Source organism: Ranitomeya variabilis, chromosome 1 (assembly GCF_051348905.1).
Source record: "Ranitomeya variabilis isolate aRanVar5 chromosome 1, aRanVar5.hap1, whole genome shotgun sequence".
NCBI lineage: Eukaryota > Metazoa > Chordata > Amphibia > Anura > Dendrobatidae > Ranitomeya > Ranitomeya variabilis.
In genome coordinates this window covers 486783545-487071902 of record NC_135232.1, presented here as the reverse complement: position 1 = coordinate 487071902, position 288358 = coordinate 486783545, and the positions used below count along the sequence as shown (strand labels likewise).

At 47.4% G+C, this 288358-nt stretch overlaps 1 protein-coding gene and 2 long non-coding RNA genes across 3 annotated transcripts; 1 reads left to right on the top strand and 2 right to left on the bottom strand.

The window, feature by feature from the left end:
• Positions 1-175550: 175550 nt before the first annotated feature.
• TRIM14 (tripartite motif containing 14) lies at positions 175551-274695 on the bottom strand. The gene is made up of 6 exons (XM_077251746.1): positions 273879-274695; positions 237220-237315; positions 219812-220045; positions 215014-215176; positions 189116-189208; positions 175551-178324 (listed from the first exon to the last, which is right to left on the bottom strand). Exons 1-6 carry the CDS (start codon positions 274485-274487, stop codon positions 177789-177791), a joined length of 1731 nt encoding a protein of 576 aa, XP_077107861.1. The 5' UTR covers positions 274488-274695; the 3' UTR covers positions 175551-177788.
• On the bottom strand, positions 264561-266218 carry LOC143765274 (uncharacterized). The gene is made up of 3 exons (XR_013213356.1): positions 266161-266218; positions 265475-265779; positions 264561-264644 (listed from the first exon to the last, which is right to left on the bottom strand). It is a non-coding gene; the product is annotated as an uncharacterized LOC143765274 (long non-coding RNA).
• LOC143765270 (uncharacterized) lies at positions 268154-269811 on the top strand. The gene is made up of 3 exons (XR_013213354.1): positions 268154-268211; positions 268593-268897; positions 269728-269811. It is a non-coding gene; the product is annotated as an uncharacterized LOC143765270 (long non-coding RNA).
• Positions 274696-288358: the final 13663 nt, after the last annotated feature.

Genomic DNA, 288358 nt, shown 5'->3' with positions numbered 1-288358 from the left:
CCTAATGCTTAACCCAGTAGATATGTGTGGAGGTGCTAGCCTCCAGAGTGTGTTAAGGCTCCAGGTCTGAGCCTGATGGAATGGACACTTGTTTTTTTCTTTGCCTGAGCTAAAGGCTATTTGTTTTCTGTTTATGCTAACTGGTTTATGGAGCAATAAACCTTTGAACTTTTGTTGGAACCTGCCTCCTAAGTGTCAGCCGTCGCACCTGAGTGAGTGAAACCCCCACAATTGGTGGTAGACGTGCGGGCAGCGTTCCCAGCGGAGACGTAAGTCTATTATTGAATTTCCTGGGTCAAGTCTGTTGTAAGCCAGCAAGCATTGCTGGGTAAAATGGAGGACCTGCTGAAACACTTGGTCCAGTTGCAATCACAGCAGGAGCAACGGCAGCAAGAGACCAACAGGCTGTTGATGCAGCAGATGCAACAGAACCAGCAGGAGCAACGGCAGCAGATGCAGCTTCTGGCAACCGCCATCCAGGGCAAGACGAGTGCCCCAACCCCAGGTTTGGCTGTTGACACCCACGTCCGGAAGACGGTAAGACGCGCATTGCAAAAAATGACTCCCGGGGATGATGTTGAGGCCTTCCTGACGGTGTTTGAGAGGGTCGCTGAGAGAGAAAAACTTCCGCCAGAGCAGTTGGCAGAGGTATTGGCGCCTTACCTGACGGGGGAACCGCAGAAGGCGTACTATGCTTTGACCTTGCAGGATGCCAAGGAGTATCACAAATTGAAAGCCGAGGTTCTCGCACGTTTGGGGGTGACACTGACTGTTAGGGCACAGCGAGTTCACTCCTGGGCTTATCACCGGGACAAACCATCTCGCTCCCAAATGTTTGACCTGTTGCACCTGGTCCAGAAATGGCTGCAACCAGAGTCCTCTACGCCTGCACAGATGGTAGAACGGGTGATGATGGATCGTTTTGTGCATTCCCTCCCGAGGTCCATACAGACTTGGGTTGCCCAGGGTGATCCCCAAAATGCCGACGAACTGATCGGACTGGTCGAGAGATACCAAGGGTTGGAAGGCTCCTTTGGCAGGCAGCCCATGCCGTACTGGGGGGTCCCAGAAAGGTGCTGAGTACCAAAAAGGGGTCACAAAGGGCAGGGGAGGTGGTGCCCAAGGTCCCTACGGGTGATATTATTTGCTGGAGGTGCCACGGGCCAGGACATATAGCTGCCCGTTGTTCCCAGACCACTGAGCAGATGGACTGCAGCATGGGACGCCGTAGTTCATACTATGCATATCCAGCCTGCAGTGTAAACTCTCCGCCCAACGAGGGGCCTCAAGCGTGTTCTGTAAAGGTGAACGGTCGAGCAGTAACGGCGCTGTTAGACTCGGGGAGCTTAGTGACCCTGGTGACGGCCACGTTCCCTCTCCACCTGCTCCCGGGAAAGAAGATCGGCGTGCGGTGCATACATGGTGATGCCAAGGACTACCGTATGGCCAGGGTGGATATTGAAACGGCGTGTGGCACTGAGTCCCATGAAGTTGGCGTCATTCGGGACTTGTTGCACCCTATAATTATTGGTCGGGATTTCTGTTTGGTTTGGGATTTGTGGGGTAAGGGTTCTGAGGTCGCTAGCAAGAGTAGGGAACCAATGAACCCTAAAAAGGTATCGCCACACCCAGAGACAGACAGGTTTCCTTTTTGTGTCCTGGTTGGGGATGAGGAGGAAGTGTCCCCTGCATCTGACATTCTGGACTTAGAGGTAACCGGTGAAAATTTTGGGACTGCCCAACATAGGGACCCAACTCTGAGGGAAGCCTTTAATAATGTCACAGTTATTAATGGGGTTGCACAGGAGCCGGGGGCAGACACAAGATTTCCGCATTTCCTGATGAATGGGGAGTTGTTGTACCGAGTCACGAAAATGAGGGAGGAGTTGATAGAGCAGTTGGTAGTGCCGGGTCCATATAGACGGAAGGTATTGGATATGGCCCATTCACACATCTTGGGTTGACACCTAGGGGTGGAAAAAACGCAGGAACGGGTTGTGCAGAGGTTCTATTAGCCTGGGTGTCACCGGGAAATAGTGAACTATTGCAGGTCTTGCCCTACATGTCAGTTAACTGCCCCCAGTCCTCATTTCCGGAGCCCTCTTGTGCCATTGCCCATTATTGAGGTAACATTCGAGAGAATTGCCATGGACTTGGTCGGTCCCTTAGTTAAATCAGCCCGGGGCCATCAGTATATGTTAGTCATCCTGGACTATGCCACACGCTATCCTGAGGCAATTCCTCTGAGAAATTCTTCCTCGAAGAGTATAGCCCGCGAGTTGGTCCATGTGTTTTCCCGGACAGGTCTGCCGAAGGAGATTCTGACTGACCAGGGGACACCTTTCATGAGCAAGGTGATGAGGGAGTTATGCAAAGTCCTGAAAATCTCCCAGTTGAGGACCTCAGTGTACCATCCCCAGTCAGATGGTCTTGTTGAGAGATTTAACAAAACACTGAAGAGCATGCTGAGAAAAGCTCTAGAGAAAGATGGTAGAGACTGGGACTGTCTCTTACCATATCTGATGTTTTCCATTTGTGAAGTTCCACAGGCCTCCACAGGGTTCTCACCGTTTGAGCTTCTATATGGCCGACATCCGAGAGGACTCCTGGATATAGCCAAGGATACTTGGGAAGCCGAAGTTACGCCCCACAGAAGCGTCATCGAGCATGTGGCCCTGATGCAGCAAAGGATTGCAAAGGTGATGCCTATCGTGAAAGAACACCTCCTCCAGGCACAAGAAGCTCAGGCCAGGGTCTACAACCGGTCTGCAAGAGTTAGGCAGTTCAAACCGGGAGACCGAGTTCTTGTGTTGGTTCCGACGGTGGAGAGCAAGTTCTTGGCCAAATGGCAAGGGCCATATGAGGTCGTAGAGAAGGTTGGTGAGGTAAACTATAAAATTCAGCAACCAGGTAGACGGAAACCAATCCAAGTCTACCATGTCAACCTCATCAAGCCATGGCAAGATAGAGAGCCGGCAGTAACTCCATCTTTGCTAAGCAACCCAGAAGGTGAGGTTGGAGGTGTTACTATAGCGGAGACGCTATCGAAGGCCCAGAAACAGCAGTGCCGGGAGTTACTCCAGAAGAACAGGGACCTGTTTTCTGAGTTGCCAGGGTACACCAAGGTCATAGAGCACGAGGTCCTGACAGAGCCACATGTGCGGGTGAATATGAAGCCCTATCGAATTCCTGAGGCCCGTCGAGAAGTAATCTCCAAGGAAGTGGAGCGCATGTTGAAGCTTGGAGTTATTGAGGAATCCAAGAGCGGTTGGTCGAGCCCAATTGTCCTGGTCCCAAAACCTGATGGGGAGTGGAGATTTTGCAACGACTATAGGAAGTTGAATGAGGTCTCCAAGTTCGACGCATATCCCATGCCCTGCGTTGATGAGCTCATCGAAAGGCTTGGACCCGCCAGGTACATAACCACCTTGGATTTGACGAAGGGGTATTGGCAGATCCCCATGGCACAGGAAGCCAAGGAGAAGACGGCGTTTTCTACACCAGATGGATGTTTCCAGTATGTCCGGATGCCGTTTGGCCTACAGGGAGCTCCGGCGACCTTCCAGAGGGCTATGGATAGAATCCTTGCACCCCATAAGGCATACGCTGCTGCGTACCTGGATGATATCGTCATCTTTAGCCCGGACTGGGAGAGTCATCTGGAAAAGGTCCAAGCGGTGATTGATGCTATAACAGAGGCCGGGTTTACAATAAACCCGAAGAAGTGTGCCTTGGGTAAAGAAGAAGCTAAGTACCTTGGATATATAGTGGGTCATGGAGAAATAAAACCCCAAATCAGTAAAGTGGAGGCAATTCAAACATGGCCAAAACCAGTTTCCAAAAAGCAAGTTAAAGCCTTCCTGGGAATCGTGGGATATTACAGGAGGTTCATCCCAAACTTCGTCACGATGGCTGCGCCTCTGACTGACCTGCTAAAAGGGACAAAATTAGTAATGGTTAAGTGGTCCGAAGAAACAGAGTCAGCCTTCCAAGAAATGAAAGAGGCTTTGTGTAAGCAACCCTTTCTGATGGCCCCAAACTTCAAGAAAGAGTTTATTCTTCAGACAGATGCCTCAGATGTTGGGGTAGGAGCAGTCCTTTCCCAAGAACTATATGGGGAGGAGCATCCTGTTCTCTATCTGAGTAGGAAGCTGTCCTCGTCTGAAAAGAACTACTCAGTCGTTGAGAAGGAGTGCTTGGTCATAAAATGGGCGGTGGACACATTACGGTACTATCTGCTGGGACGTAAATTTACACTCATATCCGACCATGCCCCACTTAGGTGGATGAGGGAAACGAAGGGTAGAAATGCTAGGGTCACCCGTTGGTTCTTAGCCCTGCAGGACTTCTGTTTCCATGTGGAACATAGGCCCGGAAAGCTGCATGGTAATGCTGATGCCCTGTCAAGAATCCCTTGTCTAGTGAGGGAAAGTGCCAAGCCCCACGGCTTTAGGCAGAAGGGGGAGGTATGTAGCGTGGCTAAAGGGTGTCTAGTCGACGGGAGATATGTGTCACATAGATGGCTTGCCGCTGTGATGTAACCATAGCTACCTATATGTGTGTCAGGACCTGTGGTGATGTCACAACCACATGTCTAATCATGTGATGGGTTCTGGGTGTGGTTAGACCTATAAAAGAAAGCCTAATGCTTAACCCAGTAGATATGTGTGGAGGTGCTAGCCTCCAGAGTGTGTTAAGGCTCCAGGTCTGAGCCTGATGGAATGGACACTTGTTTTTTTCTTTGCCTGAGCTAAAGGCTATTTGTTTTCTGTTTATGCTAACTGGTTTATGGAACAATAAACCTTTGAACTTTTGTTGGAACCTGCCTCCTAAGTGTCAGCCGTCGCACCTGAGTGAGTGAAACCCCCACAACTGTTTGATTGGCAGAAAGAGGCTGGCAGATATGGCACTAACAGGAGTGACGCAGATAAAAACACTGGCAATAGAAACGTCCCTCTTTATGTGTGGGAGAATGCAGTGAAAAATGAGGCCCACTGTATTACACTACACTGTTTGATTGGTAGAAAGAGGCTGGCAGATATGGCACTAACAGGAGTGATGCAGATAAAAACACTGGCAATAGAAATGTCCCTCTTTATGTGTGGGAGAATGCAGGGAAAAATCAGGCCCACTATATTACACAACACAGTTTGATTAGCAGAAAGAGGCTGGCAGATATGGCACTAGCCGGACTGACGCAGATGCACACACTGGCAATAGAAATGTCCCTCTTTTTTTATATGGGAGACAAGGGATTGAATCAGGCCCACTATATCACGGTATAGTTCCTGTGGCACAAAATGACTGACAGATACCACAGACAGCACTCGCACAGATGCACAGGTTTGGCAAGATTATTCTCCCTTTATTTTAATTTTTTGGGGGGATATGTGAGACAAGTGATTTAATCTGGCCCACTGTTATACAGTAGGTTTTCTGTGGCTGAAAAACAAAGACAGATGCCACACACAGGACTGGCACTAATGCAGATTTGCCAATCTTAATCTCCCACTTTTATTTTTTTTTCTGGGAGAATTGTGAAGAAATCAGGCCCACTGTTAGACAGTAGGTTTTCTGTGGCAGAAAAACAAAGACAGATGCCACACACAGGACTGGCACTAATGCAGATTTGCCAATCTTAATCTCCCACTTTTATTTTTTTTTCTGGGAGAATTGTGAAGAAATCAGGCCCACTGTTATACAGTAGGTTTTCTGTGGCAGAAAAAAAAAATGCCACACACAGGACTGGCACTAATGCAGATTTGCCAATCTTAATCTCCCACTTTTATTTTTTTTTCTGGGAGAATTGTGAAGAAATCAGGCCCACTGTTATACAGTAGGTTTTCCCTGGCAGAAAAACAAAGACAGATGCCACACACAGGACTGGCACTGATGCAGATTTGACAATCTTAATCTCCCACCTTTATTTTTTTTTCTGGGAGAATTGTGAATAAATCTGGGCCACTGCATTAGAGTATATTTTCTGTGGCAAAAAGTGGCTTGAAGAGATATACGGTAACAAAAAAAAAAAGGGACTGTACTACAATTACTATCTCCCTACAGTTATCTCAGAAAAGTATGTCAGGCAGCAATAAAAAGGACTGCTGCACACAAAAGTCAAAAGTGTGGACAAACAAACAAGATAGCTGTGCAGAAAGGAAGGAGCATCAGGATTTGTGCTTTGAAAAAAGCAGTTGGTTTGCACAGCGGCGTACACACAGCAACGCAGCTATCAGGGAGCGTTATAAGCTACAGAGCTGTTGCACAGAAATCAAGCCTCCACTGTCCCAAAAAGAAAAGGTGGTGTTGGACAGTGGAAATCGCTACAGCACAAGCGGTTTGGGGGTTAATTTACCCTGCCTAACGCTATCCCTGCTTCTGACGAAGCGGCAGCAACCTCTCCCTATGCTCAGATCAGCAGCAGTAACATGGCGGTCGGCGGGAACGCCCCTTTATAGCCCCTGTGACGCCGCAGAAAGCAAGCCAATCACTGCCATGCCCTTCTCTAAGATGGTGGGGACCAGGACCTATGTCATCACGCTGCCCACACTCTGCGTGCACCTTCATTGGCTGAGAAATGGCGCTTTAAGCGTCATAGGAAACGCGACTTTGGCGCGAAGATCGTGTACCGCATGGCCGATCCCACGCTGGGATCGGGTCGGGTTTCATGAAACCCGACTTTGCCAAAAGTCGGCTATTTATGAAAATGACCGATCCATTTCGCTCAACCCTAGTGATTAGGTCTTCAGAGTCTCAGTTTAGGGTGCATTGTGTCTGCATCTAAAGTGGAGGTTCTGGCATCTGTAAAGAATTTGAATACAAATAGTTGAAGAAAGGTTAAAGCATCAAGGGTTATTCACTTTCATCTATATTTTTTGTTAAGATAGTGACAGACTGGTTTGAAGCGCCACCCATTTTTTAGTGCAGAATTCCTCACAGACTACACAGATTTAGTGTTCTTAAAATAGCAATTGATAAACAGGTCTGGTCACATGTTCTTCGATCTGCACCACCAGGTGAAAAACACTGCTGTTGTTCAATTGGAAGATAAAGTGAACAACCCCGTTCATATGATTCTCCTGCCACCAACACCCCCACCCCACTCTGCCTAAGGGTAGCATAAAATAGCTATGGAGGTGTACCCCTAACTGTCAAACGAATGCAAAAAAATATCATTTGGCTACGAAAATGTTAGAGAGGGGCAGGGGTACAAATTTATGGGTCCAATTCATTGTTTTGTTTTTTTTGTGTTTTTATAAAGTCGTCATTTTGCGAGACACGTAGCGTCTCAATTTTTTGTGATAAGGGGCAGGATGAGGACTTATTTTAGTTGCATGCCGAGCTGACCTTTTTATTGGTACCATTTTGGTGTAGATACAATCATTTGATCGCTCATTATGTAATGCAGTGTTGCAGCAACCAAAAAAAACCCATAATTCTGGCGTTTTGATTTTTTTTTTTATGCCCTTTACCGATCGGAATAATTCTTTTTATATATTGATGGAGCGGACAATTCTAAATGCAGTGATACCAAATATTTTTATTTTCAGTATTGGGGCATGATTTAAACTTTTATTTAAAACTTTTAAAAAACTTTTTTAGTTTTCAATACTCTCCATGGGAGTCTAGAAGCTGCCATCCGCCCCGCTCTGTGTAGCAGAAATGCTCACTTGCTATGAGTGCCGACCGCTGAGTGGCACTCATAGCAATCCGGCATTGACAACCCAGGAAACCTGCGATGATAGGCCCTGACCAGATGATCGGCATTTACAGCTCGAGCAGGGACCAAGGTTCTTGCTTCTGGTCCGTAACCTGTCCAATGAAAAAGCTCCAGGAGGGTATTACGGAAGTTCCGGGTGAATCAATTCACCGAAAGAACTTCTGTACTTAAAAAATTCTCAAAATAATATCTGTATTAATTTATCAAAAGGTGACAAAAACCACAAACAAAAGAAAGGACATACTATTATAGACATTTTGCCAACTGCAAAGTGAAGGGTGTTATCTATTTGTTTAAATGTTCATGTCCCTTTAACTATATTGGTAAAAGTAAAAGATTTGAGAAGACGAATAAGGGAACATATAGGGGACATTAAAGGGACTCCGTCACCTGAATTTGGAGGGAACAATCTTTAGCCATAGGGGCGGGGTTTTCGGGTGTTTGATTCACCCTTTCCTTACCCGCTGGCTGCAGTATTGGATTGAAGTTCATTCTCTGTCCTCCATAGTACACGCCTGCGTAAGGCAATCTTGCCTTGTGCAGGCATGTACTACGGAGGACAGAGAATGAACTTCAATCCAATATTGCAGCCAGCATGCAGCCAGTGGGTAAGGAAAGGGTGAATCAAACACCCGAAAACCCCGCCCCTATGGCTAAAGATTGTTCCCTCCAAATTCAGGTGACAGTGTCCCTTTAAGCATGCAAGAGACACACTGAACTCCACACATATCAGAGACATTAGAGTGATCTTGATTCATTTTCTTTTTGTGTAATTGAAGTGGTTCCCCCTCCATTAGAGGAAGAAACTGGGACCGTAACATCCTCCAGAAAGAATTGAGATGGATTCATAGATTTGACTCGGTACTAGTGTTGAGCATTCCGATACCGCAAGTATCGGGTATCGGCCGATACTTGCGGTATCGGAATTCCGATACCGGGATTCCGATACTTGCCGCGTATCGGATACCGGAATCGGAAGTTCCAAGATTCAAAATGCAGAAATTCAGCCAATGAGAATGATTCCAAGTGTGGGCACATCCTGTTTAGCATGGAGGGCATGAAACTACTGGCAAGGCTGTGATTGGCTGCTGAAATGATGTCATGATGCAGTTTAAAAGTCGCTGGCTCCATTTTGCGATCACTCTGCTGTGAATTCAGTTAGTGACAGGACGCTGTTTGCTGACTGAGGGACAGTTTAGAGATAGCGATTTGCTTCTTTGTGCTTTCCAAAGGCTAATTTAGCAACCGCTGTGTTCACCTACTATTCACCTTGCTTTTGCCTTGTAGCGCTGTTTTCACAGCGATCTGCAAGGTCTGTGTGTGTGTGTGTGTGTGTGTGTGAGTGCAGCCCACTCTCTAGTCTGAGTGCAGCCACATAGGCCATCCATAGCTGGTTGTATTCAGTTCAGGGAGGGTGGTTCATTGCCTCATACTGTTCTTTTTTTTTTTTTTTTTCCAAGTAGTGTAGTCTGCTGCTAATTTATTCAAAAAAATCCTATTAGTGTCTTTCCACCCGTCTCCAGCTAATTTGTGGAAAAACACTACATAGGATAACGTAGAGGAGGGTTTTTGGGCCTTGCAGCGCCGTTTACGGCTGTCTGCACGGTCTCCGTGTGATTGCAGCTCGCCCTGTAGTCTGTGAGCAGCCATAGCCTGGTTGTCTCCAGCTCAGGGTTGTTCACTGCGTCATACCGCCAAATCAATTTTAATTTTGTTTTAAGTAGTGCAGGCTGCTGCACATTTTTTCAAAAAATTCCTATTAATGTCTTTCCACCCGTCTCCAGCTAATTTGTGGAAAAACACTACATAGGATAACGTAGAGGAGGGTTTTTGGGCCTTGCAGCGCCGTTTACGTCTGTCTGCACAGTCTCCGTGTGACTGCAGCTCTATCCGTTGTCAGTTCAGCCCAAAAAAAATAAATAAATAATAAAGTTCACCAAACACACCAGTTACACCACTTTACATTTGTGTAGGCCACATTAGCTCATATTAAAGTCTAGTCCACACTTTAGAAAATTAGTGTTTCTTAGTTCATACTATGCATATCCAGCCTGCAGTGTAAACTCTCCGCCCAACGAGGGGCCTCAAGCGTGTTCTGTAAAGGTGAACGGTCGAGCAGTAACGGCGCTGTTAGACTCGGGGAGCTTAGTGACCCTGGTGACGGCCACGTTCCCTCTCCACCTGCTCCCGGGAAAGAAGATCGGCGTGCGGTGCATACATGGTGATGCCAAGGACTACCGTATGGCCAGGGTGGATATTGAAACGGCGTGTGGCACTGAGTCCCATGAAGTTGGCGTCATTCGGGACTTGTTGCACCCTATAATTATTGGTCGGGATTTCTGTTTGGTTTGGGATTTGTGGGGTAAGGGTTCTGAGGTCGCTAGCAAGAGTAGGGAACCAATGAACCCTAAAAAGGTATCGCCACACCCAGAGACAGACAGGTTTCCTTTTTGTGTCCTGGTTGGGGATGAGGAGGAAGTGTCCCCTGCATCTGACATTCTGGACTTAGAGGTAACCGGTGAAAATTTTGGGACTGCCCAACATAGGGACCCAACTCTGAGGGAAGCCTTTAATAATGTCACAGTTATTAATGGGGTTGCACAGGAGCCGGGGGCAGACACAAGATTTCCGCATTTCCTGATGAATGGGGAGTTGTTGTACCGAGTCACGAAAATGAGGGAGGAGTTGATAGAGCAGTTGGTAGTGCCGGGTCCATATAGACGGAAGGTATTGGATATGGCCCATTCACACATCTTGGGTTGACACCTAGGGGTGGAAAAAACGCAGGAACGGGTTGTGCAGAGGTTCTATTAGCCTGGGTGTCACCGGGAAATAGTGAACTATTGCAGGTCTTGCCCTACATGTCAGTTAACTGCCCCCAGTCCTCATTTCCGGAGCCCTCTTGTGCCATTGCCCATTATTGAGGTAACATTCGAGAGAATTGCCATGGACTTGGTCGGTCCCTTAGTTAAATCAGCCCGGGGCCATCAGTATATGTTAGTCATCCTGGACTATGCCACACGCTATCCTGAGGCAATTCCTCTGAGAAATTCTTCCTCGAAGAGTATAGCCCGCGAGTTGGTCCATGTGTTTTCCCGGACAGGTCTGCCGAAGGAGATTCTGACTGACCAGGGGACACCTTTCATGAGCAAGGTGATGAGGGAGTTATGCAAAGTCCTGAAAATCTCCCAGTTGAGGACCTCAGTGTACCATCCCCAGTCAGATGGTCTTGTTGAGAGATTTAACAAAACACTGAAGAGCATGCTGAGAAAAGCTCTAGAGAAAGATGGTAGAGACTGGGACTGTCTCTTACCATATCTGATGTTTTCCATTTGTGAAGTTCCACAGGCCTCCACAGGGTTCTCACCGTTTGAGCTTCTATATGGCCGACATCCGAGAGGACTCCTGGATATAGCCAAGGATACTTGGGAAGCCGAAGTTACGCCCCACAGAAGCGTCATCGAGCATGTGGCCCTGATGCAGCAAAGGATTGCAAAGGTGATGCCTATCGTGAAAGAACACCTCCTCCAGGCACAAGAAGCTCAGGCCAGGGTCTACAACCGGTCTGCAAGAGTTAGGCAGTTCAAACCGGGAGACCGAGTTCTTGTGTTGGTTCCGACGGTGGAGAGCAAGTTCTTGGCCAAATGGCAAGGGCCATATGAGGTCGTAGAGAAGGTTGGTGAGGTAAACTATAAAATTCAGCAACCAGGTAGACGGAAACCAATCCAAGTCTACCATGTCAACCTCATCAAGCCATGGCAAGATAGAGAGCCGGCAGTAACTCCATCTTTGCTAAGCAACCCAGAAGGTGAGGTTGGAGGTGTTACTATAGCGGAGACGCTATCGAAGGCCCAGAAACAGCAGTGCCGGGAGTTACTCCAGAAGAACAGGGACCTGTTTTCTGAGTTGCCAGGGTACACCAAGGTCATAGAGCACGAGGTCCTGACAGAGCCACATGTGCGGGTGAATATGAAGCCCTATCGAATTCCTGAGGCCCGTCGAGAAGTAATCTCCAAGGAAGTGGAGCGCATGTTGAAGCTTGGAGTTATTGAGGAATCCAAGAGCGGTTGGTCGAGCCCAATTGTCCTGGTCCCAAAACCTGATGGGGAGTGGAGATTTTGCAACGACTATAGGAAGTTGAATGAGGTCTCCAAGTTCGACGCATATCCCATGCCCTGCGTTGATGAGCTCATCGAAAGGCTTGGACCCGCCAGGTACATAACCACCTTGGATTTGACGAAGGGGTATTGGCAGATCCCCATGGCACAGGAAGCCAAGGAGAAGACGGCGTTTTCTACACCAGATGGATGTTTCCAGTATGTCCGGATGCCGTTTGGCCTACAGGGAGCTCCGGCGACCTTCCAGAGGGCTATGGATAGAATCCTTGCACCCCATAAGGCATACGCTGCTGCGTACCTGGATGATATCGTCATCTTTAGCCCGGACTGGGAGAGTCATCTGGAAAAGGTCCAAGCGGTGATTGATGCTATAACAGAGGCCGGGTTTACAATAAACCCGAAGAAGTGTGCCTTGGGTAAAGAAGAAGCTAAGTACCTTGGATATATAGTGGGTCATGGAGAAATAAAACCCCAAATCAGTAAAGTGGAGGCAATTCAAACATGGCCAAAACCAGTTTCCAAAAAGCAAGTTAAAGCCTTCCTGGGAATCGTGGGATATTACAGGAGGTTCATCCCAAACTTCGTCACGATGGCTGCGCCTCTGACTGACCTGCTAAAAGGGACAAAATTAGTAATGGTTAAGTGGTCCGAAGAAACAGAGTCAGCCTTCCAAGAAATGAAAGAGGCTTTGTGTAAGCAACCCTTTCTGATGGCCCCAAACTTCAAGAAAGAGTTTATTCTTCAGACAGATGCCTCAGATGTTGGGGTAGGAGCAGTCCTTTCCCAAGAACTATATGGGGAGGAGCATCCTGTTCTCTATCTGAGTAGGAAGCTGTCCTCGTCTGAAAAGAACTACTCAGTCGTTGAGAAGGAGTGCTTGGTCATAAAATGGGCGGTGGACACATTACGGTACTATCTGCTGGGACGTAAATTTACACTCATATCCGACCATGCCCCACTTAGGTGGATGAGGGAAACGAAGGGTAGAAATGCTAGGGTCACCCGTTGGTTCTTAGCCCTGCAGGACTTCTGTTTCCATGTGGAACATAGGCCCGGAAAGCTGCATGGTAATGCTGATGCCCTGTCAAGAATCCCTTGTCTAGTGAGGGAAAGTGCCAAGCCCCACGGCTTTAGGCAGAAGGGGGAGGTATGTAGCGTGGCTAAAGGGTGTCTAGTCGACGGGAGATATGTGTCACATAGATGGCTTGCCGCTGTGATGTAACCATAGCTACCTATATGTGTGTCAGGACCTGTGGTGATGTCACAACCACATGTCTAATCATGTGATGGGTTCTGGGTGTGGTTAGACCTATAAAAGAAAGCCTAATGCTTAACCCAGTAGATATGTGTGGAGGTGCTAGCCTCCAGAGTGTGTTAAGGCTCCAGGTCTGAGCCTGATGGAATGGACACTTGTTTTTTTCTTTGCCTGAGCTAAAGGCTATTTGTTTTCTGTTTATGCTAACTGGTTTATGGAACAATAAACCTTTGAACTTTTGTTGGAACCTGCCTCCTAAGTGTCAGCCGTCGCACCTGAGTGAGTGAAACCCCCACAACTGTTTGATTGGCAGAAAGAGGCTGGCAGATATGGCACTAACAGGAGTGACGCAGATAAAAACACTGGCAATAGAAACGTCCCTCTTTATGTGTGGGAGAATGCAGTGAAAAATGAGGCCCACTGTATTACACTACACTGTTTGATTGGTAGAAAGAGGCTGGCAGATATGGCACTAACAGGAGTGATGCAGATAAAAACACTGGCAATAGAAATGTCCCTCTTTATGTGTGGGAGAATGCAGGGAAAAATCAGGCCCACTATATTACACAACACAGTTTGATTAGCAGAAAGAGGCTGGCAGATATGGCACTAGCCGGACTGACGCAGATGCACACACTGGCAATAGAAATGTCCCTCTTTTTTTATATGGGAGACAAGGGATTGAATCAGGCCCACTATATCACGGTATAGTTCCTGTGGCACAAAATGACTGACAGATACCACAGACAGCACTCGCACAGATGCACAGGTTTGGCAAGATTATTCTCCCTTTATTTTAATTTTTTGGGGGGATATGTGAGACAAGTGATTTAATCTGGCCCACTGTTATACAGTAGGTTTTCTGTGGCTGAAAAACAAAGACAGATGCCACACACAGGACTGGCACTAATGCAGATTTGCCAATCTTAATCTCCCACTTTTATTTTTTTTTCTGGGAGAATTGTGAAGAAATCAGGCCCACTGTTAGACAGTAGGTTTTCTGTGGCAGAAAAACAAAGACAGATGCCACACACAGGACTGGCACTAATGCAGATTTGCCAATCTTAATCTCCCACTTTTATTTTTTTTTCTGGGAGAATTGTGAAGAAATCAGGCCCACTGTTATACAGTAGGTTTTCTGTGGCAGAAAAAAAAAATGCCACACACAGGACTGGCACTAATGCAGATTTGCCAATCTTAATCTCCCACTTTTATTTTTTTTTCTGGGAGAATTGTGAAGAAATCAGGCCCACTGTTATACAGTAGGTTTTCCCTGGCAGAAAAACAAAGACAGATGCCACACACAGGACTGGCACTGATGCAGATTTGACAATCTTAATCTCCCACCTTTATTTTTTTTTCTGGGAGAATTGTGAATAAATCTGGGCCACTGCATTAGAGTATATTTTCTGTGGCAAAAAGTGGCTTGAAGAGATATAACAAAAAAAAAAAGGGACTGTACTACAATTACTATCTCCCTACAGTTATCTCAGAAAAGTATGTCAGGCAGCAATAAAAAGGACTGCTGCACACAAAAGTCAAAAGTGTGGACAAACAAACAAGATAGCTGTGCAGAAAGGAAGGAGCATCAGGATTTGTGCTTTGAAAAAAGCAGTTGGTTTGCACAGCGGCGTACACACAGCAACGCAGCTATCAGGGAGCGTTATAAGCTACAGAGCTGTTGCACAGAAATCAAGCCTCCACTGTCCCAAAAAGAAAAGGTGGTGTTGGACAGTGGAAATCGCTACAGCACAAGCGGTTTGGGGGTTAATTTACCCTGCCTAACGCTATCCCTGCTTCTGACGAAGCGGCAGCAACCTCTCCCTATGCTCAGATCAGCAGCAGTAACATGGCGGTCGGCGGGAACGCCCCTTTATAGCCCCTGTGACGCCGCAGAAAGCAAGCCAATCACTGCCATGCCCTTCTCTAAGATGGTGGGGACCAGGACCTATGTCATCACGCTGCCCACACTCTGCGTGCACCTTCATTGGCTGAGAAATGGCGCTTTAAGCGTCATAGGAAACGCGACTTTGGCGCGAAGATCGTGTACCGCATGGCCGATCCCACGCTGGGATCGGGTCGGGTTTCATGAAACCCGACTTTGCCAAAAGTCGGCTATTTATGAAAATGACCGATCCATTTCGCTCAACCCTAGTGATTAGGTCTTCAGAGTCTCAGTTTAGGGTGCATTGTGTCTGCATCTAAAGTGGAGGTTCTGGCATCTGTAAAGAATTTGAATACAAATAGTTGAAGAAAGGTTAAAGCATCAAGGGTTATTCACTTTCATCTATATTTTTTGTTAAGATAGTGACAGACTGGTTTGAAGCGCCACCCATTTTTTAGTGCAGAATTCCTCACAGACTACACAGATTTAGTGTTCTTAAAATAGCAATTGATAAACAGGTCTGGTCACATGTTCTTCGATCTGCACCACCAGGTGAAAAACACTGCTGTTGTTCAATTGGAAGATAAAGTGAACAACCCCGTTCATATGATTCTCCTGCCACCAACACCCCCACCCCACTCTGCCTAAGGGTAGCATAAAATAGCTATGGAGGTGTACCCCTAACTGTCAAACGAATGCAAAAAAATATCATTTGGCTACGAAAATGTTAGAGAGGGGCAGGGGTACAAATTTATGGGTCCAATTCATTGTTTTGTTTTTTTTGTGTTTTTATAAAGTCGTCATTTTGCGAGACACGTAGCGTCTCAATTTTTTGTGATAAGGGGCAGGATGAGGACTTATTTTAGTTGCATGCCGAGCTGACCTTTTTATTGGTACCATTTTGGTGTAGATACAATCATTTGATCGCTCATTATGTAATGCAGTGTTGCAGCAACCAAAAAAAACCCATAATTCTGGCGTTTTGATTTTTTTTTTTATGCCCTTTACCGATCGGAATAATTCTTTTTATATATTGATGGAGCGGACAATTCTAAATGCAGTGATACCAAATATTTTTATTTTCAGTATTGGGGCATGATTTAAACTTTTATTTAAAACTTTTAAAAAACTTTTTTAGTTTTCAATACTCTCCATGGGAGTCTAGAAGCTGCCATCCGCCCCGCTCTGTGTAGCAGAAATGCTCACTTGCTATGAGTGCCGACCGCTGAGTGGCACTCATAGCAATCCGGCATTGACAACCCAGGAAACCTGCGATGATAGGCCCTGACCAGATGATCGGCATTTACAGCTCGAGCAGGGACCAAGGTTCTTGCTTCTGGTCCGTAACCTGTCCAATGAAAAAGCTCCAGGAGGGTATTACGGAAGTTCCGGGTGAATCAATTCACCGAAAGAACTTCTGTACTTAAAAAATTCTCAAAATAATATCTGTATTAATTTATCAAAAGGTGACAAAAACCACAAACAAAAGAAAGGACATACTATTATAGACATTTTGCCAACTGCAAAGTGAAGGGTGTTATCTATTTGTTTAAATGTTCATGTCCCTTTAACTATATTGGTAAAAGTAAAAGATTTGAGAAGACGAATAAGGGAACATATAGGGGACATTAAAGGGACTCCGTCACCTGAATTTGGAGGGAACAATCTTTAGCCATAGGGGCGGGGTTTTCGGGTGTTTGATTCACCCTTTCCTTACCCGCTGGCTGCAGTATTGGATTGAAGTTCATTCTCTGTCCTCCATAGTACACGCCTGCGTAAGGCAATCTTGCCTTGTGCAGGCATGTACTACGGAGGACAGAGAATGAACTTCAATCCAATATTGCAGCCAGCATGCAGCCAGTGGGTAAGGAAAGGGTGAATCAAACACCCGAAAACCCCGCCCCTATGGCTAAAGATTGTTCCCTCCAAATTCAGGTGACAGTGTCCCTTTAAGCATGCAAGAGACACACTGAACTCCACACATATCAGAGACATTAGAGTGATCTTGATTCATTTTCTTTTTGTGTAATTGAAGTGGTTCCCCCTCCATTAGAGGAAGAAACTGGGACCGTAACATCCTCCAGAAAGAATTGAGATGGATTCATAGATTTGACTCGGTACTAGTGTTGAGCATTCCGATACCGCAAGTATCGGGTATCGGCCGATACTTGCGGTATCGGAATTCCGATACCGGGATTCCGATACTTGCCGCGTATCGGATACCGGAATCGGAAGTTCCAAGATTCAAAATGCAGAAATTCAGCCAATGAGAATGATTCCAAGTGTGGGCACATCCTGTTTAGCATGGAGGGCATGAAACTACTGGCAAGGCTGTGATTGGCTGCTGAAATGATGTCATGATGCAGTTTAAAAGTCGCTGGCTCCATTTTGCGATCACTCTGCTGTGAATTCAGTTAGTGACAGGACGCTGTTTGCTGACTGAGGGACAGTTTAGAGATAGCGATTTGCTTCTTTGTGCTTTCCAAAGGCTAATTTAGCAACCGCTGTGTTCACCTACTATTCACCTTGCTTTTGCCTTGTAGCGCTGTTTTCACAGCGATCTGCAAGGTCTGTGTGTGTGTGTGTGTGTGTGTGTGTGTGTGAGTGCAGCCCACTCTCTAGTCTGAGTGCAGCCACATAGGCCATCCATAGCTGGTTGTATTCAGTTCAGGGAGGGTGGTTCATTGCCTCATACTGTTCTTTTTTTTTTTTTTTTTCCAAGTAGTGTAGTCTGCTGCTAATTTATTCAAAAAAATCCTATTAGTGTCTTTCCACCCGTCTCCAGCTAATTTGTGGAAAAACACTACATAGGATAACGTAGAGGAGGGTTTTTGGGCCTTGCAGCGCCGTTTACGGCTGTCTGCACGGTCTCCGTGTGATTGCAGCTCGCCCTGTAGTCTGTGAGCAGCCATAGCCTGGTTGTCTCCAGCTCAGGGTTGTTCACTGCGTCATACCGCCAAATCAATTTTAATTTTGTTTTAAGTAGTGCAGGCTGCTGCACATTTTTTCAAAAAATTCCTATTAATGTCTTTCCACCCGTCTCCAGCTAATTTGTGGAAAAACACTACATAGGATAACGTAGAGGAGGGTTTTTGGGCCTTGCAGCGCCGTTTACGTCTGTCTGCACAGTCTCCGTGTGACTGCAGCTCTATCCGTTGTCAGTTCAGCCCAAAAAAAATAAATAAATAATAAAGTTCACCAAACACACCAGTTACACCACTTTACATTTGTGTAGGCCACATTAGCTCATATTAAAGTCTAGTCCACACTTTAGAAAATTAGTGTTTCTTAGTTCATACTATGCATATCCAGCCTGCAGTGTAAACTCTCCGCCCAACGAGGGGCCTCAAGCGTGTTCTGTAAAGGTGAACGGTCGAGCAGTAACGGCGCTGTTAGACTCGGGGAGCTTAGTGACCCTGGTGACGGCCACGTTCCCTCTCCACCTGCTCCCGGGAAAGAAGATCGGCGTGCGGTGCATACATGGTGATGCCAAGGACTACCGTATGGCCAGGGTGGATATTGAAACGGCGTGTGGCACTGAGTCCCATGAAGTTGGCGTCATTCGGGACTTGTTGCACCCTATAATTATTGGTCGGGATTTCTGTTTGGTTTGGGATTTGTGGGGTAAGGGTTCTGAGGTCGCTAGCAAGAGTAGGGAACCAATGAACCCTAAAAAGGTATCGCCACACCCAGAGACAGACAGGTTTCCTTTTTGTGTCCTGGTTGGGGATGAGGAGGAAGTGTCCCCTGCATCTGACATTCTGGACTTAGAGGTAACCGGTGAAAATTTTGGGACTGCCCAACATAGGGACCCAACTCTGAGGGAAGCCTTTAATAATGTCACAGTTATTAATGGGGTTGCACAGGAGCCGGGGGCAGACACAAGATTTCCGCATTTCCTGATGAATGGGGAGTTGTTGTACCGAGTCACGAAAATGAGGGAGGAGTTGATAGAGCAGTTGGTAGTGCCGGGTCCATATAGACGGAAGGTATTGGATATGGCCCATTCACACATCTTGGGTTGACACCTAGGGGTGGAAAAAACGCAGGAACGGGTTGTGCAGAGGTTCTATTAGCCTGGGTGTCACCGGGAAATAGTGAACTATTGCAGGTCTTGCCCTACATGTCAGTTAACTGCCCCCAGTCCTCATTTCCGGAGCCCTCTTGTGCCATTGCCCATTATTGAGGTAACATTCGAGAGAATTGCCATGGACTTGGTCGGTCCCTTAGTTAAATCAGCCCGGGGCCATCAGTATATGTTAGTCATCCTGGACTATGCCACACGCTATCCTGAGGCAATTCCTCTGAGAAATTCTTCCTCGAAGAGTATAGCCCGCGAGTTGGTCCATGTGTTTTCCCGGACAGGTCTGCCGAAGGAGATTCTGACTGACCAGGGGACACCTTTCATGAGCAAGGTGATGAGGGAGTTATGCAAAGTCCTGAAAATCTCCCAGTTGAGGACCTCAGTGTACCATCCCCAGTCAGATGGTCTTGTTGAGAGATTTAACAAAACACTGAAGAGCATGCTGAGAAAAGCTCTAGAGAAAGATGGTAGAGACTGGGACTGTCTCTTACCATATCTGATGTTTTCCATTTGTGAAGTTCCACAGGCCTCCACAGGGTTCTCACCGTTTGAGCTTCTATATGGCCGACATCCGAGAGGACTCCTGGATATAGCCAAGGATACTTGGGAAGCCGAAGTTACGCCCCACAGAAGCGTCATCGAGCATGTGGCCCTGATGCAGCAAAGGATTGCAAAGGTGATGCCTATCGTGAAAGAACACCTCCTCCAGGCACAAGAAGCTCAGGCCAGGGTCTACAACCGGTCTGCAAGAGTTAGGCAGTTCAAACCGGGAGACCGAGTTCTTGTGTTGGTTCCGACGGTGGAGAGCAAGTTCTTGGCCAAATGGCAAGGGCCATATGAGGTCGTAGAGAAGGTTGGTGAGGTAAACTATAAAATTCAGCAACCAGGTAGACGGAAACCAATCCAAGTCTACCATGTCAACCTCATCAAGCCATGGCAAGATAGAGAGCCGGCAGTAACTCCATCTTTGCTAAGCAACCCAGAAGGTGAGGTTGGAGGTGTTACTATAGCGGAGACGCTATCGAAGGCCCAGAAACAGCAGTGCCGGGAGTTACTCCAGAAGAACAGGGACCTGTTTTCTGAGTTGCCAGGGTACACCAAGGTCATAGAGCACGAGGTCCTGACAGAGCCACATGTGCGGGTGAATATGAAGCCCTATCGAATTCCTGAGGCCCGTCGAGAAGTAATCTCCAAGGAAGTGGAGCGCATGTTGAAGCTTGGAGTTATTGAGGAATCCAAGAGCGGTTGGTCGAGCCCAATTGTCCTGGTCCCAAAACCTGATGGGGAGTGGAGATTTTGCAACGACTATAGGAAGTTGAATGAGGTCTCCAAGTTCGACGCATATCCCATGCCCTGCGTTGATGAGCTCATCGAAAGGCTTGGACCCGCCAGGTACATAACCACCTTGGATTTGACGAAGGGGTATTGGCAGATCCCCATGGCACAGGAAGCCAAGGAGAAGACGGCGTTTTCTACACCAGATGGATGTTTCCAGTATGTCCGGATGCCGTTTGGCCTACAGGGAGCTCCGGCGACCTTCCAGAGGGCTATGGATAGAATCCTTGCACCCCATAAGGCATACGCTGCTGCGTACCTGGATGATATCGTCATCTTTAGCCCGGACTGGGAGAGTCATCTGGAAAAGGTCCAAGCGGTGATTGATGCTATAACAGAGGCCGGGTTTACAATAAACCCGAAGAAGTGTGCCTTGGGTAAAGAAGAAGCTAAGTACCTTGGATATATAGTGGGTCATGGAGAAATAAAACCCCAAATCAGTAAAGTGGAGGCAATTCAAACATGGCCAAAACCAGTTTCCAAAAAGCAAGTTAAAGCCTTCCTGGGAATCGTGGGATATTACAGGAGGTTCATCCCAAACTTCGTCACGATGGCTGCGCCTCTGACTGACCTGCTAAAAGGGACAAAATTAGTAATGGTTAAGTGGTCCGAAGAAACAGAGTCAGCCTTCCAAGAAATGAAAGAGGCTTTGTGTAAGCAACCCTTTCTGATGGCCCCAAACTTCAAGAAAGAGTTTATTCTTCAGACAGATGCCTCAGATGTTGGGGTAGGAGCAGTCCTTTCCCAAGAACTATATGGGGAGGAGCATCCTGTTCTCTATCTGAGTAGGAAGCTGTCCTCGTCTGAAAAGAACTACTCAGTCGTTGAGAAGGAGTGCTTGGTCATAAAATGGGCGGTGGACACATTACGGTACTATCTGCTGGGACGTAAATTTACACTCATATCCGACCATGCCCCACTTAGGTGGATGAGGGAAACGAAGGGTAGAAATGCTAGGGTCACCCGTTGGTTCTTAGCCCTGCAGGACTTCTGTTTCCATGTGGAACATAGGCCCGGAAAGCTGCATGGTAATGCTGATGCCCTGTCAAGAATCCCTTGTCTAGTGAGGGAAAGTGCCAAGCCCCACGGCTTTAGGCAGAAGGGGGAGGTATGTAGCGTGGCTAAAGGGTGTCTAGTCGACGGGAGATATGTGTCACATAGATGGCTTGCCGCTGTGATGTAACCATAGCTACCTATATGTGTGTCAGGACCTGTGGTGATGTCACAACCACATGTCTAATCATGTGATGGGTTCTGGGTGTGGTTAGACCTATAAAAGAAAGCCTAATGCTTAACCCAGTAGATATGTGTGGAGGTGCTAGCCTCCAGAGTGTGTTAAGGCTCCAGGTCTGAGCCTGATGGAATGGACACTTGTTTTTTTCTTTGCCTGAGCTAAAGGCTATTTGTTTTCTGTTTATGCTAACTGGTTTATGGAACAATAAACCTTTGAACTTTTGTTGGAACCTGCCTCCTAAGTGTCAGCCGTCGCACCTGAGTGAGTGAAACCCCCACAACTGTTTGATTGGCAGAAAGAGGCTGGCAGATATGGCACTAACAGGAGTGACGCAGATAAAAACACTGGCAATAGAAACGTCCCTCTTTATGTGTGGGAGAATGCAGTGAAAAATGAGGCCCACTGTATTACACTACACTGTTTGATTGGTAGAAAGAGGCTGGCAGATATGGCACTAACAGGAGTGATGCAGATAAAAACACTGGCAATAGAAATGTCCCTCTTTATGTGTGGGAGAATGCAGGGAAAAATCAGGCCCACTATATTACACAACACAGTTTGATTAGCAGAAAGAGGCTGGCAGATATGGCACTAGCCGGACTGACGCAGATGCACACACTGGCAATAGAAATGTCCCTCTTTTTTTATATGGGAGACAAGGGATTGAATCAGGCCCACTATATCACGGTATAGTTCCTGTGGCACAAAATGACTGACAGATACCACAGACAGCACTCGCACAGATGCACAGGTTTGGCAAGATTATTCTCCCTTTATTTTAATTTTTTGGGGGGATATGTGAGACAAGTGATTTAATCTGGCCCACTGTTATACAGTAGGTTTTCTGTGGCTGAAAAACAAAGACAGATGCCACACACAGGACTGGCACTAATGCAGATTTGCCAATCTTAATCTCCCACTTTTATTTTTTTTTCTGGGAGAATTGTGAAGAAATCAGGCCCACTGTTAGACAGTAGGTTTTCTGTGGCAGAAAAACAAAGACAGATGCCACACACAGGACTGGCACTAATGCAGATTTGCCAATCTTAATCTCCCACTTTTATTTTTTTTTCTGGGAGAATTGTGAAGAAATCAGGCCCACTGTTATACAGTAGGTTTTCTGTGGCAGAAAAAAAAAATGCCACACACAGGACTGGCACTAATGCAGATTTGCCAATCTTAATCTCCCACTTTTATTTTTTTTTCTGGGAGAATTGTGAAGAAATCAGGCCCACTGTTATACAGTAGGTTTTCCCTGGCAGAAAAACAAAGACAGATGCCACACACAGGACTGGCACTGATGCAGATTTGACAATCTTAATCTCCCACCTTTATTTTTTTTTCTGGGAGAATTGTGAATAAATCTGGGCCACTGCATTAGAGTATATTTTCTGTGGCAAAAAGTGGCTTGAAGAGATATAACAAAAAAAAAAAGGGACTGTACTACAATTACTATCTCCCTACAGTTATCTCAGAAAAGTATGTCAGGCAGCAATAAAAAGGACTGCTGCACACAAAAGTCAAAAGTGTGGACAAACAAACAAGATAGCTGTGCAGAAAGGAAGGAGCATCAGGATTTGTGCTTTGAAAAAAGCAGTTGGTTTGCACAGCGGCGTACACACAGCAACACAGCTATCAGGGAGCGTTATAAGCTACAGAGCTGTTGCACAGAAATCAAGCCTCCACTGTCCCAAAAAGAAAAGGTGGTGTTGGACAGTGGAAATCGCTACAGCACAAGCGGTTTGGGGGTTAATTTACCCTGCCTAACGCTATCCCTGCTTCTGACGAAGCGGCAGCAACCTCTCCCTATGCTCAGATCAGCAGCAGTAACATGGCGGTCGGCGGGAACGCCCCTTTATAGCCCCTGTGACGCCGCAGAAAGCAAGCCAATCACTGCCATGCCCTTCTCTAAGATGGTGGGGACCAGGACCTATGTCATCACGCTGCCCACACTCTGCGTGCACCTTCATTGGCTGAGAAATGGCGCTTTAAGCGTCATAGGAAACGCGACTTTGGCGCGAAGATCGTGTACCGCATGGCCGATCCCACGCTGGGATCGGGTCGGGTTTCATGAAACCCGACTTTGCCAAAAGTCGGCTATTTATGAAAATGACCGATCCATTTCGCTCAACCCTAGTGATTAGGTCTTCAGAGTCTCAGTTTAGGGTGCATTGTGTCTGCATCTAAAGTGGAGGTTCTGGCATCTGTAAAGAATTTGAATACAAATAGTTGAAGAAAGGTTAAAGCATCAAGGGTTATTCACTTTCATCTATATTTTTTGTTAAGATAGTGACAGACTGGTTTGAAGCGCCACCCATTTTTTAGTGCAGAATTCCTCACAGACTACACAGATTTAGTGTTCTTAAAATAGCAATTGATAAACAGGTCTGGTCACATGTTCTTCGATCTGCACCACCAGGTGAAAAACACTGCTGTTGTTCAATTGGAAGATAAAGTGAACAACCCCGTTCATATGATTCTCCTGCCACCAACACCCCCACCCCACTCTGCCTAAGGGTAGCATAAAATAGCTATGGAGGTGTACCCCTAACTGTCAAACGAATGCAAAAAAATATCATTTGGCTACGAAAATGTTAGAGAGGGGCAGGGGTACAAATTTATGGGTCCAATTCATTGTTTTGTTTTTTTTGTGTTTTTATAAAGTCGTCATTTTGCGAGACACGTAGCGTCTCAATTTTTTGTGATAAGGGGCAGGATGAGGACTTATTTTAGTTGCATGCCGAGCTGACCTTTTTATTGGTACCATTTTGGTGTAGATACAATCATTTGATCGCTCATTATGTAATGCAGTGTTGCAGCAACCAAAAAAAACCCATAATTCTGGCGTTTTGATTTTTTTTTTTATGCCCTTTACCGATCGGAATAATTCTTTTTATATATTGATGGAGCGGACAATTCTAAATGCAGTGATACCAAATATTTTTATTTTCAGTATTGGGGCATGATTTAAACTTTTATTTAAAACTTTTAAAAAACTTTTTTAGTTTTCAATACTCTCCATGGGAGTCTAGAAGCTGCCATCCGCCCCGCTCTGTGTAGCAGAAATGCTCACTTGCTATGAGTGCCGACCGCTGAGTGGCACTCATAGCAATCCGGCATTGACAACCCAGGAAACCTGCGATGATAGGCCCTGACCAGATGATCGGCATTTACAGCTCGAGCAGGGACCAAGGTTCTTGCTTCTGGTCCGTAACCTGTCCAATGAAAAAGCTCCAGGAGGGTATTACGGAAGTTCCGGGTGAATCAATTCACCGAAAGAACTTCTGTACTTAAAAAATTCTCAAAATAATATCTGTATTAATTTATCAAAAGGTGACAAAAACCACAAACAAAAGAAAGGACATACTATTATAGACATTTTGCCAACTGCAAAGTGAAGGGTGTTATCTATTTGTTTAAATGTTCATGTCCCTTTAACTATATTGGTAAAAGTAAAAGATTTGAGAAGACGAATAAGGGAACATATAGGGGACATTAAAGGGACTCCGTCACCTGAATTTGGAGGGAACAATCTTTAGCCATAGGGGCGGGGTTTTCGGGTGTTTGATTCACCCTTTCCTTACCCGCTGGCTGCAGTATTGGATTGAAGTTCATTCTCTGTCCTCCATAGTACACGCCTGCGTAAGGCAATCTTGCCTTGTGCAGGCATGTACTACGGAGGACAGAGAATGAACTTCAATCCAATATTGCAGCCAGCATGCAGCCAGTGGGTAAGGAAAGGGTGAATCAAACACGCGAAAACCCCGCCCCTATGGCTAAAGATTGTTCCCTCCAAATTCAGGTGACAGTGTCCCTTTAAGCATGCAAGAGACACACTGAACTCCACACATATCAGAGACATTAGAGTGATCTTGATTCATTTTCTTTTTGTGTAATTGAAGTGGTTCCCCCTCCATTAGAGGAAGAAACTGGGACCGTAACATCCTCCAGAAAGAATTGAGATGGATTCATAGATTTGACTCGGTACTAGTGTTGAGCATTCCGATACCGCAAGTATCGGGTATCGGCCGATACTTGCGGTATCGGAATTCCGATACCGGGATTCCGATACTTGCCGCGTATCGGATACCGGAATCGGAAGTTCCAAGATTCAAAATGCAGAAATTCAGCCAATGAGAATGATTCCAAGTGTGGGCACATCCTGTTTAGCATGGAGGGCATGAAACTACTGGCAAGGCTGTGATTGGCTGCTGAAATGATGTCATGATGCAGTTTAAAAGTCGCTGGCTCCATTTTGCGATCACTCTGCTGTGAATTCAGTTAGTGACAGGACGCTGTTTGCTGACTGAGGGACAGTTTAGAGATAGCGATTTGCTTCTTTGTGCTTTCCAAAGGCTAATTTAGCAACCGCTGTGTTCACCTACTATTCACCTTGCTTTTGCCTTGTAGCGCTGTTTTCACAGCGATCTGCAAGGTCTGTGTGTGTGTGTGTGTGTGTGTGTGAGTGCAGCCCACTCTCTAGTCTGAGTGCAGCCACATAGGCCATCCATAGCTGGTTGTATTCAGTTCAGGGAGGGTGGTTCATTGCCTCATACTGTTCTTTTTTTTTTTTTTTTTCCAAGTAGTGTAGTCTGCTGCTAATTTATTCAAAAAAATCCTATTAGTGTCTTTCCACCCGTCTCCAGCTAATTTGTGGAAAAACACTACATAGGATAACGTAGAGGAGGGTTTTTGGGCCTTGCAGCGCCGTTTACGGCTGTCTGCACGGTCTCCGTGTGATTGCAGCTCGCCCTGTAGTCTGTGAGCAGCCATAGCCTGGTTGTCTCCAGCTCAGGGTTGTTCACTGCGTCATACCGCCAAATCAATTTTAATTTTGTTTTAAGTAGTGCAGGCTGCTGCACATTTTTTCAAAAAATTCCTATTAATGTCTTTCCACCCGTCTCCAGCTAATTTGTGGAATTTGTGGAAAAACACTACATAGGATAACGTAGAGGAGGGTTTTTGGGCCTTGCAGCGCCGTTTACGGCTGTCTGCACGGTCTCCGTGTGATTGCAGCTCGCCCTGTAGTCTGTGAGCAGCCATAGCCTGGTTGTCTCCAGCTCAGGGTTGTTCACTGCGTCATACCGCCAAATCAATTTTAATTTTGTTTTAAGTAGTGCAGGCTGCTGCACATTTTTTCAAAAAATTCCTATTAATGTCTTTCCACCCGTCTCCAGCTAATTTGTGGAAAAACACTACATAGGATAACGTAGAGGAGGGTTTTTGGGCCTTGCAGCGCCGTTTACGTCTGTCTGCACAGTCTCCGTGTGACTGCAGCTCTATCCGTTGTCAGTTCAGCCCAAAAAAAATAAATAAATAATAAAGTTCACCAAACACACCAGTTACACCACTTTACATTTGTGTAGGCCACATTAGCTCATATTAAAGTCTAGTCCACACTTTAGAAAATTAGTGTTTCTTAGTTCATACTATGCATATCCAGCCTGCAGTGTAAACTCTCCGCCCAACGAGGGGCCTCAAGCGTGTTCTGTAAAGGTGAACGGTCGAGCAGTAACGGCGCTGTTAGACTCGGGGAGCTTAGTGACCCTGGTGACGGCCACGTTCCCTCTCCACCTGCTCCCGGGAAAGAAGATCGGCGTGCGGTGCATACATGGTGATGCCAAGGACTACCGTATGGCCAGGGTGGATATTGAAACGGCGTGTGGCACTGAGTCCCATGAAGTTGGCGTCATTCGGGACTTGTTGCACCCTATAATTATTGGTCGGGATTTCTGTTTGGTTTGGGATTTGTGGGGTAAGGGTTCTGAGGTCGCTAGCAAGAGTAGGGAACCAATGAACCCTAAAAAGGTATCGCCACACCCAGAGACAGACAGGTTTCCTTTTTGTGTCCTGGTTGGGGATGAGGAGGAAGTGTCCCCTGCATCTGACATTCTGGACTTAGAGGTAACCGGTGAAAATTTTGGGACTGCCCAACATAGGGACCCAACTCTGAGGGAAGCCTTTAATAATGTCACAGTTATTAATGGGGTTGCACAGGAGCCGGGGGCAGACACAAGATTTCCGCATTTCCTGATGAATGGGGAGTTGTTGTACCGAGTCACGAAAATGAGGGAGGAGTTGATAGAGCAGTTGGTAGTGCCGGGTCCATATAGACGGAAGGTATTGGATATGGCCCATTCACACATCTTGGGTTGACACCTAGGGGTGGAAAAAACGCAGGAACGGGTTGTGCAGAGGTTCTATTAGCCTGGGTGTCACCGGGAAATAGTGAACTATTGCAGGTCTTGCCCTACATGTCAGTTAACTGCCCCCAGTCCTCATTTCCGGAGCCCTCTTGTGCCATTGCCCATTATTGAGGTAACATTCGAGAGAATTGCCATGGACTTGGTCGGTCCCTTAGTTAAATCAGCCCGGGGCCATCAGTATATGTTAGTCATCCTGGACTATGCCACACGCTATCCTGAGGCAATTCCTCTGAGAAATTCTTCCTCGAAGAGTATAGCCCGCGAGTTGGTCCATGTGTTTTCCCGGACAGGTCTGCCGAAGGAGATTCTGACTGACCAGGGGACACCTTTCATGAGCAAGGTGATGAGGGAGTTATGCAAAGTCCTGAAAATCTCCCAGTTGAGGACCTCAGTGTACCATCCCCAGTCAGATGGTCTTGTTGAGAGATTTAACAAAACACTGAAGAGCATGCTGAGAAAAGCTCTAGAGAAAGATGGTAGAGACTGGGACTGTCTCTTACCATATCTGATGTTTTCCATTTGTGAAGTTCCACAGGCCTCCACAGGGTTCTCACCGTTTGAGCTTCTATATGGCCGACATCCGAGAGGACTCCTGGATATAGCCAAGGATACTTGGGAAGCCGAAGTTACGCCCCACAGAAGCGTCATCGAGCATGTGGCCCTGATGCAGCAAAGGATTGCAAAGGTGATGCCTATCGTGAAAGAACACCTCCTCCAGGCACAAGAAGCTCAGGCCAGGGTCTACAACCGGTCTGCAAGAGTTAGGCAGTTCAAACCGGGAGACCGAGTTCTTGTGTTGGTTCCGACGGTGGAGAGCAAGTTCTTGGCCAAATGGCAAGGGCCATATGAGGTCGTAGAGAAGGTTGGTGAGGTAAACTATAAAATTCAGCAACCAGGTAGACGGAAACCAATCCAAGTCTACCATGTCAACCTCATCAAGCCATGGCAAGATAGAGAGCCGGCAGTAACTCCATCTTTGCTAAGCAACCCAGAAGGTGAGGTTGGAGGTGTTACTATAGCGGAGACGCTATCGAAGGCCCAGAAACAGCAGTGCCGGGAGTTACTCCAGAAGAACAGGGACCTGTTTTCTGAGTTGCCAGGGTACACCAAGGTCATAGAGCACGAGGTCCTGACAGAGCCACATGTGCGGGTGAATATGAAGCCCTATCGAATTCCTGAGGCCCGTCGAGAAGTAATCTCCAAGGAAGTGGAGCGCATGTTGAAGCTTGGAGTTATTGAGGAATCCAAGAGCGGTTGGTCGAGCCCAATTGTCCTGGTCCCAAAACCTGATGGGGAGTGGAGATTTTGCAACGACTATAGGAAGTTGAATGAGGTCTCCAAGTTCGACGCATATCCCATGCCCTGCGTTGATGAGCTCATCGAAAGGCTTGGACCCGCCAGGTACATAACCACCTTGGATTTGACGAAGGGGTATTGGCAGATCCCCATGGCACAGGAAGCCAAGGAGAAGACGGCGTTTTCTACACCAGATGGATGTTTCCAGTATGTCCGGATGCCGTTTGGCCTACAGGGAGCTCCGGCGACCTTCCAGAGGGCTATGGATAGAATCCTTGCACCCCATAAGGCATACGCTGCTGCGTACCTGGATGATATCGTCATCTTTAGCCCGGACTGGGAGAGTCATCTGGAAAAGGTCCAAGCGGTGATTGATGCTATAACAGAGGCCGGGTTTACAATAAACCCGAAGAAGTGTGCCTTGGGTAAAGAAGAAGCTAAGTACCTTGGATATATAGTGGGTCATGGAGAAATAAAACCCCAAATCAGTAAAGTGGAGGCAATTCAAACATGGCCAAAACCAGTTTCCAAAAAGCAAGTTAAAGCCTTCCTGGGAATCGTGGGATATTACAGGAGGTTCATCCCAAACTTCGTCACGATGGCTGCGCCTCTGACTGACCTGCTAAAAGGGACAAAATTAGTAATGGTTAAGTGGTCCGAAGAAACAGAGTCAGCCTTCCAAGAAATGAAAGAGGCTTTGTGTAAGCAACCCTTTCTGATGGCCCCAAACTTCAAGAAAGAGTTTATTCTTCAGACAGATGCCTCAGATGTTGGGGTAGGAGCAGTCCTTTCCCAAGAACTATATGGGGAGGAGCATCCTGTTCTCTATCTGAGTAGGAAGCTGTCCTCGTCTGAAAAGAACTACTCAGTCGTTGAGAAGGAGTGCTTGGTCATAAAATGGGCGGTGGACACATTACGGTACTATCTGCTGGGACGTAAATTTACACTCATATCCGACCATGCCCCACTTAGGTGGATGAGGGAAACGAAGGGTAGAAATGCTAGGGTCACCCGTTGGTTCTTAGCCCTGCAGGACTTCTGTTTCCATGTGGAACATAGGCCCGGAAAGCTGCATGGTAATGCTGATGCCCTGTCAAGAATCCCTTGTCTAGTGAGGGAAAGTGCCAAGCCCCACGGCTTTAGGCAGAAGGGGGAGGTATGTAGCGTGGCTAAAGGGTGTCTAGTCGACGGGAGATATGTGTCACATAGATGGCTTGCCGCTGTGATGTAACCATAGCTACCTATATGTGTGTCAGGACCTGTGGTGATGTCACAACCACATGTCTAATCATGTGATGGGTTCTGGGTGTGGTTAGACCTATAAAAGAAAGCCTAATGCTTAACCCAGTAGATATGTGTGGAGGTGCTAGCCTCCAGAGTGTGTTAAGGCTCCAGGTCTGAGCCTGATGGAATGGACACTTGTTTTTTTCTTTGCCTGAGCTAAAGGCTATTTGTTTTCTGTTTATGCTAACTGGTTTATGGAACAATAAACCTTTGAACTTTTGTTGGAACCTGCCTCCTAAGTGTCAGCCGTCGCACCTGAGTGAGTGAAACCCCCACAACTGTTTGATTGGCAGAAAGAGGCTGGCAGATATGGCACTAACAGGAGTGACGCAGATAAAAACACTGGCAATAGAAACGTCCCTCTTTATGTGTGGGAGAATGCAGTGAAAAATGAGGCCCACTGTATTACACTACACTGTTTGATTGGTAGAAAGAGGCTGGCAGATATGGCACTAACAGGAGTGATGCAGATAAAAACACTGGCAATAGAAATGTCCCTCTTTATGTGTGGGAGAATGCAGGGAAAAATCAGGCCCACTATATTACACAACACAGTTTGATTAGCAGAAAGAGGCTGGCAGATATGGCACTAGCCGGACTGACGCAGATGCACACACTGGCAATAGAAATGTCCCTCTTTTTTTATATGGGAGACAAGGGATTGAATCAGGCCCACTATATCACGGTATAGTTCCTGTGGCACAAAATGACTGACAGATACCACAGACAGCACTCGCACAGATGCACAGGTTTGGCAAGATTATTCTCCCTTTATTTTAATTTTTTGGGGGGATATGTGAGACAAGTGATTTAATCTGGCCCACTGTTATACAGTAGGTTTTCTGTGGCTGAAAAACAAAGACAGATGCCACACACAGGACTGGCACTAATGCAGATTTGCCAATCTTAATCTCCCACTTTTATTTTTTTTTCTGGGAGAATTGTGAAGAAATCAGGCCCACTGTTAGACAGTAGGTTTTCTGTGGCAGAAAAACAAAGACAGATGCCACACACAGGACTGGCACTAATGCAGATTTGCCAATCTTAATCTCCCACTTTTATTTTTTTTTCTGGGAGAATTGTGAAGAAATCAGGCCCACTGTTATACAGTAGGTTTTCTGTGGCAGAAAAAAAAAATGCCACACACAGGACTGGCACTAATGCAGATTTGCCAATCTTAATCTCCCACTTTTATTTTTTTTTCTGGGAGAATTGTGAAGAAATCAGGCCCACTGTTATACAGTAGGTTTTCCCTGGCAGAAAAACAAAGACAGATGCCACACACAGGACTGGCACTGATGCAGATTTGACAATCTTAATCTCCCACCTTTATTTTTTTTTCTGGGAGAATTGTGAATAAATCTGGGCCACTGCATTAGAGTATATTTTCTGTGGCAAAAAGTGGCTTGAAGAGATATAACAAAAAAAAAAAGGGACTGTACTACAATTACTATCTCCCTACAGTTATCTCAGAAAAGTATGTCAGGCAGCAATAAAAAGGACTGCTGCACACAAAAGTCAAAAGTGTGGACAAACAAACAAGATAGCTGTGCAGAAAGGAAGGAGCATCAGGATTTGTGCTTTGAAAAAAGCAGTTGGTTTGCACAGCGGCGTACACACAGCAACGCAGCTATCAGGGAGCGTTATAAGCTACAGAGCTGTTGCACAGAAATCAAGCCTCCACTGTCCCAAAAAGAAAAGGTGGTGTTGGACAGTGGAAATCGCTACAGCACAAGCGGTTTGGGGGTTAATTTACCCTGCCTAACGCTATCCCTGCTTCTGACGAAGCGGCAGCAACCTCTCCCTATGCTCAGATCAGCAGCAGTAACATGGCGGTCGGCGGGAACGCCCCTTTATAGCCCCTGTGACGCCGCAGAAAGCAAGCCAATCACTGCCATGCCCTTCTCTAAGATGGTGGGGACCAGGACCTATGTCATCACGCTGCCCACACTCTGCGTGCACCTTCATTGGCTGAGAAATGGCGCTTTAAGCGTCATAGGAAACGCGACTTTGGCGCGAAGATCGTGTACCGCATGGCCGATCCCACGCTGGGATCGGGTCGGGTTTCATGAAACCCGACTTTGCCAAAAGTCGGCTATTTATGAAAATGACCGATCCATTTCGCTCAACCCTAGTGATTAGGTCTTCAGAGTCTCAGTTTAGGGTGCATTGTGTCTGCATCTAAAGTGGAGGTTCTGGCATCTGTAAAGAATTTGAATACAAATAGTTGAAGAAAGGTTAAAGCATCAAGGGTTATTCACTTTCATCTATATTTTTTGTTAAGATAGTGACAGACTGGTTTGAAGCGCCACCCATTTTTTAGTGCAGAATTCCTCACAGACTACACAGATTTAGTGTTCTTAAAATAGCAATTGATAAACAGGTCTGGTCACATGTTCTTCGATCTGCACCACCAGGTGAAAAACACTGCTGTTGTTCAATTGGAAGATAAAGTGAACAACCCCGTTCATATGATTCTCCTGCCACCAACACCCCCACCCCACTCTGCCTAAGGGTAGCATAAAATAGCTATGGAGGTGTACCCCTAACTGTCAAACGAATGCAAAAAAATATCATTTGGCTACGAAAATGTTAGAGAGGGGCAGGGGTACAAATTTATGGGTCCAATTCATTGTTTTGTTTTTTTTGTGTTTTTATAAAGTCGTCATTTTGCGAGACACGTAGCGTCTCAATTTTTTGTGATAAGGGGCAGGATGAGGACTTATTTTAGTTGCATGCCGAGCTGACCTTTTTATTGGTACCATTTTGGTGTAGATACAATCATTTGATCGCTCATTATGTAATGCAGTGTTGCAGCAACCAAAAAAAACCCATAATTCTGGCGTTTTGATTTTTTTTTTTATGCCCTTTACCGATCGGAATAATTCTTTTTATATATTGATGGAGCGGACAATTCTAAATGCAGTGATACCAAATATTTTTATTTTCAGTATTGGGGCATGATTTAAACTTTTATTTAAAACTTTTAAAAAACTTTTTTAGTTTTCAATACTCTCCATGGGAGTCTAGAAGCTGCCATCCGCCCCGCTCTGTGTAGCAGAAATGCTCACTTGCTATGAGTGCCGACCGCTGAGTGGCACTCATAGCAATCCGGCATTGACAACCCAGGAAACCTGCGATGATAGGCCCTGACCAGATGATCGGCATTTACAGCTCGAGCAGGGACCAAGGTTCTTGCTTCTGGTCCGTAACCTGTCCAATGAAAAAGCTCCAGGAGGGTATTACGGAAGTTCCGGGTGAATCAATTCACCGAAAGAACTTCTGTACTTAAAAAATTCTCAAAATAATATCTGTATTAATTTATCAAAAGGTGACAAAAACCACAAACAAAAGAAAGGACATACTATTATAGACATTTTGCCAACTGCAAAGTGAAGGGTGTTATCTATTTGTTTAAATGTTCATGTCCCTTTAACTATATTGGTAAAAGTAAAAGATTTGAGAAGACGAATAAGGGAACATATAGGGGACATTAAAGGGACTCCGTCACCTGAATTTGGAGGGAACAATCTTTAGCCATAGGGGCGGGGTTTTCGGGTGTTTGATTCACCCTTTCCTTACCCGCTGGCTGCAGTATTGGATTGAAGTTCATTCTCTGTCCTCCATAGTACACGCCTGCGTAAGGCAATCTTGCCTTGTGCAGGCATGTACTACGGAGGACAGAGAATGAACTTCAATCCAATATTGCAGCCAGCATGCAGCCAGTGGGTAAGGAAAGGGTGAATCAAACACCCGAAAACCCCGCCCCTATGGCTAAAGATTGTTCCCTCCAAATTCAGGTGACAGTGTCCCTTTAAGCATGCAAGAGACACACTGAACTCCACACATATCAGAGACATTAGAGTGATCTTGATTCATTTTCTTTTTGTGTAATTGAAGTGGTTCCCCCTCCATTAGAGGAAGAAACTGGGACCGTAACATCCTCCAGAAAGAATTGAGATGGATTCATAGATTTGACTCGGTACTAGTGTTGAGCATTCCGATACCGCAAGTATCGGGTATCGGCCGATACTTGCGGTATCGGAATTCCGATACCGGGATTCCGATACTTGCCGCGTATCGGATACCGGAATCGGAAGTTCCAAGATTCAAAATGCAGAAATTCAGCCAATGAGAATGATTCCAAGTGTGGGCACATCCTGTTTAGCATGGAGGGCATGAAACTACTGGCAAGGCTGTGATTGGCTGCTGAAATGATGTCATGATGCAGTTTAAAAGTCGCTGGCTCCATTTTGCGATCACTCTGCTGTGAATTCAGTTAGTGACAGGACGCTGTTTGCTGACTGAGGGACAGTTTAGAGATAGCGATTTGCTTCTTTGTGCTTTCCAAAGGCTAATTTAGCAACCGCTGTGTTCACCTACTATTCACCTTGCTTTTGCCTTGTAGCGCTGTTTTCACAGCGATCTGCAAGGTCTGTGTGTGTGTGTGTGTGTGTGTGTGAGTGCAGCCCACTCTCTAGTCTGAGTGCAGCCACATAGGCCATCCATAGCTGGTTGTATTCAGTTCAGGGAGGGTGGTTCATTGCCTCATACTGTTCTTTTTTTTTTTTTTTTTCCAAGTAGTGTAGTCTGCTGCTAATTTATTCAAAAAAATCCTATTAGTGTCTTTCCACCCGTCTCCAGCTAATTTGTGGAAAAACACTACATAGGATAACGTAGAGGAGGGTTTTTGGGCCTTGCAGCGCCGTTTACGGCTGTCTGCACGGTCTCCGTGTGATTGCAGCTCGCCCTGTAGTCTGTGAGCAGCCATAGCCTGGTTGTCTCCAGCTCAGGGTTGTTCACTGCGTCATACCGCCAAATCAATTTTAATTTTGTTTTAAGTAGTGCAGGCTGCTGCACATTTTTTCAAAAAATTCCTATTAATGTCTTTCCACCCGTCTCCAGCTAATTTGTGGAAAAACACTACATAGGATAACGTAGAGGAGGGTTTTTGGGCCTTGCAGCGCCGTTTACGTCTGTCTGCACAGTCTCCGTGTGACTGCAGCTCTATCCGTTGTCAGTTCAGCCCAAAAAAAATAAATAAATAATAAAGTTCACCAAACACACCAGTTACACCACTTTACATTTGTGTAGGCCACATTAGCTCATATTAAAGTCTAGTCCACACTTTAGAAAATTAGTGTTTCTTAGTTCATACTATGCATATCCAGCCTGCAGTGTAAACTCTCCGCCCAACGAGGGGCCTCAAGCGTGTTCTGTAAAGGTGAACGGTCGAGCAGTAACGGCGCTGTTAGACTCGGGGAGCTTAGTGACCCTGGTGACGGCCACGTTCCCTCTCCACCTGCTCCCGGGAAAGAAGATCGGCGTGCGGTGCATACATGGTGATGCCAAGGACTACCGTATGGCCAGGGTGGATATTGAAACGGCGTGTGGCACTGAGTCCCATGAAGTTGGCGTCATTCGGGACTTGTTGCACCCTATAATTATTGGTCGGGATTTCTGTTTGGTTTGGGATTTGTGGGGTAAGGGTTCTGAGGTCGCTAGCAAGAGTAGGGAACCAATGAACCCTAAAAAGGTATCGCCACACCCAGAGACAGACAGGTTTCCTTTTTGTGTCCTGGTTGGGGATGAGGAGGAAGTGTCCCCTGCATCTGACATTCTGGACTTAGAGGTAACCGGTGAAAATTTTGGGACTGCCCAACATAGGGACCCAACTCTGAGGGAAGCCTTTAATAATGTCACAGTTATTAATGGGGTTGCACAGGAGCCGGGGGCAGACACAAGATTTCCGCATTTCCTGATGAATGGGGAGTTGTTGTACCGAGTCACGAAAATGAGGGAGGAGTTGATAGAGCAGTTGGTAGTGCCGGGTCCATATAGACGGAAGGTATTGGATATGGCCCATTCACACATCTTGGGTTGACACCTAGGGGTGGAAAAAACGCAGGAACGGGTTGTGCAGAGGTTCTATTAGCCTGGGTGTCACCGGGAAATAGTGAACTATTGCAGGTCTTGCCCTACATGTCAGTTAACTGCCCCCAGTCCTCATTTCCGGAGCCCTCTTGTGCCATTGCCCATTATTGAGGTAACATTCGAGAGAATTGCCATGGACTTGGTCGGTCCCTTAGTTAAATCAGCCCGGGGCCATCAGTATATGTTAGTCATCCTGGACTATGCCACACGCTATCCTGAGGCAATTCCTCTGAGAAATTCTTCCTCGAAGAGTATAGCCCGCGAGTTGGTCCATGTGTTTTCCCGGACAGGTCTGCCGAAGGAGATTCTGACTGACCAGGGGACACCTTTCATGAGCAAGGTGATGAGGGAGTTATGCAAAGTCCTGAAAATCTCCCAGTTGAGGACCTCAGTGTACCATCCCCAGTCAGATGGTCTTGTTGAGAGATTTAACAAAACACTGAAGAGCATGCTGAGAAAAGCTCTAGAGAAAGATGGTAGAGACTGGGACTGTCTCTTACCATATCTGATGTTTTCCATTTGTGAAGTTCCACAGGCCTCCACAGGGTTCTCACCGTTTGAGCTTCTATATGGCCGACATCCGAGAGGACTCCTGGATATAGCCAAGGATACTTGGGAAGCCGAAGTTACGCCCCACAGAAGCGTCATCGAGCATGTGGCCCTGATGCAGCAAAGGATTGCAAAGGTGATGCCTATCGTGAAAGAACACCTCCTCCAGGCACAAGAAGCTCAGGCCAGGGTCTACAACCGGTCTGCAAGAGTTAGGCAGTTCAAACCGGGAGACCGAGTTCTTGTGTTGGTTCCGACGGTGGAGAGCAAGTTCTTGGCCAAATGGCAAGGGCCATATGAGGTCGTAGAGAAGGTTGGTGAGGTAAACTATAAAATTCAGCAACCAGGTAGACGGAAACCAATCCAAGTCTACCATGTCAACCTCATCAAGCCATGGCAAGATAGAGAGCCGGCAGTAACTCCATCTTTGCTAAGCAACCCAGAAGGTGAGGTTGGAGGTGTTACTATAGCGGAGACGCTATCGAAGGCCCAGAAACAGCAGTGCCGGGAGTTACTCCAGAAGAACAGGGACCTGTTTTCTGAGTTGCCAGGGTACACCAAGGTCATAGAGCACGAGGTCCTGACAGAGCCACATGTGCGGGTGAATATGAAGCCCTATCGAATTCCTGAGGCCCGTCGAGAAGTAATCTCCAAGGAAGTGGAGCGCATGTTGAAGCTTGGAGTTATTGAGGAATCCAAGAGCGGTTGGTCGAGCCCAATTGTCCTGGTCCCAAAACCTGATGGGGAGTGGAGATTTTGCAACGACTATAGGAAGTTGAATGAGGTCTCCAAGTTCGACGCATATCCCATGCCCTGCGTTGATGAGCTCATCGAAAGGCTTGGACCCGCCAGGTACATAACCACCTTGGATTTGACGAAGGGGTATTGGCAGATCCCCATGGCACAGGAAGCCAAGGAGAAGACGGCGTTTTCTACACCAGATGGATGTTTCCAGTATGTCCGGATGCCGTTTGGCCTACAGGGAGCTCCGGCGACCTTCCAGAGGGCTATGGATAGAATCCTTGCACCCCATAAGGCATACGCTGCTGCGTACCTGGATGATATCGTCATCTTTAGCCCGGACTGGGAGAGTCATCTGGAAAAGGTCCAAGCGGTGATTGATGCTATAACAGAGGCCGGGTTTACAATAAACCCGAAGAAGTGTGCCTTGGGTAAAGAAGAAGCTAAGTACCTTGGATATATAGTGGGTCATGGAGAAATAAAACCCCAAATCAGTAAAGTGGAGGCAATTCAAACATGGCCAAAACCAGTTTCCAAAAAGCAAGTTAAAGCCTTCCTGGGAATCGTGGGATATTACAGGAGGTTCATCCCAAACTTCGTCACGATGGCTGCGCCTCTGACTGACCTGCTAAAAGGGACAAAATTAGTAATGGTTAAGTGGTCCGAAGAAACAGAGTCAGCCTTCCAAGAAATGAAAGAGGCTTTGTGTAAGCAACCCTTTCTGATGGCCCCAAACTTCAAGAAAGAGTTTATTCTTCAGACAGATGCCTCAGATGTTGGGGTAGGAGCAGTCCTTTCCCAAGAACTATATGGGGAGGAGCATCCTGTTCTCTATCTGAGTAGGAAGCTGTCCTCGTCTGAAAAGAACTACTCAGTCGTTGAGAAGGAGTGCTTGGTCATAAAATGGGCGGTGGACACATTACGGTACTATCTGCTGGGACGTAAATTTACACTCATATCCGACCATGCCCCACTTAGGTGGATGAGGGAAACGAAGGGTAGAAATGCTAGGGTCACCCGTTGGTTCTTAGCCCTGCAGGACTTCTGTTTCCATGTGGAACATAGGCCCGGAAAGCTGCATGGTAATGCTGATGCCCTGTCAAGAATCCCTTGTCTAGTGAGGGAAAGTGCCAAGCCCCACGGCTTTAGGCAGAAGGGGGAGGTATGTAGCGTGGCTAAAGGGTGTCTAGTCGACGGGAGATATGTGTCACATAGATGGCTTGCCGCTGTGATGTAACCATAGCTACCTATATGTGTGTCAGGACCTGTGGTGATGTCACAACCACATGTCTAATCATGTGATGGGTTCTGGGTGTGGTTAGACCTATAAAAGAAAGCCTAATGCTTAACCCAGTAGATATGTGTGGAGGTGCTAGCCTCCAGAGTGTGTTAAGGCTCCAGGTCTGAGCCTGATGGAATGGACACTTGTTTTTTTCTTTGCCTGAGCTAAAGGCTATTTGTTTTCTGTTTATGCTAACTGGTTTATGGAACAATAAACCTTTGAACTTTTGTTGGAACCTGCCTCCTAAGTGTCAGCCGTCGCACCTGAGTGAGTGAAACCCCCACAACTGTTTGATTGGCAGAAAGAGGCTGGCAGATATGGCACTAACAGGAGTGACGCAGATAAAAACACTGGCAATAGAAACGTCCCTCTTTATGTGTGGGAGAATGCAGTGAAAAATGAGGCCCACTGTATTACACTACACTGTTTGATTGGTAGAAAGAGGCTGGCAGATATGGCACTAACAGGAGTGATGCAGATAAAAACACTGGCAATAGAAATGTCCCTCTTTATGTGTGGGAGAATGCAGGGAAAAATCAGGCCCACTATATTACACAACACAGTTTGATTAGCAGAAAGAGGCTGGCAGATATGGCACTAGCCGGACTGACGCAGATGCACACACTGGCAATAGAAATGTCCCTCTTTTTTTATATGGGAGACAAGGGATTGAATCAGGCCCACTATATCACGGTATAGTTCCTGTGGCACAAAATGACTGACAGATACCACAGACAGCACTCGCACAGATGCACAGGTTTGGCAAGATTATTCTCCCTTTATTTTAATTTTTTGGGGGGATATGTGAGACAAGTGATTTAATCTGGCCCACTGTTATACAGTAGGTTTTCTGTGGCTGAAAAACAAAGACAGATGCCACACACAGGACTGGCACTAATGCAGATTTGCCAATCTTAATCTCCCACTTTTATTTTTTTTTCTGGGAGAATTGTGAAGAAATCAGGCCCACTGTTAGACAGTAGGTTTTCTGTGGCAGAAAAACAAAGACAGATGCCACACACAGGACTGGCACTAATGCAGATTTGCCAATCTTAATCTCCCACTTTTATTTTTTTTTCTGGGAGAATTGTGAAGAAATCAGGCCCACTGTTATACAGTAGGTTTTCTGTGGCAGAAAAAAAAAATGCCACACACAGGACTGGCACTAATGCAGATTTGCCAATCTTAATCTCCCACTTTTATTTTTTTTTCTGGGAGAATTGTGAAGAAATCAGGCCCACTGTTATACAGTAGGTTTTCCCTGGCAGAAAAACAAAGACAGATGCCACACACAGGACTGGCACTGATGCAGATTTGACAATCTTAATCTCCCACCTTTATTTTTTTTTCTGGGAGAATTGTGAATAAATCTGGGCCACTGCATTAGAGTATATTTTCTGTGGCAAAAAGTGGCTTGAAGAGATATAACAAAAAAAAAAAGGGACTGTACTACAATTACTATCTCCCTACAGTTATCTCAGAAAAGTATGTCAGGCAGCAATAAAAAGGACTGCTGCACACAAAAGTCAAAAGTGTGGACAAACAAACAAGATAGCTGTGCAGAAAGGAAGGAGCATCAGGATTTGTGCTTTGAAAAAAGCAGTTGGTTTGCACAGCGGCGTACACACAGCAACGCAGCTATCAGGGAGCGTTATAAGCTACAGAGCTGTTGCACAGAAATCAAGCCTCCACTGTCCCAAAAAGAAAAGGTGGTGTTGGACAGTGGAAATCGCTACAGCACAAGCGGTTTGGGGGTTAATTTACCCTGCCTAACGCTATCCCTGCTTCTGACGAAGCGGCAGCAACCTCTCCCTATGCTCAGATCAGCAGCAGTAACATGGCGGTCGGCGGGAACGCCCCTTTATAGCCCCTGTGACGCCGCAGAAAGCAAGCCAATCACTGCCATGCCCTTCTCTAAGATGGTGGGGACCAGGACCTATGTCATCACGCTGCCCACACTCTGCGTGCACCTTCATTGGCTGAGAAATGGCGCTTTAAGCGTCATAGGAAACGCGACTTTGGCGCGAAGATCGTGTACCGCATGGCCGATCCCACGCTGGGATCGGGTCGGGTTTCATGAAACCCGACTTTGCCAAAAGTCGGCTATTTATGAAAATGACCGATCCATTTCGCTCAACCCTAGTGATTAGGTCTTCAGAGTCTCAGTTTAGGGTGCATTGTGTCTGCATCTAAAGTGGAGGTTCTGGCATCTGTAAAGAATTTGAATACAAATAGTTGAAGAAAGGTTAAAGCATCAAGGGTTATTCACTTTCATCTATATTTTTTGTTAAGATAGTGACAGACTGGTTTGAAGCGCCACCCATTTTTTAGTGCAGAATTCCTCACAGACTACACAGATTTAGTGTTCTTAAAATAGCAATTGATAAACAGGTCTGGTCACATGTTCTTCGATCTGCACCACCAGGTGAAAAACACTGCTGTTGTTCAATTGGAAGATAAAGTGAACAACCCCGTTCATATGATTCTCCTGCCACCAACACCCCCACCCCACTCTGCCTAAGGGTAGCATAAAATAGCTATGGAGGTGTACCCCTAACTGTCAAACGAATGCAAAAAAATATCATTTGGCTACGAAAATGTTAGAGAGGGGCAGGGGTACAAATTTATGGGTCCAATTCATTGTTTTGTTTTTTTTGTGTTTTTATAAAGTCGTCATTTTGCGAGACACGTAGCGTCTCAATTTTTTGTGATAAGGGGCAGGATGAGGACTTATTTTAGTTGCATGCCGAGCTGACCTTTTTATTGGTACCATTTTGGTGTAGATACAATCATTTGATCGCTCATTATGTAATGCAGTGTTGCAGCAACCAAAAAAAACCCATAATTCTGGCGTTTTGATTTTTTTTTTTATGCCCTTTACCGATCGGAATAATTCTTTTTATATATTGATGGAGCGGACAATTCTAAATGCAGTGATACCAAATATTTTTATTTTCAGTATTGGGGCATGATTTAAACTTTTATTTAAAACTTTTAAAAAACTTTTTTAGTTTTCAATACTCTCCATGGGAGTCTAGAAGCTGCCATCCGCCCCGCTCTGTGTAGCAGAAATGCTCACTTGCTATGAGTGCCGACCGCTGAGTGGCACTCATAGCAATCCGGCATTGACAACCCAGGAAACCTGCGATGATAGGCCCTGACCAGATGATCGGCATTTACAGCTCGAGCAGGGACCAAGGTTCTTGCTTCTGGTCCGTAACCTGTCCAATGAAAAAGCTCCAGGAGGGTATTACGGAAGTTCCGGGTGAATCAATTCACCGAAAGAACTTCTGTACTTAAAAAATTCTCAAAATAATATCTGTATTAATTTATCAAAAGGTGACAAAAACCACAAACAAAAGAAAGGACATACTATTATAGACATTTTGCCAACTGCAAAGTGAAGGGTGTTATCTATTTGTTTAAATGTTCATGTCCCTTTAACTATATTGGTAAAAGTAAAAGATTTGAGAAGACGAATAAGGGAACATATAGGGGACATTAAAGGGACTCCGTCACCTGAATTTGGAGGGAACAATCTTTAGCCATAGGGGCGGGGTTTTCGGGTGTTTGATTCACCCTTTCCTTACCCGCTGGCTGCAGTATTGGATTGAAGTTCATTCTCTGTCCTCCATAGTACACGCCTGCGTAAGGCAATCTTGCCTTGTGCAGGCATGTACTACGGAGGACAGAGAATGAACTTCAATCCAATATTGCAGCCAGCATGCAGCCAGTGGGTAAGGAAAGGGTGAATCAAACACCCGAAAACCCCGCCCCTATGGCTAAAGATTGTTCCCTCCAAATTCAGGTGACAGTGTCCCTTTAAGCATGCAAGAGACACACTGAACTCCACACATATCAGAGACATTAGAGTGATCTTGATTCATTTTCTTTTTGTGTAATTGAAGTGGTTCCCCCTCCATTAGAGGAAGAAACTGGGACCGTAACATCCTCCAGAAAGAATTGAGATGGATTCATAGATTTGACTCGGTACTAGTGTTGAGCATTCCGATACCGCAAGTATCGGGTATCGGCCGATACTTGCGGTATCGGAATTCCGATACCGGGATTCCGATACTTGCCGCGTATCGGATACCGGAATCGGAAGTTCCAAGATTCAAAATGCAGAAATTCAGCCAATGAGAATGATTCCAAGTGTGGGCACATCCTGTTTAGCATGGAGGGCATGAAACTACTGGCAAGGCTGTGATTGGCTGCTGAAATGATGTCATGATGCAGTTTAAAAGTCGCTGGCTCCATTTTGCGATCACTCTGCTGTGAATTCAGTTAGTGACAGGACGCTGTTTGCTGACTGAGGGACAGTTTAGAGATAGCGATTTGCTTCTTTGTGCTTTCCAAAGGCTAATTTAGCAACCGCTGTGTTCACCTACTATTCACCTTGCTTTTGCCTTGTAGCGCTGTTTTCACAGCGATCTGCAAGGTCTGTGTGTGTGTGTGTGTGTGTGTGTGTGTGTGAGTGCAGCCCACTCTCTAGTCTGAGTGCAGCCACATAGGCCATCCATAGCTGGTTGTATTCAGTTCAGGGAGGGTGGTTCATTGCCTCATACTGTTCTTTTTTTTTTTTTTTTTCCAAGTAGTGTAGTCTGCTGCTAATTTATTCAAAAAAATCCTATTAGTGTCTTTCCACCCGTCTCCAGCTAATTTGTGGAAAAACACTACATAGGATAACGTAGAGGAGGGTTTTTGGGCCTTGCAGCGCCGTTTACGGCTGTCTGCACGGTCTCCGTGTGATTGCAGCTCGCCCTGTAGTCTGTGAGCAGCCATAGCCTGGTTGTCTCCAGCTCAGGGTTGTTCACTGCGTCATACCGCCAAATCAATTTTCATTTTGTTTTAAGTAGTGCAGGCTGCTGCACATTTTTTCAAAAAATTCCTATTAATGTCTTTCCACCCGTCTCCAGCTAATTTGTGGAAAAACACTACATAGGATAACGTAGAGGAGGGTTTTTGGGCCTTGCAGCGCCGTTTACGGCTGTCTGCACGGTCTCCGTGTGACTGCAGCTCGCCCTGTAGTCTGTGAGCAGCCATAGCCTGGTTGTCTCCAGCTCAGGGTTCTTCACTGCGTCATACCGCCAAATCAATTTTCATTTTGTTTTAAGTAGTGCAGGCTGCTGCACATTTTTTCAAAAAAATCCTATTAGTGTCTTTCCACCCGTCTCCAGCTAACTTGTGGAAAAACACTACATAGGATAACGTAGAGGAGGGTTTTTGGGCCTTGCAGCGCCGTTTACGTCTGTCTGCACAGTCTCCGTGTGACTGCAGCTCTATCCGTTGTCAGTTCAGCCCAAAAAAAATAAATAAATAATAAAGTTCACCAAACACACCAGTTACACCACTTTACATTTGTGTAGGCCACATTAGCTCATATTAAAGTCTAGTCCACACTTTAGAAAATTAGTGTTTCTTATACCTGTTAGGAGGAGTTGCTCAGGAATAAGCACACAAAGCCGTTAGTACTTTTCTGCTTATCTTTATCAGTCAACCAAGATGAAGAAGGCAGTGAGTAAGGCACGTGGGCGTGGGCGTGGGCGCGGAGCAGGGAGGGGACGTGGGGATTCTGTGCCTGCTGCGGGCATCGGTGACTCATCAGCACCCACTTTCACCAGGCAACAGTCATTCATGTGCAGCTTTGTGTCAGAGCGCCGTACACCGCTGCTGCGTGAAGAACAAATTGAAGCCGTTGTCGGATGGATGGCAGCTAATGCATCAACTTCAATTAGTGCCACATCCTCTCAGACACAGAGCACTGGAGAGCAGCCATCTGTCTCTTCACCACCTGCCAAATTGCCCAGGCAGACAGAGAGCCCAGGACAGGAGCCGTCTCTACTTCTGTTCTCTGAATCTCTTGGCTTGGAAACAGGGGGCCAGCCAAGCAGCATTGGAGAAATGGAAGAAGAGGCAGGGTGCAGTGATGCCCAACAGCTTTTTCTCTCTTCCTCTGAAGAGGCGGGTGGGCCAGTGGCTCCGGTCACCACATCGCAGGCCGCATCAGCTGATGATGACACTCAGGTGCCACTTACTGGTGCGTGCTCTGCTGCTGAGACTACCCAGGAGGAGCAGTTGGGGGCAGAGGGTAGTGTAGATGATGAGGTCCTTGACCCATCTTGGCGTGAGGGACAGGAAGGTGGTGGGAGCAGCTCTGAGGAAGAGATTCCCCGTACGGCCCAAAGCGGGAGAGGGAGGGGGAAGACTGCGGATCCTGCAGCCTCCGCTTTGGCACCTGTTGTGGATTCTGTTTGTGGGCTCCCTCTGGTGGTTACTGCTGGTACTGGGTGACTTTGGTGGGTTGCGGCCTTTGGTTTCCACCTGTCCATCAGAGGCTGGGTGTTTCCTATTTTACCTGGCCTTTCTGTCATTCCCTTGCCGGCTATCAATGTATTCAGATGTGCTCTGTTTGGTTCCTGCCTACCTGCTCCCAGATCTTTCAGGATAAGCTAAGTGCTGATTTTCAGTTGTTGGTTTTTTTGTCCAGCTTGCTTATTATGTCTCTATGCTAGCTGGTAGCTCTAGTGGACTGAGGTTCTCCCCATGTGCCATGAGTTGGCACATGGGTTCTTGTAATCTCAGGATGGTTTTTTGATTAGGGTTTTTTGCTGACCGCTCAGACCCCTTTTGTATCGTTCTGCTTTCTAGTTTACAGCGGGCCTCAATTTGCTGAACCTATATATATCATCTCTATGTGTGTGCCTTCCTCTCATTTCACCGTCAATACATGTGGGGGGCAACTATACCTTTTGGGGTTCATTCCTCTGGAGGCAAGTGAGGTCTTTATTTTCTCTGCAGTACTAGTTAGCTCTTAGGCTGGTGCGTGGCGTCTAGAACCAACGTAGGCACGCTCCCTGGCTATCTCTAGTTGCGTTTGTCAGGCGTAGGGCAGCGGTCAGCCCAGGTTCCATCACCCTAGAGCTCGTCCGATATTTTGTATTACTTTGCTTGTCCCTTGCTATCCCTAGCCATTGGGATTCATGACAGTATAGCCGGCCCACAAAGTGTTAATTGTTTGGGCTGAAGCAGGAGAAAAAGAAGTGTTTAAGGGAAAATTTTTATTTTTTTTTTCCTTCAGAGTTTTGCTGCCTAGCCCTTAATTGCTGTCTAGCTGCTTCTTACCTCCTCTTAACCCTTGAATGGCTCTGATATTAGCTGTTTAACATGGATGTCCAGAGTTTGGCTTCCAGCCTGAGTAATCTCGCGGCAAAAGTTCAAAACATACAGGATTTTGTTGTTCACACTCCCATGTCTGAACCTAGAATTCCTATTCCAGAGTTCTTTTCTGGAGATAGATCTACCTTCCTGAATTTCAGGAACAATTGTAAATTGTTTCTTTCTTTAAAATCTCGCTCCTCTGGAGACCCTGCTCAACAGGTCAAGATTGTAATATCTTTCCTGCGAGGCGACCCTCAGAATTGGGCATTTGCATTGGCACCAGGGGATCCTGCATTGCTCAATGTGGATGCGTTTTTTCTGGCATTGGGATTGCTCTATGAGGAACCCAACCTGGAGATTCAGGCTGAAAAGGCTTTATTAGCCCTCTCTCAGGGGTATGATGAAGCGGAAATATATTGTCAAAAATTTCGGAAATGGTCGGTGCTTACTCAGTGGAATGAGTGCGCCCTGGCTGCAAACTTCAGAAATGGTCTTTCCGGGGCCATTAAGGATATTATGGTGGGGTTCCCTACGCCTACAGGTCTGAATGAGTCGATGGCTATGGCCATTCAGATTGATCGGCGTTTACGGGAGCGCAAACCCGTGCACCAGTTGGCGGTGTCTTTTGAACAGGCACCTGAGACTATGCAATGTGATAGAATTCAGTCCAGAAGTGAACGGCAAAATTATAGGCGGAAAAATGGATTGTGTTTTTATTGTGGTGATTCAGCTCATGTTATATCAGCATGCTCTAAACGCACAAAAAGGGTTGATAAATCTTTTGCCATTGGTACTCTGCAGCCTAAGTTCATTTTGTCTGTGACTCTGATTTTTTCACTGTCTTCCATTTCCGTCGATGCCTATGTGGATTCGGGCGCTGCCCTGAGTCTTATGGATTGGTCATTTGCTAAACGCTGCGGTTTTAGTCTGGAACCTCTGGAAGTTCCTATTCCTCTGAAGGGAATTGACTCTACACCATTGGCTATGAATAAACCGCAGTATTGGACACAAGTGACCATGCGCATGACTCCCGTTCATCAGGAGGTGATTCGCTTCCTTGTACTGTATAATTTACATGATGTACTAGTGCTTGGTCTGCCATGGTTACAAACTCATAATCCTGTCCTGGACTGGAAAACAATGTCTGTGTTAAGCTGGGGATGTCAGGGGGTTCATGATTATGCACCTCCGATTTCAATCGTTTCATCTACTCCTTCTGAGATCCCTGCGTTTTTGTCTGACTATAGGGATGTTTTTGAGGAGCCTAAGCTCAATTCGCTCCCTCCGCATAGAGATTGTGACTGTGCTATAGAATTGATTCCTGGCAGTAAGTTCCCTAAGGGTCGTTTATTTAATCTGTCACTGCCAGAGCATACTGCTATGCGGAATTATATTAAGGAGTCCTTGGAAAAGGGACATATTCGTCCATCTTCGTCCCCTCTGGGAGCAGGTTTTTTTTTCGTGGCAAAAAAAGATGGTTCCCTGAGGCCTTGTATAGATTATCGCCTTCTGAATAAGATTACAGTCAAGTATCAGTATCCATTGCCATTATTGACTGATTTGTTTGCTCGCATTAAGGGGGCTAGGTGGTTCACTAAGATAGATCTTCGCGGTGCGTATAATCTGGTGCGGATAAAACAGGGTGATGAGTGGAAAACCGCATTTAATACGCCTGAGGGCCATTTTGAGTATTTGGTGATGCCTTTTGGACTCTCCAATGCTCCGTCAGTCTTTCAGTCCTTTATGCACAATATTTTCCGTGAATATCTGGATAAGTTTATGATTGTGTATTTGGATGATATTTTGGTGTTTTCTGATGACTGGGAGTCTCATGTTCTACAGGTCAGGAAGGTGTTTCAGGTTCTGCGGGCCAATTCTCTGTTTGTGAAGGGCTCAAAGTGTCTCTTCGGAGTCCAGAAGATTTCTTTTTTGGGGTACATTTTTTCTCCTTCTACTATTGAGATGGATCCCGTCAAGGTTCAGGCGATTTGTGACTGGACACAACCTACATCTGTTAAGAGCCTTCAGAAGTTCTTGGGGTTTGCTAATTTTTATCGTCGGTTCATTGCTAATTTTTCCAGTATTGTTAAACCTTTGACTGATTTGACTAAAAAGGGTGCTGATGTTGCTGATTGGTCTCCTGCGGCCGTGGAGGCCTTTCAGGAACTTAAGCACCGGTTTTCTTCTGCTCCTGTGTTGTGTCAACCAGATGTTTCACTTCCTTTTCAGGTTGAGGTTGATGCTTCCGAGATTGGAGCGGGGGCGGTTTTGTCACAGAGAAGTTCTAATGGCTCGGTGATGAAGCCATGTGCATTCTTCTCTAGAAAATTCTCGCCCGCCGAGCGCAATTATGATGTGGGTAATCGGGAGCTTTTGGCCATGAAGTGGGCATTTGAGGAGTGGCGTCATTGGCTTGAGGGTGCTAAACATCGTGTGGTGGTCTTGACTGATCACAAGAATCTCATTTACCTTGAGTCTGCCAGGCGTTTGAATCCTAGACAGGCTCGTTGGTCGTTGTTTTTTTCTCGTTTCAATTTCGTGGTTTCATACCTGCCAGGTTCAAAGAATGTGAAGGCAGATGCTCTTTCCAGGAGTTTTGTGCCTGACTCTCCTGGAGACTCTGGGCCTACTGGTATCCTTAGGGATGGGGTAATATTGTCCGCCGTATCCCCAGACTTGCGACGTGCATTGCAGGAGTTTCAGGTGGATAAACCGGATCGTTGTCCACCAGAAAGACTGTTTGTTCCGGATGATTGGACCAGTAGAGTCATCTCCGAGGTCCATTCTTCTGTGTTGGCTGGTCATCCTGGAATATTTGGTACTAGAGACTTGGTGGCCAGGTCTTTTTGGTGGCCTTCCTTGTCTAGGGATGTGCGTACCTTTGTGCAGTCTTGTGAAGTGTGTGCTCGAGCTAAGCCTTGCTGTTCTCGGGCCAGTGGGTTGTTGTTATCCTTGCCCATCCCGAAGAGGCCTTGGACGCACATTTCCATGGATTTTATTTCTGATCTCCCGGTTTCACAGAAGATGTCCGTTATCTGGGTTGTGTGTGACCGCTTTTCTAAGATGGTTCATTTGGTGCCCTTGCCTAAGTTGCCTTCCTCCTCTGAGTTGGTCCCTTTATTTTTTCAGAACGTGGTTCGTTTGCATGGGATTCCGGAGAATATCGTTTCTGACAGGGGATCCCAGTTTGTGTCTAGATTTTGGCGGACGTTTTGTGCCAAGATGGGCATTGATTTGTCTTTCTCGTCTGCATTCCATCCTCAGACGAATGGCCAGACGGAGCGAACTAATCAGACCTTGGAAACTTATTTGAGGTGTTTTGTTTCTGCTGATCAGGATGACTGGGTTGCTTTTTTGCCACTGGCCGAATTTGCTCTTAATAATCGGGCTAGTTCTGCCACGTTGGTCTCTCCTTTTTTTTTGTAATTCGGGGTTTCATCCTCGTTTTTCCTCTGGTCAGGTGGAGTCTTCGGATTGTCCTGGAGTGGACGTGGTGGTGGACAGGCTGCATCAGATTTGGAACCAGGTGGTGGACAATTTGAAGTTATCTCAGGAGAAGACTCAGCAGTTTGCAAATCGCCGTCGCCGCGTGGGTCCCCGACTTCTTGTTGGGGATTTGGTGTGGTTGTCTTCTCGTTTTGTCCCTATGAAGGTCTCTTCTCCTAAGTTCAAGCCTCGGTTCATCGGTCCTTATAGGATCTCGGAGATTCTTAACCCTGTATCTTTTCGTTTGGATCTCCCAGCATCGTTTGCTATTCATAATGTGTTCCATCGGTCGTTGTTGCGGAGGTATGAGGTGCCCGTTGTTCCTTCGGTTGAGCCTCCTGCTCCGGTGCTGGTGGAGGGAGAATTGGAGTATGTTGTTGAGAAGATCTTGGATTCTCGTGTTTCCAGACGCAAACTCCAGTATTTGGTTAAGTGGAAGGGTTATGGTCAGGAGGATAATTCCTGGGTGGTCGCCTCCGATGTTCATGCGACTGATTTGGTCCGCGCCTTCCATAGAGCTCACCCTGATCGCCCTGGGGGTTCTCGTGAGGGTTCGGTGACCCCTCCTCAAGGGGGGGGTACTGTTGTGGATTCTGTTTGTGGGCTCCCTCTGGTGGTTACTGCTGGTACTGGGTGACTTTGGTGGGTTGCGGCCTTTGGTTTCCACCTGTCCATCAGAGGCTGGGTGTTTCCTATTTTACCTGGCCTTTCTGTCATTCCCTTGCCGGCTATCAATGTATTCAGATGTGCTCTGTTTGGTTCCTGCCTACCTGCTCCCAGATCTTTCAGGATAAGCTAAGTGCTGATTTTCAGTTGTTGGTTTTTTTGTCCAGCTTGCTTATTATGTCTCTATGCTAGCTGGTAGCTCTAGTGGACTGAGGTTCTCCCCATGTGCCATGAGTTGGCACATGGGTTCTTGTAATCTCAGGATGGTTTTTTGATTAGGGTTTTTTGCTGACCGCTCAGACCCCTTTTGTATCGTTCTGCTTTCTAGTTTACAGCGGGCCTCAATTTGCTGAACCTATATATATCATCTCTATGTGTGTGCCTTCCTCTCATTTCACCGTCAATACATGTGGGGGGCAACTATACCTTTTGGGGTTCATTCCTCTGGAGGCAAGTGAGGTCTTTATTTTCTCTGCAGTACTAGTTAGCTCTTAGGCTGGTGCGTGGCGTCTAGAACCAACGTAGGCACGCTCCCTGGCTATCTCTAGTTGCGTTTGTCAGGCGTAGGGCAGCGGTCAGCCCAGGTTCCATCACCCTAGAGCTCGTCCGATATTTTGTATTACTTTGCTTGTCCCTTGCTATCCCTAGCCATTGGGATTCATGACAGGCACCTGTTAGGAGCATGTCTCTTCCAAAAGCCAAAAAGGGCGCTCCCAAGACTTGCAGTGCCTGGTCCTTTTTTGACACAGTTGCAGATGACATTTGCTATGTCAGATGCAAGGTGTGTCATCAAAAAGTCAAAAGAGGTCGAAATGTCAGCAACCTCAATACCTCCAACATGTGGAAACATGTGCGCAACAGGCACCCGGCGGAGTTAGAAAAACACACTGAAGAGCTAGGCCAACCAACAGCGGCAGCTACCACCTCTTCAGCTCGTGTTGCCTCTTCCTCTAGCTCACACGCAGCTGGTTCGGCTTCCTCCCAGGATCGCCGTGGAAGAACCTCTGGCCCTGTTGTCCAGAGACCCGCTGTAATTCCACCCGCAGCACCACTTTCCCAGTCATCCACACACTCCCAGCCCAGTCTACAGCCATCGGTAGTACAGGCATGGGAGAAAAGGCGGCCTTTCTCGTCAAACCACCCACGAGCACAGGCTCTGACTGCAGGCATTGCCAAACTTCTGTCACTGGAAATGCTGTCATTCAGGCTGGTGGAGACTGACAGCTTCCGTGACTTGATGTCATTGGCAGTCCCACAGTACAATGTGCCCAGCCGCTTTTACTTCAGCAGGCAAGCCGTCCCTGCCCTGCACAAGCATGTGGAGGGACACATAAAACACGCGCTACTGAACGCCGTCAGTAGCAAGGTCCACCTCACCACCGATGCGTGGACCAGTCAACATGGACAGGGGCGATACCTTTCCCTCACTGCCCATTGGGTTAATGTCGTTGAGCCGGGTATAGACCGTGCGAGTGGCGCAGGACGTGTCCTGCCCACTCCAAGGATTGCAGGGATCCATTCTGTACGCATTGACTCCTCCTCTTACACCAGTTCCTCAGAATCATCGCTGCAGGAGCCGTCACAGTCCACCTCCACATGGACCCGTGATGAACGTGTACCTGTTACGACCGACATGAGCACAGTCGTGGCCAAACGTCAACAGGCCGTCTTGAAATTAATTTTTTTGGGGAATCGTAGCCACACAGCGCAGGAGCTCTGGAATGCCATCAAGCAGGAGAGCGATGTGTGGTTTGTGCCAGCGAATCTCCAGCCAGGCATGGTAGTGTGTGATAATGGCCGAAATCTGGTGGCAGCTCTGGGCCTCGGCAACCTCACTCACATCCCATGTCTGGCACATGTGCTCAATTTGGTCGTGCAGAGCTTTTTGAGGGACTATCCGGATCTTGATGCACTGCTGCACAAGGTCCGCCTAGAGTGTGCTCACTTGCGGCGTTCCAGCACGGCAAAAGCGCGCATTGCGGCTCTGCAGCGCCGACACCGCCTGCCGGAACATCGCATCATATGTGACCTACCTACCAGGTGGAATTCCACGTTACATATGTTGGAGCGGTTGTGTGAGCAGCAGCAAGCTGTAATGGAGTACCAGCTGCTTCAGGCGCAAAGAAGTCGCAGTCAGCGCCGTACAGACTTCACAACCACAGAGTGGGCCACTATGAATGACGTCTGCCAGGTTTTGCGTCCCTTTGATTATTCCACGCGGATGGCGAGTGCAGATGATGCACTAGTCAGCATGACTGTCCCCCTTATCTGCCTGCTTGAAAAATCACTGCAAGCGCTAAGGGATGATGTTGTGGAAGAGGTGGAGGATGAGGATTCACCATTTCCATCATCTTCTGGACAGTCAGCGCCACGTGGTTCCTCACAAACGCGTAGGCAGGGGACAGTTTGTGAGGAGGATGAGGAGGAGTCAATGGAGGAGGAAGACATCCGTCCAGAGGAGGGAGTTACCGAATTGTCCAGTACTCAGTGTGTACAGCGAGGGTGGGGTGATGACGAGCGGGCAGAGATCACGCCTCCAGCAGGGGACAGCATTTCTTGGGCAGTTGGCAGTCTGCAGCACATGGTGGATTACATGCTGCAGTGCCTGAGAAACGACCGCCGCATCGCCCACATTCTCAACATGTCTGATTATTGGGTGTTCACCCTCCTCGATCCTCGCTACCGGGACAACGTAGAAAGCCTCATCACACCGTTGAACCGGGAGCGAAAAATGCGGGAGTACCAAGACACACTGGTGAATTCCATCATCTTCTCCATTCCAACTGAGAGAAGTGCTGCTAGTGCATTCCAAAGCAGCTCAGTGCGTCCAGGCAGTGGTGGAGGCTCTGCACAAAGAGGGAGCAGAAGCAGTGCCTCTGCCCAAGGCAAGACCAGTATGGCCCAACTGTGGCACAGTTTTCTGTGCCCCCCACAAAAGTCTACACCATCACAGACGGCTCCAGTCAGCAGGAGGCAACGGTTCCGTCAGATGGTGACAGACTACATGTCTTGCCCTCTTGCTGTACTCCCAGACGGCTCTTCCCCTTTCAAGTTTTGGGTCTCAAAGCTGGATACATGGCCAGAGCTAAGCCAGTATGCATTGGAGGTGCTGTCTTGCCCTGCGGCCAGTGTATTATCGGAACGTGTCTTTAGTGCTGCAGGTGGTGTACTAACTGACCGTCGCATGCGACTATCCTCCGATAACGTTGACCGGCTTACTTTCCTGAAAATGAACAAGGCCTGGATCTCGCAGGAATTTGCCACTCCTCTTCCTGATTAAATAATTAGGTCACTGTATACGTTATCCAGGTCTCCTGTTGTGTACATCTTTCTACCACCTGAACTTAAATTCCTGGGCTCCAACACCGCCAGTTGAGGCTCAGAAGTGCCGTCTGCACAGTCAAAACATACGACCCAGTGTTATTGGGTTTCAGTAACGTCAGCTGATCCCCAGCTGTGTAGCCGGCAATGTGTCATGCGACCGCCACGCTGACATAACAACTGAAATGTAAGGGAATCTGTCCCCCCCCCAAGGCGTTTGTTACTGAAAGAGCTGGTCCCTAATAGCATGCCACGGCCGTGACACCGCACAGTCAGAAGAAGCCGTAGGGAGATGAGTGAGAGGTGGAGGTTCAGATATGCACTGCGCATGTCCATGGATCTCAGGCCCCCAGTGGGATTAAATCAGAAGACAGTACGAGGCGGGCTCTCGGCCAGCGCGGCCGCACAGGCGCAGCCAGCCTGACACCAAATGATGTCAGAAGACGGGCAGCGCAAAATGTGTGCATGGCCAAGGGCTAACCTAAGAGCGCAGGCTCCGGGACTGATTCAAACAACGCTGAGGAGGCGGCGCACGGCGCCAAGGGGGTAAGAATGACGGCTGTGCTGCGTCACATCACAAAGGAAAGTTCCACCTACCGGACGGTATCACGGTAGGAGGGGACACTTTTTATAAGTGTTAGGTTCAGCATGTGCAAGGACCATAATTAAAAGAGCTAAGTTTACCTTTTCCAGCATTAGTGCTGTACACGATGGCTCTTTCAGCTACAAACGCCTGGGGGGGGGGGTTAAAGTTTCCCTTTCAACTTGCTCCAGTGCAGGCTTCGGCCTACACTCTGCTCCCTCTCCTCCTCCTGCTGACCCTGGGCTCTAACACCGCCAGTTGGGGCCCAGATGTGCTAGCTGCACAGAGCCAAACACCAGCCAATGTGTCAGTGGGGTTCAGCACCGCCAGCTGTTCCCCTGCTGTGTAGCCGGCAACGTGTCCTGCAACAGCCACGCAGACACAAGAACTGAAATTGAAGGAAACCTGTCCCCCCTCCCCCAGGCGTTTTTACGTTTTACAGCCACCTTGTACGACAGTAATGCTGCACGTGTGCAAGGTGGCTCAGAAACTTAATCTCCTTGCCCATGTTGAAGTGAACACGTCTAAAAATGAGTCCTCTGCGACCATTAAAACGTCCCTCAGGTGTGATTTTCCTTTGTATTGACACGCAACAAGCTCCTTGGTAGCGCTGCCCGTCTTCTGATATCATTGTTTGGCTGCCTGCGCCTCTGCGGCCGCCTTGCCCCACACAACGCCCCTCGGTGTCTTATTTATTTGGACTGCGAGGGTGTGATTGATGGGCATGAACGGTGCATTTCTTCGCCTGTCCCTCATCTCCTTCCGCCTTCCTCAGACTGTGCGGCTTCATGGCCGCGGCATGTGATAAGGGATCAGCTGACGACGCACAGTCTGAAGCGGGTGTAAGGACCCGAGTGTGAGAGGCGAACATATGTACTGCGCCAGGCCATGAATCCCAGCCCTGCAGTGTTTAAACAATGTTAACACACTGGGGGGCTGGGATGCATGGTCATCGCAAACCGCAACAGCCGACATAACATGATGTCAGAGGATGGTCAGCGCTAACAGCCCAAGGCCAAGGGATAACACAAAAGCGCAGACTCCTGTGCAACAAATAACGATGCTCAGGAGGCCGCGCAAAGCACCAAGGTGGCATTTTTGCCAGCTGTACTGCGTCTCTTTATGAAGGGAACTCACGCCTCAAAATCAGTTTGACTGTGTAAGGGCCTAAATGTTATACGTGTTCCTTTCAGCGTGTGCAAGGAGCAAAATTAAAAGAGCAACCTTTGACTTGTGCAGCACTACTGCTGCATAAGCTGTGGCTCTTCTACTTTGTAACCCCTGAGGGGGGGTTAAAGGTTACCTTTGAAATTGGTTCAAGTAGGCTTCGGCCTACACTCTGCTCCCCCTGCAGAGCCCGGGCTCCAACACCGCCAGTTGGGGCCCGGTACTGCTAGCTGCACAGAGCCAAACACCAGCCAATGTGTCAGTGGGGTTCAGCACCGCCAGCTGTTCCCCTGCTGTGCAGCCGGCAACGTGTCCTGCAACTGCCACGCAGGCACAACAGACCCAAAGCTGCCGCCAGTGCAGGCTTCGGCCTACACTCTGCTCCATCTCCTCCTCCTGCTGACCCCGGGCTCTAACACCGCCAGTTGGGGCCCGGTACTGCTAGCTGCACAGAGAAAAACACCAGCCAATGTGTCAGTGGGGTTCAGCACCGCCAGCTGTTCCCCTGCTGTGCAGCCGGCATCGTGTCCTGCAAAAGCCACGCAGACACAAGAACTGAAATTGAAGGGAACCTGTCCCCCCTCTCCCAGGCGTTTGTACGTTTTTAAGGCCACCTTGTACAGCGGTAATGCTGCATGTGTGCAAGGTGGCTCATAAACGTATTCTCCTCGCACATGTGGAACTGAAAACACGTCTAAAATGTGTCCTCTGTGTGACCATTTAACCGTCCCGGTGGTGTGACTTTCCTTTGTAATGACACGCTGCAACCCCTGTTGTGAATTTACCTTTTGGCTCCCTCTAGTGGCTACTAGTGTTTTTACTCTGGGTATGTCTATCATCCCTTGTATGCTCACCTGGGTCGTTAGGTCAGGGGTGTTGCTATATTAGCTCCCTGGACCTTCAGTTCAATGCCTGGCAACGTTGATATCAGAGCTAATCTGTAGTGCTCTTGTCTACTGATCCTGGTTCCTGCTTGATCAAGCTAAGTCTGCTTTCTTGCTTTTTGCTATTGTTTTTGTTTGCATTTTTGTCCAGCTTGTACATAATCTGTATCCTATCCTTGCTGGAAGCTCTAGGGAGGCTGGAGTTCTCCCCCCGGGCCGTTAGACGGTTCGGGGGTTCTTGAATCTCCAGTGTGGATTTTTGTAGGGTTTTTGTTGACCATATAAGTTATCTTACTACATTCTGCTATTAGTGAGTGGGCCTCTCTTTGCTAAACCTAGTTCATCTCTGTGTTTGTCATTTCCTCTTACCTCACCGTTATTATTTGTGGGGGCTTGTATCCAACTTTTGGGGTCTATTCTCTGGAGGCAAGAGAGGTCTTTGTTTTCCTCTTCTAGGGGTAGTTAGTCCTCCGGCTGGCGCGAGACATCTAGCGACCAACGTAGGCATGTTCCCCGGCTACTTCTAGTGTTGGCGTTAGGAGTAGATATATGGTCAACCCAGTTACCACTGCCCTATGAGCTGGATTTTTGTACTTTGCAGACTTGCTGATATCTCTGAGACCCTCGCCATTGGGGTCATAACAGTTTGCCAGGCCAGTATTAAATGTTAAATGCATTGCAGAAGCGGGATTATAAGAAAGAAAGTTCTGAGGTTTTTTTTTCTCTCTCTCATTTTTTTTTCTTTTCCCCTTTACCTCTGAGTGGCTTGTGATTGCTGCAGACATGAATGTCCAGACCTTGATTACAAGTGTGGACCAGCTTGCTGCTCGTGTGCAGGGCATACAAGATTATGTTACCAGAAATCCTATGTCAGAACCTAAGATACCGATTCCTGAACTGTTTTCCGGAAACCGATTTTAAGTTTAGAAATTTCAGGAATAATTGTAAATTGTTTTTGTCCCTGAGACCCTGTTCCTCTGGAGACTCCGCTCAGCAAGTGAAGATTGTTATTTCTTTTTTACGGGGCGACCCTCAGGATTGGGCTTTCTCGCTGGCGCCAGGAGATCCGGCATTGGCTGATATTGATGCATTTTTTCTGGCGCTCGGTTTGCTTTATGAGGAACCCAATCTTGAGATTCAGGCAGAAAAAGCCTTGCTGGCTATGTCTCAGGGCCAGGACGAGGCTGAAGTGTATTGCCAAAAATTTCGGAAATGGTCCGTGCTGACCCAGTGGAACGAGTGTGCATTGGCTGCAAATGTTAGAAATGGTCTTTCTGAAGCCATTAAGAATGTGATGGTGGGTTTTCCCATTCCCACAGGTCTGAATGATTCTATGGCCCTGGCTATTCAAATCGACCGGCGGTTGCGGGAGCGCAAAACCGCAAATTCCCTCATGGTATTGTCTGAACAGGCACCTGAATTAATGCAATGTGATAGAATCCTGACTAGAAATGAGTGGAAAATTCATAGACGCCAGAATGGCTTGTGTTACTACTGTGGTGATTCTACACATGTTATCTCAGCATGCTCTAAACGTCTTACTAAGGTTGTTAGTCCGGTCGTCATTGGTAATTTGCAACCTAAATTTATTCTATCTGTAACTTTGATTTGCTCACTGTCATCGTATCCTGTCATGGCGTTTGTGGACTCAGGTGCGGCCCTGAGCCTTATGGATCTGTCATTTGCCAAGCGCTGCGGATTTGTTCTTGAGCCATTGGAAAATCCTATCCCTCTTAGGGGTATTGATTCTACGCCATTGGCAAAAAATAAACCGCAGTTTTGGACACAGGTTACCATGTGCATGACTCCCGAACATCGGGAGGTAATACGTTTTCTTGTTCTGCATAAAATGCATGATTTGGTTGTTTTGGGTTTGCCATGGTTACAGACCCATAATCCAGTCTTGGACTGGAAGGCTATGTCAGTGTCAAGTTGGGGCTGCCATGGAATTCATGGAGATTCCCTGCCCTTGTCTATTGCTTCTTCTACGCCTTCGGAAGTTCCGGCGTATTTGTCTGATTATCAGGATGTCTTCAGCGAGTCTAAGTCCAGTGCACTGCCTCCTCATAGGGAATGTGACTGTGCAATAGATTTGATCCCTGGCAGTAAGTTTCCTAAGGGGAGACTGTTTAATCTGTCGGTACCTGAACATACCGCGATGCGTTCATATATCAAGGAGTCTCTTGAGAAGGGGCATATCCGTCCTTCTTCTTCCCCTCTTGGTGCGGGATTCTTTTTTGTGGCCAAAAAGGACGGATCTTTGAGGCCTTGTATTGACTATCGGCTTTTAAATAAGATCACTGTCAAATTTCAGTATCCTTTGCCGTTGTTGTCAGATTTGTTTGCCCGGATTAAAGGTGCCAAGTGGTTCACCAAGATAGACCTTCGTGGTGCGTACAACCTTGTGCGCATTAGGCAGGGCGATGAATGGAAAACCGCATTCAATACGCCCGAAGGTCATTTTGAGTACTTGGTGATGCCATTTGGGCTCTCTAATGCACCTTCAGTTTTTCAGTCCTTCATGCATGACATTTTCCGGAAGTATCTGGATAAATTTTTGATTGTTTATCTGGATGATATTCTGGTTTTTTCTGATGATTGGGACTCGCATGTGGAGCAGGTCAGGATGGTTTTTGAGATTTTGCGTGAAAATTCTTTGTTTGTAAAAAGCTCAAAGTGTCTCTTTGGTGTACAGAAGGTTCCCTTTTTGGGGTTCATTTTTTCCCCTTCTCCTGTGGAGATGGATCCAGTCAAGGTCCAAGCTATTCATGATTGGACTCAACCCTCGTCAGTTAAGAGTCTTCAGAAGTTCTTGGGTTTTGCTAACTTCTACCGTCGTTTTATCGCAAATTTCTCTAGCGTTGTTAAACCGCTGACGTATATGACCAAGAAAGGCTCTGATGTAGCTAACTGGGCTCCTGCTGCCGTGGAGGCTTTCCAGGAGTTGAAACGCCGGTTTACTTCGGCGCCTGTTTTGTGCCAGCCTGATGTCTCACTTCCCTTTCAGGTTGAGGTGGATGCTTCGGAGATTGGGGCAGGGGCCGTTTTGTCGCAGAGAGGCCCTGGTTGCTCTACTATGAGACCTTGTGCCTTTTTCTCTAGGAAGTTTTCGCCGGCAGAGCGAAATTATGATGTGGGCAATCGGGAGTTATTGGCCATGAAGTGGGCATTTGAGGAGTGGCGTCATTGGCTCGAGGGTGCTAAGCATCGGGTGGTGGTCTTGACTGATCACAAAAATTTGATGTATCTCGAGTCTGCTAAACGCCTGAATCCTAGACAGGCCCGCTGGTCATTGTTTTTCTCCCGTTTTGACTTTGTGGTCTCGTATTTACCAGGTTCTAAGAATGTGAAGGCCGATGCTCTGTCTAGGAGCTTTGTGCCTGATGCTCCTGGAGTCGCTGAACCTGAGGGTATTCTTAAGGAAGGAGTTATCTTGTCAGCGATTTCTCCAGATCTGCGACGTGTGTTGCAGAGATTTCAGGCTGGTAGGCCTGACTCTTGTCCACCTGACAGATTGTTTGTGCCTGCTAAATGGACCAGCAGAGTCATTTCCGAGGTTCATTCCTCAGTGTTGGCAGGGCACCCGGGAATTTTTGGCACCAGAGATCTGGTGGCCAGGTCCTTTTGGTGGCCTTCCTTGTCAAGGGATGTGCGGTCATTTGTGCAGTCCTGCGGTACTTGTGCTCGAGCTAAGCCTTGCTGTTCTCGTGCCAGCGGGTTGCTCTTGCCCTTGCCTGTCCCGAAGAGACCTTGGACACACATCTCTATGGATTTCATTTCGGATCTCCCGGTGTCTAAAGGCATGTCTGTCATCTGGGTGATATGTGATCGTTTCTCCAAGATGGTCCATCTGGTTCCTTTGCCTAAGCTGCCTTCCTCTGCTGATCTGGTTCCTGTGTTCTTCCAGAACGTGGTTCGTTTGCACGGCATTCCTGAGAATATTGTGTCGGACAGAGGATCCCAGTTTGTTTCCAGGTTCTGGCGATCCTTTTGTGGTAGGATGGGCATTGATTTGTCGTTTTCGTCCGCTTTTCATCCACAGACTAACGGACAAACGGAACGAACTAATCAGACTCTGGAGGCGTATTTGAGGTGTTTTGTCTCTTCTGATCAGGATGATTGGGTGACCTTCTTGCCGTTGGCTGAATTTGCCCTTAATAATCGGGCTAGTTCTGCCACCTTGGTTTCGCCATTTTTCTGCAACTCCGGTTTCCATCCTCGTTTTTCCTCGGGACATGTGGAGCCTTCTGACTGTCCTGGAGTGGATTCTGTGGTGGATAGGTTGCAGCGGATCTGGAATCATGTGGTGGACAACTTGAAGTTGTCACAGGAGAAGGCTCAGCGTTTTGCCAATCGCCGCCGCGGTGTGGGTCCCCGACTTCGTGTTGGGGATTTGGTATGGCTGTCTTCTCGATTTGTTCCTATGAAGGTCTCCTCTCCCAAATTTAAGCCTCGATTCATTGGTCCTTACAAGATATTGGAGATCCTTAATCCTGTATCCTTTCGCCTGGATCTTCCGGTGTCGTTTGCCATTCACAACGTATTTCATAGGTCCTTGTTGCGGCGGTACGTTGTGCCTGTGGTTCCTTCTGCTGAGCCTCCTGCTCCGGTGTTGGTTGAGGGCGAGTTGGAGTACGTGGTGGAGAAGATCTTAGATTCTCGTCTCTCCAGGCGGAGGCTTCAGGACCTGGTCAAGTGGAAGGGCTATGGTCAGGAGGATAATTCCTGGGTGGTCGCCTCTGATGTGCATGCGGCCGATTTGGTTCGTGCCTTTCACACCGCTCATCCTGATCGCCCTGGTGGTCTTGGTGAGGGTTCGGTGACCCCTCACTAAGGGGGGGGTACTGTTGTGAATTTACCTTTTGGCTCCCTCTAGTGGCTACTAGTGTTTTTACTCTGGGTATGTCTATCATCCCTTGTATGCTCACCTGGGTCGTTAGGTCAGGGGTGTTGCTATATTAGCTCCCTGGACCTTCAGTTCAATGCCTGGCAACGTTGATATCAGAGCTAATCTGTAGTGCTCTTGTCTACTGATCCTGGTTCCTGCTTGATTAAGCTAAGTCTGCTTTCTTGCTTTTTGCTATTGTTTTTGTTTGCATTTTTGTCCAGCTTGTACATAATCTGTATCCTATCCTTGCTGGAAGCTCTAGGGAGGCTGGAGTTCTCCCCCCGGGCCGTTAGACGGTTCGGGGGTTCTTGAATCTCCAGTGTGGATTTTTGTAGGGTTTTTGTTGACCATATAAGTTATCTTACTACATTCTGCTATTAGTGAGTGGGCCTCTCTTTGCTAAACCTAGTTCATCTCTGTGTTTGTCATTTCCTCTTACCTCACCGTTATTATTTGTGGGGGGCTTGTATCCAACTTTTGGGGTCTATTCTCTGGAGGCAAGAGAGGTCTTTGTTTTCCTCTTCTAGGGGTAGTTAGTCCTCCGGCTGGCGCGAGACATCTAGCGACCAACGTAGGCATGTTCCCCGGCTACTTCTAGTGTTGGCGTTAGGAGTAGATATATGGTCAACCCAGTTACCACTGCCCTATGAGCTGGATTTTTGTACTTTGCAGACTTGCTGATATCTCTGAGACCCTCGCCATTGGGGTCATAACAAACCCCCTTGGTAGCGCTGCCCGTCTTCTGGCATCATTGTTTGGCTGCCTGCGCCTCTGCGGCCGCCCTGACCCACACAACGCCCCTCGGTGTCTTATTTCTTGGGACTGCGAGGGTGTGATTGATGGGCATGAGCAGTGCATATGTTCGCCTGTCCCTCATCTCCTTCCGCCTTCTTCAGACTGTGCGGCTTCATGGCCGTGGCATGCGATAAGGGATCAGCTGACGCCGCACAGTCTGAAGCGGGTGTAAGGACCCGAGTGTGAGAGGCGAACATATGTGCTGCGCCAGGCCATGAATCCCAGCCCCGCAGTGTTTTAACAATGTTAAGACACTGCGGGGCTGGGATTCATGGTCATCGCGAACCGCACCGGCCGACATTAAATGATGTCAGAAGATGGGCAGCGCTAACAGCGCTAGGCCAGGGGATAACACGACAGCGCAGACTCCTGTACAGCAAATAACAACGCTCAGGAGGCTGCACCCAGCACCAAGGTGGGATTCTTGACATCTGTGCTGCGTCTCATTACAAAGGGAACTCGCGCCTCCAACACAGTTTGACTGTATAAAGGGCTAAATGTTATACGTGTTTCATTCAGCGTGTGCAAGGAGCAAAATTAAAAGAGCAACCTTTGACTTGTGCAGCACTACTGCTGCATAAGCTGTGGCTCTTCTACTTTGTAACCCCTGAGGGGGGGTTAAAGGTTACCTTTGAAATTGGTTCAAGTAGGCTTCGGCCTACACTCTGCTCCCCCTGCAGAGCCCGGGCTCCAACACCGCCAGTTGGGGCCCGGTACTGCTAGCTGCACAGAGCCAAACACCAGCCAATGTGTCAGTGGGGTTCAGCACCGCCAGCTGTTCCCCTGCTGTGCAGCCGGCAACGTGTCCTGCAACTGCCACGCAGGCACAACAGACCCAAAGCTGCCGCCAGTGCAGGCTTCGGCCTACACTCTGCTCCATCTCCTCCTCCTGCTGACCCCGGGCTCTAACACCGCCAGTTGGGGCCCGGTACTGCTAGCTGCACAGAGAAAAACACCAGCCAATGTGTCAGTGGGGTTCAGCACCGCCAGCTGTTCCCCTGCTGTGCAGCCGGCATCGTGTCCTGCAAAAGCCACGCAGACACAAGAACTGAAATTGAAGGGAACCTGTCCCCCCTCCCCCAGGCGTTTGTACGTTTTTAAGGCCACCTTGTACAGCGGTAATGCTGCATGTGTGCAAGGTGGCTCATAAACGTATTCTCCTCGCACATGTGGAACTGAAAACACGTCTGAAATGTGTCCTCTGTGTGACCATTTAACCGTCCCGGGGGTGTGACTTTCCTTTGTAATGACACGCTGCAACCCCCTTGGTAGCGCTGCCCGTCTTCTGGCATCATTGTTTGGCTGCCTGCGCCTCTGCGGCCGCCTTGACCCACACAACGCCCCTCGGTGTCTTATTTCTTGGGACTGCGAGGGTGTGATTGATGGGCATGAGCAGTGCATCAGTTCGCCTGTCCCTCATCTCCTTCCGCCTTCTTCAGACTGTGCGGCTTCATGGCCGTGGCATGCGATAAGGGATCAGCTGACGCCGCACAGTCTGAAGCGGGTGTAAGGACCCGAGTGTGAGAGGCGAACATATGTGCTGCGCCAGGCCATGAATCCCAGCCCCGCAGTGTTTTAACAATGTTAAGACACTGCGGGGCTGGGTTTCATGGTCATCGCGAACCGCAGCGGCTGACATTAAATGATGTCAGAAGATGGGCAGCGCTAACAGCGCTAGGCCAGGGGATAACACGACAGCGCAGACTCCTGTACAGCAAATAACAACGCTCAGGAGGCTGCACCCAGCACCAAGGTGGGATTCTTGACATCTGTGCTGCGTCTCATTACAAAGGGAACTCGCGCCTCCAACACAGTTTGACTGTATAAAGGGCTAAATGTTATACGTGTTTCATTCAGCGTGTGCAAGGAGCAAAATTAAAAGAGCAACCTTTGACTTGTGCAGCACTACTGCTGCATAAGCTGTGGCTCTTCTACTTTGTAACCCCTGAGGGGGGGTTAAAGGTTACCTTTGAAATTGGTTCAAGTAGGCTTCGGCCTACACTCTGCTCCCCCTGCAGAGCCCGGGCTCCAACACCGCCAGTTGGGGCCCGGTACTGCTAGCTGCACAGAGCCAAACACCAGCCAATGTGTCAGTGGGGTTCAGCACCGCCAGCTGTTCCCCTGCTGTGCAGCCGGCAACGTGTCCTGCAACTGCCACGCAGGCACAACAGACCCAAAGCTGCCGCCAGTGCAGGCTTCGGCCTACACTCTGCTCCATCTCCTCCTCCTGCTGACCCCGGGCTCTAACACCGCCAGTTGGGGCCCGGTACTGCTAGCTGCACAGAGAAAAACACCAGCCAATGTGTCAGTGGGGTTCAGCACCGCCAGCTGTTCCCCTGCTGTGCAGCCGGCATCGTGTCCTGCAAAAGCCACGCAGACACAAGAACTGAAATTGAAGGGAACCTGTCCCCCCTCCCCCAGGCGTTTGTACGTTTTTAAGGCCACCTTGTACAGCGGTAATGCTGCATGTGTGCAAGGTGGCTCATAAACGTATTCTCCTCGCACATGTGGAACTGAAAACACGTCTGAAATGTGTCCTCTGTGTGACCATTTAACCGTCCCGGGGGTGTGACTTTCCTTTGTAATGACACGCTGCAACCCCCTTGGTAGCGCTGCCCGTCTTCTGGCATCATTGTTTGGCTGCCTGCGCCTCTGCGGCCGCCTTGACCCACACAACGCCCCTCGGTGTCTTATTTCTTGGGACTGCGAGGGTGTGATTGATGGGCATGAGCAGTGCATCAGTTCGCCTGTCCCTCATCTCCTTCCGCCTTCTTCAGACTGTGCGGCTTCATGGCCGTGGCATGCGATAAGGGATCAGCTGACGCCGCACAGTCTGAAGCGGGTGTAAGGACCCGAGTGTGAGAGGCGAACATATGTGCTGCGCCAGGCCATGAATCCCAGCCCCGCAGTGTTTTAACAATGTTAAGACACTGCGGGGCTGGGATTCATGGTCATCGCGAACCGCACCGGCCAACATTAAATGATGTCAGAAGATGGGCAGCGCTAACAGCGCTAGGCCAGGGGATAACACGACAGCGCAGACTCCTGTACAGCAAATAACAACGCTCAGGAGGCTGCACCCAGCACCAAGGTGGGATTCTTGACATCTGTGCTGCGTCTCATTACAAAGGGAATTCGCGCCTCCAACACAGTTTGACTGTATAAAGGGCTAAATGTTATACGTGTTTCATTCAGCGTGTGCAAGGAGCAAAATTAAAAGAGCAACCTTTGACTTGTGCAGCACTACTGCTGCATAAGCTGTGGCTCTTCTACTTTGTAACCCCTGAGGGGGGGTTAAAGGTTACCTTTGAAATTGGTTCAAGTAGGCTTCGGCCTACACTCTGCTCCCCCTGCAGAGCCCGGGCTCCAACACCGCCAGTTGGGGCCCGGTACTGCTAGCTGCACAGAGCCAAACACCAGCCAATGTGTCAGTGGGGTTCAGCACCGCCAGCTGTTCCCCTGCTGTGCAGCCGGCAACGTGTCCTGCAACTGCCACGCAGGCACAACAGACCCAAAGCTGCCGCCAGTGCAGGCTTCGGCCTACACTCTGCTCCATCTCCTCCTCCTGCTGACCCCGGGCTCTAACACCGCCAGTTGGGGCCCGGTACTGCTAGCTGCACAGAGAAAAACACCAGCCAATGTGTCAGTGGGGTTCAGCACCGCCAGCTGTTCCCCTGCTGTGCAGCCGGCATCGTGTCCTGCAAAAGCCACGCAGACACTTGCTCTTGTACCTTCTGCTCCCCATCCTGGTTCCAGTACCGTCAGCTGGTTCCGGGCAGAGCCTTTGGCTTAGGTGCCTCCCTCTGGGTATCCGAGTTCCACCAACATCAGGTGGTCCTTGGTAGTGCTTTCAGGCACGGGTACCTCCTGCTTAGTAACCGGGTTCCAGTAACGTCAGCTGGTCTTCGGTAGTTCCATTGGCTCTTGGACCTTCGGCTACCCATCCGGGTTCCAGCACCGTCAGCTGGTTCTCGGCAGTGTCTTTGCTCTTGTACCTTCTGCTCCCCATCCTGGTTCCAGTACCGTCAGATGGTTCCGGGCAGAGCCTTTGGCTTAGGTGCCTCCCTCTGGGTATCCGAGTTCCACCAACGTCAGGTGGTCCTTGGTAGTGCTTTCAGGCACGGGTACCTCCTGCTTAGTAACCGGGTTCCAGTAACGTCAGCTGGTCCTCGGTAGTTCCATTGGCTCTTGGACCTTCGGGTAGCCATCCGAGTTCCAGTTCCATCAGCTGGTTCTCGGCATTTTCTCAGCCTTCTTGTACCTTCTGCTACATTTCCAAGTTCAAGAGACTAAACACGATGACCCGGAAGACCACCCCTAAGATGACGACGACACCAGAGACGACAACCACCGTGATGACGACGACCCTGGAGACGATGACCCTGAAGACTACCCCGATGACGACGACCCCGGAGACGACGACCCTGAAGACCACCCCGATGACGACGACCCCGGAGACGACGACCCTGGAGACGACGATGACCTGGAAGACCGAGAAGCAGAAGAACAAGAGGCTGCAGAACAAAGAGCAGAAGAACATTAAGCATAACACTAAATATCAGAGCAAAAAATATTATCTAAATTATAAGCAGAAGAAGACTAAGCAGTGTATGGGGGTGAGTCCGTTCCTCCTCGTGGTGCCCCTGGATAAAGCCTGATGCTGCAGGCCAAACTGAACGCTGACAAATGTAACTCTTTTGTGACAGGCAGAACGGAAGGTGTAATCTTCAAACTTTTATAGATAACAACTACGGGAATGCCTGTCACAAATAAGAATATGATGAAGAAGTAGAATATGATGAAGATAATAGTAAAATAAAAAGAATATGAACAATGTAACCAAAAAAATAATAGGTAGAAGATGAAGAAGAAGATGAATAAGGTGAAGAAGTTGATGTCAAAGAAGCTGATGATGAGGATAATGAAGAAGAAAGTGTGGGAGAAGTAAAAAAGAAGGTGAAGGGCGTGGAAGTAGTGAAACATCAATATCTGACAAAAAAAAAACAAAATTAACATAGTCAAAATCTTTCTACCGCCGAACGTCATAAAAAAAAACAAAATCCTGCTATTCTATTACATTGGGCTAAACCTCTGTGCCTTTAATGTCTCCGCCACGTCCCCCAATACATCCTACATTATTCTTAGTTGTTTTCCTTCATGTAGAATGAACCTACAAGTTTATAAAGGGTTTATTTTAATTCCGATATTTTCGTCCCATTGACTTGCATTGGGATCGGGTATCGGTATCGGATTAGATCCGATATTTTGACGGTATCGGCCGATACTTTCTGATACCGATACTTTCCGATATCGGAAAGTATCGCTCAACACTACTCGGTACACGCCAAAGGGTTGAATTAGCAGATGCAATTCAGCAGTTATATCTAGTGCTTTTTGTTCATCCCTTTCCAGCCCGTCTAACATTTTCTTTAAACTTGCCATCTGAGAGAATTGACCCTAATGGGTTATCCTCTACCTACCTCTATTATGCGGTAGTTTGTACATATCTTTTTACCATACATAAAATGAAAGGAGGTCCTATATATGCCTTATATGTCTTGCCCTCCTCTGAAGGTTATTATTTTTCATCAACATATGAAGAGAAATATTTTTGTGTTAACAAGTATATCGAAATTAGGCCATAACCCGTTTTGATGGTTGGAAAATAAATTCTTTATTATTTTTTGTATATTTTACCTCTTATTTTAATGTATATGTACCTTCTATTAACACGACCCCTTGAGCGCTGGCATTGATTTCCGGTGCCTGGTGTTAGGGTTGGTGGAACGCGCCGAGTAAATATATATGTTAAATAGGTGCATTCGCAACCCAGGGTCCACCGTGCAGGGGAGAAATCTGCTGCTAGCAAATGGCGGCACTATATGGCGGTATAAGCGAACTCTGTTACTTCACAGAATCGCAAAGATATGCAAACGCTGTGCCCTGTTAACTTCACAGAGGATCACAGCTACCTAACTGAGCAAAAGCAAAGAGTGGTCATGCAGTAAGCCTAGCACACGAACAACTCCTCTCCGGTGGAGCCGGAATTCTAGTGGCTATACGCCAGACTTGAATCCATACACACAAAACTCCTCACCGGAAGTGCCGGTATTCTAGGGGCTTATTTCAGCCAACCCTGACCACATGCATACATGACCACAAGATAGCAAAGCTCATAACAAAGGTTGATACTAGCGCATGGCTGTGCAGCCATGCGAACCTTTTATAGCTGCAGCAGACAAGGACCTTCCTAGTGGTCCAATAGGAGCTGCTACAGGACCTGAGCATGTGACCCCCGACCTCCAATGAGAGGTCCTCCTGTGGGCATGCTCAGTGTGTGCAAAGCAGGACTTAGTCCCAGAAAAGCCTGCTCGCCGCTGACCAGTGCTGTCTACAAAACCAGAGTCTGGAAAGGCAGCAGTAACCCTTTGCACAGTATCAGGCTCAGCAAGACACTGGGACTGTTGTTTCCGCTGAGCAGGCTCCACTGCGGCTGATGTAGAATGGGAGACCGCAGCAGACATGGTTCGAGATTCCTCCTGTGCAGCGGCGTGAACTCGACACCTAACATATGGAACGCAGCTGGTGAGAAACAAACTATCTGTCTACCACTTCTGGTGGATTTGGTTATTTCCGGCCCTGGAACGCACTACCTGAGAGCCGTCTGCTATTTCTGATATCCACATCGCAATCGCTGACATACGTCATATCCGGTAGTTCCACTATGTGGAACGCACAGCTGGACATCGAACTTGCGGCACAACACAGGTGCGGCATGCTAGGATTGTGTGGAGATGTTAAATACAGGCACTCCAGAGAAAAGGGCATGCATTGCATATCCCGGCACAACATCAGCAGGAACCGTTCCTCGTGCATACTAGTACCACTGTTATTATGGGTCAATTAACAGCAAGAGATCCATGAGCTACGTACTTTTTCTTGCCTACTAGTGCCACTCTGTATATATTCACTCCTGATCAACCTGGAAAAGGGAAACGCGTCGAGAGTTCTGAGAGTGTTTTTCTTTAAACAAATGTGAATGATACTGTATTCTCTATTTTTCTTCCCAGAACCACCGATATATTTGGCATTGCTGGGGGTTTATACAAATATTTTGGGAATATTAAAAAGAGTCAGTAAGGGTTAATGTTGCTGAACAGGATACATTAATGGTTGCAACTTATCCCCCTTTCCCTCTATCACCCTTTCCTTGTTGATATTTGCTATTGAGCAATCTCATAAAGCTAATAATTACTTCACTAGGGACATAATGGACAGCCACCAGGAGCGGGGCGCCATTTTGCGCGGGTTTACAAATAGGGTGCTGACCCCTGTCAGGCAGGGTATTTCTTTAGGGTTATTTTCCCCCTTCATCCTCCCTTCTTTTTATTATAAGGTATCCCAAGTACATGTGCACTTTACTGGTTATTCAGTGCAGTGTCAAAAAAAAGGAATTTAGGCAAGTCCCTGGACAAACTGGGAGCTATATCATTACTGGTGTATGAACCTATTCTCTTCTTCCCTCAACCCTGGTAGGGTGAGATAGGGGTAGAAGGGTCAGCCATTGAGGGCAGGGGCGCCAATATGCAGGTTTTAGGGTGCCAACCTCCGCAGCTAGGCAGGATAAAGTATAGCAACCACATAGGATCAGGCACCTCCCTGGTTTCTATTTTAAATGGTGGTGGTGATTTTCCTTTGTTTGTGGTTTGTGTCACCTTTTGATAAATTAATAAAGATACTACAGTATCAGTACAGTACATAAGTACTTTTGGAGATTTTTTTTTCTAATTTATACCTGTACAGATTTAAGCTAGTTGAAAGCTGGTAATAATATGTTCCAGAAAAAAACAATCTTTTGTTCTTCAAACTCCAAACTTTCATTCACTGAAACCGGTGGAGGCGGAGATGAAGGAGACAAAACGGAAGGGGCAAACTATTTTAGCAGTGATTTATGGATTACATTTGGAATACGAAAAGATGAAGGGAGTTTTAATGTGAAAGCCACTGTGTTAACTACCTCCAAAATCTGATATGGACCAATAAACTTAGGACCCAACTTCACTGATGGGACCATCAATTTAATATTTTTGGAAGAAAACCAGATCTTACCACCAACCATGGATATGGGACTCTCTGAACTTTTACCAACAGCATTCCGTTGTGCCACCCTAATATTCTTCTGAACCCCTCTCCAGACATCCCCCTCCCCCAGTTTTTGTACAGCAACCTCTACTCCCGGACAACCAAAACTCATCCTTGAGAACTCACCAAAATGAGGATGGAAACCATAATTACAAAAAAGAAGGCGAGATTCCAGTAGACTGGTTAACCTGACTGTTAGAGGCGAATTCAACAAGAGGTAAGAATGAGGACCCGTCCTCCTGCTGAGCCGCAACGAAACATGTTAGAATTTGCAGATTTGTCCTCTCTGTTTCAGGATGATAGGCAGAGGAAACGACAGGTCAATGCCCAATCTCTTACAAAACGTTCTTTAGAATTTTGAGACAAACTACACCCACCTATCATATACAATTTTCAAAGGAATGCCATGCAATCTCACCACATGATTAATACATAACCTGGAAAGAGTCAGCATTAGATGACCCTGATAACGGAACAAAGTAAGCTTGTTTACTGAATTGGCCAATCACCACCCAAATAAAGGATTTCACAGTAGACAAAAACCAATTAGTTTTAAAATTCATTGACAAATGAGTCCACGGTCTTTCTGGAATAGGCAATGGAGCCAATTCCCTGGCCGGCTGGCCGGTTATGACAAATTTTAGTGCGTGCGTAAACCTCACAAGCGGATACAAAATCTTTAATGTCGTTAAGCATGGATGGCCACCAAAAAAGTCTACATATAGCTTTCTGCATAGCAGTGACCCTGGGGTGACCACACAAGATAGTCATGAAACTCTTGCAACAGACGTAATCTTAGATAAACTGGCACAAATAAATTACGTCCAGGAGAAGCAGAAGAGGCCAACGACTGGACTTGGCGAACCTCGGCCTCCAGCTCTGAGGACACCACAGAACTTACTATACCCTGATTAAGAATGGAGGAAGGATTTTCTGAAGGAGAAGCAATCAAGGTTGCATGACAAAACATCAGCCCTAACATTCTTAGACCCCGGCCTGAACGTGATGGAAAAATTGAATCTAGAAAAAAATAAGGACCACCTGGCCTGTCTAGGAGTTAAACATTTAGCAGATTCAATATAAGCTAGATTTTTATGATCAGTCACAACCATGACCTGATGAGTAGCTGCCTCCAAAAAATACCTCAATTCCTCAAAAGCTAACTTGACATAAAGCAGCTCACGATTTCCAACATCATATTTTCTCTCAGCAGATGAAAATTTCCCAGAAAAAAATGCACATGGCCTTAAGTTTGTCAGGGTTTTAGGACTTTGAGACAAAACAGCCCCCATCCCAACCTTTGAGGCATCCACCACTACAATAAACTGTTTCTGAAGATCAGATTGGATCAAAACTGGTGCAGATATGCAGTGCACTTTTAGTTTATTAAAGACCCCAATTGCATCCGACAACCAAACCTTAAGATCCGCCCCTTTACATTTGAGATCAGTAAAAGGTTTAACAATCTGTGAAAAACCCCTAATACATTTTCTATAATAATTGACAAGGCACTACAGCGTTTTTAGGATTCAAAGTCGCAAGGTAAAATCCAATCAATAGTTTCACCTTCCCAGGATCCATCTTAAATCCTTCAGCAGATACAATGAACCCTAGAAATGATATTTTTTGAGCAGAGAAAGTACACTTTTCTAATTTGGCAAACAAAGAGTTTTCCCTTTGCAAAACATAACGAACATGATCATAGTGTGAACTCAGATCAGATGAAAAAATTAGAATGTCATCAAGGAATACGACAATAAACAGTCCAATGATGTCAGAAAAAATGTCATTCATGAAGTTCTGAAAGACAGCAGGTGCATTGGTTAAACCAAAAGGCATGACCAGGTGTTGAGTTCCCGCCACTGCACAGGGGGAATCTCGAACCATGTCCTCTGCGGTCTCCCATTCTTCCCCAGCTGCAGTGGAGTCTGTTCAACAGAGACGTGGGTCCCAGCGTCTGGCTCAAGCTGATACTGTGCGGCTGCCACATTTTTGCCAGTGTGGTATTTCTGTGACAGCCCTCATATATCTGCGTGCTCCAAGTTTGGTCATTGTAGGCCGGTGGACCCCTTTTATTTGCTGTCTGATAGTCTAATTCTATACAGCACTATTTTGCATATAAAAAAGGCCACATATTTGCCAGTGTGGTATTTCAGTAACAGCCCTCATATATCTGCATGCTCCAAGTTTGGGCATTGCAGGCCGGTGGACGCCTTTTTTTTGCTGTCTGATACTCTAATTCTATACAGCACTATTTAGCATAAATTTACTTCACAAAAAAAAACCCCAAAAATTGAATACAGTCTGTTATATCAGGCTTAGGCCTGCCTGGTGTTTGGGTTTAAAAAATCGTAGAATTGCAGGCATACTGATCAGATATTATTTCGCTACTAATAAATATATTTGTCAAGCATTTGAAATAGTTCAGTAGTCCATTTAAAATGGGTAAGGCAAGGGGCAAGGGACGGTGTAGTGGACGTGATGATGGTGAATGCAGAGGACGAGGCCGTGGCCAAAGTGAAAGGGGGCAACAACAAAGACTCACATCTTCTCGCTCGACCTTCCTGTCCCAGTTTCTAGGGGACCGCAGCACACCACTATTGAAGCTAGAGCAGCGTAAAACGGTTGTTGGTTGGATAGCAGATAATGCTTCCAGTCACTTAGCCACAACCACCACCCCCATGTCTTCCACAGGGTCAGGTCTGAGTAGCCGTGAGTGTGGCCAGGATATTCCTCACCCCATCCTCCTTCCTCCCACCATGCAAAGTGCCCTGAGACAACTGATCCCACATTTGGACACTCTGAAGAGCTGTTCAGTTTTCTATTTCAAGATTCTGAACTCGTGGCCAGTCAACTTGAAGTGGGGAAAGATGAGATCGCATGTACAGATGCCCAAAGTTTTGACCAGCCCCGGTAATGTGAAGGCGATGGTGGGAAAGTGTCAGAAGAGGTGGACGATCATGAGACACAATTGCCGGAAAGTCAGGAGGAGGAGCAGGATGCGGTTGTGGAAGACAAGGTGGTGGATGAAATAGTGACTGACCCAACCTGGCAGGAGGACATGCAGAGTGAGGCCAGCAGCACACATGGGGAAGGAGGCATTTCACCACAACAGCCAGGAAGAAGCAGTGTGGTGGCCACAGACAGAAGGCGTGCATCCGTTCCCTGTAACACCAACATGAGGGAAGTAGCCATTCCAACTGTTAGATCTTCCTGAGTCTGGTTATTTTTAAAGACTGTCGATAACCCCAAATAGGCCATTTGCAGTACCTGCCATGCACGCTTCAACAGGGGTAGCAAAACAACCAACCTGATCACCACCAGAGTGATCAGGCACATGACAGCAAAGCACCCGACTTTGTGGGCCGAACTTCAGGCTCCAGGACCACTGCCTGCAGGTAAACCACCGCTTCTTCGACTGATTAGCGGAGAAGCCAATCCGCAGTACACCGTGCATGTGAAGATGCCTCTAGCCCTGCACCTGTTGTGGCCCACAGTCAAGCAGCACTATCATCAAGCCCGTCCACATCCTTGTCCCAGCACAGCCTTCAGTTGTCTATAACCCAGTCTTTGTAATGCAAGCGGAAATACCCCGCCAATGCCCCACAGGCCACAGTCCTAAATTCTAATATTTCTCTTCTGCTTCTGCTAGAATTGCTGCCTTTTAGGCTCATTGAGATGAAAGCTTTCCGCAACCTGAGGGCGGCGGCCTTCCCAAGGTACTCGGTCCCCAGTCCCATTCTGGCATTACATCAGCATGTGTCCCACAACATTACCCGTGCCCTCAACAATGCTGTTACAGGGAAAGTCCACTTAACCACGGACACGTGGACAAGTGCTTGTGGGCAGGGATGGTACATCTCACTGACGGCACACTTTGTTAACATAGTGGAAGCCGGGACCCAGTCAGACCTTGGGATGGAACACATCCTCCCCATGCCGAGGATTGCTGGCCCTACATCAATCAGGGTTGCCCCCACAGTTTCCAGCTCCTGCACCTCATCCTCTTCATCCTCCATCTCTTAAATCAACACATCAGTCAGAAGCTGGAAGCACTGCAGCATTGCTTCAGCCAAGCAGCAATAGGCTGTTCTGAAGCTAATCTGCATAGGTGACAAACCGCACAATGCAGAAGAGTTGTGGACAGCGCTGAAAGAGCAGTCAGATGTTTGGATGACACCTCTGAACCTACAGCCAGGCATGGTCGTGTGTGACAATAGCTGAACCCTGGTGTCGGCTCTGAGGCAAGGTGAGCTCACACATGTACCTAGCTTGGCCCATGTGCTTAACCTCGTGGTTCAACGTTTTCTGAAAAGCTACCCAGAGCTGCTGAATCTGCCAGTGAAAGTACACCGTGTGTCTGCCCATTTTAGAAAGTCAGCTACTGCTTCAGCTGCCTTTGCCGTACTTCAGAAGCGTTTGCAGCTTCCAGCTCACCGGCTGGTGTGTGATGTCCCCACGTGCTGGAACTCTACGCTGCTTACGTTGGAAAGGCTTTGTGAGCAGAAGAGGGCAGTTGTTGACTACCAACATCAACAAGGCCGTCGATATCCAGTTCAGACTCCACACATAAGACCTCAGGAGTGGACATGGATGTTCAACATATTTACCATCCTCCAAAACTTTGAGGACTGCACCAAGATGGTGAGCGGCGATGACGCCATAATTAGCATCACCATCCCGCTTCTCAGCATTCTGAAAACCTCTCTGCTCACAATTAAAAAGGATACATTGCAGGCAGAGCACGAGAACATGGAGCAAGGAACCATAGAGGGGAATTATACTCAGCCCAGCCTCTTGTCTTCTCATCGTTTATTGGTAGTCAATGAGAAAAAGGAGGAGGAACAGGACCTACTTTCATGATCTATAGATGGTAATACAAACACAGCTGTCATACCATCTGTTCAGCGGGGATGGCCTGAAGACAAGGAGGAGGAGGACAGCATGGTCAGTCGTCCTGTTGGTGAGGACACGGAAGTCTTGCCTGTTAGCAGTCTGACACGCATGGCTGACTTTATGTTGCGCTGTGTTTCACGCGACCCTCGCATTATAAAAATTTTGGGTGACAATCATTACTGGTTAGTGACACTTCTAGACCCATGCTACAAGGAGAACTTTCAATCTTTTCTTCCAGAGGCAGACAGGTGTACTAAAATGCACATAAAGGAACATCAGCCTTATATAGTAATAACAAAAAATGGCGACTCAACCATGAATATTGCACAAATCGGAGAACCATGAGTCAAAAAATTGCCAAAAACAGTTTTAACAAAAGATACAAAATTTATTGAAGGCACATCAATGCCATGAGTAAAATATTACCAATTACACCAAAGTAATAGAGTGACTAAATCCGTGGTTACAATAGTGAACTGAGAGCACCAGTACGGGACATGAAAATCCTTAGGTTATAAACATGCAGTAAAATATGCTGTCAACAAGTGCACTTAAAGCTATCTGCCAAAAACTGGCAGCCCGGCTGAATAGTATAATCACATGCATAAATGCTACAATGGTAGCCAAGAGCCAAAGTGCACACAATACAAATAAAGGAATTAATTACCCATGTGGAATGAAGTAAAGGTCCCGTCCGGATCCCAGTCACATACCCCAACGTACGTTTCGCGTTTGAACATTACCGCTTCCTCAGGGGGCGTGGTTTAATTAAGATCTCAGTCCCATATAAATAGCGGTCACATCCGATCATGTGACCAAGTGAAAATAGAAATTACGCATGCGTGAGCCGCATGCAGAGCCCACTGTGTGCGTCCCAGACCTCACCCCCATCACGCCGACACCGGTCATGTGAGCGGGCAGGCGCCACGCCCACAACACATGACACGGGACCGCTGTCAGAGGGGAGGCCGAGAACGCAGTAAGCACCGCATGCCGGCGTGTAAATATAAAGTGACAGTGCTGGAAAGTGCAACAGTGAATTAGAATAACCGGTATATGATATATAAACAATATTATGATCCTTTGTATAGCGCCAAATAATGCGCATGCGTGGAAGATAATATAAGTGACTAAATCCCCGATGTCTAGCCCCTATGATCCCACCGTAGATCACGGCCCTAAACCCCACCTCATGACCGAGAACTACAGATCAGAGGAGAACCGGACAGGGGAATATATGATAAAAAAGAAGTGTGTACATTGCAAAAAATAGTGAAAAACAGCAGTAAATGGTAATAATAACAGACACACTAATAAAATATCCCGACAATGTACATAAGAAAGCCCGCAATTGAGGACACACATAGTGAAACAATCTCAAACATGCAGATTTAGGGCAATGAAAGATAAAGCAATATATAACAAATTTTCTATTAATTATTATTACGGTAACTATTATTGATACATTCAAAATTCGCCACAGTTATATTGTCCGCTTTCAGATCTTTATAGTCCTAAATTCAAGGGTAAGTTTATGAATATCCAGTTCCACTTCATCTTCATATTGATGTCCACAAAAACAGACGTCACATGGACACAGTCAGGGAAATATACACACTAAAAACATGAGACAAAGACACAAAATTAAAAAAACTGATAAGACATGGTGGGGACTACAGGAAAAGAAATAGACATGTATATCTCTATCAAAGAAAAGAGGAGAATCCATGCGCTTCATTAAGACCTATGGGCATCATTGTGCCCAGTGTAGTAATCCAGCGACATTCTCTTTGTGCCAGAATGCGCTTGATATTTCCACCTCTAATACCACACTGGACAAGATCAATTCCACGTACCATAAAGGATTTTGGGTTAAACCCATGAAACTGTCGAAAATGACGTGGTATTGTTTTCAATTGTGTCACGTCCGTCTCATTTGCAGCAGCCAATATGTCACGCACATGTTCCCGAGTGCGGGTGCCCAAACGGCGAGACGTTAAACCGATATAGATCTTAGGGCAGCTGCATACAGCGTAATATACAACCTGAGTGGTATTGCAGGTTATATGGTAATTAATAGAAAAAATTATTTTACCATCCGCTGGCTCAAAAGTAGCAATGCGACAGACATTTTGACAAGAGACACAATCGCCTCATGGAAAGCAGCCATGAGGTGGCCCACCAGATCCAAAATTGTATGTATTTAGCTTGGGGACATAGTGACTTGAAACCAGCAGATCCTTGAGATTTTTACTACGTCTTGTGGTCATTGAGGGACATTTTGTCAGACATTTAGAGAGCAATGGGTCACTATGGACAATGCTCCAATGTTTTTGGAGAGAGTCTCTCATAGTAGACCATTCGCCGTTGTAAGTGGAGATAAATCTTGCCACATTTTGCTGTTCAATGGCTTTCAAGCTCTTTTTACCAGAGCACAGCAATTCATCACGCGGTACATATTTAGCTCTTAAGTACCCCTTGTTGATGCTTCTATTGCTGTACCCCCTAGTTTGAAATCTGACTTTCAAATCAGCTGCCTGAGCTTCAAATTTAGTGGTGGAGGAGCAGATCCGCTTCATCCTAAGATGCTGACCAACTGGGATGGCTTTGATTGTGCTATAAGGATGACCTGATTCAGCATGTAAGAGTGAGTTGACCGACGTGGACTTCCTGAAGACGTCAGTCTGCAAAAAACGGTCACCGTCAACCTCGATCTTAATGTCCAGAAAGTCCACCTCGGCCTTACTCATTTGATACGTCAGTTTAATATTATACGTATTCTCATTAAGTTGATGCATGAACTCATGTAAATCCTCATCAGGTCCTTGCCATATGATGAATAAATCATCAATATAACGCAGCCAGCACTGCACATGGTCCGCGGCCCGCGGCCCTCCCCCGCCAAAAATCTCCCTCTCCCAATACCCCAGGAAGAGATTGGCGAAAGAGGGCGCACAGGCCGCGCCCATGGCAGTGCCGCGCTGCTGCAAGTAAAAAACATCCTTAAAAACAAAAAAGTTTTTAGTCAAAATAAATGTCAAAAGTTCCATAATCAATTCACAAATAGCTCCATCCCAGTTGCTGGCATCCAGGAAGAAGCGGACCGCCTCCAAACCATCCCTATGGCCAATGCAAGTATATAAGGATTGTATATCTGAGGTAACAAGACACATATCCTCCTCCAATTGTATCCCATTGATCCGATGGAGGACGTCCGATGTGTCCCTGGCATAAGAGGGGAGCGACTCGACCAAAGGTTTTAAATAATAATCCACAAATTTGCATATAGGGTCGCTCAACCCTCCCATACCAGAGACTATCGGACGGCCTGGTGGGTCAATGGGATTTTATGGATCTTGGGGATGAAGTAGAGTGTTGGGACCCTAGGAAACCTTGTAAGTAGGCCATCCAACACATGTTTGGGAATGATGCCCCTGTCATGAGCATCAACCAAAATTCCCTCCAATTCACGAGAGAAAGCATCAGTGGGATTATGATCAAGCTTTTTATGCGTCTCCTTATCCCTAAGGTGTTTGAATGCTTCTCTCTCATAGAGAACACTGGGCCAAAGTACCACGTTTCCCCCCTTGTCCGCCGGTTTGATGACTATGTCCTCATACTTTTTTAATTGTTCCAGGGCCAATCTTTGTTTGGATGTTAAATTGTCATGTCTACGCCTTGATGAAATTTTTTGAAAATCCTGCAGGACCATCTTAGTGAAAATTTCCACTGCTGGACAAGCAGACAAGGGGGGAAACCTGGTAGACTTCGTCCGACAGTCACGTGGGAAAGTACCTACCACTCCTGATGTTTGTTCATCCAGGAGATCCTCCAGTGCCATAAGTGCCTCCCTTTCCACATCATCACTTGTCGACAAGTGGCTATCCTTCTCAAATAGTTTCTTAAGGATCAATTTCCTTGAGAACAAGTATAAGTCCTTGGTAGCTGTGAAAAGATTGAATTTATTAGTAGGGGAAAAGGTCAAGCCCCTCTGTAAGACATCCAATTGATCATTAGAAAGCATATGATGGGAAAGGTTAATTACCTCAAGGCCCTTGTTGCCTTTTTTGTTTTGTTGAGTAGCTTGAGTATTTTTACGCTTCGCCACACCTCTCTCACGATTGAAACCAGAATTGCGTAGATCATAAAATCTTGGTTGATTTTTATTCGACTCTTCACTTGAGGCAATAGATACTGTGGAGGCAGATCTGGCACGGGAGGATCCCCTCGACCGATTTCCCCTTCTATTCCATCTATAGATCATATTGGATTGTTGGTCACTCAGATCTCGTTGGAATTTTCGTGATTTGTTTTCACATATGCCCTTTTCCCACTTACTAAATTCGCTATCCAATTCGGTATTAAATTGGGCTAAGGTATCACTGGGTAAATCTTGTTTGAGCTTGCTCTGAAGCTCCTCGATTTTTTTATCTAATGTCTCCAGATTGGTCTGATTATTCTGAGCTAAAAGCTCCATGAAGCCTCTGGAGCAAGTTGTAGCTAGTTCCTCCCATTTCTCTCGAAAATTGACATCCTCTACTTCGAACGAAGGGAATACCTGCACCCTCAGTCCCCGTGGTATGAGTTGCTTCTCTAAATACTTATTCAAAAATGCCCGATTCCACCAAATTCTTAAGCGCTTATTTAGATGGTCTTTCAATTGTCTAAAAATTTCCTGTTTATCGCCACCATTACCAATCAGAGATGCACCAGGATCGTCACAAAACACATCATTGAGCTGTATCAGCCACGTCTGTTCATGGGCTTTATAATCCATATTGGAGCTGATTTTGGATGCTGTAAAAATATACAGAAATAAACAAGCACATAAAGGAACATCAGCCTTATATAGTAATAAGAAAAAATGGCGACTCAACCATGAATATTGCACAAATCGGAGAACCATGAGTCAAAAAATTGCCAAGAACAGTTTTAACAAAAGATACAAAATTTATTGAAGGCACATCAATGCCATGAGTAAAATATTACCAATTACACCAAAGTAATAGAGTGACTAAATCCGTGGTTACAATAGTGAACTGAGAGCACCAGTACGGGACATTAAAATCCTTAGGTTATAAACATGCAGTAAAATATGCTGTCAACAAGTGCACTTAAAGCTATCTGCCAAAAACTGGCAGCCCGGCTGAATAGTATAATCACATGCATAAATGCTACAATGGTAGCCAAGAGCCAAAATGCACACAATACAAATAAAGGAATTAATTACCCATGTGGAATGAAGTAAAGGTCCCGTTCGGATCCCAGTCACATACCCCAACGTGCGTTTCGCGTTTGAACATTACCGCTTCCTCAGGGGGCGTGGTTTAATTAAGATCTCAGTCCCATATAAATAGCGGTCACATCCGATCATGTGACCAAGTGAAAATAGAAATTACGCATGTGTGAGCCGTATGCAGAGCCCACTGTGTGCGTCCCAGACCTCACCCCCATCATGCCGACACCGGTCATGTGAGCGGGCAGGCGCCACGCCCACAACACATGACACGGGACAGCTGTCAGAGGGGAGGCCGAGAATGCAGTAAGCACCGCATGCCGGCGTGTAAATATAAAGTGACAGTGCTGGAAAGTGCAACAGTGAATTAGAATAACAGGTATATGATTTATAAACAATATTATGATCCTTTGTATAGCGCCAAATAATGCGCATGCGTGGAAGATAATATAAGTGACTAAATCCCCGATGTTCAGCCCCTATGATCCCACAGTAGATCACAGCCCTAAACCCCACCTCATGACCGAGAACTACAGATCAGAGGAGAACCGGACAGGGGAATATATGATAAAAAGAAGTGTGTACATTGCAAAAAATAGTGAAAAACAGCAGTAAATGGTAATAATAACAGACACACTAATAAAATATCCCGACAATGTACATAAGAAAGCCCGCAATTGAGGACACACATAGTGAAACAATCTCAAACATGCAGATTTAGGGCAATGAAAGATAAAGCAATATATAACAAATTTTCTATTAATTATTATTACGGTAACTATTATTGATAACTTTATATACATTCAAAATTCGCCACAGTTATATTGTCCGCTTTCAGATCTTTATAGTCCTAAATTCAAGGGTAAGTTTATGAATATCCAGTTCCACTTCATCTTCATATTGATGTCCACAAAAACAGACGTCACATGGACACAGTCAGGGAAATATACACACTAAAAACATGAGACAAAGACACAAAATTAAAAAAACTGATAAGACATGGTGGGGACTACAGGAAAAGAAATAGACATGTATATCTCTATCAAAGAAAAGAGGAGAATCCATGCGCTTCATTAAGACCTATGGGCATCATTGTGCCCAGTGTAGTAATCCAGCGACATTCTCTTTGTGCCAGAATGCGCTTGATATTTCCACCTCTAATACCACACTGGACAAGATCAATTCCACGTACCATAAAGGATTTTGGGTTAAACCCATGAAACTGTCGAAAATGACGTGGTATTGTTTTCAATTGTGTCACGTCCGTCTCATTTGCAGCAGCCAATATGTCACGCACATGTTCCCGAGTGCGGGTGCCCAAACGGCGAGACGTTAAACCGATATAGATCTTAGGGCAGCTGCATACAGCGTAATATACAACCTGAGTGGTATTGCAGGTTATATGGTAATTAATAGAAAAAATTATTTTACCATCCGCTGGCTCAAAAGTAGCAATGCGACAGACATTTTGACAAGAGACACAATCGCCTCATGGAAAGCAGCCATGAGGTGGCCCACCAGATCCAAAATTGTATGTATTTAGCTTGGGGACATAGTGACTTGAAACCAGCAGATCCTTGAGATTTTTACTACGTCTTGTGGTCATTGAGGGACATTTTGTCAGACATTTAGAGAGCAATGGGTCACTATGGACAATGCTCCAATGTTTTTGGAGAGAGTCTCTCATAGTAGACCATTCGCCGTTGTAAGTGGAGATAAATCTTACCACATTTTGCTGTTCAATGGCTTTCAAGCTCTTTTTACCAGAGCACAGCAATTCATCACGCGGTACATATTTAGCTCTTAAGTACCCCTTGTTGATGCTTCTATTGCTGTACCCCCTAGTTTGAAATCTGACTTTCAAATCAGCTGCCTGAGCTTCAAATTTAGTGGTGGAGGAGCAGATCCGCTTCATCCTAAGATGCTGACCAACTGGGATGGCTTTGATTGTGCTATAAGGATGACCTGATTCAGCATGTAAGAGTGAGTTGACCGACGTGGACTTCCTGAAGACGTCAGTCTGCAAAAAACGGTCACCGTCAACCTCGATCTTAATGTCCAGAAAGTCCACCTCGGCCTTACTCATTTGATACGTCAGTTTAATATTATACGTATTCTCATTAAGTTGATGCATGAACTCATGTAAATCCTCATCAGGTCCTTGCCATATGATGAATAAATCATCAATATAACGCAGCCAGCACTGCACATGGTCCGCGGCCCGCGGCCCTCCCCCGCCAAAAATCTCCCTCTCCCAATACCCCAGGAAGAGATTGGCGAAAGAGGGCGCACAGGCCGCGCCCATGGCAGTGCCGCGCTGCTGCAAGTAAAAAACATCCTTAAAAACAAAAAAGTTTTTAGTCAAAATAAATGTCAAAAGTTCCATAATCAATTCACAAATAGCTCCATCCCAGTTGCTGGCATCCAGGAAGAAGCGGACCGCCTCCAAACCATCCCTATGGCCAATGCAAGTATATAAGGATTGTATATCTGCGGTAACAAGACACATATCCTCCTCCAATTGTATCCCATTGATCCGATGGAGGACGTCCGATGTGTCCCTGGCATAAGAGGGGAGCGACTCGACCAAAGGTTTTAAATAATAATCCACAAATTTGCATATAGGGTCGCTCAACCCTCCCATACCAGAGACTATCGGATGGCCTGGTGGGTCAATGGGATTTTATGGATCTTGGGGATGAAGTAGTGTTGGGACCCTAGGAAACCTTGTAAGTAGGCCATCCAACACATGTTTGGGAATGATGCCCCTGTCATGAGCATCAACCAAAATTCCCTCCAATTCACGAGAGAAAGCATCAGTGGGATTATGATCAAGCGTTTTATGCGTCTCCTTATCCCTAAGGTGTTTGAATGCTTCTCTCTCATAGAGAACACTGGGCCAAAGTACCACGTTTCCCCCCTTGTCCGCCGGTTTGATGACTATGTCCTCATACTTTTTTAATTGTTCCAGGGCCAATCTTTGTTTGGATGTTAAATTGTCATGTCTACGCCTTGATGAAATTTTTTGAAAATCCTGCAGGACCATCTTAGTGAAAATTTCCACTGCTGGACAAGCAGACAAGGGGGGAAACCTGGTAGACTTCGTCCGACAGTCACGTGGGAAAGTACCTACCACTCCTGATGTTTGTTCATCCAGGAGATCCTCCAGTGCCATAAGTGCCTCCCTTTCCACATCATCACTTGTCGACAAGTGGCTATCCTTCTCAAATAGTTTCTTAAGGATCAATTTCCTTGAGAACAAGTATAAGTCCTTGGTAGCTGTGAAAAGATTGAATTTATTAGTAGGGGAAAAGGTCAAGCCCCTCTGTAAGACATCCAATTGATCATTAGAAAGCATATGATGGGAAAGGTTAATTACCTCAAGGCCCTTGTTGCCTTTTTTGTTTTGTTGAGTAGCTTGAGTATTTTTACGCTTCGCCACACCTCTCTCACGATTGAAACCAGAATTGCGTAGATCATAAAATCTTGGTTGATTTTTATTCGACTCTTCACTTGAGGCAATAGATACTGTGGAGGCAGATCTGGCACGGGAGGATCCCCTCGACTGATTTCCCCTTCTATTCCATCTATAGATCATATTGGATTGTTGGTCACTCAGATCTCGTTGGAATTTTCGTGATTTGTTTTCACATATGCCCTTTTCCCACTTACTAAATTCGCTATCCAATTCGGTATTAAATTGGGCTAAGGTATCACTGAGTAAATCTTGTTTGAGCTTGCTCTGAAGCTCCTCGATTTTTTTATCTAATGTCTCCAGATTGGTCTGATTATTCTGAGCTAAAAGCTCCATGAAGCCTCTGGAGCAAGTTGTAGCTAGTTCCTCCCATTTCTCTCGAAAATTGACATCCTCTACTTCGAACGAAGGGAATACCTGCACCCTCAGTCCCCGTGGTATGAGTTGCTTCTCTAAATACTTATTCAAAAATGCCCGATTCCACCAAATTCTTAAGCGCTTATTTAGATGGTCTTTCAATTGTCTAAAAATTTCCTGTTTATCGCCACCATTACCAATCAGAGATGCACCAGGATCGTCACAAAACACATCATTGAGCTGTATCAGCCACGTCTGTTCATGGGCTTTATAATCCATATTGGAGCTGATTTTGGATGCTGTAAAAATATACAGAAATAAACAAGCACATAAAGGAACATCAGCCTTATATAGTAATAAGAAAAAATGGCGACTCAACCATGAATATTGCACAAATCGGAGAACCATGAGTCAAAAAATTGCCAAGAACAGTTTTAACAAAAGATACAAAATTTATTGAAGGCACATCAATGCCATGAGTAAAATATTACCAATTACACCAAAGTAATAGAGTGACTAAATCCGTGGTTACAATAGTGAACTGAGAGCACCAGTACGGGACATTAAAATCCTTAGGTTATAAACATGCAGTAAAATATGCTGTCAACAAGTGCACTTAAAGCTATCTGCCAAAAACTGGCAGCCCGGCTGAATAGTATAATCACATGCATAAATGCTACAATGGTAGCCAAGAGCCAAAACGCACACAATACAAATAAAGGAATTAATTACCCATGTGGAATGAAGTAAAGGTCCCGTTCGGATCCCAGTCACATACCCCAACGTGCGTTTCGCGTTTGAACATTACCGCTTCCTCAGGGGGCGTGGTTTAATTAAGATCTCAGTCCCATATAAATAGCGGTCACATCCGATCATGTGACCAAGTGAAAATAGAAATTACGCATGCGTGAGCCGCATGCAGAGCCCACTGTGTGCGTCCCAGACCTCACCCCCATCATGCCGACACCGGTCATGTGAGCGGGCAGGCGCCACGCCCACAACACATGACACGGGACCGCTGTCAGAGAGGAGGCCGAGAATGCAGTAAGCACCGCATGCCGGCGTGTAAATATAAAGTGACAGTGCTGGAAAGTGCAACAGTGAATTAGAATAACAGGTATATGATATATAAACAATATTATGATCCTTTGTATAGCGCCAAATAATGCGCATGCGTGGAATATAATATAAGTGACTAAATCCCCTATGTCTAGCCCCTATGATCCCACCGTAGATCACAGCCCTAAACCCCACCTCATGACCGAGAACTACAGATCAGAGGAGAACCGGACAGGGGAATATATGATAAAAAGAAGTGTGTACATTGCAAAAAATAGTGAAAAACAGCAGTAAATGGTAATAATAACAGACACACTAATAAAATATCCCGACAATGTACATAAGAAAGCCCGCAATTGAGGACACACATAGTGAAACAATCTCAAACATGCAGATTTAGGGCAATGAAAGATAAAGCAATATATAACAAATTTTCTATTAATTATTATTACGGTAACTATTATTGATAACTTTATACATTCAAAATTCGCCACAGTTATATTGTCCGCTTTCAGATCTTTATAGTCCTTAATTCAAGGGTAAGTTTATGAATATCCAGTTCCACTTCATCTTCATATTGATGTCCACAAAAACAGACGTCACATGGACACAGTCAGGGAAATATACACACTAAAAACATGAGACAAAGACACAAAATTAAAAAAAACTGATAAGACATGGTGGGGACTACAGGAAAAGAAATAGACATGTATATCTCTATCAAAGAAAAGAGGAGAATCCATGCGCTTCATTAAGACCTATGGGCGTCATTGTGCCCAGTGTAGTAATCCAGCGACATTCTCTTTGTGCCAGAATGCGCTTGATATTTCCACCTCTAATACCACACTGGACAAGATCAATTCCACGTACCATAAAGGATTTTGGGTTACACCCATGAAACTGTCGAAAATGACGTGGTATTGTTTTCAATTGTGTCACGTCCGTCTCATTTGCAGCAGCCAATATGTCACGCACATGTTCCCGAGTGCGGGTGCCCAAATGGCGAGACGTTAAACCGATATAGATCTTAGGGCAGCTGCATACAGCGTAATATACAACCTGAGTGGTATTGCAGGTTATATGGTAATTAATAGAAAAAATTATTTTAGCATCCGCTGACTCATAAGTAGCAATGCGACAGACATTTTGACAAGAGACACAATCGCCACATGGAAAGCAGCCATAAGGTGGCCCACCAGATCCAAAATTGTATGTATTTAGCTTGGGGTCATAGTGACTTGAAACCAGCAGATCCTTGAGATTTTTACTACGTCTTGCGGTCATTGAGGGACATTTTGTCAGACATTTAGAGAGCAATGGGTCACTATGGAGAATGCTCCAATGTTTTTGGAGACAGTCTCTCATAGTAGACCATTCGCCGTTGTAAGTGGAGATAAATCTTACCACATTTTGCTGTTCAATGGCTTTCAAGCTCTTTTTACCAGAGCACAGCAATTAATACTAAAATGTTGCAGTACCAGAGGGCCCTTGTAGCGGAATTACTTAAAGAAATCCCATGTGAGAACGCTGGCAGCAGACGTCAGAGTTTCTTGTACAACCAAGGAGTCCAAGCGAAAGAGACAGAAGTACTATCCAGCTCAGGCAGGGAAACATTGGCAAATTTCTGGGACAGTTTTCTCATACCCTCCCATCTTGACGGCACAGAGGCAAGGGGTGCTGGCACAAGAAGTGCAATGTTTGTGAAGATGGTGAGGGAGTACCTTGCAGATCGTACAAATGTCCTCCGTGATTCCTCTGTGCCTTTTAATTATTGGGTATCCAAGCTGGACACGTGGCATGAAATGGCTCTCTACACCTTGGAGGTCCTGGCCTGCCCTGCTGCTAGCGTTCTGTCAGAGCGGGTTTTTAGTGTCGCTGGTGGAATTATAACAGATAAGCGCATCCGCCTGTCAACTGAAAATGCTCACAGGCTGACTCTTATCAAAATGAACAAGGCCTGGATTGGGAAAGACTTCTGTACACCACCAAGTGAAAACAGCAAAACATAACCTCAAATACATTCTCTCTTTTGGGGAGGTGTAATCTCATGCACCTCTTCACAACCACACTTGGGTATACGCTTCCACATTTGGTATGTTTGTTGTTATCCTCCTCCTTATCCTCATCCTCATCATCCAGAACCACTAGATGACCAGGGTGAACATGCTCTGTACTGTTATAGGTTTGTGAATTTTGGGCACGGGGGCTGTGAATGCACTATTTTATTTAGTAAAAACAGGACCCCACATTGGGGAATTGGGCATTACATTACATTGGGCCTACTTCTTAAGTCTGTCTCCTGCAATATGTCCTTTAACTGTCACTAGATGACCAGAGTGAACATGCTCAGCACTGTTAAAGGCCGGTGATTTTTGGGCAAGGGGGCTGTGATGGCACTATTTTAATTTGTAAAGAAAGGACCCCACATTGGAGAATTGGCCACTACATTACATTGGGCCTACTTCTTAACTATGTCTCCTGCAGTGTGTCCTTTACCTGCCACTAGATCACCAGGGTGAATGTGCTCTGTATGGTGCATTTTGGGCAAGGTGGCTGTGATGGCACTATTTTAATTTGTAAAGAAAGGACCCCACATTAGGGAATTGAGCATTACATTACATAGGGCCTTATTCTTAACTCCGTCTTCTGCAATGTGTCCTTTAACTGCCACTAGATGACCAGGCTGAACATGCTCAGTACTTTTAAAGGCCGGTGAATTTTGGGCAAGGGGGCTGTGATGGCACTAGTCTATTTTTAAAAAAGGTACCCCCATTGAGGAATTGTTTGGAAGCTCATGCACTGCATTACAAGTTTCAGAGACACACACCACTACATTGGGCCTACTTCTTAACTCTGTCTCCTGCAAAGTCTCTTGTTTAACTGCCACTAGATCACCAGGGTGAACATGCTTTGTACTGTTATAGGCCGGTGAATATTGGGCAAGGGGCCTGCGATAGTTACTAGTATATTTTTTAAAACAGGTACCCCACATTGGTGAAACCACATTCTTGTTGGCAAAGATTTCATAACATTTGTGTACCTTAACCCCTTAGTGACAGAGCCAATTTGGTACTTAATGACCAGGAAAATTTTTACAATTCTGACCACTGTCACTTTATGAGGCTATAACTGTGGAATGCTTCAACGGATCCTGCTGATTCTGAGATTGTTTTTTCGTGACATATTGTACTTCATGATAGTGGTAACATTTCTTCGATATTACTTGCGATTATTTATGTAAAAAATGGAAATATGGCAAAAAAAAATAAAATTTTGCAATTTTCAAATTTTGTATTTTTATGCCCTTAAATCAGAGAGATATGTCACAAAAAATAGTTAATAAATAACATTTCCCACATGTCTACTTTACATCAGCACAATTTTGGAAACAAAATTTTTTTTTGTTAGGGAGTTATAAGGGTTAAAAGTTGACCAGCAATTTCTCATTTTTACAACACCATTTTTTTTTAGGGACCACATCACATTTGAAGTCATTTTGAGGGGTCTATGTGATAGAAAATAGCCAACAGACTTTCAGATATTATCACAGAAGATCATTGGTCTGCATAAATCACTTACGAAAGTATGGTGGAACATAAGGAGTCTCGAGGAATATAAAAAAGCGGGATTTGTACCCCGTGGGTTACGTGTGCAAATTTTCCCAGCATGGGAGGTCTCTTCTGATTTCCAAAAAATCTGGGAAACGGGACTCGCTAAATGTTCTACCATACTGATTGATATGCTGATCGAACATGATCAGTTGTTACTAATCAAAATCAAAAATGAAATCAAAACATGTGAAGGCACTCTTGTGGATTTTGATAATGAAATTTTTGTCAACCCTTTCCAATTAAAATTGAAGGATCTGATAGATACCTTTGAAAAAGAAATTATCAATCGGAAAAGAAGCAAATTCCACAGAGACAAAACAGACTTTAACAATGGAAAGGCATACAGGTGGTCTCTTCGGGGAAATAGACGCCCCCCCTTGGAAGAACCTAGTGGCATGACTGAACCGCTCCCGAGACAGGATATTTCTTCAAGTGATTTTTTATCCTCGGACCCCAGCGACGCAGAAGGCGCCGCCGGCGGGGTCGTAGGAAAACCAAGATATACTCAAAAGAAGGGCAGGTGACACAAGAAGTGGTCACCATCATACAGGAGGGAGACGAGATTCAACAAGAAATACTAAGGGCAATACCAAGTGACGATGGGCTAGAAGGTAATCTACAAATCATAAATTTATCCACTTATGTACTATCAGATATTGAAAAACAGGTACTCTCGAGGGGACTATCGTTTTCCCCCATGAACCCACTCGATAAATTTATTTTGGTTAAGGATTTGTATTTGTTTTGCCGTCAAATAACTTTTAAGTTATTATACCATCAACCATCCCTTATCGACACCCTGCCTGATAATGAGAGACGTGTTTTTTGTGATCTTTTGGAACTGTTACAGGAAAATGAATCTCCGGGTATGCCTGACAGATTTACAAGACGACTTCCTTCACAGGCCACTCCTTCCTTTTCCCTCTTCCCAGCAGTCCAAATCTTCTTCGAGAAAGTTTGTAAAGATATAGAAAAACTTAGACCGGACTCACATCAACAAGACAACTTGGGTAAGACTGAGAGAGAGGCCTTACAACGCCTCAAAACTAATAACAACTTTATAGTACGTGAAGCTGATAAGGGAGGAAATGTTGTCCTGTGGCCACATGAATCATATGTCAAAGAGATCATGCGCCAACTTCATGATGGACAATGTTACACGCTGTTACCCTCTGATCCCACTCTGTTTTTTAAGGACAAGATTGATTGTCTTATTAACAGGGCTCTTCTGAAAAATGTTATCACCAAGAAGGAGGCTGAGTTTCTGACGACATCTTATCCTGTGGTACCTACTTTTTATGCTTTGCCCAAGATACACAAATCCTTAACTGAACCACCAGGAAGACCCATAGTCTCAGGTATAGGCAGTATCTTTGAGCGACCGTGTATCTATGTGGACCATTTTCTTCAACCTTTGGTCACCTCTCTAAAATCATTTACTAGGGATTCCACTCATCTTATGCAGACCTTGGAGACTTTGGAGATCCCTGCGGGAACGCTTCTAGTGAGCATGGACGTGGAATCTCTCTATACCAGCATCCAGCATCAATCAGGTATGCAAGCTGTCATGTACTTTCTTGAGAAAGATCCACATCGAGTCGCGGTGCATAAAGATTTCATTCTCCAACTTCTATTTTTTATCTTAGACAAAAACTATTTTTGTGTTTGATAGAAAGTTTTTTCGTCAGCTATCTGGTACAGCGATGGGTGCACGCTGTGCACCGTCGTATGCCAACCTATTTCTTGGATGGTGGGAGGAGTTGATTGTTTACCAACATCAGGCGTTCACATCCAATGTATTGGTATGGCAACGTTACATTGACGACATTTTGTTGTTGTGGACGGGCTCTTTGGAAGAGTGCAATAGTTTCATTATGGATCTAAACGACAACTCAATCAACATCAAACTTACTTCTGTGGTGTCAGAACATAGTATTGATTTCTTGGATCTCAAACTATCTATTCAAAATTCAGGTATCGTTAGCTCCCTCTTCAGGAAAAAGACGGCTACGAATAGTCTCCTTCATTTTACAAGCTTCCACCCACACCATCTGAAGAAGGGTATACCAAAGGGACAATTTCTCCGACTAAGGAGAAACTGCAGTACTGACCCGGACTTTGTGCAACAATCCAAGGATCTTTCCTGCCGGTTCAAGAAGAGAGGCTATCCTCATAGGGCAATCTCGGGTGCCTTCCAACACGCTTCACAACAGGACAGGAATAGTCTCCTTACTAAAAAGGTACGTGACTCGTCTCGTCCCCTCTCTTTAATTACCACCTATAATAACCGGTGGGCAGACATTCGTAAAATTCTTAATAATAATTGGGACATCCTTATGAGTGAAAAAAGAATAGTGCCTTTTGTGTCAAGATCTCCTTGTTTGGTGGCCAGAAGAGCCAAAAACTTGAGGGATTCATTGTGTCACAGCCATTACCAACGGCCCACCCTAAGATTAAATAGTGGCACCAGGATTTATGGCTCATACCCTTGCGGCAACTGCACCATCTGCCAGTATATGATAGCACAGGATGGCTACTCAATTTCTACTCTTCCCTTCCAGATCCGACCCAGGGAATTCTTTAATTGCAGATCCAAGAATATCGTGTATGCGATCTTCTGTGATTGTCCGAAAATATATGTTGGACAAACGACACAAGAACTCAGAAGACGAACACAGCAACACATATCTAACATCTCTACGGCTCGTAGGGATAGAGAAAAGAAGAAAACTCTATCATCAGTGGCGACACATTTTTTGGATGTCCACCAGGGTAAAACATCTGGCCTCAAAGTTATGGGCCTTGAAAGTGTATGGACTAGCATCAGAGGCGGGGATACTACTAATGGCCTACTCCGCTGCGAAACCAAGTGGATATTTAATCTAAAGAGTCTGGCACCCCAGGGCCTCAATGAGGAATTACTCTTTACGGGCTTCTATAAAAAACTTTAAAAAACTGTAAAATGACTGATCTCGTCAATCCTGCCATTATGGATACTAATGCCTACATCTATATCTATGCACGTAAGCAGCATAGCCCATTGGTAGTATGAGACAGACATTATATCTTTGCAAAGTGGTACTGCATAGTATATTGTATGTGGCACACTATCTATTTCAGCTGCCTTTTCTAGTGCCTACCCCAATACTTATGACATCTTCCTATGCACGGTCACACGTGCTGCTAACTCTTTCCTCTTAATCTATCATATTACAGTGTGAACTGTATCATCATTAAAATGATAGCATCATATAGTATTTACCTATTGGGTTTGGGGATATATATTGGTTCTACATGGTGTCTTTTCATCAACCTACATAGACTATATGTGCCACCTGCACTGGCGTCCATACAATATGGTTGCCTCTGTATTCTTGTACAATCTCGGCATCTGCCTTTAATATCCTTGTCTTAGTATACCATATACCAGGCCTGCCATAGATATTGGCATTTGTCTAATTCCTCTTCTACTGGCGTGTCGTTGCGTAGAAATTGTGTTATGCAATAAATTTTGCGGCACTAAAATTAATATATGTTGTGCACTTACTGTTCCTTTTTGGCACCTTATGTGCTTATTGCTATAAGAATATCAACATTTGCTGTATGCGGCGCCTCTTATGGTGCACTTTGTTAGTGCCCACTTCAATTTATATAGTATCCACTATGCACCGTTTTAGGTGCTCTTTTTAAGTGGTGGTATGGATATATTCTATCTCATTCCTTCTCTCCACTTTATTGACAGTTCGTTAAATCTTAGCAGGAGTAATACCATCGCGACAAAACCGTATACCATGCTCCTTTAACTTGCTACAGTGTAATCTGGATGCTTTTATTTTACATGCCGTTTCGCATTGATAATGGAGCATACGCAAATAAACAGTGTCATTCTCTATTTGTGCGCAATGTTTGCCTTAATATCTATCTCCATATTCACACCAGTTCTGTGTATATTACCGCCTTTGACTAGTTTTATAAAACCTTTATCTAAGATATGTGACGCTTTATCTATGCATGATAAGGTGCCCTGCGCCTGCGCACCTGGTTGTTACACGTCCTTCTTTTTCTATCTGGTCACTAATAGGCTTGTTGCATAGCAACAGGCCCGTAATTCCCATTAGTGCATGCGCATGTTGATTCATGCCCTCCGTCTTGGTACATGAATGTGCGACGCCTTATTCATGTATGATAGGATGTTTTGCGCTTGCGCATATGGCTGCTATACGTCCATTTTGGTACTCCTTCTCCATTCGGCTATCATTATGTGTATTGTATCGTAACAGGTTCATGATGCCCATTAGCGCATGCGCAGTTTGACTGACGCCTTCCATCTTGGTACACCTGCGGACCTAGTTTCCTATCACAGTACCACACTTCCGGTTCACAGCATGGCGCTCCGGGACTTTTTTGCAGCGTCTGCGGCGACCTCCTGGCGGGATCCTACACAGCTGGTATGGATCCATATACTTTGATTATTGCTCTATATAAGTATCAAGGCAAGGACATTCTACATCTGCCCCTGACGAAGCCACGTTGTGGCGATACGCGTTGGGTTTCTTTGTCCCCCTCTGACAGGCTCTATACTCCACGGCTGCTGACTCGTGTTCTTGGCAGGTTTTATGGCGTTTCTCTTCACATCTATATGCCTTTTCATTTCGTTACGGTCTAGGCCTTTCCACCTTTCCTAGGCCATTATATCCACTACAGGCAGGTCTGGTATGATGTTTTGCGACGTCTTTTTCTGATTTATACAGATCTCCCTCGCATTTATTTATATGTATGTTTGGGCATTGTCTCATAGCCTACACTATGTGTACCATACCCGGTTTATTTAACATGTAGGGTGCCTTGATATATGTTAAGATTCATTTGCTTATTGTGACTCTATATTCTATTAACATCCGCATTTACCATAGGTATTGGGCCATGCCTGCCACATGTATATAAAGGCTATATTGATTAGAGACTTGTAGTGCATATACTATAGCCATCTTTTGAGCAGCAGCATATCCTATACTCATTGTGTATCTTCACATGTATTATATTCTGGTATTTGAGTAGTGTATAATTCACACATATACTCACAGTGGAGTGAGCCTTCATTTTGTCTTAGGGGGCTTGTCCTTTTTCCCCTCTCTTTTTTGGGGTATGTACCAATTTTTGGTTTTTAAATGTTTTTAATTGTTTGTTGTGCTTTGCTTGATCTAATAAAATTTATTCTATTTTTATATATAATGTTTTGGTGATCCCTGGATTCGTGTATGTCTCTCTTTTTCTTTTTCTCTTCATATCACTTGTTTGTGACATACTCCGGGTGGATCCCAGTCAGTGATTATGCGATGGTGCCCTCCATTCCTCTTCTCTTTTGAAAATAGCCAAGTGTGACACCATTCTAAAAACTGCACCCCTCAAGGTGCTCAAAACCACATTCAAGAAGTTTATTAACCCTTTACGTGCTTCACAGGAACTGAAACAATGTGGAAGGCAAAACTGAACATTTAACTTTTTTTGCAAACATTTTATTTCAGAACCATTTTTTTTTTATTTTCACAAGTGTAAAAACGGAAATTTAACCATAAATGTTGTTGTGCAATTTCTCCTAAATACGCCGATACCCCATATGTGGGGGTAAACCACTGTTTGGGCGCACCGTAGAGCTTGGAAGAGAAGGAGCGCCGTTTGACTTTTTCAATGCAGAATTGGTTGGAATTGAGATCGGATGCCATGTCACGTTTAGAGAGCCCCTGATGTGCCTAAACAGTGGAAACCCCCCACAAGTGACACCATTTTGGAAACTAGACCCCTTACGGAACTTAAATAGATGTGTGGTGAGCACTTTAAACCCCAGGTGCTTCTCAGGAGTTTATAACGTAGAGCCGTGAAAATAAAAAATCGCATTTTTTCTACAAAAATGATCTTTTCGCCCACAAATTTTTATTTTCACAAGGGTAACAGGAGAAATTAGACCACAAAAGTTGTTGTGCAATTTCTCCTGAGTACATCGATACCCCATATGTGGGGGTAAACCACTGTTTAGGCGCACTGCAGAGCTTGGAATAGAAGGAGTGCCGTTTTACTTTTTCAATGTAGAATTGGCTGGAATTGAGATCGGACACCATGTCGAGTTTGGAGAGCCCCTGATGTGCCTAAACAGTAGAAACCCCCCACAAGTGACCCCAGTTTGGAAACTAGACCAGTTAAGGAACTTATCTAGATGTGTGGTGAGCACTTTAAAACTCCAAGTGCTTCACAGAAATTTATAAAGTAGAGCCGTGAAAATAAAAAATCCTTTTTTTTTCCTCAAAAATGATATTTTAGCCTGCAATTTTTTATTTTCTCAAGGGTAACAGGAGAAATTGGACCCCAAAATTTATTGTGCAATTTATGCTGAGTAGGCTGATACCCCATATGTTGGGGTAAACCACTGTTTGGGCGCATGGCAGAGCTCGGAAGGGAAGGAGCGCCGTTTTGGAATGCAGACTTTGATAGAATGGTCTGCGGGCGTTATGTTGTGTTTGCAGAGCCCCTGATGTACCTAAACAGTAGAAACCCCCCACAAGTGACCCCATTTTGGAAACTAGACACCACAAGGAACTTATCTAGATGTGTGGTGAGAACTTTGAATGCCCAAGTGCTTCACAGACATTTATAATGCAGTCGTGAAAAAAAAAAAACTTTTTGGCGCATGCGCAATTGAAAAAGCGGATTGGGGCGACGGATCCGCCGAAATGACGGTAACGACGGATCCGTCGCCCATAGGCGGCCATTCTATGGAATGACGAACGCGATGGATCCGTCGCGAACAGCAATTTCAGCGCAGACAAAAAACATTACAATGGCCGTCAGTGTCTAGATGACGTCCGCCAAATCTCGACGGATCTGTCGCATGGCGGATGGAACGGACGACCATCCGCCACAATCCGTCGCTAATGCATGTCTATGGGAAAATAGCGGATCCGCCAAAAAAAAATGGCGGATCTGCTATTTGACGAAAATGGCGGTTTCAGACTGACGCCAAAAGACTGAAGTGTGAAAGATGTAGGATAGCTGCGGAGACACCATCACGTGTTTCCCAACGCAAGCAGTGAATAGCCAGACCTTTCCCCGGGAAGGAACAACCACGGGAAGGGCAGCATCCAATAAAGGAAAACATCCAATACAGGAAAACCACCTATGCCAAGCATGGTATCCATCCACAGACAGCTGTTTCGGGGTGTTTGCCCCTCATCAGTGTGGAGTAGGAATTTGGCTATTAGGAGCAGTGCCTAGTAAAAGGCTGTGAAGGAACAGATGATTGGCCTCGGGGAGACCAAAACATCCAACACCGCGGAGACACCATCACGTGTTTCTCAACGCAGTGATCCAGAACACTGCCCCCATTCCTTATGGGAAATATGCAAATGCATGTAGGATAGCTGCGGAGACACCATCACGTGTTTCTCAACGCAAGCAGTGAATAGCCAGACCTTTCCCCGGAAAGGACAGAGAAATTAAATGGGAAATCGCGTTGGGTTTTTTTTGCGACCGCCGGTAAACGGTTAATTACCAGCGATCGCAACTCGGGGGTCGGTAAAAAACCCCCGAATCATGTTCTCTGGGGTCTCGGCTACCCCCGGTAACCGAGACCCCAGAGAAAATCCGACTCTGGGGGGCGCTATTCACTTTTTCCACAGCGCCGTTAATTAACGGCGCTGTGGTTTAAGTACCCTTAGCGGCCGCCGTTAAAAGGCGTATCGGCGGTCGTTAAGGCGTTAAAGAGCTCCCTTAAAAAGCTCCTTTTTGTGTTGCCTGGTTGCTCTCTTTGGGCACAATACACTTCCTATAAATATGATAAAGCAATGCTGTTAGTTTGGCTCAGTAGTTCATTATAAATATAGCTTTGTCCACTATATTAGTTTCTCTCCTTGAGAGCCATAATTTTGGCTGCCTCAAATGTACAAATGGCAAATATGCAAATGGGGATTTGTAACCAAGATTTAACCCCTTCACCCCCAAGGGTGGTTTGCACGTTAATGACCGGGCCAATTTTTACAATTCTGACCACTGTCCCTTTATGAGGCTATAACTCTGGAACGCTTTGACGGATCTTGGCGATTCTGACATTGTTTTCTCGTGACATATTGTACTTCATGTTAGTGGTAAAATTTATTCGATATAACTTGCGTTTATTTGTGAAAAAAATGGAAATTTGGCGAAAATTTTGAAAATTTTGCAATTTTCCAACTTTGAATTTTTATGCCCTTAAATCACAGACATATGTCACGCAAAATACTTAATAAGTAACATTTCCCACATGTCTACTTTACATCAGTACAATTTTGGAACCAAAATTTTTTTTTGTGACGGAGTTATAAGGGTTAAAAGTTGACCAGCAATTTCTCATTTTTACAACACCATTTTTTTTTTAGGGACCACATCTCATTTGAAGTCATTTTGAGGGGTCTATATGATAGAAAATACTCAAGTGTGACACCATTCTAAAAACTGCACCCCTCAAGGTGCTCAAAACCACATTCAAGAAGTTTATTAACCCTTCAGGTGTTTCACAGGAATTTTTGGAATGTTTAAATAAAAATGAACATTTAACTTTTTTTCACACAAAATTTATTTCAGCTCCAATTTGTTTTATTTTACCAAGGGTAACAGGAGAAAATGGACCCCCAAAGTTGTTGTACAATTTGTCCTGAGTACGCTGATATCCCATATGTGGGGGTAAACCACTGTTTGGGCGTATGGCAGAGCTCTGAAGGAAAGGAGCGCCATTTGACTTTTCAATGCAAAATTGACTGGAATTGAGATGGGACGCCATGTTGCGTTTGGAGAGCCCCTGATGTGCCTAAACACTGAAACCCCCTACAAGTGACACCATTTTGGAAAGTAGACCCCCTAAGGAACTTATCTTGATGTGTGGTGAGCACTTTGACCCACCAAGTGCTTCACAGAAGTTTATAATGCAGAGCCGTAAAAATAAAAAATCATATTTTTTCACAAAAATGATCTTTTTGCCCCCAATTTTTTATTTTCCCAAGGGTAAGAGAAGAAATTGGACCCCAAAAAATGTTGTGCAATTTGTCCTGAGTACGCTGATACCCCATATGTGGGTGTAAACCATTGTTTGGGCGCATGGCAGAGCTTGGAAGGGAAGGAGCGCCATTTGACTTTTCAATACAAAATTGACTGGAATTGAGATGGGATGCCATGTTGCGTTTGGAGAGCCCCTGATGTGCCTAAACATTGAAACTCCCTACAAGTGACACCATTTTGGAAAGTAGACCCCCTAAGGAACTTATCTAGATGTGTGGTGAGCACTTTGACCCACCAAGTGCTTCACAGAAGTTTATAATGCAGAGCCGTAAAAATAAAAAATCATATTTTTTCACAAAAATGATCTTTTCGCCCCCAATTTTTTATTTTCCCAAGGGTAAGAGAAGAAATTGGACCCCAAAAAATGTTGTGCAATTTGTCCTGAGTACGCTGATACCCCATATGTGGGTGTAAACCATTGTTTGGGCGCATGGCAGAGCTTGGAAGGGAAGGAGCGCCATTTGACTTTTCAATGCAAAATTGACTGGAATTGAGATGGGATGCCATGTTGCGTTTGGAGAGCCCCTGATGTGCCTAAACATTGAAACTCCCTACAAGTGACACCATTTTGGAAAGTAGACCCCCTAAGGAACTTATCTAGATGTGTGGTGAGCACTTTGACCCACCAAGTGCTTCACAGAAGTTTATAATGCAGAGCCGTAAAAATAAAAAATCATATTTTTTCACAAAAATGATCTTTTCGCCCCCAATTTTTTATTTTCCCAAGGGTAAGAGAAGAAATTGGACCCCAAAAAATGTTGTGCAATTTGTCCTGAGTACGCTGATACCCCATATGTGGGTGTAAACCATTGTTTGGGCGCATGGCAGAGCTTGGAAGGGAAGGAGCGCCATTTGACTTTTCAATGCAAAATTGACTGGAATTGAGATGGGACGCCATGTTGCGTTTGGAGAGCCCCTGATGTGCCTAAACATTGAAACTCCCTACAAGTGACACCATTTTGGAAAGTAGACCCCCTAAGGAACTTATCTAGATGTGTGGTGAGCACTTTGACCCACCAAGTGCTTCACAGAAGTTTATAATGCAGAGCCGTAAAAATAAAAAATCATATTTTTTCACAAAAATGATCTTTTCGCCCCCAATTTTTTATTTTCCCAAGGGTAAGAGAAGAAATTGGACCCCAAAAAATGTTGTGCAATTTGTCCTGAGTACGATGATACCCCATATGTGGGTGTAAACCATTGTTTGGGCGCATGGCAGAGCTTGGAATAGAAGGAGTGCCGTTTTACTTTTTCAATGTAGAATTGGCTGGAATTGAGATCGGACACCATGTCGAGTTTGGAGAGCCCCTGATGTGCCTAAACAGTAGAAACCCCCCACAAGTGACCCCAGTTTGGAAACTAGACCAGTTAAGGAACTTATCTAGATGTGTGGTGAGCACTTTAAAACTCCAAGTGCTTCACAGAAATTTATAAAGTAGAGCCGTGAAAATAAAAAATCCTTTTTTTTTCCTCAAAAATGATATTTTAGCCTGCAATTTTTTATTTTCTCAAGGGTAACAGGAGAAATTGGACCCCAAAATTTATTGTGCAATTTATGCTGAGTAGGCTGATACCCCATATGTTGGGGTAAACCACTGTTTGGGCGCATGGCAGAGCTCGGAAGGGAAGGAGCGCCGTTTTGGAATGCAGACTTTGATAGAATGGTCTGCGGGCGTTATGTTGTGTTTGCAGAGCCCCTGATGTACCTAAACAGTAGAAACCCCCCACAAGTGACCCCATTTTGGAAACTAGACACCACAAGGAACTTATCTAGATGTGTGGTGAGAACTTTGAATGCCCAAGTGCTTCACAGACATTTATAATGCAGTCGTGAAAAAAAAAAAACTTTTTGGCGCATGCGCAATTGAAAAAGCGGATTGGGGCGACGGATCCGCCGAAATGACGGTAACGACGGATCCGTCGCCCATAGGCGGCCATTCTATGGAATGACGAACGCGATGGATCCGTCGCGAACAGCAATTTCAGCGCAGACAAAAAACATTACAATGGCCGTCAGTGTCTAGATGACGTCCGCCAAATCTCGACGGATCTGTCGCATGGCGGATGGAACGGACGACCATCCGCCACAATCCGTCGCTAATGCATGTCTATGGGAAAATAGCGGATCCGCCAAAAAAAAATGGCGGATCTGCTATTTGACGAAAATGGCGGTTTCAGACTGACGCCAAAAGACTGAAGTGTGAAAGATGTAGGATAGCTGCGGAGACACCATCACGTGTTTCCCAACGCAAGCAGTGAATAGCCAGACCTTTCCCCGGGAAGGAACAACCACGGGAAGGGCAGCATCCAATAAAGGAAAACATCCAATACAGGAAAACCACCTATGCCAAGCATGGTATCCATCCACAGACAGCTGTTTCGGGGTGTTTGCCCCTCATCAGTGTGGAGTAGGAATTTGGCTATTAGGAGCAGTGCCTAGTAAAAGGCTGTGAAGGAACAGATGATTGGCCTCGGGGAGACCAAAACATCCAACACCGCGGAGACACCATCACGTGTTTCTCAACGCAGTGATCCAGAACACTGCCCCCATTCCTTATGGGAAATATGCAAATGCATGTAGGATAGCTGCGGAGACACCATCACGTGTTTCTCAACGCAAGCAGTGAATAGCCAGACCTTTCCCCGGAAAGGACAGAGAAATTAAATGGGAAATCGCGTTGGGTTTTTTTTGCGACCGCCGGTAAACGGTTAATTACCAGCGATCGCAACTCGGGGGTCGGTAAAAAACCCCCGAATCATGTTCTCTGGGGTCTCGGCTACCCCCGGTAACCGAGACCCCAGAGAAAATCCGACTCTGGGGGGCGCTATTCACTTTTTCCACAGCGCCGTTAATTAACGGCGCTGTGGTTTAAGTACCCTTAGCGGCCGCCGTTAAAAGGCGTATCGGCGGTCGTTAAGGCGTTAAAGAGCTCCCTTAAAAAGCTCCTTTTTGTGTTGCCTGGTTGCTCTCTTTGGGCACAATACACTTCCTATAAATATGATAAAGCAATGCTGTTAGTTTGGCTCAGTAGTTCATTATAAATATAGCTTTGTCCACTATATTAGTTTCTCTCCTTGAGAGCCATAATTTTGGCTGCCTCAAATGTACAAATGGCAAATATACAAATGGGGATTTGTAACCAAGATTTAACCCCTTCACCCCCAAGGGTGGTTTGCACGTTAATGACCGGGCCAATTTTTACAATTCTGACCACTGTCCCTTTATGAGGCTATAACTCTGGAACGCTTTGACGGATCTTGGCGATTCTGACATTGTTTTCTCGTGACATATTGTACTTCATGTTAGTGGTAAAATTTATTCGATATAACTTGCGTTTATTTGTGAAAAAAATGGAAATTTGGCGAAAATTTTGAAAATTTTGCAATTTTCCAACTTTGAATTTTTATGCCCTTAAATCACAGACATATGTCACGCAAAATACTTAATAAGTAACATTTCCCACATGTCTACTTTACATCAGTACAATTTTGGAACCAAAATTTTTTTTTGTGACGGAGTTATAAGGGTTAAAAGTTGACCAGCAATTTCTCATTTTTACAACACCATTTTTTTTTTAGGGACCACATCTCATTTGAAGTCATTTTGAGGGGTCTATATGATAGAAAATACTCAAGTGTGACACCATTCTAAAAACTGCACCCCTCAAGGTGCTCAAAACCACATTCAAGAAGTTTATTAACCCTTCAGGTGTTTCACAGGAATTTTTGGAATGTTTAAATAAAAATGAACATTTAACTTTTTTTCACACAAAATTTATTTCAGCTCCAATTTGTTTTATTTTACCAAGGGTAACAGGAGAAAATGGACCCCCAAAGTTGTTGTACAATTTGTCCTGAGTACGCTGATATCCCATATGTGGGGGTAAACCACTGTTTGGGCGTATGGCAGAGCTCTGAAGGAAAGGAGCGCCATTTGACTTTTCAATGCAAAATTGACTGGAATTGAGATGGGACGCCATGTTGCGTTTGGAGAGCCCCTGATGTGCCTAAACACTGAAACCCCCTACAAGTGACACCATTTTGGAAAGTAGACCCCCTAAGGAACTTATCTTGATGTGTGGTGAGCACTTTGACCCACCAAGTGCTTCACAGAAGTTTATAATGCAGAGCCGTAAAAATAAAAAATCATATTTTTTCACAAAAATGATCTTTTTGCCCCCAATTTTTTATTTTCCCAAGGGTAAGAGAAGAAATTGGACCCCAAAAAATGTTGTGCAATTTGTCCTGAGTACGCTGATACCCCATATGTGGGTGTAAACCATTGTTTGGGCGCATGGCAGAGCTTGGAAGGGAAGGAGCGCCATTTGACTTTTCAATACAAAATTGACTGGAATTGAGATGGGATGCCATGTTGCGTTTGGAGAGCCCCTGATGTGCCTAAACATTGAAACTCCCTACAAGTGACACCATTTTGGAAAGTAGACCCCCTAAGGAACTTATCTAGATGTGTGGTGAGCACTTTGACCCACCAAGTGCTTCACAGAAGTTTATAATGCAGAGCCGTAAAAATAAAAAATCATATTTTTTCACAAAAATGATCTTTTCGCCCCCAATTTTTTATTTTCCCAAGGGTAAGAGAAGAAATTGGACCCCAAAAAATGTTGTGCAATTTGTCCTGAGTACGCTGATACCCCATATGTGGGTGTAAACCATTGTTTGGGCGCATGGCAGAGCTTGGAAGGGAAGGAGCGCCATTTGACTTTTCAATGCAAAATTGACTGGAATTGAGATGGGATGCCATGTTGCGTTTGGAGAGCCCCTGATGTGCCTAAACATTGAAACTCCCTACAAGTGACACCATTTTGGAAAGTAGACCCCCTAAGGAACTTATCTAGATGTGTGGTGAGCACTTTGACCCACCAAGTGCTTCACAGAAGTTTATAATGCAGAGCCGTAAAAATAAAAAATCATATTTTTTCACAAAAATGATCTTTTCGCCCCCAATTTTTTATTTTCCCAAGGGTAAGAGAAGAAATTGGACCCCAAAAAATGTTGTGCAATTTGTCCTGAGTACGCTGATACCCCATATGTGGGTGTAAACCATTGTTTGGGCGCATGGCAGAGCTTGGAAGGGAAGGAGCGCCATTTGACTTTTCAATGCAAAATTGACTGGAATTGAGATGGGACGCCATGTTGCGTTTGGAGAGCCCCTGATGTGCCTAAACATTGAAACTCCCTACAAGTGACACCATTTTGGAAAGTAGACCCCCTAAGGAACTTATCTAGATGTGTGGTGAGCACTTTGACCCACCAAGTGCTTCACAGAAGTTTATAATGCAGAGCCGTAAAAATAAAAAATCATATTTTTTCACAAAAATGATCTTTTCGCCCCCAATTTTTTATTTTCCCAAGGGTAAGAGAAGAAATTGGACCCCAAAAAATGTTGTGCAATTTGTCCTGAGTACGATGATACCCCATATGTGGGTGTAAACCATTGTTTGGGCGCATGGCAGAGCTTGGAAGGGAAGGAGCGCCATTTGACTTTTCAATGCAAAATTGACTGGAATTGAGATGGGACGCCATGTTGCGTTTGGAGAGCCCCTGATGTGCCTAAACATTGAAACTCCCTACAAGTGACACCATTTTGGAAAGTAGACCCCCTAAGGAACTTATCTAGATGTGTTTTGAGAGCTTTGAACCCCCAAGTGTTTCACTACAGATTATAACGCAGAGCCATGAAAATAATTTTTTTTTTTTTCTCAAAAATGATTTTTTAGCCCCCAGCTTTGTATTTTTACAAGGGTAACAGAATAAATTGGACCCCAAAATTTGTTTTCCAATTTGTCCTGAGTACGCTGATACCCCATATGTGGGGGGGAACCACTGTTTGGGCGCATGACAGAGCTCGGAAGGGAAGGAGCGCCATTTGGAATGCAGACTTAAATGGATTGGTCAGCAGCCGTCACGTTGCATTTGCAGAGCCCCTGATGTACCCAAACAGTACAAACCCCCCACAAGTGACCCCATATTGGAAACTAGACCTCCCAAGGAACTTATCTAGATGTGTTTTGAGAACTTTGAACCCCCAAGTGTTTCACTAAAGTTTATAGCGCAAATCCGTGAAAATAAAAATTCTTTTTTTTTTTCACAAAAATGATTTTTTAGCCCCCAGTTTTGTATTTTCACAAGGGTAACAGGATAAATTGGACCCCAAATGTTGTTGTCCAATTTGTCCTGAGTACGCTGATACCCCATATGTGGGGGGGAACCACTGTTTGGGTGCATGACAGAGCTCGGAAGGGAAGGAGCGCCATTTGGAATGCAGCCTTAAATGGATTGGTCTGCAGGCGTCACGTTGCATTTGCAGAGCCCCTGATGTACCCAAACAGTACAAACCCCCCACAAGTGACCCCATATTGGAAACTAGACCTCCCAAGGAACTTATCTAGATGTGTTGTGAGAACTTTGAACCCCCAAGTGTTTCACTACAGTTTATAACGCAGAGCCGTGAAAATAAAACATCTTTTTTTTTCCCACAAAAATGATTTTTAGCCCCCCAAATTTTTATTTTCCTAAGGATAACAAGAGAGCTTGGACCCCAGAAGTTGTTGTTCAATTTGTCCCGAGTACGCTGATAACACATATGTTGGGGTAAACCCCTTTTTGGGCGCACGGGAGAGCTCGGAAGGGAAGGAGCACTGTTTTACTTTTTCAACGCAGAATTGGCTGGAATTGAGATTGGACGCCATGTCGCGCTTGGAGAGCCCCTGATGTGCCTGGACAGTGGAAACTCCCCAATTCTACCTGAAACCCTAACCCAAACACACCCCTAACCCTAATCCCAACGGTAACCCTAACCACACCCCTAGCCCTGACACACCCATAATTCTAATCCCAACCCTAATCCAAACGTAAATGTAATCCAAACCCTAACTTTAGCCCCAACCCTAACTTTAGCCCCAACCCTAACTTTACCTCCAACCCTAGCCCTAACCCTAACCCTACCCCTAACCCTAACCCTAAACGTGACTGAAATACGTGGCACTGAAATACGTGGCACTGAAATACGTGGCACTGAAATACGTGGCACTGAAATACGTGGCACTGAAATACATGGCACTTAAATACGTGGCACTTAAATACGTGGCACTTAAATACGTGGCACTTAAATATGTGATACGTGGCACTGAAATACGTGGCACTGAAATACGTGGCACTGAAATACGTGGCACTTAAATACGTGGCACTTAAATACGTGGCACTTAAATACGTGGCACTTAAATACGTGGCACTTAAATATGTGATACGTGGCACTTAAATACGTGGCACTGAAACACGTGGCACTGAAATACGTGATACGTGGCACTGAAATACGTGGCACTGAAATACGTGGCACTGAAATACGTGGCACTGAAATATGTGGCACTGAAATACGTGGCACTTAAATACGTGGCACTGAAATATGTGATACGTGGCTCTTAAATACGTGGCACTGAAATACATGGCACTGAAATACGTGGCACTGAAATACGTGGCACTTAAATACATGGCACTGAAATACGTGGCACTGAAATACGTGGCACTTAAATACGTGGCACTTAAATACGTGGCACTTAAATATGTGATACGTGGCACTTAAATACGTGGCACTGAAATACGTGATACGTGGCACTGAAATACGTGGCATTGAAATACGTGGCACTGAAATACGTGGCACTGAAATACGTGGCACTGAAACACGTGCAACTGAAATACGTGGTACTAAAATATGTGGCACTGAAATACGTGATACGTGGCACTGAAATACGTGATACGTGGCACTGAAATACGTGGCACTGAAACACGTGGCACTGAAATACGTGATACGTTGCCCTGAAATACATGGCACTGAAATACGTGGCACTGAAATACGTGGCACTGAAATACGTGGCACTGAAATACGTGGCACTATGACTGTCAGAAAATGTTCATTAAACGGTTAGGGGTGAGGTTAGGGGTAGAGTTAGGGTTAGGGTTTGGATCCCTTTATCACCTTGATGGTGGTGGGTGGCTTTTCAGTGTGTTTTCTGTTTTTTTTCGATTAAAAATGCATGCGTTTTTAACGCAAACAAACGCATGTGCTTAAAAACACCAAGAAAATACTGCAGGTTGTATTTCTGAAAATTAACGCATGCAGAAAAAAACCGCATGCGTTTGAAAACGCGACCAAACGTGTACAAAAAAAACGCATGCGTTTTCAATGTTAAATATAGGGAAAAAACGCATGCGTTTTTTTGTGCAAAAAACGCTGCAGACAAAAACGCAAGTGTGAAACCAGCGACGCTTTTTATAGCAAAAAAGTTTTTGCGTCTCCACATTTTGAGAGCTATAATTTTTCCACATTTTGCTCCACAGAGTCATGTGAGGTCTTGTTTTTTGCGGGACGAGTTGACGTTTTTATTAGTAACATTTTCGGACACGTGACCGTTTTTGATCGCTTTTTATTCCGATTTTTGTGAGGCAGAATGACCAAAAACCAGCAATTCCTGAATTTCTTTTGGGAGAGGCGTTTATACCGTTCCGCGTTTGGTAAAATTGATAAAGCAGTTTTATTCTTCGGGTCAGTACGATTACAGCGATATCTCATTTATATCATTTTTTTATGTTTTGGCGCTTTTATACGATAAAAACTATTTTATAGAAAAAATAATTATTTTGGTATCGCTTTTTTCTCAGGACTATAACTTTTTTATTTTTTTGCTGATGATGCTGTATGGCGGCTTGTTTTTTGCGGGACAAGATGACGTTTTCAGCGGTACCATGGATATTTATATCAGTCTTTTTGATCGCGTGTTATTCCACTTTTTGTTCGGCGGTATGGTAATAAAGCGTTGTTTTTTGCCTCGTTTTTTTTTTTTTTTTCTTACGGTGTTTACTGAAGGGGTTAACTAGTGGGGCAGTTTTATAGGTGGGGTCGTTACGGACGCAGTGATACTAAATATGTGTACTTTTATTGTTTTTTTTTTTATTTAGATAAAGAAATGTATTTATGGGAATAATATTTTTTTTTTTTTTTCATTATTTTGGAATATTTTTTTTTATTTTTTTTTACACATTTGGAAATTTTTTTTTTTACTTTTTTACTTTGCCCCAGGGGGGGACAATACAGATCGGTGATCTGCCAGTTTGCATAGCACTCTGACAGATCACCGATCTGGGAGAAGTGCAGGCTGCTTCACAGTGCCTGCTCTGAGCAGGCGTCTGTGAAGCCACCTCCCTCCCTGCAGGACCCGGATCCGTGGCCATCTTGGATCCGGGTCTGGAGCAGGCAGGGAGGGAGGTAAGACCCTCGCAGCAACGCGATCACATCGCGTTGCTGCGGGGGGCTCAGGGAAGCCCGCAGGGAGCCCCCTCCCTGCGCGATGCTTCCCTGCACCGCCGGCACATCGCGATCATGTTTGATCGCGGTGTGCCGGGGGTTAATGTGCCGGGAGCGGTCCGTGACCGCTCCTGGCACATAGTGCCGGATGTCAGCTGCGATATGCAGCCGACACCCGGCCGCGATCGGCCGCGCTCCCCCCGTGAGCGCGGCCGATCGGCTATGACGTACTATCCCGTCGGCGGTCATACGGGCCCACCCCACCTCGACGGGATAGTACGTCGGATGTCAGGAAGGGGTTAAATACTGTATACCCAATACATTCAAACAATCACATAACTGCATTTCTTGTAAAACATTTACATATGTGACAGATAATGCTCATAGTGACACAATCTTGATAAATGTTTGTTTATTCACTTCACACACAGTTCTAAGCATCTATATGTTTGCTGTTTGTCAGTGTAAAACATTAAGGTTTACTGAAACTATGCCGGTAGTGGTTTGATCTAAATCCTTGTGGCTTTTATTTCTATGGGGTAATGGACCCTCGTCTGATGACTCCATGATATCTCAGTTTCATCCAACCTTGAAAACTGGCCACTTGAAGGTCTGGGTGAAACTAGAGTTACTACATAGTGTAAATCACTATATAAGACCAGAGAGACATGACTAAGACAGATGCCAAAACTGGGGTCCCTCTACATGTACAGTGTGCTGATACCTGCATAATTGGGGACGCCCAAGCAGTGTAGGTAATCTCCCAAGGATTCTCTGTCTTGGTGTTGCTTCTCTGATATTCCAGACGGATGATGTTTAAAAGGCTCTTGGTGATGATCTAAGTATACTGTATGTGGTTAATCTTCATATATACGTAATCACAATATTTATTTAATCCTTATATGTACTTATTAACCTGTGTATGTTAACATATACAAAAGTGTACGCACTCACGCTACTCAATCATGCTATTCATTGAATTTTGTAGTTTGCAATAAAATTGCCTTGTATTGCAAGTATTAGCCTTTTTTAAAGCCGTATCTGAACCTTAGTGTTAAAAACATGGCAAATAAAATTGCCAAATTCTCCAGTAAATAATTGTGCCAAGATGGAACCATCATACCATTAAAAAATACGAGTGGATTTTCATGGGCCCATCCAGTATGTGGGTTCAATGGCGTAATCGGGTGCGTATGACTGGCTATGAAGCAGGGCTGGCCTTACTGCCAATGTGTAAAACAAAGGAATACGGGAGTACAAAATGCATATTGTGAAGTGGATTTTCATGGGCCCATCCAGTATGTGGGTTCAAAGGCTTATTGGGGTGCATATGAATTGGTAGCAGGGCAGGCCTTGAATTCAATGCAACACTTTTTCAGGAGTCCCCCCTGGACATCTTATGACAGGGGTATTGTGGTGTGTCGTAATTCTTGGCAACCAATCCACTAACAGCATAGGCTACAACAGCTTAGGAGACCCACTGTTTCATAATGGCCCTTTAAGAAGATTAATGCCTCCTGATGCACTATTAAAAATAGGCTCTGTGACTTTTAGAATCCCATCTTCATAAATGAAACAAGATGGGTCTGCTTATGTGTCACACACCACATGGCCAGCTAGGGTTGGTAATTGTTAAAATTACATTTTCCAGTGAATGCATTTGTAGTGGTTGAAAGCAATGTTAAGGTTGAAAAACGCTTCAAAAACGCTGCGTCTGAACTAAGCCTAAGTGGGGGACGAAATTTTCGGTCTGAGGATAAATATTTGGCCTTACAGGCAAGTCATTAACCTGCAAAGGATGTACCTTGACATATTTCCAGAAAAAACCCGTTTTAGTTTCGTTCTAATGTGTTTTTTGTGGCACTGGGAAAAATAGCTTGAATCTCGGAAAAAATTGATTAAAGCTGTGAACTAGGAGTCAGGAATGCTTCCAGGGGCGATCCCCATGATGTCCCTGTGTCATTTGAGACAGTTTTTAGACCTTAAAAGGACCCCCGGGGGTATCGCGCTAAAAATACTCCTGTCTCCTATAGACTTACATTGGGCTCGTTGCTCGAGTCGAGTACTCGAGTATTCCAATCTGCTCGAACCGAGCAACGAGCACCCGAGCATTTTAGTGCTCGCTCATCACTAACCATTTCTCATTTTGCAGAAAATAAATACAAAATGTATTGCTTCGAACCTCGGATACATGTTGTCAGTAGTTTATAGAATAAAAGAACGATTTACATTTTACTCAAAAATATAGCTATAAAGAGAAAAATCAGACAAACTGAAAATTTTGCAGTGGTCTCTTAATTTTTGCTAGAGCTGTGTATAAACACATCTTAGAAGGTGCGATGGACAAAGTCTGTTGGAGCTGAATCACTGCTCCATCTTATACTGTCCCACAGAGAGACCCCTCTTCCAGCAGAACAGAGAGGAAAACACATGTATTCCCTGGAGATCACTGTGTGCTGTGTCAGCACCTAATTATACCATACAATCCTTAGTTACTGAAAATGTCTTGACAAATCTAGGGTTTATGGCCATTGATTCCGGTAGGAATACGTCGTCCATAGAGACAATATACCTAACTAACGGCTTTGTTCTGACCTTGTATCTCTTGGCGCCAAAATGTAGTGTGATTCCATATTCCATAGATCATACAGTACAGACAGATTTTTCTGCATTTTCATGACTATGAAAATTGAACATTCACACTGAAGGCATCAAAACTATGAATTAACACATGTGGAATTCTATACTTAACAGAAAAGAGTGAAACAACTGAAATCATGTCTTATATTCTAGGTTCTTCAAAGTAGCCACCTTTTGCTTTGATGACTGCTTTGCATTCTCTTGATGAGCTTCAAGAGGTAGTCACCGGGAATGGTTTTCACTTCACAGGTGTGCACCGTCAGGTTTAATAAGTCGGATTTCTTGTCTTATAAATGGTGTTGGGACCATCAGTTGCGCTGCAGAATATGTTAGCGCTATATTAAAATAATGATTATTATTTATTTATCAGTTGTGTTGTGCAGAAGTCTGGTGGATACACAGCTGATAGTTCTACTGAATAGACTGTTAGAATTTGTAATATGGCAAGAAAAAAGCAGCTAAGTAAAGAAAAACGAGTGGCCATCATTACTTTAAGAAATGAAGGTCAGTCAGTCCAAAAAATTGGGAAAACTTTGAAAGTGTCCCCAAGTGCAGTGGCAAAAACCATCAAGCGCTACATAGAAACTGGCTCACATGAGGACCGCCCCAGGAAAGGAAGACCAAAAGTCACCTCTGCTTCTGAGGATAAGTTTATCCATGTCACCAGCCTCAGAAATCGCAGGTTAACAGCAGCTCAGATTAGAGACCAGGTCAATGCCACACAGAGTTCTAGCAGCAGACACATCTCTACAACAACTGTTAAGAGGAGACTTTGTGTAGCAGGCCTTCATGGTAAAATAGCTGCTAGAAAACCACTGCTAAGGACAGGCAACAAGTAGAAGAGACTTGTTTGGGCTAAAGAACACAAGGAATGGACATTAGACCAGTGGAAATCTGTGCTTTGCTCTGATGAGTCCAAATTTGAGATCTTTGGTTCCAACCACGGTGTCTTTGTGCGATGCAGAAAAGGTGAACGGATGGACTCTACATGCCTGGTTCCCACCATGAAGCATGGAGGAAGAGGTGTGATGGTGTCGGGGTGCTTTGCAGGTGACACTGTTGGGGATTTTTTCAAAATTGAAGGCATGCTGAACCAGCATGGCTACCACAGCATCTTGCAGTGGCATGCTATTCCATCTGGTTTGCATTTAGTTGGACCATCATTTATTTTTCAACAGGACAATGACCCCAAACACACCTCCAGGCTGTGTAAGGGCTATTTGACCAAGAAGGAGAGTGATGGGGTGTTACGACAGATGACCTGGCCTCCACAGTCACCAGACCTGAACCCAATTGAGATGGTTTGGGGTGAGCTGGACCGCAGAGTGAAGGCAAAAGGGCCAACAAGCGCTAAACATCTCTGGGAACTCCTTCAAGATTGTTAGTAGACCATTCCCGGTGACTACCTCTTGAAGCTCATCAAGAGAATGCCAAGAGTGTGCAAAGCAGTCATCAAATCAAAAGGTGGCTACTTTGAAGAACTTAGAATATAAGACATAATTTCAGTTGTTTCACACTTCTTTGTTAAGTATATAATTCCACATGTGTTAATTCATAGTTTTGATGCCTTCAGTGTGAATACAATTTTCATAGTCATGAAAATACAGAAATATCTTTAAATGAGTAGGTGTGTCCAAACTTTTGGTCTGTACTGTTGTTAGGTGTCGACTTCCCACCACTGCACAGGGGGAATCTCAAAGCATGTCTGATGCGGTCTTCTATTCCTCTCCAGCCGCAGTGGAGCCTGCTCAGCGGAGACGTCGGTCCCAGCATCTGGCTCAGGCTGATACTGGACAACTGGTTACTACTGCCCTTCCAGGCTCTACCTTTGTAGCCAGCAATGTCCAGCAGCAAGCAGGTCTTTCTGGGACTAAGTCCTGCTTTTCCCATACTAAGCATGCCCACGGGACGACCTCCCATTGGAGGTTGGGGTCACATGCTTAAGTCCTGTTGCGGTTCCTATTGGACCACTAGGAAGGTCCTTGTCTGCTGCAGCTATAACAAGTTTGCATGGCTGCACGGCCATGCGCTAGTATCAACCTATGTCATGAGCTATCCTGCTTGTGTGGTCATGTCTGCATGAGGTCAGGGTTGGCTGAAATAAGCCCCTAGAATACCGGCACTTCCGGTGAGGAGTTTTGTGTGTTTGAATTCAGGGCTGGCGTATAGCCACTAGAATTCCGGCTCCATCGGAGAGGAGGTGTTTGTGTGCTTTGCTGACTGCGTGACTACTGGTTGCTCTTTGCTCAGTTAGGTAGCTGTGATCCTCTGTGAGGTTAACAGGGCACAGTGTTTTCCTATCTATGCGATTCTGTGAAGTTACAGAGTTCGCTTATACCGCCATATAGTGCCGCCAATTCTAGCAGCAGTTTACTCTCCTGCACGGTGGACCCCGGGTTACGAACTCACCTGTTATTACTTATATATATAATCGGTGCCTTCTGCCAACCTTAACAACTATATATCTCCCCAGAGGTTAAATCTAAAATGTCCCCCTCTGGTGATTTTCCCTGCCCTAAATGCTTACATTCTCCAGCTGATATTTTTCATGGTCTCTGGGACTGTCCAAAAATATGGGAGGTTTGGGATACACTCTTGCAACAGCTCACTAATAACTTTGGTGTATCTATTTCTCTTTCTCCGGAGTGGGCCATATTCTATTTCTCCCACAAGATCAGTTGATGAGGCTTTCTGTTTAGCAGCGCCACATTTTATTCAACTGAGCGGCAGCCACCCGCAAAAGTATTCTTCATCTATGGGCACAGGATAATACTCCCTCTTTGAGATTAATTACTATGAAGGTACCCTATCTCTTCAAGATGGACTGGATAGAGTCCATATTGAATAAAGAAAAATATACTGAATGGTTTTTCCTTACATGGTCTTCTTTTATTAATTTCCATATGTTATCTAAACGCCAGGCGATTCATGGTTGCTTCCAATTTACATAATGGTACATGAGAGAGCACATTGACAGCAGAATTCCTGTTGGGCTTGATTGATATTATGCTATGAAGGTGTGGCGCCCCTGAGGGTCCAAACACCAATGAGATACTGCATCTCCGCCAGAGATGTGGTATCCCAACTCTCTGGTAAGAAGGGAACATTGAACAGAACTCTAACACTCGCACCCAACACACATCAGTTTAGATGGGACATCTGGGTTAACCCTAAGGGAGGATGGCCTCATTCCAGTCTAGATGGGAAAGGGTTTTGGGGAGTGGGTGGAGAAAGTAGAAGACAGGGGAGGAGCTAATCAGGGGGGAGATGTGTGAGAGCAGTTGGTCCTGAGAGCAAGAAAATTGAAAGGGAGGATAAGAAGCTCCCAGTAGAAGGGGTTCCAGAAGCTCAGGAAGTGCTGAGGTCACCCGTGGGATCCGTATCCAGGTTGACCGGCATCAGTGGAGGGACCAGGCCGCAGTAGGGGATCTGGCCCCTGAATTAGTGGGAACAATCCAGGCTCCAGCAGAGAATCCAGAGGCTGCTGTGATTGCAGGTGCAGCAGCCACATTTGCATCTACTCGCTGAAAAGGTGAAAACATAGGGTCCAGGGGACAGAGCGTACTTCGCCCGACAAGACCCACGTTCACTGGCTTGGGACACTGGGTGACAAGCGCCAAGGCAAGAGAGGTGATAGCCAGCGCAGAAAGACGGCCAGGAGAGGCATACATAAGTGGAGTTCTGGACAAATGCCCGACTTGCCGGAGAGTTCTCTGGACTTCTTACCTTGAGGACACAGCACCCCGGCTGAGGACCCGAACTGTAAGTAAAGCTGTGAAAGCTGTAACCTGCTGTGTCCTTCCATTTCTTTTCGGCATCACCTACTCTGCACCTTTATCTGTCCCTAGCAACATTGCCACCCACATCACTTATAACCCTGGGAACCCAGCTCTACCTGTGGGGAGCTATACCATCTAAGTTGCAAAACCATCAGCCCCAGTGGACCCCTTTAAGCAGCGTCAGCCACCCCTGGCCAAATACCACAGGTGGCTTCACGAACATTTCCTATTTTACAAACTTTAATCAAACCCCTTTAAAGACCGTCCCTTTAACATGGACGCCCAGGACCACTGACCGGGTCTCTGCCTCCATGACACATCCCTTTAAGTACTGGACCTGGTGCCGAGTGCCCCTAGGCCCTGGCGGGTGTTCCAAATGTGTGGATGTGTGCCAGGGGAGGGTATAAAGGGAAGTTGGTTATAGTTATTATACATTGTCTAATATTCAAAGTACTGTATAACTCTATTTGTCAGATCTTCTCTAATGCTTCTGAACAATTTATGTAACCTTTGTTTATTGTCAATAAAGACAGTTTAAAAAAATATATATATACTGTGTATATATATATATATATTGTGATGCATGCACGTTTACTTACTGTAGTGTCGCAGTGGGCTTTTAGTGTTTCTTACCTCTGGGTTTGCACAGAACGACACAATCAGGACCCACAGGTGGATGCAGAATTCTTCCAGCTGGTGAGCAATACCGCGGAGGCTTGTGCTATAACACAGCACCCTTCATTTCACAGGACCTGGGCCCCTTCTGTTTTTTAACAGCTTTTACAGCAGGAATTCCCTCACATCTGGACAGGTTTGGATGCCATTTCAGTTCAGCGTCAATCTGACACTGCTCTTTACTCAGTCGGGTGCTGTCACGAGGGGATGCTACTGTATCCCTCTCCAACACAGCCTCATACACTCCTCATTCCTGCAGGCTCTGCCCAAGATGGCTGCACTTCCTCTTCCTGTCTTTCACTTTATAAAACCCTCCCTTTCACACTTATCACATATCACAGTTTCTTAACTATGTTCAAAAAACAGCAACATCTTGTGGTCAGTTAACAACATTAACTATAAAGAACCAAATCTATTGACAACAAGTACAAAGATTATTCAGGAGTAAGTACAATTACATTTATCTTCAAGTATACTGCCCTGGTGAGCTGACACGCATCTCACACAAACACCCCTGACTGCAATAATGCAGTGCTTTCTACATCTCCGTATTGTTTCATCTGCCAATCACTTGGTTTTCCCTCCTGCTTGCCCCACCTCTTTGACCAAATGTTATTTTCTATACATGTTATCTAGATGCATGCTGAGTTGGTTGTATGTCTCCCCAAATATAGGCGTACTGTATGCAATTCCTCACCCCCCCAACCCCTAAACACCCAAGCTAAATTAGATGACATGCAAATAAATAACTTTCTGTCTAAGGCTATGTGCACACGCTGCGGAAAGGTGTGCGGATTTTTCCGCACTGATTTTGGAAAATCCGCAGGAAAACCTCACTGCGGATTTACTGTGGAATTACTGCGGAGTTACTGCGGTTTTTCCACAGTTTTTGTGCAGATTCCACCTGCGGTTTTACACCTGCGAATTCCTATTGAGGAGCAGGTGTAAACTGCTGTGGAATCCGCACAAAGAATTGACATGCTGCAGAAAAAACAACGCTGTGTTTCCGTGTGGTTTTGTCCGCAGCATGTGCACTGCGGATTTAGTTTTCCATAGGTTTACATGGTACTGTAAACTCATGGGAAACTGCTGCAAATCCGCAGCGGCCAATCCGCTGCGGATCCGCAGCAAAATCCGCAGCGTGTGCACATACCAAAAGGAAGCAAGGCTGGTAGGAGTTTAATCTATGTGATCTGTAGTTGAAATGGCATGACAATGCCGGAAGCCCTACATTATTCCAGCCTTGTGGTCGGGGTTCACAGTGGACCACCAAAGCACATTTGAAAAAAGGCCTGTTCATAGCATTTTAAGTTATTTTTATTGAACAGAACAACCCCTATAAGGTGATATTATCCAGGGCCGGCGTCAGCAACCTGGCAAGTGCCAGGGCCCTGAGCAGGCAAGGGGGCACAATCGCCATCGGGGAAACCAGGGGCCCATTCCAGCGCCCACGAGTGGGTCCCCCCACTCACTCATGGCCCCCATACTTGCAATTCTTACCTCTTCTTGTTCCTCAGCTGCGGCATCTTCCACACCTCATGACTCTGCAATGTTCAGGTCAGAGGGCGCGATGATGTGACTAGTATGCGCCCTTTGACTGAACAGCAGGGTATGTGCAGATGATCAGTAAATACTGTGGATTGGAAAGAGAAATGGGATCCCCCGAGATCTCCCAATACCTCTGCCATCTCCGACTCCTACTCCTCCATCCCCAGCTCTCCACATCATCTTCCCAGAAGAAAATGGCAGGCGCATGCACAGTGTGCCCGCCAAGATCTGCTGGCCGGTAGGAGATTTTTCCTATCTGTGCATATTGGTCACTGCGATAGACCCTATCACTGTGATCAAAATAAAAAATAGTAAATCACACCCCCTTTGTCACCACCTTAGTTAGGTAAAAAAATGCATTATTTTATGTTTTCCATTCTTTGAAGTTAGGGTTAGGGTTGGGGTTAGAGTTAAGGTTCGAGTTGGGGTTAGGGTTGGGGTTCTGTTGGGACTAATGTTGGGTTGGGGATAGGGTTGGGTTTAGAGCTGGGGTTAGGGTTATGTTAGGGTTGTGTTGGGGTTAGAGTTAGGGTTGGTGATATGGTTGGGGTTAGGGTTGTGTTTGGGTAAGGGTTGTGTTAGTGTTGTTAGGTTTTGAGCACCTTGAGGGGTGCAATTTTTAGAGTGGTGTCTTTTGGGGGTATTTTCTGTCATATTGACCTGTCAAAGTCACTTCAAATGTGATGCAGTCCCTAAAAAAATGGTTTGACAATTTTGTTGGAAAAATGAGAAATCGCTGGTCACATTTTAACCCTTATAACTGCATAACAAAAAAAAATTGTTTCCAAAATTGTTCTGATGTAAAGTAGGCATGTGGGAAATATTATTTATTAATTATTTTGTGTGACATATCTCTGTGATTTAAGATCAGAAAAATTAAAATGTGAAAATTGCAGCATTGCAAGTCTTATTGAAGAAATTTTACCACTAATATGAAGTTCAATATGTCATGAAAAAAACTCAGAATCAGTGGAATCCATTGAAGTGTTCCAGAGCTATTACCTCATAAAAGTAACAGTGGCCAGAATTGTAAAAATTGGCTTGGTCATTAAGGTCAAAATTGGCTCTGTCACTAAGGGGTTAAACAATTCTGGACTGTCCATATGATGATGTCATGTGTTTGAAAGCTTCTGGTTGCTTTTTGGATACATCTGAGTCAATTACAGACACACCTGTGAATGTATTCTCATGCACACCCTGTAACACACTGCTTCTTTGTGTAGCATCATGGGAAAGTCTAAGGAAATCAGCCAAGATATCAGGAAGAGAATTTGTGGACTTGCACAAGTCTGGCTCACCCTTGGGTACAATTTCAAGATACCTGTAGGTGCCTCGTTCATCTGTACAAACAATTATACGCAAGTACAAACAAGATGGGAATGTCCAACCATCATGCCGCTCAGGAAGGAGACATTTTCTGTGTCCCAGAGATGAAAATGTTTGGTCCGACATCATCGACATGTGCATATCAACCCATAGGAAAAAAGCAAAAAACTTTGTGAAAATGATGGTGGAAGCTGGTAAGATTGTGTAAATATCCACAGTAAAACGAGTACTGTATCAACATATGCAGAAAGACTACTCTGCCAGGAAGAAGCCATTGCTTCAAAAAGAAACATAAAAAAGCCAGATTAATGTTTGCAAATGCTCACAGCATTCATTTTTGGAGACATGTCCTGTGGTCTGAGGAAACTAAAATTGAACTTTTTGGGCATAATGACCATCGTTACGTTTGAAGGAAAAAAAGATAAAGCTTGGAAGCCTAGGTAAACCATCCCAACTGTGAAATAGGATGGGGTGGCAGCATAATATTGTGGGGTTGTTGTTTTGTTGCAGAAGGGACTGGTGCACTTCACAAAATAGATGGCAACATGAGAAAAGAAGATTATGTGACAATACTGAAGCAACATCTCAAGACATCAGCCAGGAAGTTACAGCTTGGGCGGAAATGGGTCTTCCAAGTGGACAATAACCCAATGCATACTGCCAAAATGGTAACAAAGTGGCTTAAGAATACCAAAGTCAATGTTTTAAAGTTTATGGGCAAAGCTGAAAAGACAGGTGCAAGCAAGGCAACCTACAAACCTGGATCAGTTACACCAGTTTTGTCAGGAAGAATGGGCCCAAATTTCGATGAGCTATTGTGAAAAGCCTGTGGAAGGATATCCCAAATGTTTGACCCAAGTAATTCAGTTTAAGGGCAATGGTACCAATTACTAATGAAATGCATATAAACTTTTGACTTTGCAGTAAGTAATAAAAATGCCTTTAAACATTCTCTCTCTCATTATTTTGGCACTTGGCAAATATTAATAATTACAGTAATCCTAATTGATGTAAAACGGAAAAAGTTTATTCTGATTTCATGTCAGACATTGAAAATAATATGCCTATGTGTCTTTTTATATAGTGTAGTTCTTCTAGTTTAAACTGTATACATTTAAAAAAAAATAAAAAACACTACTAAAAAATTGGTGGCTCTGCTCTCTGCTATTGACCTTTTTTGCTTTTTTAGGAATTGATTTCACCCCACCACTGTGTTAGGGCTCTTTCACACGTCAGTGTTTCCGGTATGTGTGGTGACAGTTTTCACACATACAGGGGACACACACATAGACCCATTCTAGTGAATGGGTCTGCGCACACACAGTCCGTGGGCAAAATACGCTGACATATCCTTTTTTTAACAGCAGCACATGCCGCAATATGTTCTGCACACATGCACACCGATGACGCTCGGATGTGCCATGTGTCATCAGTGTGACACGAATCGGCGCCTGGGAATTAGCGGTACTGTTCACGCTGTTCCCCGGTGCCAGGTGCTGAAGACAGCTCACATCATTGTCCCCTGCTTTCGCAGAGATCAGCGTGAGCAGGAGACAATGTTGAAAGTTGTATTCAACTGATAACAATGAAAGCAGGCAGCAGCCATCACCTGCGCTATAGATAAATAAATAAAAATTAGTTGGTCTTCCCTTGTGTTTTTGATAACCAGCTAGGCAAAACTAACAGCTGCGGGCTGCAACCCTCAGCTGTCAGCTTTAGCAAGGCTGGTTATCAAGAATACAGGGGTCCCCATGCTGTTTTTTTAAATTATTTAAATAATTTAAAAAACGCTGTGGGGTCCTCCTCATTTTTGTCAACCAGCCAAGCTAAAGCAGACAACTGGGGGCTGGTATTCTCAAGCTGGTAAAAGTCCACAGGTATTGCCTAAAAATAGCACAGAAAAGACGCATCTATTAGATATGCCAATTCTGGCACTTTGCCCGGCTCTTCCCACTTGCCCTGTGGTGGTGGCAAATGGGATTCATAATTGTATCCATTACTAATCCTATAGTTATATCATAAATAAACACACAGCTAGAATAAAGTCCTTTATTTGAAAGAAAAACAAAACGCATTTTTCCTTTTTTACTTAAAAATAACAAGCACAGTTATACTCACCTAACGCCCATTCCATTAAAGCCCTCATCTCCTGTAAGGAAAAAAACTTCAAAAATAACCATATCCCTCACCTCTCAGTCATTATGTCCCATGCCATAATCCATGTCTGGGATAAAGAGTTTTCAACATGGACGGTACCAAGATCAATCGCCCAGGCTGAAAATCCACTAAGGAATGAGTTGCTGCAAGCAAAGCATCAGTGACCAGTGGGGACCTCATTGAGGGTACCGCGGGTCACTGAGGCTGCGATCCTAGTCGGGCCCCTGAACTGCGGTGACCTCAGCACTGTGAGAAAAATCTGCATGGTGCAGTGCTCAGCTCAGTGAGTTCACCGCATTTCACCGTGAGAAGAAAACAGCTCAGAGGCCAAGGCAATATGCCCCCATATAGCCCTCCACATAATATAAGACTCCACACACAGCCCCCTACATACAGTATGAGCCCCCACATAGCTTCCTATATACAGTTTGAGCCCTCACATAGCCTCCTATATACTGTATGAGCACAAACATAACCTCCTATATACAATATGAGCCCCCACATAACCTGTATACAATTTGTACAATTTGAGCCACCATATAGCCTCCTATATACTCTGAGCCCGTATATAGCCTCCTATATACAGTATGAGCCTGCACATGGCCTTATTTATACAGTATGAGCCACACAGCCTCCTATATACAATATGAGCCTGCACATAACATCCTGTATACAGTGTGAGCCCCATATAGGGTTCGTGGCCCTGGGCATCCAACAAAAATAATGAAGGGAAGTAGAAAATAAAGTTTATGGGGGACAATTCGTGACGCCACCTGTGGTGTTCAGCCAGGATGGCCGACGCTGCTTAAAGGGATCACTTAGGCTGATGGTAACGCAGCGAGGTTTGTTCTGCTCCCCACATGTAGAGCGGGGGGCCCCAGGGCTACCAGTGCAGTTCGTAAGGGATGATAGATGGTTGGGTGCAGGACTGAGGGTACAGGAAATAATTTGAGGACACAGGGATTGCAGTTTTCTTTACATTTTTACTGGTGAAATGCAGATGCAGTCCAGGGCACAAATTACAGGTTTCCGGGTGGCCTGGGAGTAACTTGGGATCCACCTAGCCAGGTGGGTTCGGAGGCCTTCCTTTTTGTGCTGTATTCACTGTCCCTTGCTGCCTGAAGCTTTACACAAGTTCCTCTCAGTGTCTTTTACTCCTAACCCGTATGTTTAACAACAAGAGCCTTTCATCGGCACTGTCTTCTCACTGGCAGCCCCAGGCTCCTGACCTGCTGTGGTGCCTCCAGGTGTCAGATGGGCCAGGAGACCTGAAATCTCCTGCCCTCCAGTTCTCATTGCTGGGCCTTTATTTTCCGTGCAACCACGGACTCCGGTGTCCGGTTTCTTCTGCACTTAATCCAGGGAAGAGCTCAATCACAGCTTCACTCACAGTCTCTCTCCTCACAAGCTTCCTCTTCCTCCACTGTCTCACACTTCACTCCCTAATCCTGCCTCCAGACTAGAACTTATAGGGAAGTTCCCCTGAAACTGGGTTTAGAGCTCCCCCTTCTGATCTGGAGTCAGGAAGGTGTTGCACGTTTATCTTACCTGCTAAGGCGATCCCTCCTTACTTCCAGGCATGACATCACCCCCGTGAGGAAGTTAATGCTACTGTGGCAACTGGACTCCTAGAGTGCCACATTCCCCCCCCAGCACAATTCAGTACTCCCGAACTGAGGAAACAAAAAGAAAACATGTCAACAGGTGAACAATTGTAAAGGTTTACAGGGCTTCAAAAATATGAACAATTACAAAAACCAAAGCAAAATGGTAAGAATTGTCCAATTAAGTGCCGGGGGCAACACTGGTCCGTTTGTGCTACCCTCCGGACTTTTGAGTTTCTTCAGTGGCAACCGCTCCAACCCACCTGATGTATCGTCCCTGGGCGTGGCTACAGGGCACTCTGTTGGTGGGTCTGGTCTTCGGCCATGCCGACGGTTTATTTTCTAGGCCAAACCAGGGTAACTATGTACAAGAAAAGGTCCAGACCACACATTGTCCTGTGGGCCAATTGTCCTTTAACAGGTAATAATGCATGTCTAAAAGTTCATACAGTAGTCTCTGTAGGTATTCATGCTTTAACGGTTGCTAACTTATACATTCCAACTTATTTATATTAGTATTACTGTGACATTTTAGTCCCTATACCGGGCTGGCATCTGACCTCTGGTACTACTGGTGGATTTACGCAGTACTGTTACCTCTGATGACCTAGCCTGGTCTGATGTTTCTGCTGCTGCTGTTGGGGACCCACTAGTGTCTGTGCTACTTGTAGGCCTGCATTGTTTTGTTAAATTGGGCCGCTGTCTGCGACTTCTTAGACTCACTATGGGTCTGACAGATTCACTGCTAGCAGGGGGTAGATTCTCTTGCTCCGCTGCTGGTATGGCATCTACTGCTTGAGCCGAAGGGTCTAGAGTCTCTGCTGCTTCAGGTGCAGTAGGTTGGGGAAAGATCAGGACAGGTACTACGGTTGCTTGGTTTACCTGTGTCCATGACTGGGGAAAGTCTCCAAGAACGGCATGGATGTTCTCTTCCTCCTCTTCTATGGTTTGAGGGGCATCTAGATCTTTTTCTTTGTTTTTCAATTGGTCAGGGCATACCTTCAGATGATCCCTTGATACTGCTACTGAGGTTTCTCCTCCATCTTTACTGACAAGGCATACCTTGATATTATTGAAGTTTGAAGGCAGGATGGTTTATGGTTCAGCCTTCCACTGATTGTCTAGTTTGTGCATTCTCCTTTTTCTTTTGAGGACTTGTTCTCCCGGATCTAAAGGAGTAGCCGGAGCTTGTTGGTTGTAGCTCTTTTCCTGTCACGGCCTTGCTTGGGGCAAACTTCGTTCCACGCACTCTTGCACTTTGCAGTATTGCTGCTGCCGCTCTGTATCCCAGTCTGCATCTGGTAATGTTGTCTCAGGTGTTAGGACTCCCATGTCCAAGTCAATGGGTAACTTGCTAGTCCTCGGACTCATCAAGTAGGCCGGAGTGCAGTTGGTGGAGTTCACCAAGATATGATTGTATAGGTCTACCAAGTCCGGCAACTTCTCTGGCCACTGATTTCTCTCTTCCAGGGGCAAGGTCTTCAACAGGTCAATTACCACCTGGTTCATTTTCTCGCACATGCCATTTGTCTGCGGATGGTACGGCGTTGTTCTGATTTTCTTGCATCTGGACAGGTTACAGAACTCCTGGAACACTTGTGCCTCAAAGGCTCAGGGTAACTGTGTGGTCGACAAAAGTGTTGATGAAATGCCTTGGCTGCCATCTTTGCTGTTTGGTCCTTGACAGGCACGACTACTAGGAACCTTGAGTAATGGTCCACTATGGTCAGAGTGTAGGCGTAGCCAGTCCTACTCAGGGTTAACTTGACGTGATCCAAAGCTATCAGTTCAAGCTGTTGTATGGTGACTATGGGCTGTTGCGGTCTTTCCTGCACAGATTTTATGGGCCACATTCGCAGCACCACTTCTCAATGACTTTCCTCATGCCAATCCAGTGAAATCTTTCACATAGTAGGACCTCCAACTTCATCCACTCAAAATGTCCTGCTCCATTGTGGTCCGCTTCCAAGACCATTGGCGCATCCCGCTTCGGGACTACCACCTGCCAGACCAGTTCGTGTGTGCACGAGTTGATGTTCCTCTGACACAATTTATCCTCATAGATGAACAGCTTGCCCTTTTCTTTCCACAACTGTTGGGTCTCTTGTGGGACATCTGGACCAGGGTGCAAATCAGCCTGTCAGCAATTCCTTTACCAGGCAGACTGCCGAGTCACTATCCTGCATCTCTGCCCATCCATGGTGGGGCAACGGGTTCAGTGTGGCTTCTTGCCTGCCATAGCGCTTGTTCCTTACGCAGTGGGAGCACTGGGCCGCCTCGGGAAGGTGGAAGGCTGGTAACTCGATTTCTTCTAGATCTTCCAGGTTTTCTCCAACATCTGGTAAATTGGGCATCCTGGACAGTGCATCAGCATTAGCGTTCTTATGCCCCGCTCGGTACTTGATGGTAAACTTGTAGTTGGACAGTCAGGCATTCCATCGCTGCTCCAGTGCACCCAGCTTTGCGGTTTCCAGGTCAGTCAGTGGATTATTGTCCATGAAGACGGTGAACTTCGCTGAAGCCAGGTAGTGTTTGAATCACTCGGTCATGGCCCAGACTATGGTGAGAAACTCCAATTTAAAGGAACTATAGTTGTCGGGGTTCCTCTCAGTGGGACGAAGCTTCCTGCTGGCGTAGGCAATCACTCTCTCTCTGCCTTTCTGCACTTGGGACAGCACTAGTGTTGAGCATTCCGATACCGCAAGTATCGGGTATCGGCCGATACTTGCGGTATCGGAATTCCGATACCGAGATCCGATACTTTTGTGGTATCGGGAATCGGAATTGGAAGTTCCCAGTGTATGGTTCCCAGGGTCTGAAGGAGAGGAAACTCTCCTTCAGGCCCTGGGATCCATATCCATGTAAAAAATAAAGAATGAAAATAAAAAATAGGGATATACTCACCCTCTGACGCGCCCTGGTAGTAACCGGCAGCCTGCTTTGCTTAAAATGAGCGCGTTCAGCACCTTCCATGACGTCACAGCTTCTGATTGGTCGCGTGCCGCTCATGTGATCGCCACGCGACCAATCACAAGCCGCGACGTCATCCCTCAGGTCCTAAATTCCCTTCTAGGAATTTAGGACCTGAGGGATGACGTCACGGCTTCTGATTGGTCGCGTGGCGGTCACATGAGCGGCACGTGACCAATCAGAAGCCGTGACATCATGGAAGGTACTGAACGCGCTCATTTTAAGCAAAGAAGGCTGCCGGTTCACAGCGGTAAGGTCCAGGCTGCGTCGGAGAGGTGAGTATATCAATATTTTTTATTTTAATTCTTTATTTTACACATTCATATGGATCCCAGGGCCTGAAGGAGAGTTTCCTCTCCTTCAGACCCTGGGAACCATCAGGGATACCTTCCAATACTTGAGTCCCATTGACTTGTATTGGTATCGGGTATCGGTATCGGCGAGATCCGATACTTTGCCGGTATCGGCCGATACTTTCCGATACCGATACTTTCAAGTATCGGACGGTATCGCTCAACACTAGACAGCACTGCTCCCAATCCCACGTTGCTGGCGTCGGTGTAAAGTATGAATGATTGGTCATAGTCAGGGTAGGCCAGGACTTCATCTCCCGTGAGAGCCAACTTCAGCCTAGTGAAGGATTCTTCTAACCTGTCGTTCCACTCGAACTGAGGATTTTTGTTCTTAGCCTTCTTGGAGTGGCCCATGAGAAGATCTTGCAGGTGCAGCTATCTTGGTGAAACCTTTGATGAATCTCCAATAGTAGCCTACCAACCTGAGGAACTGCCATACCTCATGAATGGTGCTGGATTTTGGCCAGTCCCTGATCACGGTGACTTTATCAGGGTCTGGAGCCACAGCTTTGGCACTTACCACGTGACCTAGGTACTGCACCTTGGGCTTCAGCAGGTGGCATTTGGATGGCTTCACTTTCAGGCCAAAGCTGGACAGGGCTTTGAACACCTTGACCAGGTGCTTCAAGTGGTCTTCATAGGTCTTGGAGAAGACGATGACTTTATCTAGGTACAACAGAATGGTTTAAAAGTTCTTGTGCCCGGGGCAACACTCCATCATCCTCTGGAACGTCCTCGGTGCGTTACAAAGTCCGAATGGCATGTAGTTGAACTCGGAGAGGCCCACTGGCATCGTGAAGGCGATCTTTTCCTTATCCGCCTCTGCCATGGGAACCTGCCAATACCCACTGATGAGATCTAAGGTGGAGAAATAGTTAGCCGACTTCAGTGTAGCTTATGTTTCCTCAACTCTGGGTAATGGGTAGGCATACTTATGTGTAATGCGGTTAATCTGGCTGTAGTCAACACACATCCTCATTGTACCATCCTTCTTTCTAACGAGGACTAACAGAGCTGCCCAGGGGCTACAACTGTCTCTGATCATCCCAGCCTCCTTCATCTCCCATAACATACCCTTGGCACATTGATAGTGAGCTGAAGGTACAGGCTGGTACCTCTCTTTAATGAGAGGATGATCTCCAGTGGGGATATGATGTTGGACCCTTTTACCTGCCCAAAGTCTAGTGGGTTTTTGCTGAATACCCGCTCATATTCTTGGACCACCCGGTAAGCCCCATGCTTTTGGTGCAAAGGAGTAGAATCAGTGTCTACGTGTAGCTGTTGACACCAACCCTCCAGCTGTCCTACAGAGCCATTGTCCTCTGCCTGGTCGGATGGGACCAAGGGTTCTGTTGCTTGTATTGTATTGCTACTGACAGTGAACAATTTAGCAAAGGTGGCATATCTGGGTAAATGGACCTCTTTTTCTCCACAATTCAGGATGCGTATTGGTATCCTCCCCATGCGGACATCAACTACCCCTCTGGCTGTCAGGATGGTGGGTCTACTATCAAATACACGGGTTCTACCAGGGCCTGGTAGTCTTGACCCCGGAGGCCTATTGCCGCTCGACACCAGATTAACAGTTCACTCCTGCAGAGTATTGCAATGGGGATCGGATCACTCACTCTGACGCTGCCAACTTCTCCACCAAACAGTTCTACCTGTTGTCTCTGCATCAGGGCTTTGATCTCTTTTTGCAGGACACATTGCTCACTGGAACCAGCAGTTTCGGCTACCTGTTGCAACAAAAAACTAACCTTGCCAAGACAGTTTTCTATCACATTAGTACCTAAGGTCATCATTGGGTTACATTCTCGCCCATCAATATCTACTATTCAGACCCTGGGCTTTCAACTCTACCCACCCCACCTTAATGATCACCTCCTTGTACCCCACTTGTGGCAAAGGCTTACCATTGCTGGTGACTATTGTCAAATCATAATCTGGGCCACGGGTAATATCAGAGTCGGCCCAGTACAGTTTTTAAAGAATACAGTATATAGCAAAGTCGTCACCTGGGAGCCGGTGTCCAGTAAAGCGTTCATTGGGATGCCATCAATCACAATTGGGAGGACCGGTCGTCCTCCGATGTACTTGGCTCGACAGCTTTGTGGGCCTGGTCATCCTACTCCTGGGGGATGGCCCTCTGCCCCAGAGGTTGCTCGTTTAAATTGCAGAATCTTGCGATGTGTCCCGCCTTGCTTCAGCGGCGACAAATGGGTCGTCCGTCCTGGTAGTAGCGATGGTTGTCTCTCCATGGTTGGTGGGATCCTCTTCTGCCATTGCCATGGGAAGTCATCTGGACTGGAAGCCAGCTGGATCTTCTCCTTTGGAGACACTTGCAGGGACTGCACAGTTTTAGTTAATGCAGCCATACTTTTGGTCAGTTCCTGGACCTAGAGGCGCAGTCCTGCAAGAGGGTCATTATCTAGAGCCTGTGCGTCGGCCTCCACGAGGGTCTTGGGAAAGGATGCCGCTTCCTGATAGTATGTAATTGCTGGGCGCCTAGGGGGCGCTGTGTGGCTGGAGTTTGGTTCATGCAGCACCCAGATGGCCCTATCTTTAAAGTGTGCAAAGTCCAAGTCAGTGTTCTGTAGGGCCAAGATGCGCAGCTGTGTCCTGTGGGTGCTGGACAGGAGTCCCTCAATAAAATGCTCCTTTAACAATCTGTCCCCATCCTGCACGCTGTCAGGGTCAACCTGCTTAATGGCCCACAGTGCTTCCTGGAGATTAAGGACATAGTCCTGTATACTGTCCTGCACCCTTTGTTTACACCCAAAGAATCTCCTCTTTATCTCTGCTGCAGTGCGGGTGTCAAAGGTGTCCTTCAGCCTGGCCAAGATTTGCTTAACAGTCCCTTTATCAGTGTCCTGCCAAGACTTTACCTCCCTCTGGGCCGCACCAGTTAACTGGCCAGTAAGGATGCTGACCTTTTGATTCTCAGACAGGGGGTACGCTTCAAACAAACTGCAGAGTCTCTCCTTAAAATCACTCAGGGTGTGTGACTCCCCTGAGTAATGCGGTAACCAGGCTGCTCCCAGTATGTACGGCATTGATAACGGCATTATGGGAGCTGTGGCTGCGGCTGCCGCTGGGTCTGGCTACATCATGGGGGCTGCATCCACCGCTGTATATGGCTGCATCATGGGGGCTGTGATTGCGGCCACCGCTGAATCCCCACCCGGATTGGACATTTTTTCCCCGTAGTTAACCTCAGTCAGGCCCTGTGTTACGTAAACCCTCAGCACCCAGATTATTTTGTGCAGTTATATGTATGTATAATAGTTTCCATGTGAGATGCATGTCCCTAAGGCATCAGACCACAGGCTGCGCCCCTGGGCAGAGGGGACAAGATATCCCCCTTCTGACCTCTCCCACCTTTGTAATTCCCACAGTAAATATCGGCAGGCTCCGGCCCCCTGCGGCTATTGTAATGTATGTCTGGCCTGCCGCTTTTCAATGGGCCTGCCCTCTTTACCTGTGTGTTATATATTCTGTGTCCTGTGAGTAAAGCGTTGTCATACTGGAAATACGTGGAGAAGCAGTGATCTGTTATATTTGCCCATGTAACCAGGGAGTTCCAGCCAGCGTCCTTCGTTCGGACTCCAGCCAGGGCAGAGTGGACCTCCTGAGACACGGGGTGGTACTGAAAGGGGTGCTCCAGCACGGTGGACCCCGTTACACTGGTGGCAGACAGCGGGATGTGATACCCCGTCTACAGGAGGAAATGAATGAATGGAAAAGAACTACCAGAAGTTAAAGAGGACTACATTAAAAGATCTGGTGGAAGCCCGAGGGTTAATCACCAGCAACAAAACAAAAGCGGATTTGATAGCAGCCATCATGGAACACGACAGTGCAGCGCGCCCCAATGTGAACATGGAGGAGACTGAATTCCAGAGGGAGGTAAAGAACAGACTGGCGTTTTATGGCCCAAACCCTGCAGTAGAGATCATACGAGAGGTGATGGCTCATGTGCGTACTGATCTGAAGGAAAAGATGGCCGAGCGGACCAGGATAGAGCTAGCCAAGATGGAGATGACAGAGCGGACCAAAGTGGAGCTGGCCAAGATGGAGATGGCAGAGCAGAGAGAGGAGAGTCAGCGAGCAGGGGGAGCTCTGGCCTCCGACCAGGTACCTTCAACAGTAAGCCACAAAAAGATCCAGTATAATGCCTTCCGACAGTTGGGGGAGGCAGAGGAAGACATTGATGGCTTTCTGCAGGACTTTGAGCGGCAGTGTGCCCTTCATCAAGTGAAGCCGGAGGAACGGGTTCAGATTCTGGCCAGCAAGCTGACAGGCCGGGCAGCGGACGCCTATCACACGGTACCTGATGAGGACTGTATGGACTATGAGCGGATCAAAGAAGTGATCTTGGCCCGGTATGCGCTGACACAAGAGGCATACCGCCAAAAGTTCCGCGGACTTATAAAACGCGTAACCGATACCCACGCTGAATGGGCCTGTAAATTACGGCGGTCACTGCTACAGTGGGTACAAGGGAGCCAAGCAACCACTAAGGAGGACGTCCTCCAGCTCTTCTTGTTAGAATGATTCTTTAATGGACTAACCCCCGAGACACAGGAATGGCTTCAGGACAGGCGGCCAACGACTCTTGAGGAGGCCACTCGTCTGGCCGATGAACATCATGATGCCAGGAGGCCTCAGTTGTCCGGATCAAAGATGGTCGCTAGGGGTCCGCCCATGGACCTGGAGGCCCCCAAACCACCGAAGATTGTAGGGGGACCAGCTAAAAACCCGGCCCACTACAGTCCCCCTGGGCACGATGCCACACCTGCCATCAGCTGGGCCACCTGCAAAGGCAATGTCCCAACCGGACTCAGCGTACCCAGTGGCCAAAGGCGGGAACAGCTACCTTCAGCCGAGCCGCTGTACACTGCTACCAAGACGAAGCTGACCCGGCATTGGGGGCTACGACTAACCAGGGGGTGGAAGTGATGGAGGAAGTGCTGCATGAAGTAGACCCCGTGCAGGTAGCCCTGGCAGATAATCAACAACAGCATCGACAGGTCATGTGGGTTAATGGGAAACGTATGCAGGGACTAAGAGATTCCGGTGCAACTTTGACCCTTGTGAAGCCTCATCTCATCCGGGACCAAGAGAAGACGGACCAGACAGTGGCAGTCCGTGTAGCAGGGGGAGCCATACATTGACTGCCCACTGCCAGGATTCACCTGAACTGGGGAGTCGGGGATGGCCTTGTTGAGGTCGGCTTGATGGAGGACTTGCCTTCAGACGTCTTGCTGGGAAATGACTTGGGGCCCATGTTGTCTGCCTTCTCGGTTGCCCCTCTGGCTGAGACATATCCTGTGACCACCCGGAGACAAGCTCGAGCTGCGGAGGCGGAATCACACTCAGAGGAGGCCCAGGTAAGACATCCCAGCCCTACACGTATTCCCATAGCCAGACACATTTCTTGGGCCACCCCAGCTGAATTTAAGAGGGAGTTACTTGAGGATCCTTCATTAGAGGGATATCGTGGGAAGGCACAGGAGGGGAGAGGGGTACTGGAAGGGGAACAGTTTGTATGGAAGCAGGGACTCCTCTACCGGATCACAGAGCAGCACCACACAGGGACGAGCCCCACTATAAAACGACAGCTGGTAGTTCCCATGAAGTATAGGCAGGAGTTACTGCGAATCTCTCATGACATACCCTTGGCCGGGCACTTCGACGTCAGTCGCACCAGGCATCGTCTGACACAAAACTTCTTTTGGCCGGGGGTAACCTATGATGTTCATCAGTACTGCCAGACCTGTGACAGTTGCCAGAGCATTGGCAAGAGGGGAGATCGATGCAAGGCCAAATTACGCCCCCTCCCCATTGTGGAGGAACCATTTAGCCGAGTAGCAGTCGATCTGATAGGGCCATTAGCCAAACCCAGTCCGTCAGGGAAAAGGTATATATTGACAGTGGTAGATTATGCCACACGGTATCCAGAAGCTGTTGCGTTACCTAACATACTGGCAGAGATGGTGGCGGCTGCCCTGCTCCAGGTTTTCTCACGGGTTGGATTCCCCCGGAAGATTATCATGGATCAGGGTACCCAGTTTACAGCAGAGGTTACCAACCAACTGTGGAAACTGTGCGGCGTAAAGTCCATTAGAAGCGCCCCGCACTACCCACAAACCAATGGGTTGTGTGAACGCTTTAATGGGACGTTGAAGCAACTCATTGGGACTTTTACCAGGACCTACAGGGACTGGGAGAAATTCTTGCCACACCTCCTGTTTGCCTATCGGGAGGTGCCCCAAGAATCCACGGGGTTCTCCCCGTTCGAGCTGGTATACGGGAGGCGGGTAAGGGGACCCCTAGACTTAGTGCTAGAACACTGGGAAGGGGAGGGCACCATAGAAGGGGTACCTATTGTACCCTATGTGCTGGAATTCCGGGACCACCTACAGGAGCTGACCCAGGCTGTACTTGGGAACATGCTGGTGGCCCAGCGGCACCAGCGCGTATGGTACGATCGGAGGGCCAGAGAACGCACTTTTGAAATAGTACAGAAGGTGCTGGTGTTAGAGCCCACTAGGCAGAACAAGTTCCAAGCTGCATGGCAGGGGCCCTACCAGGTAGTTGGGAAAAGAGCCGACACCACCTATAATGTCGCCGATTGTGACGACCCCAGGGTTATCCGCGTTCCACGTGAATATGCTGAAGCCCTATCGGGAGCGCCCTGAAGAGGTAGTGGCCATCTGTGCACCTGAAGCAGAGAATTTAGCCGGACTTCCCTTGCCGGATGTCTTAGGGGAAAGGACTCTAAAACATGGGACCAGGTACACTGGGGTGAAGGCCTAGGTCCCCGGGAGAGACAGCAGGCGGAGGCGTTGTTGAGGCAGCGACAGAGGATGTTTTCGGGGAGACCAGGGTACACTCACCTGGCACAACACAAGGTTGAGACCCAGGATCAGACCCCCCTGCGACAACCCCCTTCCACGTCCCTGAGTCTGTACGAGAAGGGATGCGACAAGAGATACAAGAGATGTTACGTTTAGGGGTCATTGAAGAGTCAGATAGTCCCTGGGCATCCCCCGCAGTGTTAGTGCCCAAGAAGGATGGGACTACACGGTTTTGTGTAGACTATCGTAAGCTCAATGAGAAAACAGTGACGGATGCGTATCCCATGCCGCGTATGGATGAGTTGTTAGACCAGCTGGCGGGGGCAAAGTATTTGACCACCATCGATCTATGCAAAGGCAAGTGGCAGATTCCCCTTAGTCCTGACGCTATTCCCAAGTCGGCATTTGTCACCCCGTTCGGCTTATTCCAGTTTCGAGTTATGCCATTCAGGATGAAGACTGCTCCGGCGACCTTCCAGAGGCTGGCTGACCGGTTTCTGGACGGTCTCCAGGACTATGCTTGTGCCTACCTGGATGACATCGCCATCTACAGTTCGACATGGGAAGAGCATCTAAATCACCTAGAGACAGTATTGGACAGGATCCACAAGGCTGGAATCACCCTGAACCCAAACAAGTGTCACGTGGGCAAAGCAGAGGTTCAGTATTTAGGGCATTGGGTGGGAAGTGGGAAACAGCGACCAGAACCAGCCAAGATTGAGGCCATAGCCAAATGGCCCACCCCACGCACTAAAAGCCAGGTAATGGCGTTTCTAGGGACAGCGGGGTATTACAGGAAATTCGTTCCCAATTACAGCTGCGTAGCCAAGCCCCTCACTGATCTGACCCATAAGAACCAACCCTGCCAGGTAACCTGGACCCCAGAGTGTGAGGAACCCTTCCGCCAGCTAAAGGACGCCCTCACCAATACCCCTGTTTTGGCCACACCCGATCCTACTAAACATTTCCTTGTTCACATAGACGCTTCTATGTTTGGATTGGGGGCAGTACTGAGCCAAATCGGGCTGGACGGCCAAGAACACCCGGTAGCTTACCTGAGTCAGAAACTACTGCCCCGTGAAGTAAGCTATGCCGCCATCGAGAAGGAGTGCCTGGCGGTAGTATGGGCACTCAAAAAGTTGCAACCATATTTGTATGGACGACAGTTTTTCCTCCTAATGGACCATAATCCCCTAGTCTGGTTTAATCGGGTCTCCGGAGACAACGCCAGATTACTGCGGTGGAGTTTAGCCCTACAACCTCTGGACTTCACCATCCACTACTGACCCGGCAAACAAAATGGTAACGCCGATGGACTAAGTCGACAAACGGAACTTGTACCAACTCCATAAACTTCGGTCATCCCCAAACTGATCCGTTAAGGATCAGACTGTGTATGCCGATCGTGTCGCTGAAAAAAGGGAGCCGTGTTACGTAACCCCTCAGCACCCAGATTATTTTGTGCAGTTATATGTATAATAGTTTTCATGTGAGATGCATGTCCCTAAGGCATCAGACCACAGGCTGCGCCCCTGGGCAGAGGGGACAAGATATCCTCCTTCTGACCTCTCCCACCTTTTGTAATTCCCACAGTAAATATCGGCAGGCTCCGGCCCCCTGCGGCTATTGTAATGTACACTCACCGGCCACTTTATTAGGTACACCATGCTAGTAACGGGTTGGACCCCCTTTTGCCTTCAGAACTGCCTCAATTCTTCGTGGCATAGATTCAACAAGGTGCATATTGACATGATGGCATCACACAGTTGCCGCAGATTTGTCGGCTGCACATCCCAAAGATGCTCCATACAAGGCAGGATGGATCCATGCTTTCATGTTGTTTACGCCAAATTCTGACCCTACCATCCGAATGTCGCAGCAGAAATCGAGACTCATCAGACCAAGCAACGTTTTTCCAATCTTCTACTGTCCAATTTCGATGAGCTTGTACAAATTGTAGCCTCAGTTTCCTGTTCTTAGCTGAAAGGAGTGGTACCCGGTGTGGTCTTCTGCTGCTGTAGCCCATCTGCCTCAAAGTTCGACGCACTGTGCGTTCAGAGATGCTCTTAGGCCTACCTTGGTTGTAACGGGTGGCGATTTGAGTCACTGTTGCCTTTCTATCAGCTCGAACCAGTCTGCCCATTCTCCTCTGACCTCTGGCATCAACAAGGCATTTCCGCCCACAGAACTGCCGCTCACTGGATTTTTTTTCTTTTTCGGACCATTCTCTGTAAACCCTAGAGATGGTTGTGCGTGAAAATCCCAGTAGATCAGCAGTTTCTGAAATACTCAGACCAGCCCTTCTGGCACCAACAACCATGCCACGTTCAAAGGCACTCAAATCACCTTTCTTCCCCATACTGATGCTCGGTTTGAACTGCAGGAGATTGTCTTGACCATGTCTACATGCCTAAATGCACTGAGTTGCCGCCATGTGATTGGCTGATTAGAAATTAAGTGTTAACAAGAAGTTGGACAGGTGTACCTAATAAAGTGGCCGGTGAGTGTATGTCTGGCCTTTTCAATGGGCCTGCCCTCTTTACCTGTGTGTTATATATTTTGTGTCCTGTGAGTAAAGGGTTGTCATCCTGGAAATACATGGAGAAGCAGTGATCTGTTATATGCGCATATGTAACCAGGGAGTTCCAGCCAGCGTCCTTCTCTCGGACTCCAGCCAGGGCAGAGTGGACCTCCTGAGACACGGGGTGGTACTGAAAGGGGTGCTCCAGCACGGTGGACCCCGTTACACCCTGCATTTCAGTGAGTGGCTGCTCCACGGGCGATCTGGACTGTGCTCCTTCTGGTTCTCAAGTCCGGGGCGTCCTTCTTTTTCATCCGCGCACAGCAGAGCACGGAGCGCAGCCTCCCTTCGCACTCTCTTTAGCTCCGCCCACAAAAGGCACACCAACGCTGCTCCACGCACACCTAGAGGCGCAGCAATGGTGGCCATCACACAGCTCAATAAAGTTTTATGTCACACAGGACTCAGTGGTACCGGCCTGCGATATTCTGTTTGTGATGCCAAAGATGGAGAGCATGGGGTACTCAGGCTGGGACCGGTGGTACTTAAAGGGGTGGTTACAGAGGTGGTGACCCAGTCCGTGGCCCTGGGCATCCAACAAAAATGATGAAGAGAAGTCGAAAATAAAGGCTATGGGGGACAATTCATAACGCCACCTGTGGTGTTCAGCCAGGATGGCCAACACTGCTTAAAGGGACTGCTCGGGTAGATGGTAATGCAGCAAGGATGGTTCTGCTCCCTAGAGGTGGAACGGGGGGGCCCAGTGCTACCAGTGCAGTTGGTAAGGGATGATAGATGGTGGGGTGAAGGACTGAGGGTACAGGAAGTTTCCTTTACCTTTTTCTGGTGAATTGCAGGTACAGTCCGGAGCACAGGTTACAGTTGTGGATGGGGTCCGTGCGGCCCGGGAGTAATTTGGGATCCAACTAGCCAGAAAGGTTCTGAGCCATTCTTTTTGCACTGTATTCACTGTCCCTTGCTGCCTGAAGCTTTACACAAGTTCCTCTCAGTGTCTGTTACTCTTAACCCGTATGGTTGTCAGCATGAGTCTTTCATGGGCACTGTCTTCTCACTGGCAGCCCCAGGCTCCTGACCTGCTGTGCTGCCTCCAGGTGTCAGATGGGCCAGGAGACTTGCAATCTCGTGCCCTCTAGTTGCTGGGCCTTTATTCCCCATGCAACCATGGACTCTGGTGTCCGGTTTCTTCTGCACTTAATCCTGAGAAGAGCTCAATCACAGCTCCAATGCCAGTCTCTCTCCTCACAAGCTTCCTCTCCCTCCACTGTCTCACACGTCACTCCCTAGCCCCGCCTCCAGACCAGAACTTATATGGAAGTTCCCCTGGAACCCAGTTTAGAGCTCCCCCTTCTGGTCTGGAGTCAGGAAGGTGTTGCATGTTTGTGTTACCTGCTAAGGGGATCCCTCCTTACTTCCAAGCATGACATCACCCCCCCATGAGGAAGGCAATGTCATTGTGGCAACTGGACTTCTGGGGTGCCACATTTACAGCCAATGAAAACCCAAAAGTCATTATCTCAGTTTATTAGAAAACTTTATAACACCAGATTGAAAAATGATTTTCAATTCAGAAATGTTGGCCTACTGAAATGTATGTTCAGTAAATGCACTCAATACTTGATCGGGGCTCCTTTTGCATAAATTACTGCATCAATACGGAGTGGCATGGAGGCGATCAGCTTGTGGAACTGCTGAGGTGTTATCGAAGCCCAGATTGCTTTGATAGCAGCCTTCAGCTCGTCTACATTGTTGGGTCTGGTGTCTCTCATCTTCCTCTTGACAATACCCCATAGATTCTCTATGGGGTTAAGGTCAGGTGAGTTTGCTGGCCAATTGAGAATAGCGATACTGTTGTTTTTAAACTATTTATTATTATTTATTGGTACTTTTGGCAGTGTGGAAAGGTGCCAAGTCCTTGTCGGCATGCTAGTTATAGGCACAGATAGAAGTATGGTCATGCAAATAGATAAGACACTGGTCAAAGCAAGTGAATGTATGAACCCCCAAAGAGTGAATGAGAGTACAAAACATAGCAAATAATAAGAAATGATATAAAGTCATGACCATACCGCCATTTATAAACGTTAATGCCTGTAACTGATGGGGAAGGTGTAAAGTGCCTAAGTCGCTATGTAAACTGATAAAAACAATCTTTAATAAATCAATACAATAGGTCAGCATTTATCCTATACGAACCTCAAAGTTTACCAACTCTGTATTGATCATTATTCATTATTATACCACATATATATTACATTTTGTTATTGACACGTACCATCTATTCTACGTGGGCCCTCAAGCGCACCATCTGTTCCCTCCTCCCCTCTTCCTCCAGATATATATAAATATCTATAATATAATGCTGGGAGCGTCACTCTGTCCGAAGCCTTTATAGACTGCGCAGGCGCAAGCGCCGACGCAGTCGGGACCCCACAGAGTGACGCTCCCAGGAGATCGCGGTATGCGTAAGTACTGAACGCACACCGCGATCTCCAACGAAGAAGCAGGGATGAGCCAGGAGGGTGAGTATATGCTATATTCACCTATCCCCGTTCCACCAATGCGCGCTGCTCCTCCACAGCCTCTGCCTGTCACGTTCAGTTCAGAGGGCGCGATGACGCGCTTAATGCGCGCCGCCCTCTGACTGAACAGTCACAGGCAGAGGACCAGGAAGACCAGAGCGGCACGCAGCGCTGGAACGCCGGGACAGGTGAATATAGCAAGTGCCGGGGGCCTGAGCTAGCGGCGACTCCGGCACCTGACCCCCACAGCGCGCCGGTGTCCCCGCCAGCTCAGGTCCCCAGCACTCGCCGCCCAGCACAGCCATGCACAGCCGCCCCGCACTCAGGCACAGCCGCCCCGCACTCAGCCACAGCCGCCACGCACAGCCGCCCGCACTCAGGCATAGCAGCCCCGCACTCAGGCACAGCCGCCCCGCACTCAGGCACAGCCGCCACGCACAGCCGCCCCGCACTCAGGCACAGCCACCCCGCACTCAGGCACAGCCGCCCCGCACAGCCGCCCCGCACTCAGGCACAGCCGCCCCGCACTCAGGCACAGCCACCCCGCACTCAGGCACAGCCGCCACGCACAGCCGCCCCGCACTCAGGCACAGCCGCCACGCACAGCCGCCCCGCACTCAGGCACAGCCGCCACGCACTCAGGGACAGCCGCCCTGCACTCAGGGACAGCCGCCCCGCACTCAGGGACAGCCGCCCCGCACAGCTGCCCCGCACTCAGGCACAGCCGCCACGCACAGCCGCCCCGCACTCAGGCACAGCCACCCCGCACTCAGGCACAGCCGCCCCGCACTCAGGGACAGCCGGCCCGCACTCAGGCACAGCTGCCCCGCACTCAGGCACAGCCGCCACGCACAGCCGCCCCGCACTCAGGCACAGCCGCCACACACAGCTGCCCCGCACTCAGGCACAGCCGCCACGCACAGCCGCCCGCACTCAGGCATAGCAGCCCCGCACTCAGGCACAGCCGGCCCGCACTCAGGCACAGCCGGCCCGCACTCAGGCACAGCCACCCCGCACTCAGGCACAGCCGCCACGCACAGCCGCCCCACACTCAGGCACAGCCGCCACGCACTCAGGGACAGCCGCCCCGCACTCAGGGACAGCCGCCCCGCACTCAGGCACAGCCGACCCGCACTCAGGCACAGCCGCCACGCACAGCCGCCCCGCACTCAGGCACAGCCGCCACGCACTCAGGCACAGCCGCCACGCACAGCCGCCCGCACTCAGGCATAGCAGCCCCGCACTAAGGCACAGCCGCCCCGCACTCAGGCACAGCCGCCACGCACAGCCGCCCCGCACTCAGGCACAGCCGCCCCGCACTCAGGCACAGCCGCCTCGCACAGCCGCCCCGCACTCAGGCACAGCCGCCCCGCACTCAGGAACAGCCGCCCCGCACTCAGGCACGGCCGCCACGCACAGCCGCACCGCACTCAGGCACAGCCGCCACGCACAGCCGCCACGCACTCAGGCACAGCCGCCACGCACTCAGGGACAGCCGCCCTGCACTCAGGGACAGCCGCCCCGCACTCAGGCACAGCCGCCCCGCACAGCTGCCCCGCACTCAGGCACAGCCGCCACGCACAGCCGCCCCACACTCAGGCACAGCCGCCCCGCAGTCAGGCACAGCCGCCCCGCACTCAGGCACAGCCGGCCCGCACTCAGGCACAGCCGCCACGCACAGCCGCCCGCACTCAGGCATAGCAGCCCCGCACTCAGGCCCCGCACTCAGGCACAGCCGCCCCGCACTCAGGCACAGCCACCCTGCACAGCCGCCTCGCACTCAGGCACAGCCGCCCCGCACTCAGGCACAGCCGCCACGCACAGCCGCCCGCACTCAGGCACAGCCGCCCCGCACTCAGGCACAGCCGCCCCGCACAGCCACGCACAGCCGCCCCGCACAGCCGCCCCGCACTCAGGCACAGCCGCCACGCACAGCCGCCCCGCACTCAGGCACAGCCGCCACGCACAGCCGCCCGCACTCAGGCATAGCAGCCCCGCACTCAGGCATAGCCGCCCCGCACTCAGGCATAGCAGCCCCGCACTCAGGCACAGCCACCCCGCACAGCCGCCCCGCACTCAGGCACAGCCGCCACGCACAGCCGCCCCGCACTCAGGCACAGCCATCCCGCACTCAGGCACAGCCATCCCGCACTCAGGCACAGCCGCCCCGCACTCAGGCACAGCCGCCCCGCACTCAGGCACAGCCGCCACGCACAGCCGCATGCACTCAGGCATAGCAGCCCCGCACTCAGGCCCCGCACTCAGGCACAGCCGCCCCGCACTCAGGCACAGCCGCCCCGCACTCAGGCACAGCCGCCCCGCACAGCCACGCACAGCCGCCCCGCACAGCCGCCCCGCACTCAGGCACAGCCGCCACGCACAGCCGCCCTGCACTCAGGCACAGCCGCCACGCACAGCCGCCCCGCACTCAGGCACAGCCATCCCGCACTCAGGCACAGCCGCCCCGCACTCAGGCACAGCCGCCCCGCACTCAGGCACAGCCGCCACGCACAGCCGCACGCACTCAGGCATAGCAGCCCCGCACTCAGGCCCCGCACTCAGGCACAGCCGCCCCGCACTCAGGCACAACCGCCCCGCACTCAGGCACAGCCGCCACGCACAGCCGCCCGCACTCAGGCACAGCCGCCCCGCACTCAGGCACAGCCGCCCCACACAGCCGCCCCGCACAGCAGCCCCACACTCAGGCACAGCCGCCACACACAGCTGCCCCGCACTCAGGCACAGCCGCCACGCACAGCCGCCCGCACTCAGGCATAGCAGCCCCGCACTCAGGCACAGCCGCCCCGCACTCAGGCATAGCAGCCCCGTACTCAGGCACAGCCACCCCGCACTCAGGCACAGCCGCCACGCACAGCCGCCCCACACTCAGGCACAGCCGCCACGCACTCAGGGACAGCCGCCCCGCACTCAGGGACAGCCGCCCCGCACTCAGGCACAGCCGACCCGCACTCAGGCACAGCCGCCACGCACAGCCGCCCCGCACTCAGGCACAGCCGCCACGCACTCAGGCACAGCCGCCACGCACAGCCGCCCGCACTCAGGCATAGCAGCCCCGCACTAAGGCACAGCCGCCCCGCACTCAGGCACAGCCGCCACGCACAGCCGCCCCGCACTCAGGCACAGCCGCCCCGCACTCAGGCACAGCCGCCTCGCACAGCCGCCCCGCACTCAGGCACAGCCGCCCCGCACTCAGGAACAGCCGCCCCGCACTCAGGCACGGCCGCCACGCACAGCCGCACCGCACTCAGGCACAGCCGCCACGCACAGCCGCCACGCACTCAGGCACAGCCGCCACGCACTCAGGGACAGCCGCCCTGCACTCAGGGACAGCCGCCCCGCACTCAGGCACAGCCGCCCCGCACAGCTGCCCCGCACTCAGGCACAGCCGCCACGCACAGCCGCCCCGCACTCAGGCACAGCCGCCCCGCAGTCAGGCACAGCCGCCCCGCACTCAGGCACAGCCGGCCCGCACTCAGGCACAGCCGCCACGCACAGCCGCCCGCACTCAGGCATAGCAGCCCCGCACTCAGGCCCCGCACTCAGGCACAGCCGCCCCGCACTCAGGCACAGCCACCCTGCACAGCCGCTTCGCACTCAGGCACAGCCGCCCCGCACTCAGGCACAGCCGCCACGCACAGCCGCCCGCACTCAGGCACAGCCGCCCCGCACTCAGGCACAGCCGCCCCGCACAGCCACGCACAGCCGCCCCGCACAGCCGCCCCGCACTCAGGCACAGCCGCCACGCACAGCCGCCCCGCACTCAGGCACAGCCGCCACGCACAGCCGCCCGCACTCAGGCATAGCAGCCCCGCACTCAGGCATAGCCGCCCCGCACTCAGGCATAGCAGCCCCGCACTCAGGCACAGCCACCCCGCACAGCCGCCCCGCACTCAGGCACAGCCGCCACGCACAGCCGCCCCGCACTCAGGCACAGCCATCCCGCACTCAGGCACAGCCATCCCGCACTCAGGCACAGCCGCCCCGCACTCAGGCACAGCCGCCCCGCACTCAGGCACAGCCGCCACGCACAGCCGCATGCACTCAGGCATAGCAGCCCCGCACTCAGGCCCCGCACTCAGGCACAGCCGCCCCGCACTCAGGCACAGCCGCCCCGCACTCAGGCACAGCCGCCCCGCACAGCCACGCACAGCCGCCCCGCACAGCCGCCCCGCACTCAGGCACAGCCGCCACGCACAGCCGCCCTGCACTCAGGCACAGCCGCCACGCACAGCCGCCCCGCACTCAGGCACAGCCATCCCGCACTCAGGCACAGCCGCCCCGCACTCAGGCACAGCCGCCCCGCACTCAGGCACAGCCGCCACGCACAGCCGCACGCACTCAGGCATAGCAGCCCCGCACTCAGGCCCTGCACTCAGGCACAGCCGCCCCGCACTCAGGCACAACCGCCCCGCACTCAGGCACAGCCGCCACGCACAGCCGCCCGCACTCAGGCACAGCCGCCCCGCACTCAGGCACAGCCGCCCCACACAGCCGCCCCGCACAGCAGCCCCACACTCAGGCACAGCCGCCACACAGCTGCCCCGCACTCAGGCACAGCCGCCACGCACAGCCGCCCGCACTCAGGCATAGCAGCCCCGCACTCAGGCACAGCCGCCCCGCACTCAGGCATAGCAGCCCCACACTCAGGCACAGCCGCCACACACAGCTGCCCCGCACTCAGGCACAGCCGCCACGCACAGCCGCCCGCACTCAGGCATAGCAGCCCCGCACTCAGGCACAGCCGCCCCGCACTCAGGCATAGCAGCCCCGTACTCAGGCACAGCCACCCCACACTCAGGCACAGCCGCCCCGAACTCAGGCACAGCCGCCACGCATAGCAGCCCCGCACTCAGGCACAGCCACCCCGCACTCAGGCACAGCCGCCCCGCACTCAGGCACAGCCGCCCCGCACTCAGGCACAGCCGCCACGCACAGCCGCCCGCACTCAGGCACAGCCGCCCCGCACTCAGGCACAGCCGCCCCGCACTCAGGCACAGCCGCCACACACAGCCGCCCCACACTCAGGCACAGCCCCCACGCACAGCTGCCCCGCACTCAGGCACAGCCGCCACGCACAGTCGCCCCTCACTCAGGCACAGCCGCCCCGCACTCAGGCACAGCCGCCCCGCACAGCCGCCCTCACTCAGGCACAGCCGCCCTCACTCAGGCACAGCCGCCCCGCACTCAGGCACAGCCGCCACACACAGCCGACCCACACTCAGGCACAGCCGCCACGCACAGCTGCCCCGCACAGCTGCCCCGCACAGCCGCCCCGCACAGCCGCCCCACACTCAGGCACAGCCGCCACGCACAGCTGCCCCGCACTCAGGCACAGCCGCCACGCACAGCCGCCCGCACTCAGGCATAGCAGCCCCACACTCAGGCACAGCCGCCTTGCACTCAGGCATAGCAGCCCCGTACTCAGGCAGAGCCGCCCCGCACTCAGGCACAGCCGCCACACACAGCTGCCCCGCACTCAGGCACAGCCGCCACGCACAGCCGCCCGCACTCAGGCATAGCAGCCCCGCACTCAGGCACAGCCGCCCCGCACTCAGGCATAGCAGCCCCGTACTCAGGCACAGCCACCCCACACTCAGGCACAGCCGCCCCGCACTCAGGCACAGCCGCCACGCATAGCAGCCCCGCACTCAGGCACAGCCACCCCGCACTCAGGCACAGCCGCCCCGCACTCAGGCACAGCCGCCTCGCACTCAGGCACAGCCGCCCCGCACAGCCGCCCGCACTCAGGCATAGCCGCCCCGCACTCAGGCACAGCCACCCCGCACTCAGGCACAGCCGCCACACACAGCCGCCCCACACTCAGGCACAGCCGCCACGCACAGCTGCCCCGCACTCAGGCACAGCCGCCACGCACAGCCGCCCCGCACTCAGGCACAGCCGCCCCGCACTCAGGCAGAGCCACCCCGCACAGCCGCCCGCACTCAGGCATAGCCGCCCCGCACTCAGGCACAGCCGCCCCGCACTCAGGCACAGCCGCCACACACAGCCGCCCCACACTCAGGCACAGCCGCCACGCACAGCTGCCCCGCACAGCTGCCCCGCACAGCTGCCCCACACTCAGGCACAGCCGCCACGCACAGCTGCCCCGCACTCAGGCACAGCCGCCCGCACTCAGGCATAGCAGCCCCACACTCAGGCACAGCCGCCTTGCACTCAGGCATAGCAGCCCCGTACTCAGGCACAGCCGCCCCGCACTCAGGCACAGCCGCCCCGCACTCAGGCACAGCCGCCCCGCACTCAGGCACAGCCGCCACGCATAGCAGCCCTGCACTCAGGCACCGCCGCCCCGCACTCAGGCACAGCCGCCCCGCACTCAGGCACAGCTGCCCCGCACTCAGGCACAGCCGCCCCGCACAGCCGCCCGCACTCAGGCACAGCCGCCCCGCACTCAGGCACAGCCGCCACACACAGCCGCCCCGCACTCAGGCACAGCCGCCCCGCACAGCCGCCCCGCACTCAGGCATAGCCGCCGAGCACTCAGGCACAGCCGCCCCGCACTCAGGCACAGCCGCCACGCACAGCCGCCTCGCACTCAGGCACAGCCGCCACTCACTCAGGGACAGCCGCCCCGCACTGAGGCACAGCCGCCCCGCACAGCCGCCCCGCACTCAGGCACAGCCGCCACGCACAGCCGCCACGCACAGCCGCCCCGCACTCAGGCATAGCCACCCCGCACTCAGGCACAGCCGCCCCGCACTCAGGCACAGCCGCCACGCACAGCCGCCCGCACTCAGGCATAGCAGCCCCGCACTCAGGCACAGCCGCCCCACACTCAGGCACAGCCGCCCCGCACTCAGGCCCAGCCGCCCCGCACTCAGGCACAGCTGCCACGCACAGCCGCCCGCACTCAGGCACAGCCACCCCGCACTCAGGCACAGCCGCCCCGCACTCAGGCACAGCCGCCACGCACAGCCGCCCGCACTCAGGCATAGCAGCCCCGCACTCAGGCACAGCCGCCCCGCACAGCCGCCCCGCACTCAGGCACAGCCGCCCCGCACTCAGGCACAGCCGCCCCGCACTCAGGCCCAGCCGCCCCGCACTCAGGCACAGCCGCCACGCACAGCCGCCCGCACTCAGGCACAGCCACCCCGCACTCAGGCACAGCCGCCCCGCACTCAGGCACAGCCGCCACGCACAGCCGCCCGCACTCAGGCATAGCAGCCCCGCACTCAGGCACAGCCGCCCCACACTCAGGCACAGCCGCCCCGCACTCAGGCCCAGCCGCCCCGCACTCAGGCACAGCCGCCACGCACAGCCGCCCGCACTCAGGCACAGCCACCCCGCACTCAGGCACAGCCACCCCGCACTCAGGCACAGCCACCCCGCACTCAGGCACAGCCGCCCCGCACTCAGGCACAGCCGCCACGCACAGCCGCCCGCACTCAGGCATAGCAGCCCCGCACTCAGGCACAGCCGCCCCGCACAGCCGCCCCGCACTCAGGCACAGCCGCCCCGCACTCAGGCACAGCCGCCCCGCACTCAGGCCCAGCCGCCCCGCACTCAGGCACAGCCGCCACGCACAGCCGCCCGCACTCAGGCACAGCCGCCCCACACTCAGGCACAGCCGCCCCGCACAGCCACGCACAGCCGCCCCGCACAGCCTCCCCGCACTCAGGCACAGCTGCCCCGCACAGCCGCCCCGCACTCAGGCACAGCCGCCACGCACAGCCGCCCGCACTCAGGCACAGCTGCCCCGCACTCAGGCACAGCCGCCCTGCACTCAGGCACAGCCGCCCCGCACTCAGGCACAGCCGCCCCGCACTCAGGCATAGCAGCCCCGCACTCAGGCACAGCAGCCCCGCACAGCCGCCCCGCACTCAGGCACAGCCGCCCCGCACTCAGGCACAGCCGCCACACACAGCCGCCCCGCACTCAGGCACAGCCGCCCCGCACTCAGGCATAGCCGCCCCACACTCAGGCACAGCCGCCCCGCACTCAGGCACAGCCGCCACGCACTCAGGCACAGCCGCCACACACAGCCGCCCCGCACTCAGGCACAGCCGCCCCGCACTCAGGCATAGCCGCCCCACACTCAGGCACAGCCGCCCCGCACTCAGGCACAGCCGCCACGCACTCAGGCACAGCCGCCCCGCACAGCCGCCCGCACTCAGGCATAGCCGCCCCGCACTCAGGCACAGCCGCCACACACAGCCGCCCCACACTCAGGCACAGCCCCCACGCACAGCTGCCCCGCACTCAGGCACAGCCGCCACGCACAGTCGCCCCGCACTCAGGCACAGCCGCCCCGCACTCAGGCACAGCCGCCCCGCACAGCCGCCCTCACTCAGGCACAGCCGCCCCGCACTCAGGCACAGCCGCCACACACAGCCGACCCACACTCAGGCACAGCCGCCACGCACAGCTGCCCCGCACAGCTGCCCCGCACAGCCGCCCCGCACAGCCGCCCCACACTCAGGCACAGCCGCCACGCACAGCTGCCCCGCACTCAGGCACAGCTGCCACGCACAGCCGACCGCACTCAGGCATAGCAGCCCCACACTCAGGCACAGCCGCCTTGCACTCAGGCATAGCAGCCCCGTACTCAGGCAGAGCCGCCCCGCACTCAGGCACAGCCGCCACACACAGCTGCCCCGCACTCAGGCACAGCCGCCACGCACAGCCGCCCGCACTCAGGCATAGCAGCCCCGCACTCAGGCACAGCCGCCCCGCACTCAGGCATAGCAGCCCCGTACTCAGGCACAGCCACACCACACTCAGGCACAGCCGCCCCGCACTCAGGCACAGCCGCCACGCATAGCAGCCCCGCACACAGGCACAGCCACCCCGCACTCAGGCACAGCCGCCCCGCACTCAGGCACAGCCGCCTCGCACTCAGGCACAGCCGCCCCGCACAGCCGCCCGCACTCAGGCATAGCCGCCCCGCACTCAGGCACAGCCACCCCGCACTCAGGCACAGCCGCCACACACAGCCGCCCCACACTCAGGCACAGCCGCCACGCACAGCTGCCCCGCACTCAGGCACAGCCGCCACGCACAGCCGCCCCGCACTCAGGCACAGCCGCCCCGCACTCAGGCAGAGCCACCCCCGCACAGCCGCCCGCACTCAGGCATAGCCGCCCCGCACTCAGGCACAGCCGCCCCGCACTCAGGCACAGCCGCCACACACAGCCGCCCCACACTCAGGCACAGCCGCCACGCACAGCTGCCCCGCACAGCTGCCCCGCACAGCTGCCCCACACTCAGGCACAGCCGCCACGCACAGCTGCCCCGCACTCAGGCACAGCCGCCCGCACTCAGGCATAGCAGCCCCACACTCAGGCACAGCCGCCTTGCACTCAGGCATAGCAGCCCCGTACTCAGGCACAGCCGCCCCGCACTCAGGCACAGCCGCCCCGCACTCAGGCACAGCCGCCCCGCACTCAGGCACAGCCGCCACGCATAGCAGCCCTGCACTCAGGCACCGCTGCCCCGCACTCAGGCACAGCCGCCCCGCACTCAGGCACAGCTGCCCCGCACTCAGGCACAGCCGCCCCGCACAGCCGCCCGCACTCAGGCACAGCCGCCCCGCACTCAGGCACAGCCGCCACACACAGCCGCCCCGCACTCAGGCACAGCCGCCCCGCACAGCCGCCCCGCACTCAGGCATAGCCGCCGAGCACTCAGGCACAGCCGCCCCGCACTCAGGCACAGCCGCCACGCACAGCCGCCTCGCACTCAGGCACAGCCGCCACTCACTCAGGGACAGCCGCCCCGCACTGAGGCACAGCCGCCCCGCACAGCCGCCCCGCACTCAGGCACAGCCGCCACGCACAGCCGCCACGCACAGCCGCCCCGCACTCAGGCATAGCCACCCCGCACTCAGGCACAGCCGCCCCGCACTCAGGCACAGCCGCCACGCACAGCCGCCCGCACTCAGGCATAGCAGCCCCGCACTCAGGCACAGCCGCCCCGCACTCAGGCACAGCTGCCCCGCACTCAGGCACAGCCGCCCCGCACAGCCGCCCGCACTCAGGCACAGCCGCCCCGCACTCAGGCACAGCCGCCACACACAGCCGCCCCGCACTCAGGCACAGCCGCCCCGCACAGCCGCCCCGCACTCAGGCATAGCCGCCGAGCACTCAGGCACAGCCGCCCCGCACTCAGGCACAGCCGCCACGCACAGCCGCCTCGCACTCAGGCACAGCCGCCACTCACTCAGGGACAGCCGCCCCGCACTGAGGCACAGCCGCCCCGCACAGCCGCCCCGCACTCAGGCACAGCCGCCACGCACAGCCGCCACGCACAGCCGCCCCGCACTCAGGCATAGCCACCCCGCACTCAGGCACAGCCGCCCCGCACTCAGGCACAGCCGCCACGCACAGCCGCCCGCACTCAGGCATAGCAGCCCCGCACTCAGGCACAGCCGCCCCACACTCAGGCACAGCCGCCCCGCACTCAGGCCCAGCCGCCCCGCACTCAGGCACAGCTGCCACGCACAGCCGCCCGCACTCAGGCACAGCCACCCCGCACTCAGGCACAGCCGCCCCGCACTCAGGCACAGCCGCCACGCACAGCCGCCCGCACTCAGGCATAGCAGCCCCGCACTCAGGCACAGCCGCCCCGCACAGCCGCCCCGCACTCAGGCACAGCCGCCCCGCACTCAGGCACAGCCGCCCCGCACTCAGGCCCAGCCGCCCCGCACTCAGGCACAGCCGCCACGCACAGCCGCCCGCACTCAGGCACAGCCACCCCGCACTCAGGCACAGCCGCCCCGCACTCAGGCACAGCCGCCCCGCACTCAGGCACAGCCGCCACGCATAGCAGCCCTGCACTCAGGCACCGCCGCCCCGCACTCAGGCACAGCTGCCCCGCACTCAGGCACAGCCGCCCCGCACAGCCGCCCGCACTCAGGCACAGCCGCCCGCACTCAGGCACAGCCGCCCCGCACTCAGGCACAGCCGCCACACACAGCCGCCCCGCACTCAGGCACAGCCGCCCCGCACAGCCGCCCCGCACTCAGGCATAGCCGCCGAGCACTCAGGCACAGCCGCCCCGCACTCAGGCACAGCCGCCACGCACAGCCGCCTCGCACTCAGGCACAGCCGCCACTCACTCAGGGACAGCCGCCCCGCACTGAGGCACAGCCGCCCCGCACAGCCGCCCCGCACTCAGGCACAGCCGCCACGCACAGCCGCCACGCACAGCCGCCCCGCACTCAGGCATAGCCTCCCCGCACTCAGGCACAGCCGCCCCGCACTCAGGCACAGCCGCCACGCACAGCCGCCCGCACTCAGGCATAGCAGCCCCGCACTCAGGCACAGCCGCCCCGCACTCAGGCACAGCTGCCCCGCACTCAGGCACAGCCGCCCCGCACAGCCGCCCGCACTCAGGCACAGCCGCCCCGCACTCAGGCACAGCCGCCACACACAGCCGCCCCGCACTCAGGCACAGCCGCCCCGCACAGCCGCCCCGCACTCAGGCATAGCCGCCGAGCACTCAGGCACAGCCGCCCCGCACTCAGGCACAGCCGCCACGCACAGCCGCCTCGCACTCAGGCACAGCCGCCACTCACTCAGGGACAGCCGCCCCGCACTGAGGCACAGCCGCCCCGCACAGCCGCCCCGCACTCAGGCACAGCCGCCACGCACAGCCGCCACGCACAGCCGCCCCGCACTCAGGCATAGCCACCCCGCACTCAGGCACAGCCGCCCCGCACTCAGGCACAGCCGCCACGCACAGCCGCCCGCACTCAGGCATAGCAGCCCCGCACTCAGGCACAGCCGCCCCACACTCAGGCACAGCCGCCCCGCACTCAGGCCCAGCCGCCCCGCACTCAGGCACAGCTGCCACGCACAGCCGCCCGCACTCAGGCACAGCCACCCCGCACTCAGGCACAGCCGCCCCGCACTCAGGCACAGCCGCCACGCACAGCCGCCCGCACTCAGGCATAGCAGCCCCGCACTCAGGCACAGCCGCCCCGCACAGCCGCCCCGCACTCAGGCACAGCCGCCCCGCACTCAGGCACAGCCGCCCCGCACTCAGGCCCAGCCGCCCCGCACTCAGGCACAGCCGCCACGCACAGCCGCCCGCACTCAGGCACAGCCACCCCGCACTCAGGCACAGCCGCCCCGCACTCAGGCACAGCCGCCACGCACAGCCGCCCGCACTCAGGCATAGCAGCCCCGCACTCAGGCACAGCCGCCCCACACTCAGGCACAGCCGCCCCGCACTCAGGCCCAGCCGCCCCGCACTCAGGCACAGCCGCCACGCACAGCCGCCCGCACTCAGGCACAGCCACCCCGCACTCAGGCACAGCCACCCCGCACTCAGGCACAGCCACCCCGCACTCAGGCACAGCCGCCCCGCACTCAGGCACAGCCGCCACGCACAGCCGCCCGCACTCAGGCATAGCAGCCCCGCACTCAGGCACAGCCGCCCCGCACAGCCGCCCCGCACTCAGGCACAGCCGCCCCGCACTCAGGCACAGCCGCCCCGCACTCAGGCCCAGCCGCCCCGCACTCAGGCACAGCCGCCACGCACAGCCGCCCGCACTCAGGCACAGCCGCCCCACACTCAGGCACAGCCGCCCCGCACAGCCACGCACAGCCGCCCCGCACAGCCTCCCCGCACTCAGGCACAGCTGCCCCGCACAGCCGCCCCGCACTCAGGCACAGCCGCCACGCACAGCCGCCCGCACTCAGGCACAGCTGCCCCGCACTCAGGCACAGCCGCCCCGCACTCAGGCACAGCCGCCCCGCACTCAGGCACAGCCGCCCCGCACTCAGGCATAGCAGCCCCGCACTCAGGCACAGCAGCCCCGCACAGCCGCCCCGCACTCAGGCACAGCCGCCCCGCACTCAGGCACAGCCGCCCCGCACTCAGGCACAGCCGCCCCGCACAGCCGCCCGCACTCAGGCATAGCCGCCCCGCACTCAGGCACAGCCGCCACACACAGCCGCCCCGCACTCAGGCACAGCCGCCCCGCACTCAGGCATAGCCGCCCCACACTCAGGCACAGCCGCCCCGCACTCAGACACAGCCGCCACGCACAGCTGCCTCGCACTCAGGCAGAACCGCCACGCACTCAGGGACAGCAGCCCCGCACTGAGGCACAGCCGCCCCGCACAGCCGCCCCGCACTCAGGCACAGCCACCCCGCACTCAGGCACAGCCACCCCGCACTCAGGCACAGCCGCCCCGCACTCAGGCACAGCCGCCACGCACAGCCGCCCGCACTCAGGCAGAGCAGCCCCGCACTCAGGCACAGCCGCCCCGCACTCAGGCCCAGCCGCCCCGCACTCAGGCACAGCCGCCACGCACATCCACCCCGCACTCAGGCACAGCCACCCCACACTCAGGCACAGCCACCCCGCACTCAGGCACAGCCGCCCCGCACTAAGGGACACAGTCGCCACGCACAGCCGCCCGCACTCAGGCATAGCAGCCCCGCACTCAGGCACAGCCGCCCCGCACAGCCGCCCCGCACTCAGGCACAGCCGCCCCGCACTCAGGCACAGCCGCCCCGCACTCAGGCCCAGCCGCCCCGCACTCAGGCACAGCCGCCACGCACAGCCACCCACACTCAGGCACAGCCGCCCCGCACTCAGGCACAGCCGCCCCGCACAGCCACGCACAGCCGCCCCGCACAGCCTCCCCGCACTCAGGCACAGCCGCCCCGCACAGCCGCCCTGCACTCAGGCACAGCCGCCACGCACAGCCGCCCGCACTCAGCCACAGCCGCCCCGCACTCAGGCACAGCCGCCCCGCACTCAGGCACAGCCGCCCCGCACTCAGGCATAGCAGCCCCGCACTCAGGCACAGCAGCCCCGCACAGCCGCCCTGCACTCAGGCACAGCCGCCCCGCACTCAGGCACAGCCGCCCCGCACTCAGGCACAGCCGCCCCGCACTCAGGCACAGCCACCCCGCTCTCAGGCACAGCCGCCCCGCTCTCAGGCACAGCTGCCACGCATAGCAGCCCCGCACTCAGGCACAGCCACCCCGCACTCAGGCACAGCCGCCCCACACTCAGGCACAGCCGCCCCGCACAGCCGCCCGCACTCAGGCATAGCCGCCCGCACTCAGGCACAGCCGCCACGCACAGCCGCCCCGCACTCAGGCACAGCCGCCACGCACAGCCGCCCCGCACTCAGGCACAGCCGCCACGCACAGCTGCCCCGCACTCAGGCACAGCCGCCACGCACAGCCGCCCGCACTCAGGCATAGCAGCCCCGCACTCAGGCCCCGCACTCAGGCACAGCCGCCCCGCACTCAGGCACAGCCACCCTGCACAGCCGCTTCGCACTCAGGCACAGCCGCCCCGCACTCAGGCACAGCCGCCACGCACAGCCGCCCGCACTCAGGCACAGCCGCCCCGCACTCAGGCACAGCCGCCCCGCACAGCCACGCACAGCCGCCCCGCACAGCCGCCCCGCACTCAGGCACAGCCGCCACGCACAGCCGCCCCGCACTCAGGCACAGCCGCCACGCACAGCCGCCCGCACTCAGGCATAGCAGCCCCGCACTCAGGCATAGCCGCCCCGCACTCAGGCATAGCAGCCCCGCACTCAGGCACAGCCACCCCGCACAGCCGCCCCGCACTCAGGCACAGCCGCCACGCACAGCCGCCCCGCACTCAGGCACAGCCATCCCGCACTCAGGCACAGCCATCCCGCACTCAGGCACAGCCGCCCCGCACTCAGGCACAGCCGCCCCGCACTCAGGCACAGCCGCCACGCACAGCCGCATGCACTCAGGCATAGCAGCCCCGCACTCAGGCCCCGCACTCAGGCACAGCCGCCCCGCACTCAGGCACAGCCGCCCCGCACTCAGGCACAGCCGCCCCGCACAGCCACGCACAGCCGCCCCGCACAGCCGCCCCGCACTCAGGCACAGCCGCCACGCACAGCCGCCCTGCACTCAGGCACAGCCGCCACGCACAGCCGCCCCGCACTCAGGCACAGCCATCCCGCACTCAGGCACAGCCGCCCCGCACTCAGGCACAGCCGCCCCGCACTCAGGCACAGCCGCCACGCACAGCCGCACGCACTCAGGCATAGCAGCCCCGCACTCAGGCCCTGCACTCAGGCACAGCCGCCCCGCACTCAGGCACAACCGCCCCGCACTCAGGCACAGCCGCCACGCACAGCCGCCCGCACTCAGGCACAGCCGCCCCGCACTCAGGCACAGCCGCCCCACACAGCCGCCCCGCACAGCAGCCCCACACTCAGGCACAGCCGCCACACAGCTGCCCCGCACTCAGGCACAGCCGCCACGCACAGCCGCCCGCACTCAGGCATAGCAGCCCCGCACTCAGGCACAGCCGCCCCGCACTCAGGCATAGCAGCCCCACACTCAGGCACAGCCGCCACACACAGCTGCCCCGCACTCAGGCACAGCCGCCACGCACAGCCGCCCGCACTCAGGCATAGCAGCCCCGCACTCAGGCACAGCCGCCCCGCACTCAGGCATAGCAGCCCCGTACTCAGGCACAGCCACCCCACACTCAGGCACAGCCGCCCCGAACTCAGGCACAGCCGCCACGCATAGCAGCCCCGCACTCAGGCACAGCCACCCCGCACTCAGGCACAGCCGCCCCGCACTCAGGCACAGCCGCCCCGCACTCAGGCACAGCCGCCACGCACAGCCGCCCGCACTCAGGCACAGCCGCCCCGCACTCAGGCACAGCCGCCCCGCACTCAGGCACAGCCGCCACACACAGCCGCCCCACACTCAGGCACAGCCCCCACGCACAGCTGCCCCGCACTCAGGCACAGCCGCCACGCACAGTCGCCCCTCACTCAGGCACAGCCGCCCCGCACTCAGGCACAGCCGCCCCGCACAGCCGCCCTCACTCAGGCACAGCCGCCCTCACTCAGGCACAGCCGCCCCGCACTCAGGCACAGCCGCCACACACAGCCGACCCACACTCAGGCACAGCCGCCACGCACAGCTGCCCCGCACAGCTGCCCCGCACAGCCGCCCCGCACAGCCGCCCCACACTCAGGCACAGCCGCCACGCACAGCTGCCCCGCACTCAGGCACAGCCGCCACGCACAGCCGCCCGCACTCAGGCATAGCAGCCCCACACTCAGGCACAGCCGCCTTGCACTCAGGCATAGCAGCCCCGTACTCAGGCAGAGCCGCCCCGCACTCAGGCACAGCCGCCACACACAGCTGCCCCGCACTCAGGCACAGCCGCCACGCACAGCCGCCCGCACTCAGGCATAGCAGCCCCGCACTCAGGCACAGCCGCCCCGCACTCAGGCATAGCAGCCCCGTACTCAGGCACAGCCACCCCACACTCAGGCACAGCCGCCCCGCACTCAGGCACAGCCGCCACGCATAGCAGCCCCGCACTCAGGCACAGCCACCCCGCACTCAGGCACAGCCGCCCCGCACTCAGGCACAGCCGCCTCGCACTCAGGCACAGCCGCCCCGCACAGCCGCCCGCACTCAGGCATAGCCGCCCCGCACTCAGGCACAGCCACCCCGCACTCAGGCACAGCCGCCACACACAGCCGCCCCACACTCAGGCACAGCCGCCACGCACAGCTGCCCCGCACTCAGGCACAGCCGCCACGCACAGCCGCCCCGCACTCAGGCACAGCCGCCCCGCACTCAGGCAGAGCCACCCCGCACAGCCGCCCGCACTCAGGCATAGCCGCCCCGCACTCAGGCACAGCCGCCCCGCACTCAGGCACAGCCGCCACACACAGCCGCCCCACACTCAGGCACAGCCGCCACGCACAGCTGCCCCGCACAGCTGCCCCGCACAGCTGCCCCACACTCAGGCACAGCCGCCACGCACAGCTGCCCCGCACTCAGGCACAGCCGCCCGCACTCAGGCATAGCAGCCCCACACTCAGGCACAGCCGCCTTGCACTCAGGCATAGCAGCCCCGTACTCAGGCACAGCCGCCCCGCACTCAGGCACAGCCGCCCCGCACTCAGGCACAGCCGCCCCGCACTCAGGCACAGCCGCCACGCATAGCAGCCCTGCACTCAGGCACCGCCGCCCCGCACTCAGGCACAGCCGCCCCGCACTCAGGCACAGCTGCCCCGCACTCAGGCACAGCCGCCCCGCACAGCCGCCCGCACTCAGGCACAGCCGCCCCGCACTCAGGCACAGCCGCCACACACAGCCGCCCCGCACTCAGGCACAGCCGCCCCGCACAGCCGCCCCGCACTCAGGCATAGCCGCCGAGCACTCAGGCACAGCCGCCCCGCACTCAGGCACAGCCGCCACGCACAGCCGCCTCGCACTCAGGCACAGCCGCCACTCACTCAGGGACAGCCGCCCCGCACTGAGGCACAGCCGCCCCGCACAGCCGCCCCGCACTCAGGCACAGCCGCCACGCACAGCCGCCACGCACAGCCGCCCCGCACTCAGGCATAGCCACCCCGCACTCAGGCACAGCCGCCCCGCACTCAGGCACAGCCGCCACGCACAGCCGCCCGCACTCAGGCATAGCAGCCCCGCACTCAGGCACAGCCGCCCCACACTCAGGCACAGCCGCCCCGCACTCAGGCCCAGCCGCCCCGCACTCAGGCACAGCTGCCACGCACAGCCGCCCGCACTCAGGCACAGCCACCCCGCACTCAGGCACAGCCGCCCCGCACTCAGGCACAGCCGCCACGCACAGCCGCCCGCACTCAGGCATAGCAGCCCCGCACTCAGGCACAGCCGCCCCGCACAGCCGCCCCGCACTCAGGCACAGCCGCCCCGCACTCAGGCACAGCCGCCCCGCACTCAGGCCCAGCCGCCCCGCACTCAGGCACAGCCGCCACGCACAGCCGCCCGCACTCAGGCACAGCCACCCCGCACTCAGGCACAGCCGCCCCGCACTCAGGCACAGCCGCCACGCACAGCCGCCCGCACTCAGGCATAGCAGCCCCGCACTCAGGCACAGCCGCCCCACACTCAGGCACAGCCGCCCCGCACTCAGGCCCAGCCGCCCCGCACTCAGGCACAGCCGCCACGCACAGCCGCCCGCACTCAGGCACAGCCACCCCGCACTCAGGCACAGCCACCCCGCACTCAGGCACAGCCACCCCGCACTCAGGCACAGCCGCCCCGCACTCAGGCACAGCCGCCACGCACAGCCGCCCGCACTCAGGCATAGCAGCCCCGCACTCAGGCACAGCCGCCCCGCACAGCCGCCCCGCACTCAGGCACAGCCGCCCCGCACTCAGGCACAGCCGCCCCGCACTCAGGCCCAGCCGCCCCGCACTCAGGCACAGCCGCCACGCACAGCCGCCCGCACTCAGGCACAGCCGCCCCACACTCAGGCACAGCCGCCCCGCACAGCCACGCACAGCCGCCCCGCACAGCCTCCCCGCACTCAGGCACAGCTGCCCCGCACAGCCGCCCCGCACTCAGGCACAGCCGCCACGCACAGCCGCCCGCACTCAGGCACAGCTGCCCCGCACTCAGGCACAGCCGCCCTGCACTCAGGCACAGCCGCCCCGCACTCAGGCACAGCCGCCCCGCACTCAGGCATAGCAGCCCCGCACTCAGGCACAGCAGCCCCGCACAGCCGCCCCGCACTCAGGCACAGCCGCCCCGCACTCAGGCACAGCCGCCACACACAGCCGCCCCGCACTCAGGCACAGCCGCCCCGCACTCAGGCATAGCCGCCCCACACTCAGGCACAGCCGCCCCGCACTCAGGCACAGCCGCCACGCACTCAGGCACAGCCGCCACACACAGCCGCCCCGCACTCAGGCACAGCCGCCCCGCACTCAGGCATAGCCGCCCCACACTCAGGCACAGCCGCCCCGCACTCAGGCACAGCCGCCACGCACTCAGGCACAGCCGCCCCGCACAGCCGCCCGCACTCAGGCATAGCCGCCCCGCACTCAGGCACAGCCGCCACACACAGCCGCCCCACACTCAGGCACAGCCCCCACGCACAGCTGCCCCGCACTCAGGCACAGCCGCCACGCACAGTCGCCCCGCACTCAGGCACAGCCGCCCCGCACTCAGGCACAGCCGCCCCGCACAGCCGCCCTCACTCAGGCACAGCCGCCCCGCACTCAGGCACAGCCGCCACACACAGCCGACCCACACTCAGGCACAGCCGCCACGCACAGCTGCCCCGCACAGCTGCCCCGCACAGCCGCCCCGCACAGCCGCCCCACACTCAGGCACAGCCGCCACGCACAGCTGCCCCGCACTCAGGCACAGCTGCCACGCACAGCCGACCGCACTCAGGCATAGCAGCCCCACACTCAGGCACAGCCGCCTTGCACTCAGGCATAGCAGCCCCGTACTCAGGCAGAGCCGCCCCGCACTCAGGCACAGCCGCCACACACAGCTGCCCCGCACTCAGGCACAGCCGCCACGCACAGCCGCCCGCACTCAGGCATAGCAGCCCCGCACTCAGGCACAGCCGCCCCGCACTCAGGCATAGCAGCCCCGTACTCAGGCACAGCCACACCACACTCAGGCACAGCCGCCCCGCACTCAGGCACAGCCGCCACGCATAGCAGCCCCGCACACAGGCACAGCCACCCCGCACTCAGGCACAGCCGCCCCGCACTCAGGCACAGCCGCCTCGCACTCAGGCACAGCCGCCCCGCACAGCCGCCCGCACTCAGGCATAGCCGCCCCGCACTCAGGCACAGCCACCCCGCACTCAGGCACAGCCGCCACACACAGCCGCCCCACACTCAGGCACAGCCGCCACGCACAGCTGCCCCGCACTCAGGCACAGCCGCCACGCACAGCCGCCCCGCACTCAGGCACAGCCGCCCCGCACTCAGGCAGAGCCACCCCCGCACAGCCGCCCGCACTCAGGCATAGCCGCCCCGCACTCAGGCACAGCCGCCCCGCACTCAGGCACAGCCGCCACACACAGCCGCCCCACACTCAGGCACAGCCGCCACGCACAGCTGCCCCGCACAGCTGCCCCGCACAGCTGCCCCACACTCAGGCACAGCCGCCACGCACAGCTGCCCCGCACTCAGGCACAGCCGCCCGCACTCAGGCATAGCAGCCCCACACTCAGGCACAGCCGCCTTGCACTCAGGCATAGCAGCCCCGTACTCAGGCACAGCCGCCCCGCACTCAGGCACAGCCGCCCCGCACTCAGGCACAGCCGCCCCGCACTCAGGCACAGCCGCCACGCATAGCAGCCCTGCACTCAGGCACCGCTGCCCCGCACTCAGGCACAGCCGCCCCGCACTCAGGCACAGCTGCCCCGCACTCAGGCACAGCCGCCCCGCACAGCCGCCCGCACTCAGGCACAGCCGCCCCGCACTCAGGCACAGCCGCCACACACAGCCGCCCCGCACTCAGGCACAGCCGCCCCGCACAGCCGCCCCGCACTCAGGCATAGCCGCCGAGCACTCAGGCACAGCCGCCCCGCACTCAGGCACAGCCGCCACGCACAGCCGCCTCGCACTCAGGCACAGCCGCCACTCACTCAGGGACAGCCGCCCCGCACTGAGGCACAGCCGCCCCGCACAGCCGCCCCGCACTCAGGCACAGCCGCCACGCACAGCCGCCACGCACAGCCGCCCCGCACTCAGGCATAGCCACCCCGCACTCAGGCACAGCCGCCCCGCACTCAGGCACAGCCGCCACGCACAGCCGCCCGCACTCAGGCATAGCAGCCCCGCACTCAGGCACAGCCGCCCCGCACTCAGGCACAGCTGCCCCGCACTCAGGCACAGCCGCCCCGCACAGCCGCCCGCACTCAGGCACAGCCGCCCCGCACTCAGGCACAGCCGCCACACACAGCCGCCCCGCACTCAGGCACAGCCGCCCCGCACAGCCGCCCCGCACTCAGGCATAGCCGCCGAGCACTCAGGCACAGCCGCCCCGCACTCAGGCACAGCCGCCACGCACAGCCGCCTCGCACTCAGGCACAGCCGCCACTCACTCAGGGACAGCCGCCCCGCACTGAGGCACAGCCGCCCCGCACAGCCGCCCCGCACTCAGGCACAGCCGCCACGCACAGCCGCCACGCACAGCCGCCCCGCACTCAGGCATAGCCACCCCGCACTCAGGCACAGCCGCCCCGCACTCAGGCACAGCCGCCACGCACAGCCGCCCGCACTCAGGCATAGCAGCCCCGCACTCAGGCACAGCCGCCCCACACTCAGGCACAGCCGCCCCGCACTCAGGCCCAGCCGCCCCGCACTCAGGCACAGCTGCCACGCACAGCCGCCCGCACTCAGGCACAGCCACCCCGCACTCAGGCACAGCCGCCCCGCACTCAGGCACAGCCGCCACGCACAGCCGCCCGCACTCAGGCATAGCAGCCCCGCACTCAGGCACAGCCGCCCCGCACAGCCGCCCCGCACTCAGGCACAGCCGCCCCGCACTCAGGCACAGCCGCCCCGCACTCAGGCCCAGCCGCCCCGCACTCAGGCACAGCCGCCACGCACAGCCGCCCGCACTCAGGCACAGCCACCCCGCACTCAGGCACAGCCGCCCCGCACTCAGGCACAGCCGCCCCGCACTCAGGCACAGCCGCCACGCACTCAGGCACAGCCGCCACGCATAGCAGCCCTGCACTCAGGCACCGCCGCCCCGCACTCAGGCACAGCTGCCCCGCACTCAGGCACAGCCGCCCCGCACAGCCGCCCGCACTCAGGCACAGCCGCCCGCACTCAGGCACAGCCGCCCCGCACTCAGGCACAGCCGCCACACACAGCCGCCCCGCACTCAGGCACAGCCGCCCCGCACAGCCGCCCCGCACTCAGGCATAGCCGCCGAGCACTCAGGCACAGCCGCCCCGCACTCAGGCACAGCCGCCACGCACAGCCGCCTCGCACTCAGGCACAGCCGCCACTCACTCAGGGACAGCCGCCCCGCACTGAGGCACAGCCGCCCCGCACAGCCGCCCCGCACTCAGGCACAGCCGCCACGCACAGCCGCCACGCACAGCCGCCCCGCACTCAGGCATAGCCTCCCCGCACTCAGGCACAGCCGCCCCGCACTCAGGCACAGCCGCCACGCACAGCCGCCCGCACTCAGGCATAGCAGCCCCGCACTCAGGCACAGCCGCCCCGCACTCAGGCACAGCTGCCCCGCACTCAGGCACAGCCGCCCCGCACAGCCGCCCGCACTCAGGCACAGCCGCCCCGCACTCAGGCACAGCCGCCACACACAGCCGCCCCGCACTCAGGCACAGCCGCCCCGCACAGCCGCCCCGCACTCAGGCATAGCCGCCGAGCACTCAGGCACAGCCGCCCCGCACTCAGGCACAGCCGCCACGCACAGCCGCCTCGCACTCAGGCACAGCCGCCACTCACTCAGGGACAGCCGCCCCGCACTGAGGCACAGCCGCCCCGCACAGCCGCCCCGCACTCAGGCACAGCCGCCACGCACAGCCGCCACGCACAGCCGCCCCGCACTCAGGCATAGCCACCCCGCACTCAGGCACAGCCGCCCCGCACTCAGGCACAGCCGCCACGCACAGCCGCCCGCACTCAGGCATAGCAGCCCCGCACTCAGGCACAGCCGCCCCACACTCAGGCACAGCCGCCCCGCACTCAGGCCCAGCCGCCCCGCACTCAGGCACAGCTGCCACGCACAGCCGCCCGCACTCAGGCACAGCCACCCCGCACTCAGGCACAGCCGCCCCGCACTCAGGCACAGCCGCCACGCACAGCCGCCCGCACTCAGGCATAGCAGCCCCGCACTCAGGCACAGCCGCCCCGCACAGCCGCCCCGCACTCAGGCACAGCCGCCCCGCACTCAGGCACAGCCGCCCCGCACTCAGGCCCAGCCGCCCCGCACTCAGGCACAGCCGCCACGCACAGCCGCCCGCACTCAGGCACAGCCACCCCGCACTCAGGCACAGCCGCCCCGCACTCAGGCACAGCCGCCACGCACAGCCGCCCGCACTCAGGCATAGCAGCCCCGCACTCAGGCACAGCCGCCCCACACTCAGGCACAGCCGCCCCGCACTCAGGCCCAGCCGCCCCGCACTCAGGCACAGCCGCCACGCACAGCCGCCCGCACTCAGGCACAGCCACCCCGCACTCAGGCACAGCCACCCCGCACTCAGGCACAGCCACCCCGCACTCAGGCACAGCCGCCCCGCACTCAGGCACAGCCGCCACGCACAGCCGCCCGCACTCAGGCATAGCAGCCCCGCACTCAGGCACAGCCGCCCCGCACAGCCGCCCCGCACTCAGGCACAGCCGCCCCGCACTCAGGCACAGCCGCCCCGCACTCAGGCCCAGCCGCCCCGCACTCAGGCACAGCCGCCACGCACAGCCGCCCGCACTCAGGCACAGCCGCCCCACACTCAGGCACAGCCGCCCCGCACAGCCACGCACAGCCGCCCCGCACAGCCTCCCCGCACTCAGGCACAGCTGCCCCGCACAGCCGCCCCGCACTCAGGCACAGCCGCCACGCACAGCCGCCCGCACTCAGGCACAGCTGCCCCGCACTCAGGCACAGCCGCCCCGCACTCAGGCACAGCCGCCCCGCACTCAGGCACAGCCGCCCCGCACTCAGGCATAGCAGCCCCGCACTCAGGCACAGCAGCCCCGCACAGCCGCCCCGCACTCAGGCACAGCCGCCCCGCACTCAGGCACAGCCGCCCCGCACTCAGGCACAGCCGCCCCGCACAGCCGCCCGCACTCAGGCATAGCCGCCCCGCACTCAGGCACAGCCGCCACACACAGCCGCCCCGCACTCAGGCACAGCCGCCCCGCACTCAGGCATAGCCGCCCCACACTCAGGCACAGCCGCCCCGCACTCAGACACAGCCGCCACGCACAGCTGCCTCGCACTCAGGCAGAACCGCCACGCACTCAGGGACAGCAGCCCCGCACTGAGGCACAGCCGCCCCGCACAGCCGCCCCGCACTCAGGCACAGCCACCCCGCACTCAGGCACAGCCACCCCGCACTCAGGCACAGCCGCCCCGCACTCAGGCACAGCCGCCACGCACAGCCGCCCGCACTCAGGCAGAGCAGCCCCGCACTCAGGCACAGCCGCCCCGCACTCAGGCCCAGCCGCCCCGCACTCAGGCACAGCCGCCACGCACATCCACCCCGCACTCAGGCACAGCCACCCCACACTCAGGCACAGCCACCCCGCACTCAGGCACAGCCGCCCCGCACTAAGGGACACAGCCGCCACGCACAGCCGCCCGCACTCAGGCATAGCAGCCCCGCACTCAGGCACAGCCGCCCCGCACAGCCGCCCCGCACTCAGGCACAGCCGCCCCGCACTCAGGCACAGCCGCCCCGCACTCAGGCCCAGCCGCCCCGCACTCAGGCACAGCCGCCACGCACAGCCACCCACACTCAGGCACAGCCGCCCCGCACTCAGGCACAGCCGCCCCGCACAGCCACGCACAGCCGCCCCGCACAGCCTCCCCGCACTCAGGCACAGCCGCCCCGCACAGCCGCCCTGCACTCAGGCACAGCCGCCACGCACAGCCGCCCGCACTCAGCCACAGCCGCCCCGCACTCAGGCACAGCCGCCCCGCACTCAGGCACAGCCGCCCCGCACTCAGGCATAGCAGCCCCGCACTCAGGCACAGCAGCCCCGCACAGCCGCCCTGCACTCAGGCACAGCCGCCCCGCACTCAGGCACAGCCGCCCCGCACTCAGGCACAGCCGCCCCGCACTCAGGCACAGCCACCCCGCTCTCAGGCACAGCCGCCCCGCTCTCAGGCACAGCTGCCACGCATAGCAGCCCCGCACTCAGGCACAGCCACCCCGCACTCAGGCACAGCCGCCCCACACTCAGGCACAGCCGCCCCGCACAGCCGCCCGCACTCAGGCATAGCCGCCCGCACTCAGGCACAGCCGCCACGCACAGCCGCCCCGCACTCAGGCACAGCCGCCACGCACAGCCGCCCCGCACTCAGGCACAGCCGCCACGCACAGCTGCCCCGCACTCAGGCACAGCCGCCAGGCACAGCCGCCCCGCACTCAGGCACAGCCGCCCCGCACTCAGGCACAGCCGCCCCGCACTCAGGCACAGCTGCCCCGCACAGCCACCCCGCACTCAGGCACAGCAGCCCCGCACAGCCACCCCGCACAGCCAGGCAGAGCCACCCCGTACAGCCAGGCAGAGCCGCCCCGCACAGCCAGGCAGAGCCACCCCGCACTCAGGCAGTAGAGCCGGAGAGTGAAAGATGGGAGCAACATACGGCAGAATGGAAACAGGAACAGGCAGAATGGGTGCAGCACATTACAACAGAATGGGGGTGCAGGATGGGAGCAGCACATGACAGAATGGGGGCGCAGGATGGGAGCAGCACATGACAGAATGATTGAGCATGATGGGAGCAGCACATGACAGGATGGGGGCACACACATAACATGATGGGGTGCAGGATGGGAGCACATGACAGGATGGGGGTGCACGATGGGAGCACATGACAGGATGGGGACGCAGGATGGAGCAGCACATGACAGAATGGGGGAGCAGGATGGGAGCAGCACATGACAGAATGGGGGCACACACATGACAGGATGGGGGTGCAGGATGGAGCAGCATATGACAGGATGGGGGCGCAGGATGGGAGCACATGACAGGATGGAGATGCAGGATGGGAGCAGCACATGACAGGATGGGGGAGCAGGATAGGAGCAGCACATAACAGAATGGGGGTGCAGCACATGACAGGATGGGGACGCAGGTTGGAGCAGCACATGACAGGATGGGGGCGCAGGATGGGAGCACGACAGGATGGGGATGCAGGATGGAGCAGCACATGAAAGGATGGGGGCGTAGGATGGAGCAGCACATGACAGGATGGGAGAGCAAGATGGGAGCAGCACATACCAGGATGGAGACCACATACCAATATAAATGCTCGCCACCCGGGCGTAGAACAGGTTCAATAGCTAGTATATATATATATATATATATATATATATATATATATATATATATACATACATATATATATATACATTCTATTCCTCTCTTTTTCCTCACTGAGGTGTTTCTAGCATTTGTTTATGTAAGCTATATACACTTGCCTTAGAGTTATCACCCCCTCAAGCGCGGTTTCGATTATTTTTCAAAAATAAATAAATGTATTAATTGGAAAAAATATTTATGTAAATAAATAAAAAGCAATAAAAGTACAAATATTTGGTATTGCCGCATCCGTAAAGACCTGCTCTATAAAACTGTCCCACTACTTAAACCTTCAGTGAACACCGTTAAAACAAAAGACCCGAGGCAAAAAACTATCAAAAAGACGGATGTAAATAAAAATGGTACTGCTGAAAACGTCATCTTGCCCCGCAAAAACATGCTGCCAGACAGCTCCATCAGCAGAAAAATAAAAAAGTTATAGCTCTCAGAATAAAGCAATGCGAAAATAATTATTTTTTCTATAAAATAGTTTTTATTGTGTAAAAGCACAAAAAACATAAAAATAGATATAAATGAGGTATCACTGTAATCGTACTGACCTGAAGAATAAAGCGGTCTTACTAATTTAACCACACACAGAATGGTATAAAAAGCAAAGCAAAAAGCAACTAATGAATTGCTGGTTTTTGCTCATTCTGTCTCCCAAAAATCAGAATAGAAAGCGGTCAAAAAATGTCATGTGCCCAAAAATAGTACCAATAAAAACGTCAGCTCGTCCCACAAAAAAAAGCCATCACATGACTCTGTCAGTCGAAATATGAAAAAAATTATAGCTTTCAAAATATGGTGATGCAAAAACTAGTTTTCGCAATAAAAAAACATCTTTTAGTGGGTGACAGCAGCCAAATATAAATACCTGATGGTATCGCTGTAATCGCACCGACCCGAAGAATAAATTTGCCTAATCATTTATACCGCACAATCAACAGTGTAAAAAAATAAATAAAACCAATTCTTCACATGCTGTTGATTATTTGATTGTGCATGCCAAAGATCGCAGTTAGGCCGGCGTCACACTCAGCGTATGTAAATACGGTCCATTTTTTAAGGCCGTAATACACAGAAAAGTCCCCAAAATTGTGATCCGTATGTCATCCGTAGGCAGGGTGTGTCAGCGTATTTTGCGCATGGCATCCTCCGTATGTAATCCGTATGGCATCCATACTGCGATATTTTCTTGCAGGCTTGCAAAACCGACATCTAATGGATTTATGTGCTCAAATGTTCGTTAAAACATATATACAGTATATATATATATATATATATATATATATATATGTCATTGAGACACATATATATATATTCTGTATTTATATTTAATTCAGCGCGATATATGTGAAAAGCCGATAATTCAATTGCCGGCTTTTCATTTCTCCTTCCCAAACCCGACATGATATGAGACATGGTTTACATACAGTAAACCATCTCATATCCCTTTTTTTTTGCATATTCCACACTACTAATGTTAGTAGTGTGTATGTGCAAAATTTGGGCACTGTAGCTTGTAAAATAAAGGGTTAAATCGCAGGAAAAATTGGTGTGGGCTCCTGCGCAATTTTCTCCACCAGAGTGGTAAAGCCAGTGACTGAGGGCAGATATTAATAGCCTAGAGAGGGTCCATGGTTATTGGCCCCCCCTGGCTACAAACATCTGCCCCCAGCCACCCCAGAAAAGGCACATCTGGAAGATGCGCCTATTCTGGCACTTGGCCACTCTCTTCCCACTCCCGTGTAGCGGTGGGATATGGGGTAATGAAGGGTTAATGTCACCTTGCTATTGTAAGGTGACATTAAGCCAGATTAATAATGGAGAGGCGTCAATTATGACACCTATCCATTATTAATCCAATAGTACGAAATGGTTAATAAAACACACACACATTATTACAAAGTCCTTTAATGAAATAAAGACACAGGGTGTTGTAATATTTTATTAGACTCTTAATCCACCTGAAGACAATCGTCCTGAAACAAAGTTAAAAAAACAAACAACAATATTCCATACCTTCCGTCGTTATGTCCCATGATGTAAATCCATCTGAAGGGGTTAAATCATTTTACAGCCAGGAGCTGTGCTAAAGCACTCGCTCCTGCCTGTAAAACCTCGAGTACTGAATGGAAAGCAGTTTGATCTGTAGTTACCTTGAGTCACGGTGATGCGCCCTCTGCTGGATGTCCTCATATGAACTCGAGCGTGGGAACTTTTCCAAGGCTCCAGTTCATGAGGACATCCAGCAGAGGGTGCATCACCGCAACTCAAGGTAACTACAGATCACCCTGCTTTCCATTCAGTACCCGGGGTTTTACAGGCAGGAGCGAGTGCTTTAGCACAGCTCCTGGCTGTAAAATGATGTAACCCCTTCAGATGGATTTACTTCGTGGGACGTGACTGATCATCGGAAGGTATGAGATATTGTTGATTTGTTATTTTTACTTTGTTTCAGAACGAGGGTCTTCAGCTGGATTAAGAGAAAAATAAAATATTACAACAACCTGTGTCTTTATTTCATTAAAGGACTTTGTAATAATGTGTGTGTGTTTTATTAACCATTTCGTACTATTGGATTAATAATGGATAGGTGTCATAATTGACGCCTCTCCATTATTAATCTGGCTTAATGTCACCTTACAATAGCAAGGTGACATTAACCCTTCATTACCCCATATCCCACCGCAACACGGGAGTGGGAAGAGAGTGGCCAAGTGCCAGAATAGGCGCATCTTTCAGATGTGCCTTTTCTGGGATGGCTGGGGGCAGATGTTTGTAGCCGGGGGGGCCAATAACCATGGACCCTTTCTAGGCTATTAATATCTGCCCTCAGTCACTGGCTTTACCACTCTGGCGGAGAAAATTGCGTGGGAGCCCACGCCAATTTTTTCCGCCATTTAACCCTTTATTTGAGCAGCTACAGTGCCAAAATTTTGCACATACACACTACTAACATTAGTAGTGTGGAATATGCAAAAAAAAAAGGGATATGAGATGGTTTACTGTATGTAAACCATGTCTCATATCCTGTCGGGTTTGGGAAGGAGAAATGAAAAGCCGGCAGTTGAATTACCGGCTTTTCTCTCTAACACCGGTGCGTATTTCTCGCAGGTCACACTGCTGGTCCGTGTGTAATCCGTATTTTTCTCGCCCCCATAGACTTTCATTGGCGATTTTTTTGCGCAATACGGTGGCCATACAAGACCGTATAATACGGATCAGTAAAATACGGCTGATAGGAGCTGGGACATAGGGAATCATTGGGCCGTGTGTTATGCGTATTTTACGGACGTAGTTTATGCGCTCATACGTCCGTAAAACTCACTAGTGTGAGGCCGGCCTAAGACTTGCGCACACTTATCCTGCGCTCTGCGTTGAGTGCTTACACCGGGGTTTCCGTATAAATCTCTGAAAGATGTGATTTAGACAGAGGCCCTAGCGGAAAATTCCCTATAATAAGGAAGATGGAGGCACTGTGGACATCATAGGACCTGTGATCCAGCGGTGTCCGTCTTTATAGGATCGCATAAAACTGCCAAAGTTTTGTGCACTTCTGAAAAGGACACCGCTGAACAGAGGCCAGGCGGAGTCCAGAATGACTTTGCTGCCTCATTATAGTGAATGGATCCCTCGGGGGTTTCATCTGTCACATCACTCGGAAATTTAGATGGAAACCCCAAAGTAAGTGCAAAGTAGAGCACCAGATAAATGTGATCCCAAACGTTATGTAAAATGTCCCAATAAAGCTTCAACTCAATCTATAAAAAAACCAAGTCCCCTCTCAGATCTGTCATCTGTTAACGGAAATATAGTGGGCATCCACGTTACTGATAGTACAAAGGCCCTGGAAAAGCTAAATGGCTTCTCGCTCCCCAAAAGACATTCAGCAAATGATCCGCTCCCAAATCCAAATGCCCCCCCTACCTTCTGAGCTCCAGTGTGCCTAAACAACATCTAGCGCCCACTTTAGGAATTTTTGTAGAGATGAGAGCCCACTTAATTTACAGGTGCATGTCTCCAAAATCTTGAGCTGGGCATCATGTACTGGTGACTGCAACATACTGGTCACTACAACGTACTTCTCACTACAACGGCAGTTTGCAATTTTCAATCAGCAACATCCAATGCTGCCTGTTTCTGGAAAACACCCATGTAGTCAAAACCATCACTATTATTATTATTATTTATTTACCGTATATAGCACCATTGATTCCATGGTGCTGTACATGAGAAGGGGTTACAAACAAATTACAGATATAATTTACAGTAAGCAAACTAACAATGACAGACTGATACAGAGGGGAGAAGACCCTGACCCTGCGGGCTTACATTCTACAGGATGGTGGGGAAGGAGACAATAGATTGAGGGTTGCAGCAGCTCCAGTGTTGGTGAGGTGGTAGCTCCGGTAGTGATGAGGAGGCAGCGGGGTCAGTGCAGGCTGTAAGCTTTCCTGAAGAGGTGGGTTTTTAGGTTCCGTCTGAAGGATTCGAATGTGGTTGATAGTCGGACGTGTTGGGGCAAAGAATTCCAGAAGATGGGGGATATTCTGGAGAAGTCTTGGAGGCGGTTGGGTGAGGAGCGAATAAGTGTGGAGGAGAGAAGGAGGTCTTGGGAGGACCGGAGATTGCGTGAGGGAAGACATCGGGAGATTATTTCAGAGATATATGGAGGAGACAGGTTGTGGATGGCTTTGTAGGTCAGTATTAGTAATTTAAACTGGATACGCTGAGGGAATGGGAGCCAGTGAAGAGATTTGCAGAGGGGGAAGTGGAGGAGTAGCGAGGAGAGAGATGAATTAGTCAGGCAGCAGAGTTAAGAATGGACTGGAGAGGTGCAAGGGTGTTATCAGGGAGGCTGCAGAAAAGGATGTTGAAGTAGTCAAGGCGGGAGATGATGAGGGCATGCACAAGCATTTTAGTAGATTGACGGTTGAGGAAAGGACGGATTCTGGAGATATTTTTGAGCTGGAGGCGACAGGAGGTGGAAAGAGCTTGGATGTGTGGTTTGAAGGACAGGGCAGAGTCAAGGGTTACTCCAAGGCAGCGGACTTCTGGTATGGGGGAGAGTGTGATGTCGTTAATTGCAATACATAGGTCAGGTAAGGAAGATCTATGAGATGGAGGAAAGATGATGAGTTCAGATTTGTCCACATTGAGTTTGAGGAAGCGAGAGGAGAAGAAGGAGGATATGGCTGATAGACACTCCGGGATTCTGGACAGCAGAGAGGTGACATCTGGGCCAGAGAGGTAGATCTGAGTGTCATCAGCATAAAGGTGGTACTGGAATCCATGGGACTTTATGAGTTTATGGGGTCGAGCGCACAGGTGGTGAGGTGCGATTTGGAGAGGAGACAATTAAGCTCCCCTTCAGTGATGTTGGATAGGGAGGTTATGGGGTTTGGGCATTGGTCTGGTATACAAAGGGGTTGTGGTGGTTGAACAATTGAATGAGTCGATGTATTATAGATACAATTAAATTCCTTTTTCTTATGTGCATGTTCACGATTTGCAGCGGTTCGCTCGGCATTTAAAAAATCCGTTTGTATTAATCCATGTTTTATCATTCGATTAAATATTAGTTTGACTAAGAAATATGCTTAGGGATAGGATCGATCCTAGGTTAGGAGCTCATTTGGCTACATAATGCATATCATTTGTTTTTAAAATTTCCTTTAGTTTCGAGTCTTGGTTTAACATTGGAATATTGTTTTTATAATTTTAGTGATTTCCTGATATTGTACACTATAGTTGGCAGGAAAGTTAATGATATTATTATTAATAACATTTTTATTTTTATTTGTTAACAGATATTTCCTGTTTATATCTGAGACATAAGAGGCCACAGATATTGGCCCCACACAACCTTAAAAGAGCAGCCTGCTGCCACCTCAGAAAAGGCGCATCTAATAGATGAGCCAATTCTGCCGCTTTGCCCGGCTCTTCCCACTTGCCCTGTGGTGGTGGCAAATGGGTTCATAATTGAATCCATTACTTATCCTATATATATAGCATAAATAAACACACAGCCAGAATAAAGTCCTTTATTTGAAATAAAAACAAAACACATTTTTCCTTTTTTACTTAAAAATAACAAGCACAGTTATACTCACCTAACGCCCATTCCATTGAAGTCCTCTTCTCCTGTAAGAAAACAAAATTCAAAAATAACCATATCCCTCACCTCTCAGTCGTTCTGTCCCATACCATAATCCATGTCTGGGATAAATAGTGTTCAACCACTGCCTAGATGCGATCATCCAGGCTGAAAACCACTGAGGAAGGAGTTTCTGTGAGCGAAGCATCAGTGACCAGTGGGGACCTCATTGAGGGTACCGTGGGTCTCTGAGGCTGCGCTCCTAGTCAGGCCCCTGAACTGCGGTGACAGCTGATTTTCCCACGCTCAAGAGTTCATATGAGTTCAGGACTGCAGGGAGCGCAGCTTTGGTGATGTCACCACTAGTCTCTGAAGCTCTGCTCCCAGTATTTCATTAATTCCCCAGTAGTTTACAGCCTTGCCGGTCCCATTAGCACCGCTCCCAGTTGTAAACTTTATATACTCCAGATATGCTTTACGGCGTGGGACTGACTGTATGCCGGACAGGTATGGGTATATTGGTGGTTTGTTATTTTTTCATTTTTTACAGGAGATCGAGGGTGTTGCATGGATTACCAGTAACAATAGGATGGTTAAGAAGTGTTTAGTGTTTTATTTAATTAAAATACTTTATTCTGCATGTGCGTGTGTTTATTTAACCCTTTATTGACACCTCTCCATTACTAAGGCAGCTTAATGTCACCTTACAATACAAAGGTGACATTAACCCCTTATTACCCCATATGCCACCACAGGACAGTGGGAAGAGAGAGGCTGTGCCAAAATTGCCGCATCTTATAGATGCACCTTTTCTGGGGTGGCTGAGGCAGATGGTTTTTAGCCAGGGAGGGGGCAATAACCATGGTCCCTTTCTAGGATATTAATATCTGCCCTCAGTCACTGGCTTTCCCTCTATAGCACAGAAAACTGCGCGGGACCCCACGCCAGTTTTTTCCGTGAAAACATTCTTTTATTACATACATACAGGTCCCAAATTTTACACACACATACTACTAACAGTAGTTGACACTGACATATATAAATCTAACTGTTCTGCAATGGTTTACTGTATGTAAACCATGTGTCCTATCCTGTTGGCTTCTACAATGATTTTGCAGAAGCCGACAAATGAATTATTGGCTATTCTGCTATCTATCTATCTCTCTATGAAATATAATGATATATACACATATATATATATATATATACATGTGTGTCACATATATATATATATATATATATATATATATATATATATATATATATACACACTATGTGTACATATCTATTCTATCTATTCTATTCTATTCTTAACATGTCAGTGTGATTTTACTGTATGTCGGACATGAATTGCCGGCTTTTCAAAGGACACCAGTGTGTAAAAATCGGATAGCACTCGCATGGTGCGAGTGCTATGTGATTTTTCTCTCGCACCCATTGACTTGCATTGGCGAGTCTCGTCCAAGATATGCAGCAAATCGCAGCATGGTGCGATTTTTTTTTTCTCAGTCCGTTTTCGGCTGAGAAAATTGCAAATGAGATGTCACCCTTTGAATAACATTGGTCCGAGGGCAATCCAATTTTTTATCGGATTGCACTCATCCATTTTTCTCGCAAGTGAGTATGAGCCCTAAAGGAGATAATAGTATTGAGAAACCCGAAAATGCGCCCTTAATGTCTAAGCAAGATCAAGACATCAATATAAATGAGCATGGTATGCTCATAAGAGCCTGTAGAAAGCAGGCATATTGAACAAGTCAATTACAGGGCAAAAACATGGTACGTGTGGATGTACATTACCTTAGGAATGGCAGCGGATACCCGACACGCGTTTTTCGTATAGCTTTATCCAGAGGATTGTGTCTGTCTATGGGGAGATGCTTTTATATCATGCTTGTATCATTGGTGGCAGCGGCTGTATTGTGGCACTTCTGTCGGCAAGCCCGCTTGACGTCACCCTGAGTCAGCGTCATGTGATGCCGGATCACATCCCCGCCCGACGCGTCAGAGCGGGGAGGTGAAGCCGGCCACAGTGGAGACATGTCTCCCAGGTAATGTCAAAACAGGAAGCCAAACGTGGCGTACGCCGCTAACAAGATAGGGCAGATGAAAACTAGTGAGAGATATAGTATATCTAAGAATAAATGTGTTGGTGTGCTGCAACTGAATATATTAATTGTTATATAAAAATTGAAAGGTGTGCTGAGTGGTATATTTGGATTATGTGAAGGAATCCAAATGAGGTAAAAGGGGGAAAAGGAGAAGGTAAATGTGATGTGTGGTGAGAAAAATGAATAAAAATAAAGGGGGGAGAAGTGGACATAAAAAAGTTAATGTATTGTGTTATATTGTAAATTGAAACAGTGAAACATTAAAGGGGTTATAGAACCAGATAAGATAAAAAAAATTTTGTTAAAAATGGTTAAGAACCAATGTAAAGTGAATAAATGCTTATAAAGTGCGAAAAATGCTATGAACAGCCAAAAATGGCATAAATACATTTACAAAAAATTGATCAATAACAAATTAATAAATAACATTACTTGTTGGATATTAAAAGGGATTGGTCATGTATTAAAAAGTCCTTATTGTGATTACAGTCAATGCATTAATGCATGTTGTTATTTTCAGGTTCAAGTCCAATAGTGCCATCATGTAACAGGAATGGAGGACAGCGGGTCACCAGCAAAAACAATAAGCACCAACAGGTCCAGAAAAAGAGCAGCCGAAAAACACATCAACGGAAACGGTAGTAAGCACATATATATGTGTGCTGTAATAAGGAAAATTTAAGTTAAAACATGATAAAAGCAAGATAAAAATAAGAATAAAAGAAATATTTATATATTAGTTTAAAGAAAAGGGGCAAAGCTTAAAACTTCATTGAGACCCAATGGTTGAACTGACCCTATCTTTGAAATCCTCCGGGTTTCTAATTGGGCAAGGCTTTTTCTCCAATTGCCTCCCCTTGTGTCAATGTGTACCTTATCTATGCCAATGACCTTTAATAATTTGGCATCACAGTTATGGGAGGTCTTAAAATGTCTAGGCACCAGTTTGAGAAGTGTTAAGCCATCCACATCATGTGCATTCTGAATATCATGATAGTGCTCCCTTAGGGTACCGTCACACAGTGCAATTTTGATCGCTACGACGGTACGATTCGTGACGTTCTAGCGATATCGTTACGATATCGCAGTGTCTGACACGCAGCAGCGATCAGGGATCCTGCTGAGAATCGTACGTCGTAGCAGATCGTTTGGAACTTTCTTTCGTCGCTTGATCACCCGCTGACATCGCTGGATCGTTGTGTGTGACAGCGATCCAGCGATGCGTTCGCTGGTAACCAGGGTAAACATCGGGTAACTAAGCGCAGGGCCGCGCTTAGTAACCCGATGTTTACCGTGGTTACCAGCGTAAAAGTAAAAAAAAACAAACCGTACATGCTCACCATCTGATGTCCGTCCGGTCCCTTGCCGTCCGCTTCCCGCTCTGACTGTCTGCCGGCCGGAAAGTGAGAGCAGATCACAGCGGTGACGTCACCGCTGCACTCTGCTCTCACTGTACGGCCGGATCTGTCAGAGCAGGAAGCGGACGGCAAGGGACCGGACGGACATCAGATGGTGAGCATGTACGGTTTGTTTTTTTTTACTTTTACGCTGGTAACCACGGTAAACATCGGGTTACTAAGCGCGGCCCTGCGCTTAGTAACCCGATGTTTACCCTGGTTACCCGGGGACTTCGGCATCGCTCCAGCGCCGTGATTGCACCGTTTGACCGCAGTCTACGACGCTGGAGCGATAATCATACGATCGCTGCGACGTCACGGATCGTGCCGTCGTAGCGATCAAAATTGCACTGTGTGACGGTACCCTAACTCTGGTTACTCATTGTCAGCAAAAGGATAACAAATATTTGCACACAGTACCCTACACTATGAGTCATGGAGAATGGGCCATGCGGTTGTGTGTTGTCACACACGAATGCATATAAGATCGTGCACAGCAAAACACAGACAATAGGGCCTTTTAACAAAAGAGTAGGTCCGACTCCTTAGTAGTGATGAGCGAGTGTACTCTTTGCTCGGGTTTTCTTGAGCACGCTCAGGTGGTCTCCGAGTATTTATGACTGCTCGGAGATTTAGTTTTCATCTCGGCAGCTGAATGATTTACAGCTACTAGTCTGCTTGATTACATGTGGGGATTCCCTCGCAACCAGGCCACCCCCACATGTACTCAGCCTGGCTAGTAGCTGTAAATCATTCACCTGCCGCGATGAAAACTAAATCTCCGAGCAGTCATAAATACTCGGAGGTCACCTGAGCGTGCTCGACAAAACCCGAGCAACAGGAACACTCGCTCATCACTAGTCCTTAGGGTTACACTCTGTTGCAAATGTATTAGCATTAAATACACATAAGTTGACAATTAAGTTGGCATTGTGTAATGTGGTTTGGTCTGGTCCGATAGGCATCGCGGTCCGGGTCCGTAAAGTACTGCAGAGCGCAGGCGCCGGGCCTCTCTGACCTTTCCCGGCGTCTATGCACTGCAGTACTTTGCTCTTTGCGTCATCGTATGAAGATGGGAGGCGCCGGACCCGAACCTCGAGGCCCATCGGACCGGACCGAACCGGGACCGCCCCTGGGTGAGTATAATCTAACTTGTTTTTCTTATCTTTCAGGTTACATCAGGGGCTTATCTACAGCATTACAGAATGCTGTAGATAAACCCCTGATGGCGGTGGCCGCAGTTTATATACGAAATATGAGGTGACAGATTCCCTTTAAAAGAAGACCAATCCCAACGAGAGTGTTCAGGGTAAGTAAAAACAATAAGACAAATGAGTCTTAAAACATTGGTTAACACACCATGAAGGGGAGAGATTTTCACAACCACAGTTTAAACCCTATGTAAGGGGAGGAAGGTTGGGAAGAACTAGATAATCTAGTTGACTGAAGGCCGTAAGTGCACATAGTGAAGGAGTGCATATGTGAATACAGTAGTGTGTTCAATATCTAATGTAATTTGAATAATAAATTAATCCTGGCCAGATCCTAGTGATCTTAGCCTGTTTATGAAACCCCCACTAGGGCCGTGGGGTACTCGGAACCAGGTCGGATGATTCTTAAAGGTGTGGTCACGGCAGTGGTAACCCAGTCCGTGCCCCTGGGCGTGCAGTAAAAGTAATGAGGAAATGTTTGATGAGGATTTCACGTGATGTCACCTGTGGTGCTTGGCAATGGGTAGCTGACACTGCTTAAAGGGACCGCTGGGGCTGTTGGTGTCGCAGCTGAGATGGTTCTGCTCCCCACAGGTGGAGCAAGGCCCTGGGGCTACGAGTACAGTCTATCAGGGATCGTGGATGTTGGGGTGCAGGACTGAGGGTGTGGGAAAGGACTAGAGGACACAAGGGCTGCAGTTTTCTTTACCTTTAATTCCTGGTTGAAGGTGCAGTCTGGAGCACAGGTAACAGGTGGTAATGGAGATCCAGTCAGCCTGGAAGAAATTCAGAATACACCTAGCCAGGTGGGGTGGGAGGCCTCCCTACTGTGCTTTTCTATGGATTCTTGATGCTTTATGCTCTACTCAAGTACCTTTCTCAGTCTGGCCATTAATTGGAACACTACCCGAATGGCATGCGGCTTGAGCATGTTCCAGGTGTCACTCCCTCGTGGTGACTCGGGGCTCTCATATGCAGCTGTACCTCAGGGTGTAAGCTTGGGCCAGGAGACCTGCAGTCTCCTACCCTCCTGCTTTAGTTGCTGGGCCTGCAGTTCCCACACAACCATGGACTTCGGTGTCCAGTCTTTGATGCTAAGTCCTGGGGTGAGCTCAGTCACAGCTCCAATCCCTCAGGTTCTCCTCACTTGCCTCTTCCTCCTTCACTGTCTCAGACTCTGGCTAAAACTCACTAACACCACCTGCAGGCCAGAACTTATAGGGAAGCTCTCCTGAAATCAGGTGTTAGAGCTCCCCCTTCTGGTCTGGAGTAGGAAAGGTGTTGCATGCTGATGTACCGAGAAAGGGGATCCCTCCTTACTTCCAGGCATGACATCACCCCCTGTGAGGGAGGCAATGCCACTGTGGCAATCAGACTGTTGGGGTGCCACATTTACACAATTCTTTCTCTTTTTCTTTGACTGTATTTCTCAGGTGTGTGGCCAGTGATCCCATTTATATATTGTTTAGTTGAGCCCTCAGTTTGTTCCCATTGACTTGATCTTGATAAAACACAGAGGACCTACACCAGCAGATGACATGGCTCCCCAAACCATCACTGATTGTGGAAACTTGACACTAGACTTCAAGTAGCTTGGATTGTTGCCTCTCCACTCTTCCTCCAGACTCTGGGACCTTGATTTCCAAATGAAATGAAAAATTTACTTTCATCTGAATACAACACATTGTACCACTGAGCAACAGTCCAGTTCTTTTTCTCCTTGGCCCAGGTAAGAAACTTCTGACATTGTCTATTGGTCATGAGTGGCTTGACACAAGGAATGCAACACTTGTAGCCCATGTCATATATATTTCTGTGTGTGGTGGCTCTTGAAGCAATGACTCCATCAGCAGTCCACTTCTTGTGAATCTCCCACCTTTTTAAATGCTTAGGAAGCGTTCGCAGATTTTTTTTTTAATTATTCTAATTTAGTGAGATAATGACTTTTCAGTTTTCATTGGCTGTAAGCCATAATCATCAACATTAACAGAAATAAAAACTTGAAATACATCACTCTCTGTGAATGAGGCTATATAATATATGAGTTTCACTTTTTTATATTGAAGAACTGAAATAAATTAACTTTTTGATGATATTCAAATTTAGTGAGAACTTCGAAGCACTTGTATCTCCAAATGCTACTGCCATATCTATAAATTATGGTGTGTAGTTACATCCTGTACATTTTCCTTTCCTTTGCTTTGAGTCCTGATTTAATTTAGACTAGTGGCATAGATTCCAGACTTAATGAAGAGGTGTGGTGGAGTAAGAGGCACCTGATTCATTACCTGGCAAGCGCCTCTTAATCAGATGCATTTTAAGTGATGTCTACTTTACCAGAAATTTTACTTCAGATGGAGGTAAGATTTGACATTAAATATTACAGAGCTGGTATGAAACCTTCATACTGTAAGTTGTATAATTTTGGGGCAACTTGGTAAAGTTGCTTGTAAATGTTTTAAATGCACAAAGTGGGCAGGCATCAATATATTAGGAAAAACCTCACTTAAGTCACTTTCAAAATAAACCCTTGCATATAGAATTGATATTGTCATTATCACTAATAATACAATTCAGAGTACGTGGTAACAGATGTTTTTTTAACTGATTTTTATTTATTAATTGATTTAATTTGAACATTTTGAGTACTTATTTTTTTAAGATATTACTGATCATGGCTCTACAAAAAAGTAGTGTTAATTTTTCGCCAAAAAAAAATGTATAATGAAAAATTATAAATTTTGTTCATCTGAAACAAATCCTTTATTTGTATTGCAATCTTTGGAACTATTAAAAAAAAAAGTACCGTACTTCACTTGCAAGGTTAGGAAAGAAAGCTGGCAAAGAGAAAAAATCACCACCAGGTGAGTTCCATAAAAATTCAAATTTTGTCTTTTTATTTAATCCATAGCTTGTAAAAAGTTAAAAACATGTGTCATTAAATGTCAGGGGCAAACATCCCCCCCACGCCTGACGCGTTTCAGACTTTATATCCTTACTCATAAGCATCTAAAAATCCAATGAGCGTACAAAGTTTATAACGCATAAACAAACCCAACCCCACATGTGAAAACAAGTACAAAACAAATGGACCAATCATTATATGGTGGAATCTCACTTAATCTTCTTCTAAAATAAGAAAGCAGAATTTCAATCATGTGGCAAACAAATATCATTTGGATTTTTATGGAAATCACCTGGTGCTGTTTTTTCTTTGTGCCTGCATTTACAAGTGGATTCCAGCCACATTAAACCTGGCACCAGTGGTCCTGTGATACTCTGGTGAGCACTCAGTTAATTCCTTTCCCCCTTTCCTCTGTTGATGATTGAGGAATGAAAGCTCCTTGCTAGACAATCTTTGGCTAATAAATATGAGTTTACTGAGTTCCCAATTTTAATTTCAACACATCTATGATCCTGTCCTGAAAAACTTGCCTTCTCTGAAAGCAGAGACTGGCACTGGAAGAACTAGCTAGGTTCAAGTGTACGCTCATTATAGGAATATGTGCACAAGGAAGGTGATAGCACAGATACAACCTAGAGTACAGAGTCAGCTATAGTAATTAATTCTCACAAAGATCGCCAGTCCTTATTACAAGATTTGGGAACCAATGATCTTTGGAATGAAGGTGATACACCTTCAATAGCTGCCAACTGAATGCCTACTTGTCTGGCAACTATTCTTCTGGACCATGAGTTATGTTCCCAGAGACAAAAAGATTAGGAGTTGATATTCAATTTGGTTTATACTTCATTCCATTATTACCTGTTGGGTGAAATTGGGGAGTCTCCCAGACAGGTATTTCAGGTTGATATTGCTCTAATATGCATCAGCACCTTATAACTGCAAGCCTATGTTCACAAGTAAAACCCCAAAATAATCTTTGTACTAGTTGGCTTGTGCAAAATTTTCGCACATTTATTGTCGGGGGCGCAGCAATTTCAGGAAAATCAAGTTGGTTAAATGTAAGTGTATTTAATGAGATTATGAACACCGAGAGGTATGTGTCTCACTTATATATATATGTCTTCACGAATATTTGAGCCCATGGATCCATTATATGTCCCTTTTGCAAGCCGGCAAGAAAATCTCACGATACGGATGTCATACGGATGTCACACGGATGCTTACATGCGATAAAATCGCATCCTCGCACTGCACACGGATGACATACAGACCAATTTTTTTATACGTTGTGTGTGACTCCAGCCTAAAGGAGATCCCCCAACATTAAACATAATGGTATTTTACTTACTGATCAGAAGGGGTCTGTTTGTCAGGACCTTACAAAAGAACAGGGGCAGCAGCATTTGTTCCCCTCCACAGCAGCACTGCCATCTATCTGCAGTGTAGGGAAGTGCAACACAGTACTATGTATGTGAACGGAGCAGCTCCCTGTACAGCAGTGCCACTTTGACAGTAAAAATGATGAAGGAGAATTGACCCAATAACTGAGCGTATTTACACCATTGTATAACAATTGGGAATATCCTTTTTTTTAAAAAAAGTAATACCTGCAGATTATTTTACCTTTTTTTCCCTACGGTTGTTTTTTTTTAAATTTATTTTTGCAAGGTTGTTTCCACCAATCTCTCCCATCTGGAAACAATGTACAGTCTGAGTTATGTCAATGCTGCAGTTTTTTTTACTTGGAACCAGAGGTGACTCCAGGTCACCAATAAGCTGCAACCAAATATTTTATATGTACCTGCCTGAATTCGGTTGGGCAAGGAGTTCAGCAAGCTGGAAAGCCCCCAAGGCAAATGTTAGGATTTGTTTCAGCTTTGTGGTAGTGTTCTTTGGGGTAGTGTGGTGCCACCTGCAAGTCATTTTTCCTTACTGTAGTTTTATGAAAATTAATATTTAAAATGTATTTTGTGATAGCATCATGGATGTGTGGTTTGTTTGGCTATTTTCTTGCTGAAGGGGGCAAGTTTACCTTTCAAATGGTGTATCATTTGTGTATGGGTGCAGTATGAACGGAGATACAAAGTAATCACTGAAAAAGAGTGTTTTGAAATAATATAGAAGGATTAACCTCTCTATGCATAGACAAGGTCATATGTAAACCTGGCAGAACAGACTTGTACATGTTCTCTTCAGTCTGGTTATGTTAAGTCATTCTACATATTGTGACTGATCCATCCCATAAACGAAGAGCTGGATGCAAAGTTTCTGTAAATCTACAGCGAAAAGTATGCAAATGCTTCATTCCAGATGTCACATCAAAGAAAGATAGCACTCCAGATTCATAGTCGAGGAAAACCCCAACTTTTTCTGGAGGCTTATTTAGATGAATGGCTCTCCTCTCTCCTTTGTGGAAGGCCCAGTACTCATAATCATATCTTTTAATGCACCATGATCCACTTGTCCACCCAAGACGACTCAACTCTGTGTCTCCTTTCCTCTGGATAGATGGGTATGTGATTCCGATCCACCATCCTTGTCCTGCCTGGAGAACGTCTACTTCCCAATAGTGACTGCCAGAGAAGAAGGAGTCTCTACTCAGAATCTGCATGAGTTTATCAAACCTTAGTGGGTGGTTAGAGTTAAATTTCCCTAACCACGCACACTGTACTGTCAGTAGGTCCTCAGAGAGTCTCAGTTTTGGGTGCATTGTGTCCGCATCTAAAGTAGGGGTTCTGGCATCTGTAAAGAATTTGAATAAAAATACAGAGTTTAAGAAGAAAGGTTAAAGCATAAAGGATCATTCACTTTGTCACTATTTTAACAAAAATATAGATGCCACAGGTTTATAACTGGTGTACTTTGTGAAGCACCACGCACTTGTTAGTGCAGAATTCCTCACAGACTACACCGATCTCCTGTTCTCAAAATTTCAGTTGATGTAAGAACATCTGACCAGACCTGTCTATCAGCATTCACCACCAGGTGAGAAACACTGTTTTTCAATTGGAGGATAAAGTGAACAACCCTATAATATGATCCCACTACCTAAGGGTAGCATAAAGTAGCTATGGAGCTGTACCCTTAGTAGTCAAACTAACCCCAAAAATGCTGTAATAGCTAAATTTTCCATTTGGCTACCAAAATGTTGAAGGAATACTCCACACTGAGTAATGTGCATTCATAAGTCTGTCAGTCTCTGCAGAGAGAGACAGGGATACACTCACATTGCGAATATACCTGAATCATATGTTATGGGCCCAATTCATCATCTGTGGGGTTTTTTGGGGTTTTTTTTTTACTTTTCTTTTGTCTTGTGATGTTTGCTGAAATTTTTTTTTTCCATCACGCTGGCTTGCGTGTCTCAATTGACGATGTAAAAAATGCTTTTTATTCCTGTCTTTAAAGAGTAACAATCATTTTAATTTTTAGTTAATAAATCAATAGCACAAGACATAGGCAAACATCTTACGCTTCATATAACACAAGATGTACACAATACACAGGACTTTATTCAGATTACGCATCACATTACACACAGCACTGATGTCTTCAAGGGGGAGCAGGGCACTATGTCCATCTCCTCCTTGGGGATGCAACTGTGCTGCTGTCTACACATTGTGATGCCTTCAAGCTGTGGGGGCTGTGAGTGCATCATACCATCTGGGGGTATTATATTGTAGGTGGGATGAGTGTGGAGGATGTGAATACTGTGGTTGGGATGACTGTGATGGGCATCAGCCTGCATTTGGGATGACTGTGGGGGCCGTCAAACTGTGTTTGGGACACTCATACTGTGTGTGGGGGGGACTGTACGGCCATCATACTACATACGTGCGAGGGAGGCTGTTGGAGGCATCATTCTGTGGGTAGGAAGACTGTGGGAGCCATCATACTGTGTGTGGGGGAACTATGGTTATCACTGTGTTTGTGGGCCTGTTCGGAGAATCATACTTTACTGGCAGTATCATTGTCTTGCGGCTAATATTACTCTTCCAAATAATTTTTGGAAGGATGGGGGAGAAGGCTCTGTTAGGACTTTAGCTATGGCGCTTCATGATTTCTATCTACACCACTGAGGTAAGGATAATATAATATACTTCACGGTGTTATACACTAACTGATAATGGGTCAATACCTGGAAGGTATGAACAACACACAGTTAATCATAGGTTTTTGTAACACCGATTTACCCATAATTTATTGAATTATGTGTGCCTTAACGCCTGAGCTCTAGTCAGATAAACTTTATATTATTATTTTTTTATTTTAAGTTTTCAAAAAATGTAGATGTTTCTAAAAATAATTTTGATTTATGTGGTTATTTTCCAAGACCCATAACACTTTAATTTTTCTGGGTTTGAGCTAAGTGAGAGCTATTTTTTTGCATGACAAGCAATGGATTTATTGATACCATTTTGGGTTCCGCACAGCTCTAGTATTTTGATTTATTTTCTTTTTATGGCATTTTTGTAGATGCAAAATTTTATAGATGTAACAATATCAGATATGTTTTTTTTTCTTTATTTTTAGATGGGGAAAAGACAGAATGATTCGCATTGATGTGTATATTTATATTTTGAAAAACTTTATTTTTACCTTACATTTCAGTCCTATTGAGGGTCTTGAAGCTGTGATCGTCTGATCGCTTATACCATATGCTGCAATACCAAAGTATGGTGAAAAATTGCTGTCCCATATGGGCTCATCTACTGCATGTGAAAAGGGCTCTGCTCATGAGCCCGATCCACACATAGACACCTCAGTGCTGACGTGCCTTTACAATCTTTTGTGTTAAGGGGTTAATGAGGACCTGTCACTATAGAATTGTATATTTGTATTGCCAGGCCTAAATACTGCTGTTATGAACTTTGCAATTTATCCCCTCCTCTTCCATGTTTATGCATATAGTCTTGTTAGCCATGGTGGAGTGGTCCATGGAGAGTCGCAGGAACAAAAGAAAAGCGACTCCAGATTCAGAGGAACAGCAACAATTAGGCCAGGTAACAAAAATATTAATTATGGTAAGTGACAGGTCCTCTTTCAAGGGGTTGTTCAGCCTTAGGCCGGGGTCACACTACCGTAGAATACGGTTGAGTGCTATGGGAGAAAACATTGCATAGCACTCGGACCAGTGTTAATCTTTGGGGCAGTACACATCACCGTATTTTTTCTCAGATGTATTTGATGTGCGTGTAAAATTGCAGCATGCTGTGATTGTATGTGCATATCGTCCGAGACTCGCCAATGCAAGCCTATGGGTGCGAAAAAAGCTCAGACACCACACGGACCATTCGTCTAGCTTGCGACAAATACGCACACATTTTCCTCATTTCAGCCCATTGAGCAATTTAATTCAATGGGAAAAATCAGTGAAAAATGTAAAGCCATACGCATGTGTAAGCAGGTTGCAGGATGCAGTGACAGACAGGAGGCCGATCAAGAGTTAACAAGAGGTTTAATAAATAATAGTTACTCCTTGCAGGGAGATATGTACACAAGGAGCAAGGTTATACCTAATACAGAGATAACTAATAGGGGAGAAGGTTTTTTAACGAACAGAGGAGAATAATACAAATAATATTGTTAACACTTTGGGCATCAGCCACGGGTGTGCTCCTGCCCGTGACTGAGGACGTTTAGATTACATGACAAAAAGGGATCTGTCACAGTTCTGTGAAAAAATGGGGAAAACTTCCCTGGCGTTAACGGTGTCCTCCTGTGGTCCTGATGATGGCGGTGTCCTCTGGTGGTCCTGGCGGTGGTGATTTCCTCTGGTGAACATGGCGATGGCGGTGATAGTCTGTGGTATTATCACGGGCACAGGCCCCAATGGATGAAGGGAGGAAGGAGGAATAGTCTCTTTCCTCAGCGGTGAGAGTCACTACACTGCCGGACCCTGTGTCACTGTCCCGACAAACTCTATAATGGCCAGCTTGGTCCGCTGTGCCGTACCGATGAGTGTCTGTATCCCGTACACCGACCTTGCCTCTCACGGTCAGTACTCCCGGCCAGAGCGGTCTTGTCAGCATCATCGGCTGAGTCACCAGTCTCTTAAAGGTATGTGATGTAAGCGGGGACAGCGGTGTTAGCGTTATCTGTGGTGTCTCAGCGGGACCCCATCGGTTGGTTCCTGTAGGCACATCCTCTCGTCCCCGGCTCCAGTCAGCGCCGCCCCGGAGCCTCACAGCTGTGAGAACTGTCCCCCGTAGAGGAGCCATTTATGGATGTTCCAACTCTCGAAAACGGGTCTGCACCAGACAATGTAGAGTCTGTAGTTGATAACTTGGCTCTTGGACCCAGTTTGACACCCCCATCCTTGGGTAGTCCTCCTCAGTGTCCAGCTTCAACTTAGTGATCTCTTTTCCTGGCTGGCCGAAAAGCAGAGTATAGGGCGTGTATCCGGTGGTGCAATGTACCCGATTGTTATACACCCAAAATCAGTTCTGCTACATAGTCTGGCCAACAGGCCTTACGATCGTCTTCTAGGGTTCTCAACATTTGTATGAGGGTTCAATTGAACTGTTCACATGGTTCATTGCCCTGAGGATGATAAGGGGTAGTCCGAGATTTCTCAATTCCATACAATTGATGTAGTTCTTCCATAACTCACCCTAAGAAGCATGCACCTTGGTCTGAGTGAATTCTTTTAGTGCAGCCATACACTTGAATTAAGTTTTTACAGATGGCGTAAGCTGCGGTCTAAGCGGTTTGGTCCAGAGTCGGGGTCACTGCCGCGAACTTAGTGAAGTGGTCAACCATTACTAAACAATGTTCATACTTTTGATGAGCTAGGCCAATTGTTAAATAATCGATCATTAATACTTCCAATGGAGCGGAGGTTACAATGGTTTGTGTGGGGGCCCTCTGCTCCAGAGGTTTGACCAGCTCACAGTTCCTACAGAGTCGGCAGACTTCTTCCACCTTTATTTTTAACAGTGGATGATACACTATTTTTTGCAGCCAATGAAAGTTTTTTCCTGGACCGAAGTGAGCCCCTTTTTCATGTGCCTCTGTGGCCACTTGATGTAATAGATTTTCAGGAATCACCACTTGCCAGGTGACAGATAGGGCCCGTTGTAACTGTACTTTTCTCTTCAACAATCCTTCTTTTAGGTGGAGCCTCTCCTATTGCGGGTATCCGTTTCATTCCAGGGGACAGGTTCTCTCCTCCCATGTAGGCAGTTGGTTGAGGGCCACCCATTGCCGATGTCGGGCTAGCTCTTCATCTTCCTGCTGAATCCGTACCAACTCATAATGAGGCTGCTCCCCCCAGAATTTCTGCCCTTTCTGGTTAACTCGTAACCACCAACATCCTGGCAGATCCGTGGAACTTCAGCAATTCATCAGCTTCCAGAGATCTACATCCCAGTTAGGACCGGGTTGCCCATATGGGACTCTGGATAATGCGTCTGCATGGGTGTTTTCAGCCCCCCCCCCCCATTTGTAGGCTATTCTGTACCGGTATTTGGCCATTCGAGTGACCGAGCATTGTTCCAAGGCCCCTAATTTTGCGTTTTCTAAATGGGCCAGGGGGTTGTTATCCGTGCGCACCTGTACTTCTAATACGGATAGGTACTCCGCAAACATTTCTGTCATGGCCAAGAATAGTGCTGACAGTTCTAGTTTGAATGAGCTGTAATTGTCTGGGTTCAGTTCAGCGTCATGAAGGGAGCGACTCGCATAGACAATTACCCTCTCTTTTCCATCTTGGATCTGCGAAAGCACTGCTCCAAGCCCATGTAAGCTTTGTATGAAGAATGAAGGGTTGAGAGAAATCGGCACAGGCCAGGATCGGGGTCTCTGTCAGAGCCATTTTCAAGGTTCTGGAACGCTTTCTCCTGGCGCTCTCCCCTCTGAATCTTTTGGTTCTTCAATCCTGCTGGTACTCCTTTCAACAGTTCCAATAACGGATTCGCAATCTGGGTGAAGTTTTTCATGAACCATTGGTAATACCCAGTCAGTCCTAAGAAGGCTCGGACATCTTTTATGGTTCTCGGGGTCGGCCAGTCTCGCGCCGCTGCAATCTTTTCACAAGACTGACGCATACCTTCTTCAGAGACCACGTGTCCCAGGTACTCAATCTGGGTGCGGAACAGGTGACATTTAGATAGTTTCACTCTAAGCCCATGCTTCTGTAGCCAGCTACACTTGCTCCAGATGCTGTAAGTGTTCTACAAAAGTGGGGGCAAATACAATTATGTCATCCAGATAGATGAGGGTGGCTTCAAAGTTCAGATCCCCAAAACATGTCTCCATGAGTCGCTGAAAAGTACCGGGAGCATTAGCCAATCCAAACAGCATTCTGTTGAACTCGTACAGGCCCATGGGTAGTATAAAGGCTGTCTTTGCTCGGTCGTGTTCTGACATTGGCACTTGCCAGTACACACTAGCTAGGTCTAGAGTGGAGAAGTATTTTGCATTCCCCAGACAGGACAACGATTCTTCAATCCGGGGCATTGGGTGCGAATCTCGCACTGTACAGGCGTTTAACTTGTGATAGTCGACAAAGAACCGTAGGGTGCCATCTATTTTATGTATGAGGACAATGGGCCCAGCCCACAGGCTCTGACTCTGTCGGATGACTCCATTATGTAATATTTGTGCTAACATGCCTTTTAACTTTAGGTACAATTGCGGGGGAATCTGTCCGTATTGTTCTCTCGCAGGTGCAGCATTACCAGTTGGGATCTCATGGGTGATAGCAGTCGTACAATCGAAGTCATCCTTGTGTCTAGCGAACACTTCTTGATAATGTCCCAACACAGTCTCCACTTGTTTCACCTGTTGTGGTGTGAACTCTGCCAACTCAGCCCGGGTTTGTTCTAGGATGTGACGCCCCCTATTTTGCTATTTTGTAATTGAGGTTTGAACACAGGGGTTGTCTCTACAGCTACAGTTCAAGGGTCTTCCTTGTTGGCCTTTAATTCAATGGCCTCTGTTGGTATAAGTTCTTCTGGCATGCCTACAATTTTTTCAGATTTCGCTTCTGGGGGTAAGTGTCAGGGTATCTTCTCTTAGGTTTACACACCACACGGGTATCTTTCCAGCACACACGGTAGCTAATGTCCTGGCTATTAAGAGCCCCGATGGTAAACTTTCCACAGTTGCTGGTTCCAGTTGAACTTCGACCCCTTCCAACGGGATGCACGCTCGATCAGGTAGTGAAATCACACTTTGACCCGGAGGTAAGTCAAGATTGGTGGTGGCCAGTATGATCACCTTTCCTAACACCTTTCCTTCACTGGAGGCCTCTTGTGCATGGGCCGTCCGGATCAATTGCTGGAACAATGCGGGCTCCTTTGTTTCAGGAATGCATTCGGAAATTTGCTAATCAGAAGACTTCCAAACTTTCTGAGTACATTCATTCTAAGCGTAACAGTTTGTCCATGCACTGGGTCGTCTGTGATCAACAACACTCCCTTACCGCCCAGGTCTTTGTCACAGACTTTAATCTGCATCCACGCCAACCCTGTGACCGGGATGGCCAGTTGATTGGCGGCTGTCAAATTGATCATTGGCCCCCCCTCTGGCCTCAAGGTTTCTGGAAAGTGTCTCTTAAAAAATTTAAAATATGTCTCAGGCGTCGTGGTTACTTGAGAGCCTGTATCTAAAGGCAACGTATGGCCCATCCATCTATTTCGGCCCATACCAAGGGACTCCCTGACACTAAATTTGTGGGACTATCGGTATTCCTTTCTGGCTGTTCTGGCTCCAGGCGGCGTCCCCCAGACTCGGAGCCCTTCAGTTTAATGGGTGATGTCGTGGAGGCCATCCACATTGTGGGAAGACCCACGCCATATGTCCTAATTCTCCACATAGTTAGCACATTATGGGTTCTCTCCGACGAGACCCTCTTTCATCCTGACTTGGCACTGAGAGGGTTTTGCTTCTGGGTGTACTTATCAAAGTCCCTTTTCTTTTAGTCTCAGTCAGATCCTCCCTCATCAATTGTATCTCTTCGTAAATCTTCAACCCATCCTGGTTCAGCAGTTGCATTCACAGCCGCCTCCCCCACTCCGGACTTTCGTCACTGGGACTGTCATCCCTTGTTCCTGTTCACGTGTGCGTGCCTCGCTTCCCACCTCTGCAAAGGTCATATGTGGGTTCCCGTGCAAGCGCTCTCGCAGTGCCTGCTTAAGCAATATGCCTCTCATCCAAGTCACCAATTGGTCGCGCAACACCACTTCAGTTGGCCCTTCTCCCAAGCCGTCTTTTCTGACTATGGCTGTATGAATCTCTTGCAACGCATTCATATACTGGGTCATGGTCTCCCCCTCTCTTTGACCTCGACGGAACAGCTGCATGCATAATTCGTCTACGTCTGTGGGGTCCCCATGGGTCTCCTCCAGTATCTGCAATACTTTGTCAAGGGTGTCTCATTCACTGGGGAGCGGCAATATAACTGAATCTCTCACCTCCCCGTCTAAGGCTGTCACAGCGACATCCGCCTGCAAGGGAGGAACCATAGGGTGCATTCTCATCATCCTCTTTATGTGCTCAGTCCAGCTCCACAACATGGTATTGTTCCCATTAAACTTCGGGAGGTTATTTAACATTGCCCCCAGGGAGATACTAGATCTAGAGCCCTCCCCAGACGCTTGGTCTGCCATGTCCGTATGTGTAGACTGCATCCTGCCAACTACGCCAAGTATAAGCAGGTTGCAGACAGCAGGCAGATCAAGGGTTAACAAGAGGTTTAATAAACAATAGTTACTCCTCGCAGGGAGATATGTACACAAGGAGCAAGGTTATACCTAATACAGAGATAACTAATAGGGGGGAAGGTTTTTTAATGAACAGGGGAGAATAATACAAATAATACTCTTAACACTTTGGGCATCAGACACGGGTGTGCTCCTGCCCGTGACTGAGGACGTTTAGATTACGTGACAAAAAGGGATCTGTCACAGTTCTGTGAAAAAATGGGGGAAACTTCCCTGGCGTTAAAGGTATCCTCCTGTGGTCCTGATGATGGCGGTGTCCTCTGGTGGTCCTGGCGGTGGTGATGTCCTCTGGTGAACCTGGCGATGGTGATAGTCTGTGATATTATCATGGGCACTGGCTGTTAGGGCTAGCGGAACACACCATATAATAAAGAGGTAGATATGAGGTGCGTTCGCAGCCCGGGGTCCACCGTGAAGAGATGGTACCTGCTGCTGGGTAATGGCGGATGGACACTTGCTCACACGTGGGTTAGACTTCACCCCGTGTGAATAGTAGTGAACTCTGTTGTTTCACAGAGTCGCCAAAATATGCTGCCCCCTGTTAACCATCACAGGGTGCAGCAGCAAGACACTAGTGGGATCCCTATAAATCACCCCCACTAATCTGGTGATTGGACTCGCTCTGACCCTCGGTGGCTTTTGAGCCCGCACCTGAGGACACCCCGAATCAGATGCAGAGTCCAAGCAGGAATTCCCACCCTACACTGACAGGCTGTCAGGAAAGCGCACTGATTGCGCACGGTGCCGTATAAGCGGGCACTGCAAAAAGGCAATGTATCGTGTGCTAGGTGTTCAGGTAGCACTGTGGGGCGCTAGATAGCTTCCACCATTCGCGAGCAGTCAACAACAATAGGAATGGGAATGATTAAGGAGTTTACATCCATCGACAGTCATTCATCTACACACACACATGGTATCAAGTTTGTACTAGCGCATGGCCGAGCGGCCATGCGAACCTTTTATAGAAGTAGCGCTCCAGGACCTTCCAGATGGTCCAATAGGAGCCTCAACAGGACCTGAGCATGTGACCCCCGACCTCCAATGGGAGTTCGTCCCGTGGCATGCTCAGTATGAGAAAAGTGGCACTTAGTCCCAGAAACACCTGCTCGCTGCAGATCAGTACTGGCTACAAAGGCAGAGCCTGGAAAGGCAGCAGTAACCAGTCGCACAGTATCAGCCTGAGCCAGACGCTGGGACCGACATCTCCGCTGAGTAGTCTCCACTGCGGCTGGAGAAGAATGGGAGACCGCAGTGGACATGGCTCGAGATTCCCCCCCGTGCAGCGGCGGAAACTCGACACCTAGCACTGGCCCCAACGGATGAAGGGAGGAAGGAGGAATAGTCTCTTTGCTCAGCGGTGAGAGTCCCTACACTTCCGAACCCTGTGACACTGTCCCGACACACTCTATAATGGCCAGCTCGGTCCGCTGTGCCATACCGATGAGTGCCTGTATCCCGTACGTTGACCTTGCCTCTCACGATCAGTACTCCTGGCCGGGGCGGTCTTGTCAGAGTCGTCGGCTGAGTCAGCAGTCTCTTAAAGGTCTGCGATGTAAGCCGGGACAGCGAGGACAGCGTTATTTGTGGTGTCTCAGCGGGACCCCTTTGGTCGGTTCCTGTCAGCGCATCCTCTCGTCCCCGCCTCCAGTCAGCGCCGCCCCGATGCCTCACAGCTGATCTTCTCTGAAAGGACTCTCGAGCGCGCCATTCCCACCTGAACTTTTTGAATTTCTGCAGGCGAATTAACTGTCTGCTTAACCATGCCCCCTTCTCTCGAGCACAGGGACACCCCAAGCTCTCCCTCATGTATCCTAGGTGACAGACCCGATGGTTTTGGACCTGTTACAGATGATGCAAACCTGGTTAGTTTCTCCCCCTTACACATGTCACACGGATGTCATATGGATACATAGGTGCGAGAAAATAGCATCATCTCATTGCAAATGCATTACACACGGATGACCATATGGAGGACACTCGTACGACTCTCGGCAGGGAGACTCGGACCGATTTTTCATGCGTTAAGTGTGACCCCAGCCTTAGGCTACAAGTTAATCTATGTGATTGCAGACTTATGAATCCTCACATTATGAGCACTGCACGCTGTGAGTATTCTCCGACACTGGTAGCATCGGGCACTTGATCGCAAGTATGAGATTTGTATAATTCCTGCCACATTCCAACAAGACTGTCTCTGGCTTCGCTCAATATACGGTCCATTCGGCATGTGACTGCATGTATGCAGATCGCATACTTGTGGTCTTGTGTCCGCCGGCACTGGAGAATCCTAACAGTGTGATGTGAGGATTCACCAGTTTGCAGTCACGTAGAGTGATTGCAGACTTGTATCCTAAGGTCGGACAACACCTTTAAGGGTTTAAAATTGATTTTCGTCATTTTTTTTCAGATTGTCTTATTGGGTAGTTTATAACTCTGTTCTGAGGAATCTTGGAGTCATGGAGTATATCTATGTTGCATATCTCCTATGGGGAAACTAAGTAAGTGACATATTAAATTATCTAATATGTACGGTCATTTCTGGACAATCAATTCCTTGACTCCATTAAGAAAAAAAAATCACAGTTCACCACATTAATGTAATTCTACATCTGACTACTCAGTAGTTTTCTGTGCAGTTGCCGAAATGGACTTATGCTGTGCAATACAATGCTGACATCTAGAGCCTAAATGGGTGATGTACAAAAATGCTCACAATATTGTACTGCAGTAGCTCCAACTAAAGGAGTAGACAACGGGACCTGTAACACTATGGAGTCACAGACGTACAAAAAACAGCACCACTTACATTTTAAGAGCGTTGACCTGTTTCCATGAGATCCTGTTATCATTAGTTTTCCAGGATTTTGGATCAATCTTGAGTTGGGACCATCAATTCCATCTGTATTGATATATAAAAAAAAATAAGGGGCTGATTAGAGAGTGGATCTTTCTCTGGAGGAAATGCTATGTTATGTTTTATTTCTCTTAGTTGGACTTTTTAGATGGATAAAAGTTGTTTAAATAGGACCAGAGGTTTGAAGGGGTTTCCTGTTCTTTTAAGAAATAGCAAAAAATTAAAAATGATGCTGCCGGATACTTTTAGGCTACATTCTCATGATGAGTATTTGGTGGGTACATGACGTTGCAGAATTTCTGCACCATTTCTGTTTTTATTTAAATTAGGTTACTTGCATTTTCTTCATTACGTTTTTGTGTGCCTTGTTTTTGACCCTGCGTCTTTTGTCTCTTGTTGGTGTGTCATGCTTTAAATAAAGCTGCTTTGTTTTTGAAACTTCAAGGTATTTGGGTTTGACTAAACTTTATTTGATATACTTAGTTGCGGATTGCATGCATTTTTATGTGCTTCTGCTGTGGAAATGCACTTAAAATGCATGTGCGTTGTTTACCTGCGGAAATTGATATGCTGAGGATTTGAAATACGCACTGCAGCTGGAACTGTAAGACTCTGCGTTTTTGCTGCAGCAAAAATATGCAGTGTCAAAAATGCACCAAAAGCTCATTGTGGGAACGTAGCTTAAGAATATGTGCACACAACGTAATTTTCTGGCGATATCAAGCCAAAAACAATGAACGAGTTGCTGTGCACAAAGATGTTCCATTTTTTATCATTTGCTTTAACTACCTAAGGCTTTGAAAACCATGAAGCAACTTAAAGAAGTAACCTGACTATTTTTCTGACGGCTTTCGCATGAAAGCCTCCAGTATTACAGTGCCTAAAAGTAGTATTCAACCCCCTGCAGATTTAGCAGGTTTAATAAGATGCAAATAAGTTAGAGCCTTCAAACTTCAAACAAGAGCAGGATTTATTAACAGATGCATAAATCTTACAAACCAAAAAGTTTTGTTGCTCAGTTAAATTTTTATAAATTTTAAACATAAAAGTGTGGGTCAATTATTATTCAACCCCTAGGTTTAATATTTTGTGGAATAACCTTTGTTTGCAATTACAGCTAATAATCGTCTTTTATAAGACCTGATCAGGCCGGCACAGGTCTCTGGAGTTATCTTGGCCCACTCCTCCATGCAGATCTTCTCCAAGTTATCAAGGTTCTTTGGGTGTCTCATGTGGACTTTAATCTTGAGCTCCTTCCACAAGTTTTCAATTGGGTTAAGGTCAGGAGACTGACTAGGCCACTGCAACACCTTGATTTTTTGCCTCTTGAACCAGGCCTTGGTTTTCTTGGCTGTGTGCTTTGGGTCGTTGTCTTGTTGGAAGATGAAATGATGACCCATCTTAAGATCCTTGATGGAGGAGCGGAGGTTCTTGGCCAAAATCTCCAGGTAGGCCGTGCTATCCATCTTCCCATGGATGCGGACCAGATGGCCAGGCCCCTTGGCTGAGAAACAGCCCCACAGCATGATGCTGCCACCACCATGCTTGACTGTAGGGATGGTATTCTTGGGGTCGTATGCAGTGCCATCCAGTCTCCAAACGTCACGTGTGTGGTTGGCACCAAAGATCTCGATCTTGGTCTCATCAGACCAGAGAACCTTGAACCAGTCAGTCTCAGAGTCCTCCAAGTGATCATGAGCAAACTGTAGACGAGCCTTGACATGACGCTTTGCAAGTAAAGGTACCTTACGGGCTTGTCTGGAACGGAGACCATTGCGGTGGAGTACGTTACTTATGGTATTGACTGAAACCAATGTCCCCACTGCCATGAGATCTTCCCGGAGCTCCTTCCTTGTTGTCCTTGGGTTAGCCTTGACTCTTCGGACAAGCCTGGCCTCGGCACGGGAGGAAACTTTCAAAGGCTGTCCAGGCCGTGGAAGGCTAACAGTAGTTCCATAAGCCTTCCACTTCCGGATGATGCTCTCAACAGTGGAGACAGGTAGGCCCAACTCCTTGGAAAGGGTTTTGTACCCCTTACCAGCCTTGTGACCCTCCACGATCTTGTCTCTGATGGCCTTGGAATGCTCCTTTGTCTTTCCCATGTTGACCATGTTTGAGTGCTGTTCACAAGTTTGGGGAGGGTCTTAAATAGTCAGAAAAGGCTGGAAAAAGAGATAATTAATCCAAACATGTGAAGCTCATTGTTCTTAGTGCCTGAACTACTTCTTAATACTTTAGGGGAACCAAACAGAATTCTGGTGGGTTGAGGGGTTGAATAATAAATGACCCTCTGAAAAAACTTTTCCCAATTTAAAAAAAAAATAAACAAAGAAATAACATTCTTTTTTGCTGCAGTGCATTTCACACTTCCAGGCTGATCTACAGTCCAAATGTCACAATGCCAAGTTAATTCCAAATGTGTAAAGGCCCCGTCTCACATAGCGATTTACCAACGATCACGACCAGCGATACGACCTGGCCGTGATCGTTGGTAAGTCGTTGTGTGGTCGCTGGGGAGCTGTCACACAGACAGCTCTCTCCAGCGACCAACGATCAGGGGAACGACTTCGGCATCGTTGAAACTGTCTTCAACGATGCCGAAGTCCCCCTGCAGCACCCGGGTAACCAGGGTAAACATCGGGTTACTAAGCGCAGGGCCGCGCTTAGTAACCCGATGTTTACCCTGGTTACCAAAAAAAACAAACAGTACATACTCGCCTTTCGGTGTCCGTCAGATCCCTTGCTGTCTGCTTCCTGCTCTGACTGAGCCGTACAGTGAGAGCAGAGCGCAGCGGTGACGTCACTGCTGTGATCTGCTCTCACTTTCCGGCCGGCAGTCAGTCAGAGCAGGAAGCAGACGGCAAGGGACCTGATGGACATCAGATGGTGAGTATGTACTGTTTGTTTTTTTTTACATTTACGCTGGTAACTAGGGTAAACATCGGGTTACTAAGCGCGGCCCTGCGCTTAGTAACCCGATGTTTACCCTGGTTACCAGTGAAGACATCGCTGGATCGGTGTCACACACACCGATTCAGCGATGTCAGCGGGACCTCAACGACCAAAAAAAGGTCCAGGCCATTCCGACACGACCAGCGATCTCACAGCAGGGGCCTGATCGCTGGTATGTGTCACACATAGCGAGATCGCTACTGAGGTCGCTGTTGCGTCACAAAACTAGTGACTCAGCAGCGATTTGTTTATTATTAATACATCATTTCACATCTCAAGTCATTCACACATTTTTTTATCTTCATTCACTTCATGTGAAATGTATATGTTATATAAGAGTTTGTATATACAGGTCCTTCTCAAAAAATTAGCATATAGTGTTAAATTTCATTATTTACCATAATGTAATGATTACAATTAAACTTTCATATATTATAGATTCATTATCCACCAACTGAAATTTGTCAGGTCTTTTATTGTTTTAATACTGATGATTTTGGCCTACAACTCCTGATAACCCCAAAAACCTGTCTCAATAAATTAGCATATTTCAACCGTCCAATCAAATAAAAGTGTTTTTTAATAACAAACAAAAAAACCATCAAATAATAATGTTCAGTTATGTACTCAATACTTGGTCGGGAATCCTTTGGCAGAAATGACTGCTTCAATGCGGCGTGGCATGGAGGCAATCAGCCTGTGACACTGCTGAGATGTTATGGAGGCCCAGGATGCTTCAATAGCGGCCTTAAGCTCATCCAGAGTGTTGGGTCTTGCGTCTCTCAACTTTCTCTTCACAATATCCCACAGATTCTCTATGGGGTTCAGGTCAGGAGAGTTGGCAGGCCAATTGAGCACAGTAATACCATGGTCAGTAAACCATTTACCAGTGGTTTTGGCACTGTGAGCAGGTGCCAGGAAGCATGAAGTGCTCCAAAATCTCCTGATAGCTAGCTGCATTGACCCTGCCCTTGATGAAACACAGTGGACCAACACCAGCAGCTGACATGGCACCCCACACCATCACTGACTGGGTACTTGACACTGGACTTCAGGCATTTTGGCATTTCCTTCTCCCCAGTCTTCCTCCAGACTCTGGCACCTTGATTTCCGAATGACATGCAAAATTTACTTTCATCAGAAAAAAGTACTTGGGACCACTTAGCAACAGTCCAGTGCTGCTTCTCTGTAGCCCAGGTCAGGCGCTTCTGCCGCTGTTTATGGTTCAAAAGTGGCTTTACCTGGGGAATGCGGCACCTGTAGCCCATTTCCTGCACACGCCTGTGCACGGTGGCTCTGGATGTTTCCACACCAGACTCAGTCCACTGCTTCCTGAGGTTCCTCAAGGTCTGGAATCGGTCCTTCTCCACAATCTTCCTCAGGGTCCGGTCACCTCTTCTCGTTGTACAGCGTTTTCTGCCACATTAGCATCCTGGATAGGACCTGTGCACAGTATATACCGTATGGGAATAAACATACTAGAAATAGGAGGAAACCAATATGGCTAAATAGAGCTGTTAGGGGTGCAATAAGGAACAAAAAGAAAGCATTTAGAGAATTAAAGGAAGTAGGTAGTGATGAGGCATTAAATAAATACAGAAAATTAAATAAATTCTGTAAAAAGAAAATCAAGGCAGCAAAGATTGAGACAGAGAGACTCATTGCCAGAGAGAGTAAAAATAATCCCAAAATATTCTTTAACTATATAAATAGTAAGAAACTAAAAAATGACAGTGTTGGCCCCATTAAAAATAGTCTGGGGGAAATGGTGGATGAGGATGAGGAAAAAGCCAATCTGCTAAATGACTTTTTTTCATCAGTATTTACAAAAGAAAATCCCATGGCAGCCAATATGACTAGTGATAAAAATTCCCCATTAAATGTCACCTGCTTAACCCAGCAGGAAGTACAGCGGCGTCTAAAAATCACTAAAATTGACAAATCTCCGGGCCCGGATGGGATACACCCCCGAGTACTGCAGGAACTAAGTACAGTCATTGATAGACCATTATTTTTAATCTTTAAAGAGTCCATAATAACAGGGTCTGTACCACAGGACTGGCGTATAGCAAATGTGGTGCCAATATTCAAAAAAGGGGCAAAAACTGAACTCGGTAATTATAGGCCAGTAAGTTTAACCTCTACTGTGGGTAAAATCCTGGAGGGCGTTCTAAGGGATGCCATACTGGAGTATCTGAAGAGGAATAACCTCATGACCCAGTATCAGCACGGGTTTACTAGGGACCGCTCATGTCAGACTAATTTGATCAGCTTCTATGAAGAGGTAAGTTCCGGACTGGACCAAGGGAACCCAGTGGACGTAGTGTATATGGACTTTTCCAAAGCTTTTGATACGGTGCCACACAAAAGGTTGATACATAAAATGAGAGTAATGGGGATAGGGGAAAATATGTGTAAGTGGGTTGAGAGCTGGCTCAGGGATAGGAAACAAAGGGTGGTTATTAATGGAGCACACTCGGACTGGGTCGCGGTTAGCAGTGGGGTACCACAGGGGTCAGTATTGGGCCCTCTTCTTTTTAACATATTTATTAATGACCTTGTAGGGGGCATTCAGAGTAGAATTTCAATATTTGCAGATGACACTAAACTCTGTAGGGTAATCAATACAGGGGAGGACAATTTTATATTACAGGATGATTTATGTAAACTAGAAGCTTGGGCTGATAAATGGCAAATGAGCTTTAATGGGGATAAATGTAAGGTCATGCACTTGGGTAGAAGTAATAAGATGTATAACTATGTGCTTAATTCTAAAACTCTGGGCAAAACCATCAATGAAAAAGACCTGGGTGTATGGGTGGATGACAGACTCATATTCAGTGGCCAGTGTCAGGCAGCTGCTACAAAGGCAAATAAAATAATGGGATGTATTAAAAGAGGCATAGATGCTCATGAGGAGAACATAATTTTACCTCTATACAAGTCACTAGTTCGACCACACTTAGAATACTGTGCACAGTTCTGGTCTCCGGTGTATAAGAAAGACATAGCTGAACTAGAGCGGGTGCAGAGAAGAGCGACCAAGGTTATTAGAGGACTGGGGGGTCTGCAATACCAAGATAGGTTATTACACTTGGGGCTATTTAGTTTGGAAAAACGAAGACTAAGGGGTGATCTTATTTTAATGTATAAATATATGAGGGGACAGTACAAAGACCTTTCTGATGATCTTTTTGATCATAGACCTGAGACAGGGACAAGGGGGCATCCTCTACGTCTGGAGGAAAGAAGGTTTAAGCATAATAACAGACGCGGATTATTTACTGTAAGAGCAGTGAGACTATGGAACTCTCTGCCGTATGATGTTGTAATGAGTGATTCATTAATTAAATTTAAGAGGGGACTGGATACCTTTCTGGAAAAGTATAATATTACAGGGTATATACACTAGATTCCTTGATAAGGCGTTGATCCAGGGAACTAGTCTGATTGCCGTATGTGGAGTCGGGAAGGAATTTTTTTCCCCATGGTGGAGTTACTCTTTGCCACATGGGGTTTTTTTGCCTTCCTCTGGATCAACATGTTAGGGCATGTTAGGTTAGGCTATGGGTTGAACTAGATGGACTTAAAGTCTTCCTTCAACCTCAATAACTATGTAACTATGTAACTATGTAACATTGTTTCCTTCCAACAGACTTACCATTGAGGTGCCTTGATACAGCACTCTGGGAACAGCCTATTTGTTGAGAAATTTCTTTCTGGGTCTTACCCTCTTGCTTGAGGGTGTCAATGATGGCCTTCTTGACATCTGTCAGGTCGCTAGTCTTACCCATGATGGGGGTTTTGAGTAATGAACCAGGCAGGGAGTTTTTAAAAGCCTCAGGTATCTTTTGCATGTGTTTAGAGTTAATTAGTTGATTCAGAAGATTAGGGTAATAGGTCGTTTAGAGAACCTTTTCTTGATATGCTAATTTATTGAGACAGGTTTTTTGGGTTATCAGGAGTTGTAGGCCCAAATCATCAGTATTAAAACAATAAAAGACCTGACAAATTTCAGTTGGTGGATAATGAATCTATAATATATGAAAGTTTAATTGTAATCATTACATTATGGTAAATAATGAAATTTAACACTATATGCTAATTTTTTGAGAAGGACCTGTACATAATTTCCATTCATTTTGTATATTTTCATGTTATATTTTAATCATCATTGTATATGTATATATATTCATATATATATATTTTTTTTTTCAATGTATATATTTTTCTCACTTTCACTGTCACTTTAATGTATGTCATCTAGTGTGTATTTACATTTCATACATCCTTTTTGCATGCACTGTCACTTTAATGTTTGCCACTTAAAGTACAATTCATACATTATGTCCACTTATCATGGGCATTGTAATTAGTGCATGGTCACTAATTCTAATTGTGGCTATTATAGTCATGTCACTTTCTATTCCGCATGCGCCAATCAATACTGGCTTTTCATACAAGTCTTTTTTAATACCCTCTTCCATTGGCTACATACGAATATATATAGAGGTCATTTCCACACTATCGGTCTTATCTAGTACGAGCAATAGTCATACTAGATAAGACCACATACATGCAAGAAGTCTACCGCCAACTAGAGGACAATTCCATTTACATACCCCTTGAAAGGGACCCAACAAACAGTATTAAAGAACATATCCAGAATACGCTCACCAAATACAGGGAATTAAAAGTATTGGATCAGAAAACATGTGAATTTCTAACCAAACAGAACCCCATCACGCCAGTTTTTTATGTATTGCCAAAAATCCATAAGAGCCTAGACAATCCACCAGGAAGACCTATAGTGGCTTCAACAGAATCGATCTTATCACCCATCTCAAAATACCTAGAGAAAATACTCACACCCCTAATTAAACAAACTCCCTCCTTCCTACTGGATACGGGAGCCTTTTTGAAACTCATAGATGAACTTAAAATGATCCCAAAAGAAGCTTTTCTCGTCACGTTTGACGTAAAGGACCTATACACGTCCATACCGCATGTAGATGGCATTACATCAGTCAGAAAGTTACTTCTGACTTCCAACTTAGACCCAGAACAGGTCAATCTCTGTTGTGAACTACTCTCCATAGTACTCACCAAAAATTATTTTCTCTTTGAGGACAAATTTTACCTACAAATAAGGGGTACCGCGATGGGTAATAACGCTGCGCCACCTTACGCAAATTCATACATGGCGGATTACGAAAATAGTACCATCTATATCAATGACCTTTTTTGCACACATGCCATGTTGTGGAAAAGGTACATTGATGATGTATTCTGCATCTGGAATGGCCCACAGATAACATTGGAAATCTTTTTTGATTTCCTCAAGACATCCTGGCCAGGCCTGGATTTTACGATGACTTATGATCAGTATAGGGTGAATTTCCTGGATACCACAATCATCAAAAATGAACAGGGAGAACTCTCCACAGACTTATTCATCAAGTCAACGGACCGTAATAGTCTCCTCCACTATGACAGTTTTCACCCCACAAAAATGAAAGATTCAATTCCAAAATCACAGTTTCAAAGGGTCCATAAAATAGTCTCTGATGTTAAATTACAGGAACAACGATTGGAAGAGATGCGGACAAAATTTCTTGAGAGGGGCTACCCCCCCATACTCTTGATGTTGCTAAAACGAACCCCCCCCCCCCCGATGTCCGAGGGCAAATACAAAACACCGCATCCCTTTCGTCCATAACTACCACCCCCTGGCATACCTACTCCACAAGTCCATACGACGAAATTGGCACATTCTTGGGTCGGCACACCCAGGGATTAAGGAATTCAGCGAACCCTTTCTTCCATGCTTCCGTAGACCGAGCAACATACGTGACAAATTAGTTAGGGCAGATATAGGTAGCTCACAACCAGCATCTAGACAACGTTTTCTTACCAACCCGAAGACAGGCACATATCCATGCCTACAGTGCACACAGTGCAACAGCGTACAGAGAGGCACAACCCTTTACCATCCCCACAATGGTAAGGAATACCCTATCAGAGGTTTCTTCACATGTGATTCGGCATATGTCATTTACGTGATTAAATGCCCCTGCGGGCTATACTATGTAGGAGAGACAACACAACCCATCAAACAGAGGATTTCAAAACACAAATCCACGATAAGATGCAAAAATACTTTGTTGCCCATTCCTTACCACTTTATAACCCAGGGCCATACCATCGCCCAACTAAGATTCCAAATTATTGAGGAAGTGACACCATTACGCAGAGGGGGCGACAGGATATGCCTCCTGAAAAAGAGGGAGGCATACAGGATACATGAACTGCAGACTCTAGCCCCAAGGGGCTTAAACAGAGACTACGATATCCAGTCCTTCCTATCTTAACCTGGGACATTGTCTTATAATCACTATTATAATTGCCTCATTCTATGATGGTTTCTGTATGACCTTTCTATGAAGATTGTAATGTCATTTGCTGTACATGACTCTAACACTCAGATTTCTCTTTACAGAACCGTCTATATTAACGTTGTTCGGGACCTACACCACTTTTATTGGTCCACAGATATCGGTCACTCTGGACAATCACTTATCACCATGCCTCTCCGTATGAGCGATCTTTCACCACCTTTAACATGCTGATCACGCACTGAATTGCCTCAAGAGAACGAAGTTGCATGCATCGTTCACAGCGCATGCCCAAAGTGGAACGCATAGTCCCACCCATTTCAGAACGTGTGGCACGCACCATAGCCATACCCATACCGCTAGGTCACTTCCGGGTCTAGCACTTCCGGTAGCGCGTCTCACCACATCCAGCGCGCCGATATAAGGGGATTCCCGACATGGTCCCGCCACACTCAGGATGAGCGGTGGATACCGCGTCTGGACAACACATCCCTGGGTAAGCGACACAGGTCCCTGCTCACAGAGCACATATAGGATTTAATCCGCTCCACAGTATACTTATACCAGACCTGCCTTTATCCCCACAGTGCCACATTTGGCCTTTATACAGAGCTGAACCTGATGCTTAATGGGGTATGTAAATCTTAACCCTCTTCACCCACAGAATACTCAATTTCACAGGGAAACTCATAAATCCCCTTACATATGTCTTTCCAGGTTAATCTCCTAAAACCTATTTATGAGTAATCTCTCTAAGAGAGGTCTCCTTTTCCCCTCATTTTTTACATTTTCAGTGCACTTTCCAAGCTACCCATATCTCACCCCAACGGTCACAAACTACCAGCTACCTCTTCACTATACTGGGACTCTTATTGTCCCAAGACATACATTACTAGTGCATGAATATATAGGACGTTTACGGTAATGTGCCCTGCAATATATTGCTGATTTTCTATACCGTTAATTCTGATGTCGGACGCTGTTCTCCTATTCACTGAAATCTGTATAAGACCAGCAGTTGTATAATTCATTGTATATGCTTTATTTATTTATTTATTATTTTCTTTTATTTAGTACATTGATGAAGGTCTATGACCGAAACGTCTATTGTATGTACTCTCCTGAATTAAATTCTCACTTGCATCTCATCACGTGTGTGCCAAGTCTATCTATAACATTTCCACACTTTAGACACTCCCCCCAGAAGAAGGCTCATTCAGCCGAAACGTATGTAGGGATTCTTTGGCCCCACAGCAGGTCATAGGTAATTACTTTACTTCACTGGCACGTCCCTGTCTCTGTTTTGTGACTATTCACTTGACTGATTGCTACTTTTTTGATGCTTTTTCACCTTTAGTAATTATTTCAGTCACATTACATTAGCAGGTGTTTTTTCATTTCAATTCCTTCTACAAAAACCTTGTAACATTGCTGTTGGCACCATCTTGCGGCTAACTCTGGTATATATAGTTTTACCTTCATCATATGTTTTTGGTATTTATCTTAATTACCTTCAATAAAAATAGTCTTTTAATACATTCCATTTGTAATTTGATTTATTTACAACTTTTTTTATATATATGATTGCTTCAAAAACAATGTGGGTAAGTCAGTGTCTAAAAGATGTTGTTTCACATACCCTAACGTTTTTAGGAAATAAATGATTAGTCTACATACAGACTAATAGAGTACAATTCATCATCTGCATTTTTTTTTTAAGGCAATTTCTTTTTTTTTGCTATGAGGTGTTAGTAGCAGCGCCAAAATCATCAAAACGGTGCACATGATTCATGACTTTGGTGGAAAGTGAAAAATGGGCTTCTTCCTACCTTGAACTTTTTTTTTGCGACTTACGGTGTCAAAATTTGCCAAAATTGTGGCATGCTGAAAAATATACCAGGGGGAAGCTGCAGTGGAACTGCTCTAAATTGTGTAACTTTTTGAAAGGTTGCTACTGATGAATCAGGTGAAAATATCTGGAATTGCTAGTTTTCAATCACAGAACATAACACCACAACAAAAAGAAAATAGACTTCAAAAACTGTACAAATAGAAGAATAATGATTGGGTGCAATAAAAAAAGGAGCAAAACACGCAAAACTAGACAAGAAACAGCCGCAGAAACAATGATGAATCGGGGCCATAGTTTTTTGCTTTAGCAATTTGATGAGAATATTCTTTTTTGTGGCATTTTTTTTCAAAACCATTTTTTCCGTCACTATTGAAAAATGGCAGAAAATTTAAGTTACAATTTTTTTTTTAGTTAAAAAACGCGATGGCCTGATGTTACTTATTATTGTGCAATAATGAAAAGTCTAGAGCCTCAGCATTTTGTTTTTCAGCATTTAAGTAGAATTGTTGCTTATTTCAAAGTGCAGCATTCTCTAGGTATAGCATTTTTTTCTGACAATTTCTCTATTAGATTTTCATTCGAGTTTCAAAAATATGCATGTACATAAAATAAAAATTATAACAATAAGGCCGGCGTTACACTACTGTAGAATATGGTCTAGCGCTATGCGAGAAAACATTGCATAGCACTCGGACTAGTGTTAATCTTTGGGGCAGCTCACATCAGCGTTTATTTTCTCATGCGTATTCGACGTGCGTGAAAAATCGCAGGATGCTACGATTGTACTCATATATTGTCTGAGACTCGCCAATGCAAGCCTATGGGTGCAAGAAAAAAATCACATAGCACTTGGACCATGCGAGTGCTGTCCGATTTTTAAGCACCGGTGTCATTTGAAAAGCCGGCAATTCATGTGCCACATACAGTAAAATCACAGGTTAGAATAGAATCAATAGAATAGATATATACACATAGAATACTTAGATATATGGATGTCAGTGACACACATAAATATATACACATATATACAGGTCCTTCTCAAAAAATTAGCATATAGTGTTAAATTTCATTATTTACCATAATGTAATGATTACAATTAAACTTTCATATATTATAGATTCATTATCCACCAACTGAAATTTGTCAGGTCTTTTATTGTTTTAATACTGATGATTTTGGCATACAACTCCTGATAACCCAAAAAACCTGTCTCAATAAATTAGCATATCAAGAAAAGGTCCTCTAAACGACCTATTACCCTAATCTTCTGAATCAACTAATTAACTCTAAACACATGCAAAAGATACCTGAGGCTTTTAAAAACTCCCTGCCTGGTTCATTACTCAAAACCCCCATCATGGGTAAGACTAGCGACCTGACAGATGTCAAGAAGGCCATCATTGACACCCTCAAGCAAGAGGGTAAGACCCAAAAAGAAATTTCTCAACAAATAGGCTGTTCCCAGAGTGCTGTATCAAGGCACCTCAATGGTAAGTCTGTTGGAAGGAAACAATGTGGCAGAAAATGCTGTACAACGAGAAGAGGTGACCGGACCCTGAGGAAGATTGTGGAGAAGGACCGATTCCAGACCTTGGGGAACCTGAGGAAGCAGTGGACTGAGTCTGGTGTGGAAACATCCAGAGCCACCGTGCATTCCCCAGGTAAAGCCACTTTTGAACCATAAACAGCGGCAGAAGCGCCTGACCTGGGCTACAGAGAAGCAGCACTGGACTGTTGCTAAGTGGTCCCAAGTACTTTTTTCTGATGAAAGCAAATTTTGCATGTCATTCGGAAATCAAGGTGCCAGAGTCTGGAGGAAGACTGGGGAGAAGGAAATGCCAAAATGCCTGAAGTCCAGTGTCAAGTACCCACAGTCAGTGATGGTGTGGGGTGCCATGTCAGCTGCTGGTGTTGGTCCACTGTGTTTCATCAAGGGCAGGGTCAATGCAGCTAGCTATCAGGAGATTTTGGAGCACTTCATGCTTCCATCGGCTGAAATGCTTTATGGAGATGAAGATTTCATTTTTCAGCACGACCTGGCACCTGCTCACAGTGCCAAAACCACTGGTAAATGGTTTACTGACCATGGTATTACTGTGCTCAATTGGCCTGCCAACTCTCCTGACCTGAACCCCATAGAGAATCTGTGGGATATTGTGAAGAGAAAGTTGAGAGACGCCAGACCCAACACTCTGGATGAGCTTAAGGCCGCTATTGAAGCATCCTGGGCCTCCATAACATCTCAGCAGTGTCACAGGCTGATTGCCTCCATGCCACGCCGCATTGAAGCAGTCATTTCTGCCAAAGGATTCCCGACCAAGTATTGAGTGCATAACTGAACATTATTATTTGATTGTTTTTTTGTTTGTTATTAAAAAACACTTTTATTTGATTGGACAAGTGAAATATGCTAATTTATTGAGACAGGTTTTTTGGGTTATCAGGAGTTGTATGCCAAAATCATCAGTATTAAAACAATAAAAGACCTGACAAATTTCAGTTGGTGGATAATGAATCTATAATATATGAAAGTTTAATTGTAATCATTACATTATGGTAAATAATGAAATTTAACACTATATGCTAATTTTTTGAGAAGGACCTGTATATATATATATATATATATATATATATATATATATATATATATATATATATATATATATATACTACCGTTCAAAAGTTTAGGGTCACTTAGAAATTTCCTTATGTTTAAAAGAAAATCATAGTTTTTTCCAATGAAGCTAACATTAAATGATTCAGTGATACACTCTATACATTGTTAGTGTGGTAAATGACTGACTATTCCAGCTGCAAACGTCTGGTTTGTAATGCAATATCTTCATAGGTGTATAGAGGCCCATTTCCAGCAACCATCACTCCAGTGTTCTTATGGTACTTTGTGTTTGCTAACTGTGTAAGAAGGCTAATGGATGGTTCAAATACCCTTGAAAACCCTTGTGCAAGTATGTTAGCACAGCTGAAAACAATTTGGCTGATTAGAGAAGCTGACCTTCCATTGAGCTATTTGAGAATCTGGAGCATTACATTTGTTGGTTCCATTAAACTCTCAAAATGGCCTGAAAAAAAATACTTTCATGTGAAACTCAACAGTCTATTCTTGTTGTTAGAAATGAAGGCTATTCCATGTGAGAAATTGCCAAGAAACTGAAGATTTCCTACAACGGTGTGTACTACTCCCTTCAGAGGGGAGCACAAACAGGCTCTAACCAAAGTAGAGAGAGAAGTCGGAGGCCCCGCTGCACAACTGAGCAACAAGACTAGTACATTAGAGTCTGTAGTTTGAGAAATCGATGCCTCACAGGTCCTCAACTGGCAGCTTCATTAAATAGTACACACAAAACGCCAGTGTCAACGTCTACAGTAAAGAGGCGACTCCGGGATGCTGGCCTTCAAAGCAGAGTGGCAAAGAAAAAGCCATATCTGAGACAGGCTAATAAAAGGAAAAGATTAATTTGGGCAAAATAACACAGACATTGGACAGAGGAAGATTGGAAAAAAGTGTTATGGGCAGACGAATCCAAGTTTGAGGTGTTTGGATCACACAGAAGAACATTTATGAGACACAGAACAGCTGAAAAGATGCTGGAAGAGTGCCTGACGCCATCTGTTAAGCACGGTGGAGGTAATGTGATGGTCTGGGGTTGCTTTGGTGCTGGTAAAGTGGGAGATTTGTACAAGGTAAGTCTCTATCGGTTTTGTACATCGAGAGACTGAAATTCTTGCCAAATCTTCCTTGGCAAACAGCTCGAGCTCAGTGAGGTTTGATGGAGATCGTTTGTGAACAGCAGTTTTCAGCTCTTTCCACAGATTCTCGATTGGATTGAGGTCTTGTCTTTGACTTGGCCATTCTATCACCTGGATACATTTATCTGTGAACCATTCCATTGTAGATTTTGCTTTATGTTTGGGATCATTGTCTTGTTGGAAGACAAATCTCCATCCCAGTCCCAGGTGTTTTGCAGACTCCAACAGGTTTTCTTCATGAATGGTCCTTTATTTGGCTCCATCCATCTTCCCATCAATTTTAACCATCTTCCCTGTCCCTGCTGAAGAAAAGCAGGCACAAACCATGATGCTGCCACCACCATGTTTGACAGTGGGGATGATGTGTTCAGGGTGATGAGCTGTGTTGTCTTTACACCAAACATTTCTTTGGCATTATTGCCAAAAAGTTCGATTTTGGTTTCAACTGACGAGAGCACCTTCTTCCACATGTTTGGTGTGTCTCCCAGGTGGCTTGTTGCAAACTTTAAATGACACTTTTTATGGATATCTTTGCGAAATGGCTTTCTTCTTGCCACTCTTCCATAAAGGCCAGATTTGTGCAGTGTACGACTGATTGTTGGCCTATGGACAGACTGTCCCACATCAGCTGTAGATCTCTGCAGTTCATCGAGAGTGATCATGGGCCTCTTGGCTGCATCTCTGATCAGTCTTCTTGTTTGAGATGAAAGTTTAGAGGGATGGCCGGGTCTTGGTAGATTTGCAGTGGTATGATACTCCTTCCATTTCATTATGATCGCTTGCACAGTCCTCCTTGGGATGTTTAAAGTTTTTGAAATCATTTTGTATCCAAATCTGGCTTTAAACCTCCACAACAGTATCATGGACCTGCCTGTTGTGTTCCTTGGTCTTCATGATGCTCTCTGTGCTTCAAACAGAACCCTGAGACTATCACAGAGCAGGTGCATTTATACAGAGACTTGAATACACACAGATGGATTATATTTATCATCATTAGGCTTTTAGGACAACATTGGATCATTCGGAGATCCACAATGAACTTCTGGAGTGAGTTTGCTGCACTGAAAGTAAAGGGGCCGAATAATATTGCACGCCCCACTTTTCAGTTTTTGAATTTCCACAAAAATTTTAAATAACTAATAAATTTCAATCAACTTCACAATTGTATTCCACTTGTTATTGATTCTACACCAAAAATTTACATTTGGTATCTTTATGTTTGAAGCATGATATGTGGGAAAAGGTTGAAAAGTTCCAGGGAGCCGAATACTTTCACAAGGCACTGTATATATTAGATGGATACATAGATAGAAGAAAAGCCAGCAATTCATGTGCCGCATACAGTAATATCAATGCGTGACAAGTTAGAATTGAATAGGTATATACACATAGAATACATAGATATATACATGGCAGTGCTCAGAAGGGTGGGAGCACCGTTTAACTTTTTGAACGTAAAATTGGCTGGAATTGATGTCGCGTTTCGAGACCTCCTGATGTTCCCAAACTTTGGAAATCCCACAATTCTAACTCCAACCCTATCGCAACCCTAATCCCAACCCTAACCCTAATCACAAAACTAACCCCAACCCCAAACCTAACCCCAAAACTACCCCAACACCACCCAGACCCCAACACCACAACCGTTACCTCAAAACAACTGTAACCCTAACTCAACCCTTACCGCAACACAACCCTAACTCCATCCCTAACCATAGGCCCAACTCTAACCCTAGCCCCAACCGTAACCCTAAATGCAAAGAATGGAAAAAAATATTTTATTATTTTGACCTAACTAAGGGGATGACAAAGGAGGGTTTGCTTTACTGTTTTTTTTTTATTTTGATCACTGTAATAGTCCATCACAGTGATCAAAATGAACCAATAGGAAAAATCTCCTATTGTTGCCAGGTAACGGCCGACAGTTCTCGGCAGGCGCACTGCTCATGCGCCCGCCATTTTCTTCCTGGAAGATAACGCAGAGTACAGGAGGGACGAATCAGGAGGGTCTGGGGATGGCAGAAGTACCAGGAGGGCTCGGGGGACACCATTTCTCTCTATCAGAGGAGAGAGAAATTAATTGAAAATCTGACTTTTTTCTGTGATCGACGTTATTCGGTAAATAACAGTGATCCCGAGACTGGGGATGGTAAAAACTGACCTGAATCATGTTCTCCGGAGTCTCGCCTAATGGGGTAGCTGAGATTTTCTGACGCTGGGGGGCGCTATACGCTTATTTCTCAGCACCGTTAAAAAGCGGTGGTGAGGAATAAGGCCCTTTAACTGCTGCCGTTAAAAGTCGTTAAGGGGTTAATGGTCGTTTATAATGTTGATGTTATATTGTGTATAGCATTTAAGTATTCTCTCTTTATAATATCTTTCCCTTTATACATGCTCAACACTTTTCGGGTAGTAGTAGTAAGTGGGTTTAAGAAACTATTACTGCACAGCACAGCTACTGTACATAATGGTGGTTTCTAGAACCAAAAACTGGGAATTGGTGCATTATTAGAGCAGGCTACAATACATGCAGTATAATAGTTTTTTGAGGCATGACAGATGTCATTATACAGGTATTCAGACTATGGCTACTCCTTTATTATGGTTTACTTTCCACATTCCCCTTTATGGGATCCTCATTGCAGGATGTTTAGTGACTGTTATTTCGCTTTATCGATCATAATTTGGTAGAGTTGCATTTTTTAAATTAATCTGTCATAGTTCTGAAATTTTGTTACTTGTATGCACAGTCTTTCTATAACTTGTAGAACTGGTTAATGGCTTTATTAGGCATGGTTGATGGCAGTGGAGTACATTTAAGGTGTCAAATGGCCTCTTTGGTGGTGGTTTAGGAGTCAGGTGGAAGTTGCAGACAAGTTAAGGTGGACTCATTTTAACTAAAAGAGTATGGTGAACAGGCTCGGCTTTGGTGGCTAGCCTCAAGGGCGATGTAATGGTGACATCAATCAGGGGCGGGCATGGTGATAAAGCACAGAAGTGAGGATAATAGGGTCATTGGTGCCCTGAAAGTTTACTGGCTAAGCTTGAATGGCAAGCCAGTGTGTGCCGCCCCTTTATGGCTGTCTGTCCTAGTGCTGTATGTCAGACAGCTGGGGTTATCACAGTACTTTTGAATCTCAATGTACTAGAATTTCACCTGACTTATACTGTGATTGTTTTAATCCTGTGATTTAAATAAAGTTGTGGCAATTTTGACAACCAAAATGATGTGTTTTTAAGTATTTATTTCAGTTTCTCGGTTTACTGTAGTTATGGTTGTATTAAGATGGAGCGGGGTCCGTCTCATATCCAAAAGTCATGGCATCACAGGGTGGTGATGGAAACCAGTGCATGTGAGTACTGGTGTGCGATCCACTTAAGGTGAACCTGTCAGCAGGATTGTGCATAGTAACCTACAGACAGTGTCAGGTTGGCGTTGTTATACTGATTAAAGTGATACCTTGCTTGTTGAAATCCATCTTGTGGTTGTTGTTCAATCTTTATTTTTAATTTATTAGTTAATGATATGCTCGTGCACCGGGGCAGCCTGTGGTGGGGGGTCTTCATGTGGTGCTCTGATTAGGTATTCATCTGTATGGCTTATGACAGGTCACTGATCCCTCAGTGACTTGCCCCCTAGTTTACATACTGTATATGTTATAGTTAGAAAAAAAATTACATTTATCATGCAGGCACCGGCATATGCACTGTAGCATGATCGCATCTATAATATCCATATTTTAATTTTATTTAGTGATAAAAATTGCTTGATAAAAAAATGTCTTCCTCAAAATGGTGCAGTAGCATAATTCGGAACGCGATAGATGCTACTGCGCAGGCGCCACCACAGGCACCATTTTATTAGAGGGAAAAAAAATCTCTCCACCAAGATGGCACTGGCCGCGCCTGCGCAGTAGCATCTATTGGTGATCCAAATTATGCTACTGCACAGCCACGGCCGGTGCCATTTTGAGGAAGATTTTTTTTTTTTTTAACAAGCAATTTATATCACTAAATAAAATAAAAATATAGACATTATAGATGTGATCATGCTACAGTGCAGACGCCGCCACTAGCGCCTGCATGATATAAAGATTAAACAACAACCACAAGATGGATATCATCTCCCCAGGTATCATTGTAATCAGTATAATGGCGCCGACCTGACAGTAGGTTACTGTGCACAATACTGCAGACAGGTTCCCTTTAAATACCGCTGTCAGAGATTTTAAGAAGTCGCAACTGAATCAGGATAAAACATTTGGAATCGCTAGATGCTGTCCACAAAGCTGAAAACAAAAAAAATAGCGAGCACATATAAAATATACTGAAAAAATGTGTAAATAGAATAAAGTACTAGATGCAAACAAAAAAAGATGCAAAACATACAAAACTAGACAAAAAAAATACAAAAAGACATTAATGAATTTGGGCCTACATAGTTTGTGATGGGAAAACTTTGTAGTGGGAATAGTTGAAACTGAGTAAAAATTCCTCTTCATGAATCAGGAGGGCAGGGTAGATGAGTAGTGTGCATCTGTGTGTGCACCTAGTCATAAATCCTACTCTAGTCCTTGCTGGTGTAAGATTTGTGGCATAGTAAAATCTGACACTCATCATAACTAACACCCACTTTGTTGAAGCTGGGCAAAAATGGAGTGAGAATGCGGAAAGTCACAACATTTTAGCACATCCCCGAGTTGTGCCAAAATTGTGGGACTTTTTGAATTTTTTTACTCATAAAAAATCCAATCTGTTCACAGTTTTGTTCTATGGTGCTATGTGTGGCACAAAATTCCATCATGAAAATGTCATTTCACAATTATCTTGGGCGGCACTACACACATGGTCAAAATTGTTGGTACCCTCATTTAGTGACAGAACAACCCACAATGGTCACAAAAATAACTTGAATCTGACAAAAGTAATAACTAAAAAATCTTTGACAATGAACTAATAAGTCAGACATTGCTTTTCAACCATGCTTCCACAGAAATAAAAAAAAAAATAAAACTCATGAAATATGCCTGGACAGAAATGATGGTACCCTTAACTTAATATTTTGTTGCACAACCTTTTGAGGCAATCACTGCAATCAAACGATTCCTGCAACTGTCAATGAGATTTCTGAACTTCTCGACAGGTATTTTGACCCACTCCTCAAGAGCAAACTGCTCCAGTTGTCTCGTGTTTGAAGGTTGCCTTTTCCAGATGGCATGTTTCAGCTCTTTCCAAACATGATCACTAGGATTTAGGTCAGTTCTCATAGAAGGCCACTTCAGAATAGTACAATATTTCCTCTTAGGGTATGTTTCCACGTTCAGGAAACGCTGCGTTTTTGATGCAGCGTTGAGCCGCAGTGTAAAAAACGCAGCGTCCAGATGTTACAGCATAGTGGAGGGGATTTAATGAAATCCCGTCTCCACTATACAGTAAAAGACGCATGCGGCACACCCGCGAAAACGCACATGCGGCGCGTCTTTTAAGAATGCAGCATGTCCTTACATTGCAGAAAAAATGCAAGAACAATGCAGGTGACCTGCCAGTGACCTCAGGTGCAGATTTGATCAGGATTTTACCTGCATAAAATCCTGACCAAATCCTGAAGCAATCCTGAACGTGGACACATACTCTTAGCCATTCTTGGATGTTTTTAGCTGTGTGTTTTAGGTCATTATCCTGTTGCAAGACCCATGACCTGCAACTGAGACCAAGCTTTCTGACACTGGGCAGCACATTTCTCTTTAGAATCTCTTGATAGTCTTGAGATTTAATTGTACCCTGTACAGATTCTAGACACCTGGTGCCAAATGCAGCAAAGCAGCCTAAGAACATAACAGAGCCTCCTCCATGTTTCACAGTAGGGACTGTGTTCTTTTCTTCATATGCTTCATTTTTCCATTTGTGAACATAGAGCTGATGTGTCTTGCCAAAAAGTTCCATTATTGTCTCATCTCTCCACACGATATTCTCCCAGAAGCTTTGTGGCTTGTCAACATGAAGTTTGGCAAATTCCAGTCTAGCTTTTTTATGATTTTTTTCAACAATGGTGTCCTCTTTGGTCGTCTCCCATGAAGTCCACTTTGGCTCAGACAATGACGGATGGTGAGATATGACACTGATGTTCCTTGAGCTTGAAGTTCACCTTTAATGTGTTTAGAAGTTTCCTAGGCTCTTTTGTTACCATTCGTATTATCCATCTCTTTGATTTGTCATCAATTTTCGTCCTGCGGCCACGTCCAGGGAGGTTAGATACAGTCCCATGGATCTTACATTTCTGAATAATATGTGCAACTGTAGTCACAGGAACATCAAGCTGCTTGGAGAAGGTCTTATAATTTTTACCTTTAACATGTTTGTCTATAATTTTCTTTCTAATCTCCTGAGACAACTCTTTCCTTTGCTTCCTCTGGTCCATGTTGAGTGTGATACCCACCATGTCACCAAAGAGCACAATGAGTATCTGTAGCTATATATACAGACCCACACACTGACTCCAAGATTGTAGACACCTGTGATGCTAGTTAGTGGACACACCGTGATTTAACATGTCCCTTTTGTCACATTATGTTCAGGGGTACCATCATTTCTGTCCAGGCCTAGTTCATGAGTTTTTTTTTTTTTTTTTTAATTGTATGGAAGTATTGTTGAAAAACAATGTCTGACTTTCATTTGTTCATTGTCATAGATTTGTATTTATTATTACTTTTGTCAGATACAAGTTATTACTGTGACCGCTGTGGTTTTTTCTGTCATTAAAAGAGGGGTACCAACAATTTTGACCACGTGTGTATATCTATTGCAGTATTATTATTGTGGCTTTGTACTGTCTACTACGCTCTGTACCATGGTAATTAATTTAAAGGGTTGGCAACAGTACCTTTAATTTATTTTGCCAAATGTGTTGGAACATGATTGGTTGACCACCTCTGGGGATTTTTTTTACTTAAGCACGTATTTTCGTCTAAAATCATTCATGCATTTGGGTTTCATAAATCATTTTGCTATGATGCTTTTACAGGTTGTTGTTTTCCCGCACATTCAACCTTGATTTGGTCTACAGCCATAGATCAGCTGAGAGCAGCTCAAAAGAGACATGCAATTGGAGAATAAAGATGGACAGGTCTAGTCACTTGTCCATCATCATTTGCCATTTTGGGAGTAGGAGAGCTGTGCAGTCTGTGAGGCCGGTTTCACACGTCAGTGGCTCCGGTACGTGAGGTGACAGTTTCCTCACGTACCGGAGACACTGACACACGTAGACACATTAAAATCAATGCATCTGTGCAGATGTCATTGATTTTTTGCGGACCGTGTCTCCATGTGCCAAACACGGAGACATGTCAGTGTTCGTGGGAGCGCACGTATTACACGGACCCATTAAAGTCAATGGGTCCGTGTAAAACACGTACCTCACACGGACAGTCTCCATGTGGCGTGCAGGAGACAGCGCTACAGTAAGCGCTGTCCCCCCCACATGGTGCTGAAGCCGCGATTCATATCTTTTGTGCAGCAGCGTTTGCTGTAAAGAAGATATGAATAATAGTGTTTAAAAGAAAGATCTATCTGTCCGCCGCCCCCCCACCCCCTGTGCGACCCCCCGCTGTTCTGAAAATACTCACCCGCGTCCCTCGTTGGCTGTCGCGGCTTCCTGTCCTGGCCGCTCCTTTTACTGTATGCGGTCACGTGGGGCCGCCGATTAGAGTCATGAATATGTGGCTCCACCTCCCATAGGGGTGGAGCCGCCTATTCATGACTGTAAATGAGCGGCCCCACGTGACCGCATACAGTAGAAGGCAGGAAGGCAGGACAGGAAGCATCGACAGCCAACGAGGGACACGGGTGAGCATTTTCAGAACAGCGGGGGGCGCACAGGGGGTGGGGGGGGCGGCGGACAGATAGATCTTTCTTTTAAACACTATTATTCATATCTTCTATGCAGCAAACGCTGCTGCACAGAAGATATGAATCGCGGCTTCAGCACGATGCAGGGGACAGCGCTAAACTTTAGCGCTGTCTCCTGCACGCTCCGTGTGGTACCCACTCGGCACACGGGCGGCACACGTGTGCTGCACGTATGGCCTACGTGAGCTCACGGGCACACGGACACGGATAACTCCGGTACCGATTTTTTCCGGTACCGGAATTATCTGGACGTGTGGGACAGCCCTGAGAAAGGATTTGATGCCAATAGGAGGAGAAGCTGTGATCCTTTTGTTGAAGAAAAATCGCCAACCTCTTCATTTTAAAAAGTAATAGTCATCCATTGACTGAAATGCTGGACTGGTGAATCTAGGCCTAGTGTGTGAAATTTGCTTTTCAGGTGCCGTGAAGGGGTGGGGTTAGTACCTGTGTGTTAGGGCTTGTGCCCCTGAAATTTTTAGACCCTGATAACACCCCTAGACATTAATGATCTTCTGTTTATCCATGACGGATTAATGCCACTTTAGCTCTACTTTGTGGCTATTTGTTTTTGCACCAGTGGCATAGCGTAGATTTCCCATGCACAGAGCAAGGCAACTATTTTGCATCCCCTGGGTCCATTCCATCTGTTTAGTACTGAATGCCATTCTGGGCCTGTTGGAGAACATTAATCAAGAGATTTATTCTGCCATTTGGCGCAGGAAAATAATTTTGGACTTTTGCTTCGTGGTGATTTTTGTCTTCCTCTGGATATGATATTCAGCTTAACTGAGGTACTTTTACATCCTTAAAACTATATTATGCTATAATAACTATACTATGCTATAACTTTATGCTACCATAAGATGCATTCAGAGTAACTGACTTATCATAGTTTTCTCCAGACAGCAATCCTCTTTACAGTGCCATGAAAAAGGTTTCATACCCCATGAACTTTTCCACATTTTTTCATGGTACACCCATAAACTTAAATGTATTTTATTGGGATTTTATGTGATATACAATATATAAGTGCAATTCTCCCATTTTTTTTTTATTTTTTTTTTACAGCATTCATTTTCCAGTAAAAATTTCCTGGCAATATGATTCTCCAGGTCAGTACGATTACGAAGATATCAAACATGCATAGTTTTTGTTTTATTTAAGTGGTAGAAAAAATTTAGAATTGAAGGTTCTGTGTGTGCACTGATTACAATACAGATTCTGCATAGATTGTACTGTGCTCCCTTAGAATCATTTCCTCTGATGGGCTCAAGGAACCCCAGTCTGAGTCAATTACAATGGTACAATGGTTTGATCAAAATTATAAATTTTCTAAAAGAGCCCTTATACGCAGATAAAAATAAAATATTCCATTGATGAGAGCAAGAGATTTTTACAATATTTTAAAGGGGTTGTCCAAAAACCAAATAGTTAATATCTAACTATCTTATTTTAAAAACAAATTACTTTTTGTAATTTACATTTATTTATTCCTTATTATTCCCTCTCTATGCCATTTTTTTTCACTTCCGGTAACGTTCTGTTTATGTCTCCCAGGACTGCAGCCAGTCTTCCCTGCTGCTTCTAGTGCCCAGAAACAGAACATCATCAGAGAGCTGACCCTGCAGTGGGTGGGACGTCATCAATGATTTCTGTTTCAGCATGTGACAGAACTAAGACCCAGCTCATGCTCAGTAGAACAGACCAGCCCTTGAAACAAACATCACTGATGATGTCTCATTTCAAGGTGGTAAAAGAAGCAAGTGCAGTGACTGCAGCCCCAGCTCCTTGATGATGATCTTGACTCTCTAGTGCATGCTGGGAGACTCAAATGGAATGTCATCGGAAATGATAAAAAATGATGTAACCATAAATTGGCGTAGAGAGAAAATGGTAGGTAAATTTCAAATTATGCAAATTCCAAAGTGATGATTTTTTTTAAACAACTAGATAGTTAGACATTGCAAGCAACCCATTTAATGCATATACAGTGGTCTTGACAAAAAACATAAGATAAATTAGAGAAAATTTTGTCCAATATGGCCCCTGTATTTACAATGAATCAAAAAACGTTCTTTGCTGAGATACCCTAAAGAGGAAAGGTTGTGGGAACCCTACATAAAAGTAGACAGGACACACAAGGTTACAACTGAGTTTGTTTCAAAGATTTTCCCAAAGAGGTTTTGACCCTTTTCAAATAAGCATGACATACTTATACAGTGCTCCCAAGGACTATCATATGCCCATGTTCACTGACTAATCAGAACTTAATGAAATTTGAGGTGGCCAGTGGCAACCTGCCTTTGTTTGTGAATACTTCATTTGATGAATGGTAATGATCACAGTTTACGCACCATGCGCCATTTATACCTCTTCCGACAAGCCTACAACCTGCAGTAACCACCGATCGACCAAACCGCTGCACAACCAGCTCTACCCTCGCCTACTGTATCCTCACCCAGATTGTGAGCCCTCGCAGGCAGGGTCCTCTCTCCTCCTGTACCAGTCGTGACTTGTGTTAAGATTATTGTACTTGTTTTTATTATGTATACCCCTCCTCACATGTAAAGCGCCATGGAATAAATGGCACTATAACAATAAATAATAATAATAATAATGCTGGAGTCTTCTGGAGTACTAGAGTTCCAGTTAAAAAAAAGTTTTTGGCGCTCTAACCATCAGTCTGGCAGTTTGCTCCTGTACATTTCGGAAGACTCGTATAGGATTTTCTATTTAATTTTAGAACTATAGTTTGTCATTGTGTGCATGGTAAAGCTCCATGAATGCCCCGTGACCTGCTCACTTCTGCCATGTTTCTGCTACCATTCAGAAAGTGTGAGAAACCTCACAGAAGAGGACCAGTATACATTGGATAAGGAAATAAGGAGACAAAAAATCCATGGCATAAAAATCTAAAATCTGGTCTAGATCAGGGATGGTCTTCTCAAAAGAGGTGTTTTTTTTAAGAGATCCCCTACCTTTTTGAAACCGGATGGTAGGTGGCTCCTTGATTGAAGATTTGAGGTTTTCTATGAAGGCACTATAGTATTCCTCGATATGCTCAAATTTAACAGGGATTGGATGCAGCTGCTCAGCCGGAATGGACTGACTCTTCATTTCTCTTTCAACTGAGCAGAAATCCTAAATGAAAGCATAGACCTCTTACATCATGGATAACACAGTCTATACTAGAAAACCCCAGTAAGCTTTGTAGCCACATAATATATTAATTTTGTCATCTTCATTCACAGTCATTACAGAGACAAAAATGATTTATTCAAAATAATCTAAAATAGAGGAGACACATTTTTTGAAGACTGTGTGGAAAAATCATAGGGCCCAATTAATTATTTCATTAGTGCCTGATTTTTGTCGAATTTGTAGTATTTTCCGTCATATCATCTTTACAATTGCACCTTTTTCTAAGCTTATTTTATATGTTTTCTTCTGTTTGTTTTTAATTCGCCACTGTGGGTGGAGTTTAAGTGTTTCTGATGTTTTTGGCTTATTCAGCAATTGTGACCTTTCAAAAAGACACATTTGTCGCAAATGTACTCCACGTGCCCCAGTGGAGCGATTTTAAATTAGTCAGACATTTTTGTGCAGTTTTCCAAAACGTGTGACTTTTTTGTCCTAAAAAGTTACAAAGAAGGTTAAAGACAAAATTGAAAAAAAAAAAAATTGGGACTTTGCGCAAAAATAATGAACTGTGGCCGCCATTTTTAAGCATTTGGCTCAAGAAACAGCAATGAATAAGACAAGACAAAAAAAGTGATAAAAAAGCCCAATTAATCAGGACCTAAGTTTAGAAACAATGGCAGTACGAAATGCCATGATGTTAGAATACCACATTCTGATTTTACATTTTGTATGGAACCTTAAAGGGGATGTCCAATTCATGTCTTACTAGATGTCTTGGGGACATGATTTTGTAGTAATTATTTTTATTATTATATCACTGTTATATAGATAATGCAGGTTCTCCTCTCGCACTTCTAAGACTGCACAGTTCTACATTCTTTATGAGCTTTCCATGTGGAAGACGCTATGCACTACAAGACAATGAGAAGGCAGTATCTTCACCTCAGGAACTGGGAAGGAAAATGTCAGTAAAAAAGGCAGGACAAAAACCAGGGAAAAACACTGGAAAAAAATTCTGGCAGACAAAAACATAGAAAAAACTATCCAAAAAAAAACCTATACTAATACTTTTCTGCCAATCATTCTTGAGAGTGGGGATAGATGGAGCTCATGAATATGAATGACTACATAGCAGATGCTCATTAGGCCGGTTTCACACGTCAGTGACCCCCTATGGGAGGTGGAGCCGCATATTCATGACTGTAATGGGCGGCACCACGTGACCGCTCATACAGGAGAAGCAGCGGTGCGGAGTGGACGCTTCAAGGGAGCCGGGTATTTTCTTTCCAACCGGGGGGGCGCGCACAGGGGGTGGGAGGGGGGGTGAAACAAAGATCTTTATTTCTACCGCAAAAAAACCCAAAATACAATGATTTTTCATTTCTTCTCTCCAGCGAACGCTGCTGGAGAGAAGAAATGAATGGCGGCTTCAGCACCCAAAGCAGGGGACAGCGCTTACTGTAGCGCTGTCTCCTGCATGGTCCGTGTGGTACCCAGTCGGCACACGGGCGGCACACGTCTGCCGCACGTGTGCCACACTGATGTGCCACGTGAGCTCACGGACACACGGACACGGATAACTCCGGTACCGATTTTTCCGGTACCGGAATTATCTGGACGTGTGGGACAGGCCTTATTGAGAGGACTAGCAGAGCTGCAGCTGTTAAAGTCTTTGATCAAAACTACAGTAAGAAATCCATTATGCAATAGAGCGCTGACATTATTGCATCTGTCACTACTTTTCTGCTACTCTTACCTGGTAACACATTCTCTTTAGCCCCTCCTGTTAGTGAAAATCTGACATAACATTTCATACATAAGCCAATTTTAATTATTTCATTATTGTATTACAGTTCATTAATTTCTGACCAGCACCATACAATTTATTCTGCAAATCTATGGTGTTTACTGTTTACAATATTCAATAATGGCATGAATGACATTCTCACAAAATGCTTCTCACAAAATTAGAATATCATCAAAAAGTTATTTTGTTTCAGTTATTTAATACAAAAAGTGAAACTCAAAAGTCATTATCTCAGTAAATTAGAATACTTTATAACACCAGCTTGAAAAATTATTTTAAAATCTGAAATATTGGCCTACTGAAATGTATGTTCAGTAAATACACTAAATACTTGGTCAGGGCTCCTTTTGCATCAATTACTGCATCAATGTGGCGTGGCATGGAGGCGATCAGCCTGTGGCACTGCTGAGGTGTTATGGAAGCCCAGATTGCTTTGATAGCAGCCTTCAGATCATCGGCATTGTTGGGTCTGGTGTGTCTCATCTTCCCCTTGACAATACCCCATAGATTATCTATAGGGTTATGGTCAGGTGAGTTTGCTGGCTAATCAAGCACAGTGATGCTGTTGTTTTTAAACCAGGTATTGGTACTTTTGGCAGCATGGACAGGTGCCAAGTCCTGCTGGAGAACTAAATCTCCAAAAAGCTTTTCGGCAGAAGGGAAGCATGAAGTGCTCTAAAATTTCCTGGTAGACAGCTGCACTGACTTTGGTCTTGATAAAACACAGTGGACCTACACCAGCAGATGACATGGCTCCCCAAACCATCACTGATTGTGGAAACTTCCCACTAGACCTCAAGCAGCTTGGATTGTGGCCTCTCCACTCTTCCTCCAGACTCTGGGAGCTTGATTTCAAATGAAATGCAAAATTTACTTTAATCTGAAAACAACACCTTGGACCACTGATCAACAGTCCTGTTCTTTTTCTCCTTGGCCCAGATAAGACGCTTCTGGCATTGTCTATTGGTCATGAGTGGCATGACACAAGGAATGCGACACTTGTAGCCCATGTCCTGGATATGTTTCTGTGTGGTGGCTCTTGAAGCACTCAAGCAGCAGTCCACTCCTTGTGAATCTTCCCAAAAATGTTTAATGGCCTTTTCCTAACAATCCCCTCAAGGCTGTGGTTATCCCAGTTACTTGTGGACCTTTTCCTAGCACACTTTTTCCTTCCACTCAACTTTCCATTAATATGCTTGGATACAGCACTCTATGAACAGCCAGCTTCTTTAGCAATGACCTTTTGTGGCTTTCCATCCGTTTTCATTGGCTGTTAGCCATAATCATCAACATTAACAGAAATAAACACTTGAAATAGATCACTCTGTTTGTAATAACCTTATATAATATATGAGTTTCAAAAGAACTGAAATTAATATACTTTTTGATGGTATTCTAATTTTGTGAGAAGCACACACAGCAGCACACATTGTGTTTTTCACTGCTGTTAGGCTTATTCATTCTTCAATAGTGAACATGCAACACCAATCAGCAAAAATCATGAAATTATGAAATTCATAGGATCATGATAATGATATGCAAATTGTGAAACAACTGAAACAAAGTTTTTAAAACATCTCATTTTATTCAGTGGTGAGTAACAGCGCCACGTGCAGAAGTACATGCACTACACACCTTGGCTGCTATCAATGAGATTATTAATAGGATTATTAATAGGAATATTCTGCCATGTTAAATGCACTTGGACAAATCATCAAGATCCACTGCTGGCAGCTCCCTCTGCAATTCCTAACCAATGATGTCCCAGATGTGCTCAATGGTAGACAACAAGCCCAGAGACACTGCAGGCCATGGTAGTATGCTTAGGCAATGCAGACTGCACACAGTAGCATGAGCAACATGCGGTCTGAAGTTCTGTAGAAAAATGGCTCCTGGTACACTTGGGAGAAGTGGCCTTACTACTGATTCGACGACCAAATCAATGTATTTCCAACCTGCTACTGTACCTTGAATGAAGACTAGAGGAGTCCTGCTACTGTACATTATGCCTTTACGAAAGAACATCACACTGATCCTACTCCTTAGATTATTATGTGAGGTGGCAAAATGTACAGTAGCCAGGCCCCTCTAGTCTTCTTTCTAGGTACACTTATAGCTCAGCATTACAATTGATTTGATATTGGAACCAGTAGTACATATCTTCAAAGTGTCCTGGAGCCATTATTCAATACAACAGCGATATGGCTCCATGTTGCTCGTGCTACTGTAAGTAGCCTGCATGGCCAAAAGGGACTACTATGGCCTGCATTATCTAAGGACATCTTGTACATGTGAGATTTAAATTGTCAGCAATTACACATGGAGCTGCCAGCAGTGCATCTTGATGATTTGTGCATTCAGCGTGGCAAAACATTTCTCAGACAACCATTAATAACATAATAACAGTGATAGCATACCAAAGCGTGTTAGTGCATGTATTTCTGTGTGTGTGTGTAGCGCTCATATTCGATACTGAATAAATGAAACTCTTTTGAAATTTGTGTTTCCATTTTTTATAATTTACATATCATTAACATGTCTACTTGTCTTGTGATTTCCATTATTCCGCAACTTTTCCTTCTTGGCGTTACAATTTCAATGTTGAGTGGTATATATCCGATAGTGTCCACAGTGTAGAGGGAAGCATCCGTCCACCATCGCAAAATAATTGCATACCGTAGAAGAGTGTTACCATTGGGTGAATGGGGGGCAGTAATAAAATTTACTGAGCTTTTCCTGGCGCATTTTAGTGCGCAGAAGCAGTGCGGCGTTAGCCTACATTTTGCTTTCCTCACTCCATCGTTGTGGTTTAAGCAAAGCCATATTACCTGAATGAGTTGTACAGCATCAGTTTGATGATATATTCTTTTGATATGATCTTTAAATTTGTCGACAGCACTTATCTGGGCATGGCATGATTCTATCTGACCATCATATGCCCACAATGCCAACTTTGCCTTATCTTCAATAAATTTCTTTGCTAGTTTTTCCTCTTCATCCAGGAGCAGTCGTAGCTCTGTAAATTTCACTGTCAGCGTATCTTTGCTTGCCAAAGTGTGGGCCTAGAAGCACAGATGGGAGTGTTAGGAACGTGTCAGGTATAAAAAGGAAGCATATAATGTTTCATTCACAGCAGAGGTTGGAGCTTTGTTAAGCTTTTCATCTGACTTGTGCTGATAAGGCTACCTAAAAAAAATGTCTTTCACTGCCTGTTGAGTACACCAGACAAGTCGACAATGTCATGTCTGGCAGTGGCAGCAAGGTGCCGTGTGGGAGAAACTGCGAACGACATTATTTCAGTATTTTCCTTTCATGTAAATGAAATGGTTCTCATTCTAAGGACTTGCACTAATGTTCTTTTCACAGATCACAGAATTTCCTAGCAAAATTGTTTAAATCTAAAACATTATAGTTTGCAACACTGAAAGAAGACCCCTCTATCGTAGTGCCTATGGATAGAAGAGTCTAGGGATGAGTCCTACCAGGCTGTACACCCTCTTTCTAAGGGTGCCATAGCTGTCAAGTGGTTAGTCCGATAGTCTTCTATACAAAGTGCTTATCTGCAGTCCTAGGAAGGAGTCGTCATACAATTGTCACACCAGAAGCCCAGGTAGGCATCTATCAGAACACTGATAAATATATTTCTATTACAGGTTCTCCTCCTACCTCACAGACTGCACAGCTCTCCTGTCCAGAAAATGGCTGCTGATGGAGGAGTATGTGATCAGACCTGACCATCAACTTCCTCCAATTGAAAACATTGATCTAAAGTGGGTTTCAATGTGAGGAGGCTGATGGACAGGTCTGGTCACATACTCCTCCATCTGCAGCCATTTTGGGAACCCTAGAACTGTGCTAAACTTGTAATACTTATATATTTATAAGTACCACAAAATCATTGCTAAAATAACAATAAAGTGGTTAACCCCTTTAAATCTGAAGGTAGTAAATTGGCATATGTACTTCAATTATTGGATAAACAAGCAAAGGAAAATGTATGGTTTCGATGGGGATATCTGAAAGTGAAGTACGAAAGTAGTTAGTGACACACAGGGTGGCATTTAATTGGTTGTTAGGCACCCTCATGGTGCTTTACATGGCGCTGAACAACTTCACTTTCTATATCATCGGAGTAATTACTTTCAAATTTTAGCAGTAATTACTAGAATGAACACAATGAAATAGAGTGGATGAATTTTCTAAGGCTATACTTTATGCTGCCATGCTTTACTGAATTTCCTCCAGTGCACCGCTCTCTTCACATCTCCTATGTCAAATTTAGCAATGCAAATATATACGTGATTGCTACTTTATATCGGAGCTGTATAGTTACATGTTCTGCTACATTATAAATTACTCTTAGTGATTGCCATACATTGTACTACACACATTGTAAAATCTCGCAGCTTTCACACACAGGTTTTCCAAAAAATGCTGCAGTTATTGCTGCGTTTATTTCTGGTGTTTTTTTGCACAAAAATTTCTGCAGTCGCATATTGGCTGTAAGTCACAGGGAAAATAACAAATGCATTACAAATGGTATGTTTTAGCTGCCATTTTTTCACATGCAATCTCCATGTACTAGAGATAAGTGGATCAATCTGCTGTGAATCAACTGTGAGTCGAATTTCCAAAAATTGCAGCTTCAAGTCTCCTAACGGGGATATCAAAGCCAAAAGTATATAAAAAAAAGACTTGAATTTCCAAAAACTCGCTGCTTCAAGTCTCCTAAGGGAGATATTAAAACCAAATATATATATATATATATATATATATATATATATATATATATATATATATATACCGGTATATAAAAACACAAAAGTTCAAATCACCCCCCCTTTTGCCTAATCTAATATATAAAGCTGAATGTGTGTATGTATGTGTGTGTGTGTATGTCCGGGATTGGCATCTGAACCGTCGCAGCTACAGCCACAAAATTTTGCACAGTCACACGTCTGGACCCCGAGAGCGTCAAAGCTATGTTGTGAGGTGAAATTTTAACCCCGCGCTTTCCAATTCACCAAACAATTTTGCCCCTATCTACATAATGGGGAAAAAGTGAAAGGAAAAGTGTTGGAGGCGTCGCAGCTACAGGCACAAAATTTTGCACAGTCACACGTCTGGACCCTGAGAGCGTCAAAGCTATGTTGTGAGGTGAAATTTTAACCCCGTGCTTTCCAATTCACCAAACAATTTTGCCCCTATCTACATAATGGGGAAAAAATGAAAGGAAAAGTGTTGGAGGCAAATTAACAGCTGCCAGATGTGAACAAGGGGGACTTAAAGAATGAGAGCGATGGCGCCAAAGAGTATATGGGACATGGGATAATCACCACACCACCACGGGGATATGAACACACACACAAAATGCGCCACACACTACCACGTGCTCGAACACATATACCACCCTCAGCGCACATTTCACCACACATACACCAACCTCGCCACATAAAAGTTGAAACACAAAAGTCGCCGCTCAAAACTCGCCACGCGCAAAACTCTCCACATGCAAAACTCGCCACACGTGCAAAACTCACCTCATGGAAAACTCGCCACACGCAAAACTTGCACACGCGGAAAAATTGCCACATGCACAAAAGTTGCAACACATGCAAAAGTTGCCTCACACAAAACTTGCACATACTCAAAAGGCACCACACATAAAATTCGCCACGCGCAAAACTCGCCATGCGCAAAACTTGCTGCACACAACTTGCTACACTAACCTGTCACATGCAACTCGACACACAAAAAGTTGCTACACGCATGTCGCCACACAAAACTCATCTCACAAAAGTCGCTACATGCATGTCGCCACACGCAACTCAACACACACAACTTGACACACGAAACTCACCCTAAAACACACACAAGTCTGGTATTATCCTTCAAAAATAAAAATCTGATTAATAAGCTGACAAACTACAAGAGCAACAAATGTACCATATAGGAATCCGGCAGCTGTCAGTCACATGACCAGTCTATTATGTGTATGTGTGAGCTAATATATACTGCCAGGGGGTGGGCTTACTGTTGGCTGGGGATTTATCAGGCTGCCAATTTAGCTTACAAATACTGAGGTAAAAATACTGACCAAATAACGTGTGAACGAGGTCTAATACAGGAGGAGATGACATACAGATATATACTATATACAGGAGGAGATGACACACAGGTATATACTATTTACAGGGGAGATGACACAGGTATATACTATATGCAGGAGGAGATGACACACAGATATATACTATATACAGGAGAGATGACACACAGGTATATACTATATAGAGGAGGAGATGACATACAGGTACATACTACATACAGCAGGAGATGACATACAGGTATATACTATATACAGAAGGAGATGACACACAGGTATATACTATATACAGGAGCAGATTACCTACAGGTATATAGTATATACAGGAGGAGATGACATACAGGTATATGCTATGTATAGGAGGAGATGACATACAGGTATATACTATATACAGGAGGAGATGACACACAGATATATACTATATATAGGTGAGATGACACACAGGTATATACTATATACAGGAGGAGATTACATACAGGTATATACTATATATAGGAGGAGATGACATACAGGTATATACTATATACAGAGGAGATGACACACAGCAGGTATATACTATATACAGGGGAGATGACATACAGGTATATACTATATACAGGAGATGACATACAGGTGTATACTATATATAAGGGAGATGACAAACATGTATATACTGAGGTGAAAATGAGAGGTGTGAGGTGAAAATGAAAAGGTGTGAGTGCAAAATGAGAGGAGTGAGGGAAAATAGTGGAGTGATCGGAAAATGACAGATGTGAGGTCGAAATGACAAGTGTTAGGGGGGAATGAGAGGAGTGAGGGGGAAAATAAGAGGAGTGAGGGGGAAAATGAGAGGTGTGAGGGAGAAAATGAGAGATGTGAGGGGGAAAATGAAAGATGTGATGGGGAAAATGAGAGGCGTGATGGGAAAATAAGAGAAGTGAGGTGCTATAACTAACCACAGATATTTACTATGCCCAGGCAACGCCGGGCTCTTCAGCTAGCTTAGATTTACAATCTCCATGCTTTTCTCATGGTCAACTTTATGTGGCCTGTTCAAGAGTTGGAACAGCCAAAAATCTGTTTGTCTTTGCACCTGAAGGAAAAACTAAGAATGTCGTTTATCAAAAGGCTCTCGAATAAGTAGTAGAAGATTACTTCACATTACTTGGCCAATTTAGTTAAATCTGTGTGGAATATCTCTGGTGTTGAAATATATGTTGTAAAATGCTTCTATTAGCTTAGTTTTTGCCTTTTAATAATTACATTTCTATCTATTTGTTTTGTGTTTTTTTTGTGCCGAATAAATTTTTGTTAACACATTCTATTTTGCTAACAGCAGTTATTACCCCGGGCGAAGCCGGGTAGTACAGCTAGTTGAAAATAAAACAGTTAAAAAAATTGGTTTTGCGGTATTCAGAAATGTCAAATCTATCAAAATATAAAGTAAATTAACCTTTTCATGACATGCGCTATATATATATATATATATATATATATATATATATATAAATATATATATATACAGTGCAAGTTGGAAGCGAGTGTATGGTGTGAGCTCAAGCAGTAAGCCAGCCACATACCTGGCAGGCGATGGCTGTGAATTACAGCCAGGACCTGCAGCTAACAATCGTGGATGGAGTGGATTACGGTACTCAATTGAAACCCTGCCTGTGGCAGAGAGACTGATTTATGTGAAGCATGGCTGCATATAGCACGAGCGATTGGATGAACGCATCTTTAAGACCCCTAACAAAAACTTTATTCCCCCTGTAGCGTTCTGGTTTCAGTTAAATATTTTACCTCACAAAAAGATTCAGCTGCCATCCCATGCTGTAAATTCTGTATACTTTCTTTTGTTTCCTCTCCTGGCCAGGAGCTTTGGTATATGGAGGGCCGTATTTGGCATTCATGCTGCCCTAGGCACTTTAAGTGGTCAAGCCCCCTACTGATCAGTCAGACTAAGGCCTCCGGTACGTGTGGTGACAATTTTCACAAGTACCGGAAACACTTACACATGTAGACACATTCAAGTAAATGGGTCTGTGCACATGTTAGTGTGTTTCCATGCACCGTGGGTTCGAGGGCAAAACACGATGACATGTCAGATTTTAACAGCAGCATAGGTCACAAAACGTTCCACACACGTGCATACAGATGACACACGGGAATGTCATCTGTGTGACACGTACCAGCACCTGAGAAGCAGTGGTACAGATAGGCCGGCGTCACACTACACCGTAATACGGACCGATGCTACACGATAAAAAATTGCATAGCACTCAGACCAATGTTAATCTATGAGGCATCTTGCGATAAAAAATTGCATAGCACTCAGACCAATGTTAATCTATGAGGCATCTTGCGATAAAAAATTGCATAGCACTCAGACCAATGTTAATCTGTGAGGCAGCGCCTATCATCCGTTGTTTTCTCGGCCGTATTATACATGCATACGAAATCGCAGCATGCTGCGATTGTCACCGTGTTACGCCCGAAATACGCCAATGCAAGTCTATGGGTGCAAGAAAAACTCGCACATCACACGGACCATCAGTGTGACTTGCGCAAAATACACACCAGGTGTTCTATAGAAAAGCCAATAATTCAGGGCAGTGTACAGTAAAATCACACTGACAGGTTAAAATAGAATAGATAGAATAAATGTCTACACATAGTATAGGTATATATATATAAATATATATATATATATATTGTGGTGCAGTGACCCCTGTGGCAGCTAGGGGGCGCTGTGTGTGCTCCTTGGGATATGCATGGAGGCATATCTGTTGTGATAATGGTGGTGAAACAGTGACTGGCATTGTTGTGAATGGCCGATATGTGTCGCAGAGGGAGTCTGCGTGGTAAGTCTGATGTAATGTGGTTGTTCTGGGACCTGTAGTCCCTCAAGAGTTGGTGTAGTGTTGTATAATAGTCAAGGGAGACTTACTAGGCTAGTTGTGTGAGATGGACGGGACAAACTAGACACACATCCACACTCCCACCTGTGGGAGTGGTTAAGGGTATATAATGTGACCAGAGTGTGGGTCACATGTTCCTCTATGGTACCAGTGTTTGGACCTGAGTGGTGAAGGTCCTGGAAGTATGTGTTGGATTTCCTGGGAGTAGGAATCCTGAAGAGCACATACCAGTGTGTTGGATTTCCTGGGAGTAGGAATCCTGAATAGCACATGGTGGGGCTTTGCTATTGGTGACCTGGGTATTGGACGGTCCCAGCTGGGGATGGACGTCCTGAATAGTACCCGGACTGGCCACCTGTGTGATCCTGCGTAACCTGGGTGTTGGGAGGTCCTGGGAGTAGGACCGGATCCCTGAACAGCACGAGGTGAGGACCGGGATCTGCAGAGCCAGTGACAGCTACTGTGTGGGGAAGCTACAGTCCTTCGGTGGGTCTGGACTGACTAATGTGTGCCAGCCAGGCAAGTTGGTGATCCCTGTGAGGCAGCTTACCCGGAAGTGAGGACTGACAAGGAGTCAGCAGGTAGAGCAGGAGCTCCCGTCAGGTACCTATACAGACTGTTGGTGCTTGTGTTGTTCTATGAACTGTGTGGTCTCCCATGGCAACTGAACGGAGTGAGGTTCGGCGTGTTTAGTGTCCGTGACCCAGTGTCATATGCGCTACATGTGACTTGGGACATTGGTGAACTGTACGGCATACGGACACCCATGGTAACTGGGCGAAGTGAGAGGTCCAGCATGTTTAGTGTCCGTGAGTCAAAGCCGTAAATGAAGTGTTTAAGATAAAGCTGCAAGTTAATATCACCAGTTGGTGCCTGTTGTGTTTCGTGAAATGTATATAATGAACTGTGCATAACCCGGTTTATGACACTTTAATAAACTGTATAGACCGTGTTTAAGCGAAAAATCGTGCCTGACTACGTTAATCCCATGCCAAGCGAGTGTCCCCCAATACACTCAGTAAGAGCAATCTTACTATATATATGTATATATATATATATATATATATGTATATATATATATATATCATTGACAACTCTATATACTGTATATATATTTCATGCAGCGCTAGATAGCAGAAAAGCCGGTAATTCAATTGTCGGCTTTTGCTTAATCCTTACCGAACCCGACAGGATATGAGACATGGTTTACATACAGTAAACCATTTCATATCCGTTATATTTTTATATATCCCTCACTAATAATGTTAGTAGTGTATGTGTGCAAAATTTGTGCGCTCTAGGTGTTAAATTGCAGGGTTAATTCACGGAAAAAAATGGTGTGGGCTCCAGCGCAATTTTCTCCACCAGAGTGGGAAAGCCAGTGATCGAGGGAAGATATTAAAAGCCTAGAGAGGGTCCATGGTTATTGCCCCCCCCCCCCCCCCTGGCTAAAAACATCTGCCCCCAGCCACCCCAGAAAAGGCACATCTGGAAGATGCATCTATTCTGGCACTTAGCCTCTCTCTTCCCTCTGCCCAGGATTGGCGCAGTTCCCAGACCACTCGCATCATTCTCTCCTGCTCTGCTGGTGATCAGCGCTATCAAGGGAGAATGTTGAGAGTTATATTCAGTTGATAACAGTGAAAGCAGGTGGTGGCTGATGGGACTATTACTTCCTTTAATCTAAACCTGTTGCAGCTAATAACAGAGAGAACAGGCAGCGGCTGTGGGTTCCCCTGTATTTTTGATAACCAAACAGACAAAATTGACAGCTGCGGTTTGCAACCCTCAGCTGTCAGCGTTAGCAAGGCTGGTTATCAAGAATAGAGGGGTCCACACGCTTTTTTTTTAAATTATTTAAAAAATAATTTTAAAATACTGCGTGGGGTCCACCCCATTTTTGACAACCAGCTTTGCTAAAGCAGACAGCTGAATGCTGGTATTCTCAGGCTGGATATTGACCCCCCTAGCCTAAAAATACCAGCCCCCAGCCGCCCAGTAAAGGCACATTTATAAGACACCTATCCATTACTAATCCTATAGTTATATGGTAAATAAAGACACAGCCAGAATAAAGTTGTTTTGTTTTATTTCTAATAAAACAACACACTTTTCCTTATTTTATTTTAAAATATCAAACACAGATATATTCACCTAAAGCCCATTCCATTAAAGCCTTCTTCTCCTGTAATAAAACAAAAATAAAAAATAACACTATCCCTCACCTGTCCGTCATTCTGTCCCACACCGTAATCCATGTCTGGGGATAAACAGTTTTCAACCTGGATGGTGCCAAGATGCAACTGTCCAGGCTGAGAATCACTGATGAATGAGCTGCTGCGAGCGCAGCATCAGTGACCAGTTTTGACTATTTCGAGGTTATCGCCAGTCAGTGAGGCCGCGTTCCCAGCCCGGCTGAACTGCGATGACCTCAGCACCACAGTTCTCAGTTCACTGCAGATCAAAGATTATAGCTTCCTAATAAAAACAAAATTGTGCTGATGTGGGAAATGTTATTTATTATCTCATCTCCTGCCCAATACAATCCCAACAGTGAAACATGATGGTGGCAGCATCATGCTATGGGGGTATTTTTTCAGCTGCAGGGACACTGGTTGTCATTAAAGGAAACATGAATGCGGCCAAGTACAGAGATATCCTGGATTAAAACCTCTTCCAGAGTGCCCTGCACCTCAGACTTGGTCAAGGTTCACCTTCCAACAAGACAATGACCCTAAGCACACAGCTAAAATAACAAAGGAGTGGCTTCAGAACAACTCTGTGACCATTCTTGACTGGCCCAGCCAGAGCTCTGACCTGAACCCAATAGAGCATCTCTGGAGAGACCTAAAAATGGCTGTCCACCAAAGTTCACCATCCAACCTGATGGAACTTGAGAGTATCTGCAAGGAAGAATGGCAGAGGATCCCCAAATCCAGGTTTGAAAAACTTGTTCCATCATTCCCAAGATGACTCATGGCTGTACTAGCTCAAAAGGGTGCTTCTACTCAATACTGAGAAGAGGGTCTGAATACTTATGACCATGTGATATTTTTGATGGGGGACACTGTGTGGCTGATATGCGTCATCCACATGAAGCAGTAATAGAGGACAGCAATTGTAAAAAGAAAAAAGAGGTGTCACATCAAGACCAGAGATGCACATCGGACCTAACTGTGCCGTCTGTGTATACAATAATGTAACAACTCTGCTGGCATCACGGCATGGCCTCGCATTTCTCACACTATCTTACCCACTGCTCCAGGTTATGATGTGGTTTCTGTTTCTTGCCAGCTCCATGTTCTGTGTCTCTGCTCTCTGCATGCTTCATGGTTCTGTGTATAGAGGGGCGGCGCCTGAACTCTCTGGTTCTTATAGGAATCAGGTGCATCTGTCCAATCTGTTCCTGACCAATTGTCAAGAGGCCTCCAGTATATAGTGCAGCTCCACCCAGTGTTCTGGGCTTGTGCAATGTGTTAGCTCAGTTAGTGTCTTGCTTCTGAGTTTGCCTGGCCTTTCTCTGAGTTACTCCCTCTCTGGAGGATTTTCTGTGTTATTTCCTTGGTCTTGTTGTCCGCCCACCAGGAGGCAGTATATCCTGGTCCCAGTGTCTTTGTCCTTGTGTCTTGTTCCATTGCCTTGTCTGCACTTAGTCTTACCTCGGTCTCCTAGTCTTTGGCTTCCTTCCCTGTTGTCTTTCCTTGTATTCTCAGTCTGCTTACATTCCGCACTCTTGCAGCTCTGCCTGCTCTGTACCTTTGTGACTTTACCTCTGCTCCTCCCTTCTGCGTTTCTGCTCCTTTCTACTCAGCTTATCTTCTGCTGTTGCAGTTATCCCTTGCTGCAGCTTCTCTCCACATTCCTTGTGGCTCTGCTCAGCTTTGCTGCAGAGACCTCTCCCGCAGCTCCTCTCCGCTCCTTGCGGTTCTACCTGGCTCCGCTCCTTGCGGTTCTACCTGGCTCCGCTCCTTGCGGTTCTACCTGGCTCCGCTCCTTGCGGTTCTACCTGGCTCCGCTCCTTGCGGTTCTACCTGGCTCCGCTCCTTGCGGTTCTACCTGGCTCCGCTCCTTGCGGTTCTACCTGGCTTCTCCTGCACTTGGCTCCGCCTCCAGCTCTTGGCTCCGCCTCCTGCCTGTTTGCACTTGGCTCCGCCTCCAGCTCTTGGCTCCGCCTCCTGTGGTTTTGCACTTGGCTCCGCCTCCTGCTCTTGGCTCTGCCTCCTGCACTTCTGTTCTTGCCTCTAGCTCCTGTGCTTTCGCTCTGCATCCGCTCTTGCGGTCTTTTTCTACTTATTCCTAAGTCCTTGTGTCTGAACAGGTTCTTACCCGTTCTACATACCTGCCTGCAGACCGGTCCCTACCGGTTCTTCCAGTGTGCCAGTCTTGTCCACCAGTCCTGCCAGAGAGCCAGCCGTGCCTGCCTACCTGACAGTGTTCCTGTTGTACCCGTCTGCCTGCCTATGTGCCAGCCGTGCCCGCTTGCTTGTCTATGTTCCGTTCCCCGGTGGGATCAGCAGCCACAACCAGACTCCACCCTGGAGTGGTACCTGGTAGCTCCCTATTGCACAAGTCTGACCTCACTATCAGAGGCTCCAGCGAACACCTAGGAAGCTACTTAGTTACGCCCCTTCCTGGGAAGTTTGGTCTGTGGTCCAGTGGGGCCACTCCCCCGCACGCCCGCGCCAACCAGTCTGGGCGCGAGCATGACAGTTTGCACAGGCGATGGCCTCCGCTGTATCCCATGTCCTACCGCTCGCAGAGCATGATGAACTTTTTTCCTGCCCGTATGAGCAACCTGAAAAATTTGTTCCACCAAGGGTGGTTCAGATTGAAGAGACCTCTGACCCGATTATTGTCTCTAATGCTCTCTTCAAGCAACTTCAGGCCTATGAGGAGGAGCACTACCCAGCTGACCCACCTAGGTTCTATGGGAATCCTGAAGAATGTCAGGGGTTCCTGAAACAGTGCTTACGCTACATCCTGCAGAATGCAGCTTGTTTTCCCTCTGACTGGGTCAAGGTGGGTTACATCATGTCCTACCTGGCCGAAGATGCTCTAATATGGATAACTCCCCTCTGGGAAGCAGGGGATCCTATCGTCATGAACCTAGGGGCCTTCCTGGTGGCCTTCCGTAGAGTCTTTGACAAGCCTCGTCCTGCCACTCCTGTGAAGTCTTCCCCATCTAGATCCGAGAGGCGCTCCAGACGAGCGAAACCCGTGAAGAAACCCCCACGTCAAGCCATGACCGTCTGTGACCCTCCAGTTCCTCTACCCGTTAATGCAGCTACCCGTGTGAAGCCTAAGAAGGTTGATGAGAGTGGGCTGGCAAATCAGCAGCCTGAAATCAGCCATAAGAAGGGCATACAATGTCGCTGCTGTTGTGAGGAACACCTGGATGGCCTCTGTCCAGGGGATCTAAAGCTCAAAAACCTCGGGTCAGTAGGAGAGACTGCCCTTGGTGAGAATAACTCCCTGCTGCTAAAGTCTATGACTGTTTCTCTGCCTTCTGGGAGCTTTGGTGTGTCTAAGCCGCCTGTCATACGGAGTCGGTGTATGGCCTCCGTTCTACAGCTCCAGAACCCGGTGTGGGTGTTGCCTGATAATGGCCGAACCCTGCTAAAGAACAGTCTAGTCCTACAAGGACAACTACAGCTCCAAGTTGGAGCCTTATACACGAAGAAGTTTGTCTTCCACATGCTGTCTGTTATGCCCATGGGTCATTCTGAGCCAAGGACTCTACCACCCGCTCTGGTCAAGGGTTCCAGTAAAGTGCTTCGTTTGAACTTACCCAGTCTTGAGAACTGTCTGGTTCCCATGCGTCAAAGACACTTAGCAGTGTCATCTTCTTCAGCTGGTCTGCTAGTCGACGAGTCAAGGTGTGCTGATGTCACCGAAGATGGGGAAACGGTGACGATGTCTCCACACATCTCCAGTGACTATACCAGTAAACACTTAGTCGTCGAGTCAAGGTGTGCTAATGTCACCGAACATGGGGAGGCGGTGACTATCTCTCCACACATCTCCAACGACTATACCTGTAATCCGTTCCTAGGAACATCCCCGCCGCTTGGACGATTTCTTCTGGATAACGGGCAGAAGATGGTTCCTATGTTTATACCTTCAGCGTCCTTGTGGCCGGCTGGTGAAGACTTCAAAACAGAAGTTTGTTCTCCTCAACTTTTCTCTGACCCGGAGGAGCTGTTGTTCTCCACACTCATTTCTAGTGATTTTTCCTGTGTTCAGTACTCTAGAACATCTCTGCTATCTGAAAGTTTGTCTCTGGATATCGGGCAGAGGGTGTATCCTGTGAGTATTCATTCGGCTTCCATGTGGCCGGCTGGTGAAGATAACAAGTCGGTAGCTTCCAAGTCCCTGCTTCTTGTCTACCCTGAGGAAATGGTCCAGTCCATTGAGAAGGCTAACCCTATTGGGTACAATGAGACTTTGCTATCCGAGATTTCTGATGAAGCTAAACCTGCAGAGCACAAAGAGACTTTGTTTTTTGAGATACCTGGTGACCCTCCTGCCGCCTTCTACCCTGAAGATATCATGTTGGCCTGGACTATGTATGCTCCCATTCTTCTACAAGTTATTCTGGCGGGCTTGAAGAAGAGGGGCCGTAAAGGGGGGGGTACTGTAACAACTCTGCTGGCATCACAGCATGGCCTCGCATTTCTCACACTATCTTACCCACTGCTCCAGGTCATGATGTGGTTTCTGTTTTTTGCCAGCTCCATGTTCTGTGTCTCTGCTCTCTGCATGCTTCATGGTTCTGTGTATAGGGGGGCGGCGCCTGAACTCTCTGGTTCTTATAGGAATCAGGTGCATCTGTCCAATCTGTTCCTGACCAATTGTCAAGAGGCCTCCAGTATATAGTGCAGCTCCACCCAGTGTTCTGGGCCTGTGCAATGTGTTAGCTCAGTTAGTGTCTTGCTTCTGAGTTTGCCTGGCCTTTCTCTGAGTTACTCCCTCTCTGGAGGATTTTCTGTGTTATTTCCTTGGTCTTGTTGTCCGCCCTCCAGGAGGCAGTATATCCTGGTCCCAGTGCCTTTGTCCTTGTGTCTTGTTCCATTGCCTTGTCTGCACTTAGTCTTACCCCGGTCTCCTAGTCTTTGGCTTCCTTCCCTGTTGTCTTTCCTTGTATTCTCAGTCTGCTTACACTCCGCACTCTTGCAGCTCTGCCTGCTCTGTACCTTTGTGACTTTACCTCTGCTCCTCCCTTCTGCGTTTCTGCTCCTTTCTACTCAGCTTATCTTCTGCTGTTGCAGTTATCCCTTGCTGCAGCTTCTCTCCACATTCCTTGTGGCTCTGCTCAGCTTTGCTGTAGAGACCTCTCCCTCAGCTCCTCTCCGCTCCTTGCGGTTCTACCTGGCTCCGCTCCTTGCGGTTCTACCTGGCTCCGCTCCTTGCGGTTCTACCTGGCTCCGCTCCTTGCGGTTCTACCTGGCTCCGCTCCTTGCGGTTCTACCTGGCTCCGCTCCTTGCGGTTCTACCTCTCCTGCACTTGGCTCCGCCGCCAGCTCTTGGCTCCGCCTCCTGCCTGTTTGCACTTGGCTCTGCCTCCTGCGGTTTTGCACTTGGCTCCGCCTTCTGCTCTTGGCTCCGCCTCCTGCACTTCTGTTCTTGCCTCTAGCTCCTGTGCTTTCGCTCTGCATCCGCTCTTGCGGTCTTTTTCTACTTATTCCTAAGTCCTTGTGTCTGAACAGGTTCTTACCCGTTCTACATACCTGCCTGCAGACCGGTCCCTACCGGTTCTTCCAGTGTGCCAGTCATGTCCACCAGTCCTGCCAGAGAGCCAGCCGTGCCTGCCTACCTGAGAGCCAGCCGTGCCCGCCTGCCTGACAGTGTTCCTGTTGTACCCGTCTGCCTGCCTATGTGCCAGCCGTGCCCGCTTGCTTGTCTATGTTCCGTTCCCCGGTGGGATCAGCAGCCACAACCAGACTCCACCCTGGAGTGGTACCTGGTAGCTCCCTATTGCACAAGTCTGACCTCACCATCAGAGGCTCCAGCGAACACCTAGGAAGCTACTTAGTTACGCCCCTTCCTGGGAAGTTTGGTCTGTGGTCCAGTGGGGCCACTCCCCCGCACGCCCGCGCCAACCAGTCTGGGCGCGAGCATGACAAATAAAAGCTAATTTTTGGTCCTTGCATCAGAGATTGGGGACACACAGACAGCATACCAAATAGGGCAGCACAGTGGCTCAGTCGTTAGCATTGCAGTGCTGGGGTTCTGGGTTCAAATCCCACCAAGGACAATATCTGCAAGGAATTTGTATGTTCTCCCCGTGGGTTTCCTATGGGTGCTCCAGTTTCCTCCCACACGCTAAAGGTATACTGAGAGAGAATTTAGATTATGATCCCCAATGGGGACAGTGATGATAATGTATGAAAACGCTTCGGAATATGATAGCGCTATATGAGCAAGGCATAATAATTAATAGGTGCTGGCTGTATTTTATATGGGGAAAACCTGGTGACAGATTTCCTTTAAAGCCAGCTCTTTGTCTTGATTGATAGTGATCCATTGATAAGAGCGAGCAGAGGCTAATATTAGTTTACCTATCTGCGCTTGGGCACCCACAATGGTAGAGCATGGTCTCCACACTATTCTCTCCAATAAAATATTCCCACCACACTGTCTGCCCTAGTGAAATATGGCAGTCACCACCCCTCAAAAAAAAGGGCCACACTGTCCTCCCCATTCTCCACACAGAGCCCCCGCTCATGTTCTCCACACAGAACTCTGCCCATGTTCTCTGCTGTTTACAGAATTGATTATTATTGATTATTATGGTTTATTTATTGTTGATTAAAACCCTTAAAGGGAACCAAGATTGCCTTGCGAAGGCGTGAACTACGGAGGACAGAGAATGAACTTCAATCCAATATTGCGGCCAGCATGCAGCCAGCGGGTAAGGAAAGGGTGAATCAAACACCCGAAAACCCCGCCCATATGACCGAAAATCGGTCCCGCCAAATTCAGGTGACAGGTTCCCTTTAATAAAACATTTTGGCAAGTTTTCCAACATTTGGTTAATGTCTATTACTTTAATTAAGTTATGGTTGGAGTTAATGTATACTTTTATAATCCAATGTTAGTCCCCGTGTAATAAACTAAGAGGGTCCATGGGACCATAAGTCTTTTTGGGTGTATAAAGGGATAAGATCAGTGTGGCTAATATTGTTTGTTTTCTAAGTTCTTTCAACTGTAAACCCTGCTGAGTTTTTGGTGGGTATCTCATGGATGGGCAGATAAGGAACACCTGGTGAATCTTTTCCTGCCAGAATCCAGGAATCCCAGGATTGGTGGCTTAGCTGGAAGGAGGTGGTGAATTTTGATATTTAACCCCCCATGATGGCCAGCAACGGAGCATTGCTAACCTGAAGATTGGAGATCTCCGGCCCACCTGCCCCCAAGTTCTTTATTTTGCTTATTTTAATTGTCGCTTGTTTTATTAGAGGAAGGTTACACCCAGACTTGTGGTTGGGTGGTGTTGGTTCTATTTAAAGATTTGTGGTGCGTTTTGAGTCAATTAAAGACTGAGCCTCTGTTTACTGAATTTATTATTGATTATTTATAAAACATTGCGGTCCGTTTCCCAACACTTGGCTCATGTCTAATATTTTAATTAAGTCATGGCTGGAGTTAATGTATAGACTTAATGATCCCATAGGGTTATCTCAAGTTCTTAAAAAAAAAATAAAATTGCAAAGTGCTTGTCAGAACAAGCCACTTTGCAATTTAGCTCTTATTAACCCCTTCATGACTGGAGTTATTTTTGGTTTTGCGTTTTCGTTTTTTGCTCCCCTTCTTCACAGAGCCATAACTTTTTTATTTTTCCATCAATATGGCCATGTGAGGGCTTATTTTTTGCAAAATGTTCTTTTGAATGACATTGGTTTTAACATATCGTCTACTGGAAAATGGGAAAAATCCAAGTGCGGTGAATTTGCCAAAAAAAAGTGCAATTCCACAGTTGTTTTTTGTTTGGCTTTTGTCCTAGGTTCACTAAATGCTAAAACTGACCTGCCATTATGATTCTCCAGGTCATTACAAGTTCATAGACACCAAACATGTCTACGTTATTTTTAATGTAAGGGTTGAAAAAAAAATTCCATACTTTGTTTAAAAAAAATTGTGCCATTTTCCAGTATCTGTAGAGTCCCCATTTTTTGTGATCTCGTGTTGGGTGAGGGCTTATGTCAGCTGTTCAAAACTATTAAGCCCGATGTTGGAAAGGGGTTAAAAAGCCTATTTGTTTTCAAGAATGGAAGGATTTTTAGTTTTTTAGTGTACAGCTTATTGTCAAAGTTACCGGCTATCCTGCAGTCTCAGAGTGGCAGGATACCTAGGTAAGGAAGGAGCAAATGCTGCAAAGATGCTCTATAAATTACAGCATGCTAATAGCATGAAGCTTGGACTGACCCACAGGTGAACAGGTGAATCCTCCTGTGCAAGAGTGGACCACCACCCTCTTATATGAGCAGTACTTGGCACAATATACACACTTTGTATAAAGGCAGCATCTTATTCATCTAACAATCTGCCCAGTTCATTGTTATACAAATTTGTGATTGAGTATAATGTCATATTTGCATGTAGCTGGAAAGTGGGGCCCTGGAGTTGGATGCTGGTGGGCCCTTCTCACCCCGATGCTACAGTGCTCATAGTGCTCTGCATCAGGCTGGATTGCTGGATCTAACCAGCCTCAATGCCTTTGTGCTTCTCCCATGTTACAGAGGTAAAGTTACCCTTGCTAGCAGCCTCGGAGAGCGCACAATTTGGACTCAACCATGACACTGGTCCAACTGTCAATCTTCAGAAGTGCACAGCCCCCTGGCAACCAGGAAGCCAGGAGTCAGGAGGGTTGCACTCCTGAACATACAGCATTAGAACAACCCATGAGAATATATTACAATTTGCTGCTATCTTTTTTGCTATGCATTTTTGTAAATTACTGAATATTTGGTTTATTTGTATACTCAGAAATATTGCATTTTAGCATGTATTGGCAGAGAAATGACCGAAAGAGGTTGAAGGATTTCAGTCTGAGACTCTACCATTCATTACATCAAATTATGAATTGTGTCAGGAGCAGCCAATGGATTTTACTGATTGTATTCGAAAGCCTTGGAATACGAATCCCTCAACTCAGTGCTAAACAAGCACAGTTTACAACATTTGTGTATCGAACGTAACCCTGCAGTGTTTCTTGATTTTTAGATATGCCTCATACCTTGAGATCTGTGGCAGCTTGCTCAATATGATGTATGTTGCCAAGTACATCGCTTTTCTTTTGATCAAGCTGCTCCAGGCATCTGCTTGTCAGATTCTGCAAGAAATGGGAAGAAGTTTATTAGCATAGCAAAATGTTTTGCAAGTCAGTTTTTCTGATTTTTTTATGTAGCAAAGCGAGAGAATCCTTGTTTTTATATATTGGTTAAATATACTGTACATCTTTCGGGCTAATGCACAGTGTGTCAGGATATCCATAAGGTTTCAAATTGATATCAAAACCATTTGTAATATATCTTGTGTTCACCTAGAAAAGTCAATTTTGCCATCAAAATTATTTCTTGTCCTTCGTTATAGAAGTCAGCATAGACCTAAAAAACATCCTTATGGCCACTATATTTTGTAGTGAAGGGGCTTGTACTTAAACACTTTTATAGTTTGAGGAGTCACATGGAGCCAATGCAAAAAATTCAGATGCGTCCATTACATGAAAACATTTTCAGTGATCAGCATCCATGTGCTCTTAAAATGATGCTGTTGATGTTTGTTTTCCATGTACGCTTTCTATCTATGTTTTTTATAAGTGTCTAAGAGGTAACAATTCTCCTTATGGAAAGTGACATACCTGATATGACCAGTGTAAGAAGACTTATAGGCCATGCAATGCTCCTCTGGGGAATTGAATAAGCAAATTGTCTCTTCAGAGGGGAAGAGGACTTGAACTTAGTGCCACCTGTTGGAAGTAGCAATCCTAAAAGTTAATATCGACCCTTCAATGAGAATTGCCACATGACATGTTACCTTTTAGACCCCAGTCAGAGGTTTCTCATGTCATGATTCCTCTGTTCAGAGTGTCTGGGACTCAGTGATGGACAGCTCTGTTATCCTATCCTGTGCTGGGGCATGCTGAGCTGTCGGTGCTTTGATAGACAGCTCGGTTTATCTATCTAAGACTGGAAGGTGCAGAGATTTCCACAGGTGCTCCCTGTTCTTAGTAATTGTCCTGCTATGTAGGTGAGCAGTCTGGCCCAGATCACTGCCAGTCCAAAGTTTATTCTAAGCCTGTGCTCTCTGGTGTGTGGCACCTGGTCCCTGCGCTGTAAGTTCTGACCTACTGCTGCTGACCTTTGACTATGTTCAGACTACTCACTTGTTATTGCCCCTTTGCATCTGATATTCTGCTGCTGATCTTTGGACAGTGTTCAGATTACCTGTTTGTTATTGCCCCTTTGCATCTGATATTGTGCTACTGACCTTTGGACCACGTTCTGACTGCCCGTCTCTGTTATTGCCCCTTTGCTTATCTGCTATTTTTTTTTTATTATTATTATTTGACATTTTTATAGCGCCATTTTTCCATGGCGCTTTACATGTGAAAAGGGGCAAATATAGACAAGTACAATAAACATGAGCAAAAACAAGGCATACACAAGTACAGAAGGAGAGAAGACCCTGCCCATGAGAGCTCACAGTCTACAGAGGATGGGTGAGGATACACTAGGAGAGAGTAGAGCTAGTTGTGCGGTGGTTCAGCAGACAGAGGATCACTGCAGGCTGTAGGCTTGTCACAAGAGGTGGGTCTTCAGGTTCTTTTTGAAGGTTTCCGTGGTAGGCGAGAGTCTGATGTGTTGGGGTAGAGAGTTCCAGAGTAGGGGGGAAGCACGGGAGAAGTCTTGGATGCAGTTGTAGGAAGAAAAGATGAGAGGGGCGCAGTGGAGGAGATTTTGAGAGGATCGAAGGTTGTGTGTAGGTAAGTACCGAGAGACCATGTTGCAGTTGTATGGAGGAGATAGGTTGTGGATGACTTTGTACATCATAGTTAGGGTTTTGAACTGGAGCCTCTGGACAATAGGAAGCCAGTGAAGGGCTTTGCAGAGAGGAGAGGCTGGGGAATAGCGGGGAGACAGGTGGATTAGTCGGGCAGCAGAGTGTAGGATGGATTGGAGTGGTGCCAGAGTGCTAGAGGGGAGGCCAGGGAGTAGGAGGTTGCAGTAGTCAAGGCGGGAGATGATAAGGGAAAGCACTAGTGTTTTTGTGGTTTCGTGGTCAAGGAATGCGCGGATCCAGGAAATATTTTTGAGTTTGAGATGGCAGGAGGAGGCAAGGGCTTGGATATGTGGCTTGAAAGAGATGGCAGCGTCGAGGATCACCCCGAGGCACCGAGCATGCAGGGCTGGGGAAAGTATTTCTCTGGTATTCTGACCCTGGCATGTGACCTGGCTTACAACTTCAGATTTTCCCTTGGTTTACTTCATGCTCTTTTGGTATTGACCCCGAAACGTCTTACTTCGCTGACTCACAGCCTGTCCGTGGGTTGTGACTAGCGTCATTATCTCATGCAGACAAATCAAATCTCATACTTTGAAGAGGTGCAACACTCTGCAAAACATGCCTGCAATTTTAGATTCTGGTGTGTCCTTTATCCTAAGTCATATGGTAAGGCTTGCTAAAGGGTTGATATTGACTTTTAGGATTTCTACTTCCAATAGGTGGCGCTAGAATTCAAGTCCTCTTTCTCTTTGATGAGGCAGTTTGCATATTTCACAGATAAAACATCTATCCATTATAGTCTAGAAATATGTTCACACATCTATTCTTTCTGGCGGATTGATTTTCTACAAAAAAAATGATAGTCTTTTGCCTGATCCGATTTGCAGATCAAACTCACCCATTCAAGTGAAAAAAAAACAAAAACAGATAGCACTCAGACACCATCCTTATGTCATCCTACTGCTGTTCGTTTATTACTATGGAATGGGTATGAGAATTTTTTTTTACATAGGAGAAAAATGGATGCCACACTGATGGTAAAAATGAAAACTGATCGAAAAGGGATTTAGCAGATTGATAAAAATGGTCGGTCTTGTCCCATACCCCGCAAAAACCTAGATATCTGAATGAGGCCATATTATTTGGCACATAGGTAATATGAATAATGCATCTTAAGCATTATACATTTTAATACCAAGTTATTTGTGAATTAACCAATATGTATTTTCCTAACTGCAAGTTTCAACTCTAAATTAGGCTCTCTTCTGCTGTAACTTTTTGGCAGTTATCATGCAGCAACCTCGACCCACCGCAAGAGTGCAATTTTCTAAAGGGATGAAAAATATGCAAAAAAAATCCCTTATCCAATGACAAATTTTCCAACTTCAGAAAATGTGATATACATAGCTCCCTTCCTCCAAAAAATCCAAATATCAGGTGTATTTTCTTTAACATTAGATTCAAGTATAATATAAATATATTATTATACTAAGGAATCTATCCCATTATAGGAAACTTTTTTTATTTTTAAGACCTTGTCATTACGGAGGTGAGACGGTACTGATCCTCCATAGAACATTTCTGGGCTTAAACTTTAAATCAAAAAGTAAACTTCATCCATAAAAATAAAAAGTCTTCTGTAATCTTTGATAAGAGGAGATACATTAAAATAGCTTCTAAGTAAAAAGAGATTGCTGTATTTGCATTTTCTTTATAGATAATCTGTTTTAACGAACATACTTGTCCTGAAAGTACGTTAAGGATGCCAATTAACAGGAGGAGTTTTGCTATCCCGCTGCACAATTGTCAGCATTTTTAAGCGGGTTTCTTTTTTAGCATGTGGCGGTCATTAATTACAAACCTAAAATTAAATAATAAGGGAGACGATGGCAAATTGCCAATACTGTCCTCAGCTTAAGTGCCAGATCTTTCATATCTTTGTTTTTCATATTTCAAAAGCTCCAGCAGATGTCAGTAGACAGCCAGGACTCGGCATTGTAGTGTCTCTGCTGAGACCTTCAGAACATCATTCTGCTGCCACAGACCTTCCGAAAACTGTTACACAGAATGGACAACACCTGCTATTGCATTCTGCATTGCTAACATCACTTTATTACTAGCTTGGTATATAAAATGGAGGTAGTCTGAATAAATCAGTAGCTAAGGTAGCGAATTGGGGGTTGCATGCCAAAGTGCCCTATATGGTACACATGATGCAAAGCAGAACATCAATTGTCTAGTGATTTAACCCCATAATGTGTGAAGAGCCAGTATTCTGATAGGCACTTGGATCTTTTGAAAAAAAAAAGTACTGTATATATACGTATATTTAAATATATGGTGTGCATATATCTATATATAACAGTATATGTGTATTTATTATGTAGGAAAGCAGGTTGTAAAGTTTTGGATAGGATGTATGTGTCAGCACAGTGATTAGCCTTGGAGGTGTAAGTCCCCGAGATGAGGTTTTAGCAACAATAGGTTGCTGAGAATTTTATAATGGGACTGGATTTTGGGTCCGGGTTTTAGGAGCAAAGAGAAGAGCTTGGGTGGGAATGGTCGCTCCCATATCTCCAGTCCAGGTTTTCCAGGTGCTTTATAAGACATCTGAGCCTGTTCAGAGCTGTCTGTGTAGGAGGAGAAAAGGACCTTATTGTGTTAATCAGTCTCTACCAGTGGAAGAGAGTGGACTTTATTCTAAGCAGGTGTGCCCATATCTGCTATGGGAACAGGTTTTTTTTCTTTTTTCACACCTTTGTGTAGAGAAAAGGCTGTTTCCATTTGCGAGCCATGATCATTTATGGATTTTTAATAAACCGCTCACTGGACACTACATCTTCATCCCTGTGTGTACTCCACTAGCTGCCAAAGATCGTGACTTCCTACAATATATATATATATATATATATATATATATATATATATATATATATATAATATGCACTGCTGAAAAAAATAAAGGGAACACTTAAACAACAGAATATAACTCCAAGTAAATCAAACTTCTGTGAAATCAAACTGTCCACTTAGGACGCAACACTGTTTGACAATCAATTTCACATACTGTTGTGCAAATGGAATAGACAAGAGATGGAAATTGTTGGCAATTATCAAGACACACTCAATAAAGGAGTGGTTCTGCAGGTGGGGACCACAGACCACATCTAAGTACCAATGCTTTCTGGCTAATGTTTTGGTCACTTTTGAATGTTGGTTGTGCTTTCACACTCGTGGTAGCATGAGATGGGCTCTATAACCCACACAAGTGGCTCAGGTAGTGCAGCTCATCCAGGATGGCACATCAATGCGAGCTGTGGCAAGAAGGATTGCTGTGTCTGTCAGCGTAGTGTCCAGAGGCTTGAGGCGCTACCAGGAGACAGGCCAGTACACCAGGAGACGTGGAGGGGGCCGTAGGAGGGCAATAACCCAGCAGCAGGACTGCTACCTCAGCCTTTGTGCAAGGAGGAACAGGAGGAGCACTGCCAGAGCCCTGCAAAATGACCTCCAGCAGGCCACAAATGTGCATGTGTCTGCATAAATGGTTAGAAACTGACTCCATGAGGATGGTCTAAGTGCCCGACGTCCACAGATGGGGGTTATGCTCACAGCCCAACAACGTGCAGGACTCTTGGCATTTGCCACAGAACACTAGGATTGGCAAATTCGCCACTGACACCCTGTGCTCTTCACAGATGAAAGCAGGTTCACACTGAGCACATGTGACAGATGTGACAGAGTCTGGAGACGCCATGGAGAGCAATCTGCTGCTTGCAACATCCATCAGCATGACCAGTTTGGCAGTGGGACAGTAATGGTGTGGGGTGGAATTTCTTTGGAGGGCCGCACAGCCCTCCATGTGCTCGCCAGGGGTAGCCTGCTGCCATTAGGTACCGAGATGAGATCCTTAGACTCCTTGTGAGACGATATGCTGGTGCGGTTGGCCCTGGGTTCTTCCTAATGCAGGACAATGCCAGACCTCATGTGGCTGGAGTGTGTCAGCAGTTCCTGCAAGATGAAGGCATTGAAGCTATGGACTGGCCCGCCCATTCCCCACACCTGAATCCGATTGAACACATCTGGGACATCATGTCTCGCACCACCCACCAACGTCACGTTGCACCACAGACTGTCCAGGAGTTGGCGGATGCTTTAGTTCAGGTCTGGGAGGAGAGTCCTCAGGAGACCATCCGCTGCCACATCAAGAGCATACCCAGGCGTTGTAGGGAGGTCATACAGGCACGTGGAGGCCACACACACTACTGAGCATCATTTCCTTGTCTTGAGGCATTTCCACTGTTGTTGCATCAGCCTGTAACTTCATTTTCCACTTTGATTTTGAGCATCATTCCAACTCCAGACCTCCGTGGGATATTGGTTGTGATTTGCGTTGATAATTTTTAGGTTTTATTGTTCTCAACACATTCCACTATGTAATGAATAAAGATTTACAACTAGAATATTTCATTCAGTGATATCTAGGATTTGGGATTTTAGTGTTCCCTTTATTTTTTGGGGCAGTGTATATACACATACACATGATTAGGGCCTTAGCCTAAGTGGTGTCCTGTGCAAAATTACTTTTGGTGTCCCCAACCAAGTGATTTTTTTTCCCCAGGAGCTCTAAACAAATTAATTTCAGCTTTCTTCAGTTTTATTTTTCCTGACCTAAAATGACCTACATACCTGTATTGTACTATAAACTGCTCTGAATATGTGGTATGGAATATGCACCTCAAAACCACAATCCATCACATCTAAACTCACTATTAACAGGGTATTATGCCATATCCACAGGATATTACATAATGGATAGTACAGTTAGGTCCATATATATTTGGACAGAGACAACATTTTTCTAGTTTTGGTTATAGACAATACCACAATGAATTTTAAACAAAACAATTCAGATGCAGTTGAAGTTCAGACTTTCAGCTTTCATTTGAGGGTATCCACATTAAAATCGGATGAAGGGTTTAAGAGTTTCAGCTCCTTAACATGTGCCACCCTGTTTTTAAAAGGACCAAAAGTAATTGGACAGATTCAATAATTTTAAATAAAATGTTCATTTTTAGTACTTGGTGGAAAACCCTTTGTTGGCAATGACTGCCTGAAGTCTTGAACTCATGGACATCACCAGACGCTGTGTTTCCTCCTTTTTGATGCTCGGCCAGGCCTTCACTGCGGTGGTTTTCAGTTGCTGTTTGTTTGTGGCCTTTCTGTCTGAAGTTTAGTCTTTAACAAGTGAAATGCATGCTCAATTGGGTTGAGATCCGGTGACTGACTTGGCCATTCAAGAATATTCCACTTCTTTGATTTAATTAACTCCTGGGTTGCTTTGGCTTCATGTTTTGGGTCATTGTCTATCTGTAGGATGAAACGACGACCAATCAGTTTGGCTGCATTTGGCTGGATCTGAGCACACAGTGTGGCTCTGAATACCTCAGAATTCATTTGGCTGCTTCTGTCCTGTGTCACATCATCAATAAACACTAGTGACCCAGTGCCACTGGCAGCCATGCATGCCCAAGCCATCACACTGCCTCCGCCGTGTTTTACAGATGATGTGGTATGCTTTGGGTCATGAGCTGTACCACGCCTTCGCCATACATTTCTCTTTCCATCATTCTGGTAGAGGTTGATCATGGTTTCATCTGTCCAAAGAATGTTCTTCCAGAACTGTGCTGGCTTTTTTAGATGTTTTATAGCAAAGTCCAGTCTAGCCTTTTTATTCTTGATGCTTATGAGTGACTTGCACCGTGCAGTGAACCCTCTGTATTTACTTTCATGCAGTCTTCTCTTTATGGTAGATTTGGATATTGATACGCCGACCTCCTGGAGAGTGCTGTTCACTTGGTTGGCTGTTGTGAAGAGGTTTCTCTTCACCATGGAGATTATTCTGCGATCATCCACCACTGTTGTCTTCCGTGGACGCCCAGGTCTTTTTGCATTGATGAGTTCACCAGTGCTTTCTTTCTTTCTCAGGATGTACCAAACTGTAGATTTTGCCACTCCTAATATTGTAGCAATTTCTCGGCTTGTTTTTTTCTGTTTTCGCAGCTTAAGGATGGCTTGTTTCACCTGCATGGAGAGCTCCTTTGACCGCATGTTTACTTCACAGCAAAACCTTCCAAATGCAAGCACCACATCTCAAATCAACTCCAGGCCTTTTATCTGCTTAATTGAGAATGACATAACGAAGGGATTGCCCACACCTGTTCATGAAATAGCCTTGGAGTCAATTGTCCAATTACTTTTGGTCCCTTTAAAAACAGGGTCGCACATATTAAGGAGCTGAAACTCCTAAACCCTTCATCCAATTTTAATGTGGATACCCTCAAATGAAAGCTGAAAGTCTGAACTTCAACTGCATCTGAATTGTTTTGTTTAAAATTCATTGTGGTACTGTCTATAACCAAAATTAGAAAAATGTTGTCTCTGTCCAAATATATATGGACCTAACTGTACATGCGGATCTCAACGATGGGACCCGCATCCATCTGGAGAAAGAGGCACTGCTTAGAGGTGATATAAAGTCCTCCTTCACACATGAATGGGAATTCTGTCACCTCTCTACTGACAGCGGAGCACGTCATGGTGGGATCGGCATCTACTATTCATTTCTGGTAAATCCTATGGGTAAGCCATAAATGTACAGGATGGGAATGCCAGATAAAACATGATGTAGCTGGGGGCTCTGCTCTGCATTTTCTCAGTGCCAAAAAGGCTAAAATGTAAATATTAAGGGGGATTGTGCAAAATTAGAAGAAAATCTCTGCTTTCATGCATAATCAAACAAAGTCCAGCTCACCATGGTCGACATCCTTGGAGACTCGGAGCACGGAACCGCTATGTCAGGGCATGGAAGAATCAAGGAAATGATGAGGAATCCAGCTCAACGAGATAGTGAAAAAAAGCTTTTCTTTATTCACTTGAAAATTGTGTTCAGTGAAGGATAAAAACATCAGCAATAACAGAAAATAAAATGTGATATCAACGCGTTTCTGGTGACCAAGCACCCTTAGTCATGATATCCCATGATAACCCCTGGATTCCTCATCATTTCCTACATAATACAGTGTCCGCGGGTTACATCTGACCTTACCGCTAACTTCCACTGGCCTGAACAGGCTGTGTTGCCGTGTGAAATACACATGACAGGGGCGCTGTTATAGAAGAACTTTGCCATGTTTAACCAGTCTGGGCTCACACCAGTTTGTAATGCTGTAAATACATTTGCAGGAAATCTGTAAAACAAATCCATGACGAATCATGTGGATATTGGGGAAGATTTGTCTCTGACTTTCGTGTGTTATGATAAGAAAAAAAAGTCAATGATTTGAAATCCACAGAAAAATATACAATGCATTGTACATAATACACCTCAGCTGCTGCACAATCTCATTGTACATCTCAGCTACTGCATAACCACATAATACAGAATTCAGCTTCTGCAGAACCTCATAATACACTTCAGCTGCTGCAGAACCTCATAATACCCACCCCAGCTGCACCAAACCCTTATAATACACACCTCATCCACTGCAAAACAGCATAATAGAAACCTCAGCTGCTGCTGCAGAAACACATAATACACACCTCAGCTGTTGCAGAATATCATAATACATACCTCAGCTACTGTAGAACCACATAATACACCTCAGCTTCTGTAGAACCACATAATACACACATCAGCAGCAACAGAACATCATAATACACACTTTAGCAGCTGACGAACTTCATAATACACTTCTCAGCTGTTGCAGAACCATATAATACACATCTCAGATGCTGCAGAACATCATAATACACACCTCAGCTGCTGAAAATCATCATAATACACACCTCAGCCAGCTGCTGAAGAACCTCATAATACACACCTCATCTGCTGCAGAACCTCATGATATTTCTTTGCCACTGCAGAACCACATAATACAGACTCCAAATGCTTCAGAATCTCGTAATACATACCTCATCTGCAGAATCACATTATCCAAACTTCAGCAGATTGGAAATACAGAAGAATAACATTGGAGCACATTGCTCTTATAATTTTATTGGTTCAAAAGTTTAAAAGAATTACCCTAGACAACACTACAAGACAAATATGACAGTACAAAGACAGCCAAACACAATAGACACAATAATGTCTAGGACAGAGGTCCCCAACCTTTCTGACCTTGAGAGCCACATTTAGCTATGCAAGAGGGTCGCGAGCCACATCCAGCTACTGCCTCCCTCACAGCAGTGGCAACCAAAGCCCCCATTACAGGTATAATGATAACCAAAGCTTTTCCACACAAATTACCACAAAGCAGTATACCAAGATCCAGGGGTTCCCACCACACCCCACCACATTCAGCATTCTCCCATCACGCACTCCCAGCACAGTCACATCCATCTTCGAGCACCTCCTTTGACCGGTAGTATAATACTGTCTCCAGCGTGCCATACTTAAATTATCTCTAAACCCCCAAAACCAGTAGATGTGTACCCAAATCTGCTCTTCTGTGCAGGGCAATTCACAAAGCTCACTATTTACTAAATCTGGAGCTAATGCACCAAGCTGGCCGACAGCCGCGAGCCACAATTCATGGGACCGTGAGCCACATGTGGCTCCCGAGCTACAGGTTGGGGACCCCTGGTCTAGGACATTACAGCAGTGTTCAATTCCCTACTGTTACTATCAGCCAGTCTCTTAATAACAGCTGTTTCTCTGCAGAGAATGGGTGTGGCCTCACTCCCTCTTCTCAGATTGGCTGTTACTCACAGAGGGGGACCTGAACACTGATGTGCAGCATAATTACCCATACAGGATGGGAAGCAGTGAGGAGCAGCTGCTGTCACACAGAATTAAAGGTTTTAAATATAAGAGAGCTGCACTGGGCATCTCATCTTTATAGTGTTTGAGGGCAGGTACAGTACAATTTTGTTTTATCTCCCCATAGTACCCCTTTAGCTTCAGTGACCTCACTGTCACGAAGTTAACGCAACAGTGTGGAGCCAGAAGACCACAGCGTCTGAGAAGAAGCACCTCTCCTTCATTTTAAATGTATTTGTTCCTTCTGGCAGAACAGGGGTTAATCGACCATGTTGGAAATCCCTGTACTAACAGCTGTGCTCAGTTAGCCACTCCTTTTCCCTTTATAATCTGGGCTCTGATACTAATCCTTGTCAGAGCTAACTTTATTACTGCATGGCTAACGGAGAGATTGGAGTTTGTATGAGGAGAGTTGGAGGAGTTATTAGTGACTGTTGCTTGCTTTGTATGTGTGGTAATTCTTTATCCTCTGTTTTGGATTATTCCCCTACCTTCACACCCCGGTGCATTCCTCTGTTATATGTGAGTGAATATTTTGTATGACTGGAGATTTCTGTTAACCCTTTCGTGCTGCCTTGTTTGTCGGGTTGATGTTCTACGGTACACAGTAGCACCCCCTCTTCCCTGTGTGGGAGAAGAGAACAGATGGAGGGCTAACTCAGGATGTAAGGCAAGGGCAGGGGCCCCGGCATTTTTGCCACCTGAAGTATCCTGGGGAGCAAGGCGAGCTAGGGCACCCCCTAGTGCTAGGGACAGGGAAGGAGCCCCTTGGGTCCACCGACAGCTATCTCATGACACTCACATTTTCTTTATCATCACCAGGACAAGTCTGCTGGTATACAGATAGTGGGATTGGATAAGATTGCCACCAATATAAGGGGAGGTGATTGTGACAAATAAATTCTCTGTCTTGAGTCTAGATGGGTTTTATCTGTTAAAGGAAATTTGTCACCACATTTGAACTAAGTATTAATATGAGCATACAGGCTACCTGTCCTACCTGTATGTATGACTATGGGGGTACATTATACTTTATGAATGACTTTTGGGGGTGCATTATATTATATGAAGGGTATGGCCTGTGTATTATACTATGTGGAGGACCGTGGGGGATGCATTTTACTGCAAGGGGGCCATCATACTCTAGTTACGCCACTGTACACAAAAGAGTCCTTCTGCCAAAGTTTGAGAAGGAAAATCTGCATGGGTAAAATATGGTACCAGCACAGTGTCTGGGCAACATGTAGTGCAAATGGGCCACCCAACCCCTGGAACCTCCCAACACTACTTAGGCCATGTGCAGCTGAACCTGCTGCACATGGGATATGTCCTCCCTTGCCCAAAACGCTAAATATAGGTGTTTAAAAATTTAAGCTAGTCCAGGACTTCTGACAATCCATGCTATTATGTGGTGGAGCCACACCTACAGCAGTGTGACTGACACCCCAGCAAGTGCAGGATGGAGGAGATGAGGGGCGACATAGTTTTTAATCACATACGTATAGAGTTTAGGTATAATATAGGCATCATTATAGTGGCTATTAGGAGGCTGATAAAGCGTTGCTTTTACTGTTAAATAATTATTGCAGGTTCCATTTAATTGATGAAAAAAATGGGAAATTTGTAAAAGAAAATTTTGATTTGTGTCACCTCATTCTGAGAAATCTAACATATTTATTTTTCTGTTGTTTTGCATGGTGAGATGACGTATTGATACTATTATTGGTTGAACTAGATGGTTTGATCTCTTTTAATTGCTTTTTTTTTGTGGGGGGGGGGTCTGTTTTTTTTCCCTCTTTCAGCATTTCTGGTGACATTTTTTTTCTTATTTTAACAGATAAGCATTACCAGAATATATATACACTAGATGGTGGCCCGATTCTAACGCATCGGGTATTCTAAAATATGCATGTCCACGTAGTATATTGCCCAGTGACGTAGTATATTGGCCAGTGACATAGTATATTGCCCAGTGACGTAGTATATTGCCCAGTTACGTAGTATATTGGCCAGCCACATAGTATATTGCCCAGTGACGTAGTATATTGCCCAGTGACGTAGCATATTGCCCAGTTACGTAGTATACAGCACAGAGCCATGTAGTATATTGGCCAGTTACGTAGTATACAGCACAGAGCCACGTAGTTTATTGCACAGCGACGTAGTATACAGCACAGAGCCACATAGTATATTGCCCAGTTACGTAGTATATTGCCCATGCCCAGTTACGTAGTATATTGCCCAGTTACGTAGTAATTTGGCCAGCCACATAGTAATTTGGCCAGCCACATAGTATATTGCCCAGTGACGTAGTATATTGCCCAGTGACGTAGTAAATTGCCCAGTGACCTAGTATACAGCACAGAGCCACGTAGTATATTGCCCAGCCACGTAGTATATTGCCCAGCCACGTATGTCACAGGTTAAAAAATAAAAAATAAACATAAACTCACCTCCCGAGGGGCCCCTTGTAGTTCTGTCGCCTGTGTTCGGGTCAGGCAGCAGCTTCCGGTCCGAGGGTGTGATGACGTCACGGTCACATGACCATGACATCACGGCAGGTCCTTCTCGCGCAGGGCCTGCGATGACGTCACGTTCACATGTCTGTGACGTCTCGGCAGGTCCTTCTCGCGCAGGCGCGTAGGGCCTGTGATGACGTCGCAGTCACATGACCTTGACGTCATGGCAGGTCCTTGTCGCACACCAACCTTAGCACCGGAACCTGCCGCTTGCATGGACCGGTCACCGGAGCGTCGGAAAGGCGGCAGAAGGTGAGTATATAATGATTTGTTATTTTTTTTAAATTATTTTTAACATTAGATGTTTTTACTATTGAGGCTGCATAGGCAGCCTCAATAGTAAAAACTTGGTCACACAGGGTTAATAGCGGCGGTAACGGAGTGAGTTACCCGCGGCATAACGCAGTCCGTTACCACTGGCATTAACCCTGTGTGAGCCGAGACTGCGGGGAGTATGGAGCGGGCGCCAGGCAGTGACTGCAGGGGAGTAGGGAGGGACTAATCAGACTGTGCCCGTCGCTGATTGGTCATGGCAGCCATGACAGGCAGATGGCGAGACCAATCAGCGAATGAATATCCGTGACGGAAGTTGCCGACAGAAAGACGGAAGTACCCCTTAGACAATTATATATATATATAGATATAAACAGAAAATCACATTGTATGATTTTTACATAAATCAATTTAAGTACATTTAACTTGCAAAATGTAGACAAAAATGATGTTCGAGAGAGCCAGAAATATAAGAGCCAGAAATTTTGTTTGTAGGTGACCAAATGCTTATTTTCCACCAAAATTTGCAAAATAAATCTTGCCAAATCAGACACGGTGATTTTCTGGATTTGTTTTCTCATTTTGACTCTCTAGTTGTGGTCTACCTATGAGGTCAATTACAGGCCTCTCTCATCTTTTTAAGTGGGAGAACTTGCACAATTGGTGGTTGAATAAACACTTTTTTCCCCACTGTATATAGCCCAGCCAAAGCATGTACTAGTTTGGTCTGTTTTATAGACATGTTATTAGCCAACTTCACAGGGATCGGATCGTCATGAGAGGAGTGTGACAGCTTCTATCCATGACACACATGACACTCTCCTTCCCTCCTCACCGCAGGCCATTCAGAAGAAGCAGAGAGGGAATCATATGACTGTCAGGCTCAGCATGAGCAACTTCTTCCCTTCTTGTTTTTCCTACCTCATAGATCCAGCAACAGCAACATCAACACTGAGAGGAGAGGATGGAGGCCCCATCAAGTACCTTTTGTAGAGAGCCTGCCCCACATATGTCTGAAAATGACTCAGATACAAGCCATTCTTCTGCTCTTAATGTTGAGGATACCTCTGGATCTATGATGGACAAGATGTTTCAGGAGCTGATCGGGCCCCCTCTCTTTTCGGGCGCCTGTACAGCTGCACCGTCTGCACCAGAGGTATGTCCGTCCCTGGGTATCACTTTACATTTATGAATTTATTCACATATTCAGCTTTGGCTGATATATTTATTTGTACTATGGGCCTTAAAGGGAACCTGTCAGTAGATTTTGCCGCTATAAGATGCGGTCATTGCCTTTCAGGGCTTATCTACAGCATTCTATAATGCTGTAGATAAGCTCCCGGTCCCACCTGCAAGTGAAGAGTTTTTGAACAATGGGGAGCCAGTGCGGGGATTGACAGAGTGGAGAAGCCAGGGAATAGCAGGGTGACAGGTAGATTAGTTAAGCAACAGAGTTTAGGATAGATTGGATGGGTGCGATGGTATAAGGGGGCAACAGAGGCAGAGGGAGATGATGAGGGCATGCACTAGTGTTTTATTCATGGTTGAGGAATCTGCGGAATCGGGAGATATTTTTGAGTTGGAGTCGGCAGGAAGGAAAAAGGGCTTGCATCTCAGATTTGAAGGAGAGATCAGAGTCAAGCCATTGATTTTGATGGATAGGTCAGTCAAGGGGTTGAATGAGATGGTAGAAAGATGATGAATTCGGTTTTATCCATGTTAAGATTTAGAAATCTAGTAAAGAAGAAAGATGAAATTGAGGACTGACATTGTGGCATTCTGGTTAGTAAGGAGGTGATATCAGGTCCAGAGAGGTAGATCTGTGTGTCATCATCATAGAGATGATACTGAAAGCAGTGAGACTCCATGAGCTTTCTCAGGAAGAAGGTGTAGATGTAGAAGAGCAGCGGTCCTAAAACGGAACCTTGGGGGACACTGACAGATAAGGGACAAGATGAGGAGGTGGTTTGTGAGTAGGAGACACTGAATGTCCTGTCTGTTAGATATAAGGAGATCAAAGATAGGGCCAAGTCTGTGATGCCCAAAGATGAGAGAGTCTGTAGTAAGAGGGAATGGTCCACTGTGTCGAATGCAGATTACAGTTCCAGGAGGAGGAAAAAGTAGTGTTACTTAGATTTGGTGGTTAGTAGGTTGACTTTAGTCAAGGCTGTTTCAGTGGAATGGTGTGGTCAGAAGCCAGATTGTAAGCGGTCAAAGAGGGAGCAGGAGGAGAGGTTTGAGGACAGTTAAAATGGACATGTTGTTCCACTAGTTTTGAGGCATAAGGAAGAAGTGATATAGGGCAATAGCTATACACAAAGGATGGGTCAAGGGAGTGATTTTTGAGGAAGGATGTGATCGAGGTATGTTTGAAGCATGAGGGGAAGACAACCGTTGTTAGTGACAGGTTGAACTAGTAGGTTAGTTTCGGTATTAAGACTGTTGTAAGGTTTGGAATGAGGTGGGACAGAATTAGATCAAGTTCACAGGTAGTGAGACATGATATGTAGAGTAAAAATAAGAGTTGATCTTCTGTGATGGTGGAGAAGTTGGTTTTGGAGGAGGAGAGTTGAGTAGTTATGAGGAAGGGCTGTGGGGACTTTAGACAAAAGCTTTGCGTTATGTTGTCAATCATCTGCTAAAAGAAAGAGACAAAGTCTTCAGCTGAGATTTTGATTCTATGGGTGTTTTCCAGAAACAAGTAGCAGTGAATGTTGCTGAGTGAAAATTGCAAGTCTGCCAGTGTAGTGCTCAGTATATTATAGTGCCTGTACATTGTGCTCAGCTTGTGCTTATGGAGACACGCACCTGTAAATTAGGAGGGCTCTCATAACTACAGAATTGCAAACATATGTACCCTAACTGCAGTTTTGGCACATTGTGGGGCTCAGATGGGAGGGAAGGGCATTTGTATTTGGGAGCACAGAATTCTCTGGATTTCTTTCTGGATTTTGGATTTCGGTTTTCCAGAGCCTTTATGCTACCAATAATGTGGAATTGAGTTGAAGCTTTTGTTGGGAACATTTTACATAATATTTAGAATCACATTTATCCTGTGCTGTATGCTGAGCACTTACATTGGGGTTTCTATCTAAATCTCAGAGTGACGTGATTCGGATGAAAGCTTGAGGGATCTGTTCACTATAATAAGGCAGCAGAGTTACTCTGGACTCCATGTGGCCTCTGTTTAGTGGTGTCTTTCTTTTCAGAGGTGCACAGACTGCGCTTTTATGCATGCCTAAAAAGACAGACACTGCAGGATAATAGGACAGACAGCATCCGCAGTGTCTCCATCTGCCTCCTTATAGTGAATCTTCTGCCTGGGGTTCCGTCTGAATCACATATTTCAGAGATTTACACGAAAACCCTGGTGTAAGTGCTCAGCGAAGAGCACAGGATAAATGTGTGCTGAGCTTTAATGCAATCTTTGGGAGACAGAATAAACCAATCAATAGCAGGTGAAGAAGTGGTTTTATTTATTTTTTCATGCCTTTCCTCATGTGGTATAAGTGATTAGATGACTTTATTCTTTTGGGTTGGTGCTATTACAGCGAAACCAGATTTATTTTGGTTTGTTGTGTTTCGCTGCTGTCACACTCTAAAAGACACTTTTTGGCAAAGCAAAGTTTTTGCATCGCCATATTTTGAGAGCTATCATTTTTCTATATTTTTGCTAGAAGAGTCGTGTGAGGGCTTCTTTCTTGCGTGACGAGTTGAAATTTTTATTGGTACCATTTTTTGTCACACATGTTTTTTTGAATGCTTTATATTCCAATTTTTGTTACAAAAAACAACAATTCAGGAATTGTTTTGGGGATTTTTTTTATGCCGTTCCACGTGTGGTAAAAGTGATAAGGCAGCTTTATTCTTCGGGTCAGTTGGATTAAAGCGATACCACATTTACATTTTTTTTAATGTTTTGGCGCTTTTACACAATAAAAACAATTTTTTAGATAAAATAATTGTTTTTCCATCACTTTATTCTGAGAGCTATAACTTTATATTTTTGCATTGATAGAGATGCATGACAGCTTGTCTTTTGCAGGACAAGATGACATTTTCAGCGACATCATTATTATTTACATTCAAATTTTTTAAAGCGTTTTATTACAGTTTTTGTTCAAGTAGTATTAAAACCATAGATTTTTGCCATTTTTTTGGGGGGTGTTCATTAAAGGGGTTAACTAGTGGACCAGTTTTATAGGTAGGGTCGTTCTGGACTCAGCAATACAAATATATGTACTTTGTTTATTTTTGTTTTTAAGTAAATAAATGTATTTTTTGGATTATAATATATTTTCTTTTTTTCTTTGTGATTTTTTTCTATATTTTTACAATTTTTTTTAAACCTTTTTTTTTTTTTTTACTTTTTTTTGCCTTGTCTCAGGATGGGACATCAACTTTGCCTGCTCTGATTGCTCACATAATACTTTGCAATGCTTTAGCAAGAGCTTACAGGTCACCGTCTCTGGATGACCCTGTGACTATCTTTTGACCAGAGGTCACCAAGGAGACCATCGGCACAATACGATTGTTATCGCGTTGTGCCAATGGGAGCAGATAGGGAGTTCACTCCCTCTGCGATGCCCATTATGGGTGTTGCTGCAGGGTGTCAGCCTTTGATCATGGCAGCGTTCAGCTTGAGCCCGCTTGATCATTAGGAAGTATTTGTATGATGGGTTGCAAGAATGTAGCTACCACAACGCCGTACATATACTGTGAATGTCAGGAAGGGGTTAAAGAATAGTCTCATTATTATGACCTGCTTTGATCTTGTGATGTCTTACCATATTATTGGTTTCCATACCCTTTCGGATTTTCATCTTGTTAGGATTATTTTATTTGGGGATGGATATGACACATTTGACCATCATGATTAGCTATAACTATTCCTACTGAGCACTATGTCTCTACCATGAATAACATAACTTATTCTATCTTACTGCATCAACCATGCATGTGCACTATTTGGGGTTTGCTGGAGTGTATCGTCTTCAAGATATGTTGTGTTTTACTATGCATACACATAAATCTCTTTGATATGCCAATTGCACATGCATAATTACTTCTGTGGTTACTGACATGGATCGCATCCATCATTGTGCGCTAAGTTTCACTGTACACGTGCATATACAGTACATATAACACGCTTCCTGTGCATACACAGTCATTTACAATTGGCAATCATCTTTTGCCTGTATCTGACATTGGTCACAGACACAAACATTACTGTTAGTAACACACATGGCTAAAAATCCTGCAGGGCACGTAAGGTCCCCCTGCTCATGCTCTTTGACCTGTCCCGGCGCCTGCGCACTGCAGTACTTTGCTCTGCCCTCAACAGGGCAGACAAAGTACGCCTGCGCCGCAACCGCGGCGTGGAGACCAGAAGAGGAGATCATGGAATCAAGATAGGAGGCTGCGGACCGGACCTGAGATGCCCATCGGACCCGGACCGCAGCGGGACCGCCCCTGGGTGAGTATAATCTAACCTCTTTTTCTCCTCTTTTAGGTAACATCAGGGGCTTATCTACAGCATTACAGAATGCTGTAGATAAGCCCCTGATGACGGTGGGCTTACCTTACCATCGATTTTGGGGGTGACAGGTTCCCTTTAAGTTCTGTTTTTCTAATGTATCAAATACTTATTTCATGCAATAAAATGGAAATTAATTATGTAAAAACCATACATTGTGACTTTCTGGATTTTTTTTTTAGATTGTGTGTCTCACAGTTGAAGAGTACCTATGATAAAAATTACAGACCTCTCCATTTTTTGTAGGTGGAAAAACTTCCAAAATCGGCGGTGTATCAAATACTTATTTACCCCACTATAGATGACACGTTCAAAAGGCAGGGGGAAAAGAAGAAGTGTCTGATAAGTGAAGAAGGAATCTCTGTTTCTCTGATAGCATATATTATAAAGTTTTTGACATGTATGTATATTATTTATTTATGCAAAGTTTGTTAAAAGTACAGTTCCCTTTTAAGTAAAAGAAAAAATGCCCTCAAAGTGGACAACCTTTTTAAGGCCCAGTAAACATGTAACGTACTTCATAATGTACATGCATTATTACTAGGCTGTATACTTTTAATATTGTTTCCAAGTATAACATGTATATACCAGTATTGATTAGTTTACAGTGAAGGAAATAATTATTTGATCCCTTGCTGATTTTGTTTGCCATTATACTGTATGGTGCACTATGTGGAGCCCAGCGTACTACAGTGGGGGAAATAAATATTTGATCCCTTGATGATTTTGTAAGTTTGCCCACTGACAAAGACATGAACAGTCTATAATTATTATTTTTTTGCTGAATCCTATTTATTAAAAAAATGTTCAGGTTAGACAGATAAACACAATTCCGCAAACAGAGCAGAGTAGATTAATAATACAATAAGAAAACAGACATACCAACGCAAGGGAGGGGTGGGAAGGGAGTAGGTACACATAGGTATGAAACTGTAGATTATTTAGATCAAAGGTCTAAACATAAACTAACCTACTAAAATACAGGTTCCTGAAAGTCAAAGCGACATATAAACTAGACAGCCAGGCACAGAGCAAGATTTTTCATGGGCCGGGAGTATCAGATCCCGGATCACAGTAGGACAAGCCTCTTCACAATAGGATAAAGGAAAACCGGCTATCAAGCCATGGCTTCCAGATCTGAGACTTTTTTGTTTTTGATGACGCAGATAACACCAGTGCCCGTTCGTATTGGCAATGAAGGTTCATCCTATCAATCACAGATTGTATGGTCGGTGCGCTAGTCACTCTCCATTTGGAAGCCACTGCCGGTCTAGCGGCTATAAACAAATGTGAGAACACACCTCTCAGCCCATGTGGGATCTCATCCAAACCAATATGCAATAAAACCATACTAGGTCGCAGGGCCACCCGAATCCCAGTCACCTCCGCTATCACGTCCTCTAAACTAACCCAAAGATTTAGTAATTTCGGACACGACCACCACATATGGCTAAGCGTCCCCAACATACCGCAGCCTCTCCAGCATAATGGTGAGCATTGAGGGCCAAAATGGGCAACTTTAACTGGGTAATAGTACCAGCGTAAGTGGACTTTTTTCAATTGTTCCAGATGGTTTACACATGAGGATACTCTCCGAACCTTTAATACCGCTTCCCGCCACCCATCAGGCGCTAGGGTGACTTGCAAGTCATCCTCCCACTGACTCATGAATTGCAACTTAACCTCTGAGTCAGGATCATTCAGGGCTCTATACAAAATAGATACATTGCGAGTACTAGGACCAGGCACCAAGAAAAGACCATTTACTGTACGAACTAGGTTGGTATTAAAAAAGGACGTCAGTTGAGTAGTGTGTATAAGATGTCTTAATTGTAAAAACTGATAAAATCTATGCCGAATATCAGGGTGTTTCGCAACTAGGCGATCAAACGGTTTAATCATTGTGTCATCAAGCAGCTGATGAAGTGATTTTACACCAGCCAGTACCCATGGCTGTAAATGTATATATGGAATATGTAATTCTAGCGCCTTCAGTGACACTTCAGTTAACGGAATTTTAATAAGGGACGGGACCGTCTGTCTCCAAAAATGCAGTGCAGTAGACATGGTCGGTAGAGGGAGACTACCTGTCCGCGGCCCCAAAGCTTCAACCTCCAGCATGAATCGGGTGGAGCCTCTAGTTGCATAGAAATTTTCATTTTGCAACCATCTATGATCCTTATCAAGCTGCCACCAGTCCCGCAACCCTGCCACCACCGAGGCCTTATAGTATGCCATCAAGTTTGGTAATCCGATTCCCCCCAAATCAAAAGGGTAGTACATAAGGGATTTAGCCACTCTAGGAGTTTTGTGGGCCCATATGTATCTATTTGTTAAGCGTTGAAGGTTTGTTATAATTTTGCTTGGAACCCTCAAAGGGAGACATCTAAAATAATATAATATCTTGGGGAGAATTTTCATTTTGAAAATGTTGATTCTGGCCACCCAGGATGTCATAAACATATGCAAGGTGTCTAACTCAGTCTTAATCTCTCTGGATAGAGCAGAATAATTCACCTCTATAATATGTTGAGAACATGTAAGCTTTATACCAAGGAAAGGGATACCCTGATCAGTCCAACGAAAGGGAAACTTTTTCTCTAATTCAGTTCTGACGACCAAAGGGACCGCGACAGGGAATACCAAAGATTTAGAAGCGTTCAGTTTGTAATAGGATACTGGCGCAAAATCCTCTAGTTCAGCCATGACTGCCGAGAACGACCACTCCAGGTCCACACAGGTTATGATAACGTCATCCGCGTATAGACCAATCTTATGAGCAGCCGGGCCCACCATCAGGCCTGAAATATCCGAGTTAAAACGGATTTTCTCCGCCAATGGCTCCATGCATAATGCAAATATAATGGGGGATAATGGACATCCCTGCCACGTCCCATTTGTGATCAGAAAGGGGGCAGATACTACTCCAGAGGCGAGAACTCTGGCAGATGGAGTGGAATATATGGCCGAGATCGCCAATAGGATGGGGCCCTCCAAACCGAACTTCCGAAGAACACTTCCTAAATATCCCCAATGTACCCTATCAAAAGCCTTCTCAGCATCCAAGGACAGAAAGGCACTGGGAAGGCCCGACAGTTCCGCCACCCTGATGAGATTCAACATTGGGCGGGTACCATCCTTAGTTTCTCAGCCAGCCACAAAACCAACCTGGTCGGGAGAGACAAGAGAGGGGATTATCAAATGAAGGCAGGAGGCTAACAATTTGGTATATATCTTTAAATCACAATTCAATAAAGCAATGGGCCAAAAATTTCCAGGACTATTAGGGGTCTTACCTGGCTTAGGGAGAGTGGTAATAATAGCTTCCAGATTGGAGGCAGCAACTTTGCCTGAATCCCGCTAACTTGAAAACAACCCTAATAGATATGGGTCCAGAAGATCCTGAAAAGTGCGATAATATTCATTTGATAGTCCATCCGGACCAGGTGCGGTATGCAGCTTACTACTTTTAATGTTTTTTTAAATCTCCTCCTCTGTAAATGGGACATTTAACAAGAGTAATTGTTCTTGGGATACGCATGATATATTAACTGACTGTAGATATGAGTCGATTGATACCTGGGTGGGTTGACGGGTCTGCCGGTCAGAATGTAAGTTATATAAATGGGAGTAATACTTTGCAAATGTCTCTGCGATTTCAATCGGATTCCTAACCAACCACCCATTCTGACCTAGCAAACCATCTAATCTGGATTTAGCCTCTCGCTTGCGTACCCTACAGGCCAGTATAGCTCCCGCCCTATCTCCAGTGGCATAAAAGTGAGTTTTAAATTTACGTAAATTATGGGCATAGGTAGAAAGCAAATTCTCCCGCAATTTAAAGCGAACCCCGTATATCTCATCCGATACCGCCTGAGAGAGTGAGGTTTTATTCAGTGATTCCAATTGACCAAGTCTAGTTAAGAGGTCATCCCGTAACCCTCTTTTGCGCTTCAGTATGGAGGCTTGTTGAATGAGATATCCCCGAATAACCACTTTATGTGCAGCCCATAGCATTTCATCTGAAACTTCCCCATTATCGTTAATGTGAAAATAGTGGGTCAGCTCATTAGAGATACCACACGTCACCCTCTCATTTAGTAAGAGAGAAGGGTTCAGGCGACATCTAAAGGCAGGGTTCACATGATGTTTTAATGCTAACTGTAACACAATGGGGGCATGGTCAGACCAGGTAATTAGTCCTATGTTGGAAGAGACGCATCTTGAAAGAACCGTAGTATCTGCCAAAATATGGTCTATCCGAGAGTATGTACGGTGTCGGAAAGAATAGAAGGTATAATCCTTTTCGCTCGCATGGGAGTACCTCCAGAAATCATGTAGATGATATTCTTTGGTTAAGCCTTTCAACTCCCCCCTAGGCCGAACGCCACCTCGTGAGCAGTCTAGATCTCTATCCATGGGGAGATTAAAGTCTCCGCAATGTAACTTTTCACCTTGTGCCAATCCATCCACTCTTTGTAATACCTTGCGTATAAATGACTGCTGCGAATGATTTGGGGCATATAGGACTGTGATAGTGTGCAACTCGCCATTCAATGTGCATATGAGGATCAGAAATCTGCCCGCAGGATCCGCCACCCTCCGAATATGTTTAAAAGCTAAAGTATTTTTAAAGATCATGCACACCCCAGCTTTTTTAGTGTTATTATTAGCGAAGTAGATATAAGAGAATTGCGGGTGACGAAGCCTAAAATTATCAGCTTCTATCAGATGTGTCTCCTGCTGGCAGATGATCTCCGCACCTGATTTTTTCACTTCTTTCCATAGGATGGACCTCTTATAGGGGGAGTTCAACCCCCTAACATTTAGAGACATAATGGAAGCACTCATAATTGAACATTCTAAACCTTGCTATCACACATACATCTTCATGAACCCACATCACTCGCATCAGTGCACCTGTGTTAGCCACATAAAAGATCACAGGAACCACATTAAAAAGACCTATCTCTGAGGTGTACCTAAAAAAAGGAAGACAAGGGAAACAAAACACAAAGAAAACTAGAAGAACTTCTAAACACAAAGTCATGTAGCCACTAGGCCAAAGGCCAGGCTGGTCAGGCGATAAACACCTAAAAGGTCAGTCCTAGACCGTAGGTGGATGCCAGCTCAGGGTAATTCCAAGAGTCACTCCCAAACAGATGAAAATAACCGGGAGTTATCTTGGATGGGGTGCTGGAGCAGAGAATAAAAAAGGTGGAGAGAAAAAGATGAAAAAAAAACACCAAAAATAGAGAAACAGAATATAAGATCCGTAGCACCCTCACAGCATAGTCCTGCATCCGGACAGCAACTCATTCTCCTCTTCAAGTTTGAAACCAGTCCTGAACAATTTTCTTTCCTGTCGGATTCTGACGGGGAGCGAAGGAAATCTTCCATTCAGTTAGCATGATCTCAGCCTGCTTGGGAGATTGGCAGACTACACCACAACCTTCATAGGAAATTATCAGCTTGACAGGATTGAATCCCCATTTGTATCAGATATGAACATCACATAGTGCTTTACAGACATGAGCAAATTCTCGCCTCTTTACCAGCGTGGGCGCTGATAAGTCCGGGAACACTTGTAAGCCATGGTATTCAGCAGGGAGCTCAGGGGGTTTTCCTCATCTTCTGCATGAAGGCGTCTTTGGTAGAATAGAAATGTACGCGCACGAAAGTGTCTCTGGGCAAGGCTGGGTTCACATGCCGTGGCTTAGGGAGTCTATGTATCCTATCAAATAGGAAATCCCTGGGGAGCAAGGAATGGAGCACAGATTGCATGAACTTAAGTAAAAAGTCAGTTAGATCTTTGTCTGGAATGTCCTCAGGTATACCCCTGACACGTACATTATTTCTCCGTGATCTATCTTCCAAGTCATGCATCTTATCTTGGACCATATCCATATCCTCCCTCAAAGCTTTGTTTTCATCCACTAGAGCATTTATAGCTGTGGCATATTCGGCCATCTTGCTCTCAACATGTACAGTCCTCTCCCCCAAGGACGAGACTTCCCCCCTAATCTCTTGCAGCATAGACTGCATGTCTTCCTTTAGAGAAGCACGGATGGAGGCTAAAAATTCCTTCATGTCTCCTTTAGTAATAGGAGACAAGTTGCTGAGAGTCTCAGATGTCTCCCTCCCTCCAGAGCCACCAGACGAGTGGGAGGAAGCCGAGGGGGAAGCCGCCACCATTTTACCTGCCGCATGTGCAGACTGTCTTCGGGGAAAGAAATCCGTGAGCCTCGGTGGGGAACTGCGTTTCTGCGATCTCCCTCGAGTCATCATGTGCCCAAGATCTTCCAGGAGCCGTTACAGTGCACAGAGAGAAGATAATAAAAAGGGCTGATATTAGCCGGTTTATGTCCGGAGTAGCAGGAGCCTGTGAGTTATGCTGCCTCTCTAGTCTGCATGCAGGCCATGCCCTGAACAGTCTTTAATCCAGAAAATCACATTGTATAAATTTATTTGCATTTTGCAGTGAGAAATAGGTATTTGATCCCCTACCAACCATTAAGAGGAGTTCTGGGTCCTACAGACCAGTTACATGCTCCTAATCAACTCGTTACCTGCATTAAAGACAGCTGTCTTACATAGTCACCTTTATAAAAGACTCCTGTCCACAGACTCAATTAATCAGTCAGAGTCTAACCTCTACAACATGGGCAAGACCAATGAGCTTTCTAAGGATGTCAGAGACAAGATCATAGACCTGCACAAAGCTGGAATGGGCTACAAAACCATACGTAAGACGCTGGGTGAGAAGGAGACAACTGTTGAAAACCATATATAGAAACAGGTACATGCATATAGATGTAGGATCACCACACAGATTCCAAATAGTTTCAAAAAATATACAAATTTTTATTTTGCACACCAAAAACAGACAATACACACTGTTAAAAACATTTAAAACTTATTCCACACTGGAACATACTTGTTAGATCCAAATAGTATCATATTTAAATGCAACATGCAAAAATATAATTACATATAGTGATGATGCCCGAATATGAATTACCACTGCACAAAGAGGAGACCAACAATATACTCCTTGTTATTCAATACATCTGGTATATATATAAACCATTGGATAGGGACTGGAGTAGTCAAAAGAGGAGAGCACAGCCAGAGTTCAACCTAGGGAAAAAAAATTATTATTTTTTTTTAACCCAAGACATAGCATAGGTAGCCTAATGGACAATGGTACTGGCCATAGATGCCCACATATATATTATATAAGCATTAGAATGTTCCCATATAGTGTCCCTAGGGATGCAGGCCACCTGACAAGTACTCCCCTATATCCTGGAGGTAGCAGGCCGGTCAGGCCATGCAGAGAAATGTCTAGCTTAGTTGCTGTTAATACTTCACCCTATACCGTCTCAGAGTCCACTACCGTCCTCATAGTCCTAAGTGCAGAGGTATAGTCCGGGCAAGATTAGGGACCCACGCGTTCCGACACTAACTGTGTCTTTCTCAAGGTGGTAGTGCCTGTGGTGTGCATTTGTGTCAATTTATAAATACCTTTAATTGCGGTTCTGTCTCAGCTGTGAGACGCGGCTTGCGGCCAGAAGAATAAACATGTCCGAGATTAACCCGGAAGTGGGGCTCTCGGGTCAATTGTACTGTTGCGCGTGCGCAGAGTGCCATTACTGCTCTGCCTGGTCCGCTCTGCATGAGTTCCCCTTCTCCTCATATGCGCGTGCGCAGTAATTATTTGTACTCACATTGTACGCTATGCGTACTTATAAAGGCGCAAACTCCGCACCTGTCAATCCACGAGCCAAACCATACAGCTGTCGCGCCCCACATAATAATGATCACTGCGCAAAACGCATGGAGATGTAAGCAAAGCCCACGGTATCGGAGTGATGAAATATTAATTAGAATCAAAGCTCATTTTTAAAATATGCTTACAGGTTCATCTATGTACATTCATTTAAGTTTGACCCTCACATGATCCGGACTCCGGAAAACTGTGGGAGCAACCCCCGATTTGGAGAGAAATACCCACTGATTAATTAAACATAGTGTGGATTCTAGCATTTGAAATATACTTATGCACTCTAAATATCCCTATACGGGAGCATTTATATAATAAATTATGCACAAGAATTAGTGACTGCTCCGGACCTGCTGTATTATAATAGTCTGTCCAATATTGTTTAGTGCCACCTAAAATAAGGTCGGGCAGAGAAATCCAACATTAGACCTTGATGAAAAAACCACTATATAGTCCCCCAAAAATGCGTACAGTTTACACGGTAAAAATCTTCATTTGGGATTAAAGAGCCATACATATAGATACATATACATACACATACATATATATATATCCGATGTATATGTAGATGGACCCCACATGTCCTAAGAGTACACATAGGAACCTTGAGTCCCCAGATCAAACAGTCAATTATGTTGTGAATTCTGGACAGGTCGGTTCTTTGACACACCACTAGATTCTTTTTCCTTCTCCATTATGCACTCCATTGTCGTAGCCGAAACTATAGAGGGGGAAGAAGAAAAAGAGAGAGGAAGAAAAAAGGAAAAAAAGATAGGGTACATGAATATCATGTAGCAAACCCCCCCATCTTATCTCATATATGGCATTCTACTCTCATAGCTATTTCTTTTTATAAAAACCGGAGTACAACAGCTCCTCATTGAGGCCTTGTGGTACTAGGCAATCCAGTTCATAGATCCACCTTGCCTCACGGCAAAGGAGATCCTCCACTGGATCCCCCCCTCTGATGTTGGTATTGACCTTTTCCAGACCCATTACTCTAAGGGAATCTCCTGACCCCGCATGTGTTTCCAAGAAATGTTTTGCCACTGATGTAATCACCTTGCCTTTGGACCTATCCGTCCTGGCGGTGGCAATATTGGATAAATGTTGCTGGGTCCGGCGTCGGAGTTCCTGCGTGGTCTGTCCTACATAGACTTTTTCACAGCCACAAATCAGGGCGTAAATCAAATTCCGCGTACGGCAATTGAAGTACGCCCTCGACTGTACCTGTGTAGGTAAATTATGGACCATGACCCCCCTGCTTGCAATCATCCGTGGACAAATGGAGCAATTTCCACAGGGAAAGGAGCCCTTATTCAGATTACCAGTTCTTATTTTGGTGGTGGGGCGTCTAAAATGACTATTCGTTAAATGATCTTTTAAATTTCTTGCCCTCCTAGCCACCATTTTTGGTCTGTCTCCAATGAATGGTCTGAGTTTCGGCTCACTCCTTAGGATTCCCCAATTGGCCTGTAGTATATGGTAGATGTCATTCCATTGATTATTAAATTTGGTAATCAAATTGATTTTATTCATTTCTGTTCTTACCCTGGGCTGGAGGGCCTCCTCCCTTGTCTTTTCTCTTGAAAATTGAAAGGCTCCTGAGATGATTTTCTTGGGGTATCCACGTTCACGGAACCGATTAGTCAACTGTCGAGACTCAGTCCGGAAATCCTCTGTGCGTGTGCAGTTCCTTCTTGCTCTGAGGAATTGCCCCTTTGGGATACCTCTTCTCAAATGTGCCGGGTGGAAACTTTCGAAATGCAACAGATTGTTTGTTGCTGTCTGTTTACGAAACAGTGTTGTTACAATTCGATTCCGGTCTATTGATACCTTCAAGTCCAGAAAATCAACTGAAACAGTAGAAAAAAATGATGTAAGCTTAATGTTCCAGCAATTATTGTTGAGCTCTTCAATGAAGGCACTCAACTCTTCACATGAACCAGACCAAATCATGATAATGTCATCTATAAAGCGTAGCCACTTTACTACATGACTAGAGAAATTACTAAGTTTCTGTACATGGGTCTCCTCCCACCACCCCATAAATAAGTTGGCATAGGAGGGCGCGCATTTTGCCCCCATGGCAGTGCCCGAGACTTGCTTGTAGAAGGTTCTATCGAATATGAAATAATTTTTTTCCAGTATGAACCGGAGTAACTCAAGGATAAATGCATCGTGGCCCCTGTCCCCTGTAGATTGTTTATCCAGGAAGTAGGAAGTTGTTATCATACCTTGTTTGTGTTCAATATTCGTATAAAGCGCCTCCACATCCAGAGTCACCAAGATTGCATTGTCCGGCACTACCAGGGTTGCGCATAGTTCTATGAGGTGTGACGAATCCTTTATATGGGAATCCAAAGTTTTCACCAACGGCTGTAGAAAATAATCAAGATATGAACAAGGCTTTTCATACAAACCCCCCACCCCCGATATAATAGGTCTACCTGGGGGTACATTGATGGACTTGTGTATTTTGGGTACCAAATACAGGGTTGGAGTCACTGGGTGAATTGTAGTTAAAAAATCCCGTTCTCTTTTATTTATGATACCACAGGAAAAGGCCCTCCCCAGTAGTTTATCAAGTTGTGTTTTGAAAATAGATGTGGGGTCCGTCGGTAGTTTTAGGTAGTGCTGCGTATTGTCCAGTTGGCGTCTGGCTTCCTGGCAGTACATATCTTTAGGCCACAACACTATGTTTCCACCTTTGTCCGCCTCCTTGATTTCCAGTGTGTCATTATTTTTTAGGTTGCATAATGCTATTTTTTCTTCCATAGTTAGATTATTTTGGCTATTTTTGTCCAGTTGTAATCTCTTTATATCCAGGCATGTTGTTTCAAAAAATACCTGGATAGCTGGACATAGTGCAAATTTAGGGGTTGCCTGGGATGGTAAAGTCCAGGTGGAACCATTCCAAATACACCTAAAAGAACTGATAGACAAATTTGAGCGTGATATAATCAGAGGCAAGAAAAACAAATTTCAGCGGGACAAACTAGATCTGGATAAACAAAGGGTGTACAGATGGACACATCAAGGTAACAGGAGGAGATATGATATCAGAGCAAGGACAAATGAGAGAAAAGAAGGAGGTGAGAGCAACAGTGGGGCAGGCCCCAATATGAGTAGTGATTTTTTATCAACAGACACAAGCGACCGCGAAAGCGGTGCAGAAGGGGGCGAAGAAAACCCAAAAAATCGTACCAAGAGAACACGCAACTTCAGGGCCTGGTCCCCGAGCTCAGGGCGAACAACACGCTTCAGCAGTCGGAAACATTACTAAATTCCAATATGAACTATCCCACTGAAAATCACCCCATTGTAGAAGCCAGTAATGAAGACAACAAATTACGTATTATCAACCTGTCTACATATCAACTATCAGAAATAGAAATAAATCTGTTAACCAAGGGGTTATCCTTCTCACCCATGAGTGGTTTGGACAAATTTGAAGTAACTAAGGACCTTTACTTATTTTGTCGACAATTAATGTTTAAAATTTTGTATCACCAGCCCTCTCTAATTGATGAGTTACCAGATCAGGACAGACAAACATTCAGAGACCTGCTAGATTTACTGACAGAAAATGAGAATGTACAGGGAAGGAAAAGGTTTATGGGCAGATTACCATCCCAGGCAACCCCTAAATTTGCACTATGTCCAGCTATCCAGGTATTTTTTGAAACAACATGCCTGGATATAAAGAGATTACAACTGGACAAAAATAGCCAAAATAATCTAACTATGGAAGAAAAAATAGCATTATCCAACCTAAAAAATAATGACACACTGGAAATCAAGGAGGCGGACAAAGGTGGAAACATAGTGTTGTGGCCTAAAGATATGTACTGCCAGGAAGCCAGACGCCAACTGGACAATACGCAGCACTACCTAAAACTACCGACGGACCCCACATCTATTTTCAAAACACAACTTGATAAACTACTGGGGAGGGCCTTTTCCTGTGGTATCATAAATAAAAGAGAACGGGATTTTTTAACTACAATTCACCCAGTGACTCCAACCCTGTATTTGGTACCCAAAATACACAAGTCCATCAATGTACCCCCAGGTAGACCTATTATATCGGGGGTGGGGGGTTTGTATGAAAAGCCTTGTTCATATCTTGATTATTTTCTACAGCCGTTGGTGAAAACTTTGGATTCCCATATAAAGGATTCGTCACACCTCATAGAACTATGCGCAACCCTGGTAGTGCCGGACAATGCAATCTTGGTGACTCTGGATGTGGAGGCGCTTTATACGAATATTGAACACAAACAAGGTATGATAACAACTTCCTACTTCCTGGATAAACAATCTACAGGGGACAGGGGCCACGATGCATTTATCCTTGAGTTACTCCGGTTCATACTGGAAAAAAATTATTTCATATTCGATAGAACCTTCTACAAGCAAGTCTCGGGCACTGCCATGGGGGCAAAATGCGCGCCCTCCTATGCCAACTTATTTATGGGGTGGTGGGAGGAGACCCATGTACAGAAACTTAGTAATTTCTCTAGTCATGTAGTAAAGTGGCTACGCTTTATAGATGACATTATCATGATTTGGTCTGGTTCATGTGAAGAGTTGAGTGCCTTCATTGAAGAGCTCAACAATAATTGCTGGAACATTAAGCTTACATCATTTTTTTCTACTGTTTCAGTTGATTTTCTGGACTTGAAGGTATCAATAGACCGGAATCGAATTGTAACAACACTGTTTCGTAAACAGACAGCAACAAACAATCTGTTGCATTTCGAAAGTTTCCACCCGGCACATTTGAGAAGAGGTATCCCAAAGGGGCAATTCCTCAGAGCAAGAAGGAACTGCACACGCACAGAGGATTTCCGGACTGAGTCTCGACAGTTGACTAATCGGTTCCGTGAACGTGGATACCCCAAGAAAATCATCTCAGGAGCCTTTCAATTTTCAAGAGAAAAGACAAGGGAGGAGGCCCTCCAGCCCAGGGTAAGAACAGAAATGAATAAAATCAATTTGATTACCAAATTTAATAATCAATGGAATGACATCTACCATATACTACAGGCCAATTGGGGAATCCTAAGGAGTGAGCCGAAACTCAGACCATTCATTGGAGACAGACCAAAAATGGTGGCTAGGAGGGCAAGAAATTTAAAAGATCATTTAACGAATAGTCATTTTAGACGCCCCACCACCAAAATAAGAACTGGTAATCTGAATAAGGGCTCCTTTCCCTGTGGAAATTGCTCCATTTGTCCACGGATGATTGCAAGCAGGGGGGTCATGGTCCATAATTTACCTACACAGGTACAGTCGAGGGCGTACTTCAATTGCCGTACGCGGAATTTGATTTACGCCCTGATTTGTGGCTGTGAAAAAGTCTATGTAGGACAGACCACGCAGGAACTCCGACGCCGGACCCAGCAACATTTATCCAATATTGCCACCGCCAGGACGGATAGGTCCAAAGGCAAGGTGATTACATCAGTGGCAAAACATTTCTTGGAAACACATGCGGGGTCAGGAGATTCCCTTAGAGTAATGGGTCTGGAAAAGGTCAATACCAACATCAGAGGGGGGGATCCAGTGGAGGATCTCCTTTGCCGTGAGGCAAGGTGGATCTATGAACTGGATTGCCTAGTACCACAAGGCCTCAATGAGGAGCTGTTGTACTCCGGTTTTTATAAAAAGAAATAGCTATGAGAGTAGAATGCCATATATGAGATAAGATGGGGGGGTTTGCTACATGATATTCATGTACCCTATCTTTTTTTCCTTTTTTCTTCCTCTCTCTTTTTCTTCTTCCCCCTCTATAGTTTCGGCTACGACAATGGAGTGCATAATGGAGAAGGAAAAAGAATCTAGTGGTGTGTCAAAGAACCGACCTGTCCAGAATTCACAACATAATTGACTGTTTGATCTGGGGACTCAAGGTTCCTATGTGTACTCTTAGGACATGTGGGGTCCATCTACATATACATCGGATATATATATATGTATGTGTATGTATATGTATCTATATGTATGGCTCTTTAATCCCAAATGAAGATTTTTACCGTGTAAACTGTACGCATTTTTGGGGGACTATATAGTGGTTTTTTCATCAAGGTCTAATGTTGGATTTCTCTGCCCGACCTTATTTTAGGTGGCACTAAACAATATTGGACAGACTATTATAATACAGCAGGTCCGGAGCAGTCACTAATTCTTGTGCATAATTTATTATATAAATGCTCCCGTATAGGGATATTTAGAGTGCATAAGTATATTTCAAATGCTAGAATCCACACTATGTTTAATTAATCAGTGGGTATTTCTCTCCAAATCGGGGGTTGCTCCCACAGTTTTCCGGAGTCCGGATCATGTGAGGGTCAAACTTAAATGAATGTACATAGATGAACCTGTAAGCATATTTTAAAAATGAGCTTTGATTCTAATTAATATTTCATCACTCCGATACCGTGGGCTTTGCTTACATCTCCATGCGTTTTGCGCAGTGATCATTATTATGTGGGGCGCGACAGCTGTATGGTTTGGCTCGTGGATTGACAGGTGCGGAGTTTGCGCCTTTATAAGTACGCATAGCGTACAATGTGAGTACAAATAATTACTGCGCACGCGCATATGAGGAGAAGGGGAACTCATGCAGAGCGGGCCAGGCAGAGCAGTAATGGCACTCTGCGCACGCGCAACAGTACAATTGACCCGAGAGCCCCACTTCCGGGTTAATCTCGGACATGTTTATTCTTCTGGCCGCAAGCCGCGTCTCACAGCTGAGACAGAACCGCAATTAAAGGTATTTATAAATTGACACAAATGCACACCACAGGCACTACCACCTTGAGAAAGACACAGTTAGTGTCGGAACGCGTGGGTCCCTAATCTTGCCCGGACTATACCTCTGCACTTAGGACTATGAGGACGGTAGTGGACTCTGAGACGGTATAGGGTGAAGTATTAACAGCAACTAAGCTAGACATTTCTCTGCATGGCCTGACCGGCCTGCTACCTCCAGGATATAGGGGAGTACTTGTCAGGTGGCCTGCATCCCTAGGGACACTATATGGGAACATTCTAATGCTTATATAATATATATGTGGGCATCTATGGCCAGTACCATTGTCCATTAGGCTACCTATGCTATGTCTTGGGTTAAAAAAAAAAAAATAAATTTTTTTCCCTAGGTTGAACTCTGGCTGTGCTCTCCTCTTTTGACTACTCCAGTCCCTATCCAATGGTTTATATATATACCAGATGTATTGAATAACAAGGAGTATATTGTTGGTCTCCTCTTTGTGCAGTGGTAATTCATATTCGGGCATCATCACTATATGTAATTATATTTTTGCATGTTGCATTTAAATATGATACTATTTGGATCTAACAAGTATGTTCCAGTGTGGAATAAGTTTTAAATGTTTTTAACAGTGTGTATTGTCTGTTTTTGGTGTGCAAAATAAAAATTTGTATATTTTTTGAAACTATTTGGAATCTGTGTGGTGATCCTACATCTATATGCATGTACCTGTTTCTATATATGGTTTTCATGAGTTTGCTTTACATGCATGGTGGTGATCCCAGACAAGTATTGATACAATAGTATGTGATGGTGCCCACTTAAATATATTTTTCAGCACAAGGAGACAACTGTTGGTGCAATAATAAGTAAATTGAAGAAATACAAAATGACTGTCAATCGACATTGATTTGGGCCATGCAAAATCTCACCTCTTGGGGTATCCTTGATCAGGAGGAAGGTGAGAGATTAACCTAAATCTACATGGGGGGAACTTGTTAATGAACTCAAGACAGCTGGGACCACAGTCACCAAGAAAGCCATTGCTAACACATTACACCGTAAAGGTTTAAAATCCTGCAGTGCCCACAAGGTCCCCCTGCTCAAGAAGGCACATGTGCAGGCGTGCCTGAAGTTTGCCAATGAACACCTGAATGATTCTGTGAGTGATTGGGAGAAGGTGCTTTGGTCAGCTGAGACAAAAATTGAGGTCTTTGGCATCAACTCAACTCGCAGAGTTTGGAGGAAGAGAAATGCTGCCTATGACCCACAGAACACCATCCCCACTGTCCAGCATGGAAGTGGAAACATTATGCTTTGGGTGTGTTTTTCTGCTAAGGGCACCGGACTACTTTACAGCATCAATGGAAAAATGGATGGAGCCATGTACTGTAAAATCCTGAGTGACAACCTCCTTCCCTCCGCCAGGACATTAAAAATGGGTAGTAGCTAGGTCTTCCAGCAAAACAATGTCCCAAAACATACAGCAAAGGCAACAAAGGAGTGGCTGAAAAAGAAGCACATTAAGGTCATGGAGTGGCTTAGCCAGTCTCCAGACCTGAATCCCATAGAAAACTTATGGAGGGAGTTGAAGCTCCGAGTTGCCAAGCGGCAGCCTCAAAATCTTAATGATTTAGAGATGATCTGCAAAGAGCAGCGGACCAAAATTCCTCCTGACATGTGCGCAAACCTCATCATCAACTATAAAAAACATCTGAAGAACATATAAAAAAATATAAAAAAGGAACAAGCGCAAAAAAACTTATATCAAAGAAAGGGGTACTTTATTAAATGAGACAGGAAAATATATAAAAATATTAGAACGTAGGACAAGACCAAAGATACAAGGTAGTGAGCCAAAATATGGCAACACCGCTGTCACAGGATAAGTAATCTTAATATATACTTACCTTGAAATGTCTTCACATCCTGTTCCATCCAGATGTGTCCGGATCCCAGAATTCCAAGCGACGGAAGTTCACTGACCTCCATATTGGGACAGCCAAGTGATGGGTGTCTCAATATGGAAACTGCTGGTGGTACCAGCCTCTTGCGCGGTACCACCAGCAAAACACCGTGAGAGAGAAGGCGCACAGTGGTGAGAGAGATAGAGCACAGGGGGAAAACAGCTCAAACGGGACAGCACAGGAAGGAGAGACAGCAGACGAGGGGGATAGACATGGGGTAGAGAGGTCAAACAAGAGAGCACAGATGAGAGAAGTCGGCACATGGGGAAAGAGAGAGTGGATAGGTGGGTGAGCACATGGGGGGAGAGATTCTCAACACCGCAAAGCCTGCCCCCATCGTGAGATTACCGCTCTCCCGATGCGATAGAATTGGGCCTCCACTTAGTTAAATATAAATAGCCAGCATACAAAAAAGCATACCCATAAACAGGAAATCCTGCCCCATGTGGACATAAGCATGTAAATCATAAACTAAAGTGCAATAGTGCATATGTACTGGCCACAAAAGGGAACCTGAGTATAGATGGATATGGCCATGTAATACAATAAAAAGACAAAATTACCTGTAACCAGCCACTTCCCCAATGTACGTTTTGTTAAAATTAATCTACCCTTAAAATTATAGACTGTTCATGTTTTTGTCAGTGGGCAAACTTACAAAATCAGCAAATAATTATTTCCTTCACTGTAACTATTACTGTAACTATTACAGATATATTGTGGACATTATTGCTACACATCCAGGCAGCGCAAGATAAAATATTGAGGAAACCGGTGATGTGACATATGCTGCCTGAACCTCGATCAGCATGAATTTGAATCTGGCTGAATTATTGCAGCTGTATATGTTTTACTCTGACATACTGCAGCATTGCCGAGAAAACATACCTTGAAACACTGCCTGGGGATTGAGCATCTTGGATGACTAGTAAGAGGCAAGTCCCATGTGGCTTCTCTTTTTCCACTCCTCTGTGCATATAAAGATTTGGGCAGGAAGAAGTCGCTGGAGACCTGCCACATACTAGTCATTCGTGTGGTCTTCAGCCACTATAATCATGTATATTTTCTGAGAAATGCCACAGTCTCAGAGTAAAAGACATACGGTTACAATAACTCAGCCAGACACTGATTCATGGTGCCCAGATGTCAGAGTCCCTATAAAATACAACTTAAGCTATGATATTCATTAATTACAATAGGGTACCTTCTTGTATGTGACTTCTTGTTGTATAAATGTCACTGGGTGACCTTTGTGTGCTCCAACCAGGGGGCAGACTGTACATACACATACTCTGCATGCCTTACAGAAGAGCTCCACCGGCCTTTCCCTGTGCTCTGCACACCAATGAGTCCTTCTCCTTCTTTCCCGCATCTTTCTGGACTCTTCTTCTTCTGCGTTACACACTTGATGGTTGGTTCTACTCTCTTCCAGTATGTGTGGCTGAAAGTGCTCAGGACAATATGACTGTGCACAAGTCAAGCAGCTCCATTGGGCAATGCATGGGCTATGAGGTGGACACAGGTCACACTGTATTGGCTTTGGGTGTACTGTCGCATTCTCTTGCCTCGGTGATATACAAGACGGGCATGTCCTTTCACAATTAGGAAGATTATGCCAAAAATGCTCTAGGCAGCGAAGACAAAAACGGTGCCCACAAGACACCATTAATACAGGTGTTGGGCACCTAGAATCACATATACCACACTGATAAACTGGTGGGCACAAGCCAAAGGCAGCTGTGGGCATTGTCTGGGAATCTGTCTTCCACATCAAACTCTGCTGTAACATGTCACCTTCTTCTTGAACGTCCATTATTGCTTCTGTGCTTGATGTCCTGCTCACTCACCTGTTTCTACAAGTGACAAAATTGTGAATGTTTGCCGTATTAAACAGCTATCTCCAGCCAGTGTTGGCTTCCAATTTCTGCAGTCTTGGGTAGTCTTGTAATACCTGTATCCACTTATGTTTCGAAAACGATGATGGCTTTGTCTTTATGCTGTTCTGAAGACAAGACAACTGATTTTTGTCACCAGGAAATGAAACTAGATTCTCTTTCACACGTGACAACATGTTAGCACTGATTAACCCTTTAACAACCAGACTCCATTAGGAAAAAATGTGCTATGTTAAACAGCTAATACTCAAACCTTTGCTTTGCTACTTATTTCATCTTATGACTATATAAAAGAAAAGGCCTAATTGTATAAAGAACCACCCTAATTAATGGATAACACTTCCAAAATTAATACTGTAGGTTTTAACACAAACTGACAAGTATCTTATTTTACCATGGTGATAAAATAGAGATATTGATTCTATAGATCTCACTGCATACATCAAAAGACTCCATTACTGTCTGCTGCTGCCCATTTTATATATATACGAAGCTGCAGGTATCCGTGGCTAGGATTTTTTTTTTCTTTTGCACCTTATACCTGCTAATATTATTACAAAGCAATCCATGGCACCCTTTTTCTACATTTATTTGCTTGGTCACACTGCAGACTACAGCCAGGTCACTTCAATACAAGAGCGTGAAAATCTTAACAATTTAAAAAAATTTTTTTACCCCAGGCATCAGATGTGAGTGCACAGAAATATCTGGTCTTTTTTTGGTGCTTTCGTATTTTTTGGAGTGCCTTACAACATTTTTGGACACCATTTTGCTGACCAAAAAATCTGTAGCTGGCCCAAAAATATTTAGCTACAGTTCTTATATTTATCACTGTGATTTGTATGCCACACACATCACATATACTGCAATTGCGCTAAATATTTTACAATTTTAGTACTCCAAATTTTTTTTTTAGTGTCATAGCCTACTTATTGACACAATTTTGGTGGGCCAAAAAAAATGAAGGCCACATTTTGATCAGTCTGTTGTCTCCATCCAACGCCTAGTCTATCTGTGGTGTCCAAATCCTTGCTTTTCAGGCATACATTCCAGCTTTTTTCTCTGCTACCCTTGGTCTATAGCAAAAACGGGGATGTGGGAACCACAAATGTGACCAAAGATCCAAGATGTAGATAAGAAAATTCGCTTTATTCCATATTCAAAACAGAAACAAAAATGGTGTTCATGGGAACAGTGCAAAAAACAAGACGCTCTGACTACGACGCACCACACCACTGTCAATCTGTTGTAGAAGGTAATCTATTTAGGGGTGGTGAGTAGAAGAGGATCAACACCCACCATCTAGATGGTGATGAACCAATAGAGAGGCACCTCGAAATATTCTGATGTGCAGCCGGATAATAAATGCCACAGAAATATATATGTGCCGCTTATCTATATATTATGCCTAAAATTAGGTCACCTATTGTGCTATATCCACCAGTGGTAGCTCATATGGGTATTACCTCAGAACCAGTGGCGCCGTGTGTGGGAGTCAGGTCAGTTTTCTGACCTGATTCCCACACACGGTGCCACTAGCTCTGAGGTAATACCCATATGAGATACCACTGGTGGATATAGTTAGTTACTATGTTCACACTAATGGATGCTGGTGGATAGGAGTAGCTGGGACTATGTTAATAGGAGATTGTCTGTTTATACTGCTTATCTAAAATGGTGCATAGCACAATAGGTGACCTAATTTTAGGCATAATATATAGATAAGCGGCATATATATATTTCTGTGGCATTTATTATCCGGCTGCACATCAGAATATCTTGAGGTGTCTCTCTATTGGTTCATCACCATCTAGATGGTGGGTGTTGATCCTCTTCTACTCACCACCCCTAAATAGATTACCCTCTACAACAGATTGATTATGGTGTGGTGCGTCGTAGTCAGAGCGTCTTGTTTTTTGCACTGTTGCACTTTTGCTTATATTTGCACACATTCCCCATGAACCCCATTTTTGTTTCTGTTTTGAGTTTGCAATAAAGCAAATTTTCTTATCTACATCTTGGATCTTTGGTCACATTTGTGGTTCACACATCCCCGTTTTTGCTTGAGTCTTGAGTGACTGACCCGGTTAAATGTCCAAGATATTAGTAGGCATGTTTTGATTAATATTATCACTGAATACTGAATGATATGATGCTGCTATATACCATTTTCTTTGTTCTATACCCTTGGTCTATACAGTATTTTGTGGTTAAAAAAAATAAAAAATACAGGCCACATATTGAAATAGTCTGTTATCTCAGTCAGATGCCTGGTCTATCTGTGGTGTCCAAATCCTTGCTTTTCAGGCATGCATTCTATTTTTTGTCTGCTACCCTTGGTCTATACAGTATTTTGTGGTTAAAAAAATCCAGGCTACATATTGAAACAGTCTGTTATCTCAGTCAGATGTCTGGTCTATCTGTGGCCTACAAATACTTGCTTTTCAAGCATACATTCCACTTTTTTGTCTGCTACCCTTGGTCTATACAGTATTTTGTGGTTAAAAATGAAACAAAATACAGGCCACATATTGAAACAGTCTGTTATCTCAGTCAAACGCCTGGTCTATCTGTGGTATCCAAATACTTGCTTTTCAGGCATACATTCCAGTTTTTTGTCTGCTACCCTTGGTCTATACAGTATTTTGTGGTTAATTTTTTTTTACAAAATCCAGGCCACATATTGAAACAGTCTCTTATCTCAGTCAGATGCATGGTCTATCTGTGTTCTCCAAATAGTTGCTTTTCAGGCATGCATTCCACTTTTTTGGCATTGTGTTAGCCTACATCGTGACAGTAACTGTTTTCAAAAGATAAAAAAAGGCCACATATTGAACATTGTGGTTTTTCTGTCAGATGTCTCCTCTATGTATGTTTTAAAAATTGTTGCATTTGAGTGCTCCTTTGAACTGGTTTTGGTGTGTCTTACCCTAGTTAATAAAATTTGTTAAAAACTAAATAAAAAAATTACCAACATTCCATTGAATTAAAAGTGTGTTTTTTCGGCACACTGATCACATATAAGTTTTCTCAAAATTAATCCATTTGTATTGAACTTTTAAAATATTTCAGTAGTCCATTTAAAATGGGCAAGGCAAGGGGCAAGGGACGGGGAAGAGGACATGATGCTGAGGATGCATGCAGATGACAAGGCCGTGGCCAAGCTGAAAGTGGGACACAACAAAGACCCACATCTTCTCGCTCAACCTTCCTGTCCCAGTTTCTAGGGGACCGCAGCACACCACTATTGAAGCCAGAGCAGTGTGAAATGGTTGTTTGTTGGATAGCGGATAATGCTTCCAGTCACTTTGCCACCACCACCACCACGTCTTCGACACAGTCAAGTCTGAGTAACCGTGAGTGTGTACCGCATATTACTCACCCTGATCGCCCTTCCTCCCACCATGCCGAGTGCCCTGAGACAACTGATCCCACACTTGGACATTTCGAAGAGCTGTTCACTTTTCCTTTTAGAGATTCCAGACTCTTGGCCTGTCAACTTGAAGTTGGGCAAGATGAGATCGCATGTAGCGATGCCCAAAGATTTGAGCAGCCATGGTCACATGAAGGCGATGGTGGGAAAGTGTCACAAGAGGTGGACGATGATCAGAAACAATTGCCAGAAAGTCAGGAGGAGGAGCAGGGTGCGGATGTGGAAGACGAGGTGGTGGAAGACGAGGTGGTGGATGACATAGTAACTGACCCAACCTGGCAGGAGGACATGCAGAGTGAGAACAGCAGCACACATGGGGAAGGAGGCATATCACCCCAACAGGCAGGAAGAAGCAGTGTGGTTGCTGCAGATGGAAGGCGTGCATCCATTCCCCATAACACCAACATGACGGAAGTTGCAATTCCAACTGTTAGATCTTTTTTTAAAGAGTCTGACGATAACCCCAAACAGGCCATTTGCAGCACCTGCCATGCCAGCATCAGCAGGGGTAGCTAAACCACCAACCTGACCACCACCAGCATGATCAGGCACATGCCAGCAAAGCACCCGACTGAGGCTGAACCCTCCAGGAACACTGTCTGCAGGTGACACCACTGCTTCTTCCACTGTTTTGCATAGAAGCCAATCCCCAGTCCACAGTGCATGTGAAGATGCCTTTTGCCCTGCACCTGTTGTTGCCCACAGTCAACCAGCACCATCATCAAGCCCGTCCACGTCATTGTCAGAGCGCAGCCTTCAGTTGTCTATACCGCAGTCATTGGAATGCAAGTGGAAATACGCAGCCAACACCCCACAAGCCACAGTGCTAAATTCTAATATTTGTCATCTGCTTGTGCTTGAAATATTGCCCTTTAGGTTCTTTGAGATGGAAGCTTTCCGCAACCTGATGGTGGCGGCCATCCCAAGGTACTCAGTCCCCAGTCGCCACTATTTCTCCAGGTGTGCCATATCGGCATTACACCAGCATGTGTCCCACAAAATTACCCGTGCCCTCAACAATGCTGTTTCTGGGAAAGTTTACCTAACCACGAACACGTGGACAAGTGCTTGTGGGCAGGGACGGTACATCTCACTGATGGCACACTGGGTTAACACAGTGGAAGCCGGGACTCAGTCAGACCTTGGGATGGAACACATACTCCCAACGCTGAGGATTGCAGGCCCTACGTCAATCAGGGTTGCCCACACAGTCTACAGCTCCTGCACCTCCTCCTCCTCTTCAGCCTCCATCTCTGAAATGAGCATATCAGTCAGAAGCTGGAAGCACTGCAGCACTGCCTCAGCCAAGTGGCAACAGGCTGTGCTGAAGCTAATCTGCTTAGGTGACACTTTGTTATAACATTTTTTATTTTTTATATTTTTTAGTTTTTTATATAATTGATATGAATGGATGAGTATCCTCTTTGACATCTGTCCTCTATATTGGTTATATATGGCTGAATATGGATTTTAGTCCACATGATGTTCTGTTTCTCTCTTTATATCAAAACCGGAAGAACGGCTTGTTCTTGCGTTTGTGCAATATATAGGGTAATGGATCTATTAACTTTTAATTTTCTTATTATATATATGCAGCGCCCCAGAGTCCTGGTCGTTGCAGTAATGTCGCTCTGCCACTAAGGGGAGTGATGTTACGTCTGATTGCACTAAAGGAGTTTCTCTGACCAGGTAACACTCACACTAGACTTCACACTCCGGCCACCAGGGGGGGTGGTTCTATCTAGTAGGCCACTCCTCACACTCTGGTAAAACTGGGGGTTGGACAGGAAGACAGGGAGAGAAGTAACTGGGAAGAGCTGGTGAGAGGACCTGTCAGGGATGGGATCCTTGCAGACTCCTAAGAGCAGAACTAACCAGTGAACAACGGGAATACAGAAAAGAGGAATTAGGACCAGAAGGAGTCGTGCTGTTAGACCGAGGCAACATCCTTCTGAGGCGCAAACAGTCGGTGGCCGGAACGCCGAGCAAGTAAGAGACTCTAAGTACTACTGCAAACCACGGCCGGACAGCCAATTATAGGTTGGCTGTCTCACACAAATCACCTAAGCAGACAACGGAGGCAGCTGTGGGAGAGGGGCGACTCTAGGGTCCCGGAAGAACTCCAGGCCTACCCCGTCATACGGGTGCGTCCTACCATATCACCTGGGGGACGGAGACAACAAACATCAGAGACAGACAGATTCAGTTGTGAGGACTATCCCGGGAGCTCAGCAGGGAAGGACTACAACACCCAGTGCTAGAAGGTAGACACTGATTCCCACCTGTAAAGAGAACTCCTGATATGCCTTTGGACCGGCCGGTCTCTGACAACCCGGCGGACAGCGCTCTGGACTGAGGTCTCTAAAACCTTCAGTAAAGAGGTAAAGAGACTGCAACCTGGTGTCCTCGTTATTTACTGCACCGCACCATCTACATCCATCACATCATTCACTGTGCGCCCCTCGGCAGGGTCACGGACCGGGCCTAGCCACCGTGACAACCACAGAGCAGAGACTCAGAGGCCCGGTACCGGGTACCCCTCGGCCCCGCGGCAGTGGGGGCGCTCCAACTTGGCGTCACGAACAGGATCTACTTAAGCCTGAAGAATCAGGTCATGTGTGCTTTGGAACTGTGATTTATTGTGCTTGGACTGTGTATTGCCATTTACCGCCAAAAATTCGCCATTGCCGCGCACGGAGGGAGGAGCCTTAGCTTCGTGGGCGGAACCAGCCAAAAGAAGCGCGGAACGGAAAGCGCAGTAAGGCGCCAATCCCGAAAAAGGAACTCCGACCTTCAGCAGGTTAGTGGGAGGAAGGGACAGCCATGTCCGAGTCGGGAGGAGAGGAGGTGGCGGCCGCAGCCGCGGACGCAGGGGCAGCTCCGGTCCCCGCAGCGAGTGAAGCCGCGGCCCTAATGCCACCACCAGTTGCCGCAGAACCCGCTGTCCCCCTCAGCCAGTCGGACACTGCCGCTAACACAAAAGCCATAATGCCCTTCTCCATGCCGTACCTGCCCGGAGCGACCTGGCTCCCACGATACTCGGGGGAGTCGCATACATTCACTGACTTTAAAGAAGGGCTCTGCAGCCTGCTCGAGTTCTATCCCCTGACAGAGCCTCAGAAGGTTCATATGATAACCGGCCAACTCTTTGGGGCGGCTCTGAGAGAATTGAAGTCCTGGCCCGCCGAGGATAAGGGAACTGCACAACAGATTTTTGCAAAGCTGAAAGCCACCTTCGATACTCGCACTGCTACAGAAATTAAACTGACTTTCTATGGATGCAAACAAAGGCCGCAGGATAGCTTACGGGACTATGCCCTTAATCTCCAGGAGGCGATGTGGGCCATTAAGCAGAGTGACCCCGGCAGCATGCAAGATGAGGAAAAACTTCTGAAGGAGCGGTTCATTGAGGGGCTTCTGTGCAGTCACCAGCGGGGCCAATTGCACTTCCTGGCCATGCAAAATCCAGACTTGACTTTTGCGCAATTCAAAGATAAGGCTATCCAGGCATTGCAGGAGCGACAGCCCAGCCGCGTAATACCACCCAGGCGCCCCGCTCTCACATACCACCAGGAGGTGGCATCGGATACCCCAGTTGCCGCGGAGGCCGACGCCCAGAGCTTCGAGGACGACTCCCCTGCAGGACTCCGTCTTCAGATGCAGGAGCTGACCAAGAGCGTTGCTGCCCTAGCCCGGACGGTGCAGTCCCTACAGGAGGCCCCCAAGGAAAAGATCCAGCTAGCCTCCGGACCAGAGGATGTCCCCTGGACGCGACAGAAGAGGACCCCACCGACCAGAGGCCGGGACAGCGATCGCTTCCATCAGGACGGACGACCCATCTGCCGCCGATGTCACCAGGTGGGCCACCTTGCAAGGTACTGTCCTTTAAACGAGCAACCCCTGGGGCAAAGGGCCAACCCCCAGGAGTAGGACGGTCAGGCCCGCAGCATTGGAGAACCAAGTATATTGGAGGACGACCAGTTCTCCCTGTAGTGGTTGATGGAATCCCCTTGAACGCTTTGCTGGACACCGGTTCTCAGGTGACAACTATACCTTACGTGCTTTATAAACGGTATTGGGAGGACGCTGATATTACTCGTGGCCCTGACGATGATTTCACCATAATAGCCAGTAATGGTCAGCCGTTACCACAAGTGGGGTATAAGGAGGTCACCATCAAGGTGGGGCGGGTGGAATTGAAAGCCCAAGGGATTGTGATTGTTGATATTGATCATCGAGAATGTAATCCCATGATGACTCTCGGTACTAATGTTGTAGAAAATTGTCTTGCAGAAGTTATTGTTTTGTTGCAACAGGTGGCAGAAACCGCTGGCCACAGCGAGCAACGGGCCCTGCAGAAGGAAATCAGAGCTCTGATGCAGAGACAGCAGGTAGAGCTGACTGGTGGTGAGATTGGTCGTGTCACTGTGAGTGATTCAAATCCCATCGCGATACCCCGTAGGAGTGAGATGTTAATATGGTGTCGGGCAGCCATAGGCCTCAGGGGTAAGGACTACCAGGCCTTGGTAGAACCCGTATATTCAGACAATAGGCCTACTGTTCTGACAGCCCGGGGGGTGGTCGACGTCCGCCAGGGGAGAGTGCCCGTACGTGTCCTCAATTGTGGGGAGGAAGAGATTCACCTCACCAAGTATACCACGCTCGCCAAACTGTTCACTGTCAATAATAGTGTGATACAGACACCTGAACCCTTGGTCCCGTCAAACGTGGCGGAGAACAAAGGTTCTGCAGAGCACTCGAAAGACTGGTGTCGGGAATTGCATGTGGGCACTGACTCTACCCCATCCCATCAAAAACAGGGGGCCTACAGGGTGGTACACGAGTACGAGCAGGTATTCAGCAAACACCCCTTAGATTTTGGGCAGGTGAAAGGGATCCAACATCACATCCCCACGGGAGATCACCGACCCATAAAAGAGAGATATCGCCCTGTACCCCCAGCTCATTACCAGTGTGCCAAGGACATGCTGCGGGAAATGAAGGAGGCTGGGGTGGTGAGAGACAGCTGTAGCCCCTGGGCAGCTCCGTTAGTCCTTGTTAAAAAGAAAGATGGTACCATGAGGATGTGTGTTGATTACAGGCAGTTGAATCGCATTACACATAAGGACGCATATCCACTGCCCAGGATAGAGGAGTCTCTGGCTGCCTTAAAATCTGCTAACTACTTCTCTACCTTAGATCTCACCAGTGGGTACTGGCAGGTTCCTGTAGCGGAGGCGGACAAAGAGAAGACGGCCTTTACGACACCAATGGGTCTCTGCGAGTTCAACTACATGCCCTTCGGATTGTGCAATGCTCCCGGGACGTTCCAGAGGATGATGGAGTGCTGCCTAGGACACATGAACTTTGAAACTGTGCTGCTGTATTTGGATGATGTCATTGTCTTCTCTAAGACCTACGAAGACCATCTGAAGCACCTGGCCGAGGTGTTTGAAGCCCTGTCCAACTTCGGCTTAAAGGTGAAACCGTCCAAATGTCATCTGCTGAAACCTAAAGTGCAGTACCTGGGCCATGTGGTGAGCGCTGAAGGAGTGGCCCCAGACCCCGACAAGGTCACAGTGATCAAGGACTGGCCAAAGCCCAGTGACCTCCACGAAGTCCGGCAGTTCCTCGGGCTGGTAGGCTATTACCGAAGGTTCATTAAGGACTTCACCAAGAAGGCCGCACCCTTGCAAAACCTGTTGGTGGGCCAACCAAAGAAGACCAAGGGGAGAAACACCCCCTTTGATTGGAACAAGGAGCTGGAGGAATCCTTCACCTGTTTGAAGTCGGCACTGACGGGAGAAGAGGTACTGGCTTACCCCGAATACGACCAACCGTTTGTGCTGTACACAGATGCCAGTAATGTGGGATTAGGAGCCGTGCTGTCTCAGGTCCAGAAAGGCAAAGAAAGGGTGATCGCTTACGCCAGCAGGAAACTCCGTCCCACGGAAAGGAACCCTGACAACTACAGTTCCTTTAAGCTGGAATTCCTTGCCGTTGTCTGGGCAGTGACAGAGAGGTTCAAACACTACCTGGCCTCCGCGAAATTCACCATCTTCACGGACAACAATCCGCTAACGCATCTGGATACTGCCAAACTCGGGGCTTTGGAACAGCGATGGATGGCCCGGCTGTCCAACTACGATTACACCATCAAGTACCGGGCAGGACACGAGAATGCCAATGCCGATGCCTTGTCCCGAATGCCCAATTTGCCAGAAGCGGGAGAAGATCCGGAGGCACTTGAAGAGGTGGAGCTGCCTGCATTCCATCGCCCCAAAGCCACTCAGAGCTCTCATCATGTGAAGAACAGGCACAAGAACCAACCGGATGACACGCTGAATCTCCTGCCCCATCACGGGTGGGCGGAAACCCAGGATGGTGACCCCGCGGTCCGTCGGGTGAAAGAGCTCTTGACGCAGGCAGGGTCGCACCCTGGCCCAGATGACCCACAAGAGACCCAACAGCTGTGGAAGGGGAGAAGCAAACTGTTTATCCATGATGGCAAGTTGTGCAGGAGGAGCATTGACCCACGTACTCACGAATTGGTGTGGCAGATAGTGGTGCCAAGGCGAGATGCGCCCATGGTTCTGGGAGCCTACCATGATGGAGCCGGACACTTCGGATGGAGGAAGCTGGAAAGGCTCCTCCGAGGGAGGTTCTATTGGATTGGCATGAAGAGAACCATTGAGAAGTGGTGTCGGGAGTGTGGTCCATGTGGTCTGCGCAGGAAGGACCGTGACAGTCAACGGGCTCCCCTGCGGCCTATCATCACCAAACGGCCGCTCGAACTGGTCGCGTTGGATCATGTGAAGCTGACACCTAGCCGGTCGGGCTATATCTACGCCCTTACCATCGTGGACCACTACTGCAGGTTTTTGGTGGTTGTACCTGTCAAGGATCTAACGGCCAGGACTGCCGCCAGGGCCTTCCAGCAGCACTTTTGTAGGCCCCATGGCAACCCAGAGAAGGTACTGACTGATCAGGGACCTGCATTCGAAGCGGAAGTGTTCCAAGAATTCTGTCAACTGTACGGGTGTAAGTAGATCAGAACCACACCGTACCATCCTCAAACCAACGGGATGTGTGAGAAGATGAACCAAGTGGTAATCGATTTATTGAAGACCTTGCCTGTGGAGGAACGGAACCTGTGGCCAATAAAGTTGCCTGACTTGGTGGATATGTACAATCACATCCCAGTAAGTTCCACCAACTGTACTCCAGCGTACCTGATGCGAGGAAGATCTAGTCGGTTACCCGTTGATCTGGACATGGGGGTCCTAGTACCTGAAGATACCTCACCGGATGCAGATTGGGATGCAGAGAGGCAGCGAAGGTACCGCGAAGTACAGGAGTGTGTAGAAAGAAGTCTCGCCCAGGCTAGGCAGAAACAAGAAAGGGACTACAACCAACACGCTCCTGCGATTCCCCTGTCACCTGGTGAGCAAGTACTTAAACGAAAGAGGAGATTACACAAGCTCGATGACCAATGGGAAGCGGAACCGTATACTATCCTGCCATCCGACTTCGACAACACAAAGGTCTGTCTCATCAGCAAGGACAGAGGGGAGACCTCGACAGCGGTATCCAGGGATCACCTTAAGGTCTGCCCCGATAAGTTGAGAGAGAGGGACACGGCCCCAAGAATCTCCCCGCCGGTGGGAAAGTGGGAAAGGAGAAGATGATCCATACCGTCCTTGGTGACTTTCCCCAGTCCTGGACTCAGATAAATCAGGCCATCGTGGTACCTGTTCTAACGTTTGAACAGCCGGACCCACCAGAAGCGATGGTGGTACCAGATCATCCGGCCCCGCAACCTCAACAAGCCCTACCTGAAAATGCCATGCCAACCGTTGAACCGGCAAATCCTCCCTCTGCTATCGGTGAACCTGCTGTACCCACTGTTGATAGCAGCAGCTCAGAGAGCCCCAACCTGCCAGTGCTACCCAGACTCACTAGAAGTGTAGTTAGAAGACAGTGCACTATACCAGCGGTAGCAAGCATAGCGGGCCCTGTTAGGCCAATAGCAACCCCTGCGCTGCGAAGGTCCACACGCAGCACTCAGAACCAAACTCCCCTCCGCTACAAAACTTGGAGGTATTGATAAGGGCTGCTATCTAGTTGAAAATGTTTGTGTACATATTTTTGTTACAGGTTATAAAATGGACAATAGAGTAATGGACGGTGAATTGCTCAAAAACTTTCAAAAGGGGGACCCCTTTGTTTACCCGGGGTCCCCTCTGTTTCAACCATTGAACTGGGAGTCATAAACTGTGCATGACCTAACTTTTGCAACGTTCAAGAGTCCTCACCTCCCATAAAGGGAAGCACTGTTATGTTTAATTGTTTATGCTATTTCAAAATTGTGTGTGTTTTCTGTTAACATGTATTATTGTTCTTGTTTTCCCAGTCCGGGAGTACTGGATTTAACCGGGGGGGAGTGCAGCGCCCCAGAGTCCTGGTCGTTGCAGTAATGTCGCTCTGCCACTAAGGGGAGTGATGTTACGTCTGATTGCACTAAAGGAGTTTCTCTGACCAGGTAACACTCACACTAGACTTCACACTCCGGCCACCAGGGGGGGTGGTTCTATCTAGTAGGCCACTCCTCACACTCTGGTAAAACTGGGGGTTGGACAGGAAGACAGGGAGAGAAGTAACTGGGAAGAGCTGGTGAGAGGACCTGTCAGGGATGGGATCCTGGCAGACTCCTAAGAGCAGAACTAACCAGTGAACAACGGGAATACAGAAAAGAGGAATTAGGACCAGAAGGAGTCGTGCTGTTAGACCGAGGCAACATCCTTCTGAGGCGCAAACAGTCGGTGGCCGGAACGCCGAGCAAGTAAGAGACTCTAAGTACTACTGCAAACCACGGCCGGACAGCCAATTATAGGTTGGCTGTCTCACACAAATCACCTAAGCAGACAACGGAGGCAGCTGTGGGAGAGGGGCGACTCTAGGGTCCCGGAAGAACTCCAGGCCTACCCCGTCATACGGGTGCGTCCTACCATATCACCTGGGGGACGGAGACAACGAACATCAGAGACAGACAGATTCAGTTGTGAGGACTATCCCGGGAGCTCAGCAGGGAAGGACTACAACACCCAGTGCTAGAAGGTAGACACTGATTCCCACCTGTAAAGAGAACTCCTGATATGCCTTTGGACCGGCCGGTCTCTGACAACCCGGCGGACAGCGCTCTGGACTGAGGTCTCTAAAACCTTCAGTAAAGAGGTAAAGAGACTGCAACCTGGTGTCCTCGTTATTTACTGCACCGCACCATCTACATCCGTCACATCATTCACTGTGCGCCCCTCGGCAGGGTCACGGACCGGGCCTAGCCACCGTGACAACCACAGAGCAGAGACTCAGAGGCCCGGTACCGGGTACCCCTCGGCCCCGCGGCAGTGGGGGTGCTCCATATAATTGTTAGCAATGATGTGATTTATATTTAATGGGGCATTAAATGCTGAATTACGTTCAATATCTCTAGTACAAGTATAGTTAGATGCCCTTACCAAAGATGTCCATAATCCTGCCTTCCCAAACTTAAGATGGCGCTTTCACATCAGTGCGCATGTGCAATGTGCGTGGTTCTTTCGCCGCCTCTTAGAAGGTCTCTTCCCCTGGGGCAGCTTGGGTAATGACATCAGAGTGCTTTCCCTCCCTTGCTGCTTCAGTTGAGGCCGGATATGACGTGGACGCGGACCACAGCGCGGCGCTCATGCACCGACATAGATGTGACTAATATGGATCCAAATATAAAGTTAGGGCATTACACTATTCAGTACAGCTCCCCGAAGAAGCTCACACGAAACGCGCATTGGAGTTGTGCACACTTGGTCCCTAACTGGATGCTATGGGTAAGAGCAAACTCTGGTAATTTGGAATATTTGATGATTTTTCTTAAAGTGACATACACCATATGTCCTCATTCCATATATAATGAATATTTTTTCTAGCCGGTTTCTCCTCTTTTGATCACCATTATTTATTATTGGCACTTGTCATATTGATGAACGAGTTATAAACTACTTTGTGCAGGCAGACACCTGTACTTGTTTTGGGTATATGGGAGTGTTGATTTGCCCTGGCACTTTATTTTTCCCTCTCCCTCCTCCCTTCTTACCTTTTTCTTTAATCCATTACCACATTTTGCTCTCCCATCTTTTGAAATTTAGGTGGACCTCGTGTGATACACCTGTTTTAGTCACTTTTCTACTTTGTCTTTAAATTTATTGCTACTGTTTGTTTATTGTTATGTATATTGAATAAACTTATGTGTAATTTTTATTTTGGATTCTTGTGCTCTCTTTGGTTGTGATTGCAGTGCTAGGTAGGCAGGGGAGTCTATGT

Coding starts and splice junctions, on each gene's coding strand:
- TRIM14 (XM_077251746.1), bottom strand. CDS start 274,487: ATGGACGTTCAAGAAGAAGGTGACATGTTACAGCAGAGTTTGATGTGG. Junction 237,316..273,878: donor AAGAAGTCACATACAAGAAG/GTACCCTATTGT, acceptor CATTTCTTGCAG/AATCTGACAAGCAGATGCCT. Junction 220,046..237,219: donor AAGCTGCCACAGATCTCAAG/GTATGAGGCATA, acceptor CTGTGCTTCTAG/GCCCACACTTTGGCAAGCAA.